At 41.0% G+C, this 262,963-nt stretch overlaps 2 protein-coding genes and 1 non-coding gene across 5 annotated transcripts in view; all 3 read left to right on the forward strand.

Annotated features, from left to right (window-relative positions):
• The window catches only part of LOC126249312 (uncharacterized), a 448,424-nt gene extending 440,560 nt beyond the window's left edge, over positions 1–7,864 (forward strand). Inside the window, exons 5-7 of the mRNA XM_049950969.1 lie at positions 1–27; positions 2,588–2,736; positions 6,116–7,864. The exon at positions 1–27 is cut by the window's left edge and continues 166 nt beyond it. Of these exons, the coding sequence (XP_049806926.1) occupies positions 1–27; positions 2,588–2,736; positions 6,116–6,367 (428 nt within the window). The 3' untranslated portion in view covers positions 6,368–7,864. The remainder of the gene's footprint in view (positions 28–2,587; positions 2,737–6,115) is intronic.
• A 5,108-nt stretch (positions 7,865–12,972) lies between these two features.
• On the forward strand, positions 12,973–13,047 carry Trnai-uau (transfer RNA isoleucine (anticodon UAU)). The gene has a single exon. It is a non-coding gene; the product is annotated as a tRNA-Ile (tRNA).
• Positions 13,048–84,790: 71,743 nt separating this feature from the next.
• On the forward strand, positions 84,791–226,456 carry LOC126235796 (WD repeat-containing protein 73-like). Of its 3 annotated transcripts, XM_049944622.1 has the most exons (6): positions 84,847–84,982; positions 107,811–108,145; positions 139,679–139,901; positions 146,256–146,346; positions 147,513–147,806; positions 225,934–226,456. In XM_049944622.1, exons 3-6 carry the CDS (start codon positions 139,695–139,697, stop codon positions 226,374–226,376), a joined length of 1,035 nt encoding a protein of 344 aa, XP_049800579.1. In that variant the 5' UTR covers positions 84,847–84,982; positions 107,811–108,145; positions 139,679–139,694; the 3' UTR covers positions 226,377–226,456. The 3 variants fall into 3 exon arrangements, with proteins under 3 accessions (XP_049800572.1, XP_049800579.1, XP_049800589.1); XM_049944615.1 differs by lacking the exon at positions 107,811–108,145 and having other exon boundaries at positions 84,791–84,982; XM_049944632.1 differs by lacking the exons at positions 84,847–84,982; positions 107,811–108,145 and adding an exon at positions 129,058–129,320.
• The last annotated feature ends 36,507 nt before the right edge of the window (positions 226,457–262,963 follow it).

The following is a 262,963-nucleotide window of genomic DNA, read 5'->3' on the forward strand; positions in this document are numbered from 1 at the left end:
ACACTGTTGACCATGACCGCTATCTTGGTAAGTATGCTACAATATATCTCAATCCACATCTATTGTGGTATCCATTGTTTTGGACAACTGAAGAACCACTCCCTCTCCTGTCTAGTCAATGAAATTTGAAAAATGAAAGTCGTACATTATCTGTAAATGTTATCTCTTAAAGATGGAAATTTCAAAATAGACTTTCTCAATATCTTCAGACACATCGAATGAAATAATATTAATGGTCCTTCCAGTAAGGTTAGAAACACAAAATCTCATGGAAGGAAGGAAGGACGAATGTTTGGAATGTAACATTTCACTGACATTGAAATCATGAAACACACAACACTAGATTGATCTTTGAAGGTTAGGAGAAGCAATCAGCAGTGATACTACTAAAGTCATCTGCATTAAATGATTTGGGGCAAATATGGAAAGACTAAATCAACATTGTCAGGTGTCAATGTGAACTGTGCTCTGTACAAATACTTGACAAATCCCTTGACCACTTCATCACCCCTTGATAATATAGAATTCAGTCTGTGGGAAGTTATTATGTTAAAATGAAGGTATAAATCACTTTTCACAAGAACAATCAATTGCTTAAAGATTCTGAAGACTAACAGATAGGTCACTAGTCCAATACATCACAGAGGTGTACTTCTATTCACAGAAGACCTTAGCTCACCACTTTTGGCACTAAAGTATCGTGTCTTTGTAATCATTCAGGTGATAATGCCCACAAAAGATGTGGTGAGCTTCTGTAGAATTGTCACCAATGACATCCTGCACTCAAGTGATGCTTCCCCAAACTTTTTCAGAAAGAAATGGCGACAGATGCATTTTCTATATACAAAGAGTTTCTTGTGTTGCTGTTTTTGTTGATCTTTTGAAACTACTCCTACCAAATTCTACAACTTTCATGTTGTTTTTTATCCTGTACCCTACATTTTGAGACAGATTTCCTCTTCTGCATTACTTACTTTATGGCATCAACTATGTCAAGGATTACACTAGCTTTTACATACAATATTTTGCTAGCCCCAGACCTCAGTATTTTAGTTTATTTAAGAAGCTAGTGCTATGTGACACACGTTATTTAAGAGACATGATTTTTTTAATTGTTTGCAAGATAACAAAGTTGGGCTTATTGGCAGCTGCAGCAACTATTAAGCATCAACTAATCATACAAGATAGTGTTATGTCAACCAGCTGTTGTTGCTTCAGTGCATAGCTTCATAAATTTAGGAGTTTAGATTTGTAAACTGTGTGATTTGCAGAAATTTCATTCCTCTCTTGTTTCTAACCACTATGTTAATTTAGATAGCGGTATTCATGTCAGTAAAATCATTTCATAAATGCAATTAGAATGTGTTAGTATATAATATTTAGTCTTGAAAAGAATGATAGTAAATGAAACTTCTTCATTAATATTTGTGATGTGAAAAAGATTTACTCGCTTCATCGCTTTTGAGAGGAGAGAGGTTTGAAAAGAACTTAAACTGGGCTGAACACAAAGCTACATCCAGCATGAAGGTGTTGTCATCTCTACACATACTACAAAAATACAGAAAGGTCCTTCTTTTGGATCTGAGCAAAAAGCTTATCACATTCCCTTGTACTTTCCGTTTTTTGCTACAGTGCTGTCATCTTGTAAATACTGTACTTTCTCAGGAATGCTTACAATGGCTGTAGGTAGTTATAAACATGTGCAAACTGTGTAGTCAAACATTAGTCATTTTGGTTATATTTAACCACATTATGAGCAGTTATTATGGCTATTGCAGTCAAGCACATACACTTCATCTGCTTTACCATTCAGTTATCATACACTCTTTCCTGTCTCATATTTACATTAATTATTTATTTGAATAGCACACTCCTTGCTACCAGACCTCTTCTGATGCATTCTGTTGTACTACAATGTTTTCCAGATCCTTTCCTGCAACAGGAAAATATTACTCTGTAATGGTCTCCTTCACATAATCAGAAAAGACTCACATTTTCAACTGCAAGAAACAGCAAAGAAACTGTCTGCTAAGACACAACAACATATTTCTGCTTGGATGATTGATCTGATTGCAAAGAGTTATACCCCTCTCCCTCTTTCCCTGTAGTCCCTAAATTTTACTTAGATATCTAAAGTTCTAACCCAAACTGTTTATATCTGCACTTCTCTTTATTGCATTAGTTTTACTCATTTTGTTACCTTCTTTATGTCTAAATTAGCATTTTCTACAATTAATATCACTATTGTTATGTCATAGCTCTTTAATCTTTATTGTTAATCTGAATTCTATTAACTAAATACTACCAGTGAAATTGTTGTAACATTATTGTTTTTGCCTGAGAAATATCCAAAGCCAGATCAAATAATTTTTCCATTGTTATTATCACTTTCAGTTTTGTTCTTCACATTGTAGACATTATCATTAATAATTAAATTGCAATACCAATAATTCAGGGTGTCATGTAGGTGTAAATTCTTAGGCTGTTGTCAGAGAGAACCTGAGGGTCTAATTAGGTTAACTGAACAAAGAAATAAAGCAGACCATCAGTGTTCCATATATATTAAATATATACTAAATTTTACCAGGAAATGGACGTCTTCGACCAGAGAACAAATTGTTTACTGACTGGACTCCAGAGGATTGGTTCCGTAGACTTGGCATGGATCAACATTTCACATATGAGGGTGGAGTGGTAACTGTTAGGAGAAGTGGCCTTTACTATGTGTATGCACAGGTGAGCAAAACTGTATTTAAAAACAGAAATTGTCATTCATACTAGGAACACTGTAATCACAGATTGATGTAATCAGAATTCATGTATAACAAAGTTTAAAATGGCTGATTTGAAACAAAATTTTAACAGCCAGCTAACAACTACTCTGAATTTTAACAGAAGATTTTGTTTTAGCCATATGAAATTAATTTCACATGTGTCTCAATTTTGCTCATATCAAAGAAATGTATTTTCAGATTCTAAGTGTCATCAAACTAATATATTTGTTCCTCAAACATAGTGTCATCACTGGAGGAGATTTTCATCACCCAATAATTGAAAAGGATAATTACAGTTTTTGTAAGTGCTGGTTGTGATGAGACGTCCTGCAAAACAGTACTAAAAGTTTTATTTGGAAACTACTTACAACAGGTAGTCAGAAACCACTCATGAGCAGTAGAGATTGTTACAATGAACATGTTCTACATGAGAATCAAAACAGCCCCATACAATGAATATTTCAGTGATTTTCATTCTCTTGAAGTCATATTTTGTATAAATCATTATGGAAGCAGTTCACCAGTGAAGATAGAATTGCCAGAAAATTAGATTAATAATTATTACTCTTAAATTGTGAAGATCTAAATGAACAGAACTCTAGGAATATTAAAACTGTTGTACAGGACTTTTAGACTTGGTCTTTGCCTTTTTCGAGCAATAGCTTATCAAATGAACAATCCAAACTACTAAATTTGTATCATCACCTAGTAAACAGTTTTAATATTGGCAAAGTTTAATTCAGTGCACAATTCAAAGGAGAGTGGAAGTAACTTTCTGAGAGTAAGTTAGGACAAACTGTGTATTAGGACAAACTGTAAAAGAGCTCTTGAGTCATATAAAAGTTCTCACAAACTGTAAAAGTCCAGTAGAATATGTAATACTGTCCCAGAAGAAGCTGAGTAGTACCGTGGTGTAATGGCTATGATATTAAGGTGTTGAATGGAGGTTTATTCAGCACTTGCACATACAAGAGTGCGGAGCGAACTGCCTCCAGCCAGAACACAGACAGTATATATACAGCTACAGAACATTCCAGTACAATGATACTTGACATTTGTGGATGTTTCTAGAATGTACTCAAACTGAATATAGAAATTAAAATGGTACAGTCCAGGTGAGTTTTGAACTCATGACGCTCCACTCAACAGCTTAGTATTGATTGAATATGATGCTCCAGAGTCCATAAGAACTTGGGCTGGTTGGCCATCCATGAGGATATTGATGTAGAAGATTATCCATCATCCATTCAAAAGTTGCTGGTGCATTACACAAACCCAGCGGCATTACCTTAAACTCATACAGGCCCTCAGGGGTGATGAATGCAGTTTTCTCATTATCAGCCTCATCTACTTCGATTTTGCCAGTATGCTGAGTACATGTTCACCTTAAGGAGGGAGCAATGTCACAGAAGAAGCTCAGTAGTACTGTGGTGTAGTGGTTATGATACTAAGCTGTTGAATGGAGGCTTGCGAGTTCAAAATTCACCTGAACTGTACCATTTTAATTTCTATATTTGGATTGAGTACATTCTAAAAGTATCCACAGATGTCAAGAATCATTGTACTGGAATGTTCTGTAGCTGTATATAAACGGTATGTGTTCTGGCCGGAGGCAGTTTGTTCCGTGCTCTTCTACATGCAGCTGCTAAATAAACCTTCATTAAGTGAAGTTAGTGCTCATCATTAATCTAATTACAGCTTCTTCTATGTGACAATACTATTGAGGTTACTAAACCTGTAGAAGGAAACTTTTGTCACCTGTGAAATCACTGAGGATGTCTGGATACAGGAAACACTGCAGCTCTTTTGGATTTATTTGTGTAGTTTTCATATTCATGTTCTACTCAACTTTGACTGGAAACATCTGTGATGTTAACATGTTTGTATCCTTGACAGAAAATTATTTTCAAGATCTTTTTAGTGTAGTGTAGTTTTCACATGTGCAAGAGAACTAGACTTTCAGCTACTCTTTTTTATTCTTGTTTTGAAGTATCACATGTTACGTAATAAGTACATATCATAAATATAAATTCTATGTTTGCATAATAATTAAGCTTGCTCATAATAATTTATTGCAGCAAATCAATCACCTTTTCACACATTAGATGTGTGTCTATTTAAGTGCCATATAATAACAGATTTGCAGCTTCATTTCATATAGAAAACTTCTTGTTGAAATTCTAATATGGAAAGAATAGATGGTTACTCATCACATATATGAGGTGTTGAGTTCCAGACAGGAGCAATGGAAAGAATACTAGAAACACATAAGCCTTCCAACAAAGTCCTATCTCAGCAGCAGAACAAATCAATACATATGGTTACCATCTCCATCTGGTAAGAGCTGACTGCAACTTTGTCTCATGTGAGTACCAATCTGTTAATAGGATGGGGTAGGGGGGTAAGTAGGAAGCATGTGGTAGGGAGGGGTAGAGGAGAGAAGAAGACAGGAAGAAAGGACTTACAGACGCATTGGCAGGGTAGGAGGCATTGTGTGTCCTGCAGTGGAAGCTGTTAAGGGGATAGGCAGGTGGATGCCAAGGACTAGTGAAGATTAAGACCAGGAGTGTTTCGGGAACAGAGAATATGTTGTAAGGAGAGTTCCTGGTTGCATAATTAAGGAAACTTGGTGTTGGTGGAAGAATCCAGAAACCATAGGCTGTAGAGCACTCATTAAAGTGAAGTACATAATTTTGGGTGGCATGTTCACTAACTGGTTGGTCCAGTTCTCTCTCGGTCACAGTTTGACAATGGTCATCCACGTGAAAAGACAGTTCGTTAGTAGTTATGCCCCCACAGAAAATTGACCAGTAATTGCAGCTAAATTCAAAGATCACATAGCTGCTTTCACAGGTGACCCACCTTTGTTGGTATAGGAGATGCCAGTGACAGGACCGGATTATGTGGTAGCACAGCCTCACGATGTTGCACCTAATGGATCTATCCTGACTCCTCCCCCTCCCCGCTCTGTGTATGCTCCAACAGGCAGCACTAGTAACTTTTCCTACCCCTACCCTGCTATCCCTCTCCATCCTTGCACCATGCCTCCTCCTTACCTATAATACCTACCCCAACAGTTTGTTGCTCACATCAGACGAAGTTGCCATCGGGCCTTAGCAGCCATGGACAGTACCCATACATGTTGAGTTGTTTCCATGTGTGAGTCTTCTGCTTTCTGAGGAAAGACTTTGTTGGAAAGCTTATATATTTCCAGTACTCTTTTCACTGTGCTTGTCTATGACTCAACACTTCCTCAGTGTGTTCAGTAGCAGTCTTCTTTTCATATCCCAGACTTTCCATTGTTTGATCTTGTTGTAATTCTATGTTTCTTCTATTCACAGATCTTTTATCTCGATGAAAAGAGCACTAATGGGTTCAAAGTACTTTTAGATGGCGAACCAAAGATGCAATGCTCGCTACACATCCACATAGCAGGAATAAAATCAAATACGTGCTTCACAGCTTCTGTGATGTACATTAATGAAAATAGTAGGCTTAGTCTGCATGACATTGAAGCTAACCGGTACTCAGTATTTGACAAATCAAAGAGTTTCTTTGGCCTTGTGAAGCTCGGAAATGCCAGGCTGCCATAAGGAAAGGCAACCTGTACAAAAAGTGAAAATAGACATTAGTGCTTCACAAGCACCATATCAATATGGACATGCTAAGTTATTGCCACAATAACTGTGACACAGATCTCTTTTACATGTAGTATTAAGAAGTTAAACAATTTATGTCTGAAGTTTTATATCTTACTGAAAATATTTTTGAAAGCAATTTTGCTTATTATAGGGCAGATAAACCATGAAAAACCATTGCCTTAATATACATGAACCACAAAAATCTTTTGAAATCACTAATCACATGACATATTTTATCAATGCATATTGAACATACAGTAAATGAAATGTAGTAAGTGTTCCCGTTATCATATGTAACATGAATGGAATTCATTAGAACTGTAATTGTCCTAAAATTAATTTATAAATATTTATTCAGAATATCGATTTGTTAATAGGAGGGATGAGTGTAAATATTTTAGAGATTCTAATTTTTTGTAGTTTTCCTAATGTAAATAGTGAAGAAATTAGATGTTTCATTAATTCGTATTTGTTATAAATTTGTACAAATAATATAGTAATTTCTCATGTGCATCACAAAAATTGCTTGAGAGATTGTCGTGGACCACATTTTCATAGATCTGCTGACAGATTTTATTTGTACCTTTATTTCAATGATCATTTAAAGTGAAAATCATTCCCGAATTTAATTGGTCTGCACAGTTCATAACATGGACAGATAAAGTAAAAAGTCAATTAGAAGCTGACACAGATAAAACAAAAGAAAATATTTTATTCAATAGGAGGGATGGTCACTCAAACTTAATGATGACTTCCTAGTTTTCTAAGCTTGTATTGCCTTTCTTACTGTCTAATCTGCAGTAAAGTTGGAAGGGGATGCAAAAATGCTCAGATCTCAAGCACAATAGAGATACAGGGAAAGAAATAATTGATTGCATTTTTATAAGTTCTACTGATCTCAGTTGTGTTTCTCTTGAGCATTAGTCATAAATGATTATTCTGTTTTAACACTGGAGCAGAGCATCTTTTATTGTAATAATAATAATTAACCTCCAAGGAGGGAATTCTTTGTCTTGGAAGTTTAAGAAAAGAGGCTCATTGTTAATTATATATCAATATTTCTATACTACTTTATCCCCTACTTTATCCAGGGTATAGCATTTGCTTTATCTGTCTTTTTCCTTATCAACATTACTGTGGACCATCTTTGTACATAATATTTTTGTGACATTTTTATTTTTGTACTGAGATTTGAAGACAGACCCTTACACATCATCATCTGCATAATAATTTAAAATGAAAATCATCTTCATTGTAATTCATTGATGTCAGTTATGTACTCATGAGACCATTTGGTATGATGTCCCTATGTATTAATTATTAATACTCTATGATGTGACATTAATAAAACTATTTAATGTAACCTTATTAATAAGATATCTGATGCAGATGAAATGTCAAAATCCTGTATTTTGATGTTATAATAAAATGAATAATTTAATTTCATAACATTGAGGTACAATTTATTTATTACAAAATTTTGAGAAATTTCATTTCATATTCATTTTTCTGTCTCTAGTGTTCTCCTTAGTCTAAGGTTTGATTCTGAACAACAATACTGTGCTCCACTAAAAACTCTTGAAATTTACTTCTTTATTACATACTGATAATTGATTTTAGCAGAGATTATCTGATGAAGAACATTATCTATGGCCTGCACCAAACTAGAGATGGGCAAACTCATTCATCTTTGGGAACCAGTTCACTGGTGATCATTCCTTTTTGGAAACTGTTTATTTTTACTGGTTCACCATTTCTTTTTGTTTAATTATGCATGCTGCATGGATTTTAGATGCATGGGACATTTCATTTTGGAAATCATTAGGGAATTCAATATCATGAGGCCCACAATATCAAGAGTGTAGTGTGCCAAGAATACGAAATTAGAGGCACTGCGTCTCACCGTGGACAAAATAGTGGCTGACAGCCTTCATTTAATAACTGAAGAAGTAGTGTAGAGTTGTCAGTGCTAACAGACAAGCAACACTGAATGAAATAACCACACAGATCAATATAGGACATACATTCTTTAGGACAGTGCAATGAAATTTGGGCTATGGCAGCAGATCAATGTGCCATGTCACCAGACCACAGTTGTTCACAATTGATTTGAAAAATATTCTGGATAATTTGAGCAAATGATTTTTCCATCCAGATTGCCTGACATGAATCCCATTAAACACTTATGGGACATAATGAAGAGGTAGGTTCATGCACAGCATCCTGCACCAGCAACACTTTTACAATGGCTCAATATTTCTGCAGGAGACTTCCAATGACTTGTTGAGCCCATGCCATACAGAGTTGCTCCACAATGTTAGGCAAAAGAGATCCAACATCATATTAGGAGGTATCCTATGATCTTCGTTACCTCAGTGTACGTCCCAAAGGCACCATAAAATGAAACAAATGAACTAAAATATACAGTCATTTAACATTAATCACTACGAGATGGCACATGTAGCTCATTCAGTGTAGCAGAGGATTGACAATCAAATAGGAGATTTTCAGTTAAGGAAAAATAAGTACATGGTACACATCATTCCAACCATTATAATTCTACAGGCATCAGAACAAAACTGACCATTATTCTGCTGTTGACACACACCTGTGCAGTTAATGTGGCTTTCTCTGTGTTTTCCTTCCATCTTGATGGCTCCCAGGCTGCCCTATTGCTCACATGTACTCATAATAAGCCAACCAGGCAGCAGACATCTTCCTTTTGCAACTGCCTCCAGTGTAACTTCTCTCACTCCACATGTGTCCAGAACATCCCACTGATCTATGCAAGCCTCCACTTCAACTCAATCACCCTAACATGAACATATCTCAGGTTACTTTTTCCAGTACAAGAAAAATTCCTCTGTTGAGCCAGCATTCCTTTCCCCCACCTGGAGCTCTCTCATCCAAGTTGCACTCTTGTGGTACTGTCATTTCTATTCTCTGGACAAGCATAAGAAATATGTTGCTGAGCTCAACATCCAAAATAGCTGACTGTTTCATGTCCTATTGTTGCTGCCAAGAAGCTCTTGGGTGGTTAGGTCAACATAATTCATGACATTTCCAGTGGCTTAATTCCCTCTACAGTGTTTGATATCACCTCCCATTCTGAAAACAAAAGACACAAGGCCCTTATTGCAGATTTTACTCTATTCATATACTCACTAAAAGAGTCCCCATCACTTTGTTAAAGACCATAATCAGTATCGATCAAACATCACATTTCTGTAACAGGGATTATCAATTGGCAAAACTGTCTACAAAAACTTTCAACTGTTTCTCACAGTGCTATGGTCCTAGCCAATCACAGAGTAAACTTTATGCCTGAGTAAATATCTCAAGAATTCCAGTACCCCAGAACTCAAACACATCTTTCTGCTCACAGAACAACACCAAGTAAGTATCCTGAGTAATATTGACCAAAAATGTTTCCCCTTCCCTCCATATTCCAACAAGAGGCTGTGCTAACTTTGAAAACTACTTGTCCCACTGTTCAAAATCTAAACAAAGACCCACTAATTCCCTGTCCTGTCCACCTTCACCACCCTGCTCCATGTTTTATATAGACCATTTCCCCTGTAACAAATATGCCAGTCCTAGTATTCACCAATAGGATGCAAGGAAAATCTGTCCACACAGAGTGTATCAATTCAATTAATTAATCAATTGAGTTGATAGAGTGGGGGAAAATTTGTCCTTCAGCATTAAATATACTTTTATGACCTTTGTCTGGATAAACTCTCCACCACATCGCTGTTTGATTGATTGATTTCTTTATTAATCCATGTAACAATTTACATTGTGCGGATTTTGTCAGCAAAATCATATACAATACAATATACCTACAATTATACACATAAAATTTGTATTTACACACATTTTTGAGGTATCTTAAATTAGTTTTATATCCTTGTGTGATTTGTAATTTTCTTATAGTACTGTTCACCCCTTCTTTATATAGTGACTCCAAATCACACACATTTCACATAATGTGCTATCCTGACCTGCATCCTCTTCAACTGGGACCTCTTCCAGAATACCTAGGGCACAGCCATCAAATACAACCACTTTCCACTGAACACCATCTTCCTCAACTGGGTGAAACAGTTTGCCCTTGGACACAATTTTGAGGTAGTCATTCACAAATGAAAATAATTGATAGTCTTACCTGCATAGCCACATGGCAGGGGCCATTTATGGTTATACATAGTCTCCTACTAGCAGGTCACCCTGTGCGAGGCTGTGTGATCCTGCCATAGGTGTGGGCATGTGCATGCTTCTAATCACTCTCTTTCATTAATACATTGAATAATGATTGAAAAATTACTTTTCAAACATCACAAATATCTTCTGTGACTTCATTTGCAATACATTATCTCACATATTGAGATAAAATAAGAGGAACAGTTAGAAATTACCTGCAGCTACCATGTTTTCTTCAGCAAACATTATTGTCCTTAGTACAGTAATTTAAGTGATGATTCCTGTCTCCAAAATGAATCTAGGATTCAAATTCACTTCATGTACATATACAAACACATCACACATAATTTGCATTGTTCTTTTTTTTTCAACAGCATTTTAATGTGTGTAACATAACACGAATTTAAAAAAAAGCACCATGTAGTACCGAGTCCTTCCTGGAAGAACCATTCAAAAAATTATGTAAAGTCAAGCAACATCATTCTCAAGCTGTTTAATGTTTTATTAAATAATAATTTTTCTTTACACAGTTTCTGTTCAGCATCATCCACTTCATTAGAATAATCTATTTAGACTAGAATTTAAACTTCTGTATAGAGAGAATTTTACTATACATGTCATCAGTTGCAAATGACTTTGATTTAACTTTAGTGACAACAAATTGAACACTTTTAAGGATAACTTTTTGAGAATAGAATTTTAATTACATCTTGCTACTGACAGCATTTAGATGTAAAACTTTCAATAAACATTAATAATGAATGCAAATATTTTATGCTTTACAATTTTACAGTAGAAAATCTTTTTTCAAATCTTTTCTTTTTGAATGCTTTCAAATTAAAGCATAATATTTAGTAAGAAACAATGATTAAATTAGGTTACCAAATTGACAGTTATTAGAACAGAATGATACCAGACTGCCTAACAATGCAGAAAAAGGTGGTATTTTCATTAATTACTAAAAAGTATAATCTATTGGCATAGTGATTCAAACAATCTATATTCTGTAACTGAATAAATATATAAATACAAGTAAGATTTTAGAAATATTTTTACAGCTGTACATATATATTACTGGTAAAAATGATCAGCTTGTGATAAAAGATAGAGATCTGACTTGAAGGGTCATGTTCTACACTAAAATGACTGTGACACATTGTCCAGACTCATTGCAGACACCATCCAGTCAGTGCTTCTGGGTTCAGCTCTACTGACCTGATGGACTGGCTATGGTTTGTGTGATATCACACATGTTTAAGCTTCTGCAGGACCTGCTAGCCTGCACAAGGTCACATCACAGACAGACTGGGATGCTACGACATGGTCAAACAGGCAATGGCATTTGTCTACTATATCCAACAACCAATTACTAAATAGTCTTCTTTCATGCATCATCAGTATTAAGTAAACTATGACCATTTCACTGTGTGACTGTTAATAATCAATATAATAGTTCTAATCACGTAGATCTATCATGCAGTACAATAATACAAACTGATTCCAAAGAGGCTTGTGCATTTGCATGCAGAGACGACAGAGCTGGGAATGCCAATACAGCTTCATTTAGCAATCCACTGGCAAGCTGTTTATATTGTTGTTCCATTAAACAGCTAGCTGCTTTGTTATTATTTTAAATTTTTAATACCAACATTTGACTATTTCCATTTTATATTTGGAGGGGAAGGAGAGGCAGTTAATTCAAGTGATGTGTGATAAAAAAGTAATGGAAATTTTTGTTTTTCTTAATGTATCTTCATATATTCATCAACACCAACTTTGTCCTCTTCTAAGTCAGCTTCCTCATATATAATACGCATGTGGCAGCAGTTTTTCCAATCTTGGAAGCACTTTTGGAACAGACTTTTTGTTATGGTATTCAGCTCCTTCAGTGATTCCATTCTTATCTTATTAAGGGGGGCTGAAACATTCTATCTCCTCCATGTTAATTTCAGCAAATATAAGGAATATATGACGGTAGTATCTGTTCCCGAAAGAACACATACCGTGGATGACCATGCAGCTTTGCTAGAAATGAAATGATAATTAAATTTTAATTATCATTTCATTTCTAGCAAAGCTGCATGGTCATCCACGGTATGTGTTCTTTCGGGAACAGATACTACCGTCATATATAGTTAAAATATGGCTTCCCGGCCATTGACCTTCTTGTGTGAACGCACACGCCATGCCCGAACTCGTACGGAACTTGGTAGATTAATCTGCCACGAGTAATGAGTATGATGCGCAAACATCTATTAGGCGCACTACGAATGTAGTGGTGTGGACATGTTGGGAATGTGGATCTCACGGTGAGCGTGCAAGGGATAAGTCCCTGCAGACGCACTATCCTCTATGCCCTCGGTGGCTCAGATGAATAGAGCGTCTGCCATATAAGCAGGAGATCCCGGGTTCGAGTCCCGGTCGGGGCACACATTTTCAACATGTCCCCAGTGAAGTATATCAACGCCTGTTTGCAGCTAGGGTGTCTATTTAATTATCATTTCAAATATAAGGAACATTTTTTCGTAAAGCATTAAACATAGAGCTCTGAAATTTGGACAATATTTTCAATGAGTATTTCTCTACAAAGTTTTAATGTCATGTTAAGATATATTTATTGCTTTTTGCTTTACAGTTTTTTAAAATTTTGCCAATTTTTTCTCTAAAATTTTGCATCTTTTCTTCTATAGCTCCTTAATTATACAACATTTTTTACAATTTTTTATAACAATGAAGGAAATGAAATAAACAATATTGTGCATAATTTTGATTCATCTACTGTTAGTAGTTTTTGAGAAAATGTTCCTTAAATATGGAAATTTGAAATGTGCGGCAAATGGCTTCCAAATTTTTTTAATACATTCCTGCTCCATATGATGGACCGTATGCATCCTCTTCTTTTTCTAATGTTAGTTTTCTTTCCACAGGTCTCTTCTTCCCTTTGCTGCATGTTGTAGACTTTTGTCTCTTCTTGCTGCACCTCTTAGTCTTTCTTCATCAATTAGGCGCATTGTGGAAATGGTGTTGTTGTGCCCTGGTTGGAAACCTAAACCTTTCAGCACATCACATTTTATAATGTTTGAGCCATTATATGTTGCAACTGCTTGATACACCCCAAAGAGCAATGTTTTTATCTGTACAAACATTGGTTTTGGAATCCTAATGCAAATTAAATTGTTCACAATTTAATTGGGATTTTGTGTTTTCCCAAGTAGGCACTTTTTGAATAAATTTGGCTGTGACAAATCTCTGAATATGGGCTTAATTACATCAATTACAGCATTTTGCAAATTGTTTTTATGGTCATACTCCTTTCCTGATTGGTATTTACACCATGAGTCATCACCTGTGGGACATCGTGCATTTTGTGGGTGATCATTTGTTGATGCAGTATCAAAAAATAATGCTCATACTGCTTTCCTCACATGCTCAGTGCTTCCTGTATTTTGCCTAATTGCACAACCATAATACCTCTGCAATTTTCCAATTGTTTCATCTGTCAATCTCCCACTTCCTCCAAGGGTCATACCATCACTAAGCTTCTAGGACCATAATGTCTGCTTCAGTTTTCACAAGTGAGCCCCTATGCACTACTGCACAAGCCCAATTCATTCCTGTTTTTTAATGTGAATTTCATTGCCATAAGGTCTGAGTTCCTCTACAGTTTTGTATCCCTTAGAATCACCATCCCCTAGATAGTTAGTATATCATACATTATACCACTCCTCTGATCTGGAAAAAAATTATTTTCATTCCTTCTACTTCCATCACTCCACTAGTGCCATGAAAATTTGCTTTGCAACCTTAATTATGTTCCTCCTTGATATTGCCCTTACATCTACAATGTTTGGAGAGAACAGTAACATCAATAACTTTGCAACTGTCTCTACTGGTAGCTGTCGTGACTCCATTTATAGATCTATGATCTCTACGTTGCCATGATCCATCTAAAGCAACAGTTAAATCTCTGCTATTTCCATTATCAGTCTCAGCCTCTTCTACTGAATTCTTCATTGTTGCTTGTGCAACATCTTTAACAGAAGATCCCACCAATTCATTATACAATCCAAACTTGGTTGGTGGTTTTGGCAAGTTCATAATTCCACATAACATTGTTCCTGCGGCACTGCCCTTTCTTGTGCAACACAAGCCATCCACTAGCCTAACATTTCTGTCATACACCTTCTTTCCACTATTACCACTATGAGGAATACTGTTAGAATTATAAAGCGAAACCTCTCCACTAAATTTGTCACACTTCACTAACATTTTACATGCCAAACCAATGTGTGAAATTATTTTCAGTTCAAGCCCTCTTCCTTTACAAACTTGGCAAAATGCATTATATTTTAAAATATTAGACAGAAAGGAAATATTAATTATTTCATTCACATCATTACTATCACTTTCATAGTTTTCAAATTTTTCTTTGCTGTCAAAAATTTTCTTGCTGGAAGAAGTTTTCTCACACAGATTTGGAGTGGATGGTGAAGCAGATGGAACAGCATCTCCCTTCAAAACAACAAAGGATTTCTTCTTCCATGTATTGTGTCTTTTCTTACACACTTGATTGCTGAAATGGGGCATATTGATATCCACAAACCAAATACATAAAGTAGATACGAATAAAATACGTCAAATATGCAAAATTGCTGAGCCAAACAACAAACACATAGCAAACTGCACAAGTCAACAAACACATTGTACCATTTATGTTCACGGATATGAACATTCACTTGTCACAAAGGTCAAGGCCTACAGCATTGGAAAACAAAACACTGGTAAATTCCTCCAAGAAATGCTACCTAAAGACAGCAAGTGGTGCCGTCAGAGATAACACACCAACTTGCTAAGGCCATTTACATGGCATGGCACATCAACTTTGAAATGATAAAAAACACACTTAGAATTCATTTAGAAGAATGAAACTTGATTTGTTTTAATCAGAAAACTTCAAATAATTTTATAATGAAAAAGCACAAGAAACATTAATTTTATCATTTCCATCATTCCAGCTCCCCTTAGTGGTGGCAAAATGACGTCCTTTCATGGTTCTCTTCAACCACAAGAATAGAAAGAAGTTGTAGGGGGTCATGTCCAGCAAATACAGTGGCTGAGACAGCATAACAGTTTTGTTTTTTGCCAAAAAATTACAAAGAACCATTGAGGTGTGAGCAGGAACATTATCGTGAGACAATTTCCATGTATGGTTTTGCCACAAATCTGTTTTTTTTTTTTTTTTTCTTTGGACTGCTGCATGGCTCATGGCTTCCAAGTAGTATACCTTATTGACTGTATGACCATAAGGCAGGAACTCATGATGCAGTATCCCATTGCAATTGAAGAAAACAGTGAAAAGAACCTTCACATGTAATCGAACTTGTCAGGTTTTTTTTGTATTTATTTATTTATTTATTTATTTATTTTTTTACAGGCAGTTACGATGGGGATGACTGATCCTTTGTTTTGACATCATGCTCATATAACCATGTTTTGTCATCTATTATACCCTTCTTTAGGAGTTCTCATGTTCCATGTCCAAAACATCCAGAAAAAGCTGCTTGGCATAATCAGAGGATATGCTGACATCATTAGTGACCTCTCTACTGGTGATTCGGTGATTCTCCAGAACCATTTTATTTACTTCTTCCTCATTGTCATCAGTAAGTGATGTGCTAGGGTATCCAGGGCAGATATCATCTTCAGTGTCTTCTTGGCCCTTTTTGAAACATTTATAGTACTCAAAAACTCTTGTCTTACTCATAGCAGATTTGCCAAAACCTACAGTCAACATTTCAAATGTGATGCTGCACTTTATTCCATTTTTAAGCAAGATTTGATGCAAATTCCTTGAGCCATCTTTCTTGTAGTTTAACTTTTTTGGCTGTCAACAATAAACTAAATATTCAAAACAGCTGGAGATGCAAACATACATCGGGAATATGTCTACCAACATAATAAGAAAAGTTTTGAAAATTGAATGTACAAAGCCTGAGAAATTCAAAAATTCCCATTACTATTTGCTCTCATTTTGTATGTCTGTATCCCACCACCAGGCTGTCAATGGGTTCATGTGTTGCCCACAGAGATGCTAGCTTGCAGAGCCAACTCTGCCACCTGCAGATGGGGTAATCCCTAATGTGTACCTTGGGTTATAGAGTGACTGGCAGAGAATGAATCAAAAGGAAGTAAGAATTATTGATCATCAAAAAATAAGTACAGTTTTCTCACAAAAAATAACCTAGTGAAGCACAACAGTGTCAGTAAGGAGATGGCAGTTATTATGTAATTCACTAATTTTTTATTATTGTAAAAAACTTTTTATGCTTAGACTGCAAATTGCAATATACGATTACAGCACAATGACCAGTTTTGGTTGTTTTCTACTACCATCTTTAGATTGTTCAAATTATAAAAAAGTGGTGAATTTGCATTGAAAAACATTATCATTAACTGTAGCCACACAATTAAATGCATTCATATTGTGGGCCAACAAGACTATGACAGTGATCGTTCACTACCAGGAAATGAATCGGTATGTATTGCTGCACCTGGTCCATCCTAATCTCCATCAATGCTACATGGTTTTATAATGGCAAATTCTGCTTACTAGGCTCTGCAGTGAGTCCCAACACAGGCGTCAGCTCCTTATCCACCCACCAATTGGTGGTTCAGCAATAGTAATGCTGGCTGTATACTACACAGTCTTCTGCAAGCTCATCATTACTACTCGCACATCCCAAATGCTGTTTGCTACTGCTTACAACAACCTCGCGACTGTTACCCTCATATCCAAGACATCCACTCCTAGATCCCAGTTCATGGTGTCAACTTAAGTCTTTGCATACTCCATTATCTCATTTGTCAATTTCCATAACATACATGTATTGTTCTACACTTCACATTACAAACTTGTTAAGTGTGTGGTATACCATTGCCTTCCACTGTTTCCTTCATCCCTTCTATGATCCTATTCAGTGCCTTGATGCTGTTGTCATCCACGGTCCTGAACACAGTCTCTAATATTTCCCAACAAACATCTAACCAACTCATTTTGTGCCATTGCAAAATATAGGGCACCATACCTATTATCTGCAGCATTTGCTCCCATAATTATTTGTAGGACTTACAAATTTGTTGTACTCCCTTAAAACTTCTTAGAGCGGAATTTACTTTTTCCTTCCTTTTGCATTCTGGAAAACAAATCCTCCAATCTCTTCACTTCAGTTCACATCTCCCAAGCAATAAAAACTAGTCTCGGTGTCCAACAGTGTCTGGTGATAACCACATATTCTTGTCTGGTAAGGAGCATTCTGCTCTCTGGCTGCTGATCCTGCAATGCCCCCACTTTGATATGATTAGAGTCCCCTTCATATTGTCCTCAGAGCATAGCAACCTGAGAACCTACAATTGTTCTCCCTCCATCATTCGCAAAGGTCTGCTGTCACTGTTCATATCTCTTACATGTGCATCAATAATAAAACCTTAACTACTATAATGAAAACCTCTTACACTAATACTCTAGTGAGGTCTTGGAGTACTCCAATAAGTAAATCAAAACTGTAATTTGGAGAAATTTTATTCTGAATTGCACTTTTATAAGTTAATACCAGTATTGTAAACATTTTACACATTATAGATTACAAACAAATTTGATGTACTGAAAATATGTGATTGAGATAAATATATTTCGAGCATTTTACACACACTATTTTCGTTTTCTTGTCTGCATTTCCCACACATGTAGCATCTGGCTTTCCTCATTAGATATGGCTCAGAAGCAAGGCAAGGGGAGTATCACCAAGTTTAATAATAACATTTCTCAGTTCACAAGAAAGGGGTAGGACATCTCAACACTGTATATGGAGTTTTACTACTAAATCCATTCCAAGCCTCTGTAGCAACTCTCTTCTTTTTGAATTGTTAATTTGATCACTCGTTTTGGTACACTGAAGTAAAACAGCAGCATTGACTCCTACTATGTTTCAAATGGCATAAAATACAGATATTGCCATATGCATGTTCACCATGATGCCGAATAATTAGTGTATGATTGATCCACTGCATCCATTCCTGCTTTTGTGACATTATGATCAATGATCATTTCAGGTTTGTTCTTTTGGGCACTGAGTTTCTGATAGTGGTGTGTAGATGAAAGCAACAAAACAACTTGACCTTTCCAGCACACATAAGAACAAATTGTCTTTTCTTCATTATACCCAAGTAATGTAGATTCTAAAGGGCAATTTCTGTTTGATTTGAATTCTTCTGTGATCTGCAGTTTATTTAACTTCAGAGTACCCCTAAGACAGTCAAGTTTTTGGCTTTCATAGAATTAAAGTGGCGTGAACCAATTGTCTGCTGTCACATTTCTGGCTGGCTTCTTAGGCATACACTTACAAAGGTCCTCATACCCAGGGGCATGGAGGCCTGGATCATCCCCTCTCCTTGCCCCAGCTCTCAGGGAAAGGATAAAATATAATGTAGTTAGGTGTTTGAAAGAGATTTTAAAAAATCAGTATTATGTAGGTTTCTAACAGTATCAGACCTGACGCTTTTTTAAATCTATTTAGAAGTTGCCATTCATCTTCCAGAATAATAAAAATACTCCATACATCCAGGCCTTGCCCCCACCCCCTGTTCGTACAAACTATCATATAGGCACTCTTGTATATAGGTGAAATTTGCACCTACAATGACAACGTTAACTGGAATACTCTCTTTCAAATTCTGAAGGTGGCAGGGGTAAAATACAGGGAGCGAAAGGCTATTTACAATTTGTACAGAAACCAGATGGCAGTTATAAGAGTCAAGGGGCATGAAAGGGATGCAGTGGTTGGGAAAGGAGTGAGACAGGCTTGTAGCCTCTCCCCGATGTTATTCAATCTGTATATTGAGCAAGCAGTAAAGGAAACAAAAGAAAAATTTGGAGTAGGTATTAAAATTCATGGAGAAGAAATAAAAACTTTGAGGTTCGCCGATGACATTGTAATTCTGTCAGAGACAGCAAAGGACTTGGAAGAGCAGTTGAACGGAATGGACAGTGTCTTGAAAGGAGGATATAAGATGAACATCAACAAAAGCAAAACGAGGATAATGGAATGTAGTCAAATTAAATCGGGTGATGCTGAGGGGTTTAGATTAGGAAATGAGACACTTAAAGTAGTAAAGGAGTTTTGCTATTTAGGGAGTAAAATAACTGATGATGGTCGAAGTAGAGAGGATATAAAATGTAGACTGGCAATAGCAAGGAATGCGTTTCTGAAGAAGAGAAATTTGTTAACATCGAGTATAGATTTAAGTGTCAGGAAGTCGTTTCTGAAAGTATTTGTATGGAGTGTAGCCATGTATGGAAGTGAAACATGGACGATAACCAGTTTGGACAAGAAGAGAATAGAAGCTTTTGAAATGTGGTGCTACAGAAGAATGCTGAAGATAAGGTGGGTAGACCACGTAACTAATGAGGAGGTATTGAATAGGATTGGGGAGAAGAGAAGTTTGTGGCACAACTTGACTAGAAGAAGGGATCGGTTGGTAGGACATGTTTTGAGGCATCAAGGGATCACAAATTTAGCATTGGAGGGCAGCGTGGAGGGTAAAAATTGTAGAGGGAGACCAAGAGATCAATACACTAAGCAGATTCAGAAGGATGTAGGTTGCAGTAGGTACTGGGAGATGAAGAAGCTTGCACAGGATAGAGTAGCATGGAGAGCTGCATCAAACCAGTCTCAGGACTGAAGACCACAACAACAACAACAACAACATGAAAGGGTACTAACATTCATTTATTGTGAAGTTTGCTCCTGCAGCATAATACTTTTGACAGTTGTCTATAAAGAGTTCCCATACATCCCCAATTGTTGCAGTTCTGTCACCAGACTTCCTAACATCACCTGTGGTAGCACAACTGAAACTCAAACAAGACAAAATGAATAAAAATCTATGAAGACTCACAGTGGCCCAAAACACATCATGAACAGTTCCATCATTAGAAAAAATTCCAACAACATTTTTGTGATTAGACTCTAGATACTCTTTCATTCCTAGAAATGCTCTAAATTCTATAATATCTAGGGGTTTTATGAATGCTGGTTGAGGAGCTCTGTACTTGTTTGACATGTCATGTATGTTGACATTTGTGTTGGTGAGTATTATTTGTAATGAATCTTCAGTAATTACCAGTTCTCAGGCGTATTATATGTCAGCTAAATGAAGCATTTTTGTTATAGATCTAGTGCCTGGAAGACAACTAAGTATATTGTGACCAAAGGTATGAGTTGTAGGAGGAGCTGCTCTTGACCACTTGTAGCACTGTTTTTTTTTTTTTTTTTTTTTTTTTTTTGTTTTTTTTTTTTATATATATATTTGTCAGCAGAAGGTACATTACATGCCTCTTCATCTGATTCTTTACAACTACTTTCTGATGTAACTTCAGATATGGAATCATGATCACTTAGTACAAATTCGTCCACATCTGCTGTGCTCTCATCAGATTGCAAAAATGCAGGATCATTCACTACTCTTTTCAACTCATCATCTGTTAATGACTTTGATGATGCAATCCTGAAAAGTAATGCATATATACACACATAACCTTAAATACTGAGGTTCTCTTTGATGTTTTACTCTTTTCAAAGTACTTGAAGACTTCAGTTACACAAAACACTAAAATGAAACAAACTTACGTAAAAGCTTTGGTGGGGTATTTTGAGACCTCTTTCTCTCTATCTTGCAAACTATAACAGGAAACAACGCATGCAGCTCTCCATGTTAAATGGCATAACTTCATGGAAGACTATCTAGAACACAAGTACCATCTGTTGTCCCGCTCACATACTATCTATTATATTTACATCACCTGGTGTTCTCCAGGAAGCCACTAGAGCAGATAAGTATTGCCTAAATATTTCACTATTGTAGTACACAAAATTTACTCCCTACACAATCTCACAGCATATATTATCCAATATTATTCCTCACTTACTTGAACTCAATCCATGCAATGCAACTCATATGGGTCATGCAACGTCCTCATGCTCACTCTTCCACCTACTTCTTCTCGCCTTCTGGAGAGTTCTTCTTAGAGGTGTTCTGAAACCTGTGGAAGAGAACTTAGTGTCCCTTGGTATGGTCATAGGCATACAACAGGAGCTATCGTCATTCTTGCTGGAAAGTGGAGCTTGACGTTGACTGCTGGCATAATCTCTATCACTTTGTATGGTTTCTAGTCCTTGTAGCAGACATCATCTTACACTGCCCTACCTTATAATGTGGTAATTTCCCCATGTGTTTTAGTGTTGCTTTTTGCTGTTCCAGTGCACTTGTGATTGCTTTCTGCACGTGCTTTCATATCTTCTTAATATTTTTGGAAATTATGAACTGGCTCCCCAATCCATGCCAATTTTTGATATAATTACACCAGATGGCATCTTCCTCCCATACACCACCCCATACAGGGATAGCCCAGTACTAGTGTGAACGTTTGAGTTGTAAGCTGCATGACAAATGACAGATATGTATCCTGGTCATTATGGTGAGAGTTCAGGTAGTAACTCAACATCCTACCAACAGCGTAGTGCACTCACTCCATTCTATCATTAGTCTGTAGATGAAATGGACTAGTCCTCAATTTTGGAACCCACTATAAATGACACAGTTGCTCCATCAAGTCCACTATGAAATTTTTCCCTTGATCTGTAATCACTGTTTCAGGCATGCCAAGCTAGCTGTTGCCTATGGTTTGTGCCACCACATTAGGTTGCTGATTGTGATGGTGAACATTTCTGTGTACCATGAGAAGTGTCAACAATTGTTGAAAAAAAAAAGTTTCCCACTGGAGTCTAGTTAATTGGACTTAAAATATCCATCCCTATCATTTCATATTATTTCATTGCTTCTGGTAATCTTTGCAATAGTACTTCCTCATGGTTCACGTCTGCTCATTGAGCACACTGTACACAACTCTTCACATATGGGTCTACATCTTCCTTCCTCCTCTTGCACCAGTACCTTTTGGCTACCCTCTGGATCATGTCCCTACAACCTCAAACGTTTTTGATGACTAAGAGTGTGTGAAGCATATGTGCAAACTCCCCACTTCTCTTACACGAGTTGACTTACTTGGGAATGCGCAACTGATCTTCTTCTCTGGATAGCCGGGTTCTGGAACCTCTACAAACTTCTTCTCTGAAGAATGATGCTAGTCACAGGAACCTTTAACACTCTCTCTCCCTCTTTGTGAAATAATGAGGTACTCAAAGCATACTTTTCAACAACTATCGGTATATTTGAACTTTCACAAAGAACAAAATTCACACTTCTCACATTAACAATTGACTTCTCGTAAGTCACCCATGTCATCATACATTAGAAACAATTAAGTTACATTTACAACAGAGGTGGCTTGATAACCACGGCTCTATTATACAGAAATCACACAAATGTCTTGCCTCCAGCAAGTTCAAGTTAAAAGTTACTAAAAATATTTTTTCAGCACCATTGTTTTTTCGTCACTAACAATAGTCACAGTTATAAAACAGCACAGAATACCACAGAAGTTCCTTGGTTCTACCATGTGCTTTAATTACAATTTGATGGCATGACTGACAATTACTTGTCGGTGCCGTTCAACCACCATGTCTACCGTCTTCTCTTGATAAACTTCAGACCTGCACACACATACAGGTGATGTGCAGTAGATAGGGCTCCTTTCTCCCACTCACATCTAAAATATTGTGTGTCCAAGACAGTGGTGGGAGGCCAGGTGATTCTAGAATTTATGTCAAAATTCTCGAAGCACTACAGATTCCCCCGCACTCAGATCAAACACGTGATATTTTATACAATCATTATGTCCATTAATATCACACATAATAATAATAATTCACATTTCAATAAAATACATTTCAATTCTTTTCAATCGTAAATTTCAGGTGTTTGTGACACATGAGTAATTTACTTTCTGTTCTCACCTTTTGTACCACTTTTCCTAATAATTTCAGTATTTCTGTGTAGTTTTGAGGAACTCACAGCAAAATGAAAGTGTTCTTTTGACACTCATAAACTTCCATAAAACGTAATAATGCTAGTTGTACATAGATTTCAAACTTACCAGAATAATCCCTATAAAATGTGTGACTTCTGTCACGATACTGTCCTTTTCCCCTAGGATCAGTACCTATACCTTACTTGTGGCTTGTGGCTTGACCATATGAGTGCCCTCCTCTTTCCATTCTGGCAGGTATGCCCCTTTATACAACATCCCTATTTTTCAGGCCACAGGTCATCCTATCTCCATGTAGGTACTCCTACCCTATATATTTAGCAAATGCCGGGTATGCCCCCCTTATCCTGTCTGAGTAGGCCTCACGGTTCATTACCCTAGTATACGTTATATGTATACTATGATTAAATATTCTCTGGTAGAGATATAAATCTATTTTACACTTCGCATTCATTTTTTTAAAATACGACATCCACTCCTCTACTCATCAACTTATATACCTGTAATAGATAGCACATCTGGATGTACTATTCGGTAGATAATATGTTTACTTAGGCTATATGAGTCCCACTATCCTAAAATTCATCAGAATATTTGTTAGACTGACATTCCTTAATGACTATCACAATTAACTCCTCTTTGGCTCATGTTCTCTATCATTATTCATGTCTCCTTCTTATGTATACTTGGAAATCATCACATATCTAAAAACAAAGATGATGTAACTTACCAAACGAAAGTGTTGGTATGTTGATAGAGACACTAACAAACACAAACACACATACAAAATTCAAGCTTTTGCAACCCACAGTTGCTTCATCACGAAAGAGGGAAGTAGAGGGAAAGACGAAAGGATGTGGGTTTTAGGGAGAGGGGAAGGAGTCATTCCAATCCCAGGAGCGGAAAGACTTACCTTAGGGGGAAAAAGGGACAGGTATACACTCGCACACACACACATATCCATCCGAACATATACAGACACAAGCCAGGCCGGCGCACCAGCAGACGAGCGCTGCTAGAGCTACTAAAGCATGCATACGGGATAACGCTTTCTCGCTGGTGCCCGCAGAGTATAAGTCCGTTATAAGTGCGTTTCGTAATGAAGATCACGTGTTCTCTACATAAGCGGGCAGTGCACGCCTGCAGAATCATTCTGCTGTGAGCTCTATCTGCAACAGCATACATACATATATATATATATATGACGGAAACATTCCATGCAGGAAAAATATATCTAAAAACAAAGACGATGTGACTTACCATACGAAAGCGCTGGCAGGTCGATAGATACACAAACAAACACATACATACACACAAAATTCAAGCTTTTGCAACCAACGGCTGCCTCGTCAGGAGAGGGAAAGATGAAAGGATGTGGGTTTTAAGGGAGAGGGTAAGGAGTCATTCCAATCCCGGGAGCGGAAAGACTTACCTTAGAGGGAAAAAAGGACAGGTATACACTCGCACACACACTCATATCCATTGGCACATACACAATTTTGTGTGTATGAATGTGTTTGTTTGTGTATCTATCGACCTGCCAGCGCTTTCGTATGGTAAGTCACATCATCTTTAACAACAAAGATCATCTTTGTTTTATATATATATATATATATATATATATATATATATATATATATATATATATATATATATATATATATATAAAAACAAAGATGATGTGACTTACCGAACGAAAGCGCTGGCAGGTCGATAGACACACAAACAAACACAAACACACACACAAAATTCAAGCTTTCGCAACAAACTGTTGCCTCATCAGGAAAGAGGGGAAGGAGAGGGAAAGACAAAAGGATGTGGGTTTTAATGGGCAGAGACGTCAGTCGAGGCGGAAGTGAAGAGGCAAAGATGATGTTGAATGACAGGTGAGGTATGAGTGGCGGCAACTTGAAATTAGCGGAGATTGAGGCCTGGTGGGTAACGGGAAGAGAGGATATATTGAAGAGCAAGTTACCATCTCCGGAGTTCGGATAGGTTGGTGTTGGTGGGAAGTATCCAGATAACCCAGATGGTGTAACACTGTGCCAAGATGTGCTGGCTGTGCACCAAGGCATGTTTAGCCACAGGGTGATCCTCATTACCAACAAACACTGTCTGCCTGTGTCCATTCATGCAAATGGACAGTTTGTTGCTGGTCATTCCCACATAGAATGCATCACAGTGTAGGCAGGTCAGTTGGTAAATCACGTGGGTGCTTTCACATGTGGCTCTGTCTTTGATTGTGTACACCTTCCGGGTTACAGGACTGGAGTAGGTGGTGGTGGGAGGGTGCATGGGACAGGTTTTACACTGGGGGCGGTTACAAGGGTAGGAGCCAGAGGGTAGGGAAGGTGGTTTGGGGATTTCATAGTGATGAACTAACAGGCTACGAAGGTTAGGTGGATGGCAGAAAGACACTCTTGGTGGATTGGGGAGGATTTCATGAAGGATGGATCTCATTTCAGGGCAGGATTTGAGGAAGTCGTATCCCTGCTGGAGAGCCACATTCAGAGTCTGGTCCAGTCCCGGAAAGTATCCTGTCACAAGCGTGGCACTTTTGTGGTTCTTCTGTGGGAGGTTCTGGGTTTGAGGGGATGAGGAAGTGGCTCTGGTTATTTTCTTCTGTACCAGGTCGGGAGGGTAGTTGTGGGATGAGAAAGCTGTTGTCAGGTTGTTGGTGTAATGGTTCAGCGATTCCGGACTGGAGCAGATACGTTTGCCACGAAGACCTAGGCTGTAGGGAAGGGACCGTTTGATTTGGAATGGGTGGCAGCTGTCATAATGGAGGTACTGCTGCTTGTTGGTGGGTTTGATGTGGACGGACGTGTGAAGCTGAGGGTGGCAGCTGTCATAATGGAGGTACTGCTGCTTGTTGGTGGGTTTGATGTGGACGGACGTGTGAAGCTGGCCATTGGACAGATGGAGGTCAACGACAAGGAAAGTGGCGTGGGATTTGGAGTAGGACCAGGTGAATCTGATGGAACCAAAGGAGTTGAGGTTGGAGAGGAAATTCTGGAGTTCTTCTTCACTGTGAGTCCAGATCATGAAGATGTCATCAATAAATCTGTACCAAACTTTGGGTTGGCAGGCCTCAGTAACCAAGAAGGCTTCCTCTAAGTGACCCATGAATAGGTTGGCGTACGAGGGGGCCATCCTGGTACCCATGGCTGTTCCCTTTAATTGTTGGTATGTCTGGCCTTCAAAAGTGAAGAAGTTGTGGGTCAGGATGAAGCTGGCTAAGGTAATGAGGAAAGAGGTTTTAGGTAGGGTGGCAGGTGATCAGCCTCATGTTACACTTTCCACCTTCTAATACCATGTCACCCTCCATCACCCCCACAACGACCCCATTAAGTTTTATTTACATTCCCTCCGCAAACATGCCTTCGCCCTAGCCAGATCGTGCTCCCATATTCTATTTTCTCTGGCTTGTCTGACATTTGGCATTACCCCCAAAGGCCTCACACTTAAAGTTCCCATCTCTGGCTGCAACCCTTCTTTCCATCAGTCCCTATACCAGTTCCATACTGAACAATCCATTGCCCTCACCCACCTAATCCCTCACCTACACATCAACTCAGCCAATGAACACACCCGTCAACTCCTATCCTTAATAAAAGTCCTCAATCTTTCCTCTCCCACATCCAAACCGGCTGTTCAGAGCATCCTCCTACAGGCCAACCGCAAATTAGAACAGCATGCCACCCTCCACCTCAAAAAATTATCCAATCTCCTGGTTTCCCACCTCCGGAAAGGCATCTCACTCACCCTTCACAACCTTTCCAGCAAACCTCAACCTCCTCTCATTGCACATAAACCCAGTCTCTCCCATCTACTCAATCTCCCACTTCCAGCTCCACTCCCTCCAAAACCTCAAAATTCCAATCAACACAATCTGGAACCACAACACCCTAATTCAGTAGTTAACCTTTCCTCCAAACCTCTCTCCCAATCCGAAACCTCTGTCCTATCCAAAGGCCTCACCTTCAGCCCCACTCCCAGATTCAACCAAACAGCCCTCGTCAAAGATTTACTGTCCTACACTCGTACTCTCTGCTGGAAATATCACTTTGCCACGAAGAAAAATGATCCTAATCCTACTCCTAATGATCCAACTCTCCAAGACACTATCCAAATTGAACCCTGCCTTGAACAGTTCCGTCCTCTGTCACAGCGGGACCCACCTCCTCTACCACAAAATCACCCTCTCCAAACCTTCCAGGAATTTCTGACTTCCAGCCTTGCATCTCAATCCTTCTTAAAAAACCTTAATCCTACTCCCAACATCACCACTGCTGAAGCCCAGGCTATCCGTGATCTGAAGGCTGACCGATCCATCGTCATTCTTCTGGCGGACAAGGGTTCCACGACCGTGGTACTTGATCGTCGGGAGTATGTGGCTGAGGGACTACGTCAGCTTTCAGACAACACCACATACAAAGTTTACCAAGGTAATCCCATTCCCGATGTCCAGGTGAAGCTTCAAGGAATCCTCAGAACCTTAGGCCACCTGCAAAACCTTTCACCTGATTCCATCATCCTCCTGACCCCACCGACACCACGCACCCCTACCTTCTACCTTCTTCCTAAAATTCACAGACCCAATCATCCCGGCCGCCCCATTGTAGCAGGTTACGAAGCCTCCACAGAATGTATCTCTGCATACATAGATCAACACCTTCAACCCATTAAATGTAGTCTCCCATCCTTCATCAAAGACACCAACCACTTTCTCGAATGCCTGGAATCCTTACCCAATCTGTTATCCCCGGAAACCATCCTTGTAACCATTGATGCCACTTCTTTATACACAAATATTCTGCACATCCAGGGCCTCGCTGCGATGGAGCACTTCCTTTCACGCCAATCACCTGCCACCCTACCTAAAACCTCTTTCCTCATTACCTTAGCCAGCTTCATCCTGACCCACAACTTCTTCACTTTTGAATGCCAGACATACCAACAATTAAAGGGAACAGCCATGGGTACCAGGATGGCCCCCTCATACGCCAACCTATTCATGGGTCGCTTAGAGGAAGCCTTCTTGGTTACCCAGGCCTGCCAACCCAAAGTTTGGTACAGATTTATTGATGACATCTTCATGATCTGGACTCACAGTGAAGAAGAACTCCAGAATTTCCTCTCCAACCTCAACTCCTTTGGTTCCATCAGATTCACCTGGACCTACTCCAAATCCCACGCCACTTTCCTTGACGTTGACCTCCATCTGTCCAATGGCCAGCTTCACCCGTTCGTCCACATCAAACCCACCAACAAGCAGCAGTACCTCCATTATGACAGCTGCCACCCATTCCAAATCAAACGGGCCCTTCCCTACAGCCTAGGTCTTCGTGGCAAACGAATCTGCTCCAGTCCGGAATCCCTGAACCATTACACCAACAACTTGACAACAGCTTTCTCATCCCACAACTACCCTACCGACTTGGTGCAGAAGCAAATAACCAGAGCCACTTCCTCATCCCCTCAAACCCAGAACCTCCCACAGAAGAACCACAAAAGTGCCCCATTTGTGACAGGATACTTTCCGGGACTGGACCAGACTCTGAATGTGGCTCTCCAGCAGGGATACGACTTCCTCAAATCCTGCCCTGAAATGAGATCCATCCTTCATGAAATCCTCCCCACTCCACCAAACGTGTCTTTCCGCCGTCCACCTAACCTTCGTAACCTGTTAGTTCATCACTATGAAATCCCCAAACCACCTTCCCTACCCTCTGGCTCCTACCCTTGTAACCGCCCCCGGTGTAAAACCTGTCCCATGCACTACTCCAGTCCTGTAACCCGGAAGGTGTACATGATCAAAGACAGAGCCATGTGTGAAAGCACCCACGTGATTTACCAACTGACCTGCCTACACTGTGATGCATTCTATGTGGGAATGACCAGCAACAAACTGTCCATTTGCATGAATGGACACAGGCAGACAGTGTTTGTTGGTAATGAGGATCACCCTGTGGCTAAACATGCCTTGGTACACGGCCAGCACATCTTGGCACAGTGTTACACCATCCGGATTATCCGGATACTTCCCACTAACACCAACCTATCCGAACTCCGGAGATGGTAACTTGCTCTTCAATATATCCTCTCTTCCCGTTACCTAGCAGGCCTCAATCTCCGCTAATTTCAAGTTGCCGCCGCTCATACCTCACCTGTCATTCAACAACAATTTTGCCTCTGCACTTCCGCCTCGACTGACATCTCTGCCCAAACTCTTTGTCTTTGAATATATCTGCTTGTGTCTGTGTATGTGTGGATGGATATGTGTGTGTGTGCGAGTGTATACCCGTCCTTTTTTCCCCCTAATGTAAGTCTTTCTGCTCCCGGGATTGGAATGACTCCTTACCCTCTCCCTTAAAACCCACATCCTTTCATCTTTCCCTCTCCTTCCCTCTTTCCTGACGAAGCAACTGTTGGTTGCCTTCTTGGTTCCCCAGGCCTGCCAACCCAAAGTTCGGTACAGGTTTATTGATGACATCTTCATGATCTGGACTCACAGTGAAGAAGAACTCCAGAATTTCCTCTCCAACCTCAACTCCTTTGGTTCCATCAGATTCACTTGGTCCAACTCCAAATCCCATGCCACCTTCCTTGACGTTGAGCTCCATCTGTCCAATGGCCAGCTTCACACATCCGTCCACATCAAACCCACCATCAAGCAACAGTACCTCCATTATGACAGCTGCCACCCATTCCAAATCAAACGGTCCCTTTCCTACAGCTTATGTCCTCATGGCAAATGAATCTGCTCCAGTCCTGAATCCCTGAACCATTACACCAACAACCTGAAAACAGCCTTCGCATCACACAACTACCATCCCAACCTGGTACAGAAGCAAATAACCAGAGCCACTTCCTCATCCCCTCAAACCTAGAACCTCCCACAGAAGAACCCCAAAAGTGCCCCACTTGTGACAGGATACTTTCCGGGACTGGATCAGACTCTCAATGTGGCTTTCCAGCAGCGATACGACTTCCTCAATCCTGCCCTGAAATGAGATCCATCCTTCATTAAATCCTCCCCAATCCACCAAGAGTGTCTTTCCGCCGTCCACCTAACCTTCGTAACCTCTTGGTTCATCCCTATGAAATCCCCAAACCACCTTCCCTACCCTCTAGCTCCTACCCTTGTAACCACCCCCAGTGTAAAACCTGTCCCATGCACCCTCCCACCACCACCTACTCCAGTCCTGTAACCCAGAAGGTGTACACGATCAAAGGCAGAGCCACGTGTGAAAGCACCCACATGATTTACCAACTGACCTGCCTACACTGTGAAGCTTTCTATGTGGGAATGACCAGCAACAAACTGTCCATTCGTATGAACGGACACAGGCAGACAGTGTTTGTTGGTAATGAGGATCACCCTGTGGCTAAACATGCCTTGGTGCACAGCCAGCACATCTTGGCACAGTGTTACACCATCTGGGTCATCTGGATACTTCCCACTAACACCAACCTATCAGAACTCCGAAGATGGGAACTTGCCCTTAAATATGTCCTCTCTTCCCATTACCCACCAGGCCTCAACCTCCACTAATTTCAAGTTGCCGCCGCTCATACCTCACCTGTCATTCAACAACATCTTTGCCTCTGTACTTCCGCCTCGATTGACATCTCTGCCCAAACTCTTTGCCTTTACATATGTCTGCTTGTGTCTGTATATGTGTGGATGGATATGTGTGTGTGTGCGAGTGTATACCCGTCCTTTTTTCCCCCTAAGGTAAGTCTTTCTGCTCCCAGTTGGAATGACTCCATACCCTCTCCCTTAAAACCCACATCCTTTCATCTTTCCCTCTCCTTCCCTCTTTCCTGATGAAGCAACCGTTGGATGCGAATCGAAGAAGAGAAAGAAGACAGACCCAAAGACAGGAAACCCTTCCCACCCTCCTTCCCCAGGATACCTACCTCGCAGGTACTTGAGTGAGATGTCGGAAGAGGTTTGGTGTTAAACTGTCTCCCACAGAATGGAAAGGTGTGATGTGTGTCTTGTGTTAGCCATGATTTATCAGTTAGTGTAAATCATGCTTTACAATACCCACTCCTTTCAAAATTGATACAAACCCTCCCATTTACACCACATTTCATAAAAGGTACAAAATATTCTATACAAAATAGAAAATCTATATACTACAGCATAACAGTTGTTCAAATATTCACCTGATATTATATTTTTCCAGAAATATAATATCCCATTCAGTTTATGTCATCTAGATATCACTCTATTTAAATAGTACCATCATGTTACACTTTCCACTAATATAATATTCTATTCATTTTGTTTCATATCTAGAGATCACTTTCTTTCCTATTCTGTGATTTTTCTAAGTTGTAGTCATATCCAGTTTTCTAGGTAATAAGATTATAGGATAGTTTAAGATTTTAGTAATAGATGACAGAATAGTGAAAGATTTGACGGGAATTCGGTGTGGGAAAACTATTTTGAAAGAAACACTGAAAACAACTTGGTATCCAATGGTCGTCACTCAGCCTGTTAACTCAGAACATTAATGTCCATGGGGGAACAGATGACTCTGGCCAGATCCAATGGATCAGATATTAACTTCACTTGAGCAAGCGCAGACCAATAGTTCTCATTAAATTTTGTATGAAAGTCTCCCCACAGCAAAACAATCATCACTTCACTCGGTAACACAACATTAGGTAATGTTATTCTACTTTCTTCTCTATCCTGGGTGAATTTGAATTCTTCCAACAAGTCATCTATAACCTTGCTGGTATTATTAAGTTTGGAAGTTGCAATAGTCGAAAAGTTTCCAGAGGTTACTGTCGCGGCACCTCTTCGATATATCATTTCTTCAAATGGTTCTGCCACACTACATACATTTATAATATCAAAGTTGGATATATTCTCTTTGAAAATGTATCCTACCTTATTTACTCATGTACTGACACCTGTAATTTGGATTGAATGACAAGCATTAATTAGCTATGCTTATCAATACTCTCTTTTAAAGTATTCAATGCCTGCTTTACAGCATTAAGCTTAACATCTCATACATTTCCCAACTTTTCATTAATTCTGTTTCTGATTAAAGTTAGTGAACAGTTGATTTACATGAATATCCAAGGAATTGGTTAATTCTTTCTTTAAGTGTAATTTCAAATCCTCTACTTTACTATTTAGTGTGTCAAATTCAGTCTTTGAAACATCCATGTCTTTGCATAGATTACTAAATTCTTTGCTCTTTGCGTCAACTTTGGCATTTAACAAACCTAGATTTGTTGCTTGACTATTCAAAGTTTCACTTTGATTATTTAGAACTTCACTCTGAGCATTTAAACTAGAATGTATCAAACCTGTTTCTTTCCTTAGAGTTTCATTCTGAGCATTTGACTGGTGACTCTGGTCATCTAACTTAGCATTTAAAGTTTTACTTTGATCATCTAACCAAGAATTCATTACTCCTAATTGTATACTCTGAGCTTTGATTAGATTTGCTAATTCAATCAGTCAGGCCCTTCTTTAGTAATTCTCATAGCCATGGTCAGTTATGACGCCTCTCCAATTTGCTGTATACTGTCCGTGCTTCTATAGGCTTTAGCTCTTGTGAGCATTTAATACTAATTTCAATTATACCAATTACACAGTAAAAGTTCACCCCACAATATTTTGTAAACTTCTTACTATAGTAATAAAGTTTTTATTTCATGCTCACCCAGTGTGGAATTCTTGCTGCGTAAGTGGGCAGATGTGGCAGCATGTCAGCACCGGTGAACAGAAGCTGGTGCCGGCGGCTGTGGATGTAGGTTGGTTACTGCCTCTGCGTCCCCACGATGTGTGTGAGCGCTGTATACTCCCCACACTGGATCTTCTTGGTCAAATCATTCTAGGCATATCTCTAATCTTCTCTCCAGTTTTTAACATTGTGACTTTCTTGCACCTTCTTCTTTTTTACATTCACAAATTTGCTCCAGCTGATAATTTGGGCTTAATTCAATTTCTTGGAATGATTCTTTTGTCTCATTATGCTCAGTTGCTATGGCAATACGTGATATCTTCTTATCTTGTTTTTGTCTCAAAATTCCTGTTTTCTTCTGTCCTTTCACATCGGTTGCCATGTTCTAACATTTTGTTGATGATAAAACGTGTGGATTAAATATACAAACTTTATGCTTTCACGAGTTAATGATGTATTGGACTATGCAGAATAACATTCTCGCATTCCACACGTTAATATCTCCGTCTACTTGTATTTCACTCACTTTTCAAGCTTTAGAAACACATTTACTTACATTTAAAACAGAGTTGGCTTAATAACCATGACTCTATTATACAGGACTCATACACATGTCTTGCCTCCAGCAAGTTCAAGTTGAAAGTTACTAAAAATCTTTTTTAAACTCCACTGTTTTTTCGTCACTAACAATAGTCACAGTTATAAAACAGCACAGAATACCACAGAAGTTCCTTGGTTCTGCCGTGTGCTTTTATTACAGCTTCCATGGCACAATCAGCAAGTACTTGTCAGCGCCGTTCAACCGCGGTGTCTACCGTCTTCTCACAATAAACTTTGGACCTGCACACACAGACAGGTGATGTGCAGTAGATATGGTTCCTTTCTTCCACTCATATCTAAAATATCATGTGTTTGAGATGGTGGAAGGTTGAGTGGTTCTAGAATTTATGCCAAAATTCTTGAAGCACTACAAACCCTCATAACTGGACAGCATGTGATTATGTGCTTCCTTCTGTACTTCCCCCTTGAACTTAGTTGGCATTACCACATTCAGCCCTAACCTAGTAAACTCAGATAACAGACATTATGCATGCTGAACTGCAACTGTTTTATGAATAACTTGCAGTCGGCTTCAAATGCTTGTGCTGCTTGCTATGCAGCAAGCCTGTGGCCCAGTGCCTGTACTACCAATGCCTTCCTCCTCAAGCCATCTGTGTTTTTATGCTTCTTTCCTGGCTTATGCACTGCTTCATGATCAGACCACTCATTCTCAATACCCATCTTGTCAGCCTGCTAGAAGGATCCTTCAACCCTAATAAACATTCCAGAGCTGCATTCTTGGTTACTAACTTAATTTTTTCTCATAGAAGTTGCACCAAAAGTTGGCAATTCTCTGTACCTAGCTGACCATTTCCTTCACTTTTGTGGAATAGTTCTTGTCCCCTTCATTGAGTTGTCATGAAGTGTAAGCCATAGGACTTTCTTCAGCATTCACCACCTGACCCATAAACACAGCCACGCACCTGACTGGATATGCCACATGACACCATAACTTTCTTCTGATAGTCTGGGAATATAAAAAATAGGCTCAATATAAAAGCTTTCTTCAAAACCTCATATGCAGCTTTACATTTGTTGGTCCATTCAAATCTCATGTCCTTATACAATAGTTGTATGAGTGGTCATGCCATAACCATGAAACCCCTTCACAAATTTTCTCTAACAATTTGAGAATCCTAAAAATGACTATAGCCCCTTACTCACCTTAGGAACTGGAAAATTCTGTACTGGTTGCATCAGTCTTGGGCCTGTCTTCACTCCTTCCTTGCTAATTATATGCTGTAAGAAAACATCTTCCTCCAAGAGAAAATGGCAGTTTTCCATGCTCAACATAAGGTGTACAGCTTGTGCTCTCAACCATTGCATATATCCCTGAAAAACACAATTATATCATCAAGGAACACCAAAAATTGCCAAGGTTGTAACCTCCTTAGTACCCCATCCAACAACTGCTGAAATGTTTGCTGCTGCATTCTTCTTTGGTATTGATAATGACCCAGAGAACCGAGTATGCTGTCTTCAGTCATTTTCCAGAACCACTTATAACTGAAGGCACTATTGGTTATGGATTATGCATCAGATACTTAATAATAAAGTGTGTGATAGCCAGAGCAAAACCAATATTTCTTGGAACCATCAATTGAGTATTTGGGCATGAACATAAAAGTGCCCTTCATGGACTAGTGCTCTCTTCTATTACTCCATTGGCTAACTGTTGCTTAATGACATCCTCAATAATCAGTTGTAAATGCTGAGATACATGATATGGTTTCCAATACACTGGTGCTTCATTTTGTGTTGGAATCTTATGTTGCATTATGGGCACCACTGACAATGAACCCTGAGGACAAAACAAGTCATTGAACTCCAGTGGTAAGTTCTCCATACCAATCCTTTCCATCCTCTCTAGATGCTCCAAATATTCATGGAATGCAGTTTTAATCACATCCGTGGCTGTCCATGGTACACACTTAATGTGTCCCAATCATATTCCTCCAGGATATCCAAATTCGCTACTAACAGTCTCTTTGTTAGCCTTACTTTATCAGCACCAAAATTATGCAAATTCACAGGGACCGTTTTCCCTCTGTCTCTCTCCTGTATCCATACAACACTTCTCTTAACAAAATAACATGTTGTATACAGCACATCCTTCTCCTCTAATGGCTCTATTGTACCCAACATAGCAACAAGCAATTCTGGTTGTAAGAGGTCTGTTCAAAAAATACCAGAACTTTGCCCACAAAATTTTTCTGTGCTTATTTTTTACTTATTTTGAATGATCTCCTTCAAAATCTTCTCCTCTGCTATTGATACACCACTCCCAATGCCGTTTCTACTTCCAGAAGCAATCTTGGTATGCCTCTTGCTGGATCGCAAGATGTGCCGTCTGTGAATTTTCTTTTATCCCACGTGTCATTGTAGATCCTCATCCTTTCAATAGTGTTTTCAACTTTGGAAAGAAAAAAAAGTCTACAGGAGGAGGTCTGAAGAGTACAAAGGATGAGGCAGCACAGTGATTTCACTTTTGTGCAATAGTCATGTACCAACAGGGATGAATGTGTGGGTGCAGTATCATGATACAAGAGCAATGAACTGTCTCACCACATTTCAGGCTGTTTCCTTCTCACATTTTCTTGCAGGTGTCACAACAAATCCTGGTAGTACCATTGATTAACAGTTTGTCTGTGCGGCATGAATTCATGATCAACTAATCCTTCAAATTCAAAGAAAACAATCAGCATGGCTTTGACATTTGACCTGACCTGACAAACTTTTCTTGTTCTTGGAGAAGCTTTCCTGGCCCATTGTGAATACTGAACCTAAGTCTCAACATCATAAACATAGACCCACATTTCATCACCAGTCACATCTCTCTTAAGGAACATCTCTTTCTCATTTCCATGATCCAGAAGCTCTTCACAGACTGGAAGGTAAATTTCTTTCTGGTCTTGGCTCATGAACACTGAGACAAACTTGGCAGCAACACCATGAATTCCAAGATGCTGTTTCAGAATTTCATGACATGATTCAACTGAAATTTTACATTCTTCTGCAATCTCTCAGACAGTCAGTCTTCAACTGGCACCCACAGTTTCATTGATGTTCCGGACATGAGCATCCTTGGTAGATGTCAAAGGGTATCCTGAAGAAGCATCATCTTAACTTCCATCTGGCCCTTTCTGAACTGTGTGAACCATTCATAACACTGAGTACATCTTAAGCTCTCAAGACTGTAGACTTCCTGCATCATTTGTTGTGTCTATGTAAAGGTTTTCTTGAGTTTAATGCAAATTTTAATGCAGATGCATTGCTCCTCTAACTCTGCCATCTCAAAATTCATAAATGGTGTGTGACAATGTTCTACTCAATACAGGACTCAACAATAACTAACAGGCATACAACAATAAAACTTCTGACAGTCACACATCAAATACAGGCATAGTGCAACACACCATTGGTGCAAAATTATGAATGTTCTGGAATTTTTTGAACAGACCTCATATGCTCATCCGAAGGAACTTCCCTGTGCTCTCAGGCACAATATGATGTGAATCACATCTTAGTGTTTTTGTACACAGCTTAGTTGGTTTGGCGCTTAAAATAGACAAACCTTGCAACAGTACTTCATTGGTGGCAGCCTCCCCTAGCTGGAATGTTGTCCCACTTATTTCCATCACACATCGCTGAAGGTCAACTTTGGCATGATGTTCATACAAAAAGTCTAACCCCAGGATTATACAATAACCTTCATTAATGCGAGGCACTACTACCGTGCACTGTTCAAACTGAACTGCCCCAACCTGAAAATTTAACCCCAATGACCTCTCATCACTGTCTCCACTTTCACACAACCTATAGTGAGATGAGATTTGATGCTTCTGATCGTCAAGGTGCCTGCTCACCACTGACAAATGTGCCTCTGTGTCTAATGAGAACCTATGTTTCCTGCCTCTCACAATCTCTACTACAGTACATTCTGCCTCTGTATACACATTGATTGCGTCACAATTTAAAGGGAACAGCACTCAGCAGACTTGGGTTTCTGTCTTCTGTTTAAAACTTGTCCAATTCCCCCTTGTCTACCTCTATTATTGCCTCCGCCATCCTGTTGCTGGTATCCATCCTTTCTACCCCAATGAGGCAGCTAACATTGCCTTTGGACATGCCTCATTCGTCCATAACTGTAGCATTTCCACTTGTGGAGAACATTCAAAGCTTGTCCTGCATCCTTGTTGTCATATCATTTCCTAAAATTCTATTGTCAACCTAACAGCATAGTACAGATCTTTTGGGGTACCCATATGATCCCTTCTTGAAATATCAAGTTACAGTCCTCTCAGGATAGTGTCAAGTGACCTATGCTTAGCTTCCTAAAGTATAATCTTATCATCATGTCACTTCTCCCTAACTCCTACAGTTGCACATTAATTTTATATATCCCACCTGAAAAACTTTCCACTGTTCCACTGAGCCTTGTTGTGGCTCCACTTAATTGCTCAAGAAAAAACTTCAAGCTATATTGTTTCTTTGAATGTGGTAGGAGTCCTTGGTTCAACTGCCCAAAAGTCTTTGTGTTTCTCAACTCCTCTGTACACACAACAAAAGTTTTTGGCTCTCCTGCCAACTATAACTTCATCACCTCTAACAACTGAGTATCTGACCAATTTGCCATCTCTGCTGGCAATTGCAGATCCTCCAAGACTGACACTACACCCTCAGTTGACCTACCAGAAAATGGAATGATTAAAATGGTGTCAGCTGGATCTATTTGGAGGTTAGGCCGATGGACTGATGTTAACTGCTCATCTACAATTGAAATTTGCCCTAGTAACTTTATTTCATCCAATGCCACACACACACTACCTTATCTAGTTACAACTGCAAAGCCTCTTGCTGTGAAACACTGTTCATTCTTGACTCTGCCACTGTGAAATGTTACATCCTATACAGAAGTAAGTAGAACACAACATTAATTAACAACAAGCCAAACACTCAGAATTACAATTAACTTATATTCTGTGCTTTAATATCAACCACCTAGATTCAATACACTGCCTAGCAGTATCGACATAACACAAGTAAAACACTGTGCTGACATTAACAGCCAGCCGTTGTGGCCGAGCGGTTCTAGGCGCTTCAGTCCAGAACTGCGATACCGCTGCAGTCGCAGGTTTGAATCCTGCCTGGGGCATGGATGTGTGTGATGTCCTTAGGTTAGTTAGGTTTAAGTAGTTCTAAGTTCTAGGCGACTGATGACCTCAGATGTTGAGTCCTATAGTGCTCAGAGCCATTTGAACCATTTGACATTAACACTGCATGTGGTACACTATGTCCTAGTAGGTTGCATTGAGAATATCTTATTTGTTGCAAATAGTGCCCCTTGTAGTTACCATGAAACCACAACACATGAGCTGGTTCTAATGGTTTGACTAATGTAACTTTCAAGTTTTAATGTATCTCCTGCCTAGACCCCATCTCTTCCTTGCACAGATGTATAATAAAACAGTTTGTACACACTTCTCGTGTTGCACATGAGTTGTCTCTTCTGATGCCAACTGAAGTAGGCAAGGGTGATACAGTCCACTTCTGTGCAGGAATGGGCAGCAGCAGAGGATTGTGGTGAGGACAAGGCTGATGGCAGCTTAGTAACACAATACTAAAAGACAATCACTTTATTATAACTTGTATGGCTACCCACTCATGTGCCATAGTATGGTGACCATACCCCTTTTGGCATGTGGCACAACAGGTATGTGATGCGCAGTGTTGGCTGGTGCCCAGCCAGTAGGCTGTGACATACGTGCCCCAGAACAGCCAGCTAACAATAGCCGACTCACTTAGGCACGCCACAGCTGCTTGCAGTGCGGAAGAGAGTGCCAGCCTCCTGGTGGAAAATCCTGCCCCCCCCCCACCCTCCCCCCTCCCTACCAGGGCACTCATACCAGTGCAGAAGGGTGAGCAGCTGTACTACCCTAGACATGACTTCCTGCCCTTGTGGGCAGGAGTTAGGCTGTTGCTGGAGTGAACCTGGAGGTGGTCCACAAGTGGAGGAGCACTAAGTGCAAGAAGGAGGGCTTTGTGCTAGAAAATAATACGGCAGTCATGGCTGACTGGGCTCAAATGGCTGGCATAGCTCTCTCCTCATAGTAGGCCTACCAGACTGTGAACATCTCTGCCAAAAAGTGATGGTCATTTATAAGGGATAGTGGCTCATGTACTGCTTCCAGTCATATTCCTGACAACATTCCTGTGGCCCATTGATGGAGAAACTGATCTATTATAAAAGACTGTTGGAGAGACTTATGGGAACGGGATACGATTATCAGTCGAATGCAATAACTATCTCCATTAAATTCCACATAGAGATATATTTTGTAGTTAGACATAAACGTGTACACATCTTCAGATACAGAACAGAACTAAAAACTAACATGGAGGATCAGCAGAGCAATAAGAGTCCAAAGATGCTGTTAATTGTGGTTGATACGGCCTATCGACGCCACAGACTGTTTCAATAAAAAACATTACAAATTAATTTTTTCATCTTTCTGTATTTAACACCTCATGGAAATGGTCACAGGCAGTGCATCATTGTTTGAAAATTTGTACCAACTGCGAATAAAAGTCCACTTTCCAGGTGAACATTCTACCACAGATCCATGTGTCCTGCCCTCAGATTAGATTGTGAATTACAGAATTAAAAATAATTACAGAATTAAACGCTTTGGAAAATTGATATTTGAGTTCTGAACTGCATGTACCATAAATATAAAAACATAAAAATCCATTTGCTGAGCTGTCTCCCTGTAAGTGTTGTATTTCACTGATGACACTGCCTTCAGCTCTGAACTTGATTGTGATTTTAGCATGACATTAGTAGACACACTGGGTAATTCATACCATCTACATCACCATGGCTCCAATTGGGCAATGTAAAAACTGTTGCCTACAAGGACAAGAACTGGAAGACAAGCAGTGCATCATTCCAAAGGTCAGTATATTCAGGAGATCAATGGATCAAAACCAGCAGTAAGACCAACAGTGTTTTCTTGGGACAATGATCAGCACACAAAGAAAAGGCTGAAAGGATTCAACTGAGCCACCACATACAACAGATGGGATGATACAGTGTGTTTGGCCAATGTATACCTTTACCTGGATAGCACAACCCATAAATTTTTTAATGACAATGCAGAGAAGCTCAGTAGCAGGGATAAATTACAGGCTGAACTGAAGAGAATGTTTGACAACAATCAGCAGCAAGTCCACTTAGCAGAAGAACAGTTCAAGAACATGACCCAAAATGAAATAGTTTTGCATAAAAATTGTTTGAATCCTTTGCAATACTGTGAATTCCAATATATCAGAAACTGACAAAATTTTACATTTGATGAAAGGAGTCACAGAAACATGGTAGAGGACGTCACAACAGCAGAAGAATTCATAAAGTGGTGCCAGCATATCAAGGAAATACAATAGAAAAGAATCAGAGGTGTGATCAACTCCTGAGTGTGGTCGCCAAAGAGGTAATGGAAAAGAACAATGACTTCACCTCTCGCAAACACCAGATTGTGAGAGAAAAGGTACACCATTCTATGGCAGCCTGAACTGTTGGACTGAGTACACAAGAGATAGCAGCCAAGAATGTAGACCCATATGTCAGGAGGTAATAGAGAATATTGAAGGAGATATGTAGGCCTATCAATCTTTGGCACTAATCTCTGCCACCAGTTGAGCATGCTATGAAAAATCGGCTCACCCAACTCAGATGACCTTGCACTGCCACTGTGAAGTGACAAGCCAGCATCCAACCAATACAGATACAAACAACACCTCTGCCAAGTAGAACACCTCACAGAAGAATGGACACTTTGAGGACTTCATTCTGTTTTCACTGTGGATGCCTTAGACACTTTATACAGGGTGATTCAAGAAGATATGCAAATATTTTAATATGTTATTCTACAACTAAAACTAAAGAAAAAGGTTCATATAAACATAGGTCCACAAATATTTAGTTATGGAGTTATGGCTAATAAAAGATTTTGCCTGAAATTTAGCAACCTCACTAATATGAAGCTATTGCAAAACTGTATGAGGTTAAAGTAAAGCATGATTTCCATTTATTTTGTTGTTATCGATCTGGTGAATTTAATAAAAAGATGTCTCAGATGTGTGTCTGCAGTAGTTTTCCAGAACATCCAGAGAAGCAAAGATTATTATACAAGTAAATTTGCTTACTTTCCATTAAGAATGTAGAAACATATATGTCATTGTTGGCAACCATTAGTGAATTGTTTCAGTTGTTTCCTAACATTGAAAGGAGTTAGTTTCCTGTACTATTCATAGAAAGAACACAATAACAACAGTGTATGTAAGTGAAACCACATAGTAACTGTTGTAGTTTGTAGATTATTCATGAAATAGGAATGTCTTTCAAATTTATGACAGAGGAATATGCTGATATGTTGTTTATTTATGGCAAATGTGATGGTAATGCTATGGCTTTAGTAACCAAATATTGCATACATTATCCAACTTGGAGGAATCAGAAAGCATGAACCATTAGTGGAATATTTCAAATGTTACAGGAGACGGGTTCTCTGCCTGGCATTCATAATCAGTATGAGTGCTCGATATGTGAAGACAATGCTGTTCAAGATAGCTCGGGTACCAGTACACGATTTATTTATCAACGATTAGGCATTTCACAATCTAAGGTATGGCATACACTGAAGTACAATAATCTTTATCCTTACCATAAACAAAAAGTGCATCATTTACATCTGGGAGATCCTGCTACCCTTTGCTTGGAGGTGTGCAACTGCTTACATACTAATCAGCAGTTATACAAATACACTTTATTTACTGATGAGGCACAGTTGACTCGAGACGGTATAAACAATTTAAATAATGAGTACATATGGGCTAAAGCAAACCCACATGCGACAGTGCAACACAATTTCCAGCAGCGATTTAGCATAACTGTGTGGTGTAGTATAATCAATACACACTTGATTGGAACATTCATATTCCCAGGACCTCTAACTGGCGAGATATACTTACATTTCCTTCAAGAAGAAATGTCCTGCTTCTCGAAGATGTATTTTCAACATAACGGTACACCTCCACGTTTCACCAATGCTGTTACTACACATTTAAATGAACATTTTCCCCAGCCTTAAAATCATACACCAGAATCTTGGTAGTCTTAGAAATAAGCATAATGATCTAGATGTAATTTCATGGATTGGCAAACCCGATATATTGGTTGTAACTGAACATTGGTACAATGAAGCTCTGATTAGCATTAGTCAACCACTGTGTATGAAATTCTGCACAGCCTTCAGTAGAAAAGACAAGACTGGGGGAGGTGTAGCAATTTTCACTGTAAATGAAAGTAATTTTAATGTTATTGATGTGAGTGCCTTCTGCTTGGAAGGAGTCTCAGAATTTGCTGCAATAAACCTGAAATGGGGTAGAGATAACATAACAGTTATCGGTGTTTACAGGCCACCTGCAGCAAATACAGATACCTTTTTTGTAAATCTTTCTGACTTGCTTGTATATATAGACACAACATTTTCTGGGCCAAATGGTCATGTAAATATTATAATTACAGGGGATATAAATATAGATTTATTAACAAATGATGTCAGCACCAAAAAGTTACATCGTCTGTGTGATGAATTTAACCTGACCCCACTCATTCGGGAACCCACTAGAGAAATTGGCAATAGTAAAACATGTCTTGACAACATAATAACAAACATGACCCACCTATCCCACAGTGCATCAGTTTTAAAACTAGCCATCTCAGATCACCATGCAGTACAGCTTAAATTGGAACGCCATGAGGCCCCCACTGTCACCACAAAGCAACAGTTTGTAACTAAAAGAATAATGTATAATGACAACATAAATAGACTAAACTGGATGCTAGCACAAATAAAATGGTTTGAAAATAATAGCTTTTCATATGATAACTTTGCTGCTGACGTCTATTACTGCTTTGATACCACATGCCCAGTTGTAATCACAAAAATGAAACAAACAAAAAATATAAACAAAAATATTTGGGTAAATAGTAATGTCACTGGAGCGAGGGAAAAATTAAAACTACTCCACAGTGCAATGCTGAATAATAGAGAGATTCCTGAGCTAAAGGAAGCCTTCAAAATATATCAAGCACATTATAAGGACTTACTTACACAGACCAGGAGCAACTATGTTGCAAATAAGCTTCAAAACTCACACAACATAACTACTGGCATCTGGGCAGTCATAAACAGTTTTAGAACTGGCAATGACAGATCCTGTATGGACTTTACTATTAACCACAATGGCATGCTCATAAAAGACCAACTGGAAATTGCAAATATTTGTAATGAATATCTTTCTTCCATAGGGGAAGCCATAAATGACAAACATAAAAACATGCACTACAGTTTTAAAGGTAATACATGTGACCATAGTATATATCTAGCCCCCACAAACTGTGCAGAAATAATGGGCATCATTAGCTCTCTAAAACCCTCTAATTCAGCTGGGCATGATGGCCTAAATACTAATGTTTTAAAAGCCTGTAGCCAAAATGTATCTGTACCTCTGTCTGCAGCAGTCAACAATATAATAGAATCAGGCACCTTTCCAGACAGACTCAAAATAGCACAGGTAACACCCATTTTTAAGAAAGGTGACAACAACAAAATAGAAAACTACAGACCAGTCTCAATCCTTCCTGTCTTTTCCAAAATAGTTGAGAAAGTTATATACAACAGGATTATAAACTTTCTTAACAAACACAACCTGATGTTCGAAAATCAAAATGGATTCGTAAAAGGTAAATCAACTAGCACTGCAGCTGCTCAACTAATTGAAGAGGTGTTACGGGGTATCGAAAGCAAGGAACATGTGGCAGGTGTATACCTAGACCTGGAAAAAGCCTTTGATTGTGTGAACGTTGACATCCTATTAGACAAGCTATGGAACATGGGCATTAGAGGTGCTGCTTATGACCTAATAAAATGTTATATGAGCAATAGAAAGCAGTTTGTTCTACTTAAAACGGAAAGTGGTGTCTACAAATCAGAGATCTCTTGCATAAAATATGGGGTGCCCCAGGGCTCGGTATTGGGCCCCCTTCTGTTCTTGATCTATGTAAATTATATTAAATACTGTACTATAAATTCCAAAATTGTTCTGTATGCCGATGACACATCCATTGTATGTAAAAAGGAATCATGTAATGAACTAGAGGCCAAGTGTAATAATGTGACAAAAGAAATTGTTCAGTTTTTTAATGAAAGCCACTTAAATGTAAGCACCAGTAAAACATGTTTGATGGAGTTTAACAAAAGTAGTTTGAATAATGAAATAAAATTATACATGGGCAACGAATTGGTAAAGAAAGAGTCTAGTGTAAACTTCCTTGGCATAACAATCCAAAGCAACCTGAAATGGGACACACATATTGACCCTCTAGCAACTAAGCTGTCAAAAAATATATTTGCCATCAGTACTATTAGCAAGTTCTGTAGAGACACCGTAGTCCTAAACACTGCATACCATGCTCTTTTCTCCTCTCACTTGAACTATGGTATTGAAATTTGGGGGGCAACAACCAAAGCTAATATAGATAAGCTACTCATTCTTCAAAAAAGGGGTGTGAGAATAATCTGTGGAGCAAAATATAGGGAATCTTGTCACAACTTGTTTCCAAAAACAGAGGTGTTAACTGTTATAAACACATACATTCTAAAAGCCATATTGCTTGTGAAAAGACTGCACCCAAACACTTATTCAGATTTCCACCAGTACAATACTAGAAATAAAGAAAGATTTTACATTGGCAGCCACAGAACAGCACTTTACGAAAAGGGGCCTCAGTATGCAGGTATAAAATTAGCTAATGCACTGCCTAGAGCAGTCATGGCTCTTCCTACAATTAAACTGAAACATCAGCTTAAGAAATTTTTAGTAAAACACCCTTTCTACACATTAGAAGAGTACCATCCTTATATGAAGAACAACAAATGCTTTGTGAAATTATGTGAACAGAAATAATTAAACACCTTATTGTAATTTTGTTGTAAATTAATGACGTATTCAGAAGAATGTGTCTTGTGTATTGTACAAATAACTTTAATCATTACTGTTTCTTTGTACATGTGCAGTGTACCATTCGATGTTGAATAAAGCTATTATTATTATTATTACTATTATTATTATTATTTTTATTGGTCATGGTGCTACGTGTCTGTGGCCACCCAGATCACCCAATTTAACATCAATGGATTTTTGTGTATGAGGATGGATGAAAGACATAATTTATGAGGACAAGCCAATACACATGAGGCATCACTTGGTCACATTATGAATGCAATAGACAAAATTAAGAACAACCCTGTTAACCTGAAATGAGCAACAAAATCTGTTCATACACATTCAGCTAAATGCAATGAACTCAGTGGAGACATTTTTGAACATTTATTGGGAATGTATTGTGAAATTGTATGCACATTGTACAAATTGCTTAACACTGAGCTTAGTTTATATACAATTGTATGTGTGGATGGATATGTGTGTGTTTGCGAGTGTGTGCGAGTGTATACCTATCCTTTTTTCCCCCTAAGGTAAGTCTTTCCGCTCCCGGGATTGGAATGACTCCTTACCCTCTCCCTTAAAACCCACATCCTTTCGTCTTTCCCTCTCCTTCCCTCTTTCCTGATGAGGCAACAGTTTGTTGCGAAAGCTTGAATTTTGTGTGTATATTTGTGTTTGTTTGTGTGTCTATCGACCTGCCAGCGCTTTTGTTTGGTAAGTCTCATCATCTTTCTTTTTATATATATATATATTAAAAAACATGAATTCACATGTGCTATGGTATTAATTGCAGTAGATTATCTGACACATTCACACAGTTTCAGTTAACACTATTACCATCATTTTTCCAAAATTAAATTCTTTACAACTTCTATTGAAAACTTTGTACAATTGTCTGGAATTTAAAAGACAAATTGGGGTCTGTAGTTAAAAAATTAAAATTTTTATGAAATTACCTCTTTGCTTCTCTGGATGTTTTGGAAAACTACTGCAGATACACATCTGGGACTTGTTTAATTAGATTAACCAGACCAATCACAACAAAATAAATGGAAATTGTGCTTTACTTGAACTTTGTACAGTTTTGCAAAGGCTTCATATTAACAAAATTGCTAAACTTCAGGCAAGATCTTTTATTAGCCATTACTCTGTAATTAAACATTTGCAAACCTCTGTTTATATGAACTTTTTTCTTTAGTTGTACTTGTAGAATAACATATTAAAATATTTTCATATCTTCATGAATCACCCCGTACACAACTGCAGAGAGGTAAGACAAACATTTGATTACTACACTCCTGGAAATTGAAATAAGAACACCGTGAATTCATTGTCCCAGGAAGGGGAAACTTTATTGACACATTCCTGGGGTCAGATACATCACATGATCACACTGACAGAACCACAGGCACATAGACACAGGCAACAGAGCATGCATCATGTCGGCTCTAGTACAGTGTATATCCACCTTTCGCAGCAATGCAGGCTGCTATTCTCCCATGGAGACGATCGTAGAGATGCTGGATGTAGTCCTGTGGAACGGCTTGCCATGCCATTTCCACCTGGCGCCTCAGTTGGACCAGCGTTCGTGCTGGACGTGCAGACCGCGTGAGACGACGCTTCATCCAGTCCCAAACATGCTCAATGGGGGACAGATCCGGAGATCTTGCTGGCCAGGGTAGTTGACTTACACCTTCTAGAGCACGTTGGGTGGCACGGGATACATGCGGACGTGCATTGTCCTGTTGGAACAGCAAGTTCCCTTGCCGGTCTAGGAATGGTAGAACGATGGGTTCGATGACGGTTTGGATGTACCGTGCACTATTCAGTGTCCCCTCGACGATCACCAGTGGTGTACGGCCAGTGTAGGAGATCGCTCCCCACACCATTATGCCGGGTGTTGGCCCTGTGTGCCTCGGTCGTATGCAGTCCTGATTGTGGCGCTCACCTGCACAGCGCCAAACACGCATACGACCATCATTGGCACCAAGGCAGAAGCGACTCTCATCGCTAAAGACGACACGTCTCCATTCGTCCCTCCATTCACACCTGTCGCGACACCACTGGAGGCGGGCTGCACGATGTTGGGGCGTGAGCGGAAGACGGCCTAACGGTGTGCGGGACCGTAGCCCAGCTTCATGGAGACGGTTGCAAATGGTCCTCGCCGATACCCAAGGAGCAACAGTGTCCCTAATTTGCTGGGAAGTGGCGGTGCAGTCCCCTACGGCACTGCGTATGATCCTACGGTCTTGGCGTGCATCCGTGCGTCGCTGCGGTCCGGTCCTACGTCGACGGGCACGTGCACCTTCCGCCGACCACTGGCGACAACATCGATGTACTGTGGAGACCTCACGCCCCACGTGTTGAGCAATTCGGCGGTACGTCCACCCGGCCTCCCGCATGCCCACTATATGCCCTCGCTCAAAGTCCGTCAACTGCACATACGGTTCACGTCCACGCTGTCGCGGCATGCTACCAGTGTTAAAGACTGCAATGGAGCTCCGTATGCCACGGCAAACTGGCTGACACTGACGGCGGCGGTGCACAAATGCTGCGCAGCTAGCGCCATTCGACGGCCAACACCGCGGTTCCTGGTGTGTCCGCTGTGCCGTGCGTGTGATCATTGCTTGTACAGCCCTCTCGCAGTGTCCGGAGCAAGTATGGTGGGTCTGACACACCGGTGTCAATGTGTTCTTTTTTCCATTTCCAGGAGTGTATTATGCCACAAGTCATCAACCATCACAACAGTCTATTTGAAACTGCAGACTATTGTAGGTAGTGTGTGGGATGAAGCTCATCACCATAGCCTGGACAAAGTCACTCTGTAACATGCCATAACCATTCTCCATCACCAGACATAGGTGGTAGCTGCTCACCTATCTCCTGAATTCAGGAAAACTAAGGTGATCATCTATGGAGATGACCCTGCCACAGACAAAAATCCACCAAGAACAACAGTTACCAAGATGACAGGATATCTCATTGATGTCATCATTGTCAGCAAGCCTGGCTGGATGCTAGATGACTTAGGGGATTTCTTTTTCTGTAATGTCAGAATGCTTACTGTCACAAGCTAAAGAAGACTGTGTTCTGTGATACAGTAGTTATTGTGCTGACTGTCGCTAATGGGTAATATATTAAGCCACAGGAACATCTAGTGCAAGAATAACTGTCATAAAAGAACAAATCTCTTGGGATTTTTTGTTTTAATAGAATGTAGTCATGATGCTGTTCTCACATATTACTTCTAGCAGGCACCACAAGCAGATATGTTTGCCACTGATGATATTGTTGTCCCGTCATCATCAATTAAATGAATTCTGGTCATCAGCCGAGATGCCTATTTAAACGGTGAAGCTTTTGTTGGTTGTAAAAATTCACTTAGACACTCAAAATAAATTTACATGTCACCAATTACTATCAGCATTTTAGCTGGTCAAGGAGAAATTTTTGTTCCCTAGCTGTCACGAGCAGCTACAACTCATCCCTAAAGCTACATGTATGGGAACAGCTGTAACAGTCCGGGAAGGGCAGCATTGTACCATCGACAAAGATTCCTGCTCCACAAACACTGTAGACAATGCTAGTGAGGACTGTCAATAGACTCTGGCTTGACTGGGAAAAAATTTCAGCAAGTGAATGTTAGCCATTCTGTACCAGTTTTTGGATATTCTCAAATCTGAAGTGGAGAAAAGACTGACCAGGTTGCCCATGGTCAGACTCTGTATCAACACTGTGAATCATCCACCGATTAGGTTGATGGAAGTACTGTACCATCCACCATACTCCCCGGACTTAAGTCCTTCTGACTTTGATTTGATTCTGAAGATGAAGGAACCACTTTGTGGCATTCACTTCAGAACTGTTCCAGAGATTTGACAGGCAGTAGACCGCTCCACTCACACCATCAACAGAACAGGCTCTGCTAACAATATATTACACCTTTCACATTGCTTGTAATGGATTCTAAACAACGCTGGTGACTACTTTGAAGGAGAGTAATAGATGCAAACATGTAACTCTTTTGTAGCGATTGTGAATAAATAGTTGTCACTATTTAAGTTCCAGCCCTCGTATATGTGAATGATCTTCCACTTAACATTCAACAAGTAGGATTGCTACTTTTTGCAGATGATAGTAGTGTTGTAATAAATTCCATTAGAGAGAAAGTAACAGAAGGGATTTTAAATGATATTTTCCAAAGAATTATAAAGTAGTTCTCAGAAAATCAACTTCCCTTAAATTTTGAAAAAAAGAGCTATGTTCAATTCCTTATGATAAATAGAGCCATACAAACAAGTGGTGTAATACATGAGCAGGAGTTAATAAATATGGTAGCAGGTTCCAAATTTTTTGTGTACATATTGATGAAAACTCTAACTGAAGAAAGTATTTTACTGAGCTCCTCAAACAGTACTGATTACACAAAAGTGAGCATTAGGAATAGCATGTTGTGTTCTCCATAGATGTCATGTAGGTACCTTTTCAAGAAGCTAGACATTTTAACTGTGCTGTCTGCAGGCTTTCAACTAATAATGATATAATGTGGTGTGGTGGTGTGGCCCTCAACTACATACCCTCCAACTCAGAGTAGAAATATTAAAAGTTTTGGCTGGTTTCGTTGTCTAGGGGCTGGGATACGTAGTTGCCGCATTACAAGCCAGGGCATCTGAGGATGTGCGTTCGTTTGTGGAGGACTTGGAAACTTCAGCTGTGATGAATGGTTGGTTGGATGAACAGTTGTTACATGTAGCCAAGATTAAATTAACAGGTGAAGCGAAGACATATGTAAAGTGTTCTGAGGCCTTAAGGAAGGCAGGACAATTTAAGCAGTTGAAGGAGGGGCTTTTACAAAAGTACAAGAAGCAGAATAGGGCTCAGTACTTTAGGGAGAGGTTGAGTACAATGGCGAAGAGACAGGGGGAGACAGTAGAGAAATTTGTGGACAGAATAAGAGAAATTAACGAGTACACTTAAGAGTTGGGTCAGAGTGATGAAGCAAATGGTGTTCTGTTGCAGGAGGCTGAGCAAAGTGCACTTGAGGTATTTTTGAGGGGGATGTCGGTGCGCATGTCATGGAAAGTGCGTGGAGGGACTTTGAAAGATTTGTATTTCGCCATTCAGCTGGCAATCCAATGTGAGGAAATACACGTGGTAACAGGTGAACGTGAGAGACAAACAGCGTTTACAGTTGGTATAAAATATTATAAGTGTGGTCATACAGGACATGTGCAGAGGCAATGTACCCAGTCACCAAGGAATAGAGGAAGGGGTGGAAATCAGCAGCATGGAGGATGGAGAAGTGGAGTTAGTTGAGGTGGACAATTGTTAAATGGCAGAGGGGCCCAAGACCCACATAAAGAAGCTCCTGTTTAATTTCAATGCTACAAATACATATGCAGAGATGGAATTTTCAGTGGTAGGATCCATAGGAACTAAAATGTTTAAGATTTTGTTGGACACAGGGGCACAAGTGTCAGTCGCTACTAGGAATATAATGGGATGAAGGAAGTTAGACCCACCACGTTATAGGTTGTGTGGAGTGGGGGATAACGAGATCACACCTTTGGGATCAGTGACTGTTGACTTTCGCATAGGGAAAGTCTGATTTGATGCATGCATGGAGGTAGTAGCGTATGTAAGCGAGGGCAACAACATGATCCTAGGAGCAGATTTCTTCCATCAACATCATGCCAAAATTGACCTTGGACAACGAGCTGTGGAACTTGGTGGAATGTTATTTCTGCTAGGGGAAACTGTTGTCGATGCAGAGCTGTCATGAGGGGCATTCAACATAATGAACAAACCAATTGAACTGCGTACATTAGCATTGAGGCTTAATTCGCATGAGTGTGTGTCTAGTGGCACCGGGAAGTCGCTTTGGGTAAGTGTGGAGTCAAATCTGCCTCTGGGTACAGTATGTCTCATTGAACAATTGGAGGATAATGAAGTTGTGGGTCCATTGGGTCATTTTGTGAAACGTAGTATTGTACACATACAAGAAGGAAATGTCAGGCGAGTAGAAAGACTGGTGTTCGAGAGGCAGGCGAAGCAATCAACCACTAACTGCTGATACAACTGCACTGCATGAGGAAATTAAGCATTTGAAAGGAGGAGAAAGAGGGCATATGGAAGAATTATTGTGGGAATTTAAGGATTTGTTTTTTCCGCAAGGGCTGTTGCCAGCAACTCCATTAGTTCAACATAGGATACCAACAAGGAATGAAGCACCTGTTTACCATAAACCATATAGAATACCGAGGTATTTGCAGCTGATTGTGCAGGATTTCATTGATCAGCAGCTTCCGGACAGTATTATAGACCATCGTAATAGTTGCTGGGGAGGTTATGTTGTGACTACCAATTCCTCAATAATAAGACAGTAAGGGATGCATAACCCATTCCAAACATATTGGAGACTTTGGATCACTTAGGACAGTGCCAGTAGTTTTCTACAATGGAGTTGACAAGTGGTTATCTTCAGTTAGAGCTGGCTCCAGAGGATCATCCAAAAACTGCATTCTCTACTCCTGGAGGCCATTACCAGTACATCAGAATGCCATTCGGTTTGAAAAATGCTCTGGCAATGTTTCAGAGGTTGCTAGACAGTGTCTTGAGGGGTTTGAAACCATGGCAGTGCCTTGTCTATTTGGATGACATTATAGGTTTTCAAGTAGTGTGGAGCAGCACAAGCAGTGGTTATGGGGAGGCTTTGTGAGGTTAAGGGCAGCTTGTTTGACATTGAACGTGGATAAGTGTCATTTTGCGTTAGAAGAAGTAAAATATTTGGGTCATATTATCAGTAAGGACAGAGTGCGAACAGATCCGAGGATGGAGCAGGCTGGAAGGGATTTTTGGGAACTGAAAACAGTTAAGGAAGTGCAGTTATTCATCAGAATTTGCAATTTTGATCTAAAGATGGTGAAGGGTTTTGCAGATTTAGCACAGCCGTTGACATGATTGTTATGGAGGAGTGTGAAATTTGAGTGGACAGAAGAGTGTCTGGGGGCGTTTGACAAACTGAAAGACGTGTTACCATCAGGTCCGGTCCTTGTGTTTCCAGATTTTCAAAAGAAGTTTATACTAGCATGCGATGCATCAAATCAAGCATTAGGGTATGTTCTTAGTCAGGAAATTGATGGGAAAGAACATCCTGTAGCCTATGCGTCTAGGCAGTTGAATGCAGCAGAGAGGAATTACTCAACAACATAGAGGGAGATGCTTAGCGTAATTGATGGAATCACATATTTTAAATGTTTATACGGGAGAGGATTTCGGGTAGTGACACATCATGTTGCATTGAAGTGGTTGTTGGGATTGAAGGATCCGTCCACTAGACTCGCTAGATGGGCTGTGAGGCTTAGTGAGTTTGACTATGAGGCGGTGCACAAGCCTGGGAAGAAGCATGGTAATGCGGATGCACGAAGTACGAATGCGGCAAACGTAGAAGTCATAGGTTATGACCTAGCAGTATGGCAAGAATTACATGACATGGACAAAGATTGTAAATTGTATCAGACACAGCCACAATTTAATATGTATGACAGTCTTCTGTGCAAGGAAACGAAGTCAGGGCCAAGGGTAGTAGTGCCAGCGAAGTTGACGGATGAGGTTTTACGGAAAGCACATGATCACGTGTTATCTGGTCATGGAGGGTGTACAGCGATGAATAGGAGAGTAGTGGAGAGGAATTGATGGATAGGTAGGAAACTAGATATGGATCAGTATGTCAAGAATTGTATATCATGTGCGCAGAGAGCAGATCTGAGTCGGAAACAGACACAGCTACAGCGATTGCTGGAAGCAACATGTCCATTCTCTATGTTGGGGATTGATGTTTTAGGACATTTCAGGTGAACACCATCGGGGAACAGATTCATTCTGACAATAATAGACCATTTTTCGAGGTATGTGGAGATGGTGGCTATGCCAAATCAACAGGCAGCAATGGTCACGCAAGCATTAGTAAACAACTGGATTTTGAAGTTTGATGTACCGGAGACAATAATTACTGATCAAGGGACCAACTTCATATTGGATTTAATGAAGGAGCTGTGTAAATTGTTGAATGTAAAGAAGTTGAGGATGAGTGCGTTGCATCCACAGGTGAACGGAAGGACAGAACAGGTACACAGGACAATTGGGAAGATGCTGAGTTCTTAGGTGAATTCTCATTACCATCAGTGGGACGAGTATTTGAAGCATATTGTATGCACATATAATTTAAAATCCATACAAATTCCAGGCATGTCACAGGAAGGAAAGAGGAAGAAAGAGAGAGTGAAGAGAGGTGCTAAGCACAGAGAAAACCAGGAAGAGAGAATACAGCATGAAGTACGGTATGCTTTGTGATCCAGAAAGTAATGGAGTATTTGTAGGTTTTTTTGTTTTTCTTGTTTTGTATCATTGGGTTTGTGTGGATTTATTAGGCATTGTATTTTCATATGTTGTATGTGCTTTCAAGTATTGTGAGCCTTCTGGGGACAGCAGTCGTTTTGAAGAGGGAAGAAGGGTGATGGTGATCCCTGTCCTCAGGTCACTGAAAAGGGGAGTGTTGAGCAAGTTTGTAGAAGTAAAAAACTGAGGAGGTATTGCTGATCTCAGCAGCTAACAACCGGTATGCCGAGATGACAAGGGAGGAATTATGAAGCTGCCATAGAGGAAAGGTAACAGTACATCCAGGCAGGATGGTAAGCACCAATCTGGACGCGTGTACGGTGTAGTTATTTTTAGCCAGGAGGAAAGAAATAGACTGTCCAAGGGACATCATGGAGCCAAAATTGAGGTTGCAATGGGTCGGGGTGCATTGGATCTTCTCCACCTACAAAAATTTGATAGTACTTGCAAGTTGTTTTGAGTGGGGAGTATTTCCAGAAGTGAAACATATAGAGCTAGAGAGGAGCGGAATTTTAAACAATGGCACTGCGTGCAACATAATAGGACCAACCTTCGACCCGCCAGCGTCAATTCAGGAGTCACATAGTTGAATGTTATGTAGCCACAAATGTACTGGCCAGAAGCCACTTTAGAGTTTTTGCCAAGGCAGAATCTGACCTTGTTAAATCAAACTCTGGAGTCAGGTCTGTTGAGATCTGTAAACGAGTTCATTTCAGAGCAAGAGGTGTGCATATCAGCCGAACAGCTTGTGCAGCATGTCGCCCAATATAGGGAAAGGCAACGACAAGTAACAATCATCTTGAGCACCTCTGTGCCAAGTGCCATCGCAGCCTTAACTTTGTTATGTGTTGTTTCCATTCTGATCAGGTGGAGAGCCAATTCCAAGAGGGAACCAAGGGTAGTCCAAGTCCCAGTGAATTGGATACCAAGGGCATGAAACGAGTAGGTAAGTGGTTGATCGAGCAGTGGTTGTCCACTAAGGAATTTTTATGTTTTGTTTAATGTCATGTGTTTTAAGGGGCACTAGACCACATTTAAGTTTTCTAAAAGTAAGGAAACAAGTTAAAAGAGTTAGTTAAAGGTCGACCTGGGGACCGAGTCTTTCCAAAGGGAGAAATAATGTAGCAGCACCACAGTTAGATTCAGTGCAACATTTCTCAGCACACAAGTTACAGCCAGGCACGGGCCTGCTGACAGTAAGTTACACTGACCAGCAGTTGCAAAGTAGAATAGAGGCCATAGGGCCATCAAACCACTGAAAAGAGTAAACGCAGTGGTTTGCATGTCACAAGTTACAGGTAGAAGGGGCCCACTGGCGCAACCTAGGTGTTGTGAGTACGTGACTCGACGTGGCACATTAGCAAAACAGAGGCGCTCAGCCATGCCGGTGCCGTTAACAAGGCATTCAAGTGTGACAGCTCTCATGGACAGCAGGGCATATCACACCACCGGCTACACGCAGCAGCAGATGGGGCGCCAGCGTTCCAGTCCACGGCAGGTCGCTGGTTTGACCCTCTGAGGCCAACGCGGGAGTTTCAAGTGTGACAGCTCTCCTGGAGGGTGGGGCGTGTCACACCACCAGCTACACACAGCAGCAGATGGGGTGCCAGTGTTCCAGTCCACGGCGGGTCGCTGGTTCGACCCTCTGAGGCCAACGCAGGGTCTGTAGCCATCCAGTGACGGGCCACTCCATGGCTTGCTACCGCGGGCAGTCATCTTGGCTCCCAACACACACCAGAGCAAACTGAGGTGAGGGCCGCAGATTCGGACGTCGGATTGCAGGTGTTGCGGATTGTTGCCCGCGATCTGAATCACAACGGCGAAGAAGCATGCAGCGGGCCGCCTGCGGCTCCCGGCATGCAGCACTGAGGCAGCAGCGGTGAAGACCACTGAGTCAAATGTCGGTGCCTCCTGACGTCACGGCCACACAAGGCGACACGCAGCAGTGCGTGCACGGGTTGCTGAGGCAGCCACTCTGCACCAAGCCGTTTCGCAGTCAGCAAAGTGATGTCCTCAGCATTGCGGGACCTGGTGACACAGACTGAGGAGAACACAGCACCGTAGTTCGAAACAATATATCACTTGGAAAACTCAGACGAATCTTAATATGGTGCCTTCTACCTCTTCCCACTATAATTACTTCCCCAGTCAACTGGCGTAGTAACCTAGTATTCTGTAAAACATATTTCCTCAAATTTGTAATCTGCATGGTGTGCCACTCACTTCCTGCCTTGTCTCCTTTTATCAATTGTTTCATTCTTTCCACCATACTGTTCATCCTCCTAATGTCTCCCTCATCAGCTAACCCAAACACAGTTTTCAGAAGTCAGCACCCCACATCAATCCAACATCCATCCTTCTTGTCAGTGATGTAAACCCCAGAGCCTGTGTCATCTCATCCCTGAACTTCTCATAAGTTATGTGTATCTTCATACATCCTGTGCTTCTCTGCACACTGCCAGAAACCACTGAATGCTTCCTCTGCTCAACTCACCTTATTCCACATCTACCTGTATCAGCTAGCAGTGACTGGCGATCACATCTTCTTGTTTCATTCACTCCCTCTTCAAGGCACTAGTTTTGCAATGCTTCTACTCCAACAACACTCAATAGCACAGCTATGGTCTGCTCCGTCTCATCTCTAGGCATACCTAACCTGAGGACAAGGACATTCATTACTCTTTCATCTTCCTTAAGTCCCTAAAGCAGTTCATCTCACCTACATATGCCTTATTGTATACTTACAGCTAACAGCAAACACAAAATGTAAATCTACTCTTACCTCCTAGACCTCAATGCATACGAACTTCCTCTCATTGTTTCATCCAAAAAAAATCTCGATTTCCTGAACTTTCTTTTTCACTTTTACCCTTAAGTCTAAACCTATGACTCCTGGAATAACTTCTGGACTCCCTCAAAATGGTTTCAAATGTATACACGAAGACAGTAACTTGTTCTCGAAAGAACAGTTACTGTTGATGACCGTGCAGCTTTTCCCTGGAATAAATGATGACTAGCTGACAACCTCAGCTGCCAACAGGTGTTGTTGATATACCTCGATGTGGACAGCTGAAAATGTGCGCTGGTCCACATTGTATTCGGAATAATGGATCTACTAGTGTCATTTTGTGCTAGTGCCATGCACACTTTTAACTGTGCTTGCATGTATACGAGTGTTCCTAATGTACATTTGGTTAAAGGTGAACAATTATCTGGCCCCTGCCATGCCAGCGACCATTTCACCGTTACCAGCCAAACATGGCCACTGTTAAATGCTATTATGCAGCAGTGCCTGCCACCCGGACAGTGCATGCTGCTTAGCTACATCGTGAACTATAATTGTGTGAAGGACGTTGTGTTACACCCATCAGCTACGCAGTCGCATTCAGATCGGGTTGATGTGCCGACAAAGTTCGAGAACTATTCTTATATACCTGATGTCATTGACCCCCTCCCCCTCCTCCCCCCCCCCCCCTCCCACACACACACACTCTGCCTCGGCAACATCGGTCACCTCTGCCGTGGTGGTTTCCGCGACCATCGCTCCATGGTCACATCACTATTGCCTTCCACCCACCCGCTCTCATCGGTGGTTACACCCATGCCGCACCTACCTCTGGGCCTGCAGTGGGACACATTGTGCTGTTGGTTGCACCGGCCCACTCCTCATTGTGTGGTGCTTGCGGCCGCCCCCCCACGCAGACCTCGGGCGATGCATCTCCCACCGCTACTGCACTCCCAGCGTTAGGGGCTCCCTCAACCACTGACATGGATCTTTGCCTGCCTGTGCTACATCAACATGTGTTTGCCAGCACATTTCCTAAGCTGCCTGCATTGCAAAAGGACAACCCTACAACTTGGTTCTCCCTGGTGGACCAACTACTGGATATCCACGGGATCTCAGATGATGACGCATGTTTCGTCTGCCTGGTGAGCCACCTCCATGACCATCCTGACCTAATCAGTGATCGGCTACTCTCGCCACCCACTTCGTCCAAGTATGTGATGGAGAAACCTTTGCTTATCGAATGCCTTTCTCGCCCTCCGGCCGAGGCCATCCACCACATCATCCATGACAAGCACCTTGACGACTGCACACATACACAGTTCTGGTGGCGCCTTTGTACATTGATTGATGACCAAGCACTACCCTACACCGTGCTGTAGACTCTATGGATAGTCAAACTTACATCAGACCTGCAGCTTCACCTGCTATAGCATGTCGCCGACCCTCTCAAGGTCCGCCTATACATGAACAAATGGGCCTACACAATCATTTGTCACCGACACTGCCTGTCATAGACGACTTCCCCGTCACCACCAGTTGGCATGCCTGCGCCTTCAGTTCCGCACTCTGCTGACAGAGATCAGTGCGCTCGCCTCAGCACCTTAGCTGCCTGTCAAGAGCTGCCACCAGTCGACCTACAGGAGGTACTGCCTGAGGCCACCGACCTCGCTCGAGCAGCGACCCTATCAGCATCCTGCCCCGACGCAGTCAGCTGCACTGTGCTGGTTCCATGCTACTTATAGGCACGCTGCGCACAAATATCACACGCCTTGTACCTTTCCCAGCTGACACCGGAGGGCACACTTAGGCATGCATGTCCCACCACGATTCTTCACGGCGCTTACCGTCCAATGCCGCACCACTTGCTCCGGCAGCGCCACACCACTATGATACTGACTTGTCATCATGGACTCGCTTTCTTGTCGACACCAGTGCTGACATCAGTGTTATCCTGGCCAGGCATGCGGGCAACATCCTTTCTCCTACTAGCCTCGATTTGATCACTGCAAATCACTCTCCTGACACAGTTCTTGGCTCCATCAAGATGTCACTTCACCTATCACCATTCGTGACCTTTCCTTGGACCTTCCATATCACCAACGTGGATGAACCTGTTCTTGGGTTAGACTTTCTACACCACTATGAACTTTCGCCAGGCCACTACCCTCTGCACGTGTCTGGTTCACCTGTTCCGTGCTCCAACGAACTCAGAACGTCTCCGCTCTCTGCCTCTGTGGCTATGCTTTCCTCATGTGCCTCTCTGCTCAAAGGTTTTATGGCACATCTCTCTGATTTACCGGACGTTCGCAAACAGATCGACAGGCTCTGTACACATGACGCGGAGTTATGCTCCCACATTGCTACTGCCTGAATTGGCTCACGCAAGGAGTACCTTATGCAGCCTCTCTGCAGAGCTGCTTCTTTCGATGCCACCTCCCTCTCCTACTGTGTTTTCACTCTGCTTTGCTCCTGTGGTGATCTGCAGTTTCCCTGCTGCTGGTTCTGTGCTAATGCAGTTGGACCAGCAGGACACTCCTGTTCTCAGTTTGTGGGACCCTTCGCATTGCGTGGCCACTGGGACATGATCTCCACCGTCATCTGCCATTAATGCCCCGCCCACTTCACTCTGGCCCGGCACGGACACTCGTGTTCTCGCTTCGCAGGATACCTCGCATTTCGTGGCTGCCGCTCCACGTCCTCAGTTTTCGCCTGCTGGCAACACTCCGCACATGCCATGGTCAGTCAACCACCGCTGCTCGGGGCCCCCCTCTCGCCCCTCCTGTGTGCCTCCCTTCATGCATCTCAGCAATCAGCAATGGCACTGGTCACCGAATCAACACCACGTTCATCACAAAGCTTGACGTCTTAACACTTCAAATTGCTACAAGCAAGTACGGTTTCTATTCAACGAGTAAAGCCTGTGTGGTTCCTCACAGAACCATTCCCTGCCACTCCCTGCCAGCCCACTTCTGCTGACGCCTCGCCCACCACTGCTGTGGCCCCCTTTGACTCACCACCGCCTGTGCAGCTGTCCGATGCCCAGGACCCTGACAACGACACACCTGAGACGCACACTTCACGCACTGGATGCCGCCTCCACCCGCCGCGCTAGCATGAGAATTTTGTTGTGAACATATGGTAGCTCTGCCCTGCTGTGCTCTGCACTGCCGGGTAAGGGGGGGAGGGGGGGGGGGGGGCTCCGTGGCGTCTCTGATGCGAAGTGACACTTCTTTGATTATGCTCTTTGGTTTTGTCACCAGTCTTTGTGCTCTCACGCCTTGTTCGACATCCTCTTCTATATTCACTCTGTTCAGTGCTGAAATAAATGTTCAATCTGACTCTAAAAGTGTGTCATTACAGTTCTACACCACGCAAAACCCATGAGTCTATGTATGTCCATCTCTTTAGTGATGGTTGCGGGACTCAGCTGTTTGATGGAGGATGTCAAATAAAACGCCTTTCAGCTGTCAATTTTCAACCTTATTTTATTGGGCAACCAATTTCAGAAATTGACTACGCCTTCTTCAGGCCCCTGACCAATGTGTAGGAATAATTTACCTCACTTGTGATCAAAACTGGGGCCAGCAATACTGGTATTAGCAGATATCTGTTCAAAATAAATGAGACATAGAAGATAATAAATGAAAAGAACCATAACTGAAGTGATCACACAATATAGAAAATAACTTACAACATACGTTATTTTGGCGTATTGAAATGTACATTGAACTAATGTGGACTTCTGTATGTTTTGGCATATGGTAATATGTTGGTAAAGAGCTGTGGCAGATTTTATGTTGCATGCTCTTGAGTCCGTTGAAAGTCGTATTTATTTGCAGGTTCGTTTGCCGATCTCCTCGACGTCCCTCCAACTTCACGTCAACGTAGTGTAGCTGAAATTTTCTATAATTAGAATGACTAGAAAATTTATAAGAGATGATTACTCTATTATTTCTTTCTTGAGTACAATTTTTATTCTTACTATCGAGCTGTAATACTTACTATTCATAATTATAAATTCCCTATCTCTTTGTTAAAGGAAGAACAAAATCGAAGACACTAACATTATTGTTCACACAAATAAAGTTGACAATCAGCACGGTGGCTGATGGAAGTGACTAAATGGGAAATGCCTTTACGGTCGCTCCCATCAGCCATTATGCCAAGTGTCAACTTTGTCCGTGTGCGTGTAGCGGGTCGCGAGACGCAAGTGTAGTACATTCAACAACAGAGATAACAAAAATCAGAGAAAATGCAATGATAAAGTTCGCTTTTCTTACACAATAAGTAACGTTTTTGTTTCCTACACACAGAATAGTATCTGACACAGTCAATTCCGTAATAAAATGTGATATTACGATTACCACATCCAACCATTGCCTAAAATATCTGGTCCCATTGCTTTGTATACCTTTCAACTAACCTCTTTCTAAATTCTCCAAATGTTTCAGCTCCCTTGACAGTCTCCTATAACCTGCATAAGCTTTTGCTTTTCCATTAATCTTAACTTTGCTACCATCAAAATTTTTACCACCCATGTCTGTCAAATTCCTAAGATCCTCCATAAATGATTGCACATCCTCAGTTGATTTACCAAAGAAAGGAGCAACCAAACAACATAATTGTGACTCCATTACATATGAAGTGTCACCAATATACTGGCTCTTTACTTTTAACAAAATTCACCTTACGAAGAGCACGACAGTCAAGCATCTTTTCCATGACCAAATCACTTTGACAACAACAATTTAAATTCTTTACTCACCATACTGTGGGCTGTAGGTTTAGGCATTTCGCTGAAAAGGCGATATCAATACTCTGACACCAGTGAAGCAGCCGGTGCCAAGTTGGGTAGAGGGGACACCTTGCACCAACAGATAAACAACCAGAAGTATCAATGTACCTTTATTATGTGTCCCTGCCATCGTTCAATACAGACAACAGCAGTGTGGCTGAGGCATCAAAGTTGCTTTATGTGTGTCATCCAGCAATGCTGATAGAGTGCAACATCAACTGAGTGGTGGTGCGTGACGCAGCTGCCTCTGTCACCAATGACTCCAGTCCTCTCAGCCAGCTACAGGCACAAGTGTGTTAGTGGGGCTCGGGCCCTCAGCACTGTCCAGCAGGTGGTGGGCAGGCGATGTAAAGGCTGTTACCCATGGCTCGACAATGATGTTCAGCAAGCCGCTTCCCAGGGCCAGTGCTGGCAGGTGAGATGGTGGCTCCATCTCCCATGTATTTAGGGCATACTGCCCTGCTGTAGAGTTGACAACATTCAGCTGACACCCTAATGTCACAGCCCTGAAATTGCAAAGTTGTAATACTAACATAAGTGACTTTAGCACAAAATGGCTGCAGCTGCTTGGGATTGCTATGCATTGCAGCACATACGCTAAACATTTCCACAGTGGCTGATGTGGAAAGGATTCCATCTTCTTCTGCTTAGGTACTGCTGTTTCAACTGTTATCAAACATTACCCAACTGGCTTGCCCGATTATGTTGTGATATTGAGCTGTATTTTGTAATACATAGCAGTCACACTTACCTGCGACTGGTGCTTCTGCAGTCTATTGCCTACTCTGCATGTTTCTGACTAAATACGGTTGGTGCACTAAAATGTGGATGGAGATGCCATTAAGAATACTTAGAAAATAACAGGTGAATGTGCGTCATCTTTTCTCAAATCTTCCATAAAGTCAACTGTTTGTGTACAGTGTGTCGATCTGGAACAAGTGAAAAAAAAAAGGTTGAGATCAACATACGAGATATTGTGGCCTTCAGGCCAGAGACTGATTTGATGCAGCTCTCTATGCTACTCTATCCTGTGCAAGCTTCTCCATCTCCAAGTACCTACTGCAGTCTACATCCTTCTGGATCTGCTTAGCGTATTCGTCTCTTAGTCTCCCTCTATGATTTTTACCCTCCATGCTGCCCTCCAATACTACATTGGTGATCCCTTGAAGCCTCAGAACATGTCCTATCAACCTATCCCTTCTTCTAGTCAAGTTGTGCCACAAATTTCTCTTCTCTCCTCATTAGTTACGTGTTCTACCCACCTAATCTTCAGCATTCTTCTGCAGCACCACATTTCTAAAGCTTCTATTCTCTTCTTGTCTAAACTATTTATCATCCATGTTTCACTTCCATGCAGGGCTACACTTCATACAAATACTTTCAGAAAATACTTCCTGACACTTAAATCTACGCCGGCCGGTGTGGCCGTGCGGTTCTAGGTGCTTCAGTCTGGAACCGCGTGAGCGCTACGGTCGCAGGTTCGAATCCTGCCTCGGGCATGGATGGGTGTGACGTCCTTAGGTTAGTTAGGTTTAATTAGTTCTAAGTTCTAGGCGACTGATGACCTCAGAAGTTAAGTCGCATAGTGCTCAGAACCAACCAACCACTTAAATCTACACTCGGTGTTAACAAATTTCTCTTCTTCTGAAATTCTTTCCTTGCCATTACCAGTCTACATTTTATATCCTCTCTACTTCGACCATCATCAGTTATTTTGGTCTCCGAATAGCAAAACTCATCTACTACTTTAAGTGTCTCATTTCCTAATCTAATTGCCACAGCATCACCTGATTTAATTCGACTACATTCCATTATCCTCGTTTTGCTTTTGTTGATGTTCATCTTATATCCTCCTTTCAAGACACTGTCCATTCCATTCAACTGCTCTGTCAGGTCCTTTGCTGTCTCTGAGAGAATTACAATGTCATCAGCAAACCTCGAAGTTTTTATTTCTTCTCCATGGATTTTAATTCCTACTCCAAATTTTTCTTTTGTTTCCTTTACAGCTTGCTCAATTTACAGATTGAATAACATCGGTGATAGACTACAACCCTGACTCACTCCCTTCCCAACCACTACTTCTCTTTCATGCCCCTCGACTCGTGTAACTGCCATCTGGTTTCTGTACAAATTGTAAATAGCCTTTCGCTCCCTATACTTGACCCCTGTCACCTTCAGAATTTGAAAGAGAGTATTCCAGTCAACATTGTCAAAAGCTTTCTCTAAGTCTACAAATGCTAGAAATGCCTTCCCTTAATCTATCTTCTAAGATAAGTCATAACATCAGTATTGCTTTGCATGCTCCAACGTTTCTACGGAATCAAAACTGATCTTCCCTGAAGACAGCTTCTATCGGTTTTTTCATTCGTCTGTAAAGAATTCGTGTTAGTATTTTGCAGCCGTGACTTATTAAACTGATAGTTCGGTAATTTTCACACCTGTGAACACCTGCTTTCTTTGGGATTGTAACTATTATATTCTTCTTGAAGTCTGAAGGTATTTCGCCTGTCTCATACATCTTGCTCAGTAGATGGAAGAGTTTTGTCGTGGTTGGCTCCCCCAATGCTATCAGTAGCTCTAACGGAATGTTGTCTATTCCTGGGGCCTTGTTTCGACTTAGGTCTCACAGTGCTCTGTCAAAACCGAGACACATGGACCAATACGGCACAAACTATCAAATCATCACACAATCCAAAGAAAAGAGGCACGATTAATACGCTCGTAATGAGGGCAAGACAAATGTATAAGTTGCAGCACCTCAGACGCGAAATACAACACTTGGTGTTCTGAGGAGCAATGGATACTCCACAAGTGATATAAGAATTATAACAGAGCCAAACACTCCGTGAAGTGACAAATCAGAAGAAATGTCGAGCACGCCCTTTCTGACATACATTCCTAGTGTGACGAACAGAATCGGGCGTATATTGCCGTATATTAAAGACTTTTTACAAACCGACCAAGAAGATCAAAGAGTGTCTCAGGTAGGCAAAGGAGAAAGGGGACCCGATTGCAATGATGGGAATATTACGCATACCATGCACATGCGGAAAAGTTTATGTTGGAATGACTGGACGATCGATCAACACGAGGATCACAGAATATAAGCGTCAGTGCAAATTGGGGCAGGTGGTGAAATCGGCTGTGGCAGAGCGCGCGCTGCGTGAGATCGACTACATAGTAAAATTCGCCGACACGGAAGTTCTGGTTGTAGAGAAGAACTATTACACAACACTTGTCCAGAGAAGCTATAGAAATACACAAAAACGAGAATGGCTTCAGCAAGAAAGAAGAAAGTCTCAAGGTAAACGGATCCTGGCTTCCCATACTGCAGCGAACAACTGTCGCAGGTAACAAGAATACTACACCGTAAATGACCGTGGAGAAGCCCTCAGACGTCGGCGTGCCAGTTACATATAGTCTTCAGCCGCGAGCTCGGCTCCAGTCCACCACCAGCAGTGGAAGGTGAAACTTTGACAATGCCAGCCACTCATGCTGGCGAAACATCAGTAAAATCATCAGACGAACGTCGGCCGAAGAACCGGAGACAGAAGCCAACAGGCAGTTTGTCGACAAGTGGCCATGAAAGCATTAATAATTTTGTATATATGTGTTTGTTCGATAGTTACATTTTGGACTTTCAATGGACTGAATAAAGGTTTTGTAATATGATATAAATGCTAAGCAGTGACTTATTGTTTCTCTACCAAGCACTGGAGCTTCTTTTACAATTGTCGCTGCTGTTGTCAAGATGTGCGAGAGTGTTGGCAGAATAAATTGTTTCAACTGTCATAGTTGTGGACATGAGAAAGCACAGCCAACTAATGCAGTAGCTCCTATTTCTGAACCATCTGTAAATATCAGTGCCTTAGATGAAACTTTGAAGATTCAATTCATAATATCCTTGTTCCAAATGCAGGACGAATTTTTTTGTCAGGTTACAGTAAGGCTGATTCATACTTGACAGAACTGAACGTCACTTCACGATCTGTGATATCATGACATGCTGTGTAATGTGAAAAGAAAACATGTTGCATTTGAAATGTCAGCAGTCACACCTGTCATGTAACGTCCTCATCATGGTCTCTGGGGAAGGAAGTTGCGAAATTGGAAATTGATGTTGATGGGGGGAGTTGTGTCGTCGTTTGCTAAAGCAAAGAGAGCTTCACTCCAAGTTTAAACGCAGCCAAAACCTCTCAGACAAACAGAAGCTAAACGATGTCAAAGTTAGCGTAAGGAGGGCTATGCGTGAAGCGTTCAGTGAATTCGAAAGTAAAATTCTATGTACCGACTTGACAGAAAAACCTAGGAAGTTCTGGTCTTACGTTAAATCAGTAAGTGGCTCGAAACAGCATATCCAGACACTCTGGGATGATGATGGCATTGAAACAGAGGATGACACGCGTAAAGCTGAAATACTAAACACCTTTTTCCAAAGCTGTTTCACAGAGGAAGACCGCACTGCTGTTCCTTCTCTAAATCCTTACACAAACGAAAAAATGGGTGACATCGAAATAAGTGTCCAAGGAATAGAAAAGCAACTGGAATCACTCAACAGAGGAAAGTCCACTGGACCTGACGGGATACCAATTCGATTCTACACAGAGTACGCGAAAGAACTTGCCCCCCTTCTAACAGCCATGTGCCGCAAGTCTATAGAGGAACGGAAGGTTCCAAATGATTGGAAAAGAGCACAGGTAGTCCCAGTCTTCAAGAAGGGTCGAAGGGTCGTCGAGCAGATGCGCAAAACTATAGACCTATAACCCTGACGTCGATCTGTTGTAGAATTTTAGAACATGTTTTTTGCTCGAGTATCATGTCGTTTTTGTAAACCCAGAATCTACTCTGTAGGAATCAACATGGATTCCGGAAACAGCGATCGTTTGAGACCCAACTCGCTTTATTTGATCATGAGACCCAGAAAATATTAGATACAGGATCCCAGGTAGACGCTATTTTCCTTGACTTCCGGAAGGCGTTCGATACAGTTCCGCACTGTCGCATGATAAACAAAGTAAGAGCCTACGGAATATCAGACCAGCTGTGTGGCTGGATTGAAGAGTTTTTAGCAAACAGAACACAGCATGTTGTTATCAATGGAGAGACGCCTACAGACGTTAAAGCAACCTCTGGCGTGCCACAGGGAAGTGTTATGGGACCATTGCTTTTCACAATATATATAAATAACCTAGTAGATAATGTCGGAAGTTCCATGCGGCTTTTCACGGATGATGCTGTATTATACACAGAAGTTGCAGCATTAGAAAATTGTAGCGAAATGCAGGAAGATCTGCAGCGGATAGGCACTTGGTGCAGAGAGTGGCAACTGACCCTTAACATAGACAAATGTAATGTATTGCGAATACATAGAAAGAAGGATCCTTTATTGTACGATTATATGATAGCGGAACAAACACTGGTAGCAGTTACTTCTGTAAAATATCTGGGAGTATGTGTGCGGAACGATTTGAAGTGGAATGATCATATAAAATTAATTGTTGGTAAGGCGGGTACCAGGTTGAGATTCATTGGGAGAGTCCTTAGAAAATGTAGTCCTTCAACAAAGGAGGTGGCTTACAAAACACTCGTTCGACCTATACTTGAGTATTGCTCATCAGTGTGGGATCTGTACCAGATCGGGTTGACGGAGGAGATAGAGAAGATCCAAAGAAGAACGGCGCATTTCGTCACAGGGTTATTTGGTAACCATGATAGCGTTACGGAGATGTTTAGCAAAATCAAGTGGCAGACTCTGCAAGAGAAGCGCTCTGCATCGCGGTGTAGCTTGCTCGCCAGGTTTTGAGAAAGTGCGTTTCTGGATGAGGTATCGAATGTATTGCTTCCCCCTACTTATACCTCCCGAGGAGATCACGAATGTAAAATTAGAGAGATTCGAGCCCGCACGGAGGCTTTCAGACAGTCGTTCTTCCCGCGAACCATACACGACTGGAACAGAAAAGGGAGGTAATGACAGTGGCACGTAAAGTGCCCTCCGCTACACACCGTTGGGTGGCTTGCGGAGTATAAAGTTAGAATGTAGATGTAGATGTAGATCGGAAGCTGACATATTTTGACAGGGTTCACTCATGTCATAGTTGTGTACCTCATGCTTTTGTGTGTCTAGAATATTTATTTTGTTATTTTGCTTTTTTTCGAGACAAACGGCAAGTGCTCAATGACGACTGTTTCTATCATTGAGTGTTTTTCCATAAACGAGGCCATATGTCTGAAAGCGAAATATGATTTAGGTTTTACACTATAGTTCAATTCTTTTATCTTGGCGGCTCGCGCATGCCCGGCTAGGCGCGGGAGATTGCTGCGTTGCCAGCTGCACACGACGCACGCGCCAAGAGAAGCAGCGCCATAGTATAGCATAGTTCACAAGCTTACGTTTAAGGGGGAGCGCGCGGTTCATGAAGTAAAGCCACCACGGCCGCATTAACCCTTTCGCTGCTACAAAGACGTGCTCCCTGCATTCCGCGCTGTGGGCGATTTTGTCACTGCACTGCTCGCCTGTGCAGACACATTGTGTTCCGACTGCTTTGACACTCTTTATCATTCGATTCCACAAAAACTATTTGGCTCAAAAATTAGATTTTTACCTATCTTCTTGACTGATACCTTCCCCCCATAAATGACTCAATTTTGTTTCAATGTTCAACGCAATTATTATGCAGCATTAAATATAGTAAACCATTGCACGAAATTTTGAAGAGTTTGCAGAGGTAAAGTCCATAGAGTATACTTTCCGGATGGTCGATTTTAGTTGCCACAATGTTGAGAATGAAATGTGGACAAGATACCTATATATTTCATTTAATTTAAGTACCACATAAGTGTCGTATGTAATATTGAGAAATATTCCACCTTTTGCGACTGTAACAAAAGTTTTACTTACACTGGGCACGTTTGGCTTTATTTTAAAGCACTTCAATCAATCAAAAGGAAGTAGACAAAATACATTAAACAAAACTGTGGACTTACAAAAACATTAGGACTTGAATATACCGTCTGTCAGTGAAGTGCTCAGAGCTATGTCAAATATAATTTTGTGTGTGGCACACACAAACAGCATTTATTTGCTAAAACACTGATGAGCCAACACAAACGTTGAATATTGTGCTACCGCAGCACAAAACTACGAAAGGTGACTTGGCAATGGAGGACACAAAATACAGTCCTCTTATGATGCTTCAAAAGAGAGAAACGCGTCTGGTCTAAATAAGTCGCTTATTACAGTTGCAGAAGAGGGATATATTTCAATACCATTGGTAAAACTGCGACTGTGGAACAAAAACGAGAAATAGAACATGAATACCATTGTGTATGTGTCATACCTTTCACCGATGGAAGTGCTTTAAAATAAAGCCAAACGCGCCCTGTGTAAATAAATCTTTTATTACAGTCGCGAAAGACGGAATATTTCTCAATATTACATACGACACCTATGTGGTACTTAAATTAAATGAGATATTGTTATACAGTAAATATTATATGAAATTTAGGTATCTTGTCCACATTTCATTCTCAACATTGTGGCAACTAAAATCGACCATACGGAAAGTATACGCTATGGACTTTTACCTCTGCAAACTCTTCAAAATTTCGTGCAATGGTTTACTACATTTAATGCTGCACATCAAAACAAAATTAAGTCATTTATAGGGGGAAGGTATCAGTCAAGAAGACGTGTAAAAAACAAATTTTTTGGCCAAATAGTTTTTGTGAAATCGAATGATAAGTGTGTCAAAGCAGTGGGAACACCATGTGTCTGCACAGGCGATAAGTGCAGTGATGACAAAATCGCGCACAGCGCGGAATGCGGGGAGCACGTGTCTGCAGCAGCGAAAAAGTTAATGAAGAGGCAAAGCACTAGAAATTTCACTCAAACGAATAAAATTCGTGAAGTAAGGCACTCCAATATTGTTTTTAAATAAAGCACCGCACAAGGTTTGAACTCATAACCTTTCGCTTGGCAGCCCAACACCTTAACCGTTCCGCTACCTCAACTCATCGAACAGTGTAACTCCATAAGGACTCTTAACACCTCACGCAACTACTTATAAATACTGTTGGTATGACTATGAATTACTCACGCTTCGACGAAGTACAATAGGAAATAAACAATTACCGCTGTTCTTTATAGCGAAAAAGCAGTTCGTGAGATTGAAACAAACACCTTTCCTTGCTATCGCCTGAATTAGGAGTCTTATTGGTTGTTTGGTTTAATTAATTAATAGAATATGAAGCAATTGGTATAAAGAATGCTTTTTCCAAACTTTCTATAAAAGAAAGTCTGCTATCAAGACATTGCTTTTGTTCTATTACTTTCTTTACGACTGAACGTTTCTAAAACTGAAGACACTCGTCCGTGCTCTGCACTGCAGTCGAGATCTGGCAACGTCGTTCTCTGTTCATTGGCTGACTGTGTTTTGTGACGTCAGAAGCGCAGAACGAACCTAAACTCGGCCGCCAAGATATATGATGCGCACTTTAATAGAGCATAGCTGACACCTACATTGCATATAAATAATAACAAGTACTGACGAAGCTCCCCCACAAACCATGGACATTGCCATCGGTGGGGAGGTTTACGTGTCTCAGTGATACAGATATCCACACTGTAGGTGCAACCACAACGAATGGGTATCTGTCGAGAAGCCAGACAATGGTGTGGTTCCTTAAGAGAGGCAGCAGTCTTTTCAATAGTTCCAGGGGCAACACTGTGGACGATTGACTGATTTGACATTGTAACATCAACAAAAACGCTTGCTGTGCTGGTACTGTGACCAGTTGGAAGCAAGAGGAAATTACAGCCATAATTTTTACTGAAGTCATGCATCTCTACTGTGTGGTTCAATGATGATGACGTTCTCTTGGATACAATATTCTGTAGCTAAAACAGTCTCCAAAATAGATCTCCAGGTGTGGGTTACTCAGAAGGACGTCGATATCAGGCGAAATAAAACTGGTATTCTATGGATAGGAGTGTGCAACGTTAGATCCCTTAATCGGGCAGACGGGTTAGAAAATTTAAAAAGGGAAATGGATCCGTTGAATGTAGATATATCAGAGATTAGCAAAGTTCAATGGCAGAAGGAATAGAGCGTCTGGTCAGGTGAAAACAGGGCTATAAATATAAAATCAAATAGAAGTAATGCAGGAGTGGGTTTAATAATGAATAAAAAAATAGGAATGGAGATAAGCTATTATCAACAGCATAGTGAGTACATTATTGTAGCCAAGATAGATATGAAGCCCATACTCACCACAGCAGTGCAAGTTTATATGCCAACTAGCTCTGCAGATGATGAAGAGATTGAAAAAAAAATTATAACAAGAGAAAAGGAATTATTCAGATAGTTAAGGGGACTCAAATTCGATAGTAAGAAGAGGTTGGTTGGTTGTTGGTTGTTTGGGGGAAGAGACCAAACAGCGAGGTCATCGGTCTCATGGGATTAGGGAAGGATGGGGAAGGAAGTCGGCCATGCCCTTTCAAAGGAACCATCCCGGCATTAGTAAGAAGAGGAAGAGAAGGTGGAATAGTAGGTAAACATGTATGGGAGGAAACAAACAAAAGAGGAAGCTGTCTGGAAGATTTTTGCACTGAGTGCAGCTTAATCATCGCTAACGCTTGGCTTAAGAATCATGAAAGAATTGAAGAGACCTGGAAACCCCAGAAGATTTCAGACACATTATATAACGGTAAGACAGAGATTTAGGAAGAAGATTTTAAATTGTAAGACATTTCCAGGGCCAGATGTCGACTCTGGCCACAATTTATTCATTATAAACTGTAGATTAATACTGAAGACATTCGAAAAAGGTAGGAAAATAAGTAAATGGGACCTGGATAAATTGAAAGAATCTGAAGTTTCTGAGAGTTTCAGAGGGAGAATTAGGCAACAGTTGACTAAAACAGGTGAAAAGAATACAGTAGGAGACGAATGGGTGGCTTTCAGAGATGAAATAGTGAAGACAGCAGAGGATGAAACGCTAAAAATACGAAGCCTAACAGAAATCCTTGGATAACATAAGAGATATTGAGTTTAACTGACGAAAGGAAAAAATATAGAAATGCTGCAAATAAAACAGGAGAAAGGGAATATAAATGTTTAGAAAATGAGATTGATGGGAAGTGCAAAACGGCCGAGCAGGAATGCCAAGAGGACAAATGTGAGAATTTAGAAGCATATTTCACTAGTGAAATGATAAATATCACCTACATGAAAACTGAAAAGGCCTTTGGGGAAAAGAGAAGTAGTTATATGAATATAAAGAAGGAAAGATAAGCTTAAAGACAATACTGTAGAAGAAGAATGAGATATAGATGAAGACAAGATGGGAGATATGATACTGCAAGAAGAATGTGACAGAGCTCTGAAAGATCTAAGCCGAAACAAGGCCCTGGGAGTAGATGATATTCTGTCAGAACTACTGATAGGCTTGGGAGAGACAGCCATGACAAAACTCTTCCATCTGGCATACAAGATGTATGAGACAAGCGAATTAACCTCACGCTTCAGAAAGTGATAATTCCAATTCCAATGACAGCAGTTGCTGAAAGGTATTTTCTGAAAGTATTCATCTGGAGTGTAGCCATGCATGGTAGTGAAATGTGGATGATAAACAGGTTGGACAAAAAGAGAATATAGGTTTTTTGAAATGTGGTGCTACAGAAGAATATTGAAGATTAGGTGGGTAGGTCACATAATTAATGAAGTGGTACTGAATAGAACTGCTTAGCTGAATGGTGATGTACTTGCTTACAATGCAGTGGATGCTGTTTTAATTCCCAGCCAGGATGGAGATTTTCTCCTTTCATGGAAAGGCTGTTGTGTTGTCCTCATCATCATCTCATCATCACCAATGTGCAAGTCACCCTATGTGATGTCACCTGAAATAAGACTTGCATCTCCCAGATGGGGCCTACTGCCCATCAATGCCACACGATCACTCTTTTTTTACTGAATAATATGACACATTTTGAGACATCAAAGGATCATCAATTTAGTACTGGAGGGAAGTGTGGGGGATAAAAATCGCAGAGAAGAGTACATTTAGCAGATTCAGAAGAATGTAGGCTGCAGTAGTTATTCAGAGATGAAAAGGGTGGCGCAGGAAGGAGTATGATGGAGAGCCGCATCAGACCAGCCTTTGGACTGAAGACCACAACAACACTGATGAAGCTATTTTCGTTAAATAGTTTTTTATTAAATGAAAAAATCAGCTCTGTTGAATTAGAAAATACAGTTGTTTATAATGTTTTATGCTACATAGGAAAAAATGGATAAGCAAACAGCCTGTATGTATTCCCTTGTAAATTTTGTTTGATATGTTTGTATGTATGTATTATAGGAACCAAACATTTTCTAAGTTTTGAAATATTTTTTCACTTCTCAACAATACAAAACATACAAAATTGATCAAGAATATCTGTTATGAAGTTTGCTTTAGCCATTAATGAAGTTTATCCTTGGCATATCATCAGTTCCTATACTATAGGCAACTTCAAACTTTTTGTATCATGGGTGTTACAGTATCTCATACGAGGTGTGGCTAGAAAAAAACCGGACCAGTACTGGTGAAACAATAAAACGAATGCAATAAGGCTGAAAGTCACGTGGCCTGTCACGTGACTCTCGCTCCGCCTACTGCTCGAGTTTCATCTGTCTCCTGCACTCAGTCTGCCCGTGGCGTCTGTTTTAAGTAGTTGACGTTTTGTCTGTGCGTCGGAAAATGTTGAATGTACAGAAAGAACAGCGTGTTAACATCAAATTTTGTTTCAAACTAGGAAAATCTGCAAGTGAAACGTTTGTAATGTTACAACAAGTGTACGGCAATGATTGTTTATCGCGAACACAAGTGTTTGAGTGGTTTAAACGATTTAAAGATGGCCGCGAAGACACCAGTGATGACACTCGCACTGGCAGACCATTGTCAGCAAAAACTGATGCAAACATTGAAAAAATCGGTAAACTTGTTCGACACTTTCCATGTCAACTCCTGTTAACTCAGACACTGCTCTGATTGTTAAACGGCGATCTTGTCGAACAAGTTTACCGATTTCTTCAATGTTTGCATCAATTTTTGCTGACAATGGTCTGCCAGTGCGAGTGTCATCACTGGTGTCTTCGCGGCCATCTTTAAATCGTTTAAACCACTCAAACACTTGTGTTCGCGATAAACAATCATCGCCGTACACTTGTTGTAACATTACAAACGTTTCACTTGCAGATTTTCCTAGTTTGAAACAAAATTTGATGTTAACACGCTGTTCTTTCTGTACACTCAACATTTTCCGACGCACAGACAAAACGTCAACTACTTAAAACAGACGCCACGGGCAGACTGAGTGCAGGAGGCAGATGAAACTCGAGCAGTAGGCGGAGCGAGAGTCACGTGACAGGCCACGCGACTTTCAGCCTTATCGCATTCGTTTTATTGTTTCACCATTACTAGTCCGGTTTTTTTCTAGCCACACCTCGTAATCCACATTCACCGTTTGGTGCTAGGCAACGTGAATTGACGTTGTACTGACATTCAGTCTAGTAAAACAAGATTAAATTTGACTCATTTGTCAGTGTGAACCCTCCACTATTTGAAGATGTGGTGTGCGTACTGTAAGACCTTCGGTACACACACCATCAGATTATTTGACGTGTCGCTCTAACGAAGTAGGCGAGTGTCAGCAATATGTCTCGTGGTCTTATCGTGGCGTGTTTATCTTCTGCCGTTAGGTCAGATGATAGAAATGCCACTTTCACGCTTAGAGTATCAGATTGACAGTGACCAACTTTAAACATAACTTCATTAATTTTCACACACATTTACTAAAATAATAACAAGCAAAAAAATAACTTAACTTGGTTCTGGGTGCTATTTACAATTGACAATCTGAAGTTCCTTTGGTCTTGGTACATTAATCTTATTCTCACATATCTCTGATACTTGACAAAGTGTCTATACATTTCTCTTCATGGCTATGCATAGGAATATGATAATCTTATTAGGCACAGACTGAAACTTGACTACAGACTAATGCAGACTGATGCACACTGACTAATCGGAGGTCTGTACACTCATTATAATACCTCCCGCGTTCAGGTATCACTGCGCGAGTGTGATCCGCCAGGAGAAAAGGTTCTACGTTAGCACCAATCTCATTGGCTGCATTACATATTAATACATGGATCGGCAGAAACAGAATTTGGTCCGTCTCTAAGACAGCACCATCTCGTAGTGCGGAGATGGACGAGCGCTGTGCTTGCGGTGTTGTGCTTAGTGGGGCGTGCTCTAGTGGAAAAGTTGTGTACGTGCTGACTACGCAGGACTATGTACACAACAGAAGACCAAGTCATACTGGTCATCCTTCATGTTACATCACAGCACTGTCATGTCAGGGTGTATTTACTAGGTTGATCATGTCACATCACATCAAATCAATACAAAGCATGTCATCTCAACTTGTGTGGCTGTCCTCTACTGCTTTCAGTTCATAAAAAATGAGAGAGAAAATTGTTTCTAAGCACAGCAAAACTTGGTGCTGATTGAGTGAGCCAATTGGTTGTGCTCGGCCGGCCTCAAGTCTGCAGCACATGGTGTATCCAGGTGATGGACTGTGAAAGCTTGTGCATTTTCAAAGGACAAGAATCTGCTTGATTCATTCCACAAGAAATTCAAAATTTGATGTCAACTGCTTAGGTCGCTCATGCAATTTTTAGAACCTAATTTACGAAATGAAGGACATTATGAACAAAATTCTTCAAAAATATATCCCACAATTAAAAACATAGATAAGTTCTCCCAAAACTATAAGTAATTTTTCACAAGAAAAATTCTTATTATCTTAAACGATTAACCTTATGTTTCTGATTGCAGAGGGGTACACAGATAGAGCGATCTGAATCTGATATTTATTTCCAATAGCTACATAAACGTCATTGTCACTTGTTTCCTTCATTAACCTCAAGTTGAATTTTATCTTTAAGTAATGGGACTTTATGGAGTTTGTATCTGACTAAAGCAGCTGATGAGTAGCTTTATATTTTTATGTAGCATTCCTTTCAGCGGATTGAATCTGCCTATAACACAAAGGTTATTGTAATTATATTTCAAGGAGGTGCAGAAGCATTTATTCATGTATTGCAGTGGGGTGAAGAACCAAAAACAGTAGACTGGCACTGTGAGATAAGCTAGTTGGCTTAATGAGTCTATTATTAGATTAAGATCTATTAACACAAGTGTTTATGTAGTTTTTGTCTGTATGTGAAACATTTTGAAAATTGCGCAAGCTGTTTTACAGGGCACACTCGGTAAGCCTAGGAAACTTTCTCACTAAAGATGTTTTGAATGAAGAAATTGCCAGTAAAGTGCGAACTGTGTCGCAGGAATTCAGGATTACTGATTATTAAGGCTGTACAACTACGAGCTTCTAGAATAAAAACTGCCTTTGCTGTCTGATTGCCATTAGTGTTTTTACTGATGGATAAACAGCAAATGAAAATCGTTGTTGCTAATGACATCCAGTTTAAAAAAATAAAGCACATTTGTTTTTATGGTAAGAACCATAACTTAGTAAGTGACAGTTTGTTTCTTTGATATTGATGTAAACTTATAGATGCTGTATTTTATCAAAGGAGACATCAAATTGTTCAAATAAATAAATTTATTATTTCATCTGTTTCGATTTAGATGAAATTTTGTATAAGTTTCACATATGAGAAGACTAATATTTGGTATGAGAGTAGAACAACGTTTTGGCAACATTCTTCCCATATTTTTCTGGGGAAAAAAGTCTGAGGCGTCTGAGATTAAAACTAATGTTTAAAACTATGTTCAAATGTAGGCCTAATCTGTACAAAGTATTTGTGGATTAAATAGGAAGCTGTATTCCTCAGCTTCTCAGATGTTTTTCAATCTCCTAAAGTACAAAAAAGCAGAAGTAACAGCCATTTGTGAGAATTGTTAACCTTTCCCACGACATGGAGAAATGTCAGGACCCAGTCCAAAGGCCATGTCTTATATGACACTTAGCTAAAAAAAACTGTTTATCTCCTTACAAATCAAATTCTTTTGGTTTGCATATGGTATATAAAACACATTAGCGCTGTTTCTTCTGGAAACGAAAACAAACAAGACGTGTCGGATCCGATACCGCCTTGTTGTAAAAACCTCATTTTTTCGGAAATTTGATTGTAGTGACTTTGTCCTGGACAATTTGGAGATTTAAGTGTTTCTTTCTGCCACATGTCGCGGACACAAATTGCAACTATATTTTTACATTTTTCAAATGAGAGCTGTGTTAAAGTAAACAAACGCGTTATAGCCAAAACACACGAGTAGTTCACAGCATACTACTGTAAGCTTTCGCTGACTACCACCAGAAGGCGCTAAAGACCCGAGGCCAGCTGAGAGCGCACAATCGGCGCCCAATTTGCTGTCCCGAGATACAAGTACAAAGAACGAATAATACAGGCGTAGAATAACCATTGATATCAAACAAGACATCCGCAAGCACAACGAAACAAAGATTGGAGGATGAGACCATGGGTGTTTATTGGGAGGAAATGAGCTTGGAGCTCCCGCGACCCCATGCCTTTTATTCGTATATACTTCAAGAGAGGTGATTTTCTCGAAGGTGTAGATAGAAATTCCTGTTGTCAAGGTATCGTCGTGACTGCGGCACCGACTCCAGCAGGCGACTTAACGCACAAGCTCATTATATGTTCAGTTTGTTCGTTCACTGCTAATTAGGAAACTATTTCTGTCTCTTCTTTCTTTGAAAGTGAGAAGCTGCATACTTTGTACTCGTTATTTACATAGTAGTATGTAGCATGGAAAGTACTTAAGAAGCTCCGGCAATGCTAAATAAATGCGTTGGTTGTGTGAAGTGTGTTCTGTTTTGTGCTGAACATTACAATTACTGCTATATTTTCTTTCTTTGAAAGAGAGAATCTGCCAACTACATACTACTTATTTAAATAGCGGTATATTTCACAAAAAGTACTTAAGAGGAAGCTCTCCTACTGCTAAAGAAGTGTGCTGTTTGTGTGAAGTACGTTATAATTTACGCGAAAAATTGCAGTTCTCTGCCAGGAAAGTAAATTCTTCTTCCGCTCGTGAAAACAACTGAAACAACAAGGAAAAATATCAACAGGAATATGCCTGTACCAGTACCAGATTCGTCTGCATATTTGCTTTATTCAGATACGTTCTTGTTTGGAAAAGAAATCTACTAAAATAAATAGCATTTCAATTTTCTTTTATACTTTATAGGCGGCTGAAGTGAGACTAGATCACCTTTTAATTCTTTTTCACAAGTGTCTGTTCATTTTAAGTTTTTGTTCTGACAATCAGTGATAGATTTTACCAGATAAACAATATGTTTTGAATATTCACTTGAATTTCCGTGTTTCATGCTTAATTTGTAAATTATTGATCTTGACAAGTCCTAGAAACTCTGAGAAACGTAAAGTTGAATAATAAGATTTTTGCCAATGACAGGACATGCACAAAAGTTATAGCGTTTACAGTTCATTTTAGGAAAAGTTTTCCATTACCTAACAACATGTTGCACAGTTTTGGACCTAGTCCTGTGTCATATGCCTCCTGAAACCTTTATACGCCGATAACTCAGTATTATTATACTGTACCTTTTCGAGAGATCTTGAATGTGCTAGTGTATTGGGACGACATTTATTTATAGGATGTTAGTTATAATGTGGCTATAATATAAAACACAGAAAATTCGAGCTTGACGAAATTCAATACGGCCTCAGCAAGATGCTTCAGTCAAAGTATATGTTTGAAAGTAGCGCAGTCACAGTAGCTCTCGTAGCATCCCGTGATCTACTTTCACAGACTTTGACTTACGTGCCTCTATATATTTATATATGTTAGGCACGTCCTGTGGATCTTCGGCGGTAATTCAGTCGAATACCGCCCTTCGATCTGTGCTCTTCTGGTACCGATCGAAGTGTTAGGTGTTGCAGGTGCCAGCCAGCCAGTCAGCCAGCCAGCCTCCCAGCCAGCCAGCCAGCCCATCGACGTGCAGCAGCCAGCAGCCAGCAGCCAGCAGTGGTCCCTGCCAGCAGCGGTCCCTGCCAGCGGCGGTCTACGCCAGCAGCCAGCAGCGTCCCCGCCAGCAGCACGCAGCGGTCCTCGCCTACACCGGCCCCAGCCAGCAGCCAGCAGCCAGCAGCCAGCGGCCACCAGCCCGCGGCCACCACCCAGCATCCAGCGGCCAGCAGCGGGCCCGCCACCAGCGGTTGCGGCCAGCGGTGGTCCTAGCTGCCCCCAGCAGCAGCAGCAGAGGCGTCCCCACCAGCCAGCCGGCCGGGTCGCCCCCCCCCCCCCCAGCGGCAGCAGAGTGGGGCTTCGGCCCCAATCTCCTTCGTCATTCTCCGTCCCTCTCTCCTCTGTGTCTCTCGTTTGCTCCTTTGTCTAGTACTGTGTTTTTTTCCCCCTTATCATCATGTCCACCCCCACCACCTCTTCTACAGCCACCACCACTGCCATTATCTACACCTCCCCCTCCGCTGCTGCCACCACTATCACGTGGTGTGCCGCTTCACTCCCCCCTCAGTCCATCCCCCAACTCCTCACTCTCTCGTCTCCCTCCCTATTTGTCGCCCCGTCCCCGGCTCCTCCCTCCCGCGCCTCCTCTGATCCCTTCCCTCCACTCCCTCCCTCTGTTCCTTCCGTTTCTGCGGCCCCCTCCAGGGTGGTCGCCCGGCGGGCTACTGCCCACGCTCCACTCTCCCCTTCACCTTCATCGTCTTCATCATCGGCTTCACCATCGCCTTCGCCATCGCCCTCACCGTCTCCGGCGCCGACTCCAGCCCCGGGACCTGCCACTCCCCGGCACATTCCAGTTGTTCCCATCCCCCACACCTCCTCCACCGCCGTCAAGCGCCCCAGCGGCACCCCTGCCTCCTCTGCTCCCAAAAAGGCTCCGCCTCGTCCCCCTTCCCCCACCCCTGATGCCATGGATGTCTCCCCGCCCGTCCCTGCCCCCTCCTCCTCCTCCTCTACCCCATCCTCCTACCGCTACCACCTCTCCCGTCCAGATCCCTCCCTCCTTGAAGCCCAGAACCTCACCCTCTTCCTTCGCCAGAATTGTCCTGGTGCCCCCATCTCCCTCCTCACTCCTCGCCGTGATTCGGTACTCATCTCCTCCCCCAGCCCTACCCTCCACACAGACCTCCTTTCCCGCATCCCTGTCACCCGCTTTGGCCCTCATGCCTCTCTCACCCCTGCTCCTTCGCCACCTCCCTCCCGCCAACCCCAACCTCCGCGTCGCCCGCCGACCCTCACTGCCGTGATCACTCGGCTCAGTCCAGTGATCATGGAGGAGGAGGTGTTGGCGGAGCTTCAGGCCCATCCCCATCTGGAGGTGCATGTGGTTCACCGCATCCATAACGCTGCCGGCCCCACCCGCCTTATGCGGGTTTTTTCTGAGCACGCCCCCTCCATAGACCGTCTCCTGAAGGAGGGTGCCCTCCTTTTTAACCAGTGTTATAAAGTTGACCCCTCCCGTTCCCCTCCTCAATCCCTCCACTGCCAAAGGTGCTTGCGGTATAATACGCACCCAACATCTGAGTGCCGCGAGGCCCCCACCTGCCCGCACTGTAGGCAAGCCCACTTTTTACGGCAGTGCCCCAATCTCCAGTCCCCCCCCCTCCTGTAATACCAGTAACCTCCCTCATCCCACCTACTCCCAGAAGTGTAAGGCCCGACCCCCTCCTACCACTCCTGAACTCACCGTTCCTGTCCGCCCTCTGGACGCCCCCACCCCTCCCGGCAACTCCCTTCGCCCACCCCCTACCGCTGAGGACATCATCAGATTCCTCACCATTGTCCTGCAGAATGTTCATCCTTTTCAGCGCCACACACCCTCCAACAGATCTCCCTCGCCGCCCGTTCCGTTTTCCACCTCAAAATGTACGCCACCTACTCGAACAACCAGGCCCATTTCACCTTCTCCCGTCTTGACACCCTCGTTTAAATCCCTGTCATGGCACGGCAGCACCGTATCCTTTTCAACAACATCCGCTCCCTTCCCGCCAACAAGAACCTCTTCCTACACACCCTTGCCACCCACCACGTGGACGCCTTCCTCCTTAATGAAACCTTCCTCCAACCCCACCACACCATCCACACTTCGCCCTACCTCCTCCACCGCTCCGATAATCCCCTCCCAATTGCGCGTGACGGAGTTGCCATTGGGCACCATCGCCAGATCCCCGTTCGGCTCCAACCTCTCCTTCCCGACCCCACCGAACACCTGATCCTTAGTCTCTTCTTCCCCGGCCTTACCGTTACCTGCGCCACCATCTATGTCCGCCCCAACGCCCCTATTCCCTTCGACTTCCTCTCCAACGTCGACCGTACCTTCTCCTCCTACGTGATCGCCGCCGACCTCAACATCCATAGTCGTTCCGCTGCCCAGTTACGGCGGTGGCATCGGTTCTTCTCCTCCCTTCAAGGCGACCTCATTCCCATCCCCCAGCACACCCGTCCCGAATCCGACTCCACTCCCGATGTTATCCTCTCCTCCCCCAACCTCCTTGGCCGCATAACGGTGGATGTCCTGGAGCCTATTGGTAGCGACCATCTCCCTGTCCTCCTCACCATTTCAGACGGTCGTCGCCCCCACCCCGACCCCCGTCATGACCCTCCCCCTAAGTACGTCCATGATTATTCCCGTGCCAACTGGAATGCCTACCGGGATACCCTCTCCGCCCGGGTCAATAGCCACCCCTTCACCTACCACCACCCTGATGATGTCACCCATGCCGACTCCTTTCTCCAGCAGACCTTGTCTGAGCCCGTGGAGGCCCACGTCCCTACTGTCGCCGTCCACCCTCACCGTCCTACCTTACCCCCACAGGCTGTCCTCCTCCTCCGTGCATCCCGTCGTCTCTACCGTGCCTTCCTCCGCACGCGTGACCCGGACACACTACGACGCCACCAGCAACTCCAGCGACACATTCGTAATTTGCTCGTGGCTAAGAAACGCCGGGACTGGCGACAGACATGCACCCGTTTAAATGCTACCCTACCAATCAACTCGTCCAAGTTCTGGTCGGCCTTCCGTCGCCTTACCGGAACTAAACCCTCCCCCTATTATCCTCTTCTCCATGATGATCACCCTTTCCCTGACTCCCTTAGTAAGGCCAATCACTTTGCCTCCTACCTCTCCGATGTATTTTCCATCCCCGATGATCCCCAGTTCGATTACTCCCTCTTCCCGGATATCCGCGTTCGAACTGACACCTCTGTCCCTCCCCTCGCTCCTGGTTTCCAGCACTTGGACAACACTGCACACACAGAACTTAATGCCCCTATCACTACACAGGATCTCATTGATACACTCCGCACAAAACGCAACACTGCTCCTGGTCACGATCGTGTCACCTACCATCACCTTCGTGAAGCTCCTGTCTCTTTCCTCTCCACCCTGGCCAGGCTCTACAATGTAGTCCTGTCCACCAGTTACTACCCCGACCTGTGGAAAACCTCCCGTATCCTCATGTTCCTTAAACCCGGCAAAACGCCGTCCGCCGTCTCCTCCTACCATCCCATCAGCCTTACCTCAGTCTTCAGCAAGGTCCTGGAATCTATCCTCACCTGACGCATCCACCAGCATCTCCGCCAGCACCGCCTCCTTCCCGTTACCCAGTGTGGCTTTCGGCCGTCCTTCTCTTCCGACGACCTTCTCCTTCACCTCACTCATCTCCTTTCCAAACAGCTTAATTCCCATCGCTCCGCAATCTTCCTCTCCCTGGACCTCGAACGTGCATATGACCGCGTATGGCATTCCGGTCTCCTCTTCAAGCTCCAAACCTTCGCCCTTCCCATTAACTACGTCCGTCTGATCGGCTCCTTTCTCTCCCACCGTCCTTCCTATGTCACCATCCATAACACAGAGTCCTACACCTTTTTCCCCTCTGCCGGTGTGCCCCAAGGCTCCGTCCTCTCCCCCCTTCTGTACCTTTTGTACACGGCGGACATGCCGCCGCCGTCAGCCCCCGTCCACCTTCTCCAGTTTGCCGATGACACCGCCTTCCTTGACCTTGCCCCCACCCTACAGCGCTCCCAACACCTTCTCCAATCCCATCTTGACTGGTTCACCGCTTGGTGCAACCAGTGGTTGCTCAAGGTCAATCCCTCCAAAACCCAGGCGATCATTGTAGGCAAAACCACTCCTTCCTTCCGCCTCCTTGATTTCTACATCACCATCTATGGCCGTCCTATCGCCCTCACTCCCACCCTTAAGTACCTTGGCGTCACCCTCGACAGTCGCCTCTCCTGGACTCCCCACCTCCGGACAATCCAAGCCAAGGCACGCTCCCAACTCAGTCTCCTCAAGCTCCTCTCTGGCCGTACGTGGGGTCTGGACCCCTCCACCATCCTCCACACCTATAAATCCCTCATCCGCCCTATCCTTTGTTATGCCCATCCAGCTTGGATCTCCGCCCCCCCTACCTTTTATAAATACCTCCAAATCCTTGAACGCCATGCTCTCCGCCTTGCCTATCGCATCCGTCTCCCCTCCCCTACGCGGATCCTGTACGATCTCATCCCCTTCCCCCACCTCCTCCTTTTCCTTGAAAGGATACGGATCCTGTACACCTCACGTAAACTCGATCCTCCTCACCCGCTCGTCTCCCCGATCCTCTCCCACCCCCGCCCGCTGCCGCGCCTGTATTCCCACGTCCCACCCGGTCTCCATCTCTCCACCCTCTCCCGAGGTGGCTTCCACCAGCTCCCCCTCCCTGATGATGTCCTCCTCCCCTCCATCTACCCCTCCTATCAACTTTGACCCTGCCCCCCCACTTCCGGTGTCCTTTCCCTTAGGCACCCTCCCTCCCTTCTCTTTCCTTTTCCCCGTCCCCTCCCTCCACCCCTCTTCCCCCGGGCTTCCCCTCCCCCTTCCCCCTTCCCCTATCTCCCGTGCCCCTGGCATCTCTGCTCTCCTCTCTCCCTCTCCCACTCCCCTTCCTCCTCCACCTCCCTTGGCAGGTCCCCGGACTCGCACACGCTCAGTGAACATTCGCATTCGCGCGCCAGAGATCATCGCCATCAGTGTCTCGTGTGTGTGCCTTCATCTGCGTTTAGTGTTCTTTCGTCGTCACGCATCCACTGTCCACGTGTGCCGTCGCCGTCGTCCGTCTTCTGTGCGCCGTGTCAACAAGTGTTAGTGTTTTTTTTTTCGTCCAGTGTGAACGGCTGCATGCTTATTGTTTTTGTATCTACTTTTTTTGCCCGCCATTTTTTGTATTGTCTGTGTCACCTATATATCGTATTATTGTATCCCTTAAGGCTGAAGAGCAGCCTATTATGCTGCTGCCAGCCCGCCTTGTATGAGGTGCTTAAAATTACAATAAAGAAAAAAAAAAAAGCACGTCCTGTGATGTACAAAGGACGATAACGTCAGCCTTCAAAACTTTGTTCCCAGGAAACCTTGACGTAGGGTGACGTGACGTAACGTGACGGCCAGTCAGAATTGGCTTTAAAATATAACTTGCATCTTATATTTTTCTTACAAAGGAGTTCTTCACTAATTCAACAAATATCTTAAATAATACTGCGTTTATTAAGAATATTCGCTACCATTGACGCCATATTTACAGAATTTAGGTGTAGGTGCATTTTATATCGGACTACAGCCTCTTGTATTTGAAGGGGGCCCTAAATAAAAGACCTTGTAAAAATACCCTAATTACACAATAGCGCTTCGGGTGCTCTTGTCTTTGATAGTAAAATCTCTGACTAGTCACAGAGATTACGACAGAGTTCAATTTGACACATCTCTGATGTAAATATAAACAGTGCCGTGTAGTGATGAGTATTGTCTCGTGTTTCACATTGAAAGACAGAAGTTAAAAAGTTTCAGCATGGATGCTGGGCGTGAATTACGAGAGGAAGAACTTGGAATATCAGAAGAGGAAGATGACGACGACTGGTTTTATGACTCAATAAAGAGGTATTTTTTATTATTATGTGGAGGGAAATTATGGATTTTTTTCTCATTTAATGGCAAATAGCTTAGGAATGTTGAAGGAAATTATTTTGTTGAACACGCTAATGTTCTTACTATCGTTCGATCGTTAGATCAACAGACACATGTCGTCTGATGTTGTTCCTTGCTAGGTATACGTGCCGAAAACCCCAGCATGTTTCATTTTATTTTTGCCTTGACCTTATCTGCTCTAAGCTCTAACGAATGCCTTCTCACAATGTAATTTTAGGGTTTCTCAAAATTTCATTCTGAGAAGATATCCTTAGAGCTGTCGAAACCTAAGTCTGTGTTAACATAAGTTATTTCCAACTGGGTGGCAGTGTTTTTCCTACTTGAAAATTATATACAGTTGCTGAGAAACAGCCATGTTTAAAGCTGTAATAAAAAAAATATAATTTTCATTTGCACGACAAATACCAAAATAATCAAACCCAATAAAAAAGCCAAACATATAAACAAAAGGAACAAAACATAATAACTCAATGAAAATGAAGCAAACATTTCTAAATCCATGTTACAGCACTGACTTCCCAGAATCAAATAGACCTACATTGCCTCGACAATAACCAAGATTCACAAGCACATAGTACCACACATTAAACTCCACAAGTCAACATCCACACCAGAAGGCACCATCAAATACAACAACACAGCATCTACAAACCCAAACTAACTCCAAAAACACCATGCCATTGTGACGTCATGCATCACAACACCATTACATCATGGGTCAAAGAGACATGTGGAATCAGACACCTCCAGTAAACCCATAAATGTCTACACAGTGCTTGAGCAAATCAAGCTGAGTAATGAGTTGTGATGGCTGCTGTGTATAATCATCTTGCTATGCCTATGTCAATGAAAAAGATTTGATTTTGCTCAGAAGTATCAGTAATGGACCATAGTTGATTGGTAATGGATAGATTTCTGTGATGAGTCTCATCTTCTGTTTCATATGAAGGATGGATGTTGATGTTTCTGGCAAGAAATTTTGGTGGGAGGGACCAACTCAGCTACAGTATTTGACATTTGAAACCTATACTGTTTTGCTGCAGACAGCAAATACATTAAAGCTTACAAAACACCAAATGAACTCACTTCTAAATCATCTAGCTTATGTGTACATTGAAAACAATGGCTACTGTGGATAGCAGCTCATCTTCATAATGATCTGTCTCTATAACATACCTCAAATGCACTAACTTTTTCCTTATGCTCTCAAACTTGACAACAGTGCAGAAGAGCTGTGAATATCACCTGAGTGACTGAACTTCATACACAAAAGAATCTATATTTATGACATCCACTGAAAACAACAAACTGTTACAAGTAGTCATGTGTGTCTCGTGACACTGATGAGACATTAAACCCTAGCTTACTTTCTTCCAAAGGCTGTCAAACCCTACAGTGAGTTTGTTTCTACAATATTCCAGCATTCCCTTACTTGCACAAATAATTGAGAAGTTGGTTTTGAGTTGGAAGGTGGCTATGGTCACAGGGAAAAACATATGCATCATTTGTGTCATCTAGAATGTGCCTTCATAGAAGAAACTTTCTGTTTTTCTGTCAATTACTGACCAGTAACAACTAGTGAATATCATTAGCATTTACCAATGGGTGTAGCTTGGCATTACAAATAAAAGTTTATGAAGATCATAAACATTCATTTACAGACTACTAGAGGAAGACAGAGGTGACACTGGGTGGTGTACTGTTATTAGACGTTAATGAACACTTTTGTAATAGTAGTTTCTGAAGCATACCATTATTTAGTGATGTAGAAGTTCATTAAAGAAGCAGATATGAAAAAGAACATTGAATAAATTTAGCCTGTCCTTGATATCAAAGTCTATAAAAGTGGCAGTAAAGCACACTTATCAGTGACTGGTCATCTAGTCAAATGATATCAAATATTTTCATCTATTTCCTCACTTTACTTTGCAGTTTTTTAATGTTGAGGATCAGCTGCCAGTCTTTGCATCCTACACTGATCAGCTGCGAACATTTTGTTTTAATTATTTTCTTCATTTCACCACAGAAGGCACTGTAATCAGAGGACTAGAAATGTTTACGAAGTCATAATTTATAACATTCCACTCAATGGCTCTTGTATATACAATGACACATGGGACCCCACCTCCATGCTGTGAGGGTAGGCCAGACCATTACTTCATAACTCCTAATTGGAAACCATATTCGTAGTGTTTTATTCCTCTGACATATCAAACAGAGGACTACTCGACACAGCACTGCAGCTTGAGGTGAATGCTACCCTACTTTTCCAATTAGAGTAAGTGTTCAAGTGTAATGCCACCAACTTTGATATGCCTAGGCATCCATTTTTCAAATGACCATAAACAGGATAGAAGCATACCTGTAGGAATTTCAGCACAGGCATTTCGATGCTGTCAACCATATCTTCATGGCCTGTTGGCACTTGCTGACAGTACACCTTATCTTTTAAACCAACCCAGTGAAAGAAATCTGGCAACCTAGCGGGCCAGTTACTATGCCCACCTCTGCCGATCGAGCGATCAATGTAAACACTGTTTAAAAACTCCCGTTCTTCAGTTGTGTAATGGGCTGGGCAACTGTTATGCTGAAATCACATACACTGTCGCAAATCCAGGGCAACATCCTGCTGTAGGACTAGTAGTTCCCGTACCAAAAATGTTTAGTATTTTTGTCCATTCAATGTGCCATCAATAAAATATAGACAATGAGTTTGTTCCCCATGATGTCAGACCATACATCAACTAACGAAGGGCGTTGATGGTCAGCTTAACATAACCAGAGGGGATAGTTTACACTCCAGTAATGCATGTTATGCCAGTTCACACTGTCATGGTTTGTGAATGTTGACTCATCAGAAAAAATACCTCGGCCAAGAATGCGTGGGTCATTTGCATTTGTTGACTCGCTCATTCACAAAACACTACCTGATTATGAAAATCGATGCCATCAAGTTCTTGATGCAGTGACATGTGGTATGAATGATACTTATGACAATGCAGTATTGTGACAATACTGGACATAACAGATTGCATTGTAATTGCTGGATCCTTATCCATGGGTTGTGGTGCACTGCCGCTAGTACAGCTATTTCATTAGCTTCTCGTGTAACACATTTGCTTCATATCCTGTTGCTGGTCTTATACTGCCATCACACATAAAGGTGATCACAACCTTGTAAAAGAACGAACAATAGTGAGCTTTCTCTGGAAAATGATTGACATACAAGATACAGCAGCTTCAACATTCCTCCTACATTCTCCATAGATCAGGATCACTTCAGTTTTTTCTTTTGTGATTGAAACAGTGATCGTCCACTTGTACATCTGTTCTCAAAATCATAGGCAGCTGTGCAGGTAATAAACACTGTGCAAGTAATATAACATTTAGAACTGCTACCTGTTTTATGTCTCCATGATATGTGAGCCCTGGTCACAGTGTACTGCCTGTCATAATACGTCATAGTTCGCTACATGGCACCAGTGGTGCATTGAGTAGTCCCCTGTTCAATATGTTGTAGGGATAAAATGTTGGAAATGAGATTTCTAATTATAAGTTGTGAAATACTGGCCTGTCCTACCCCAACAGCATGGAGGTGTGTCCTACCCCAACAGCATGGAGGTGAAGTTTCAGGAGCCATTGGATATTCAAGGTCCATTGAGTAGCATGTTGTAAATTACAATTGTGGTACCCATTTTTATTCCTCCAATTACAGCATCTTCTGTGGTGAAATGAAGAAAATGCTTCAGACAAAATGCAATAAACCTGCAATAAAAAATGGGGTTCCCATTGAAGATTTCAAAATTGCCTCCCACCACCCATGCACAGGGCGGAATGGCAGACCTAGTGTGGTATTGTTGGAGGTCCCCTTCAAGACAAACAAATTGGAATTATAACTTTTTCAATCCAGTGTGTACTTTTTGAGAAATCTTCAGTTATTATGCACACCCTTTATATTGTGTCCAGTAGTGATTCTGTCACATTACCAGGAAGTACACTATCCTTTACTTCAGATTTTTATAATGCTCCTCTGTTAACAATATTCTAAATTATGTTTGTTAGTAAGTCTGCATTCCACTTGCATATCAGTTCAAATATTTTATATACATGTATTTTTGTAACAAGGTACTGTGGAACTGTTTTGAAGGATTTCAAGAAAAGTTGGATTTACCTTTGCTACTCTGTGCTACCATCTGGATCTCATGAATGAACTGAGAAATCTGGGTTTTATCTGGTCAGTGCTTGGAGAAGTTATATTGATTTGTACAGAAGTGGTTTTCATTTTCCTGAAAATTCATCATAAATGAGCAGAAAATAATTTTATTGTTCTGCAATATTTTATCACTGAGACATGCTCTCTGTGACTTTATGAAGATTCCAGTAATCTGCACCTTTTTCCAGTCACATGCATGATTTGTTGGTTCAGAAACCTATGATAAACTGTTTCTAAAAATAATACTTTTACATATTTGATATAGAATGGAACAGACATCCCTATAGGGGCAACTTAACTGTAGTGATGAAATCTTCTACACCCGAGTGTGTTATTACAGCATTTCAAAGTGTTTCCTACTCACCATCTTCAGGTGAAGTGTCAGGTTCATGGCCAGTTTGTTCCCAAAGAGTCACTGGACCACAATTCTTCTGCCAAGGCACCAGTGGGTGCGCCAATCATATGCACGCAGAAGCGATGTCGCGGTCAGTGGCGGGGCCCAGGCTTCGAGTCCTAGTGTTGCTTGCATATTCTGCATGATACCTTCTCTGATTTCACATTAGAGCTCTTTCATGACAGCGAAGTCTCAGTTTTTTGTTGAGCATTTAGAGGACAAGTTTGGGGAACTGGAGGGCTTGTCCAAAATGAGATCTGAGTCAGTCTTGATCAAAACAGCATCCTCTGCCCAGTCACGGACGTTACTTGCTTATGACAAGCTGGGAGATGTTTCTGTAACCATCATGCCCAATAAGAGCTTAAATATGGTCCAGGGTATCATATTTCACAGGGACCTCCTTTTGCAGTCTGACTATGAGCTGCATGCCAATTTAGAGCGGCAAGGTGTACATTTCATCCGGCATGTCCACCAGGGTCCGAGGGATAATCAGGTTGTCACCGGTGCCTTCATCTTGGCCTTCGAGGGTGATACATTGCCCAAGAAGATCAAGGTGATGGTCTACAGCTGTGATCTAAAGCCCTATACCCCTCCCCCGATGCGGTGCTTTAAGTGCTGGAAGTTCGGCCACATGTCTTCCCACTGTACTTCCAGCATCACATGTTGAAATTGTGGACACCCATCACATCCCAATACTCCATGTGCCCCACCTCCCATCTGTGTCAACAAGATCCTGGACCAACTGACCTACACTGAGGCTAACAGAAAATTTGAACGCTTGAATCCTGTGCGTATGACATCATCTTATGCCGCCACTACTACAGTTCTGGCACCATCAGCTCTGCCAAGCCCCGTAACCTCTCAGAACCGGAAGACTACTACTGCCCCCTTGATGGTGGGGGGGGGGGGGGGCATTTCCCTCCCTGTTGCTCCTGCACCATCTACTTCGGGAGCAATACCCCCCCCCCCCCCCCCAACCATCAAGGACATCTGTCACCACTTCTAAGCCTGAGAAGCGTAAGTCTTCTTCAACTTCTCTTGCGAGGAAGGGATCCCTTGGGTCACTCCCTTCCCAGGTTTCTGCTAGTGGGGTAAATGACACCCACCAATGGCTGAAGAGCCCAAAAGCAGCTGGTCATAGGGCTTCACGCTCATCCTCAGTCCTGGAGACTGAGCCAGTGAAGTCCTCCCAGCCAGGGAAACCGAAGAAGCAGCAAGAGAAATCCAAAAAGAAAACCCCTAAGACCAAGGGAATTGCGGTGGCACCCACACTACCGCTACCTAGAAGCTCTGCGTCTGAGGATGGGGTGGAGATTTGGGCGTCCTCTGAGGACGTAGATCTCTCCAGACCCTCAGACACAATGGATATAGACTGCTCAGGCAATAAGTCAGTGGCAGCAGGTGACTCTGAGGCATAAACTACCTCATTGTATGTTCCATGCCTTCCCAGTCTCACAATGACATCATATCCCCGTAGAATTGCGGTGGTTTTCTCCATCGCCTGGCTGAGCTATGGTAACTGTTAAACTTTACACCTGCTATCTGCATTGCTCTGCAGGAAATCTGGTTTCCAGCAATGCGGACCCCTGCCGTCTGTGGCTATAAGGGATATTACGGGAACCGTAGCAACTATAATCGAGTGTCAGGTGGAGTTTGCGTTTATGTCCTAAACTCAGTCTGTAGTGAACCTGTGCCCCTTCAAACTCCTCTTGAAGCTGTGGTTGTAAGAATAAGGACGACACAGGAAATAACTGTCTGCAATGTATATCTTCCCCCAGATGATGCAGTACCCATGAATGTATTAGCTGCACTGATTGATCAACTCCATAAACCTTTCCTACTTTTGGGAGATTTTAATGCCCACAACCCCTTGTAGGGTGGCACTGTGCTTACTGGCTGAGGCAGAGATGTCAAAACTTTACTGTCTCAGTTCAACCTCTGCATCTTAAATACTGGGGCCACCACGCATTTCAGTGTGGCTCACGGTAGTTACTCAGCCATTGATTTATCAATTTGCAGTCCAGGACTTCTCCCATCTATCCACTGGAGAGCAAATGACAACCTGTGTGGTAGTGACCACTTCCCCATCTTCCTGTCACTGCCTCAGCGTGGCCCACAGACACCTACCCAGATGGGCTTTAAATAAGGTGGACTGGGGAACTTTCACCTCTGCTGTCACCATTGAATCTCCCCCACACATGGTAACATTGATGTGATGGTTGAGCAGGTGACTACAACAATTTTTTCTGCAGCAGAAAACACGATCCCTCACTTTTTACGGTGCCCGAGGCGTAAGGCAGACCCTTGGTGGTTGCCGGAAGTCGCTGAAGCAATTAAGTAACATCGGCGATCTCTACAGCAGCATAAGCGGCACCCTTCCGTGGAGCATCTCAGAGCCTTTAAATGGCTCTGTGCCCACGTTCGCCAACTTATCAAATGACGGAAGCAAGAGTGTTGGTAGAGATACGTCTCAACTATTGGGTGCCGTACGTCACATTCCCAAGTCTGGGCAAAGATCAAACGTCTTTTCGGGTACCAGACGCCAACAGGTGTTCCTGGTGTTACCATAAATGGCATGTTATCTACTGACACAAACACAATTGCTGAGCACTTTGCTCAAGCCTCTGCGTTGGAGAACTGCCTCCCAACTTTTCGCACTCTCAAACAGTGACTGGAAGGGAATGTCCTCTCAATCACTTCATGCCACAGTGAATCCTATAACACACCATTTACAGAGTGGGAGCTCCTCAGTGTCCTTGCACATTGCCCCGACACAGCTCCTGAGTCTGAATGGATCCACAGCCAGATGATTAAACATCTGTCATCTGACTACAAGTGACATCATCTTGTTGTCTTCAACCGTATCTGGTGCAATGGCATCTTTCTATCGCAATGGCGGGAGAGCACCATCATTTTGGTGCTCAAACCCGGTAAAAACCTGCTTGATGTGGATCACTATCGGTCCATCAGCCTCGTCAACGTTCTTTGTAAGCTGCTGGAATGTATGGTATGTCGGCGATTGGGTTGGGTCCTGGAGTCACATGGGCTACTGGCTCCATGTCAGGGCGGCTTCTTCCAGGGTCGCCCTACCACTGATAGTCTTGTGTCACTCAAGTCTATCATCCAAACAGCTTTTTCCAGGTGGCAACACCGGGTTGCTGCCTTTTTTGACTTATGTAAAGCATACGATGCGACCTGGCGACATTATATCCTTGCCACATTGTATGAGTGAGGTCTCCGGGGCATGCTCCCGATTTTTTATCCAAAGCTTCCTGTCATTCCATACTTTACATGTCCAAGTTAGTGCATCCCATAATTCCATCCATATCCAGGAGAATGGAGTCCCGCAGGGCTCTGTATTGAGTGTCTCTCTATGTTTAGTGGCCATTAACGGTCTAGCAGCAGCTGTCGGGCCCTCTGTCTCACCTTCTCTGTATGCAGACAACTTCTGCATTTTGTACTGCTGCTCAATACTGGTGTTGCTGAGTGTCGCCTACAGGGAGCCATCCACAAGGCACAGTCATGCGCTCTAGCCCATGACTTCCAGTCTTCAACCGCAAAGTCGTGTGTCATGCACTTTTGTCGGCATCGTACTGTTCATCCCAACCCAGAACTTTACCTTCATGATGATCCACTCACTGTAGTGGAGACATATCGATTCTTAGGACTGGTTTTTGTGCTTGATTGACTTGGCTTCCTCATCTTCGTCAGCTTAAGCAGAAGTGCTGGCAGCACCTCAAATGCTGTCTGTTGTCTGAGCAACACCAATTTTCATGCAGATCGCTCTAGGCTCCTGTGGCTCTGCAGTGCCCTTGTCCAATCCCAAATTGGCTATGGGAGTGTGGTTTATGGTTCAGCAGCACCCTCAGCATTGCATTTACTCAACCCTGTGCACCACTGCGGGGTTCAAACTAGTGACAGGAGCTTTTAGGACGAGTCCGGTGACCAGCATACTGATGGAGGCTCGGGTCCCTCCATTGCAGATCAGACGTGCACAACTGCTCACCAGTTATGTTGCACACATTCGTAGTTCTCCTGAGCATCCGAATTACCATATCCTTTTCCTGACCGCAGCAGTCCATCTCCCGCATCGGCTGCCCACGTTGGGGCTAACGATTGCAGTTCGCGTGCAGTCCCTTCTCTCCGAACTGGAGTCCTTCTCTTTATCGCCACTACTTGCAGTCCATTCACGTATGCCTCCACGGTGTACGCCTCGGCCACCTTTCATGTGGCCCTAAGGATTCCGTTAACCCTGTGGCTCTCCGCTTTCACTTCCTCTCAATTCTTGATGTGTTCGGGGCTCAGAAGTGGTTTACACCGGTGGCTCGATGGCAGATGGTCACGTAGGCTTTGCGTATGTTCATGGAGGACATATTGAACAGCACTGCTTGCAAGATGGCTGCAGTGTTTACACTGCAGATCTGCCTGCCATACCTCGTGCTCTTGAGCACTTCCACTCATGCCCTGGCGCCTCAATTCTGCTGTGTACTGACTCATTGGGCAGCCTACAAGCTATCAACCAGTGTTACCCTCGCCATCTTCTGGTAGCATCCATCCAGGAGTCCATCGATGCCCTGGAACGGTCCCGTCGTTCAGTGGTGTTTGTGTGGACCCCTGGATATGTTGGAATCCCAGGCAACAAACTTGCCGATAGGCTGTCCAAACAGGCGGCGCGGAAACCGTTTTTGAGATGGGTATCTCTTAAGCTGACCTGCGTTCTGTTTTACACTGCATGGTTTTCAGGCTTTGGGAGATGGAATGGCATAACAGTATGCACCTGCGTATAATTAAGGAGACGACAAATGTATGGCAGTCTTCCATGCGGTCCTCTCACAGAAAATCAGTTGTTCTCTGCTGGCTCCGCATTGGCCATAAAAACACATGGTTACCTATTCCATAGTGAGTACCCACCTCAGTGTCGCTGACTCCCAAATGACAGTCGTCAACCTCTTGCTGGACTGCCCACTTTTAGCTGCTCTTCGGCAGACTTTTAACTTTTCCAGCTCCCTACCTTCGACGGTGGGCGACAATTCCTGAGCAGCAGCTTTAGTTTTAAGTTTTATCCGTGAGAGTGGGTTTTATACTTCTATGTAGGTTTTAGCACATGTCCTGTGTCCTTCTGTGTCCTACACCCTAGTGCTTTTAGGGTGGAAGTTTTAATGTGTTGCAGAGTAGCTGGCTTCTCCTCTTTATTCTCATGGTTGTCCAGTCACTGTAATCTGCTTTCTTATTTTACTCTCTTCTGTTTCTAGCATCTTTGTTGTTTTCTTGTCGTCTTTTGTTCCTTTTAGGTTTCGTTGCCTTTCCTTCGTTCTTGTGGTTTTTCCTTTCTTTCCATTTTGTGTTCTATGTCTCATCCATTTTATTCTCACACTTGTGGCATTGTTTTATTAGGAACAAGGGACCGATGATCTCATAGTTTGGTCTTTTTTCCCCCTCTTTTTACCTACCAACCAATCTTTCCTGATGCATTTTTGCTGCATCCCATATGGTGTGGCACATTTTATTGTTAGCCAAAGTCCTGACTCTCTCAAAATGTTTAATTTTCTACGAACATAACATTGACTTAAAAGTCCACTCAAAAAAAATTGTTTGCTCAAGTTTGACTACATTTATAGGTGGTTTCCTAGCAACTTATTTGATCAGATTATCCCAGTTCCTAGATGTTTCAATTTCTGCCGTTGTATTATTTTTTTGTTTTTCAACAGCTGCATGAATGGTCTCAGCTTCCATGTGGGTGTCACCAAGTTCAAGGAACTTGGGATTAATAGCCTACAATTTACTACTACAGTGTCCTTCTTTATGAAATGTATTCATGAGCATGACTGTAAAATTAATATTCCCGTTCTGTCCATTGCACAAGTCACTTAACATACTGGCCTCAATGACATTGGCTGTTCTAGCCATGAAAAACATGGAAGATTCTTCACCAATGTATGCATTGGTTATTGTTGCATGAAGTGCTTCTGTGTTTGTTATATGATACTGGTTTTCCAAAAGCTATGTTCTGTTGTTTCCATCAGAGCTAGACTTTGCTTACTCTTACTTATAAAACCAGGTAAATTTCTTAACCAGTTACATAAATTCATGAAAAATTGGCATTGGTTGTACTTTTATCAAGCCACAGGAATATCTTAGGTCTCATTTGAGAGGTGTATATCCAGAACATGCTCCTGGGGCTTGCACACCAATTTTTACTGCAAGCCGAGTGTATGAGGGCACCTTCCGCCTTGTTGAAGAGCTTAAGATTTAAGTACGTGTTTTGGATACGCTTTCTTGTGAACGGTACTGCAAATGTTTCCTGGGACTGACCATTAGATACTGTTTCCTACACTAGTTTTGCACAGTTTTCTAGCGCATGTTACCATTGTTGTAACAGTTCTTTCAAACTTGCAAAGTATGAGGGCCTTTTTTTTATTCTAAGGATCTAATCAGTCGCAAAATTAAAACCACAGTGAAAGCCTAACATAGCTTTTTTCAGTGTCTATAGTACGCCCAGCGATCACATCACATAGCACTTCAGTTCTGAGCACTCAGTGAGGATGTAAACATGCCAAGAACAATAGTGGCTCTCCCCAAATGTGAAGTGCATGCTGTCATTCGATTTATTTATGCTGAGCGATGCATTGCAGCTGAAATTGATCGATGAATGAGTAATGTGTATGGTAAAACATTTATGAGTGACAGTAAAGTACAGTAAAGGTGGAGGAACTTTGAAGCAGGATGTACAGGCGTTCATCACACAGGCGGTTGGGGAAGGGAATGAATATCAACCCATAATCTTAAGATCTACTGGATTTCTGTAGAAGTTCTAATTTCTAATAAGCATGAGCTAGATTTTTTCTGTGCGAGTCCCAGTTTGTTTTCCCAGGATTACTATAAGACAGGATATGTTTAACACCCATTTAAGCCCCAAAAATGATCAGATAATGATGGTTCCATCACTCCATGCCATTGTTTGACATAACTACCCATTAAGATGGACCCAAAAGCTATGTCTGTTACTTCTTCCTTCCATCTATTCCTAATGTAATTTCCTTTTCACTATTCAAGATCTCTAACTTACTCTCCAATAGATATTCCAGCAGCTATTCAACTCTGCTGATGGCCTTACTGCTTCTCCAAAGCAGTTTGTGGCTGTTAGCATAATAATCAACCAGCAGTTTTTCATTCAGCTGGAAGTAGCTGTCCACCAGTATCCTCACTTTTTGGGAAAGAGCAGCACTGTCCTCTTAAGGAAGGTAAGCTGTGACCAGTAAAAATTGACTAGTGCTTCCTTCCTTATGCTCTTTCGTCCTGATTGTCGCCAAGTTCCTGCCACAGAAGTTCACCATTGGCATGAATGAAATTCCCTTCTCAACATAAATACATGTTCTATAGTTCCTTTTTTTTAAAACATAAATAATTAACTTACCTTCAGCGTCTCCAAGGTTTGGTACATCCCGTTCATATAAATAGGGTTCCTGGGTCAGGGCCAAGTCCACAGCCTGTCTTCCCAGTAGGCGATTCAAGGCAGCAGTTGTCACCTAATTGTGTTCCAGGTTTATCGGCAACACTTCCATTTGACACCGAGCGAGGTGGCGCAGTGGTAGCACACTGGACTCGCATTCGGGAGGACGACGGTTCAATCCCGTCTCCGGCCATCCTGATTTAGGTTTTCCGTGATTTCCCTAAATCGTTTCAGGCAAATGCCGGGATGGTTCCTTTGAAAGGGCACGGCCGATTTCCTTCCCTAACCCGAGCTTGCGCTCCGTCTCTAATGACCTCGTTGTCGACGGGACGTTAAACACTAACCTAACCTAACCTAACTCTCATTTGACAACTTGTCACCATCATTATTTTCGATGTCCTTAAAATTACCTTGACAGCAACCTGCAAGAATGCTAAATACAGCTTCAGGTTCTCCTCTCACATAGCGTTCAGGGATTCCTCACCGACTTCCCCCAAGGGTTTCGCTGTCAGATACCACCTTCTGGGTGATTACACTCCAATCATCTGTTGAGGCATTCTGGTTCTGCACCCATACTTTCTGAAACAGAACATGTGAAGGAACATCCTTAAGAAGTTTTGATACCCAAATCAATATTTTTATGGTCGTGAAGAGTTCCGTTGCTGTCTTGACTAACAGCTTTCTTGGCAAACAGCTTCTTAAGCTGATTCATGTTCCCATCCCATCCCAGTCAAAGTTTAGAGCATCTTTTTCCAGATAGATCCTGTTGAATTCAGGACCTAGACTTGCGTCCCTCCCAATCTTTTCAAAAAGAGCCTTCTGAAATAGCTCGTCCTGCTATGTTGATCAGTGGATATCCCTCTTGTATAACTGCCATTGTAAAATCTAAGAGTGCCGTATTAAAAGTCTGTTTCCTGGCTCCTGTCTAAGGATCGGGGTATCCTGAGAAGTGCGAGTAACAGATTCTTCCCTTGTTCTCTTGTTCCCTGTCTTGGAGGTGGAAGAAATCTATTTTTTTTTTATTCCTAGGTCTTAGGTTCCAGACCTTTTACTTCGCTCCATATATCATTCTTTGCCTTTTTTTCTTTTTGTTATTTGAGAAGTTTCTAATTCAGAGCCCCAGACAAGGATTTGATCTTGATCTGGTATAGCTTCTCAGTGACGTTTTCTGCTTCTTGGACTGGTCTGTTAGTCAGTCCTGTTGCAGAAATAGATGCCACCAATTCGAAGGTTGGTTTTTGTGTTTTTGAGATATCACCAGTTGTGTTTTTGAGATATCACCTGGTCTCTCAATATTGTAATTTCTTTTCCATGTTCTCCATTTTGGTCCTATAAGACTCCACTGGTGCCTCGTGCTGGTGTAAGCCAAATTACCCCCTGGTATCCCTCAGGCTCTGTTTACAACTCATCTTCCCATGTGCCTCAAACCCCAAGGAATTTATCACATCACACCTTTGGTTGGGTACCTAGTGAGTAGGGGAAGGACTATGAAAATGGAAATGTGAAGAGATGAGGCATTGTAGAACATTCTTTCATCAGGTTCATCCGCTGAGACCTGTCCAGCAGCTTGGAGACCCTGACAGTAGCTACCCTACCACCAATACAGTCTTTAGTGTCATGCAAACATGCAAACCCATCCTCCCACATGGTCAGTGCTATGATAAGGCATTGTCCCCTGGAGAAGGCATATTTATGTGCTTGACTCCAGTTGTTGTAATATTCTGGTTTTTATACACACTTCTGCAGTCTGTTAGCACAAAGAATTTTGAAAATTTTGTTTTTCCATATTTAAAGCTGCCCTAATTACTAAGACATCAGCTATGTATATGGAGGCTTGCTGAGGAGTAGCATACATTTTGTATGTTTCAATAAATGGGAGGGAGCAGACATATCTTGCTCCATTTTGGGCCCTAGAACCATTAGTATAAATTTTGACGTGATCAAATCATTTAGACTGTATGAAATTCATGAGCATACTGTTGGAGGTAATACTGAATATAATCTCTTAATGATATACTTGAGGTTTCTTGAAACTGACTTTGTCATCATAAAGAAAATCTGGAATTTATAATATTTTAAACCAAGCAGTATAATGTAAATCAGTAAGGCATCTGATTAAATAGGGGCTCCCAAATGGCTGCTACTCTGCTTCTTTGATCTACTACATTCACCAGTTTTCTAATTATTATGAGCACAGGAAGGTTAATAATTGCAGAATGTCGTAGGATAAATTTGTCAGTCAATAATTTCTGTTCGATGTTAAGAGCTATTTCTTTGGCTTCCACCAGCATAGCATTAGTTGATCTGGAATTCATTGCTCTGAGACACAATCTAATTGCTCTAAAATGCATTTTATCCAACCTGGATAAAACATATAAACTGTTGTAATTAAGGCTCAAAAGGGTACAAGCATTCTAGTTGTCATCGATTCCATTCAGATGTATGGTTTGTGCAGGGCTCGGCCAAAGATGAAAGTGATAGAAGTGGGAGCTAGCTCCAAATGACCAAGAATTTAGAAAATAAATAGCATTTTTGTCATGGCTCAGACGAAGCATGACTATTTATGTTAACATAGTTTCCAGGCAGCGTTCGATGTGGTGGAATGAGTACAGAATAGTAATCTGATGGCGTGGGCTTGACACCCTCTGTGGTAACTTTTTTGAGTTTTTGTGTTATTAACATGGCAAATAAGCTGAAATAATGCACAATGTACTGCACATATAAATCTTTCTATAAAAGGCAAGAAAAGGAAATGCAAAGGATAATTTTGGATTGCAAATAAATTCCCAGGAACAGATTGTAAGGCACAGATGAGAAGTTCAGACTAAAAAACAAGATACTTTCATTATGTCACAACTGATAAAATACATGTGCTGGGGCAATATTCATCACAAAAACAAAGAACATTAATTTTCTTGCCCTCTTGCATACAGTATAAAAGCCACATTTTTATAATTACATGGTTATTTTAAAGTGTCTGCAAATGTCAAGGCCAAATATTTCTTGCAGTCAAAGGTATTCAATTTATACTGAGCGGCTCCAGAATTGCACGTACTTGTTGCAGGTAAGGCTCTTGATGTATAATTGTCACTGGTAGGAGAGGTGGTACAAACATTTTCTGGGCTGTAAATGGAAATCTCAGGCATTTGTGTCCCTGTGTAACAGCCACTGTCCTCTGGAGCATTTTGAGGCACAGGTGGGGCACAAGTGCTTTGTGCTGCCATTGTGCAATTAGTTCCTGTGGGGCAGTGGTGAAATGAAATGGAATGCTCATATTTCCTCTTGCTGAAATGCAGTTCATTACTGTTATATTAAACTGTCATGTCAGAGGTGAAGCAGCTGCTCCAGAAACTGAGGGAAAATATTATTCATTTCTCAAATTGGATCCAGGGTTTTGCACAGCTTGAGAATATCTGCAATTCTTATACATATTAATAGCTGCTTGCAATGTAATATCATTAGTAACCACAATGCATTTAATATCCAGTGATGTTTTTAATTCAGGACAGTTTCTGTCAGTTGATGAGTGATTTCTGGGACAGTAAATGCATTTTGGGATAGTACTTTTGTGGGATGAGACATTATGACTGCCACCACATTTTGTGCGACACTGTACTCCGTGGTATTGGGCACTTGTATGATTAAAATATAATCATTAATGTCACTAGAGAAATTACTGCACCCTATTAGAGCACTAGACTGTGATTTCTGAGCATGGTAACAATTTCCACTGTTAATTTCCCCTAACAGGAAAAAGAATTTGTTGGTAGCACATTGTTTGGCCATATCTGTATCTACAAAATCACCAAAAACTTAAAACAGTGTTTACAAAAATAATAATGCTGACACAACTGCTGCCTCTTCACAAAAAATGGTTGGTCAACTGATTTAAAGCAGTGTGCAGCAGAGGCAGGTTGCAGGAGAATGTGCTGCTGCTACCGCCCCTGTGACCACAGAGAAGAATTTCTTTTTACATTCAAGTCCTCTTCAGTATATCACCAGAATCTGTGAATTTGGCAATTTGCTGTGACTAATATTGGCATAGTTGGTAGTAGCCAAGGAGTGTCTAAATAGGTATTCACATGGATGGAATTTTCTGTTAGGAGTGTGGAATATGTAGGTACACATGTGATCACCTGGTAGATGGGTGCTAACTGGTTCTGTAATTGTCTCATGTTTACTCTTTTCATTCAGATCTCACACATGTGTAGTAGGTTTCCTATAACACGATGGTTTATGGGAGGTACAGGAGGGAGGTATGTCCGTGAACATTACAGAAAAGGGGTAAGAGGCATCTGTATGTCAGTATGTCAGTTCTTCAGAATGGGAAGCTGTCTTGTGACTCATCTGGTTGGCAGTGCTGCATCTGGTTCTGAAGCCATCTCACTGTTTGGTGCTATGATGATGACATGCTTGTGGTATATAAGGCCCACTTGGGATGGGGACCAAATTTGTACATTCAGATGGGTATGTCCTGAAAATGCACCAGATGTGGCTTATCTGTAACCTGCACCTTCAGCTGCAGCAATGGATGAATGTACAGAGTTGTCACCTCGGAACATATCAAGTGGTTGTATCATTAATTGATGTTAGAAAATAAATAGGGTTCTCATTACTCCCAGTGGTAATTGTAAGTACTTGTATGTGTGAGGATTGAAAGGTTTTTATTATATTGCATCACAAATAATTTACTGGGCATGTCAGAGTAAAATTTAGACACCTTCCACAGCTAATGCAAGAGGCCATGGAAGCAGGACAGTTTGGGCCTTCCAGGCAAAGTTACATCAGGGGCTACTTGCTGATATGACAAGTACTTTTCCCAAGGCACTGAATAGTTACCAGGCAGCCCAGCACAGCAGAGGGACCAGAAAATACCATTGATGCATCAAAAACAGCAGAGCCACTATGCCATAGGCGACCCGATTCCTTCGTGTCTGAGCCATGGTCCTGTTATGGTTTCTCCTGATGTCTACCAGCCTGGTTCCATTACCCACCATAGAAGCTTCCCATCCTAGTCTCAGTAAGTGTTATCAGAAGTGGCCACTGATATCTGCAGCTGAGTGCAGGACCACGTCTCCAGCTACAATCTGGAGTTTGGCGGTATGGTTTTCATGAGTGAGTTTCTACTTCTTTGACCTTCTTATTTTGTTTTGTACATGACCATGGTATATAGAAGTGATATGTCTAGAAAAATGAAGGTATGATTTGTGAAACCAGAGGGACTAGTGGACTTTTGCAGTTTAGAGGAAACTGTAGAGATCACTGTTTATGCCAGTGAGGTGCGAGTATTGTGATTTACTAGGTCACAAATTTCCGTGTATGCAGGCAGTACCAGTTACGTGTAGTACTTTCTGACATTACTGACATTATTGGCATGAGGCACATCAGTGGTCAGAATCTTGATGGGCTACGGTCTGTTGTAACGACTGATATCTTTTTGTACTTATGCCCAATTGTTTGTGATGTCTGTCCTCGATTTGTTAATGTTTGATGTACTTTAGATGTATTGTATTGTCTGTAGACGGAGGTTGTACAAATCCCAGAAACTTGAGCAATGATGATGCAGGAAATGGTTAAAAATTTAATCAAGCAGATGGCTGAACTATCAGAGAAGAATTCTGCATTACAAGGGCAGATGGGCAGTTTAACAGCAGGTAATGCCCATAGACACAGTGACCTAGTTGGGATGGTAGAAGCAAAAGCTTCATGCAGTGTACCTGTTCCTTGTGTTACATTCCATCCTGGATTTTCCATTATTTGACTGTTCCTTCTGTAGATCTCATTGTGGCTAGTCTAGTGGCTCCTTTTATTGGATTAAGAATTTGTTAGAACTTATTGACAATCTGGAAGCTGCGTGTAGTCTGCAAAATTGGTTGGACGAATTATGTTTGCACATGACCAAGTTATGATCAGTGGGTGAAGCAGACATGTGTGTCATGAGATGTTGAATAAAATATGCACATTTGAACAATTCAAGAAGGGACTCATACCAGTGCTACCGCAAGCAGAATTGTATCAGATCCTTCAGGAAACAACTTAATGGAATATTTCAGTAATGAAACATTCTTAGATTGAATTGTGAAAATCAATGTGAAAACGTGTGAGTTAACACAGAATGATGAAGCCGATAAAATTATTATTTCAGAGACAAAACACAGGGTGCTAGATTTGAACTCTGTATGTCAAGGAGGGCATGAATGGAGAATGCAAAGGATTTTGGCTGCTGCAGTTAAGGTTGCTGTACAGTTGCAGGCAGTAGACATAGCAACTTGGGTACAAATAAATATAATTTTTATTCCTCAGAGCCAGCCGGTGTGGCCGGGCGGTTCTAGGCGCTTCAGTCTGGAACTGTGCGACCGCTACGGTCGTATGTTTGAATCGTGCCTCGGGCATGGATGTGTGTGATGTCCTTAGGTTAGTTAGGTTTAAGTAGTTCTAAGTTCTAGGGGACTGATGACCTCAGATGTTAAGTCCCATAGTGCTCAGAGCCATTTTTTTATTCCTCAGAAGTGAAGTGCTATAGGTGTCGACATGTGTGCTACACTTGGAAAACAATGCCACAAACCTCTGTTACAAGTGTGAGTTGGTGAAGCATTGGGCATGGAATTGTCAGAATAGGATGTCAAGGTAAAGCTTCATGAAGGTGCCAATGGTAATTCCTCAACTGCTTGGCAGTATTCCTAGTGAAGCATAATGCATGAAAGGCAGGTGCAGAGGCTTAGTGTTGATTGGTGGGCATGGTGGATGGAACGGAACATAAGTTTTTATTGGACACTGGGACTCGTGTTTCTGACTAGTCTCAACTTCTTGGACAGGAAGAGACTGAATTGTCCGTGATATAGATTACGTGGACTAGGGGAAAATGATGGGGCATCATTGGGGTCGACATTGCTCAATTTCTGTATTGGAGCAAGGAATATTAGGGAATGTATGAAAGTATTGCCCCAAGTCAGTGAGGAGTTCTGCACAATGCTAGGACCAGATTTTCTGGACAAATGTCAAACACAAAAATTGATCTGTGTAACATTGTTCTGGCTGCGAATGACCACTGCAAATTATACTTTGTCACAAGGTTCAAAGGTGGAACCAAATAAACTGTGTACACATTCATTAAAGCTCAGTTCTCATGATAAAGTACCCAGAGTTACAGGAAAACTACTCTGGGTGAGTGGGTGTACTGACACACTAAACGATATGTCGTTTTATACAGCCGCTGGTACACAATAATGAATTGGATACTTTGCGTTGTTTTGTATGTAGAGGTGGCATGCATGCATGAAGTATATGGAGTTTACATGGTTCCAATGAGTGAGTGTAATTTTGGCTCTAATGAAGTGGGTATTCCAAAAAGAATATTGATTGTCAGTTTGGATGTCTAGGATGAGGACAATTTATGTAGATTGAGTGAAGACCTTTGCTGCAAGCAAACTACCTGTATTATGCGAAAAAGCACAATATTTAAAAGGGAAAGATTGAATAATGATGGAAACTCTGTTAATATGATTCATGGATTTGTTCAATCCTAGTGGACTGTTAACAACACCACCTGTAACACAGTATAAAACCCAGATGAGCGATAACTCTCCAGCCTACAAGAAGCTATACAGAATATTTCAGCTCTTGCAACTGATACTGGAGGAATTCATTACTCAGCAGATAGAGATGATATTATTGAGGAGAGTGATAGTCCGTGGGGAACACATTGTCATTATGCCAAATTAATCATCAGAGGGGATGAGGAATTATATGTTTTCTTGTGATTACCAATATCTGAATGCAAGAAAAGTGATGGACACATATACTATACCAAATATAAAAGAAATTTTGGACAACCTGGGTCAATGTAAATACTCCTCCAATATGAATTTAAAGAGTGTGTATCACCAGTTGGTAGTGGTTCCAGAATATTGTGTTTACCATTATGTGAGGATACTACTAATATCAGCAGATGCCATTTGGGTTTCAGAATGCACCTGCTACATTCCAGAAGTTATTATGTGGAATACTAAGGGGACTAAGACTTCATCAGTGTATGGTCTATTTAGATGATGATATTGTTTTTTCTAAAGATGTAGAGGAGTGGGCTACACATTGTTGTGTCCACAGTTCTGAGAGACAAAGTGTTGAAGGAAGCGCACAATCATGTATTGTAGGAATTTATAGAGGACAAAAGACAACAGATTGTCAGGATAGCGGAACAATACTGATAGAGGACAAGGAGACAGGATGTTAACCAGTGTGTGAAGAGTTGAGACCATGTTCACAACATGCCCATCTCAGTTATCAATGTATACTGCTGTAAATATTATCAGAGGTATCCAGGCCATTTGAAATGGTGGGAATGGACATTTTGGATGCATTCAACCCAACATTGGTGGGTAACCACTACATGGTAACATCGTAGACCACTTTTCACATTAAGATGGGTGGTTGCAGTCCTGAATCAGCAAGCATATACAATGGCACAGGCAATGGTAAAGAACTGGTAATTGGAGTTTGGTGTTTCCAACACAGTAATTTCAGATCATAGCACCAACTTCACATCCAAGCTAACTGATCAACTATGCCATTTATTGCAAAACAGTAAGCTAAGAACTAATACCTTCCACCCTCAATAAAAAGAAGAATGGAAAGCACTCATCATTAGAACAGTAAAATTTGTAGATATTATGTGGACAACTATCACAATAACTAGGCCACATACCTATCCTATGTCATAGCTGCACACAATTCTAAAGTGCATGACTGTGTTGTGCTCTTTTCACACAAGGTGGTATATGATAGAAATATGCTGTCATCTTTTGAAGAGAGAAAGGGAGAGAGATGACACTAATGAATCTCATGATAGAAATTCTAACCAACCGTATTCTGAGAGGTGCATTGGAGGAAGACAAAGTGTTTCATTTGGTGATGACCCCAGTCTGTTGTTATATTTTGCAGCACAATGTGCAATGTAACATACCAGATATCTGAATCCTTCTGTTGATCACTCAACATCTTTTGTCAGAGCAGACGGGCAGCAGTCCTTTATCGGGCATGGCCATTGCTTCAGACATTTTGTTCTTTCTGCGAGTTTTCTACACCATGCAGTATCTCTCGCATCAAAGTTTCCATCTCCTTCTATCTTGCCACTTCTCTTCTTGCATGACCCTGTTCTGCATCGCATGCCTCTCTCCATCATTCCAATACACCCGTAGTCTTCCTCCTTTTCTGTGTTGCAGAGGTCTCCAGTCCCATATTTTATAAGCCCATGTTTCCTCTGGCATTTTTATAGATGTTCATACCACTTTAGCTGTTTATTTTCAGTTGTGTCCACAATATCTTTTGTAACTCCTTTCTGTTCTCTTACTACTTCATTCCTTACTGTGTCTCTTCCTATTACTTCACAACTTTGTCTCCAAAATTCATTTCCCTTGCCTTTAATTTCTGGAAACTTCCCACAGTTCAGCACCATACAGAGCAATGCTCTCAACTAAAATTTCATATATCCTTCCCTTCAACTTTTTTGATGTAGTTTTATTCCTGGACCTTTATCAGAAATATTTATTTGATCAACTACACTTTTACTATAGATCCATCATCCATAACAAGGTCCCTTCCTATACCTCTGACAACTAAGTATTCAGTCTTGGTAAAGTCAATTTTCATGCCCCACTGCTGATATTCTTCTTTAAGTTTTCTTAATATATAAGACATGACATCTTCTTTCTCAGCAAAGATGACCTGATCAACGCTGAAATGTAGGGAAAGCAGGATGTCATTGCCTACTGTAATTCCCATGTTTTGGCGCTACCTTTTACAATTTTTCAGTGCTTCAGACATATCAGGCAGAATTCCATAAAATAAACTGGATGACAGGAATAGATCATCTTCAAAAACAAATTTTAGAGTCAATCCTGGTACAGCCATCCTGTTAAAATACGCCTAATCCCAGGCAACAGAAGGTCAGAATGAAAGCCAAACAAAGAATTAAGTGATGTTAACAGTACTTTCCAGAACAGCAGTAGTTGTTTTCTGTTGCCAATGTGCATTTTTTCTCAGCAGAAATAAATGTTGTCAGGGATAGTTTTTGGGAGGTGCTTGTTAGTTTCAAAAGTACTCACTACTGTTTTTTTTGATGACACTTCAAAATGTCAACCGAGCCATTAACAAGCTGAAAGAAGTCTGCTGATTCCTGTTGTTCTGGCAAAGAATAACAAATTGTGTGAGTTGTTGTTATCAAAAAAAGTTGCAGGTTAGATATACATGTTGGCAGTCTCTGCTGTTATATATACAATGAGTTACTGAGCAGAGGAAACAGCATGATGACTGTCATGAAGAGAGAAGTACATGGAAAAGAATTTCCAACTTGCTCATGGATTCCACTTTGAGGCTCATTGATAATCTACTATGGTAGAAGAAAGAAACTTCGTTTATTGTTTTGTATCTTGTTGACAGATAAGGTCATTAGAGATGGAACTTTTTACCCTAAAGGCCAAACTGGCTCTTCCACTTAGTCCCATCGTGAATAGCTATAGTCTGTCTGCTTTTTCTAAGTTTTCTTAAAGACTGGTACGGTAGAACTGCCAAGAATTCCTCAGTGCAATTCAAAGTTGGTGCTTACCACTGCTCACAGTCTTTACGAGCTGACACTGTGTGGCACCGCAGTAGTTATTATGCTCTGAACTAATTATTGTTTGACCTTGAGCTGTAGTGTTGAATTATGTGAAAATTTTCGTTTCAGGACTAAACAGTGATTGAAATATCATCTATGCCACAGTGAGCCATGGTGGACTCCACTCTGCAATTTCTGTTGGCACTTATGGGTGATTGTCCAGGTCATTTCATTGTCACAGTGATAACCTATGAGCATGCTGTGCTTTACATATTGTCATGACTACTTCCAACAATGTTAAATGTATAGTAGTGATGTCTTCTGGAGAGTTAGAAAAGTTAATTGCAGTAGCACAACACCATCTTGTGGGTAATGGCAACATGTGCATTCTGAAAAGCAATATATAGCTGGACTAGTGTGTTTTCTGAATAGAGTTTCTTAGTGAAGATACAGCGTGTTTAACAGTGAGTATTTAATTAAATTCTAATTTAGTTAAAGATAAATCTAGTGCAATTCTTTACTCAGAATCCTTGCTCTGAATACTATTAATTGACATCATTATGATTTGCAGTTACACCCCTTTTGTTTGGATTTGTGTGAATATGGAAAAGGAGTGGAAGGTAGATAGTGAGTGTAGTAATTTTAAAGAGCAGTGGGGACATCAATATTTCATGATTGAGTTGAGTAATAAGGCAATGTGTATAATTTACAATGAAGCAGTATCAGTTCTCAGATAATACAATATAAAACTTCATATGAAGACTAAACATTTTCATAGTTATTCCAAATGCAATTACATTTAATTAACAGCACAGCTGTGGGAGAAATTTTTTTTAAAGGAATAGAAAATGCTGTTCAGAAAACGAATCTTCAGTGGTAAACTGATGGCACCAAAACCACATGGAAAAAATGAATGTGTCATTGCCCTCATGTTAAAGGCGGTAGAAAATGACAATTCATCATTCATCAACAGTCTTTGTGCAGAAAGTATTTGGATATGTCAGAAGTTTTAAAGCCAGTCATGTCAGCTGTTAATAATAGATCACATGCTCTTTATTGAAGAGACTGAAGCAAATGACTCACCATATTATACATCAGTATGTTGGCATGGCTCTGGAAAAACTCTGATGCAATTTCTAAGCTCCAAACAACAATCACAAATTTCTCGAATGAAAGGAACTGTCCTTTGGCTAAGTTACAAAAGAATAAGTGGTTACAGAATTTACCATTTTATAAAGATTTATCTAGACATACGGCTGACCAAAATTTAAAATTACAAGTAGAAAATGAGGTACTTCCTGATTGTACAATCATGTTAAATCCTTTCGATAAAAAATTGTTTTGTCTCAATTGAACAAAAAAGGTTTCATGCATTTTAACACATGCTGGACATGTCAGCGGTCAAAGGCTCTGTTTCCAGTAGATTCTGCAATTGAAACTTCGAGTGCTGTAAAAACAAATTTTCAGTCCCATTTTTCACATTTTGATGCAACTGCAAACAATATCAAGATTTTTTAAAATTCTTGAATGCTGATATTGAGACTTTTCCCCAGAACTTCAAATGGAAGTGGTTGCTTTGCAGTGTTAGCTTCCTTCCAAGGGGCTGACAACTCTTTTGTGAGTATGTGCTTTGCTACCACAGGGTCCCAATCTTTGCAACGTTACTTCTTTTCAGTGCTGCAGTGTTATACTTCCACTATACAGTACCTTTCCTCCTCTGCCTCTCCATCTGATGGTTTTCTTGGTACTGACCCAGCTCAGACCTGATTTATGATTGGGCCTTGAATTTCCACTTCTGGTGTATTGTTTAACTTTCCATTGAATAAAGTTGGGTTTGGCCACAAATTTTGAAAATCCTCCAGAAGTGTGAATCATGCAGGGAAGGTCACCAAATGCAGTGTGTGCTTGACCTTTGTGCCTTCTCATTTGTGCACCCTTCCCTTTAGTATGGTAATACACTCAAAACCCAACACGGTAGCCATCCTGTTATTGGGGGGGGGGGGGGGGGGCAGCAAGAACCTGCACACTGATAGCCACCTGACTGTGCAGGGATCACACTGTTGGTGCCTGAGCTGAAAACTCCCCATGTATGACATGTAGCCATTGCTCAGGCTGAGTGGTGCCCATGGGCAGAACCCCTGTTCAGAGTGGGTGGCACAATGGCACAAATGAATTGGATCAGATGAAGTTATCTCCTGCTGGTGGCCATATGGCACCAGCAATCTCTATGAAAGGACAGTCCTCTTTCAATGTAGAGAGACATGAGTTCCCTTCCCTGGCTACACCATGTGAGGAACAGAGAGCTAAGCAGCAAGCAGAGCAATACTCCCTGCAATACTTGGTTTGTGCAAGGACTGATGATGATTCCTTCTGGGTCACAAAGCTATTGTTCTATGTGGAGAACTTCGAAGACAAGTCTGGGAAAGTGGCATCCATCCCTAAAATGAAAAGTGGGTCAGCTTCAATTAATATGGCCTCCCCTGCCCAGTCATGGGCACTGCTCACTTGGAACAAGCTGGGTGACATACTGGTGACTGTCACTCCCCATAGCAGTCTAAATTTAGTTTGGGGCATCATTTTCCTCAGAGAACTACTCTTATGATCCGATAGTGAGCTACACAACAACTAGGAGCAGTCGGGAGTACACTTTATCTGTTGTGTACATAGGGGGCCAAAGTACAATAGGGTTGCTATTGGTGTCTTCATCGTGACCTTTGAGGATGATTCGTTACCTGAAAAGGTCAGGGTGATGGTATACCAATGCAATGTGAAATCACATGTCCTTACCCCCCTCCCTTATGCGGTGCTTCAAGTGCCTGAAATTTGGGCACATGGCTTCATGCTGTAGAGATTGTGGAGGAGTGCTTCATGCAAACTCTCCCTGTGCACGTGCCCCCATCTGTATCAATTCCTCACTCACCAGACCACTCATTTCCAAAGAGAAAAGAAAATACAAGAATACGAAACTCTGTACAAACTAAGTTACCAAGAGCCCAAGAAGAACTATGAACAGTGGCACTCAGCATGTCAAACAATGTCATATGCTACAGCTATGATGATGTCGCCTCCTTCAGCAATCGTGCTCCCACCCATTACATCTCCTAAGTGGGTCCACAGGGCTGCTGAACCATGCCTTCCCAGCAATTGTTGGGGGCTCCCCTCGTGCTGCTTTCCCCACTCCTACTTTGAGATCAGTGGTTTCCCACCCACCAGGGACATAGGTCCCCACCTCCCAGCTGGAGACAAATCACCTTCTTCTGGATTCTCAAGACACTTTCTTCCAAGGTTTCTGCCAGTCTATAACTGAACACCAGCCAGTGGCTGAAGGAGCCACAGGCTGCTGTTCACAGGGCTTCGCGATCATCATCTTTACCTGAAACTGATTCAAAGAATCTCTTGCAATTATTGAAACCCTCTAAGGTCTAAGGAGAGGAAAGCCAAGAAGTAGTCCTCTAAGAAGTAGGACTTCTGGTGACCCACACTAACAGATCCCACTTGTTGCACTCATGTAGCCAAGGAATAGGTTCCAGCAGCCCCTAAGGATACAGTCTGCACCACACAACAGAACCCTGCACCTATGTATATTGAGATGCCATAACCCCGCAACAAGTGGCAGCAGGTGAGCCTAAGGCATAACCTGCTCCCTTGGTCCATTCATGGCCTGACTGTACATCGACCAACATTATTTTGCAGTGGAATTGTAGTGTTTTTTTTTCCACCACCTGGCTGAACTATGACATCATTTAAGCATGTATCTGCTTTCTGTGTTGCCCTTCATGATACCTGGTTTCCAGCAAAACGGATCCCAGCCCTTCATAGATACTGGGGATATAAGAATCGTGCTGCCTATGACAGGGTTTGCACATATGTTCTAAACACTCTATATGGTGAATTCATGCCTTTTAGTACACATTTTGAGGCTGTGGCTGTTTGGGCAAGGGTATTTCATGATATTACTTTCTGCATTGTTTACCTCCCTCCTGATGCTGAAGGGTCTCAGAACATAATGTTTGAATTGGTTTCTCAGCTCCCTCCACCTTCCCTAATCTTGAGTGATCTCAACGCCGATAACACTATGTGGGGTGGAAACATGGTCACTGGCCTTGGTAAAGACCTTGAAAATTTATTGGCACAACTTGACCTTTGCTTCTTGAATACTGATACCCCCATACACTTCAGTGTGGTGCACAGAATCTTCTCAGCCATTGACCTTTCCATTTGCAGTCCTTGTCTTCTCCATCCATCCACTGGAGGGTCAACAATGACCTGTGTAGTAGTGACCACTTCTACATCTACATAAATACTCTGCAAGCCACTGTACGGTGCATGGCAAAGAGTACACCGTACCTCTACTTGCCATTTCCCCTCCTGATCCAATCGCAAATAGAGTGAGGGAAAAAGACTGTCTGTATGCCTCCGTATGAGCCCTAATTTCTTGTATCTTATCTTCATGGTCCTTATGTGCAGTGTATGTTGGTGGCAGTAGAATCGTTCAGCAGTCAGCATCAAATGCCATTTCTCTAAATTTTCTTAATAGTGTTTCTCGAAAAGAATGTTGCCTTCCCTCCAAGGATTCCCATTTGAGCTCCCGAAGCATCTCCATAACACCTGTTGTTCAAACCTACCAGTAACAAATCTAGCCAGCCACCTCTGAATGGCTTCCTTCAACCCAACCTGGTGCAGATCCCAAACACTCAAGCAGTACTCAAGAATAGGTCACACCAACGTCCTCTATGCAGTCTCCTTCACAGGTGAGCCACTCTTTCCTAAAATTCTCCCAGTAAACTGACGTCAACCAATTTGCCCTCCCTACCACATGCTTCAAATGCTCGTGCCACCTCATGTTGCTTTGCAATGTTATGCCCAGATATTTAAATGACTTGACTGTGTCAAGCAGGACACTAGTAATACTGTATCTTAACATGGCAGGTTTGTTCTTCCTACTCATCCACATTAACTTAAATTTTTCCACATTTAGGGCTAGCTGCCATTCATCACACCAACAGGAAATTTTGTCTAAGCTGTTATGTATCTTCCTACAGTCACCCAGCTTCGACACCTTACCATACACCATGGCATCATCAGCAAACAACCACAGACTGCTGCCCAGCCTGTCTTCCAAATCATTTATGTATATAGAGAACAACAGTGGTCTTATCACACTTCCCTTTGGCACTCCCAACAATACCCATGTCTGATGAACACTCGCTGTCGAGGACAACATACTGGGTTCTATTATTTAAGAAGTGTTTGAGCCACTCACATATCTGTGAACCTATTTCCTATGCTTGTACCTTCATTAACAGCCTGCAATGGGGCACCATGTCAAATGCTTTCTGGAAATCCAGATATATGTAGTCTACCTGTTGCCTTTCATCCATGGTTCTCAGTATATCATGTGAGGAAAGGGCAAGCTGAGTTTCGCAAAATCGATGCTTTCTAAAACCGTGCTGTTTCGTGGACATAAGCTTCTTAGTCTCAAGAAAGTTTATTACATTCAAACTGAGAATATGTTCAAGAATTCTGCAGTAAATAGAAGTTAGGGTTATTGGTCTGTAATTTTGCGGATCTGATCTTTTATCTTTCTTATGTACTGGAGACGCCTGCACTTTTTTCTAGTCACGTGGGACTTCGTTCTGTGCGAGAGATCACGATAAATGTAAGCTAGGTAAATGGTGAATGCCGTATAGTACTCTTTGTAATGGACCTGATGATTTATTTGTTTTGAAATTTTTCAGTTGTTACTCTATGCCAGGTATGCTTATTTCTATGTTGTCCATATGGGAGTCTGTCCGACGGTCAAATGACAGTATGTTTGTACGGTTCTCCTGAGTGAATGATTTCTTGAACATGAAATTTAAAACTTCGGCTTTTGTTTTGCTACCTTCAAATACCACACCGGACTGGTCAACTAGGTCATTGAATAGAAGCCTTAGACCTACTGACCGATTTTACATGCAACCAGAATTTTCTTGGGTTCTCTGCTAGATCTTTTGCTAACATGTGACGGGGGATAGTTGTATGCTTCATGCAAAGTTCTTTTCACAAATGCGCAAATCTCTATTAACCTTCGCTTGTCATCATTTGTGCATCTGCTTTTGAACCTAGAGTACAACAGCCTCTGCTTCCTCAGTATCCGCCGAATTTCTTTAGTAAATCATTGTGAGTCTTTTCCATCCTTTTGAACTAAGTGATGCCATTTCACTAAGTGAGATGATGATAACTGCTTATCTGCTTTATCCAGCAGAAACACTCTTCTTGACTGATTTATTAACTTTTGTAATCATAGTTGTTATAGTGACATCATGGTAACTAATCTCCATTTCTATGCTGACACTGTTTATAAGGTCCGGCCTATTTGTAGCTGCAAGGTATTAGATATTTCAATTGTGTGTGGGCTGACGAACTAGCTGGCAACACTATTTTCAGAAAACATGTTTGAAAGTATTTCATACGACTGTCTGTCTGTACCTCACCACAGTGAATCCATAGACATCCCAGTATGTACTCAGCCAAATAATATTGCATGATCTGAATATTTGCATGCTATTGACTGTAGACTTTCTTCGAATGATTCAAGAACTGTCACAGCGGAATTGGGTGGCGTAAAAACATCCAGCAGTTAACTTAGTTTCACCTAAACCTGTTACATGCAACCAGATAAATTTGCCGTCACATGCAACTTTGACTTCAGTAGAGACAATATTTTTGTCAACTGCAATGAACACACCCCCTCCTATGGCCTCTAATCTGTCTTTCCGATACATGTTCCATGACTTGCTAAATATCTCAGAGCTTCCCACTTCGGGTTTCTGCCAGCTCTCAGTCCCAAAAATAATTTGAGCATGAGAATTTTCCTGGAGGGCAGTAAAGTTGGGTACTTCATTACAAATACTTCAACAGTTTAATCGAAGTGTCTTTATTCTGAACGCTGTTTGTCTTTCCTTGCTGTGAATAAACTGGTGAATGTTCATCAGAGCACCTCAAACCACCGCCTGTCCTAAAAAAACCTCATGTGCACTCCACATCTGAGTAGCTGCTTCCTTTGTGTAGTGCATCCCTCACCTATCAGGGTGAGTCATACAATTCCCCACATGCAGGTCTAAAAATCTGCAGCCAAGATCATCACAGAGCAGAGTCAACGAAGTGTTTGGTTGAGACCCTCCTCTCGGGCTCGAAACCAAAGGGCCCTGATGAACTCTGGGAATGATGCTGCAAACAGCAAGCTCTGGTTGCACTCCATGCACAAGGCCAGCTGTCTTCACCACCTCCACCAGCCACATGTACAAACTGATGTTCGCTTCAGAACCCAAGCGACAGGCATCGTTAGTGCCAACGTGAGCCATGACTTGCAGATGACTCCACCCTGCATGCTCGATAGCCACAGGGCAAGCCCCCCCCCCCTCCCCCGCCCCCTCACCCTGCAGACATACCAAGTGCACATTGGTTTTCTTTCCAGCAGCTAATGCTATCAGCCTAAGGGGCTCCATGACATGCCTAATGTTCAAGGTCCCAATAACTAGTAAATCCCTCCTCCATTAGCCTGCTCGGACCCTTCGAACGAGTGGCCACCTGCCCACTCATAGGGTGAACGGGTAAGACCAGGTGGCCGGTCTCCACATTGGCCCTTCACCTTGAGTAATGCGAACACGCTACCACCAGCCACTCACCCTACTGTGAGGGCGGATCCGTTGCATTGGGTGCACTAGGAGGTGCCTCGGAAGCAGAACCTATCCATCCTAGCAAGACTAACTGAAGAAGTGAACTATAAAAGCAGACAATCCTAGATATGTGACTTGCAACCCTACTGATGTGTTCCCAATGGACGCTGGTGTGTTAAAGAGCTACATAGGTGTCTGTTCAGTGAGCAACAATTGCGCCAAAAACTGAATGAATTTACACTTACAAAAGCGTGAGATTAACCTTCTTAAACAGAGAAACATGCACGAAATTTAATAAATATACTACTTCAAAAACACAGAAAAGGAAAAACACTTAACTTGTCTCTCTGTAGATGAACTCATATCACAGTCAAAATCTGGAGCCTAACTGACTGGCTCACTTTGAGCAGACAGTTGCTTTCAACACTAAGCAAATGAGCAAGTACTGTTCTACAGAATGAATGAATTTACACTTACAAAAACATGAGATTAACCCTCCTAATCAGAGAAACACACGCGAAATTTAATAAATATACTAAGAGGAAAACACAGAAAAGGATAAACACTTAACTTGTTGCTCTGTAGATGCACTCGTATCACAGCCAAGAGCTGGAACCTTCTCAATCTTCCTGTCCTCCCCTCAGTCTCATTACCTTGGGTGCCTGCCCAGGTGGGCTCACGACAGTGCTGACTGGGATGCTTTCATCTCTGCTGTCGACCTTGGCTGCCCGCCACACGGAGATATTGATGAGGCAGTCCAGAATACAACTACAGCCACGCATTCAGCAACTGATTTAATGACCCCTTGTTTCTCGGGCTCCCCCTGATGGAAGACAGTACTTTGGTGGTCCTCAGAAATTGTAGATGCCATTTGAGATTGTAGGCGTGCTGTCCAATGCCATAAGCGGCACCCATTAATGGAGCACCTCATTGGCTTTAAGTGGTTCCGTGCCCGGAGCTGCCACCTAATAAAAAGACAAAAGTGCGAATGCTGGAAACAGTATGTTTCGATCATCAGGCCACGTATCTCTCATTCACAGGTTTGGGCTAAGATCAGATGTCTCTATGGATACCAGACACCTGCAGGTGTGCCTGGTCTTACCTTGAATGGCACTGTCTGCACTGACACAGCCGCTGTTGCCGAACATTTTGCTGTGATCTTTGTCTGAGAATTATCAACCTGCCTTCCATTTCCTAAAACAACCGTGGGAGTGAAAGCAATTTACTTCATGCCACCTGGAGCCATATAATGCTCCATTCAGTGAGTGAGAATTCGCCAGTGTCCTAGCACACTGCCCTGATACAGCTCCAGTTGCATCCACAGCCAAATGATGAAGCACCTACCAGTGGATTTTCAGTGTAAATCCTTGCCATCTTTAGCCACCTCTGGAGCGAGGGTGAGTTCCCATTGCAATGGTGAGAAAGCTTTGTTGTCCCAGTGCTGAAACTGGGTAAGCACACTCTAGAGATGGACAGTTATCTCCCAGTAACTCTCACCAGTGTTCTCTGTAAGTTGTTTGAACGCATGGTGGCAGTGTTGGCTCCTTGAGTCTTGGGGTCTTCTGGCTCGGTCCCATTCCACTACTGATAATCTGATTTACTGGGAGTCTGCCATCTGAACAGCTTTTGCCCAACTTCAACACATTATAGCTGTCTTCTCTGACCTCTAGAAAGCTTGACACCATATGGCAACACTGCATCCTTGCTACCTTATACGAGTTGAGTCTTCAGGGTCTGTTGTCCGCATCTCGTGGTCGTGCGGTAGCGTTCTCGCTTCCCACGCCCGGGTTCCTGGGTTTGATTCCCGGCGGGGTCAGGGATTTTCTCTGCCTCGTGATGGCTGGGTGTTGTGTGCTGTCCTTAGGTTAGTTAGGTTTAAGTAGTTCTAAGTTCTAGGGGACTTATGACCACAGCAGTTGAGTCCCATAGTGCTCAGAGCCATTTTTCAGGGTCTGTTCCCAATTTTCAACCTACCCCTCATATCCAAGAGACTGGGGTCCCGCAGGGTTCTGTATGGAGTGTCACACTCTTTCTCGTAGTCACCAGTGGCCTAGCCACAGCTGTGGGGTCCTCAGTATCACCCTCCTTGTAAGCTGACGACACTTGCCTCTACTAATGCTCATCTAGTGTGGATGTTGCTGATCATCGACTGTGAGGTGCCACATGAAAAGGCACAGGCATGGCCCTTCACCTATGGCTTTCGATTTTTTTTCACCAAGATTCGGGTCATGCACTTGTGTTGATGATGTACAGGTAACCTGTACCCAGAACTTTACCTTGACTACCAGCTACTCAGTGTGGTGGAGACTTATCATTATTTAGCACTGGTCTTCAGTTCTTGGTTCACATTAATTTCTCATCTTTGCCAGTGTAAGTGAAAATGATGGCTGCACCTTAATACACTTTGCTGCCTGAGTAACACCAGCTGGGATACAGATTGCACTGCCCTTCTGCAGGTTACAAAGCCCTGATACCATCCTGCCTCAATTATGGGAGTCTGGCCTACAGTCCAGCATTGCCCTCAGCACTACGGATACTGGATACAATACACCACTGTGGGGTTCGACTTTCAACAGGAGCCTTTCGAACTAGCCTTGTGAACTGCTTACTTGTGGAGGCTGGGGTCCCTCCATTGCTGATTGGTCACCAACAACAGCTTGCCAAGTGTGCTACCCACATTCACAGCTCCCCTAAGCATCCACACTACCGTCTCCTCTTTCCAAACATGGTAATCCAGCTCCTGCAATGGAGGCCCCAATCAGGGATTACGATTGCAATCTGTATCCTGCCTATCCTCTCTGAACTTGGTTGTTTCTCACAAGGTCTGAAAGACTTGGTTCATCCTGAAGCCTTCCGATGCCAATTTTTCTGAGTCCTTGGCCCATCCCAAGGTTCAGAAGTAGTCTGCACTGATGGCTCAATGGTTGCTGGTCGTCTGTGATGTACTGAACTGCTCTGCTTGGCAGATGGCTGTACTGTTTCCACTGCAGAAATGGTAGCCATTTCTTGCTCTTGAGCATATCCATTTCTGTACTCGTGGGTCCTTTGTCATCTGCAGCGGCTCCTTGAGCAGTTTGCAAGACCTTGACCAGTACTATCCTCACCAGCCCTTGGTCATTGCATTCCAGGATTCCCTGTATGCCTTTGAACGGTGTGGATGCTCAGTTACGTTCGCCTGGACCTCGGGCCACATCGGGATCTCAGGGAATGAACTCACTGATAGTCTGGCTAAAAGGGCTACCAGTAAACCAGCTCTTGAGATTGTTATTCCAAAAACACACCTCTAATTGGTATTACACCATCAAGTTTAAGGTGCCTGGAATGCAGAATTGCTCACCCTGACTTCACCAAGCAAACTATGGGTATAAAGGAGACTATGAATCTGTGGAGGTACTCCATGCAGGCCTCTCACAAGGACTCTGCCAACCTTTGATGGCTCTGCCTGCCCGTACTTGGCTGACTCATAGTCATCTCCTCCATAGCACTGTCATTGTGGCTCCTGTTTGACGGTGGTTTAACTTTTGCCGGCTTGTCCCAACCTAGCCACCCTGCGATGGACTCTTAATCTCCCTGACTCAATACCCCTGATGTTAGGAGAGGATGCACCAGCAGCTGACTTAGTTTTACTTTTTATTCGTGAAGCAGGCTTCAATCACTCTCTTTAAGGGAGGGCCACTTATCCTTCTCAGCCCATTGAGGGGTCAGCAGAACACTGTGTTGCCTCCTCTGCCCAGACTGTGCTGTAGCTATCTGGGCTTCATGGTACAGCCCAGTCCTCACCCTACCTGCTCTTTTACTCTTCCTACCCGCTTGTCTCTCTGTGCTTCTCTTGCCCTGTCCCTGTTGCTAGTCTTTCCAAGGCAGTCTCGGAGTAGTGTATTCTGATAAGTGGCAGGGGCTGGGAGATGTATGTCCGCTCATTCCTCTGCACTTTCAGGGGCTTCTGGCTGCTCCCTAGATGGGGCACCTTGCTTGCCTTTCTTTCTCTGTCTCCCGTTCTTCTTTTTGTCCCTTACCTCAGTTTCGCTGACATTGGTAGCCTTTGGATTTTCTTCCCATGGGTTTTCCACAGTAGGCTATCTCTGATCTACAGTCATATAGACCTGTCTGTTTGAGGACAAAGGGACTGATGACCTAGTAGCTTGTTCCCAACCATCCAAAAACCAAGCAACCAACAAGTGTGGTGATTTTATAAAGGTAAATATTTAACTTCATCATTGCTGGAATTTTGTAAGAGGCTTACACACATACAGTTTGATCGGTTGCATAAGATTTCTCGTGGCTTTTTTCTGCTTTTGGCATTACTTATCTCACTGAAAAAATATACTCCAAAATGAAATACTGTATACAAAAAATATTTACTGGTCTGAAAAGCGTTTGAAGTCGCTGCTGATAATTACCACTAGTAAGCCTGGTTCACAACTGCAAACAATTGTAATTGGGAAGTTACAGCTACATAAATCTCAGTAATAATAATTAGTGCTTAATTTCGTTATGTGAATTTCATATGTATGTCATTTTAGTACGGTGTATTTTCAGGAAATCTCATGTAATTAATTACAGCTAAAATTTAAGCTACATTATACATGTTAGTTAATCTGTATCTTAATTGGTAAAAAATAAAAAAAAGATTGTTGAACGTATTTTGTATGATTTAATTGCAATGTAAATTTCACACTGTACAGTTTTACTTCGCTTAATGGGCATTATCGATCCTGAATCTTACTCGAAATTGACCCTCGTTAAGTGAAACATTTTTTCCCGTAAAAATATGCCAAGGGTTCCACTTCGAAAAAATAAGTGCTCAAAATGATTTGTAATACAGTATTGTAAACTCTTTTTTTTTTTTTTTTTTTTTTTTTTTTTTTTTTTTTTTTTTTACGGTGCAGAGTTGTCCAAAGATATCCGTGTATGCCCGTGCTTCAAAATTTGTCGAAAAAGGAGTCGCATTATCGTTAATCTACTGCCTTATGGGCGTCTTTGGTGAATTCGTGTTAGTTAACGACGATAAATCAGAACTGGAATTCATAAACAGATATTGAAACGGATTGACGGTGTCCGCGGGCTGCTGTTGGCCCACGGGCCGTATTTTGGAGACCCCTGGCGTAGATTGAACTTTCAAAACTTGGGAAACCCAAATCTAGATGTCTGGCTGTGGGGTCGAACCCGGATCTCCCGAATGCGGTTCTGTTGCATTGAGCACTATGCCGCCCCGTCCAGTGCTAAGGTAGAAACGATGGAAGAAAATTATATGGTTTTGTGAAAGCCAGAATAGAACTGGAATTCATAAACAGATATTGAAACGGAAAGGGTTACCATGGCGCCGGGGAAGAAAAGAATTTGCAACATCGTCGCGGAAGCCCGAGCAGTGGTATCGGTGACAATTGCGGAGCGAGGCGCGTTGCGATCAGTACAGCCATTGAAAACAGAATTGTAGGAGCTTCTACTCAACAGAGCGGTGTTGTTATAGAACACGTGAGTTGATGTTCATTTATAGTGGCCGAAGGGACCGATCCAGGCTCGAAGATGGTTTTTGAAATGGTTGTTAAAGACTGAAAAAAGTAACACTAAACAGACTCGTTACGCGGGACATCGTTTGTTAAACGAGTCAGTTTGTTGCATTTTCTACTACTCGTTGTGCGAATCACTCGTCATACAAGGTGCCCGATAAGCAAGGTTTGACTGTAATAAAACATAAATGAATAAATAAGCACAGCTCGCCGGATTGACGGTGTCCGCGGGCTGCTGTTGGCCCACGGGCCGTATTTTGGAGACCCCTGGCGTAGATTGAACTTTCAAAACTTGGGAAACCCAAATCCAGATTTCTGGCTGTGGGGTCGAACCCGGATCTCCCGAATGCGGTTCTGTTGCATTGAGCACTATGCCGCCCCGTCCAGTGCTAAGGTAGAAACGATGGAAGAAAATTATATGGTTTTGTGAAAGCCAGAATAAGGACGCTTATGGCACTTATTAATAATTATGAATATGTAGTAAAATTAAACATATTGTAACCGTGTCATATCGCTAAGGTTGGTAATGGCCGGCTACTGCGCGAAGTTTACTGAGTTTTGCTGACTCAAAGGCGTACTAATTTCAAATATAGCTTGTAAAAGTGTTTTTTTTATTTTTTTTTTATTTGTGGGAACTTTGGCCCCCAATTTCTGAGCGACAGTTGTCAGTAGAATTCGGAAGTCGTGCCGTTTTTGTTCTGTTTGAGGTCCATGACAACTTTAGGAATCAGCTGAACAATTAATTTCACCCTCGTTACTACAAACTACAATTAAGCACCACATTTGAACGTCAACGTAACTGTAATGCGCATTCGTGAAACATAGTTACTTCCACGCTACATCAGAAAACGTTAGTTTTCCACCTTTCCACCGACACTTGTTTCTTCACGACAGAACGTCCACTGTCGGAGAATCAGCCAATTTGATGAAAAAATTTTTGAAGAAAAGTTGTAGTGCATTATAATGTGTTTCCAAAAAGTCATAGAAAGTGTCAAAAAACTTAGTTGGTTTGTGAATATCGCCATTTATCATTTTTATGGAAATCGCGTGGTAAATGACCGTCAAATTTTTACTTTACATTGGGTTTTCCACTATTCACTCTTGTTGTTTCATTTATTCAGTAATACAATCATTCTCTGGATTTATTTGCTCCGCTGTCGAAAACTGTGCTTTCTACAGAGTCTTTTATTTACCACAGCCAAATCTGGCAGAGGAGGAGCCATCAGGCAGAAAATCTTATTAGGGAGGTCACTGCACTAGAACAGCTACATTGAAAAAAAAAAGTCCAACATTTATCGATCTTCGGTTCAGATATTTTACCGCAAACCAAAGGGAGAAACGGAAGAACTGTTTTTCGTGACGTTACAAGGACATTTTAATAATAGATAATGGAAATTGTGATGAAACGGAATACTGGCTGGGAAACTCAGTTAAAATCTCGAGTGGAGCACATTCAAAATCTTCTTGTGAAGGTAGATACCGTGTTAATTGAGCGAAAAGTTTTTTCAAATATAATGTTGCACTTCACAATTATGTTGACTGGCCAAAAGATAATGAATATTTGCGTGGGTCAATTTGTCACCATTTGGAAGCAAATGAAGATGAATAATAGTTCACTCTCTTAACACGTTCTGAAGAATTATAATAGATACTTCCCAAAGATCGCGACAATACAAAAATGGCTGTTCCGTAAGTTCTATGAAGATTTATTATCCGTTGGAAAACTAAATCAGCACAAGAAAATGATATGACATCGAAACGTAAGCTATTGCATCTTATCTTACATGTGCACGAGAATAAAAATAAAGTTGTTTATATGTGATATAAGGTCAGAAGCAAAAAAAGGAACTCACCTGAATTGTTGAAACTGCTGCTGTAATTTGGAGGACATCAGATCACGAGTTTGTGAAGTGCATACATAGCGCCCTTCAAACGTGTTCTTGGATTAAGTTGAAAGTGACTTTCAGAGTCACTGAAATTACTTCTTAGAATTATCATTTGTCCAAAAAAGAAAGGAGACAGTTCAGAGCTAAAGACAACAATCAACTGTCTTTCACATTCTGTTCATAAGATCTTGAGAAAGTGGTATATAAAGATGAAGAGATCTTTTAGATGTACTGTCAGCTTTTGAATTAAGCTTATAATGACGCCAGACATTTTGAACTATGCAGTACGCAAAATTCAGTTGAGATCTGTTGAGACAGTTCTTTTATCCAGTTTGTGTTCGACAATATCGACGTCCATACTGACAAATATTAAAAATAACCAGTATCAATGTAAACAATCGTTTTGACCTTTATTTAAAGCTGTTCTGTTAATTTCATTGTTTCCAAAGCTATTATTTTGATGCACGCGATTTCTGTTAAAATGATAAATGGCGATTTTTTCGTTACTTTCTTATGCTTCTTGAAAATCCACTTTGATGCTCAACAACTTTTCTCTTCCATAACTTGGTGTCAAATTGGTCAATTCTCAGATACTGCACGTATCATATAAATATAGAAAAGTAAATGTAAGAAACAGAGATTCATATTGTGCACACATAACACTGGTTCAAATAAACATTTAAAAACTACCAAGACGATAATAACTGTTTCTGCAGTTTCCAGGTATGCGAAGGCGACAGTAATGTTGTAATTACAAGCTGCTGCCGCGTGAACGAATGTTGTCTCATTGCAGCCAGTCGCGCGCAGGGACAACGCTGTCTGCCATGGCTCCAAACCACATTCCTTTGAATCTCAGCTCACATGTTGGTGCCTATATTGTCATCATTGCCATATTCCCCTCGCGCACTACGTCACTGCAGCTGGCATATAGCCGCGTATTGATTACCTTGCAGTCGATTTTAATATCATTTTCCCCCCCTCCAATTTATAATTTTGTCAACATATCAGGAGGGGTTTGAACACCGTAGCCTCTCTCCCCCATCAGATAGCTGTATGCCGTCCGCAAGGAAGTGGTTCCATGTGATTTGTACATGTGAGAGACATCCATAAACATCTACGCTTTTTGCGGGCTCTTGTTGATCCGGAAAACATGAATTGACATGTTCAAAATGCAGTTCGTCGTTCCAGATACACCGACTTTCCGTCCGTGATGAGAAACTGCTACGACAACAAAAGAACGTACATATGACGGGTTGAGTGTGGGACGGCATGATTGCAGCTGTCGATGGCACATAGAGGATCCATCAAAAGCGCACTGTTCTTGGTACAGTTTGTCATGATTAAATTTCAGTTAGTAACAAAGCTACGATTAAAGCTTTCAGGAGATGGTAACATGCGAGGTATAGTCCGCAAGTAATCGTGGTCGGCTTAGTACAGCCGGCACGGTAGCTCATCGTGTTCTGTCAGAAAGATAGCTGCCCTATGTAATAAAAAAAACTGAGTGAATGGATCGACGATGAACGTGACCGAGTGTCACGGGGCGTTCACCCTAAACAAAAACGCACCGAACAATAAGGAATAAAGCGAGATTTAAAAAAAGTGCTGTGAATATGGACACATATTCGTAAGGTAAAATGTGGCGTGTTAGTGGTTCATGTCCCACTGCATTCAACTACTTTTTTTTTTACTACCATTCGCGTTTTTAATAGGTTCTGATACTTTCTTATAAGTTTAAAGCAAGAATACAGAGTTTTTCCGTAAGAGTGTGCAAAAATGGAAAAGGTCATAAGAATGCTCCACTGAACAATTTGAGATAGGGAACCTGGGGGCGGAGAAGCCAGCTTAAAGAGATATGAAAGTAAACTGGTGTACCGGTTTGTCTAGCATTACTATTTTCCACCTTATTTACAACTAACATGCGTATAAGTTTACGCGAACTGTGCAGTTTATTTACATGTACAATCTTTATTTCCTGCAAGGAAACAAGGAAGACAAGCCTGATTACTAGGACGTCATGATGCAGGTTTTGTTTACTTTACATGTCCATTAAGTGACTCTGGCCGGCCGAAGTGGCCGCGCGGTTCTGGCGCTGCAGTCTGGAACCGCGAGACCGCTACGGTCGCAGGTTCGAATCCTGCCTCGGGCATGGATGTGTGTGATGTCCTTAGGTTAGTTAGGTTTAACTAGTTCTAAGTTCTAGGGGACTAATGACCTCAGCAGTTGAGTCCCATAGTGCTCAGAGCCATGTGTGTGAAGTGACTCTGTTGTATTGTATTTACATTGTCCCATGACACGACGTACTATGAATCAACGACAGATGCATTCATTACTCAGTGCTATCCAGAGACGTACAGAACAATACGATGGAGCAGTACCGGTACAGTTTTGCGGAACTCACTGACATACATGTTGTGTATGGGGAAGTATGTTGAAATGTTCTGGCTGCTGAAAGGCTGTTTTTTTTTTTTTTTTTTTTTTTTTTTTTTTTTTTTTTTTTTTTTAGCACTATGGGACTTAACTGCTGAGGTCATCAGTCCCCTAGAACTTAGAACTACTTAAACCTAACTAACCTAAGGACATCACACACATCCATGCCCCAGGCAGGATTCGAACCTGCGACCGTAGCGGTCACGCGGTTCCAGACTGTAGCGCCTAGAACCGCTCGGCCACTCCGGCCGGCTGAAAGGCTGTGCAGGGAACGATTTCGTAACAGGCATCATCCATCACGACGAACGCTTATTTCTCTCGATAGACGAATGCAGTAGACCGTTTCATTGGAAAGGAGGAGCGAGGGATTTGGCAACATGAAGACCACTAGTACATTCGATTTTGAAGACGAGATGCTCATTTGATCGTGATGATATTCCGAATGGCAGGAATAGCCATGTATGGGATGAGGAAAAGCCTCACGCTGTAGTAGTCACACTATTAAGTACTTTTGCTGTAAATATCTAGGCCAGCATTGTAGGTGACAATCTCATTGGACTATATCTTCTAGCTGGGGGTCTGAATGACCATATATACTTGAGATTAGTGCAAAGAGTTCTACCTGAGTTGTTGGAGAACGTATCCTTGGCTGTTCGTGAGAGTGTGTGGATTCAACGTGACAGTGCACCGCCCCACTTCAGTGTGCCGTCAATGCTGTATTTCCTGGTCGCTGGAAGGGGAGGTCCTACGCCATGGCCTGACGTGAATCCCCCGAGATTATTTCCTGTGGGTATATCTGAAGTCACTTGTGTATGAGACCCCAGTGGATACGGAGATGGAATTAGTTGCCAGAATTGTAGCTGCCTTTGATGTGATTCGAAGCGCACAAAGGATGTTTGTCAGGGTGCGTCAGACTTGTTCGCTGATGTCTTACTTGCATTGAGGTTGATAGCCGTCAGTTTCAGCTCATTTTGTAAGATACAGTGAAAATTGTACATTCATTATATCATTGATGGTATTTGCACTTAAGTATAACTAAAATAATAAAGTACACAGTAATGTGATTTGATTGCTATTATATCCTTAAGCTGGCTTCTCCGACCCCTGTTTCGCTACCCCAGATTGTTCAGTGGAGCATCTTCTACGTCTTGTTAAAGTTTTGGGCATACGTACAGAAACACCCTCCGTACTATAATAATCGATCTTATGTAAATATATGTGCGCTCTATTTGAGGAGTGAGCTTGTTCGATTGAATTTATCTACAGGACAGTTTGCACTAATTGCAGTAGGATATCTTGCCCTTTCTACTTTTAAATTTTGTGTTTCATATGTTGTAAAGCTTCTGCTACTCAATAGGAGCTGTGATCAAGTAAGAATGACCTTAGGGTTTTACTAAAAAGTGAAAATGATGAAATAATTTTTACTTCATGTGAAGAACTATTGTAAAGTGGTATCGCACTATTAGTAATGAAACTTTTATAAGCCGATGTTTTTATTGACTGAACATGGTACTTCTCTTTTTGACTTGTGCATGGATATCGAAGTTTTTATTCATGTATACTACACGCAGAATGAACTGGGTAGCACATGGACAAGGGATTTCACTGTACGTTTTAACAGAACTAATACGGGAATTTTACGCCCGTCCATTTCGTGAACAGTGTGATTTAAGGGCCAGATACAGCCGAGAACTGCCGTTGGAGAGCGTTTCTATCGTGTATACTACGTTGGGGTCCACGTACCGTATGCTCAAGTCGCATCGTTTCTGAGCGCTCAGCAGCACGTTGACTCGGCACGCCTTAACGTAGGCCTCGGCTTGCGCACAGGTAAATGCGACTAGTAGACCACGAGGCCCGGCGGTCATCGGGGTTTTCTGCAGAAAGAGGGAGTGTCTCGCGCCAGTAAAACATCGGGTTGCTTTGACGTTTTGTAACAGACACTGGCATTACATTACTAGTTGCTGCACACGCCTGGCCAGCGACAGATGAACTGTTGACTCAGAAATCTGTGTTGTAATACAATTAACGCTGTAAATCATTGAGAATGGGGGCCTGTATGATTCAATCGCGTATTCAATATTCCGTTGATTGCTGATGAGCCCCCCCCCCCCCCCCCCACACCGGAATACTAGCCTATTAGTGTACTCTATACAGTATAGTTCCCACAGAGACAAATACAAAGAAGAAACTTTTGACAGAAAAAAAAGTGTAACATGTAAGGTACTGTTTTTCGCTTACAGTGGTTCCTAATTTTTGAGGGATGGAACCACTTTTATCTTGCTATATACGTGCTGAATGTGTGCCTACCATGTTAATTTGAGATCTAGGTGTATTACCAGCCGTCTGACAGAGAACACTTATTAACTCCGTTACCGAATTTGTGATGGAAACTGCAAATAGCGTCAGAAAAGAGAATTTTCAGAATAAAAATAAGAGGCCGTTAGACTCGCAAAAGATGTAAACCAAGAAACTCTTGTGAGCCATTATTTTCGAGTTTAGATATTCTACCTGTTCTGTGTGTTTACATTAGGCAGACTCTCTTTTTTTAAAAACCAATATAATGGGCAAGCAGACCGTTTAAGTAGTGACAAAAACATCCCAACAATGTTGTAATCATCTTCACTCCGAAGACCGATACACACAACTCTGTGCCGTGCAAACCTCTTCATCTCCGAATAACTGCTGCAACCTACACCATTTTTAATGTGCGTACTGTATTCATCTCTGTAATAGCATAAACTATATTAAAAAAAAAGTAAATCCCAGCAGCAAATATAAAACAACAAACAAAAAATAACAAAGAACGCAAGCGAAGTAAGGCAAAGCAAGCGATATGGGAAAAGGCAAGTGTAGCACACATGTTAGTAACTACATTCAGAATAGTTGAATATGTGTAACCAGGTGTTCTCTGAAACCGTGTGGATATGGTCACGTGGTGTCAATTTCCGTCCGACACGTCAGCGCACCGAGACGGCAAAAGGCGCGACACACTCGTGGGCAGAAAGAGGGGTGTGTTTCCGCGGCGTGGTAGCGGGACGAGCTAAGATGGAGGGGCCTGTGACTTTGAATATAGAATATCTTTACTAGTATAATTTTAATGAAAATATCTTTAAATTCCGCCTAGAAGCATGCTAGAAAGAAACCAGTGGCAGCTTTGGATTCGCGTCAGTGGGAAAAGCACATTGAACATAAATCCATGTTTGAAGCTTTAATAGTTAAGTAGATATTAACATTATTACCGTTATTGCTTATAACAAATTGTAACAGTTGAACCCATCACGGAAGTCACACTTACGATGCACCAGATGTGAGAGGATAATACCATCAATATAATGACAGGTTACTTTTCTAACTAAACAAATATACCATAATCTTACAAACAATTTATGTACTTTATTTACGTAAATAGTGCCATTAGTATGGAATCCTCTACATATACACAAATGATATTACCAGCGTGTACTTCCTTCTTTAATGTTCCGTAACATTCGATGTATATTTAATTATAATTGTGATTTGTAAAATAGGTCAAGTTAGTGTTTTGAATAGAAGGATGTGACGATAGATTTGTTTAAAATTGCTGAAAAAATGCATAAATAATTTTATTAAGAGGTCAGGCCAAAAAGATTTTCCATATGTTTTATCATTAGTATTTCTATGAAATTATGGTGAAATTGAGAGTGGTGGTCAAGCTGAAAGTGCCTGCACTGAATCGTGGAGTGGTCATGTGACCGAACCTTTAAAGAAGCGTGCAGGGCAAAGGTCTCGCTCTTTCGTCTGTTATCCAGTGGCCGGAGTATTCGGTGAGGTATTTCAGTCCTGGTTTCGTCTGGATTGTGTAAAGTTATCGGCGGATATAAGCCGCGAGCGTTACTTTCGTGTAACGGGGCTTAATATCTTGGGCGCGTGTGATAATTTGTGCGTCTCGGGACGCTGATCTGAATCTTCGGAGGCAGTTCAGTTAGAAACGAGATCTCGCACGAGCAACTTAGGTTCTGCTGTATGTCACTGCAGTTGTGGTCTTGTAAAGACTCGTCGTTTAACGGATTTATGTTGTGATGGACTTTAACTGTTTTAGTTGAAATTAAAAGCGTTGATGGCTATAAAATTCAGATTCGCAGGGAATGATTAAGCTCATGCTAGCGAACGTTGAGAGTGAGTTCAGATTTTCCAGTTTATTGCACTGATGTAGTTTAGTATTTAGCGCATGCTGCTGAGTGTAAATGCAATACCTTCACAAAGTAATTCCAAATTTTGGACTGCTGATTGATTCTGAGCAGTTATTTAATGAGTTATTTGCATGTGGCCACCATTTGCATACATTGTGCATTTCTGAAAAATTAAAGGGATTTATATCAGTCTGTTTTGAGCAGTATTGTTACCCTTCGGGATTTCAGCCTACAGATCCAACCTCAGTTCTTTTATAATTCGCTGCGTGTCTCGCTGCTAGTATAAGGTTTTGGTTTAAACATTATCTTGTTGAGTTGTTGAGCTATAGAGCGAAGTGTATCACCACCTCTTAGCCACGCTCAATGGCAGTACATTGCCCGGTCTCTGGCGGAACTGACATGGTAACTGTTTGGATCGAAAGGGGTACACGACGTAAGTAGTAGGAGCAAGACCTCACGGAATGGCCATAATCTGAATATCAGAGTCGTAAAATATCAACTGTTTCCAGCCTAAAAATCCACAAGCACGTTACTACGTGGGCATTCAACACAATCCTACACTTTGTCAAATGTCACCTCCCATTGACGTTCATTTTGTCAAAAGACCCCTCCCCACCCACCCACCGAAAGATAGAGCGCACGTATGCACTCGATGTCAGACAATGACTGTGCCTCAGCTTTCATCGAAACGCGTCAGTCAACTCTCCATGGTGACACTTGAACTATTATGAGAACAGTGACCAGATAGTGGAACACAAGACTTTGTAACACTTCTTAGAGAGAGTGTGAATTTCACTGCTTTGAATGTGTCCTCTCATTTTCACTTGGTTTGCTTCTTCCCGGAGAGCAAACATCTGATTTGAGTTTCAGAGAAAATTTTCTTCAAAACATCCGTCACTCTATTAGGAGCTTGATTATTTGTAGCCAATTGACTCCTTTTGTCTGTGACGAAAGGCCTTCAGTTACTCTCTCAAAACTCTTTTTACTTTGAGGACACTGCACATAATTTAGAGAAATTTTTTCCTATGCTCTTAATTCTGTCACTCGATTCTGGAGCTGAGATTATTCTTTATTTTCTGACTTCAGTAAATCAGTTAATGTGGACTGATCAGCTTTGTTTATTGGATGTAAAGTTTTTAAATGGTTTCCAGCTCCACTTTCAGACCTGTTCTCACCCAAATCTGCCTGCCTTGCTTTCTTTTGTCTTTCAACAACTGTGCAAACACATGTACTAACAGGAAGATTCGCACACGGTACAGCAGGTCTCGGAACCTTTCTGACAGATATATTTAAAATCTTCGCTCGCAAGTCCTGGAATAACTATCTGATTTAAAATGCTGTGAGGTAAGATATTTATCACATTAATATGGCCTTTACAATAACATTTTGTGGTCAGTACTCGTAGAAGCTGTACATCTCAGAGGAATTGATGGTAGGTAAGTCCAGTTCCCTTCATCTTCCCACCGTAAGACAAACAACCAGGGGCCACAAAACCAGACATTTTTGTCTTACAGCATATGAATAAACAAGGCACAACTTACCTGCATGTGTGCATACAAGATATAAGCTTTCACAATAACATTAGCTTCTGCACTGCTGCGGCAAGCTTAGATGGTGACATCATATTTAGAAGAATAATTTTCTCACTTGGTCTGTGCATTTCATCTGGGCCTCATCTGGATCAGCCAGTCTTCACCACCAGACTGTTGCAGTTAGCTGTGGCCCTATTACTACCACTGAGTCCAATGTTCTAGACTTAGCATCCTCCAACCGATGGGCCTCTACATTGGAGCTCTACAGTTTGGGCATGTGGCCACCATTGCCCATATGGGCAGACACTGCTGCTGTCAAGAGTTATCTTATCAATGCTATGTCCATGGCATGATTGTGCATGCTGCAGTGCACACTGTCCCATGCTGTTGCGTAGTCTCTAGTCTGCACTGCGAGCTGCCACACACAGCTGTGGTCAGCAGTCTTGCAGAATCGCTGCTGTCATCACCCACTGGCCATGACACTCTGGTACCCCACCCAGAATGGTGGATTACTGGCCTCCTGACATCTTCCAGCCTAGTTGCACCACCTACCATAGAGTTCTGTATGTCCATCATTCTGATTGAAGATTTGAGGGACTTAGGTCATTCACTTACATTATGAAATAGAACACCTACAAATATCCTTTCAGTATTCAATACACCATCTTTAGGCCTCAACTGATGCTGCAGGGGTGAATTCCCATTGCACACACAATGCCATCAGTGGCCAATATGTATTGACTGGTTTCTGTAGACTGTAACAGCGATGTCAATACCACCTTCATTGTTGCAGAGACAACATTGTTGTTACAGCCTACAGAAACCAGCTCATAGATATTGGCCACTGGTGGCATCATGTATATGATGGGAGTTCACCCCCTCAGTGTCAGTTAAGGCCTGAAGATGATGTATTGAATTGCCAAAACTGGTAGCTGTATAACAACATCCAAAGGATGGCTGCATGTGTTCCATTTTATTATACCCGCCATAGAGGTCTGCCACTCCTGCTGCAATAGTTAGTATGACGAACAGTGAACTGTATATTTACAATCAGCCCATAAGTAGAATTCATTTCTTAATGCTTCTGTAGAGAATTAGGTCAATCTTTCCCTGAAATTGTAAACTGCCTAATAAGGTTTTTATGTCATGCCTTAATGTGGATGGAATTTGGTTAGGAAAAAGAGAGGACAGTCATTAGTTTCATTATGATGTGTTCTGTGAAATTACTTGCACATCCTAGTTATTGGACTAAAAAGTTGGTGGTTAACTAAGTGCCACAGGCCACTTGAAGCCTGAAAGGAGGAACTGTTATCTAATATTAAGTTGGCCGTGTCTTCGATATAAAATTTGAATGCCGTGAAAGCATTAAGCCAAATATATTTTTTGCTGCTTGTTTTTTCACTACCAGAATGTGCAACAAATGCTTTGATGTGCTGCTTCAATGCTGATTGCACCATAAACTGGAATATGTTGATACCCGTATCCTATTAGACAATGCAGTGTGGAAACCAAACACTGCCATTGTAGGCAATGGTAAATGTACTACAAAGGTTAATTAAAGTTGCAGATGCCCATGGCTCCATTTGAAACTGAACTTGAAGGCTTGAAATGCTGAGTATAATGCAGGGATCCTGCCAGACAAACCCCTAGTGACTCAACTGTCTCATAACTGTTTATTTCCAAGCATTCATCTGCTGATGTTTGCTTTGTTCTTGACATGATGGGGAATCTACATTTAATCTACATCTGTATACATACTCTGCAGATCATCATACAGTGCATGGGAGGAATACGCTGTACCATTACTAGTCACTCCCTTTCCTGTTCTATTCGCAATGGAACGAGGGAAAAAGAACTGTCTCTATGCCTCTGTAAGAGTCGCAATTTCTCTTACCCATGTTTTCACAAACTTTACATGATAGGAACAATAGTGGCAGTAGAATTTTTCTGTAATCAGCCTGAATGTGACAAGCCAAACTTCTTAGAGACAGTCAGATTTATCATGCTTTTGGAAACAGGACATATAACACTACAAGACTGAGCATTTTCAAGAGCTGATAATGCACAATCCAGGTAAGTACAAGCCTCTGGTGATCATAACGAATACTGTGATGATGTCTAAACATGAGACTACCAAGGATTGACAGCAATTATAGGATTGCTGATTGTGTTGTTTTAAAATCTTGAACTGTTGCAAGAACACCTCCAATTTAGCCAAAGAGCCTTAATGCTTCTTTGTAAGTCTCCTTGTTGGTGGTGAACCTCACTTTTATGTCTTGAATGTAGGAGTCTGCAGGAATTACTTGCATACTAAGTTCTTGCTTAAAAAAAGTTTGTGCTTTTTTCAGATGAAGTGAGTGCTGTAGTTTATTCTGTTAGATAGATCGTGACAAGAAAATACAGGTGCCACTTTGGAGTTTTGTCAAGTGGTATTCTGCAAATGAAATCTGTCTTTAAAAAAGGCATATTTAGTTCAATACAATAAACAGAATACTGCCAACAGTTAATGCAGCACATGAAAATGATTCAGTGAATGGGTTAGAGTACTTACATTGAAGTACATATTGACCAGAAATTTGAATCAGAAGAAATGTATAATTGAACTTCTCAACCTTAAGTTCAATATTTTTTTCTTGTTTCATAATTACTGGTTTCTGAAATAAATTAATCAAGGGCATAATATATTTTCCACTCATGACTGTCTTATGGCATACTTTTATGTGGCAGTTCACCATTTCTGGAGAAAGTATTGACACTACAGAAGCAAGCTTTCACAATAATGTATGATCTTCACTGTCATCTTGCACATATATATTCAAGGAATTTGTCATTTGAACTGCACTTGTACAATGAATGGATCATTGTTAATTAAATTGTCAGAAACAATGCAACACCATTTGAGAGGATAAGTAATGTTCAGTTACGTCATCAGAGAAAAATATTAGCTTCATTACTCAGAAATATGTTTAGTACATAGCCACAAAAATCTTTGCACATATACTCAATAACAGAAATCATCTGAAGGGTAACAAAGTGAACTTTAAATTCAATCTAAGATCCTTCTTTAAATTCAATCTAAGATCCTTTCTTTTGGGCGACTCCTTCTGTTTAGTAGACAAATTTAGTTAAAAACTAGTAGTATTTGTGATATAGAAGACAACAATATTTTACTCACTCATTAAATTAAATCTATGTCACTATTAATATGCATAATGCCAAATATGTTTATTTTCATTAAATTTAAGTCACTGCGACAGTAATATGTAAATAGTGAGCTGACATTCATGAGGACAATGGTTCAAATCCACGTCCAGCCATCCTGATTCAGGTTTTCTGTGATTTCCCTAAAATTGCAAAAGGCAAATGCCAGGATGGTTCCTTTGAAAGGGCACAGCTGACTTCCTACCCCATCCTGTAATCAGAGGGGATTGATGAGCTTGCTGTTTGGTCACCTCCCACCCCCCCCCCCCCCCCCCCCAAATCGACCAACCAACCAAATAGCCAGCTTGTAACCATACACACAAACAAGTCTCTCATATGTAGCTTGCAAAAAGACTCATTCTATTTTTTGTAGGGCCACAAAGGGAAGCCATCCGTGGCAGGCTAGACACGGTTTGTAATTTTCGATGTTGCTAGAGCTAAGTGACATTCCTGCCATTCCAGGAAATTACAGATCTTATGAATGATAATGTTACCAGTTCGCAAGTGGTGACAATTTCTAAAGCAAATGGAATATTTGTAAATCTGTAGAAGATAAAAGAAAGCCCATTGCAAGTGGGATTTGTAGCCTTACGCACCATAAAATACTAGTGAAGCTGGTGAATGTATGACTCAGTTGTCTCTGGCTTCATTGAGTTGGACAAATGATGGCAGAGGTAGAACACCTGCCTACTGTAGTTGAGCACTTAGTTTTAGTGTTTCTCAGTAATATGTGGGAAACATACTCAAGAAAGTTCAAAAGGTCTCTTTGGCAGTTTTGTTTTGCATGCACACTACTTTTTATTAACCATTACATATGCTGTACAGGGCAAGAATAAACTCGTTTCAGAGAACTAGTTTAAATACTCATCAGAGTAATCAGGTAAATCCTTAGGATGGAGTAGTCCAGTAAACACTCTCTCTTTCTCTCCCTCTCCCCCTCTCCAGTAAGTTGGTACAATTGCATTTTTGAAGGTTGGGCATAGCTAAATAAGTAAATATTCAGCATAATAACCATTTTTTAAACCCGAAAAAGAATCTATTATGCTTAGCACTTAAAATCCTGTCATTGGTGAGGTCATTAGTGAATAGAGCATAGATTTGGATAATATATGAATGGAGACCCCCTCCCCAATGAACCATGGTCCTTGCTGTTGGTGGGGAGGCTTGCGTGCCTCAGTGATACAGACAGCTGTACCGTAGGTGCAACCACAATGGAGGGGTGTCTGTTGAGAGGCCAGACAAATGTGTGGTTCGTGAAGAGTGGCAGCAGCCTCTTCAGTAGTTGCAGGGGCAACAATCTGGATGATTGATTGATCTGGCCTTGTAACATCAAGCAAAACAGCCTTGCTGTGCTGGTACTGCAAACTGCTGAAAGCAAGGGGAAACTACAGCCGTAATTTTTCCCAAGTGCATGCAGCTTTACCGTATGGTTCAGTGATGATGACGTCCTGTTAGCTAAAATATTCTGGAGGTAAAATAGTCCCCCCCTCAGATCTCCAGGCGGGGACTACTCAGGAGGACGTTGTTATCAGGAGAAACAAAACCAGCGTTCTATGGATCAGTGTGTGGAATGTCAGATGGCTTAATCTGGCATGTAGGTTAGAAAATTTAAAAAGGGTAATGGATAGGTTAAAGTTCGATACAGTGGGAATTAGTGAAGTTCGGTGGCAGTAGGAACAAGACTTCTGTTCAGGTGAATATAGAGTTATAAACACAAACTCAAGTAAGGGTAATGCAAGAGTAGGCTTAATAATTAACAAAAAACAGGAATGTGGATAAGCTGCTATGAACAGCATAGTGAACGCATTATTGTAGCCAAGATAAACATGAAGCTCACACCTACCACAGTAGTATAAGTTTATATGCCAACTAGCTCCACAGATGATGAAGAGAGTGGAGAAATGTATGATACAGTAAAAGAAATTTTTCAGATAGTTAAGGGAGATGAAAATTTAATTGTCATGGGGTACTGGAATTTGATAGTAGGAAAAGGAAAAGTAGCAGGTGAATATGGACTGGGAGTAAGGAATGAAAGAGAAAGCCACCTGGTAGAATTTTGCACTTGGTTTAAGAATCGTTAAAGAAGGTTTTATATGTGGAAGAAGTCTGGAGACACTGGAAGGTTTCAGATATATTATATAATGGTAAGGCAGAGATTTAGGAACCAGGTTATAAATAGTAAGATATTTCCAGTGGCAGATGTGGACTGTGACCACAAGTTATTGGTTATGAACTGTAGATCCAAACTGAAGAAACTGCAAAAAGGTAGGGATTTAAGGTGATGGGTCTTGGCTGAAAGAACCAGAGTTCTAGAGAGTTTCAGAGAGAGCCTTAGGAAATGGTTGGCAAGAAAGGGGAAAGAAATACAGTAGAAGAAGAATGGGTTGCTTTGAGAGATGAAACAGCGAAGGCAGGGTCAAGTAGGTAAAGACGAGGGCTAGTACAAATCCTTGGGTAACAGAAGAGGTATTGAATTTAACTGATGAAAGGAGAAAATATAAAAATGCAGTAAATGAAGCAGGTAGAAAGGCATACATACATCTCAAAAATGAGATCAACAGGAAGTGCAAAATGGCTAAGCAGGGATGGCTAGAGGACAAATGTAAGGATGTAGAAGCCTATATCACTAGGGGTAGGATAGGTACTGCCTACAGGAAAATTAGAGAGACTTTTGGAGAAAGAGAACCACCTGTATGAATATCAAGAGCACAGATGGAAACCAGCTCTAAGCAAAAAAGGAAGCAGGAAGGTGGAAGGAGAATATAGAGGGTCTATACAAGGGCGATGTACTTGAGGGCAATATTATGAAAAATTAGGTAGGATATATTCTGAGGCATAAAGGGATCATCCATTTAGTATTGGAGGGCAGCACGGAGGGTAAAAATCGTAGAGGGTGACCAAGAGATGAATACACTAAACAGATTCAGAAGGATGAGGTTGCAGTAGGTACTGTGAGATGAAGCTTGCACAGGATAGAGTAGCATGGAGAGCTGCATCAAACCAGTCTCTGGACTGAAGACCACAACAACAACAACATTATGAAAATGGAAGAGGACATAGATGAAGATGAAATGGGAGATATTATACTGTGTGAAGAATTTGACAAAACACTGAAAGACTTAAGTCAAAACAAGGCCCTGGGAGTAGACAACATTGTGTTAGAGCTGCTGATAGCCTTGGGAGAGCCAGCCATGACAAAACTCTTCCCTCTGGTGAGCAAGATGTATGAGAAAGGCAAAATACCCTCACACTTTATAACAATTCCAATCTGAAAGAAAGCAGATGTTGACAGGTGTGAAAATTAGCGAACTATCAGTTTAATAAGTCACAGTTGCAGTATACTAACACAAATTCTTTACAGACAAATAGAAAAATTGGTAGAAGCTGACCTCAGTGAAGATCAGTTTGGATTTCATAGAAATGTTGGAACACGCGATGCAGCACTGGCCCTATGACTTATCTTAGAAGATAGGTTCTAGCATTTGTAGACTTAGAGATAGCTTTTGGCAATGTTGATTGGACTATGCTCTTTCAAGTTCTGAAGGTGGTAGGGGTAAAAATACAGGGGGCGAAAGGCTATTTACAATTTCTACAGGAACCAGATGTTAATTGTAAGAATTGAGGGGCACGAAAGGCAAGCAGTGGTTGAGAAGGGAGTGAGACAGGATTGTAGAATGGAATGGACTATGTCTTGAAAGGAGGATATGTGATGAATATCAACAAAAGGAAAATAAAGTATAATGGAATGTAGTCAAATTAAATCAGGTGATGCTGAGGGAACTAGATTATGAAATGAGACACTTAAAGTAGTAAATGAGTTTTGCTATTTGGGGACCAAAATAACTGATGGTGGTCAAAGTAGAGAGGATAGAAAATGTAGACTGGCAATGGCAAGGAAAGCGTTTCTGAAGAAGAGAAATTTGTTAACATCGAGTATTGATTTAAGTGTCAGGAAGTCGTTTCTGAAAGTATTTGTATGGAGTGTAGCCGTGTATGGAAGCGAAACATGGACAATAAATAGTTTGGACAGGTAGAGAATAGAAGCTTTCGAAATGTGGTGCTACAGAAGAATGCTGAAGATTAGATGGGTAGGTCATGTAACTAATGAGGAGGTACTGAATAGAATTGGGGAGAAGAGGAATTTGTGGCACAACCTGACTAGAAGAAGGTATCAGTTGGTGGGGCACATTCAGAGGCGTCAAGGGATCACCAATTTAATATTGGAGGGAATCACGGAGGGTAAAAATCGTAGAGGGAGACCAAGAGATGAATACACTAAGCAGATCCAGAAGGATGCAGCTTGCAGTAGTTATTCGGAGATGAAGAGGCTTGCACAGAGTAGAGTAGCATGGAGAACTGCATCAAACTAGTTTCTGGACTGAAGACCGCAACAACAACAACCTTTTCAAAACTTTTTCTCATTGACAACCTCCACACAATACATGTACATATAAAGGGAATATTGCTTATATAGTTTACCCATTTTTTATTGAAGGCTTTACATGCTTAACATCCAGTATTTAAGTCATTAATTCATTTGTAAAGTAATTGGATGTTTGATTCCTTAACGAATTGAAGGTGGGGGTTATTTGTAAATCTAATAAGCAAATGGCTCTGTATGACATATCTAATGATTGGACCGCCTATGGTGATGAGGCATCCTGCGGACAGTGAATCATTCCATAAGTTCTGAAGGTGGTTCATGTTTAGTTGTGATACCAGCTACATTGTGTTGTAGCTTTCGATTGTAGTGTATCCAGCCTGAAGTTCACAGACTCAGTTTTGTATGTTTATTCTTCTTCTGAAAGTCTGTCCCCTCATTGCAGAAAATCCTGTAGATATTTTCATTAACTTTCTTCCATTGTGTTTCTGATTACCGGGTGCAAAAATTGCCTAAAAATCTTATTATGTAAGCAGTTTTTCCGCATACTTCTGTATTTTGAAAAGAGTACAATTGCAGCCTTTATTGTATATCATTTTATTTTATTTTTTCTCTCCTTCTTTGCATTTTACTACGACACATTCCAATTCATGTAACTCTGACCGGAAAACTAACTATCAGTACTCAGTGGTCCAGACCATTGCACAGGAATGTGACACTTCATTGTGTGAATGAAGCAGCAACACCGGGTAATGAAAAAATAAGCTCAGGTTCAATGTTAAATTGTAGGCTCTCAGTAAAACTGGTGGGGAAGTTCATTTATTCAAAATGACCTACAGATTGCACATTTTAATTTAATTCACTGCAGTTTTTGCTTGCAGTTACAGAATAAACAGCCAGATGCAAAGTAATGTAGGATTACAGCAATAAGTTGAAGTTGACAATAGAGGATCATGTAAACAAAGCAATCTATGGAAAGAAAAAACAAATAATGTTTGAGAGCAAAAGTAACTCATGTAAAATTTTCATTTTTACCTTAAATAATCAAAGTTTGTTGAGGGCATGGTTAAAGGTGATCAACTCAAAATTCTTGAAAGTATGTAGGAGTCTACAGAAGATATTTCTTACTTCATAGACATTCTTCGATACACACAACATTGCTACACTTTGTAAGAAGACTTAGTTATGGTGCATATGGTGTATAATTTTCCAAATTTTCATATTTTACAGGTACAGTGTACTTCAGATGTTCAAATTTGAAACACCCAAATATCGTCTGTTTTTATCTGGTGAAAAAAGAATATGTGTATTTGGAAAAGATAGAAGAGGAAATGATGAAGTCATGGAGCTAATGCTGCCAAAGTCACTGACTGAATTGCCTGATCAGGCAAGATTAGAGAAAAATGATTTGAAACAAATAAGTGGTGGTTTTACTTCTGCACCATTAGTAGATGTAAGTTTTCTTTTGTTAAATGGAATATTGAAATTTGTGCTTGTTTTACAGCTTGTCTAACCATATTGTAATATGTTGTATCTGGCAGATTCTGTGTTTGTTTATTATTTATGGATCTCATTTCCTAAGTTTCCGTGTGATTTTATGAAGATAAAGATTCTGAGATTGTAAATTGCGTTCATATTATTTAATATTTCTCTCTCTCTCTCTCTCCTCTCCTCTCCTCTCCTCTCCTCTCCTCTCTCTCTCTCTCTCTCTCTCTCTCTCTCTCTCTCTCTCTTTCTTCTTCTTCTTCTTCTTCTTCTTTTTTCAGTTACAGACAGTTTTAAAACTGGGGCAACCACAGCTAAAATAGTTATACATATCGATTGACATTTCACACAGTAAAAAGTTGTTTAAATATACGTGTCACAACTATTAAAATATGAAACTACACGAAAAGTCCAATAGACCAGCAGCATAAACTTCTTCCTTTGGTTATTGGTAGCCCCCAAAGCTGCTAAAATAACGTCCGGTAGATTTCAGTACATTAATGTTACTAATTTTCATCACTAACTTTATTTTATTCTTCGATGACTACAGGACTGTTCTGGCTAACATTTATGAGGAGCATTGTTTATTGCTTGACAGAGACCAACAGGAACGTATTTTAATTGGTAAGGTGACAACAGTTCATGATTTTAACACAAGTCAGTCCTGTTTTTGGGTGTTCTTCTATATTGCATTGGGACGGTCCCAAACTCTTTCATTTGAGTTACTACTTTACTGTTTTTTAATCAAGGATCAGTTTCTTATGCCTAATTCTATTCTTTCATTTTTAGACATGACATTCATCGTTGATGATGATGTTATCAATTGAGAAGGGCTGTAACTTTGCCTAGCCATGCCAACTGTTATTCTTTGACATTCTGTTGCTACTTGCTATACCATAAGACACATTATTTGTAAGTACCCTTCTTTTGGTATGAAATTACGAATCTTATTTATTAAAGACACACAGTCCCGTTCTTTGTGGGGTGTGTGTGATCCACACCTATTTTCTTAACTAGGTGCTCAAAATTTTCTTCCATGTTTAATTCTATTCATTCAGTACTTTAAGGTATCTCAAATAACTTCAGTTCCCCACTACTGTTAAAGCACTAATTAAAAACAAAAATCAGTACAGATATACACCAGAAGATGCAACTTAAAAGTTGCGAAACTGGTTGTGTGGGTCTCTAATTGACTGAAATAAATACAGCTGCAGCGGACTACTGGACTTTTCTTTAAGTTTTATATTTTAATACTTTTAACACCTATGTTTAAACATATTTTTGGAGGTGTTTATGAATGCATTATGCTTCTTGGGAATGCATGGCTTGTCATTAGTTTGCATGTTGGTGTTTGTTCATAGTATAAAAACTTTTAGAAAAGATAATTGATGTAATTTTACTTTCTTAAACACAATAATGGCATTTCTTCATTTTCTCTGTTGTGTTATCTAACATTCAAGCACTGTGTGTAAGCAGACAGTTGAAGAAATTATTCTGTAACTTTCAATAAATATTTTCACGTGTCATTATTCGGTTAGGTTTTTAGAACTCTGACAACAGGGGAACTTGGCCAGCCTGGAGTGCATAGTACCACAAACTCCACGTGTGCGTCAGCAGCCACCATTAGATATGATGGTAGAGCATGGTATGTCTTTTCTTAACTGTCTAGATTAAAGGATGCAATAAATCTTTCGTGAAAATAAATAAATAAGTAGGAAACAGGCATAACCACAAACTCAGGTACATTCTAGTTGAGTGATTGTTGAGGTGAGACAGTCATTAGGAGCTGACATTTGGGACACCGGCAACACCCTGGTTATATTAGGCTTGTGTACAATTTGATGTTTATTTACATAATTGTTTGGAATTAAGGTGGAACCATGAAACTCTTCTGCTTTAACTCAAAACAAGATGAGTTTTCTTGTGAAGGGAATCAACAACCAACTACTACAGAAGAATTGTCGAATAATGAATCCTTCTGTCGAAGTTGCTAAAAAGTGTCTGCAAACAATAATAATGAAACGTAAATTGCTTGTTAGACCAAGTTTTTCACAGTACAATGACAAGAAGGTATATTTGGAAATTGACATCTTTTTACAGCCAAGTCCCAAACTAACCATATCAGGCACACCTAGATAATGCATGAACAGGCCTTGCATTTATCTACGTCATACTCTGCCTCAATAAGACTCATATGTTACAATTTCAAACAAATAAAAGTAATCTGCTGATACCAGAAATAAATTGTACAATCTAAGTGAGACTGTAATATTTCTTGACCTCCAGCTGTATAAAAAACTGAATTGGAGTCACTACATATACAACCAATTCAAGTTCAGTTTGTTGTGTTTAGAAGTTAGAAGGATCTTACGAGGGCTGTTCAAAAAGTAAGGTGACTTTTCAAATTGCGTGGGCAACGTAAATTCAATTATTGATCTTTTTTTATGTTGGTACACATGTTCCCGAGCATATGTTCACAGTTTCAAGTGTACAGCATACTTAATTTGTTTTTGACAGTTAGAAAGGGTAGACGCGTTTTAATGTTATTGGCTATTTTCGATTATCATAAAAAAAAAAATCAAGCAAAGAGTTTGCATCAAATTTTGTGTGAAAACTGGAACCAAGTGCTCTAAAACACTTGAAATGTTGACAGTGGTGTACAGTGAGTCTGCTCTAAGTAAAAAAAAAAAAAAATTGTTTACAAGTGGTACAAGCTCTTCCAAGATGGACGAGAAGATGCCAGTGACGAATCTCACTCTGGACCCCCAGCACAACAACAGATGACAACGTCGAAGCTGTGAAGAAAATTTTTTTTTGTAAAGTTGTCAAATTACCACAAGAGAAGTTGCTGAGGATGTTGGCATATCACTCGGCTCGTGTCATGCAATTTTTTTGTTTGTTTTGGGCATGAGACTTGTCAGCGAAGTTTGTTCCAAAACTTCTCAATTGGTCAGAAGAACCATCACATGAGCATTGCTCAGGAGCTCTTGAATGACATCAGTGATGATGCTGATTTGCTCAAGAGGGTCATAACTGGTGCCAAAACATGGGTTCGTGATTATGACGTAGAAACCAAAACCCAGTTTTCCCAATGTAAGCATCCCGGAGAGCCAAGACCGAAAAAAGCTCGCCAAGTTTGATCAAATTTGAAAGTTTTACTCACTGTTTGTTTGTGTTTCTTTTCCCCAATTACAGAGGTGTACTGCATCATGAATTTTTGCCTCAAGGTCGTGCAGACAATAACGAATATTACCTTGATGTTATGTGCCATTTGCGAGAAGCAATGCAAAAAAGTCCTGAATTGTGGAAGAACAATTCATGACTTTTGGGTCATGACAGTGCATTTGCTCATTCATTGTTGCTTGTGAGAGATTTTTTTGGCCACAAACAACATGGCAATCATGCCTCAGCCACCATGTCAACTGGATTTGGCCCCCTGTGATTTTTTTCTGTTCCCAAAACTGAAGAGACCTATGAGAGGACACAGATTTTCAACAATTGAGGAAATAAAAACTGTATCACTGGAAGTACTCAAGGCTGTACCAAAAAAATGCTTATGAGAAGTGCTTTTAGTATATGCCGCCCAAGTGCATTGCACCCTTGGGGGGATTACTTTGAAGGGGACAACATGAATATTGATGAATAAATAAATATTTTTTCATAAAAATATAAAGTCACCATACTTTTTGAATGCACTTCATACATTGTTTTAACTTGTAGATGGTGGTGCTGACTTATTTTTCATGCTTTCACCTTGAGCTCAATGAAGTCAGAACAAAGAGAGGAATAAAAGTGACCACTCAGTCTATAGATGAAGCAATGAAGTGAAGCACGTTGTACTCGGCAACAGATTCTAACACTAGTTAATGAACCTGTTTCCAGTCCCATGCCGCACGAGTCATATTCCTGTTGAAGACCTGCCCTATGCACCTACCCAGCACATCCAATTCCAGTTCCATCAGTGGCATTTCCTACACTAGCAGAGACTGGACCACCTGTGAAAGCAGACATGTCATATACCAGCTCTGCTATAATTTTTGCATAGCCTTTTATGTGGACATGGCCACCAACCAACTGTGGACATGGCCACCAACCAACTGTTCTCCTAATGAATGGCTGTAACTAAACTGCAGTCAAGAGCAAATTTGACTGCACAGTACAGAACCTGCTGCTGAGAACAATGTACTTGACTTCAGTGGCTACTTCACAACCCAAGTGATCAGGATCCTCTCCTACCCTCTGCCACCCCCATTCCAACATCAACTTTTGTAAGTTACGTAGATGGGATCTGTTGCTGCAAAACATCCTTTGATCCTACAACACTCAAGGCTGCACTCTCTGCTAACCCTCATCACTCACTTATCTTCCCCTCTATTCCTCTGCCTCCCTCTTCATCATGTAGCTACACTTTCCTCTCTTCAGTCACCCTCTTCCTCTGTTCTATCATCCTAATCCCACCCATCACCCTCTTCCTCTGTTCTGTCATCCTAGTCCCACCCGTCACCATCCATGCCCCTTTTTTTCAATCCAGTCATTCGCTCAGTCATGAACCACATAAAATTCCGCCTGCATTTGCCAGGTAGAACCACTGTGCCATTATCTGTCCCACTTCCTTGGGACATTTACATCCTAGCCATAACTGCCCTTCTCTCCGTCACATCCTTCCCTTTCCCACCATGTTTCTCATCTGAAGCTCACACCTCACTTGAGCTGCAGTGCTTGGGACACTGTATGTGTGTTTTGTATCTGTTGGCTCCTAGGAAGGGCATTGGTTGGAAACTCCCCTATGTTTTACTATGTTTTCAATTTTGTGTATGTGCGTGTCAACTGCTCAACATCTAAACTGTATGGTGAGAGATTACCTTTACTCCGTGCATTATTTATATTCCATCCATGACTTTTCAGTATCATATCAACCTTCTTGGTGCTCTGTGTGCACCAACTACATGCCTGCTCTGTGCAGTGTATTGCATCTCTTGCCAGTAGTGGCTGTGCTGGCAATTTCTGTCACACAGCACAGTGTGCATGAGGTAAAATTATCATGCTGTTTTGTCTGTCTGTTTGTTTGTGTATTGACGTTAAAAAAACATTACAGTGAAGGAAAATGTTACTTTTTCTCAGTTCTTTTGGGCTAGTACAGTTCAAAACAAGAAATAATACATACTTTCACATACCTTGTTTAAAACAGTGCCATGATGGCTTCAGCTTGTTTTTCTTGCTGTGGACAATGCACCTTATCACATGACAACTCTGTTTCTGAAACAATTCAAAATTGCTAGAAAAACATCCTCATTGTTGCATGGGGGTATCCTCTCCCAGTCAGGAGTCTTCTGATTTTGTTCTTTCTTGATGAGCTTTTCTAGAATCCCGCAAATATGAATCACATGGATGCACACTGGTAGGTTTTTTTTCCCATATGGAGTTTGTAAATAACATGTGAAATTAGTACATAGGAATTTCATGTCATACTTGTTTACTGCTTCTGTTCGTTGATTGTGATCAAACACAAATTTCAGTTTCAGTTCGATATATGGCACTAATGTCTGCTGTGTCATGCACTGAAGCACAAATAACAGCAAAAACATAAATTAATGCAAAAAATATTTATGTACTTTAATATTTGGATGTTTTGTTAGATTTCTTGATATATCTGATAAAGGCAGGTTTAGGATGTATACAAACTTAATAATCAGAAATAAAAAATTGTGTTCCATAGAAACAATCATCTGATTTGCTGTTGGTAGATTCCATTTTTTTGCATTTTATATGAGATTATAAGGTATTTCAAAAAATATTGAAAGTTTATTAATTAATTTAAGTGTAGTAATTTTTAAAACTGGCAACATTTATTGTAGTATAATAGTGTCTGTTTTTATCACATATCAATTTATCTGATCAAGACTGACTGTGATTCTGTAGTAAATTCCAGTTTAATCGTGACATATTTAAAACATGTGACAAAATGTCAGTTTCACCATGACAAGTGTGTTGAAGAGGAAACAGTAAATTGTGAAAAGTCATTAACAACTTATAAAAATAGCAAAGGGAAACGATGAATACTATTGCTGTAGGCATATTTTTAATAGGATATGATGCCACTGGGAAATGTTTTCCATTCCTGCTGTTTAATATGATTTCTCCTAAGATAACTGCTTTCTTAATATTTTGTCTTCAATTTTTGTCTTAATCTTTTGTCTTTACCTTTATATATCCATTGTAACTTCGTATTATCTAAATATTTGGCACACCATTTTAGTTATGTATTCCTTTTAAATAAATATCTAGGTAAAAATTTGTAGCTTATTTCAACTTTTGTTTCCAGATGAGAGTTCTGTATGGAAAGAAAAAGTTTGTTGCCTCCCAAAAAGCTCTAAATGGGATAGTTATGTACCAGATGGGCTCTGAGAAATCTGGTAATTGCTCATTATTTTGTTTGCATATTTTGTAGCACAATAGCAGAGTTTAAAAGACGTTTCTTGTCACTGAGCACCTAAGAACTGCACATTGGATCTTCCTTTACACTCTAATTTATTCTTTCTCCATTGTCTCAAATCAAACTAAACTTCACTTTCTCGATTTGCACTTCTGTCTTCATTGTACCAGTTTCCTTAGTACTTGCCCATCCCAATTTCTTATATTTCCCATTTTTTCTAAGTTGAAACACTATTCGCTGCAGCTTCTTTATTTTCTACCCACCTTTTTCCTGCTAAGCTTTTTGTATCCTCATTGTGCAATGCTTCATGTAACTTTTCTTTGAAGTTTGTAGAGTTCCAAGCAGATTCAAACAAGCTGCACAAAAAATATTCCTGTAGAAGTACTATAAATAGATTCCGTAAATCTGAATATTCCGAAATGAACTTAGTTCATTTTATTTTATTTTTTTTAATGATGTCAGAAAACATACATTGTGTAACCAAAACAGTACATACATAATTTCATTCTGGTACTGTAAGCATTACCAACTTTCTACAAACAGGTTTACATAATAACAAATATTTGAAATGCTGTGCAATCAATATTTAGCCACATCATAGGGTTCATGATTAGCTGCCATCAGTTCTTTTAGGGAGCCTGTAGTTAAGTGCAGTTTGCAGATGAGATGATCCATGGTTTGTTGTTCCCTGCATTCATGAATGTAAATTATAACTGTGCTTAATGTGTATAAACTAACATCAGTTCTAAGTTCAGAGATCCTAAAATATACACAAATGTAGTTTTGAGAGATTGTTAAGTCCCTGAACAATAATGGGATTCTTTTTACTGGCTGAGTCATGTATATACTTGTCTATGTTTTTTGGCGTATTAATTTGTCTATTTTATTACTTGTATCTAATACTTTGTGATTGTTTAGTTTGACCCGGTAGTTGAAAAATCATCATACTTTGCCTGTAACTCTTTTTCCGTTTTTGAACTGTTTGAATAACTGAAATTAGTTGTAACATGATACATATTGATTTTTTTCATTGCAGGAAAGAAGTGAATGAAAACATGGAAATTTAAGGCTACTGTTAGATATGTAATTAGAAATACCAATAATACATACAGTTTTTAAAATTTTTTATCATTATTTTTTATACAGATTACATTTCAATACTGCAGACAATTAAATGCAGTCAGTTCGAACCTTTTATGGCAATAAATAATGAAGATAAACTTGCCCTAGTTACAACAAACAGAAAAGGTATTACTTGGATCGATCTAACTGTGGGGAAATCAGTTGGTACAACAGGTTTAAGTCCATGCACTGGAGAAGAAAGTACAGTGAAAGCAGAATTTGTGTCACGAAACATAATTGCAGTTTGTTCAGAAAATGAAGGTTCAGCAAGTCTGTATGACACACGAACTGGTTCCACAGATGGTCACCTAACATGTGGTGAGTGAAACTTTCCATGATGTTTTTCCTTCTTATTATTAATTATTGTAATCAAATAAGAATCTCATATAACATAAATCTGGAACACAATGAACACTGATGATGGAGCAGCTGTGATAGCAATTTACAGGAATGCAGCTGAATGTCATCTTCGATGACTGCCAATATTTTGACAGGTGAACACCCTGTAATTTTCAAGGCATTAATGGGTTTGTTACCTTGAATTGATGATGTGTTCACCTTTCGAAATGCCAGTGATTTTTGAATTCATCACCAGGATGAATTCCCATAAGTTTCTTGAATATTTTATATGCTGGGAGAAACAAAAGTTTTATATTATGATGATACTGTTTAGCTATATGCAAACTGTTATGAGCTGTTGAGGTGTAGTGCCGAATAACGATCCTGCCTTGGAGGCGGTTAAGTGGGAGATGTGTCTCAGAGCTGGATAGTGACAGATGGTGACGCGAGACTGGATGTGCACATAGTTTATGTATCAGCCGACAGAGGACAATATTGGATAGGGGGACTGTGATTTTAGTTTCGATTGTGCCCACTAGAGTGCACTAAAGTAATAGAATGTTTTTCATAAACTGTTCTAGTAATTTCATAAATTGTTATTATGTCTTTTGTGTATGTAAAATGTTATAAATGTGTTTTAGCGGTATGAATGATGTGTGAGTGTGGTTTAAGGTTAATATGAAGATAATTGTTTAATGAGTTATGTAGTAGGATTTAGTGTGGGAACATTTTGAAGAAGTATGGATATGGACAAAGGGGATTTTTGTAGAATAGATTTGTAAAGTAAGTTTATGGTAAAGGGAAAGTTAATTCAGGTATAAATAAAAATAGTAAATAACTTTATGCATAAACAAAATTTCAGCATATTAGATAATTACGTCAGTAAAAAGTGCAATTGTTAGGTTTACTGTTTTGCGATTGGTTATTGATGAAAAGCGCAGATTGACACGGGAGAAAGTTGTTTTGCTATTGGCTGTTGATTAAACTGACCAATGGTAAGGCAATATTCTTCACGCGCCTTTCTCTGCTGGTAGAGAAGACTAAGAGTATTCTAGAGAAGCGTGAGAGCCTAGCCATGAAACAGTTCGGACGTGTGTAGTAGTAGTTCCGATTGAAATGATAAGTTGCCGGATCTAGCAGTGTTTCATACATCAAAAGTGTGGGAAAGTGATGGCATAATTATTCCAATGGGCATGTAGAAATTTCGGAAATTTTAAGTGAATTTTGTGACGAAAAAAGACATATATTCCACGTGGCGTATTGAGCAGGTCAGTGGCTAAAAACTGTGACTGCATTTGGTACCGAAAGACTTAATATTTGGCGAGCATTATCAATCAAAAACGATCAGTATTTTTGTAGCTATTAAGTTTTCGGGAAATGCAACACCATAAACATGCTAACATGAGGGAAAGGGATTATGAGTGACTGTGTTAAGACTAGCATGGGCTTGGCAGTAATACTTGTTCACCTAAGTTTCAGAATATATTAATTGATGACAAAATTTCCAACCTTGCATTTGTGTGAAAACTTTCTCCCGAAATATAGATTAGTGACTTAAATTGCAGCCTGGTTCACGTCGAAGTACAATAGGTTTCACTCAGCTTTCCTACTGATGATCTGCTTAGACAATGTTCACAGGTAGGTGCAGGTCCGTCGTAAAGGGAAGGAAAGAACCGCGGCACCACACTGTGGTGCACTCGTGGAATAGCAGTTAGCATTACTGGCTGATGTGCTGCAGGTCACTGGTTCAAATCCCAACAGCAAATATTGTTATTTAGTATTTATCATTTCTGGAAGATTCTCAAAACTTCTTATGTTTGATACATTTGAAATAGTAACACTCTCTGTCCATGAGTTCATTTCTACTCTGGGTGACAGTTAGTCCTTGTAATACAAGTTTTCAGTGCTAAGTGTTGTACTTCATTGATAAACCTATTTTCGGATGAGTACTCAGAAACATCTACATCACTGTGGCTCCAGTAGGGGGATGTAAAATCCATCACCATCAAAAACTGGAATACAAGTAGTAAATTGTTTCAATGATCCATATACAGCTGTGGCCAGTGAATTCCATAAAAGCAGTAAGTCAGCTGTGCATCAGACATTCTTTAGTGATCTTCGTGTATGATGGTCGGGACCCAACGAGATGCCTCAAACAATTTGACCGTCACCAAATACAACAGGTGGAATGACCTAATGTATTTTTCAGATGTGTGTTTTTACTTGGACAAGGTAGCCCAGCAGTGATAAGAGAACAATGAAAAGCAGCTCAATGGCTGATACAAATTCCATGCTGAAGAGTCCCCTTATGGTAGAACAATTTAAGCATCTTTGGGAAAAGACACTTAGTTGATCTGTGGGACAAAGTCTACAGCCATACCATGGAAGAGGTCACTCCCCATCATGGTAGCGGTGCTGATAACCTCGCCTTTGAGTGATACAAGTTGCTCGCTTGCTATCAAATTGTTGGAAAAGTGAGCAAGGTGAATATCTATGTAGGTGAGGCAACCACAGATGAAAATCCTCCATGGACAGTTACTATAATATCAGGAAATCTCATTGATGGCTAACCTGCCCAGGTGCTAATCATCTCAGGCACTTCTGTTTTGGGTAACATTTAATGCTTATTGTCACAAGGTAACAAAGACTATGTTCCATGATACCAAAGCAGTTGTGCTGAAGTTTGCTTGTGGAAAATATGTAAATCTGTTGCAAGAATATCTATCAAGGACAGAACACAGCCTTTTGACCTTGTCATTTTAAAAGAATGTAGTCATGATGTTATTTTTGGATATAAATGGTATCACTGGTAGTCATAGACTGTGGTAGATTAGAGCTCCAGATTAACAAAACTGTTCCAACAAGCACACATAACAAGGATTGCTCTGGGCAGCTGTTTGCCACTGAACACATTATTCTCCTTCTGTCATCAACTAAATGAGTTCAAGTCATCAATCTAGATGCTCATTTAAACTGTGAAGCTTTTGTCAATTGCAGAAAGCTACTCAAGCTCACAAAATAAATCTGTATGCCAGCAATGATCATAAATATTACAGGAGATGAAAGAGAATTTTGGGTCATTAATTGTCACAAGCAGCCACAACTCATCCCAGAAGGTATGTGCATAGGAACAGCTGAACCAGTCAGGTTGGACAACTCTCATTGCCACCAAGAAAGAATTATGCTCTGCCACCAGTATGGACAACACAGTAAAGGAACCTAGTATCAAACTGGAGTGGAGAAAAGACAAACCAAGCAAACCATGGTAAAACACCATATCAACATGGGAGATCATGTACCAGTCAGCTTTTGTATAATGTGTTGCTGCCTTACTGAGACTTAATTCGAGAGGAAGTGGAGAAGGTCCTCCAGGATGATATCATAGAACCTTCAGTGATTCTTGTGAAGAAGAAGATGCCATTTCTTCCTTGACTACCAATGACTTAACAAAATCACAGAAAAAAATGTGTACTCATTCCTGCATATTGATGACACACTAAATGGTGTGAAAGCGGCTAAGCATTTCTCAGCTATGGAAATCCAGACAGGCTACAGACAAATTGTGACATGACAAGGCTGACCAAGAAGGCTGCCTTCATAATTCCTGACAGCCTCTATGAGTTCAAAGTTATGCCATGTGGCCTGTGTAATGTTCCAGCCACCTTCAAGTATATGATGAACACTGCTTTGACACCTTAAGTGGATGACCTGTCTTTGCTATCTGGATGACCTGCCTAACAATCCTGTTGAAGCATGTTCAGATGGAAGGCCTCCACCTGAATCCAAAAAAGTGCCTCTTTGCTGTTCAACAAATGAAAATCTGGAAGCACCTAGTTAATGGCAATGGGGTCTGTCCCAATACAGTGAAAATAAAGATATCTCACCAATTTTCTGACGCATCACATTTGTGATGCGAGAAGTTTCTTTGGAATGTGTTATACTACTAGCGATTCATAAAGGACTTATGTATCAAAGCGCATCCCTTACAATAACTACTGTAGGGATGCAGCAAATTTTCTTGGAACAAAGTGCAAGGAAGAGCTTTGCTTACCCTTAAGAGGTGCTAAAATCTTTTCAAGTCCTAGCATTGTATGAAGAGGACATTGAGACAGAATTTCACACTGACGCTGATGGGTACGGGTTAAGCACAGTTCTACTACAAATTCATGAAATGAGTGCTTCACACTTGTTGGACCATCAACAGATTCTGGCCATATTTATTTCACAGACCATTTGGCATTGAGATGGGCCACCATTCTATACATAGGCTGACTAACTTGAAGGATCTGTCAGGTCAGCTGGCAAGATGGGCACTGAGACTTCCGGAGCAGAATGTTACAGTGGTATACAAAAACAGACTCATACACAAGGATACTGACTGCCATTCAAAGAATCCTTTGGCAGAACACAGTGGGTGAAGTCTGTCATCACTGCATTAAATGACTTTTCTGATCTAACATTGCTGAAAACTGTAGAGGCCATGAAGGAGGAGGTACTGAGCAGAAGAGAACATTGTATAATAGGAATTATGATCCACTGGAGCAGAAATGTTTGCTTGTCATCCCAGCTCATCTATGATTACCTATCTTTGGATATTTCAATGACACACCAACATCCAGTCACATAGGATTTGTGAAGACTGTAGACAGAATCAGATGCAGGTATCACTGGCCAGATCTCTGTCAACCCATTAGGCACTAAGTGAGCTGCTATAAGGCATGCCAGCAATGGAAGCATTGCCACAGTTGCTTCCAGCACCTCTGGTAGCAATTCCACCTGCAACAATACTATTCCACAAAATTGGAATGAACCTCTTGGGGGAGATTACTGAAGTTGAAAAATGGGAATCAATGGATTATAGTCTGTATGGACTATCTTACCTGCTACACTGTCTCCAAAACGAAGACAACTGCTGAATTTCCAGAAAGTGCAAGGTTCCTTGTAGAAGACATTTTGAAGCACAGAGCATCCCTTGTGATGATCTAATTGTGGGGAAAATTTTCCAGTAGAGGCCAGTACCAGAGGTAATTTCACATGGCAGCATTACCACCAAGATGGCAGCTGGCACCACCCATAGATGACTTGTGTGACAGAATGCTTTAGGCAGATATGCTCTCGATGTGTGCTGATGTTGGACAGAGAGATTGGGGTACAATATTGCCTGTCATGACATTTGCATACAACACAGCGAAGCAAGACAATAACGGCTCACATTATTCTTTCTGCTCCATGGCCACGAGACCTTAGCAACAATGATACATTTTTTTTTCCTTTTCAAGTAGACAATACTCAGGATGACCATGTGAAACAGCTTACCACTAGGCCCGAAGAAACAGGACAGCTGGCTCGCATATGGACCCTGGATGTCAAGGAGAAGCACCGAGAGCACTGTAACGCCAAGTGCCAGGCAGTGAGGTACAGCCCTGGAAACTTTGTATGTATTTTTGCACCACTGTGATAAGTGAACTGTCAGAAAAGTTTCTAAAGTGCCACTTTGGGCTGTACCGTATCCCTCCTCATTTGTTAGACACCACATGCAAAGTTTAGGATAATGACCTATCATCAAGAAGACATAAGCACAAATGTTGTCCTTGTCCTCCATATGAAGCTGTACTACAGTCTTGATGTGCACATTGATAATGGGGGCTTTCTGTTGAAGGAAACTGAAGATTGCTGATCGCTGCAAAATTTGGATACGTGAGGCTTCCTTCAATGTTCATAATAATGATGAGGATGTAACAACACGACTATAACATGAGGTGTCTCCAGTGCTACCATACATAGGACAGGATCCTTCAATGTTGCCATACCTGGGACCCCTGACAAGATGTAGATCCAGAGTGCTGTAGTCAGCTCGTATGAGAACCTGTGAAACAATGTGTCTTTTTCTTTAAGAGAGAGAGAGAGAGAGAGAGAGAGTATATTTGTTACTCCTTCAAGGTGAAACAGGTGGACTGATTTGGATGAAATTTGGAACAGAGATGGCTTATACCATGAATTAAAACATAGGCTACATTACATATACCTATCTATCAAAGGGGCAGAGATGGGGGTGAAAAAGAAGTGTAGCTCATGACACGTCAGCATCCTTACTTCTTTCATCCAGTATTTGAGAATGAGAGCACTTCGATGTCACAAAGTGTATTCACGACACATTTTGCAGACAGTGTTCACATATACCACTGAATATTCCAGCAGGAATTGAGATACAGCCTGGAGACTTGACAAGTGTTATTGTATGACACGGAGTTCAGGAGATATGACATCATAAACATTGAGATGCATAAAAAACTGATGCATCATGTGTGTCATTTAAATTTATTACTTCCTTGCTATGTGCAACACATTTTGCACATGATGTCTATATATGTCACTGAATGTACCCTCAAAAATATAGCATTGTATGGCACTCAGTTAAGGAGATATGGAATCAAATAACAAGTTGTGTGAAAAACTGCCATGTTATGCATGACACTACAATGTATTAATTTTTGCTACTAATCCTATTCACAGCACATTCTACAAACAGTAGCCACATATACTACTGGATGTACCTGCAAAATTATATCACTATATCACTGTTCTATTCAGGGGAGCGTGAGGGAAATACATGCATGTCACAGTCACCTGTGCAAAGTAATTAAACTTGTTCACAGCCCATAAAATGAAGGTGGGCAATGAGATGTACGCAAAAAAACCTTTTGATGGGTAAATACCTAGTGGACTTCACAATCTGTACTGTGTTTTTACTTTTATAGACATGTATTCTAACATACGACTTAATTCTGAGCTAGTGGCCAATGAAGTCTAATGTCATAAACATTGAGCTTTGTGTAAATGGAACTATAGGGCAAAATTCGCTAGATATACAGTTGATATGTGTGTACAAATATATGTGAAATATGTTAAATACACATGAAATATATTTGAAATATGGGTACATGGTCAAAGCCACAGGTAGAAAGATAATCCTAAACCCCCAAAACCAAAGGTGGTAGACACATTAGGTATGGTCTGGAAAGAACCAGCAGGCTCTCTTTGGGATGGTAGTGATAATGTGGTGAGAGGAGGGGGGAAGGAAGAGGTGGGCATGGAAAGGAAAGAGGAAGAGATGGACAGAGTGAGGAGGGAGGAGGAGGAGATGGACAGGGAGGGTGGATGGAGGAGTTGGACAGGAAGAGGCGGGAGGAGGAGATCAACCGAGAGAGAGCTGAGAGAGAGCTGGTTGGAGGAGGAGGCAGAGAGATGGGGTTGAGGAGGTGGACAGAGAGAAGGGGGAGGAGCATGTGGACTAATGGAAGATTGGAATAATACATTTCCTGGCATTTCTTTATAAATGTTCAACTGTAGGTAACATCTCGAAGTGGAGCTAGTATTTTATGTTTGCCCAAATAGCAGCACTCCCCATCCAGGAGTTCGTTCTGTTCTGTCTATACATTGGTTTCTGTAATAAGTGTGCTTTCAGTGCTAAGTGTTGTACTTCATTAAGAACCATGTGTTTTGGAATGAACCCAAGTGTAATTATGACATACATGACAATATAGATCCTTAGACTATGTTGGCCACCAGCTCAGAATTAAGTCATACGTTAGAATAAATGTCTATAAAAGTAAAATCACACAGTACAGATTTTGAAGTCCACCAGGTATTTAACATCAACAGGTTTTTATTGCGTACATCTCATTGCCCACCTTCCTTTTACGGGCTGTGAATATTGTGGATTAACTTAACTATTTTGCACAGGCGACTGTGACATGAATGTATAGAGGTGTTGGAGGAGGCACAGGGAGGGTGAATATTTGTTCCCTCACACTCCCCTGAATAGAACAAAGGAAGATGCTGAATTTTAAGCCTTCATCTGATAGACAGACCATTAGCAGTAGCTTCAAATGTCTTCATTCTATGAAATAACACAGATTTGGCCTCGTTACTCAGAAATTTCTACCACCACCAATATTCTGACTGGCTATTCCTGTGTAGTGTGCCAATTTACTAGCGCACATTAAGGCCGTGGCACTTTATTCCTGTATACTGAGCTGACGAGAAAAAAAAAAAAAAAAAAACAAAAAACAATGAATATCATTACTGTAATGTATGTCATACCCTTTACCAAGAATGTGCTTTTGTGTTACACCAGAAACACTTCATATTACACTGCTTTTCATGCATACCATTTGGGAGCCAAACAGATTTTAGAAAAATGCTAAAGATCAATTTCAGTGTTAGTTTTGATGTGTCAGATAATCTTATTCATTTTATACAGTAGTTAAGTTTCATGTCATAATGTAGCCCCAGATGCCTAAATTATCTGCCCCCACCCACAACCCAAAACAAAAAATAAATAAATCTGTTTTTCTGACTGTTTTCATATGGCTAACCACAATTTCCTCTTAATAAGAGAGTGAAATATTCACTTAACACATTATTTGTTGCATTTCAAGCATTCTTCTATAAGACCACATATCAAATGCTTTTATTCTCATCTTTTCTAGTTTTTCCACAGTCAATGATTCACTTTTAAACAATGCTGCATTCCAGGCATACATTCTCAGAAGTTTTTCTCAGATTAAGAATTATGTTTGATAGTAGCAGACATCTTTTGACAAGAATGCTCTCTTTGCCACTGCTAGTCTTTGTATGTCTAGTTAGCACACTGTCTCACATTCTGGAGGACAGCCGTTCAAATCTGTGTCCGACAATCCTGATTTAGGTTTTCTGAGATTTCCCTAAATCTCTGCTGCCAAATACCACAATGGTTCCTTTGAAAAGGTGTGGCCAATTTCCTTCCCCATTCTTGAAACAATCAGAGCTTGTGCTCCCTCTGTAATGATTTCAATGTTGAAGGGACATTAAACTCTAATCTCCCTTCCTTGCTTTTATTATGTAATTATTGCGTTGTCTGCCACATGTTCTGTTGCTTCCAAGATAGCAGAATTCCTTCACTTTGCCTGTTACATTTTCCCCAGTGTTGATGGACTTACAATCTGACAATAATTTCTTTTCTACTGCTTGTTAACAGTTTTGTCTTTCCTTGGTTTTCTCTCAATCCACTCAGCAGAGTGTTTATTCCATTCAGCAACTCACTCCATTCTTCTTTACTTTACCTGAGTGTAGCAATAGGGGGTAGCAGTATTATCAGAGAATCTCGTCATTGGTAGGCGTTCACTCTGAATTTTAATACCCCCTTTTAAACCATTATTTTATTTCCTTCAACGCTTTCTCTATGTAACCTGAACCCTTCTGTCGTGGTGACCCATTGTTGTTGTTACCTCTTCATTTCCTGTACATATTGTGTATTATTCATATTTCCCTATAGCATATACCTATTTTTCTGTGGATTTCAAATATATTGCACAATATAGTCTACATCATCAAATCCACTGAATGTATCTTGTTCCCTAAGTTTTGATTTCATTATCAAGTGTAACATCAAAACCGCCTCTCTGGTGCCTTTACCTTTCCTGTAGCCAACCTAATCTGTTTTCTAACAGGCTCTCAGTTTTCTTTTCCAGTCTTCAGCAAATTATACTGCTCAGTAGTTTGGGAACATGAGCTGTAAAGCTGATTGTATTATAATTCTCACATTTATCTGCCCTTACTGTCTTTGAGGTTGTATGGATAATGTTTTTTGAAAAGTTAGATGGTATATCTCCAGTCTCATACATTCTTCATATAAACTTGAATAACATGGGGTTGCCACTTTCACCATTGATTTCAAAAATTCTAAAAAAATGTTATTTACCCCTTTTGCTTTGTTTGATCGCAAGTCTTAAGATTCTCTATCAAACTCCTTACTCTAATACAGTATCCCCTATGTCTTCTTGATTGAAACTCATTTCTTCTTCTATCATGTAAGCAGATAGTTCCTCCCTCCTTGTAGAGGCCCTCAATGTACTCTTTCTATATATTTCCTTTCACATTCTGTGTTTTGGCCTTGATCTTTAACTTCTCCAAAGGTATTTTTACTTTCCTGTATACCGAGTGTGCCCTTCAGACAATTTCTTTTACAGTTTTTCTCCATTTTTTCTTGCAGCTGTTTTGCTTCAATTTTCTTGTACTTCCTACTGATTTCATTTCTAAGTGATTTATATTATTGTATTGCTTTCATTTCATTTTGTGAGGTGATGCAGTGATAGGGTGCTGGATTCATATTCAGGGGGTGGCAGTTCAAATCTCATCCAGCCATGTAGGTTCTGATTTTCCCTGATTTCCATAAATCAATTAAGGTGAATGCCAGAATGACTCATTTGAGAGGACATGGCCTGGCTTCCCTAGTCTGAGGTTGTGCTTTATCTGTGAAGACCTTTTCATTGATGGGATGTTAAACCGTAATTATCCTTCCTTCTATCATTGCTTTCTTCTTATGAACATTTTTATGATTCTTTCCCTCATTGATCCATTGAAATATTTCTCCTGTTAACTACAATTTCTCCACACTTACCTCTCATATACCTCCTCAACTGAACTTCTAACTGAATAATTTTTTATTATTGCCCTATCTTCAGCCTTGGAGAACTTCAAATCTACATCATCATTTCACAGTACCCCAATCTGACTTACTTGAACACTGATTTTTACTGATGATTCTCTCTAACTTCAGCTCACTCTTTATCATTACTAAATTATGATCCAACTCTATATCTGCTCCTGGGTCTGACTTAAAGTATAATATCTGATTTAGAAATTTCTGTCTCAAAATGATGTAAACTGCTATTACCTCCCTACATATACACTCTCAAACTGCTGTGATGTGCTTTGTAGAGGCTACTTCCCAGTACACTACATATTGTGTTTCTTCCCATTCTAGTCACCTATGAAGCACAGGAAGAGTCTCTGCCCACACTATAATTAATCTAGTTTTGCTCTTGCAGTATACAGTGTGAGTCACTAACTATTGCCACTTAGAATAACTCCAAAAGTATGATAAGAGCTGAAAAGTTTGTTGGACAAAAGTCGCATAGCACAATGGGGACCGTAATATGACGTTGGTTTTTTGTTGCTAGGTGGGGTTGCTTCAGAGGTATGAAGGTCAACTTTTTTTTTTAATGGGATGCCATGGTTTGGTACTTATTTTCTGATAGCAACTATCGAGATGAATCCAATGACGTGTAACAGTAAGTTCTTTGAAGGTAAGTGAAGGTCACAAAGGTGGCATGAACGTCCATGTACAGAAGGTGTTCGAAGTGATGACCATTTGTATCAATGCAGTGCTGCAACCTTCTTATCATGGGTTGAGTGCTATTCCGTATCACATCAGCACTTATCAAAGCACATGCTCTGACAATTCTCTCTCACATATCTTCAGGTGTAGTTGGAACATCTTCATAAACAATGTCTTTTACGAATCCCCACAAGAATAAGTCCAGAGGCGTCAAGTCTGGTGAATGAGTCGACCACAACACATCTCCTCTGCATCCAATCCAACAATTTGGGAATTCTCTCTGCAACTCATTTCTAGCCATCAGCGAAAAATGTGTCGGACACCCATTGTGTTAATACCACATTCTGTTCCTTGTTCCTGATGATGCCAAATTCATATTCTTCAGGAGAAAAAACCTTGTTTCACAAAGCGCCTAGCATCCAGCCCACGTTGGATTATCGATTACTCATAGGATTTTGAAACGCATCCCTGTTGGTTTCTGAACACACTCTGTACTTTGATTTCTGAATGAATCATAAGTTGATTTTTTAATGCGTGCATAGTGTATGTGATGTCTGCCAGGGGAATCCTCGTCGCATCTAGAACTAAACTTTCCTGCAAGCAAAAGGGGACCGGGCTATATGAGCTGAGCGGAGTAAAGCCGAACGAGTGAACGCCAATCGCTGTCTGACTATGTCGTTGATTGGGTTTGCGAATGATAAGCGTTGTTATAATTACTAGCGAAATCCATAGAGTCAGACTACCAGAGTGGAAATAAACGACTAACAGGAATATCAGGTAAGAAAGATTATGTACTATCTTCTCGGTGCATCTAAGAAAATGAAATTTTGTCAGAAAATTTTTGGGTAGATCGCTACACTAGTAAAGGCCAGTTGTACAGTCCCCGTCTAGCAGCCGCTTAAGTTCTATTCTGGAAGTAGGTTTGTACGAAAATATAAACGCCTAACCGGATCAGGGATAACTAAACCGGTGATTCTGGCAGGGTTAGTGAAGTTAATCGGCATATAAGTTTTGATAAAGGCAAGAATAGTTACAGAATTAGTCATGTCAAAATTGTTTATTAGAAAGAGGAATGAGAAGAAACAGGGAGTCACACAAATTAGGGAAGATAATGATGATTCCAAATTTACATAAAAATGTCGTACTACTGCTTTCTGATCTCATGCTCGAGAAACCGGAGTGTATGCATGAAATGTGAAACTATTTTCTAATATAAAGCTTTTTGCTTGTAGTAGGCCTAATAGGCATTTTATGGTGGTCTTCATGAATTATATTCTGTCGTGTTATAAAAATGACCGTTTGTTCAAAAACAGTCTCGTTTATTTGGTGTGTGTTACAATTTCTGCAGTGTTAGAAAGGCCTATTTTGTTTTATCAAGCAGACACTTACAAAATAGACGTAATCAGATTGACAAACCACACCAGTCTTGGATACTATTTGTATTAATAGCTTACTCAGTATTAGAGAACGATATTTCAATTTTTCATGTAGCTAAACGTTTGACTAACTTTGATGAGGTAACAGTTTCTTTCGCAGAAAGGCAAGCACGCCATGTAAAGCTGTAGCAATATTAGAGAGAAAACAATGCTAGGAGCTAAGGATTGAAGAAATGTATATTGTCTTGCTCGTCTCTTGTGCTGGTTTTATGTATCCTATATTTAATTTTATGTCACTTAAAACAGAAAGTTCTTAGCTAACAGGCAATAAAGACTGCGAATTTTCTGAAGATTTCTTGTTCTCCTGATAGCAAATAATTCCATCCAGTATGAATTGCGAGGGTGTTTTATTTTATTTTTAAAAAAAAAAAATAGGGCAGGATGTCAAACCGGGTAACTGGGAGCAGGAGAGACACCGCAGGACATTTTAATTTCCACTGTCCTGATTATAGTTTGATGGCATCCAGTACAAAATATACACGCTTCAATTCCAGGAAGTGAAATACAGTGACGTGCGATAGAAGAATGCTGTGTGAAGAGAGGTGACACTGCAATCTCGCACACTGAAGACCAGATAGCGTGTCTTACATTTCCTCGGACATATGTATCAGACTCTTCAGAAAGATGTCCACTATAAAATGAACATATTTTTGAAAATTCAATTTTTTTTCAAAGTTTCGACGCTCGAGGTCTTAGTATTGCCCCGGTTCAGAAATATCGCAGATCGGGGGCTGATGCGCAGAGCGGTTGGAATTACAGTGGGGAAATGTGTAGTCTCCACGTGACCCATGTTTACATTTAGTGAGTTTGCTGTTTCCTCTTCTTCGTTTACTGCTCTTACGGCAAATAAAAACAAAACGGATTTCTGTGGCCGGGAGCTATCAAGTGAATTAAAATACGTTCACATAATTACGGAAGGCTAATATATGTTATTAGTTTCAGATTTTTTTTCCACTTTTCTGACAGTCATGCATTAATCGCCTTGTAGAACAATGGAGTTACTTTTGTCAGTTTGCTAAAGAAATTTGGTTTTTATTAACCTTTTACGCTGAGGCAGTCAATGTGTTTGGAACGAAGTGTTTGGTTCCACACTACTGGCTAATTTCAACTGCTCGCTCCATTTCAAGTGCACGTTTGCATCTTCTAGCAGGTGTGATATTACGCCATAATAAAGAATCAAAAATGAGTTAATACAGTACTGGTACTCCAAAAAAATTTACATGACGAATCCCACACTGAAAAGCTTAATATCAGGTCGAGGCCTACTTCATTGGGAATCAGGATATACAAATGTGCTCTTCAAGTATGCACTTTAAATGTGCCATTTTAGTATGGTTCATGAAATTTCAATGCTTTTGCAGTATCCTCTGATGTATTTTTTTTCTTTTATGACATAATGTAAGCTCTTTTAATGTTTTACACATACGAACATGCAGGCTTCCTGCATCATAGCAGCTGTCAAAGCGTGGTGGCGCCTGTTATCTGCCACTCTCTGACAACTACTGAAACGAACCTATTTCTAACAGGTCGCGGGAAAATATTGCGAATGATGGTTTGAAAAAAATAAATTTCCTTTTACGCAAGGTGAACTATGTGCGAGAATGAACGATGAATTTCTTAAATCATAGAGCGTTTGATGACGAGCCATTTAGAAGTATTTCGAGCCCAGATCATCAGACATTCATGTCGTTATTATGAGCAAATTGATGTAGTGCTATGGGAATCTCCGCTGCTGTTGCTAATTTATTTGTGGAAAACTTTAAGGACAATTCACTGGACTTGGCTAAAAATTTTACTGGCACATTTGTGTGATATATCTTAAAGTGTAACATGCGCAAAAAAGATCAACATTATATGTGAAAGCTTAGCTTCTCTGGCAGCTTATTAATCATAGAAACCAATGTTATATGTGAAAGCTTTTCTTTTCTTTTCTTGTAGCAACACTATGTATATTAATTTAAAACATCAACTTTTCCTGTTTCCGCACTATTTAACAATGTTGTTGTTATTAGCTGACTACATCACGTGTGCTGGGGTCTGAATATCCGCTGTCATGGACTGGCGAGATCACGTGACATGAGCTATGACTGGCTTACAAAAGCGCATCACAATCTTGATTACAATGGTTCGGAAAGTAACATGCTGTGTTCGGTGGAATTCGAATTTATACTTTTGTAATACGAAAATATGCGGCATACATGTTGCTGCACATTAAAAATCTTTCCAAAAGGGGTTTTCTTCCATGAGTTTCATTTTCTAAAGTGCCGGGAAATTCTTTGCCCCTGTATAAAAACACCATTCAAAAGGATTGATAAGTTTTGCAGTTCTGAGGGAAAATATACTGTCAATAACACAGAAAAAATGTGTGTTCATCCGGGAGAAACTGTATTTTTAACTGGGGAATCCGGGAAAAATCCGAGAATTTTTTTTCCTTGTCCGCATAGACACCCTGATTTGACAGATGTGTTAGAAAGCTGGTGCAACACAGCAGAGAGAGCTTCACTGCAAATTTGAATGTAGCCAAAGCCTTACAGGCAAACAAAAATTGAAAAAAACAAAACTAGCATAAGGATTAGCCACACATGGACTGTTCCACAAATTTGAAATGAAGATTCTACCTACTGACTTACAAATTATCCTAAGAAGTATTGATCTTATGTTAAATCAGTAAACAGCTTGAAACCATCTGTCTCGACAACCTGTGACCATCAATGGCATTGAAACAGAGAGAAGGCTGAAATACTAAATGCCTTTTTCTGAAAACTGTTTCACTGAGGAAGATGGTACTGTGATTCTTCCTTGAAATCATTGTACAAACAACAAAATAACAGATATCAAAATAAGTGGCTATGGGATAGAAAAGCAGCTGAAATCACTCAACAGAGAAAAGGCCACTGGAACTGCCGGGATACCAGTAAGATACTATGTAGTGTATGCAAGCTTGCTCTGCTTACAAGGAAACCTCCCTATCGCACCCCCCCCCCCCCCCCCCCCCTCAGATTTAGCTATAAGTTGGCACAGTGGATAGGCCTTGAGAAACTGAACACAGATCAATCGAGAAAACAGGAAGAAGTTGTGTGGAACTATGAAAAAAAATAAGCAAAATATACAAACTGAGTAGTCCATGCAGAAGATAGGCAACATCAAGGACAAGGTCAACTAAACAGCGCCGTGGTCCTGTGGTTAGCGTGAGCAGCTGCAGAACTAAAGGTCCTTGGTTCAAGTCTTCTCTCGAGTGTAAAGTTTACTTTCTTTATTTTCGCGAAGTTATGATCTGTCCGTTCGCTCATTGACATCTCTGTTCACTGTAATAAGTTTAGTGTCTGTGTTTTGCGAATGCACCACAAAACTGTGCGATTAGTAGATGAAAGGACGTGTCTCTCCAATGGGAACCGAAAACATTTGATCGCAAGATCTTAGCTCAACCAATTCCTCCACAGGAAAACACGTCTGATACATTCTATATGACACTGCTGACGGCATGTGCGTCGCATGACAGAAATATGTTGTCGACCCACCTAACTTGTACACTTGGCGAATTGGTAAAAAGATTCTTCTACCTTGCCCAATTTAGGTTTCCTTGTGGATGTGATAATCACTCCCAAAAAAGTGATGAAAACATAAGAGTTTGTCACATAAAATGCAACAAATGAATTCAACAGTTTCACAGTCGCACAGTTTTCCCTGTGCTCTGTCAAAACATATGTTTCTAACGTTTTCAAATTTTTCCGTATGTAGACCGACAAATCCTGCATATGTCCAAGCAAATCTGAACATGTCCTGGAATTCGGGAGAGCGAAGTTGATTATGTGTGAGTGCCTGAACTTTGATAATTGTCTGAAAATAAAAAATTTATCTTTTCACTCGAGGGAATACTTGAACCAAGGACCTCTCATTCCGCAGCTGCTCACGCTAACCACGGGACCACGGCACTCCTGACCTCACGTCCTCCTTGTTGTTGCCTATCTTGCTCATGGACTACTCAATTTGTATATTTTGCTTATTTTTTTCATAGTTCCACATAACTTCTTCCTATTTTCTCGATTGATCTGCATTCAGTTCTTCAAGGCCTATCCACTGTGCCAACTTATAACTAAATCTGAGGGGGGTGCGATGGGGAGGTTCCCTTGTTAGAAGCAGCAGCGTACAAGAGTGTGCTAGAGGAGCGAAGTCGTCCTAGTGATTGGAAAAAAGCACCGACCATTCCCATTTATAAGTACCATTGAACAAATGCACAAATTTATGAGCCTATATCTGTGATGCCAGTCTGTTGTTGAGTTTTGAAACATGTTTCATGCTCACATATTATGACATTCCTGGAAACCAGAAATCTTCTCTGCAGGACTCAACTTGGGTTCTGAAAACAATGATTGTGTGGAACCCAGCTCTCTCTCTCTCTCTCTCTCTCTCTCTCTCTCTCTCTCTCTCTCTCTCTTTCAGCCAGTGGTTGTTGTGTTCCTTGACTTCTGGACTGATATGAGACAACCTGTGCTATTGCATTGAAGAATTTTTAACAAACAGAATACAGCATGTCATTCTCATCGATGATCAATTTTCAGACATGAAAGTAACTTCGGCGTACCCAAAGGAAGTGTAATAAGCCCATTACTTTTAACACTATTTATATAAATAACATAGTGGATAATGTCAGAAGTTCCATGAGACTTTTTGCAGATGATTCTCTTGTACACACAGAAGTCACAAATTATACTGAAATGCAGGGAGACTAGCAGAGGATCAATACTTGATGCAGGGATTGGTATTTGACACTCAACATAAACAGATGTAATGTATTGCATGTATATAGAGAGAAATACACATTATTGTTTAATTACACAATAGAAGAACAATCACTGGAAGGAGTCACATCCATTTAATATTGAGAGTGATTTACAGTGGAATGACCCTATAAAACTACGAGGTGCATTCAAGTTCTAAGGCCTCTGATTCTTTTTCTCCGGACTGGAAAGAGATAGAAACATGCGCATTGTTTTAAAATGAGGCCGCGTTCATTGTCAATGCGTCCCATAGATGGCAGCACTGTATTTTACCGCCAGCGGCGAGAATGAGAACTGTTTAAATACTTAAAATGGCGACGTTTTCCTTACTTGAACAGCGTTCAATCATTCATTTTCTGAATTTGCGTGGTGTGAAACCAATTGAAATTCATCAACAGTTGAAGGAGACATGTGGTGATGGAGTTATGGATGTGTCGAAAGTGGGTTCGTGGGTGCGACAGTTTAATAAAGCCAGAACGTCGTGTGACAACAAACCGAAACAACCTCGGGCTCGCTCAATCTGGTCTGACGACATGATCGAGAAAGTGGAGAGAATTGTTTTGGGGGATCGCCGAATGACTGTTGAACAGATCGCCTCCAGAGTTGGCATTTCTGTGGGTTCTGTGCACACAATCCTGCATGACGACCTGAAAATGCGAAAAGTGTCATCCAGGTGGGTGCTGACGGACGACCACATGGCTGCCCGTGTGGCATGTTGCCAAGCAATGTTGACGCGCAACAACAGCATGAATGGGACTTTCGTTTCATCGGTTGTGACAATGGATGAGACTTGGATGCCATTTTTCAATCCAGAAACAAAGCGCCAGTCAGCTCAATGGAAGCACACAGATTCACCGCCACCAAAAAAATTTCGGGTAACCGCCAGTGCTGAAAAAATGATGGTGTCCATGTTCTGGGACAGCGAGGGCGTAATCCTTACCCATTGCATTCCAAAGGGCACTACGGTAACAGGTGCATCCTACAAAAATATTTTGAAGAACAAATTCCTTCCTGCACTGCAACAAAAACGTCCGGGAAGGGCTGCACATGTACTGTTTCACCAAGACAACGCACCCGCACATCGAGCTAACGTTACGCGACAGTTTCTTCGTGATAACGACTTTGAAGTGATTCCTCATGCTGACTACTCACCTGACCTGGCTCCTAGTGACTTTTGGCTTTTTCCAACAATGAAAGACACTCTCCGTGGCCGCACATTCACCAGTCGTGCTGCTATTGCCTCAGTGATTTTCCAGTGGTCAAAACAGACTCCTAAAGAAGCCTTCACCGTTGCCATGGAATCATGGTGTCAGCGTTGTGAAAAATGTGGACGTCTGCAGGGCGATTACATCGAGAAGTAAAGGCAGTTTCATCGATTTCGGGTGAGTAGTTAATTAGAAAAAATCGGAGGCCTTAGAACTTGAATGCACCTCGTAATAACAGGAGAGGCTGATCCCAAACTGAGAGTCACTAGAAGAATCCTTAGGAAGTGTAGTCCATCCATGAAGGAGGCAACTTACAAAACCATGGTCTAACAATAATTGAATATTGCTTATCAATTTGGTATCTGTATCATAGAAGATTGATAAAGGAAATAGAGAAGACCAAAAGAAGGTTAGGGTGTTTCATTATAAGTTCATTTAGTAAGCATAGAAATGTCAGCCAACTCCAGTGGCACACTGCAATAGAGGCGTACTGCCTCACAGTATAGTTTACTGTTAAAATTCTGAGTGTACACATTCCTGCAAAAGTCAACCAGTACATTGCTTCCTCCTATGTACAGTGGAACCCCGTTTAAAGAGCACCTTCCATGACACGCAATTTGTGTAACAAGCAAAACGAATTGGAAAAAAATGACTCACTTGACAAGCGATGTTTCACACAATGATTGACGGTTATTTATTGTGAGGTCACCATCCATTCACATGCAGCGGGGTGATGTTTAACAGCATGAACACATTTCATTGTCAGCTGCGGCATATGAAAAATGTCATTAGTATGTACTGCAGTCTGCATTTAGCGCTCTTTGTGCTGCCATCTTAGTGCAGCTTCTGATCACACATTCTTCTAAACTTTTGTTGACCCAGTTTTTCTTTTTGTGAAAATTTTAATAACCTTCATAGGAATGTCCTCAAAGATAAAGTTGCAAGACGACAACCGTAAGAGAAAGAGAATGACCTTAGAAATGAAATGTAAAATCTTAGAACATGATTGTGATGTGACCGTTGCTAATTTAGCGTGCACGTACTATCATTGTACATCAGCTGTTGGCACCATCCTCAAGAACAAGGACAAAATTAAGGAGACATATGCTTCAAAGAGAATGACAAGAGTATCTAAACAATCGTTTCGTATTTTGGACAATGTCAAAAGGTTGCTTCTTATATGGATAAATGGAAAGCAATTGCAAGCCAACACTATTAATGAAAATGTCATTTGTGAGAAGTGGAGAATGCTTTTCACTGACATCATTAGGAAGGTGCCTGGATCTTCAGCAGCCAAAGAAGTGTTTAAGGGAAGCTGTGGCTGGTTTGAGAAGTTTAAGAGAAGAACCAGCAACCACTGCATTGTGAGGCATGGAGAAACAGCCAAGTCTGATGCAGAGGCAGCTGAGGACTTCATCAGCAAGTTCAAGATGCTTGTAGATTCTGAGGGTTATCTGTTGCAACAGGTTTTTTTATTGTGATGAGACAGGTCTATTTCTGGAAAAAGATGCCGAAGCATACCTTTATAACAACAGAGGAGAATGCATTGTCCGGTCAGAAGCCAGTGAAAGACTGTCTCACACTGCTATTCTGTGCCAATGCAAGTGATGATTTGAAAATTAAACTGCTGCTTGATCACCATTCAGAAACTCCATGAGCCTTCAAGAAGTGTAAAAGTCCAGGAGAGCAGGTTAAATGTGATGTGGAGGTCCAGCAACAAGGCTTGGGTAACATGTGATCTTTTTCATGATTGGATCAATGAAGTGTCTGGTTCTTCGGTGAAAAAAATATTTCCTGGAAATGAATCTGCTACTCCAAGTCATGCTTGTTATGGACAAGCTTGTGCTTGTTCTCTAGGTCTACAAGATCACCTTCTTGAAGAATTTCAGTTCATCAAGACCCAATTTCTGCCTCCCAACACCAACTGTGGACCAGCAGATTATTTCTAACTTTAAAAAGCTCTAAACTAAAGTACTTTTTGAGCACTGCTTTGAGTTGACTGAAGTTATCAATCTTACTCTCAGAGAGTTTCATAAATATCACTTCAGCACCATTGCTTGCATCAAGATGATCAAAAAGACCTGTGAAGGTGTTACCAAAAGAACTCTTGCTTCTGCTTGGAAGAACCTTTGGCCAGAGTGCGTTGTCAAAATTGACTTTGAGGCATTCCAGTCAGTACCTGTGCAGCCTGTAGTCAATGAGATTGTGTCTTTGGCCAAGAGCATGGGACTAGAAGTGGGTAACAGTGATATCAATGCGCTTGTGGAAGGCCACAGCCAAGAAATGACCATCAAAGAGCATGCGGAGTTGTGGTGTGTTTCACAGCAGGAAGTTCTTCAAGGGAGGAGGAGAAGGCTGTAACAGCAAAGCGGGGATCTTTTGATACAGTAAGAGAAATGCTGAAAACATGGGAATTTGTTGCATCATATACTGAAAATCATCACCCCAATAAAGCAGTGGCTATGCATGCTACAAATTTATTTGACAATTGCTGTGTTGCGTTTTTGCCAAGTGTTGAGAATCGGCAGAAACAAGTGGCAATAGCTAGCTTCCTAGTAAAAAAGAATTACTATTGTATCATGAATAATAAAGTATGTAATACTGTATGTATAACTTTCTTTGAAGAAGTGCAATGAATAAGATAAAACTTTCAGTATGTTTTCTGCATGGAATGCATTATCATATTTAACATTAATTTACATGGGGTAAATTGTTTCACTTAATGAGTGTTTTGCACTATGAATAAGATTCTGGAACAAATTATGCTCGCTGTGGGAGGTTCCACTGTATAATTTGCGAAAAGACCATGAACGTAAAATTAGATAGGTTGGATCTTACCCAGAGGCTTACCAGCAATCGTACTTCCTACAAACCATTCACAAATGGAAAAGGAAAGGGGGAAGTGACGGTACACAAAGTATGCTTTGCCATACACTGTAAGGTAGTTTGCAAAGATGTTATTTAGAACTCGTGGAATCTTTCTCCTTGCCAATTCCTATTGCTAAACCCATGTTTTTCTTTAACTTTGCCCTTTATTTATTTGGTTTCAGTTCTGAATATTTCATAGTCAATCACTCTGTGCTCTAACTTCCTATTCCTAACAAATCCTTCTCCCATTGTACCATTTTCTGGTTTTATTGTTTGTTATCCTATATTTCTTGATCACATCTTATCTTTAAATCATATCACTCCAAAGACCACTACTACATCTACTTTCAGCCTTTGCACTTATCTTTTCGGGTTTTGTAATTTCCCTAACACATTTAATACAGGATGTTACTCTGTCCTTGGTTTCTCATTCTTTTCCCATTCAGTAATTTGCTTGTAAAGGGCTACTACATCAGCAAGTAGTAACAGTACAGTGGTGTCAGTTTAAATCACTGAAGGAAAAAAGCACATTTTAAGTAAACTGTATGGAAAAATTTAGTCAGCAGGATATTAAAGGCCAATAGATCTGTATGCAAAAATAAGACGTGTTTGCTGTTAGAGAGTTAATGATCAGTGAGGCTGGCACATTTTACAGTTGGCAGCATTTCTTGCAAAATATCTTTTATTTTTGTAATATTCAGGAGGCGGCTTTAGAGAGCAACAACAATCAGCATTCCACAAATTGCAAGAGAGAGAAAAGCAGTCATTGCCATATACATAAGAGGACCTGTTCAACAATTCCATAAGAATACTATACCACCACTGCCACAATAGTAGTTAGTATACGATCAAATCTTCTGAAGTTTATTTCATCTTAAATTACATGAAGAGATGACGACAAGCAACACTGCTTTCTGTAAAGAAGGTTGGCATTGGCCCCACCTAAGTGCAGTGTGATGCCCCCAATTCAAAATTACTTACTGTGCTGTCACAGTGGCAGCTAACTTCAGAAATTATTTTATCGACAGCTAACTGCAGAAATTATTTTGTCCTTAACAGCTGCAACTAAAATTATTTGCAAAAGATAGCAGGCTACTATGTCGATAATAAAAAATAACTCCTTTGAATTACAACCTATATTGTGGTCTAGAACAATTTACAATATCCTTTGTGCTATCTCAAAACTTTTTATCGGTGCCTATCCACAATTTCTCTCTCTCTCTCTCTCTCTCTCTCTCTCTCTCTCTCTCTCTCTCTCTCTCTCTCTCTCTCTCTCTATCTCCCCGCCTCCCCCCCCCCCTTTCCACGCACACATCCTCTAAGAAAAAGCACATAAAATAAAAAATTAACACTTTTATAATCTAAATCACTTCCCCCATGAACCATGGACCTTGCCGTTGGTGGGGAGGCTTGCGTGCCTCAGCAATACAGATGGCCGTACCGTAGGTGCATCCACAACGGAGGGGTATCTGTTGAGAGGCCAGACAAACATGTGGTTCCTGAAGAGGGGCAGCAGCCTTTTCAGTAGTTGCAGGGGCAACAGTCTGGATGATTGACTGATCTGGCCTTGTAACATTAACCAAAACGGCCTTGCTGTGCTGGTACTGCGAACGGCTGAAAGCAAGGGGAAACTACAGCCGTAATTTTTCCCGAGGGCATGCAGCTTTACTGTATGATTAAATGATGATGGCGTCCTCTTGGGTAAAATATTCCGGAGGTAAAATAGTCCCCCGTTCGGATCTCCGGGCGGGGACTACTCAAGAGGACGTCGTTATCAGGAGAAAGAAAACTGGCATTCTACGGATCGGAGCGTGGAATGTCAGATCCCTTAATCGGGCAGGTAGGTTAGAAAATTTAAAAAGGGAAATGGATAGGTTAAAGTTAGATATAGTGGGAATTAGTGAAGTTCGGTGGCAGGAGGAACAAGACTTTTGGTCAGGTGATTACAGGGTTATAAATACAAAATCAAATAGGGGTAATGCAGGAGTAGGTTTAATAATGAATAAAAAAAATAGGAGTGCGGGTTAGCTACTACAAACAGCATAGTGAACGCATTATTGTGGCCAAGATAGACACAAAGCCCGTGCCTACTACAGTAGTACAAGTTTATATGCCAACTAGCTCTGCAGATGATGAAGAAATTGATGAAATGTATGACGAGATAAAAGAAATTATTCAGGTAGTGAAGGGAGACGAAAATTTAATAGTCATGGGTGACTGGAATTCGTCAGTAGGAAAAGGGAGAGAAGGAAACATAGTAGGTGAATATGAATTGGGGGGAAGAAATGAAAGAGGAAGCCGCCTTGTAGAATTTTGCACAGAGCATAACTTAATCATAGCTAACACTTGGTTCAAGAATCATAAACGAAGGTTGTATACCTGGAAGAATCCTGGAGATACTAAAAGGTATCAGATAGATTATGTAATGGTAAGATAGAGATTTAGGAACCAGGTTTTAAATTGTAAGACATTTCCAGGGGCAGATGTGGATTCTGACCATAATCTATTGGTTATGAACTGCAGATTGAAACTGAAGAAACTGCAAAAAGGTGTGAATTTAAGGAGATGGGACCTGGATAAACTGAAAGAACCAGAGGTTGTAGAGAGTTTCAGGGAGAGCATAAGGGAACAATTGACAGGAATGGGGGAAAGAAATACAGTAGAAGAAGAATGGGTAGCTCTGAGGGATGAAGTAGTGAAGGCTGCAGAGGATCAAGTAGGTAAAAAGACGAGGGCTAATAGAAATCCTTGGGTAACAGAAGAAATATTGAATTTAATTGATGAAAGGAGAAAATATAAAAATGCAGTAAATGAAGCAGGCAAGAATGAATACAAACGTCTCAAAAATGAGATCGACAGGAAGTGCAAAATGGCTAAGCAGGGATGGCTAGAGGACAAATGTAAGGATGTAGAGAGGATGTAGATGAAGATGAAATGGGAGATAAGATACTGCGTGAAGAGTTTGACAGAGCACTGAAAGGCCTGAGTCGAAACAAGGCCCCGGGTGTAGACAACATTCCATTAGAACTACTGAAAGCCTTGGGAGAGCCAGTCATGACAAAACTCTACCATCTGGTGAGCAAGATGTATGAGACAGGCGAAATACCCACAAACTTCAAGAAGAATATAATAATTCCAATACCAAAGAAAGCAGGTGTTGACAGATGTGAAACTTACCGAACTATCAGTTTAATAAGTCACAGCTGCAAAATACTAACACGAATTCTTTACAGACGAATGGAAAAACTGGTAGAAGCGGACCTCGGGGAAGATCAGTTTGGGTTCCGTAGAAATGTTGGAACACGTGAGGCAATACTAACCTTACGACTTATCTTAGAAGAAAGATTAAGAAAAGGCAAACCTACGTTTCTAGCATTTGTAGACTTAGAGAAAGCTTTTGACAACGTTAACTGGAATACCCTCTTTCAAATTCTGAAGGTGGCAGGGGTAAAATACAAGGAGCGAAAGGCTATTTACAATTTGTACAGAAACCAGATGGCAGTTATAAGAGTCGAGGGGCATGAAAGGGAAGCAGTGTTTGGGAAGGGAGTGAGACAGGGTTGTAGCCTCTCCCCGATGTTATTCAATCTGTATATTGAGCAAGCAGTAAAGGAAACAAAAGAAAAATTCGGAGTAGGTATTAAAATTCATGGAGAAGAAGTAAAAACTTTGAGGTTCGCCGATGACATTTTAATTCTGTCAGAGACAGCAAAGGACTTGGAAGAGCAGTTGAACGGAATGGACAGTGTCTTGAAAGGAGGATATAAGATGAACATCAACAAAAGCAAAACGAGGATAATGGAATGTAGTCAAATTAAATCGGGTGATGCTAAGGGGATTAGATTAGGAAATGAGACACTTAAAGTAGTAAAGGAGTTTTGCTATTTAGGGAGTAAAATAACTGATGATGGTCGAAGTAGAGAGGATATCAAATGTAGACTGGCAATGGCAAGGAAATCGTTTCTGAAGAAGAGAAATTTGTTAACATCTAGTATAGATTTAAGTGTCAGGAAGTCGTTTCTGAAAGTATTTGTATGGAGTGTAGCCATGTATGGAAGTGAAACATGGACGATAACCAGTTTGGACAGGAAGAGAATAGAAGCTTTCGAAATGTGGTGCTACAGAAGAATGCTGAAGATAAGGTGGGTGGATCACGTAACTAATGAGGAGGTATTGAATAGGATTGGGGAGAAGAGAAGTTTGTGGCACAACCTGACTAGAAGAAGGGATCGGTTGGTAGGACATGTTTTGAGGCATCAAGGGATTACAAATTTAGCATTGGAGGGCAGCGTGGAGGGTAAAAATCGTAGAGGGAGACCAAGAGATCAATACACTAAGCAGATTCAGAAGGATGTAGGTTGCAGTAGGTACTGGGAGATGAAGAAGCTTGCACAGGATAGAGTAGCATGGAGAGCTGCATCAAACCAGTCTCAGGACTGAAGACCACAACAACAACAATCTAAATCAAAGAACATTGCAGTTTTTTTAATAATGTCATAATGCCACATAGTTAGAACTGCCACTGATTCTTTTCAAGTTTTTATCACTTACAGCTACATGATGGCACTCACATTATCTGTGGCTAAGTGTCTCTTTCTCAAGAGCACACAACAAAAGTTTTTTTTTGTGGCATGAAAACACAAAACAAAGCGATGATTAATTTTCAATCCCTTCATTTCTACCTAGTTTGTAAAACCTTTAACTTACATTACGATTTTATTTGGTTGCTAAGAAAGCTTCCCCTAAAGTGTTACTTTACACTTGCCTCCCCAAAGCAGATGTTTTCTCCAGCACACATGGAGTTAAATGAAAAATGAGTACACATTATCTATTTTATATCTACACAAGGCATGAGTGTCACGAACCATTACTGTTGGTGCAAATGTAACTATACAAGCTGACAGTGGCTCAGTAACAAAGCCATGGAGCTGAAATCTGGAACAGGGAATTAAACTCGTCATGCCTGTCAATCTGCTGGAGAGTAGAGTGTCTGACCACAGCATGCAGATCAGCACGGAGGTAAATATAGTCATGATCAGTGCATGCAACTGATAAAAGTACGTGGAAACAGAGCTTGGCTCACAGCATGCCGTGAGGTGAAGGCTATTCCCAAGGTAGTTGAAATCAGTGTAAGAACTGCTGGGCCATGCCTGTCACAGCTGAAAGGTGAACACATGAGTCAGTGGTTCTACTCACGCAACGCTTTGGGTGTGTGCTCCATGACAGTATTCTGTACTGTTCCAATGCAATATCCATGCTTGCTCATCCGCACCAGTCTCTGTGTCCACTGGCGAGGATACTAAAGCCCTCCTCCATAAAAAGAAGACAATGCTGATAAAGTTATCTCCACCGGTGGGACAGAAGATTGTGGGGCTTGGGATAAAGGTCTGTCACCTGTGGATGAGGAGAGCATGGTGCCAGGTCAAATTCCATGGACTCCAGTTGGTAGTTGTGGTAACTATCCCTATAGGCACCCGAGTCTGCAATCGAAGGTAGGACACCAGAAGGAATGGCTGGGGGTGTGTGTGCTGCCATAATTGGGAGCCCCCTCACAGGAACAATGCTGTGAATGACCCTGTCACCCGGCCAACTTGGAGATGGTGGTGTGGGGTCCCACAGGTCCTGGACGCAAGTGACTAAAATGATAGGTCAGCTGTTCCAGCTAACATTCACTGCAAACAAATGCTCACCTCTTTGACTTGCCTCTACACATGGCAGCCACCCTTGCTATTGGCGAAAAGGTTGGACCCAAACAGCAGCCCCATTTGAGAAACAGGGTGGGCCATGACCGTCTGAAGCATGGGACACAGAGTACAACAAATCTATAATACCTCCATGGCTGGTGCCCATGTAGATGCCAGACAGCACCCATTAACCGATGTCACCTGATATATGGCAAGAAAACTAGACAGAGTATTGTCATGGGAAAATGCAGACAGACACTTTTTCATTCGATCACTTTCATTCACACGAACTACTCCATCTCTGAGTTAGAAGCTGGGTGAGATGTGGTAAGGAGATGCTGGGTACCATCCCAGAGGAATGACCATTTGACAGCTTTGCTCTTGTGTGACAAGCATGAGGACCTTCCTGGATAATGTTGAGCCAATCCCACAACAAACTCCCATGGCAGAAATTGTCAACCATTATCAGAGACAAGGATCCGAGGAGAGCCCTCGATAGAATAAATGACTGACATTATGCTGATAGTGGCTGTCAACGTTTGGCAACATATGGAAAATCTGGCTACACATTGACCACCCACAGTCACATGATATGCAAAAAGGAGCCCACAAAGTTGATATGCACACTGTATCAAGATTGCTAGGAAACTGGCCAAGGGAAAACTGATCTGGGGCAGTGCAGCCTGATTCTGTGCACAGACCACTCAAGCCGTCACAATGTGTTCAATATCATGATCGACTGCCGGCCAGTAGATGTGACACTGCACCAAAGCCTTCATGCAGAACGTACCCCAGTGCTGTGCATGCAACAACTGAAGTATGCGCAGACACAACCCCAGAGGAATGACCATTTGACAGCTTTGCTGTTGTGTGACAAGCATGAGGACCTTCCTGGATAATGTTGAGCCAATCCCACAACAACAACAAAAAAGATCATATGCCACACTGAAGCTGCTCCCAAAGGGGCATTATTGAGCCATCCCTCTGGATTGCTGAAACGAAGTTCTGGAGAAGTGGGTCTACAGCTGTGGCAGGCACAGTGTCCCATACTGTCAAAGGAAAATCCAGCAATGTTTTCTCTGAGGCGTTGTCCAAAACTAGAGCCTCCTATCACTTGAACTACAGATTGGGGCCAGTGAGCAACTGCAATAGTGCTTTGTATTTGTATGCTGCATGCGAGAAAGGACCAGAGCTTCCACAGCAAGCTGACAGTGGCATAGGTATGCTTGTCTGTAGGGATGAGGCCATCTTTGCTAAACCGATGCCCCAAACAATGCACCTTTGGGGAGAAAAAGGCAGCATTTTCCACTTTGTAACAAATGCCAGTCTCCAGAAAATGTTGGGTGACTGATTACAGATGTCATAAAATCTCTTCTCATGTAGAGCTCGTTACCCAGATGTCATTGAGTCAGCATATGCAACAGAGAATGTCTTGACACTGCTATTCCAAATATTGTTGATAAATGCAACAAAACTCAAAAAGGGCAGAGGATTAAACCAGTAAGGCCTGAAAGGGGTGTTGAGCACCAAGGAATTCCAAGAAGCTGCATCCAACAGCAACTGCAGACATGAATTTGAAAATCCATGTGTGTAAAATACTTTCTCACAGATGACAATGCCAACTACTACTCTGGCTATGGAATCGGATACTATCCATGACACACTGCATGTTTAGTGTCTGTTTAAAATTGCCGCAAAGGTGCTTGGTGTCATCTGGTTTCTGAATCACTACCAAAGGGGTGGCCCACTGACAAAACAAATAGGAGGAAAAACACCGAGGTCCTGCAAATGTATCTCAGCCTTGACCTTGCCACGCATGGGGAATGGAATAGGGTGGGAATGACAAAATTTAGGTATTGCTTATGTCTTAAGGGGGATGTCTCCCTTGAAATTTTATGCCTAAGCCAAGATATTCTAAAACACTTGGTTGGATGACCTCAGTAAGGAGTCCCAAATCTTGAAAAGAGACTGACTGAGACACTAAACATACTTGTGTGGTGAGACACTAAACATACTTGTATGGAGACCTAAAACAGAGGTGTCTAAATCCAAAATATTTTGCTCCAACAGTAAATTTACCACTAAAAATGTAAGTAGCCATTCCACATTTTTATGATGCACAAAATTGGAGAATTGTATCTCCTCAGAGGAACTCTGCTTACTACAGCACAACTTCGTATAGTGGCCACTGCGGTGCAGAGCGGTCCAAGAGGCAGTACCTATCTAACTTAATTAGACTGACCATTGGTCCCATGTCTGCAAGAAACTGTTAGCAGAAAATGCTGGAGCAATGCTTATGGGGCATTGGAGACAATCTCTCAGTCCAGAGAGAACACGGGGGCTTCCAACAACCATCCCACAGATTTCAAACTGTCACAAACTATTGACAAATGGTCTATCTTGCAGCATACCTCACACAAGGCTTCCACATGCGGCAGTCCAGTTGAACATGTACCAAATGACAATAGAGGCAGGATTACCATCTTGCCCCTCAACTGGAAACAGACACGGAAGGAGAACTGCATAGAGAAATTGAAAAACTTCATGAGTGGTGATTGTGATGCTAAAATTGACACATACTACCAAGACAAATGTGGCCAACAATAGACAGTGCCATGATGTCACCACACTCGAAACATCAACAGCATTAACACAGAACAGCTCAGTAGATGACATTATCATCTGGCTCACTCCATGAGCCACGGGACCATTTACCATGCACATCTAAATTTATCGTCTGTGAGTTCTCAGGAAGTACATCCTTTGCCACTGCCATACGTTCATGTGATCCTGCAGTATTAACAACTTTGGCTGAAGAAAGGCCAGGCACAGCCAATTGCCATGTCTTGACTTCCGGATCAGGTATATTAACTCGACAATCAGGTGACTAATGAGGGAGTCTGCATATGAGGCAGCACATTTGGGGACACTCAAACTAACACTTGCATGAGAGACCTTGCAGGTCAACAATCCATGCTGCATGCAACTACCCAGGGCCCTTGTGCTGCCAGTTAAACAGTAACGATGCTCCTGCAACATGGGTTTAATGCCCAAAATACTATGTGATCAAATGACAAAGTTCATTAAAGATAAGTGTCTCATGGTCAGTAGACGGCATCAAATTGTGCATGATATCATAAAATCCCACACTGATGGACAATAACAAGACAGCCTTACCACCTGGATCGACAATACACTTTACCTAGCAGTGCAGCAAGAACTGTCGCAGGTAAGTTCCTCACATTTCCCCAGACTCATTGAAGTTGGCGTAGGGGAGGTGGGGGGGGGGGGGAGGGGGTAAATATTCTCTCTCAGCTCATGGCTCTCTATCAGCACAGAGTGAGCATGGTGCAGTTCCGCACCTGTTTGGGTAGTTCCATAATTTACTCCTGCTACAGCTTTTGTTGCTGCTCCTAGAGATGCAATTGCTTCTGGTGGCATTGCAAAAATGGTGGGCCCATGGTTTCCACAATTGAATGCTATTATGGTGGATGGGGCAGGGGGGCGGTTTCACATGCATAAGTATGTCCTATGTTGCCACTTTCATATCTGCACGAGGCATGACAATTCCACAAACGGCCACTGTCGGCACAGATGTAGCTATACAACTATACAAGCTGATGGTGGCTCAACAAAAAAGCTCAGAAGCTGAATCCTGAAACAGGGAACAAAACTTTCTAATGCTTTAGATGACAAGAATCGATCTGAAGTTGGATTGAAAAATTCACACCTCTCTCACATGAGTTGAGTTACTTGGTAAGCACTGCCAAGCTGCTTCTCTGGATTGCCGGCTACGTCGACCTCCAGTCGACGGAATTTATGAGTCTCTCTCTCTCTCTCTCTCTCTCTCTCTCTCTCTCTCTCTCTCTCTCTCCCCCTCTCCCCCCTCATGAAATAAGTGGATACTCACAGAATACTTTTAGTTTAGTCTTGGTATATTTCAACTTCCACAAAGAACAGATTCACCATTTCTCACATAAATATTTGAATGTTTGCAAGTTGACTGATTCGTCTTGCATTAGACTCGATTAAACACATTTACAATAGTGTTGGTATAACAACCACATAATTTATGAATATGTCTTGCTTCTGGCAAGTCCAATACATGAATTACTTGAAAGTCTAACCTCATTTCTTCATTTGTCTTTAACAATCACCACAGTCACTAAAAGCACAGAATAATACATAAACACAGTTTATAATTATCCATCAAAATGTGCAGTCATTGTGAAACAAAATTAATGATGTTAGCAATCACAAGTATACAGGGTTATGAAATGACGTCTCGTTTCTGTAGAAAAATATTTACACATGTAGGAACATGTATATTTGTGAAAGACAGTATCAGCTATTGCTGCCCCAAAATCTCTTGAAAATTTAGGAAAATAAGGCGATTTTGAAATCTCTGCTGTAGAACTAACCTCAATAAAAATGATCATCATTTGCCTGTACAGAAGTCCAAACACAAACATAAAAATATTCTTGAACCAACTTGAAGGTAGTGTTGACAGTATCAGGCACCTAAACAAAACAGTTATAATATGTGGAGATTTTAACACTGACTTTAACAAAGTTTCAAAAGATAGAGATGATCTTATGGCTATTTGTGCAACTTACAACCTTCTCCCAATTATAAATTCCCCTGCCAGAGTTACAAGTGTATCCAGCACCACTATTGATATGATACTGATACAAGGATAGCCATGAATATGCAGTTAGAAACTTCAACACAGGCTTCAGTGACCACTATGCACAACTTCTTGAAATATCTTCAATGCCGAACTTAATTAAACAAATAGAAACAATAAAAATAGGAAGAATCTTCTTCAGCCATCAAAACATTGAATACTTTAGGAATTTACTCAAGAAGGAAACATGGACTGAAATGTACAGGTGCAAAAACACAGATGAGAAGTTCAACATATTTATAGCTATATTTACACATTATTTTAACATGTCATTACCAGCTAAAAATCAGAAAATTAAGTGTAGTGGGCTTAACAGAAAAAATTGCTATTTGACAACAGGTATAAAAAAGTCCTGTGCTGAAAAATGAAGATTATATGAGATCTCTAAGTCTTCCATAGTATCCAATGAATTACTTGCATATTTCAAGAATTATAAAATGATACTTCAAAAAGTGATCAAAGAAGCTAAAGTAATGGCAAATGACTGCTATAAATAATGCCAATAACAAGATGAAAGCTGTCTGGAGTATAATGAAACAGCAAACTGTCCATGTTTCTTCTCGAAATTCCAATATTAAATTTAATTGTAATGGCAAAGAAATTAATGATCCTAAAGAAATAGAAAATGTGTTCAATACTTATTTTAGCAATATAAGTGAGCAATTAATTGCTGAAATCAAACCTTGCAATATAAACTGCCCAGTATCACCTGTAAGTACCAAGTACCAACATAAAACCTACTTCACTGTTTCTCTTTCCAACAACCCAGAAAGAAGTCCTGTCTGTTATCAGAACTTTAAAAGTGAATCATGCAACTGGACTAGATGGCATCCCAGACAGCCTTATTAAAAAATGTGGAGATATCATTAGCTCACCTTTATAATAGTCCCCCCCCCCTCCATCATGCCTAAAAACAGCTAAGATCAAACCACTATTCAAAAGAGGTAAAAAGCATGAAGTGGCTGACTACAGGTCCATTGCTCTACTATCTGTATTCTCAATAATCATAGAAAAAATTTTTCAAAGAAGAGTAGTAGATTTTCTGGAAGAGCACGAAATACTATCCACACCACAACATGGTTTCAGGGAAGGCTGATCAATTGATACAGAAATTTTTGCACTATTAAGTGAAGTACTTCAGAGACTAGATAATGGCGAAAATGTCATTGTAAAATGTCTGGATCTCTCTAAGGCTTTTCTTTTGATATCATAGATCACACAAAACTATTGCCTAAGCTTGACAACGTGGGGATTAGAGGAACATGTATTGTTGCTGTGGTCTTCAGTCCCGAGACTGGTTTGATGCAGCTCTCCATGCTACTCTATCCTGTGCAAGCTGCTTCATCTCCCAGTACGTACTGCAACCTACATCCTTCTGAATCTGCTTAGTGTATTCATCTCTAGGTCTCCCTCTACCATTTTTACCCTCCACGCTGCCCTCCAATACTAAATTGGTGATCCCTTGATGCCTCAGAACATGTCCTACCAACCGATCCCTTCTTCTAGTCAAGTTGTGCCACAAACTCCTCTTCTTCCCAATTCTATTCAGTACTTCCTCATTAGTTATGTGATCTACCCATCTAATCTTCAGCATTATTCTGTAGCACCACATTTCGAAAGCTTCTATTCTCTTCTTGTCCAAACTATTTATCGTCCATGTTTCACTTCCATACATGGCTATGCTCCATACAAATACTTTCAGAAACGACTTCCCGATACTTAAATCTATACTCGATGTTAACAAATTCCTCTTCTTCAGAAACGCTTTCCTTGCCATTGCCAGTCTACATTTTATATCCTCTCTACTTCGACCATCATCAGTTATTTTCCTCCCTAAATAGCAAAAACTCCTTTACTACTTTAAGTGTCTCATTTCCTAATCTAATTCCCTCAGCATCACTCGATTTAATTCAACTACATTCCATTATCCTCGTTTTGCTTTAGTTGATGTTCATCTTATACCCTCCTTTCATGACACAGTCCATTCCATTCAACTGCTCCTCCAAGTCCTTTGCTGTCTCTGACAGAATTACAATGTCATCGGCGAACCTCAAAGTTTTTATTTCTTCTACATGGATTTTAATACCTACTTCAAATTTTTCTTTTGTTTCCTTTACTGCTTGCTCAATATACAAATTGAATAACATTGGGGAGAGGCTACAACCCTGTCTCACTCCCTTCCCAACCACTGCATCCCTTTCGTGCCCCTCGACTCTTATAACTGCCATCTGGTTTCTGTAAAAATTGTAAATAGCCTTTCTCTCCCTGTATTTTACCCCTGCCACCTCCAGAATTTGAAAGAGAGTATTCCAGTCAACATTGTCAAAAGCATTTCTCTAAGTCTACAAATGCTAGAAACGTAGGTTTGCCCTTTCTTAATCTAGCTTCTAAGATAAGTCGTAGGGTCAGTATTGCCTCACGTGTTCCAATATTTCTACAGAATCCAAAGTGATCTTCACCGAGGTCGGCTTCTACCAGTTTTTCCATTCGTCTGTAAAGAATTCGTGTTAGTATTTTGCAGCTATGACTTATTAAACTGATAGTTCGGTAATTTTCACATCTGTCAACACCTGCTTTCTTTGGGATTGGAATTATTATATTCTGTTTGAAGTCTGTGGGTATTTCGCCTGTCTCATACATCTTGCTCACCAGATGGTAGAGTTTTGTCAGGACTGGCTCCCCAAGGCTTTCAGTAGTTCTAATGGAATGTTGTCTACTCCCGGGGCCTTGTTTCGACTTAGGTCTTTCAGTGCTCCAGAGGAACATATAACAACTGGATAAAGACATACCTAAGCAGTCGAAAACAAGTGGTTGAAGTGCATCATCAAAATTTCATCAAACTTACTCAACACCCTTCAAACTATGAAACCATTAAATATGGAGTGCCACAAAGTTCAGTTCTGGGACCTCTTCTATTTCTGTTATACGTGAATGACCTAAACAAATTCTGCGGGAACATCATCCAGTTTGCTGATGACACTAGTGTGCTAGTGAGTGGGAAAGAAATGAAAATGCTTCAGAAATCTACAACAGAGACACTGAATAATATTGAAAACTCGTTCAGTCACAACAAATTGGTAATAAATGCAAGTAAGACAGTGGCACTAAATTTCTACAGTGTGAAAAAAGGTGAGCAAACTGTTCAGATTCAGATATCTGACAAAGACCTTCAGAATATAGACAACATTAAGTTCTTAGGAGTATGGCTCCAAGATAGTCTTAAATGGGGGATGCATATTGAAAAAGTTTGTAAGAAATTAAGCACTACATGCTACTTAATGAGAATATTAGAGGGATGCTGCATCAAAGATTCTCTGAAAACTGTGTATTATGCATATATATACTCACAACTTAAATATGGAATTATTTTCTGGGGTAACTCTTCTCTTAGCCAAAAGCTCTTTAGGCTATATATATATATATATATATATATATATATATATATATATATATATATATATATATATAAGAATAATGGAAGGTGTAAAATGAAACAAAACCTGTAGACCACTCATTGAAAAGCTAGAAATCCTCCCAATACCATGTATGCATGTGTATGAGATAACTGTGTTTGTGAAAAAAATATTCAATGGAAAATCCCGCTCTCGTCCAGAAAAATGAAAATATCCACTCCTATAACACCAGGCAAAAAGGAGACTTTCATCTAGAGCCCACCAACACCACTCTGAATAAAAAAGGAACCCTGTATTAAGGGAAAGTTATTTATAATAAACTTCCCCCACAAATTCAATCAATAAATGACCTGGCAAATTTCAAGTCAACTGCTAAGGCATATTTGACACACCACTGCTTCTACAGCCTCCAGGAGTTCCTTCAGAAAGTTCACTAACGATTTGTGTCTTTGCATTAGTGATGTATCATATAAATGTTACTACAGCTTTATTGATTTACCTTGTAAGTGTTACTGTAATACAAATATTAATCTGTCAGTACAGTACATGCTCTTTCTGTTTTAAAATATCTACTCTTTATTTTTATAAAATATTTGCTCTGCATTTTCTAACACAGTGATCATATAATGTAGAAATAATGTCATTAATGCAAATTTAATATTATATTTTGTTATACATTGACTCCTCCTACATCAGAATGTACTATTTGTGTATTATATGATTACCAGGACCAATAAAACTCTACTCTACTCTACTCTACTCCTTGTTCTTCTCTACACTGACACTGAAACTCTATGGATCGTACAGCAGGTACTTGTAGGCCACTGTTCGGCCGCCGCATCCACAATTTGCTCATGACTGTTGTTAGACCTGCACACACAAACATGCAATGTACAGTAGATCGGATTTGTCCCTCTCACATTTCTATTTAAAATATTGCGTGTTTGAGACGAAGGAATTCCAAGCTGTTCTAGAATTTATGCAGAAATTCTCGAAGCACTACGTACCTGTATTTCCTTTCCCTTTCTCTTATGATTTAGTAGCTATTCCCTTTTTTTAAAAAAAAAAAATACGTGAACATTTTGTTGGAGTTCATTTTCTTATATCTAGGAATCGTGAGGACTAAACCTTTAGTTTCGAATCGTAAGTTCCAGGTGTTCATGATACTTAAGTACTTCATTCTGTATTCTAAGTCCTTGTACTATTTTTTCGTTAGTACGTACTAGTATCATTATTTATAGTTGTTTGTAGTCTGGAGGAACTCTGTGCCAATGAAAGTGTTCTTTACGACACTTGTAAATTCACATAAAACATAATGAAGCTAGTGGTATATAGAATTCAAACTTAGCAGAATAATTCCTATTAAATGTGTGACTTCCATCACGATACTGTCCTTTTCCCCGAGGATCAGTACCTATACGTTACAGTGGGTTGACCCTGTGAGTGCGCTTCCTCCTTCTGTTCTGGTAGGTATGCCCCTATATAAAACATCCCTATTTATCAGGCCAAAGGTCATCCTATCTCTATGTAGGTACGCCTGCCCTATATCCTTAGCAAATGCCGGGTACGTCCCCCTTATCCTTTATGAGTAGGCCTCATGGTTCATTGCCCTAGTATACATCTTTATGTACACTATAATTAAATATTTCCTGGTAAAAGTAGAAATCTGTTTTACACTTCACTCTCACTTGTTGTTGTTGTTGTTGTTGTTGTTGTTCTGGTGGTGGTGGTGGTGGTGGTGGTGGTGGTGGTGGTCTTCAGTCCTGAGACTGGTTTGATGCAGCTCTCCATGCTACTCTATCCTGTGCAAGAATCTTCTCTCCCAGTACTTACTGCAACCTACATCTGTCTGAATCTGCTTAGTGTATTCATCTCTTGGTCTCCCTCTACCATTTTTACCCTCCACACTGCCCTCCAATATTAAATTGTGTGTTGTGATCCCTTGATGCCTCAGAGCATGTCCTACCGACCAGTCCCTTCTTCTTGTCAAGTTGTGCCACAAACTCCTCTCCTCCCCAATTCTATTCAATACCTCCTCATTAGTTATGTGATCTACCCATCTAATCTTCAGCATTCTTCTGTAGCACCACATTTCGAAAGCTTCTATTCTCTTCTTGTCCAAACTATTTATCGTCCATGTTTCACTTCCATACATGGCTACACTCCATACAAATACTTTCAGAAACGACTTCCTGATATTTAAATCTATACTCAATGTTAACAAATTCCTCTTCTTCAGAAACGCTTTCCTTGCCATTGCCAGTCTACATTTTATATCCTCTCTACTTCGACCATCATCAGTTATTTTACTCCCTAAATAGCAAAACTCCTTTACTACTTTAAGTGTCTCATTTCCTAATCTAATCCCCTTAGCATCACCCGATTTAATTTGACTACATTCCATTATCCTCGTTTTGCTTTTGTTGATGTTCATCTTATATTCTTCTTTCAAGACACCGTCCATTCTGTTCAACTGCTCTTCCAGGTCCTTTGCTGTCTCTGACAGAATTACAATGTCATTGGCAAACCTCAAAGTTTTTATTTCTTCTCCATAGATTTTAATACCTACTCCAAATTTTTCTTTTGTTTCCTTTACTGCTTGCTCAAAATACAGAGTGAATAACATCGGGGAGAGGCTACAACCCTGTCTCACTCCCTTCCCAACCACTGCATCCCTTTCGTGCCCCTTGACTCTTATAACTGCCATCTGGTTTCTGTAAAAATTGTAAATAGCCTTTCGCTCCCTGTATTTTGCCCCTGCCACCTTCAGAATTTGAAAGAGAGTGTTCCAGTCAACATTGTCAAAAGCTTTCTCTAAGTCTACAAATGCTAGAAACGTAGGTTTGCCTTTTCTTAATCTTTCTTCTAAGATAACTCGTAAGTTTGTATAACTCGTAAGGTTAGTATTTCCTCACGTGTTCCAACATTTCTACGGAATCCAAACTGATCTTCCCCGAGGTCCGCTTCTACCAGTTTTTCCATTCGTCTGTAAAGAATTCGCGTTAGTATTTTGCAGCTGTGACTTATTAAACTGATAGTTCGATAATTTTCACATCTGTCAACACCTGCTTTCTTTGGGATTGGAATTATTATATTCTTGTTGAAGTCTGAGGGTATTTCGCCTGTCTCATACATCTTGCTCACTAGATGGTAGAGTTTTGTCAGGACTGGCTCTCCCAAAGCCATCAGTAGCTCTAATGGAATGTTGTCTACTCCCGGGGTCTTGTTTCAACTCAGGTCTTTCAGTGCTCTGTCAAACTCTTCACGCAGTATCATATCTCCCATTTCATCTTCATCTACATCCTCTTCCATTTCCATAATATTGTCCTCAAGTACATCGCCCTTGTATAGACCCTCTATATACTCCTTCCACCTTTCTGCTTTCCCTTCTTTGCTTAGAACTGGGTTTCCATCTGAGCTCTTGATATTCATACAAGTGGCTCTCTTTTCTCCAAAGGTCTCTTTAATTTTCCTGTAGGCAGTATCTATCTTGCCCCTAGTGAGATAAGCCTCTACATCCTTACATTTGTCCTCTAGCCATCCCTGCTTAACCATTTTGCACTTCCTGTTGATCTCATTTTTGAGATGTTTGTATTACTTTTTGCCTGCTTCATTTACTGCATTTTTATATTTTCTCCTTTCATCAATTAAATTCAATATTTTTTCTGTTACCCAAGGATTTCTACTAGCCCTCGTCTTTTTACCTACTTGATCCTCTGCTGCCTTCACTACTTCATCCCGCAGAGCTACCCATTCTTCTTCTACTGTATTTCTTTCCCCCAACCCTGTCAATTGTTCCGTTATGCTCTCCCTGATTTAGTACCTCATTTAATACCTTAGAGTCCTCCTCTACTTTTCAATTTCTATAATCTTAGTAGATACTATGTCTACACATATTATTTAACTCATGGTAGACACTATGTCTACCTATTTTGTTCAAGCCCCACTATCCTACTATTTATCAATTTATCCGAGTATTCGCTGCACTGACTTTTCTTAAATAAGCATCACTATTAACTCCTGTCTGGCTTGCGTCCTCCTTCATTACTCATGCTTCCTGCTTATGTATACTCATTGTAAGATCATCATAGTTTTTCTGTACTTATGTACATATGCGATATGGAATCTTCATTGTTCTTATCTATATAATGGCTTTTCATTTAAATCGGTGATGTAGAACTATCATAATAAAACGAATGTGTGCATCTTTCTAGATGTATGTATATCTTCTCCCCTACAACCCGTGGCAGTTCTTACATCCTTCTAATCTGTGACTTCATTGTTTGTGTATTTGTATTTCTTTGTTTGTATATGTGTGTTTGTGTGTTCTGATTCTTCGGCCTTCTTATGTGAAAATAAGTTATAGGTTACTGGAAACCATGGAGATTAGGGAGGACTTCTGTGATAGAAGTGTATGACTATGGAAAGGGGGAAAAATAGTTGGGTCCTCAAAAGAGAAGTAAGAAAGGAAAAAATGGAAATGGTTGCTAAGATCGACAAAGAGAAAGAAGACTGCCCCAAAGACAGGAAACCTTTCCCAGGATCCCTACCTTGCCAGTACTTGAGTGAGAAGCCAGAGGAGGTATGGTGTTAAATTGTCTCCTACAGAACAGACGTTCCCACCTGCACCCTTGAGGTCCCTGAAGAAAATCTTAGCAACCCTATGGTGAAGAACCAGTCACACTGGTTTGCGAGGGTTTTTTGAAAGGTATGATGCGTGTTCTGTGTTAGCCATGATTTACCTGTTGGTGTAAATCATGCTCTTATTTACATTACCCACCCCTTTCAAAATCCATACAAACCCTGCCGTGCCCATCACATTTCATAAAAGGCGTAAAATACTCTATACAAAATAGAACATTACATGCTATAGTATCATCATTATTTAATTATTCATCACATATTATATATTCTGCTTATGTAATATTCACTTCTGTATTCACTTCCATTCATTAAGACAAATATGCATTAGGAAATATAAATTTGAACTCTGGACTGACTATGGCATTACATCTATCAGAGAATAATGTTGTTATCCTAAGGCCAGCTCAGCGATGACAGAAACCTAGTGTAGAGCAAAAAGGCAAAAGCTGGCTTGACTATATTACATTGTGCATAAGAATAGTATTCCAATGTCTGAGGGAGATAAGAACTGACCAGGCACCTAATATATCCTGTCCCAAGGCTGTGCCAAATGACTGCGATCAGAGACAACATATGTGCAATTCTCCGCCTCATGCTGCAGCCGAGCAAAGTCAGAACATCTAACTGACTGGAACAAGAAAATCTATTATCAGGATCAATTTTGGATGACGTAATAACAAATTCTCACTGGTAAAGTGGGAGGATAGAATAGTTCAAGAGTTTGGGGGAATTCGGTGCATGAAAATTATTACAGAATAAACACGGAAAACAACTCGGGATCTGACGGTCATCACTCCACCCGTTAACCAGTGTGCGATTTGCAGGGGGGGATGGGGGGGATTTCCCCCCCTTTGCATCAGATCATCCCCTCCTCTGGTTTTAGTTTATGCATCCCATCCTGGGATGTTTTATTTCCCACGCACTGGAGACTGGAGTAAAACTTTACATATAATTAAAATTTGTGGAGCCGAACACAGAAAGTTTTTAATACAGTCTTACTATTAATACTATTAATATGTTTGCTTATTACTTTTGAAAAAGTGTTATGTAGTAGTTAAGGATTTCAAAACATTTAGAACTAAATCATCATTCTCATGTTGTCATTGTTGCTTTCGTCTAAGGTGCGTCATCCGTTTACTTGCAAGTTTGCGAGGGAAGTAGTGTGGCAGTCATACCGCAGCAGTCGTACCGCAGAGTTGTGTGAGCTGGGGGCTGAAATTCCCACCCCGGGCCCTGACACAGAGTGGTGACCGGCCCGGTACCTGTGCGAATATTTACCGTTAGGCCACCTTTTGGCAACGGTATGGCGCGGACTAACGCACGTGGGAAAGCACAAAGTAGTGCAAACTGCAAAGTGAGCAACAGTACCTACCAGACAGGATCGGACAGTCTGACTTCCCTAGCTACGAACCACGTGGGTGGAGCTTAACACAGGCTCCCCAGCATCGCGTACTCCAAATTAATTGGTGCCGTTCGTTCGTTGCCTCGCGTCCACCAAACACACGGCGATCTTCACATGTTCCCGCTTCAGTAGCTTCGTTAGTGAGTTGAGTGCGTCTGGGCCTGTAAGAACTATGGAATTTTAGGATGTCATTCAAACAAAACAAAATTTCTGATTTCCTTAAGAGCAGTGCATTACCTGATACACGTACTAACTCTGACAGTCAGGATACTAACAGTGGTGCTAAAAGAGTTAAAATAGACAGTGAATGTAAAAAAGAAAACGGTAATCATCATCATCATCATCATCTTGGACAGTTTCCAGCCACTGGCTAGGTCTGTCGGGAACACAAGCCTCTCCATCGTGTTCTGTCTTTCCACCATTCCCCCTCTTCCACCTTCATCCAGTTCTCCCCTCTTCTCGTCACACATTCCTTCACCCCCTTCACCCATCTATCTCTTGGTCTTCCTCTGGGCCTCTTCCCCTCCAGTTGCAGATCAAACATCCTCTTTGGAATTCTTCCCTCATCCATTCTCTTCATGTGTCCATACCACTGCAGTCTTGATTTTTCTATCCTGTCCTGTACTGGTTCCTCCTTTAGTCTTTCCCTCACATACACATTTCGCAATCTGTCTCGTCTTGTTACACTCAACCTGCTCCTCTGGAACTTCATTTCACTAGCCTGTATTCTACTTTTGTCGCTTTTGTGCATTACCCATGTCTCACTTCCGTATGTCAATATGGGGACAAAGTAGGTTCGGTATATAATTCCCTTGGATTTCTGTGGCACCTCCTTGCTCCAAATAAGCCCCCTAATGCATTTGTAGAACTGCCCTGCTTTTCTGCACCTTTCATTTATTTCCATTGTGTTTCCCCCCCTTACTTTCAATCATGCTTCCCAGGTACTTGAAGTTCTCTACCACTTGTAGTTTTTCCCCTCCACAAGTTATATCCACATTTGGCCTATTCTTCTTCCTTGTTGTGACAATTATTTCACTTTTCTTTGCTGCCGTTGCCTCCCATACATCTAACTGCTCTTGCACCTCCTTCTCGCAATTTCCCCATAACATCAGGTCATCGGCAAAAAGCACTGCTTTCATTTTATGATCTCCAATTGCATCTGATACTTGCTGTAGGATTTCATCCATAACAATAATAAACAATAAAGGCGAAAGTGCACTTCCCTGTCGCAGCCCATTTTCCAGCTTGAACCATGCAGTACGTTCCCTCCCCACTTTCACACAACTCTCACTTCCCTCATACATTTTTCTGACTTTTCGTGTTATCTCTTCATCTATCCCTTTTGCGTTCAGCACATCCCAGAGCTTGTCCCTACAGATACTGTCATACGCCGTCTCAATATCTAAAAAGGCCATGATTAAGTCCTCCCCGTACTCATAGTGCCTTTCCTGCAGTTGCCTTACCGCAAATACGAGGTCCGTTGTTGATCTTCCCGGTCTGAAACCATACTGCTCCTCTTGCAGTCTACTTTCAATACCGCTTCTTATTCTCTTCTCCAGGATCTTTTCATAGATTTTTCCACAGTGGCATAGCAGGGTGATTCCTCTGTAGTTCTCACATCTCCTATTATCCCCTTTCTTGAAGATCGGGACTATAATTCCTTTCTTCCAATCCTCAGGAATTCTGTTCTCCTTCCACACCACCCTCAGCACTCTGTATAGCCACTGGGTTCCTACTACTCCTGCTGCTCGTATCATATCCACTGTTACTTCGTCCCAACCTGGTGCCTTGCCCCCTTTCATCCTCTTTATGGCTTCTTCCACTTCATTCCAAGTTAGATCATAAATTTCCCCACTATTATAATCGTCTGCTGCCTTAGGCTCTCCATCGCTGTTAGTTACCCACTTGGCGGCATTCAACAGATCTTCAAAGTACTCCTTCCAAATCTTTTTGAGCTCATGCATTTCCTCCACAACTCTTCCATTATTATCCATGATCCTCAGGCACTCGCTTCTGTCGTTCCTCTTATTTCTTACCATGGTGTAAAGTACTTTTTTGTTCCCTTCACTGTCCTCTTCTAACATTCTTGTCCATTTTTCCATCCACTTCTTCTTCTTCGCCCTTACTATGGTCTGTGCCGCTTTCTTGCTTTCCTTATATTTTACCCTAGCTTCCTCTTTTCGGGTCTGGAACCATTCTCTGAAGGCTTTGTTCTTTCGAAGTACTGCCTCTTTACATATGTTGTTCCACCATGGGGTTTCCTTACTTCTCCTCTTTGTGCTAGTTCTTCCGCACACAGTCTCAGCTGCCTCAACTAGAGCCCTCTTAAAATCTCCCCATTCTTCTTCCACTGTTCTCTGATCTTCCTTTGGCAGCTTCTTCCTGATCAGTGTCTGGTACTGGGACCTCCGTTCATCCTCTTTCACCATCCATGTCTTCAACCTTTTCTTCTGTATATCTGTTGCCCTCCTACCTTTTTTCTCTCTCAGGGTGGCTACCAACAGCCGATGGTCACTGTCTAAGGCCTCAGATGGAATGACCTTAACATCTGTGAGGCTGCTCATCATCTGCCTATCCACTAGTACATAGTCTACTACTGAAGTTTGGGACCAGTCTCCACTGTACCAAGTTATTTTGTGGCTAATTCTCTTCTTGTACCAGGAATTTGCGATCGCCAGCCCATTTCTCTTGCAGAATTCCAGCAACAATTTTCCTTCTCTATTTCGGTTCCCCCAGCCCTCTGGTCCCATTATCTCCTCGAACCCTTTCCTGTCTGTGCCAACATGTGCATTGAGGTCCCCTATTATAATCTGATTACCTCCATTTAGCTGCTTTTGCATGTCATCTTCGAATTCCTCCTTCTCCTTTTTTGTACACCCCACCTGTGGGGCATATGCTTGGATGATTTCAATGCTTTTTCCTTTCACTTGTACTCTGGCTTTTATCATTCGATCATCGATACCTTCCACCTCCCCCTGCAGACCCTCTCTGACCACTATTGCCACTCCATTTCTTCCCCTCTCATTCCCTAACCAGTACAGTTTACATCCTTTACTTAGTGGTTTTTCACCAACTCCTCTCCACCTAGTCTCAGCAAGTCCCAAGATGTCCAATTTCCTCCTTTCCATCATTTCTACAATTTCTTCTAACTTCCCAGTTAGAGTCCTTACGTTTAAGGTGCCCAGTCGTAAACCATCTCGTAATCCTTTTCCATTGCTTGGTCGGTTTCCTTTAAATCCGTTCCGTGATCTGAGGCATGATCCCTTTTTAAAAGCAGTTGATTTATCCACTACTGGCTTGCTAGGCCTATCGCAGCTTCACCAGAGCCCCGTTAGCCGTCACGTTTCAGGGTTCCCATAGGGCCTTCCCAGCTACCGTAGCGGTCCTGGGGCACACGAAGTCCCCGCTGTACATCGCCCCTACAGGCAGTCCCCTACTTTGTGCCGTTGCCCATCCCCCACGACTTGGATGAGGGGTTGGACTTATGGGAAAAGACTGAATCTCTGGTGACTGAAAACTGTGACACGTCTCAAGGTAGGAATGGAAGTAACAGTACTCTTAAGATTATAGTAGGAAATTGTGTTGCCTTATCAAGTTTTCAAAACTGGCAAAAGACTAAGCCATGGCTGTCCGTAAATGACAAAAACTTAGTAATATGCACAGTGTGTTCATAAGTTCGTGAACTTAAGATGGAAAGCAGTGAACGTGTGCGTATCGATAACGCGTTCTTAGCTGGTGTTTCTGCTAATAACGCCAAAAAACTAAATGACAAAATCAGGGATCATGCAAAGTGCAAATCACACATGAAGTGTGTAGAAATCATGAGTATTAAAGAAAAGAAAAGTTTAGAAAAATGTGTGAGTGAAAGTGAAAAGTTGTGGGGAAAGCAGCATCAAGAAAACATAATCGCAACTGCTTCGTTGTTCAGATCTGCGTATGTAATAGCTAAACAGAAATTATCATTCAAATCGTATTCTGCAGTAATCAAATTACAAAAGCTTAATGGTTCATCAGTCGGTAATATGCTTCATCCTGACCATGCATGCCGAAATATCATTATGTTTGTAGGAGAAGAAATTAAAAAGAATCTTGCTCACTTCCTTGTAGAGTCAGGTACAAACTTTAGTAATATGATGGACGAAAGTACAGTGGTTTCCAGTAACACTTGTTGAATAATATATTTACATTTGTGCTTTGAGGGAGTTGCTTGCAATTATTTTTTTGACATTGTTGAATTAGAAAGTGGGACAGGAGAATGCATTTTCAGCACACTGTTAGCAGCAGATGGTGCCTCAACACTGCTTGCACCTTACAGAGGCGTAGCCACTCTACTGCGTAGTCATTTACGTAAGGATTTAACTGTCGTTCATTGTATGAACCACAAAATGGAATTCGCTGTCCACGATGTTATGAATGATGTAGCAGATGTATACCATATACAGGTTTTTTTAGATTCCTTATATTCTGTGTTTTCTTGAAGTCCCAAAAATCAGAGACTACTACAAAGTGTTTCACAAGAATTATCCTCGCTGCTATTAAAACTAGGCCGATTTTTTGCGTACGTTGGGTTGCTTCCTCATTTAATGCTGTTTGAGCTCTTCTTGAAAGTCACAGGTCTCTTGTCCATCTTTTTAAAAATCTGAGACATGATGGTTCCCGATCAACTCAGGAGAGATCTAAATTTGAAGGTTTACTAAAACATCTCACAAAGTGGTTGCTTGTAATGGAATTAGTTATGCTTTATGAGGCCCTAGAAGTTCTGCAAGTATTATCATTCTTTATGCAGAACAGAAATTCTTCAGTCCTTAAAGCAAAACAGGAAATAGACGTGGCTATAAGAACTCTTGAAACACTGAAAACAAATGACTCGCCATGAATTAGGATGATAGTACAAGAGTTGGAGGAAAAGCGCACATTCAAAGGGGTATTAATTAAAGAACCATCTTGTGATGAATATAACAGATTTCAGACATTTCGGAAGAAATTTTTTCAGTCTTTGGTAGACAATATAAAAAACCGCTTTGAGGACATGTATTTCTTTTCGGATGTAGCCGTATTAAATTCAGATACATGGCCTTCAGATGATTATGAACGTGTGTTTTATGGTGACATGTCAATTTCTCGCTTGTGTAATAAGGTGGATTTTAAATTAGTGAAAGCATGTGTGCGTCACTAGTTAAAGATTTTCAAATCTATAAAGAAAATCCTCAACACATGCCCAATTCTGTGAAGGAACTTGTGAAAGCAGTCGAAGTTATACCTATATCTACGGCTGAATGTGAACGCGGATTTAGTGCCATGAATTTAACACTGACTGATCAGAGAAATCACTTACAAATTCCGACACTTTCAAATCTACTTTTCATTTCAATAAATGGACCTCCACTGCATTGCTTCGATGCAGAAAAATTTGCAGCAGGGTGGATCAAGTCTCAGCACCATAGTGCCGTTGACAAACCAACAGCCAAACCCTCAAATCTTCAGGAGCAGTCTCATTCATCTCGTCTCTTCAACTAAACTCTGTAAGTTAAAATGATAATTATATACTGTAGTACTAGCTGGACTGGCCACACTTTGCTGTGGCTTTGTCATAATACGATGATTTAACAAATTAACATTCACTTATAATTTCAGTGTGTTAAAATTGAGCACACAAAAATTTTAATTTTACATTTTATTCATCTCATATTTTAGCATATTTTGAGTATCGTATATTACATGAATCATTTACGAAGTTGTTAATTAACAACATACGAAGATTTATTAATTTTATAAATGAGGTAAATAAACTTGGCATTGCCCGGATGTCTCTGCCTTCCCCTTACGTCCATCTCCTTCTTTTCCCACTCCCCATCTTCTCCTGCCCTTCTCTCTGTCCATGTGTTTCTCTCCTTTATCACCTCCTACCCCCTTCGTCACTCTCCCCTTCACTAAGGTCAGTTTCTCTCCCCCTAAGTCAATCTCCTCCTTCCCTCTCTTTCTGTCCCTGTGACATCCAACAATTACATACTGAAAGCAAAATTTGCGTCTACAATTGCCATAAGGACAATGCTGAAATTTTTTTGTATTCACTTCCAGTATTCAGAGGACACATAATTTGCACATGTTTGCCATATGTGGCTCCTATGCAGTGAGGGAAATTCCACTTCACTTCGAAATTTCTTGCTACCTTCCGCCATTCTTCAGTATCCTTTGGAATCTGAAAAGTAAAACATAAAACATACTCATTACTTTCCCTATTTTTTCAGACTGATGACACAGAGAACACAGTATCAAAAGATGACGGTGATGTAGCTCTTGAAGAACAAGTACCTCCCACATATGTCAAGCACATATTTTCAAATGTTCTTTTCAAAGCGGCCTTGGGGGAGTATGAACAGCGAACTCCGAGCATCGAAACATTGGTTGCAAAACCTAGCTGTGAAATTGTATATGTGGACAGTAATAATTGTGACGAATTTGTTCAAACAGAAACAGAAGAGCTCGAATTAATTCGATTTTTGAAATAAGTATTTTTTAACAGTTCTTTAATATCCATTTTAATTTGCTTAAAAATGCCAATAAAAAATTACTTAAATGAAATTAGTATTGAATGTTGTGTGCTTACCTTTACGTAATTCAACACCAATGAAATGGCTTCACATACTTCTGACACTATGAGGGAAACAGCAGAATATGATACTTTAAATAAGTACATTAGTGACTTGTATGAATCGCCAGTGGCTAAAAATCGTAATGTGATGGCCCATCGAATTCTTGGTGAAGTACTGTCTTGGCAGTTGTTATCTTTCTTTACAATAAGAGGTGTAGTTAACTGCAGTAAGTAATTAAAGTCTTCAGTCGACATTCTCGTAAAATTACTAAATAACGCACCATTGTCTGCTTCTAGTTTCTAGGATACTATTTCGTGGACCTTCTTTAAATACTCTCTTCCACCATCGTTTTCTTTTCCTTTGGTTTTCATTTCCGTTGTTAGCTGCATGTGCAAGTACCAAGTAGGATGCCGCTGCGATCACTTTATCATCCATTATACTGCAAGACCGACACACGTGTGGCACAAATTCTGTTGCTTTGGAATAAATTAAACTGCCGCATGCAACATACGCTGCAAGATGTTGCCTGTTGTAGCATGCTACAAGACGAAGCACGCCACATTTCTGTAGCATGCCACAATGTTGCAAGACGTCGCCCCAGCGTAAACGAGGCCTTAGAGCCAGGTCTGTATTGTATGGTGGATGTGATGTGTTGTGTACGAAATTAAAACCTGCAATCAGATCCAAACGTCGTGGAAAACTGTGAAGAGGTGTCATCCTGCAGCAAGATAACGCTCGAACACATTCTTCAAAACAGACAGCCGGCGCAATAAAGGAGTTGAAACTCGAGGTGCTGGAACATCCACCATACAGTCCAGACCTGGCTCCAAGCGATTTTCACATGTTTGGACCCTTAACGGAAGCACTACAGGGAAGAAGACTTTAAAGTGATGAAGACGTCTTTGCTGCGGTGCAAAATTGGTTACAGATGCAACCGAAAAACGTATTTTCTGATGAAATGAAAAAAAAAAAAAAATTCGTAAAACGTCAGGAAAACGGCATTGAAGTCCAGGGAGGTTACGTGGAAAAATAGCGCATGTTTCAGTTTTCTATCATCAGAATAAGTACAGCTTTTCACAAATGTGCCTTTACTTTTTGAATTCCTCTCGTATACCTGTATGTAGATGATTTTGTAAATAAGCTTTACCTATAATGTACTTTTAAAGATATAAGAAGGGATGGCTTTTCTGATAGTGCATACGCATGAATAGTGAGTTTCGGCATTAACATCTATTATTTATAAATAACTGTTTAACCATGGGTAACACCGCGGTCCAAGCTAGTAACATATATAATTATACTAACCCCCTAAGACATCCCCCCCCCCTCCCACTGGTAAAAGCACAAATCGCACACTGCCGTTAACACAGAATGTTAACGTCCCTGGGAGATATGTGACTCCGCCTGGATCCCATGGATGTGATATTAACTTCACTTGACCAATTGCAGACCAGTACTACTCGTTAAATTTTGTTTGAAAGTCTCCCCACTGCAAAACAATCACCACTTCCCTAGGTAACACAACCTTATGTGACGATACAGTTTTTTCTACTTTGTTTTGGATAAGCTTGAATTCTTTCCACATGTCATCTATAACCTTGCTAGTATAATTAAGTTTGGAATAAGCAATAGTCTAAACATTTCCGGAGGTTATACCCTCGGTAACTTTTCAATCTATAATATGTTCAAATGGTTCCTCCAGACTACTTATATTTACTATCTGAGAGTTAGCTATTCTCTCTTGGAAACTTCTTTCTACATTTTCTACACTTGTATTAACGCCTGTAATTTGTGATTGGAGTATTGGTATTAATTCGCTATTCTTTTCGATGCTCCCTTTTAAAGTATGCAGTCTCTATTTTACAGCATCAAACTTAACATTACACACGTTTTCAAACGATCCTAACCTTCCTCTAAGTTCAGACTCACATTATTACATTTATCTTCAGTATCAAATTCTAACTTTTTTATCAAATCCTGAATTTGATCATTCTGTTTCTGACTAAAGTCAGTGAACAGTTGATTTACGCGGAGGTTAAAGAGTTAGTTACTTCATTCTTTAATTCTAATTTCAAATCCTCTACTTTATTATTTAAATCATCAAATTCAGTCTTTAAAGCCCCCATGATTTCGCACAGATACCAAATTCTTTGCTTTACAATTCTACTTTGGCATTTAACAGATTTAATTGAGAATTTACTGAGCCTAGTTCTTTACATAAAGTAGCATTTTGAGCAGTTAAAGTTGCACTCTGGGTATCTAATTTAGCATTTTGAGCTTTGATTAGGTTTACTAATTCAGACCAGTCTGGCACTTGTTTACTAATTTTCACAGCCATGCCTGGTTCTGACATTTCTCCAATTTGATGTTCCTTATCCATATTCTTATGATATTTAGACATAGAAATAATTAAAAAAAAATTCAACTCTTGAGTATAATAACTACACGAATAAAAGTCACTCTATTGTTTGTATCACTTCTTGCTAAGGTACTAAAGTTCTATTTTGTGCACACCCGGTGTAGAATTCTCGCAATGTAGGTAAGCGGATGTGACAGCAAGTCAGCACCGGTGAACCGAAACTGGCGTCAGTGACATCGGATGTTGTTTCCACATCGGCGCCGCCACAATGTGTGTCAGAGCTGTATACTCCCCCCACTGGATCTTCTTAGTTGAATTATTCTCACCGTATCTCTTCTTAGTCTAATACGTTGAGGTCTTCTTTCCTTTCTTTTACTGTTATTACTTCCTTACGTCTTCCCTTTTGTTGCATCCACAAATTTTTCCGTTTGATTTTTGGACTCAATCCAATTACATGAAACAGTTCTCTTGTCTTGTTATATCTGGTTGCTATGGCAACACATCTTATCTTCTTATTCTTCGATTTCTTCTAAAAATTCCTGTTTTTTTTAGTCCTTTTCACTGGTCACCATGCTCTAATGCTTTTTGACAATAGAACGTGTGGAGTAAATATACAAACTTTGTTTTCGCCAATTAATGATGTATTGGAATATGCAGAATAACATTCTTGCATTTCACATGTAAATATCACCGTCTTCTCGTATTTCACTCATATTTTGAGCTTTATAAATGCATTAAATTAACATTCATAAGCGAGCTGGTTTAAGGACCACTCGTAATTAATGAACATGTCTTGCTTCTAGTAAGTCCAACAAATGAATTACTTGAAAATCTAACCTCATTTCTTCATTCGTCTTTAACAATCATCACAGTCACTAAAAGCACAGAATAATATGTAAACACTCCATGTTCTTTTCTACACATACACTGAAACTCTGTGGATCGTACAGCAGGTACTTGTAGGCCGTCGTTCGGCCGCCACGTCCACAATTTGCTTGTGACTGTTTTTGACCTGTTCACACAAACATGCAATGTGCAGTAGGTTGGATTCATCTCTCCTACACTTATGTGTAAAATATCATGTATTCAAGATGGAGGAAGGCCAAGTGGTTCTGGAATTTACGCAGAAATTCTTGAAGCACTACAACTTGACATAAGTAAATCTACATGTGAACAGAGAGTCAAAACATTGCATAGAGAAGAACACAGAGATAAACATAAGTGAGACCAACATGAGTAACTTACACTAACATGCAGAAACAAAGCTCAGCATGAGACAAAGACCAGGTCTGAGATAGTCGAAATAAAGGTAAGAACTGCATGGTGAGGCCTGTGCTTCTGAAAGGTAAACACCAGGGTCAAGGGCTCTACCAATACAGTGTTTTGTGTGCGCTCTCTGTGATAGTGTTCTGTGCTGTTTCACTGCTATACCCACACCTGCTCTACATTTTCAGTATATCTCTTACATGCAAACTTCCAATTCAAATGCTGGTTAAGCAATAAACAGATCATTTACTACATTTACTATAGTTGTCCAACATCTGCTGTTTTTGTTAATCTGTCCGGTGAATGTAAATATCATTTTTTGCAGAAAGGTTTGACATTTAAAATAGATTGAAAAATGAGCCAACCAGTTGCAAATAAAGGTTTATTATCCCTTGACCATGGTTTCGATATTTGTAAAAATACTTTTGAAAAAAGTGTTAGCCTTATTACATCACATGATGCAACAGGAGTCACAAGATAAAATATGTGCGTAAGTTACATGCACTTTATGTCAGAGACTGAGGGCAACGGCTACAAATCTACAGACAAGTGATTGCATTTCCCTAATATTCTACCAGTAAACTGTAGCCTCCCACCTGCTTCATATATAATTTGTGATCATTCCATTTCATATAACTATAAATTGTTACACCCATGTGTTTCTATGAGTTAACTGATTACAATAGTTTACCCTTGATATTTTAGACATAGGGGTGCTTTACTTTTTTGTTTTGCGAAGTGCAGAATTTTACATTTCTGAACATTTAAAGCAGTTGCCAATCCTTGCACCACTTTGAAATCTTATAACATCCAATTGAATATTTGTGCAGCTTTTTCACCACCTCGTTACAGATAATTACATCATTTGTGAAAAGTTGGAGCTTAGTATTATTATTATTATTATTATTATTATTATTATTATTATTGTCTGCAAGGTCATTAATATTCAATGTAAACAGCAAGGGACCTGACAAAATTATCTGGAATACACCAGAAGTTGTTGACACTTCATCTGTACTAATAATAAAACTTTAAAAATTGTTGTGCCTGTTTGTTTGGACACGCTAATGTCCAAAAGTACTAGACAAATTTTCGTGCGGTTTTCTCGGGTAACTTGAGCATTGTGCGAGGGGACATAAATGCTTCATTTAATCAAAATTGGATCACTGGATGGGGGCATGGGGGGGGGGGGGGGGGGAGTGACAATCATAATATCATAATTTAATGTTTTTGGCATCTGTTCAACTTTGGGGTTCAGATATTTGCCTTAGTGACAGCTTAGTACACCAGAGAACCAGCAGGTGATGATGTTAGTTTCATAGTACACCAAAGAACCAATAGATGGCAGTGTTAGTGTTTTTATCTTGATGACAGGAATATTTTGGAAGTTCACGCCAGTGAAAGAATCAAGTGTTGCAGTCTTTATGAATACAAACGAACATTGAATTTTCTTGTGTAGGATATATGGATTTGCTGATTTCATTTTGTGTATGAAAAACGTAATGAATTTGCATTGTTTCTTTTGATATAGTTCATTTATATCTGGCATTTTGGCTAGGAAAGACCAATTTATTGACAAAGTGATCATGTCAGGATTCTGATTTTACCGATTGAAGTATGAAACCCTAAAAAGCTTGCGAAGCATTGCTGTATAGCTAGTCCAAGATAAGTCAATGACTCTTCATCCAAGATACCTGCACCTGCATCTACATGATTGCTACTTAAGTGTGTGGCACAGAGTTGTTTGAACCACTTTATTTCTCTACCATTTCAGTTTCAAATAGCATGTGAGAAAACAAACACTTAAAGCTTTCCTTGTAAGCTCTGATTTCTCTTATTCTTTTACGATGATAATTTTTCCGTTTGTAGGTAGAAGTCAACAAAATATTTTTGCATTTTGAGGAGAAAGTTGGTGATTGAAATCTTGTGAAAAAATCTCACCATAATGAGAAATGCCTTTATTTCAATGCTTGCCACCCCAACTCACGCATCATATCTGTGACACCCTCTGCAAAACGAGTTGCCCTCCTTTGAACTTTTGAAGTCGTCCATCAGTCCTATCTGGTTCAATACTGCACAGCAATAGTGTAGAGGAGGACATACAAGGATAATGCAGACAGTCTCTTTAGTAAACTTGTTACATCTTCTAAGTGTGCTACCAATAAAACACAGTCTTTGATTTGCCTCCCCCACAACATTTTCTGTGTAATGGTTCCAGTTTGAGTTTCTCCTTATTGTAGTGCATAAATATTTACTTGGATTGACAGCCTTTAAATTTGTGTGATTTACAATGTAACCAAACTTTAATGGTTTCCTTGTAGTACTCATAAAACATGTCCATTTGAATACTATATGCATATTTAAATTCTGCAGTCACCATTGTAAGGCTTGTAGTGGATGAAGACTACATTCATCTCTGGTCACACGACTTACCTCCTCTCTGCTGCACTTTGAAGTTCACACTGCTAGCTCCTATTGGTGTTAAAATAACATGCTGCGTCCACTCCATAAAGAATTCCTCAATCCAGTCACTAGTATCACTTGATACACCAATGATCATACTTTCAATAATAAGCATATGTGTGGTACTGAGTCAAATGCCTTTTGGAAGCCAAGAAACACTGTTCGACTCCCTTGAGCCATGGCTTTCAGGACATAATGTGAAAAAAGTGCGAGTTGAGTTTCACGTGACAATTTTTTTCAGAATCCATGCTGGTTAGCATGTAAGATGTCATAGTGTTTGTGATTTGTCATTGCATATGTGCTCAGTGTATGTCTAAGATTCTGCTGGTAATTGCTGAGCAACTGGCAGCTGGCTGTGCAACTGACTGCAAATTGTAACTCACATTGGTGTAAATAGCACTGCCGCCAGAGGCCATTCTTGGTTCCCAGTGAAGCTGGCTGAATAGCTGAGGACAGCTAGCCTTACATAAGGGAAGAAGCATGACTTGCACTCTGAAACATAATTTTCCGGCCGAAGGGTAATTACCAGAGGCATACATTATTCTCCAGCAATCTCAGATGGTTACTTCTTGACCTCTCCCACTGGGTGTAGAATTGTAGGTGCTCCAACCCCTCATCCCCACCCCGTCCCCCACACCTGTCTTCTTGATAGGTCACACATGCATTATGTGCAGGAAACAGCTGCTGAAGTAGGAGAGTACATGTAGCACATACATACGAGTTTTTTAGGTTAGAGGAACTTCTCCAGTTGCATGTCATATCAGATTATATCAGTGAGTGGAATACATAGCCCACTGCGAATACAGAGGGACATTAATTCATTCCATGCCTTAAAAGAAAGTAATAATATGATATTAGTGACCTATGACAGTATCCACTGCAAGGCCCCACTTATTAACAGTAATAATGCCCACATAGCACTAGGGACAGAAGGCTTGTTAAAATCAGACTTTAGCAGCAAAATCATAAAGTCTATTTGGTTAGCAGATTCCTCTTCTGTGACACTGAAAATTCTATTTATCAATGTACAAAGCCAAAAAATATTTTACAGTATTTTAATGTATTTACAAGTGGGTGATCTTGGGGTGGCAAAATCATGAAAAAAATTATTGTTGAAGTATTTTCCACTGTAATACTACTGATTATTATACTCTTCCTTATACTTGACATAATAACCCCAGGATTAAATATCTTGTTGTGTGTGCATATATGAGTACAACTGAAACAAACTAACTTCTGCAACTATAAGATTGCCTTAAATAAATGTGTTTCCATGGTTATTCTCATTGTTGTATGCTCCAAGGGGCCCCTTCTGGGTCCGTGTGGTGTTGGGAGCTCCATGATGTACTTGTTTGCAAAGGTATCTGCTGGCAAACCCCAACAGCCATGAGCCACCCAAAGAGAACCTTAAATGATTAATACAATGCAAACAAGTGTATGTACTAACACACAATATTACTTATAAAATGCAGATCTATGCACTATTTAAAATGTGCATTAGTATAAAATTACTAAAAAACTTGATTACTTGATGACAAAAATGAGGATAGAGAAAACTTCATGCTTTTCAGTTTAAAGGGAAAGATCCCGAGTTTAACTGCATAAAAATTCTATGCTCTTATGAATGCTGCCTCATATGAATGAGAAAGCAGTGATATGCCGGGAGTTGGAGGTATGTGTGCATGAGCTGTGCTTGCTTGTGTGTATGAATTGTGTGTGTCTCTCTTTTACTGATGAAGGCTGTGGCTGAAATCTGCATGTAAGTGTCTTTTAATTGTGCCTGTCTGCAATTTAACGTGTCTCCTTTACAGTAAGTAGCAATCTGTTTTTTCCTACATTGTTGGTATTCCTACCTGAAGTTTCCATTGTTTGAGAAAGCATGTTAACTATTTTTAAGTAATTTAACTCAAACCTTAATTATTATGTTATAGAAATTATCTTTCCATTTGCTTTTCAGTAATTATTTGTCTAAAGAAAGCTTCCGATATGAAGTTGTTTATTCCCTTAATAATGCGTTTGCACACTGGATTTTTAGTTTTGACAGAACTAATCTATCATCTTCAGGACCACAGAGTACAGATTATGAAATCATGTTGTGTGATAAATGGCATGTTTGTTTTTGTACCATCACAATGGACTTGTAATACAAAAAAATAGTAAAACATTAAAAAATATACAAATGTGGTACATAAATAACTTCCACATGTGCTTGACTATGTAGCCAGTAACCAACCGAGACCCATGCGGAACACTGTGATGAGCCACACTTGCCATGAAGACACAGCTATATTTTTAATATTCTACTCTGTTTATATTATGAGTTAGTTACAATGGCATGAAAACAAACATGCGGTTTATCACACAGCATGGTTTCACAGCTTGTTTCCGGAGACAGACGACACACAACAGAGAGCAGGTGCGTGAGACATCAGCAGCCAGTGGCAGACACAGTTGGTGCTCATCAACAGGCTTCTCAGTGAAATCTGCTTTATTAAAATCTGGTTGGTTCTGTTCTTTTAGGGGTCAATATTGTGAAGTGATTGCTTAATTGAAATTATCTTTGTTATTTAATAGAATGAAATAGTTGAGTGAACATTTAATTACAAAGTCAATTTATCTAACACTGTACAGTTTAGAAAAAAAACTGAGGAAATTTTGTTGATACTGAGACAGCAAAGAGAGAACTAAATAATTTATTTTTAGCTAGTTTACATTAAAAAGTTTTGACTTTTAAGTTAGTAACTATGGTGCGGGTTCCTGTAGTCATGTCCTAGTTCATGAACCACGGGCAACGTATGAGTGGCCAAGTAAGTGGTCCCGGCAGTCAGGATACCAGTTACTTGCTCATACCAGTGCTCATACGGCAAAGACTACCAAATCCACCGGTTAGTCCCTCAACCGTTAGGGTTAAAACTCAATGGGACTCGGGGCAAGTAAGGCTAGCAACCTGCTTCCCTGGTACTTTAAATATGATGCTGGCAACAATCGGAGTAAAATGCCTCGGACCGTTGGAGGTGACGGAGTCCCACCTCTAACTGACAAATCAGGGACTCCTAAGATACGACTTGGCAAACAAATGGTAATGAGATGGGTAGCTATTAATATCAATGGGGGCTACTCTGGGAAGAAGGTAGAGCCGGCAGAGGCTGCAAGTAAGATGGGGCTGGACGTTTTAGCTGTTATTGACATTTGGGTAAGGGGTGAGAAAGAAGAGGAAGTGGGAGAATACAAGGTCTACCTGTCAGGAGTCAAAGCAGGAATAGCACAATGGGGTGTAGGGCTTTACATCAGGAAAGAAATGGAACCCAGCGTAGTTGCAATAAGGTATGTAAACGAACGACTGATGTGGATAGATTTGACAGTGTCTAGCAAGAAAATTAGGATTCTGTCAGTATATTTGCATTGTGAAGGGACAGATCAAGATAAGATGGATAGTTTTTATGGGGCACTCAGTGATGTAGTTGTTAGAGTAAAGGACAAGGACAGTGTTCTGCTCATGGGTGATTTTAATGCCAGGATTGGAAATCGAAAAGGTATGAAAAGGTTATGGGTAAATTTGGAGAGGATATAGAGGCCAACAGGAACGGGAACAACTCTTGGATTTCTGTGCCAGTATGGGCTTAGTAATCACAAACTCCTTTTTTAAACATAAGAACATTCACCGGTATACTTGGGAAGGCAGGGGAACCAGATCTGTCATTGACTATATAATAACAGATCAGGAATTCAGGAAGGCTGTGAGGGACACACATGTATTCAGGGGATTCTTTGATGACACTGATCATTATTTAATCTGCAGTGAAATTGGGATTGTGAGGCCGAAAGTGCAGGAGGTCAGGTCCATATGTAGGAGGATAAGAGTGGAGAAACTTGAGGATAAGGAAATCAGGCACAAGTACATAACAGCGATCTCAGAAAGGTACCAGTTAGTTGAATGTAGTCAATTACAGTCATTGGAAAATGAATGGACAAGGTACAGGGACACAGGACTAGAAGTGGCTAAAGAATGTCTTGGAACAGTAGTGTGTAAAAGTAGGATGAAGCAAACAGCTTGGTGGAATGACAAAGTCAAGGCAGCCTGTAAAAGGAAAAAGAGGGCATATCAAAAATGGCTACATACTAGAACTCAGGTAGACAGAGAAAGTTATGCTGAAGAAAGAAAAAAGGCCAAATAGATAATTGCAGCATCCAAGAAGAAATCTTGGGAAGACTTTGGAAACAGATTGGAGACTTTGGGTCAAGCTGCTGGAAAACCATTCTGGAGTGTAATTAGCAGTGTTCGAAAGGGAGGTAAGAAGGAAATGACAAGTATTTTGGATAGGTCAGGAAAACTGCTGGTGAATCCTGTGGATGCCTTGGGCAGATGGAGGGAATATTTTGAAGAGTTGCTCAATGTAGGTGAAAATACGATCAGCAATGTTTCAGATTTCGAGGTAGAATGGGATAGGAATGATGATGGAAATAGGATCACATTGGAGGAAGTGGAGAAAATGGTCAATAGATTGCAGTGCAATAAAGCAGCTGGGGTGGATGAAATTAAGTCAGAACTCATCAAATACAGTGGAATGTCAGGTCTTAAATGGCTACACAGGATAATTGAAATGGCCTGGGAGTCGGGACAGGTTCCATCAGACTGGACAAAAGCAGTAATCACACCAATCTTTAAACATGGAAACAGAAAAGATTGTAACAACTACAGAGGTATCTCGTTAATCAGCGTTGTGGGTAAAATGTTCTCAGGTATTGTTGAAAGGAAAGTGCAAGTATTAGTTGAGGACCAATTGGATGAAAATCAGTGTGGGTTTAGGCCTCTTAGAGGTTGTCAGGACCAGATCTTTAGCTTACGGCAAATAATGGAGAAGTGTTATGAGTGGAACAGGGAATTGTGTCTATGCTTTATAGATCTAGAAAAGGCATATGGCCGGGTTCCTAGAAGGAAGTTATTGTCTGTTCTACGAGATTATGGAATAGGAGGCAAACTTTTGCAAGCAATTAAAGGTCTTTACATGGATAGTCAGGCAGCAGTTAGAGTTGACGGTAAATTGAGTTCATGGTTCAGAGTAGTTTCAGGGGTAAGACAAGGCTGCAACCTGTCTCCACTGTTGTTCATATTATTTATGGATCATATGTTGAAAACAATAGACTGGCTGGGTGAGATCAAGTTATGTGAACACAAAATAAGCAGTCTTACATATGCGGATGACTTAGTTGTGATGGCAGATTCGATTGAAAGTTTGCAAAGTAATATTTCAGAGCTAGATCAGAAATGTAAGGACTGTGGTATGAAGATTAGCATCTCCAAAATGAAAGTAATGTCAGTGGGACCCCACCTGCGGGTTCGGGGGTAAGAATAGACCCGCGGTATTCCTGCCTGTCGTAAGAGGCGACTAAAAGGAGTCTCAAATGTTTTGGTCTTATGTGATGGTCCCCTCTCGGGTTTGGCCTCCATCTTTCTACATTATTCCAAAGAGCGAGCCTATTGGGGAAGGGCGCTTTACATGGTGCACTGTATCCGTCGTGCATTGAGACCTTTAGCCGGCTTTTTCGTCGTTGCAATGGTGTCCCGTTCGTTTTCCATCTCTTGGGCGAGGATACGTCCCTGGGTACGATTACCACGCTGCACTCTGCAGTGTTGCTTTTAACTGCGACGGCGACCTTGGACTTTCTTGCACCTAAGATCCAGTACGGTAGCCAGTCCGTTGTGGTGGGGCCGCCATGTACCCTGTTGGTTGTAGCCCCCTGACAACACAGGGATCGCTCTACTGATGCCTGCGCCGTTAACTCCCCACGTATGCCAAGGAGTAGATGCCCGTCTCCCTGGGGCATCAGGACTCCCGGCAATGGCCATCCTGCCAGGTGGCTATTGCTGCGGCTGGGTGGCGCCTGTGGGGAGGGCCCTTGGTCGGAGTAGGTGGCATCAGGGCGGATGACCTGCAATGAAGCGTGGTACATCGTCTCTCGCTGGTGGCCAGCCGCCAGCAGTCTCTTAAGCGTTCTCGGGCTCACTTTAACGCTCAGAAGTACGATCCGAAAACGTTCCCCTCCCTGGCCTCACCGTGGGAGGAACGTAAATCTCAGGATGGCAGTAGCAGTTGTTTGCCCCGATTCTTAGTTTGTACGAGAGCTGATGGGGAGTCTTTTCTCTCCACAAAGCCTCAGTTCTTCGTCGAGCATTTAGAGGACAAGTTTGGGGAGGTGGAGGGCTTGTCCAAAATGCGCTCTGGATCGGTCCTGATACAAACGGCATCCTCTGCCCAGTCACGACGGTTACTTGCTTGTGACAAGTTGGGGGATGTTGCTGTTACGATCACACCGCATAAGAGTTTAAATATGGTCCAGGGAGTTATATACTATAAGGACCTACTTTTGCAGTCTGATGACGAGCTACGCAACTTAGAGCGCAGAGGTGTCCATTTCGCCCAGCGCGTTCATCGGGGTTCGAAGGAAAATCAGATAGCTACCGGTGCCGTCATCTTGGCCTTCGAGGGTGATACGTTACCGGAAAAGGTCAAGATGATGGTCTACCGGTGTGACGTCAGGCCCTATATTCCTCCCCCGATGCGGTGCTTCAAGTGCTGGAAGTTCGGCCATATGTCTTCCCGCTGCACTTCCAGCCTCACGTGTCGAGATTGCGGACGCCCATCTCATCCCAATACTCCATGTGCCCCGCCTCCCATCTGTGTCAACTGCGGGGAGCACCATTCACCTTGCTCGCCAGACTGCAGAATCTTCCAGAAAGAACGCAAAATCATGGAATATAAGACCCTGGACTGACTGACTTATACTGAGGCCAAAAGGAAATACGACCGATTACATCCCGTGAGAATGACATCTTCCTATGCCGCTGCTACAACACCTGTGCTCGCCCCATCAGTTTCGCGACTTCCGGCCGGATCGATGAGTGGTACAACTCCTCCTGCCCCCTTTCCAGTGGGGGGCTCTACCCACCGGTTTGCTCCTGTGCCACCTCCCTCAGGAGCAACACCATCCCCCCCATCAGGGACGTCCGTCCCTGCTTCTAAGCCGGAGAAGTATCCAACTTCTTCGGCTTCTCACGCTCGCAAGGGGTCCCTTGGGTCCCTCCCTTCCCAGGTTTCCGCCAGTGGGAAGGCTGACGACCGACAGTGGTGTAAGTGCCCACAATCAGCTGGTCGAAGGGCTTCACGATCCTCCTCAGTCCCGGAGACTGAATCGGTGAAGCCCTCCCAGCCAGTTAAATCCAAGGAGCAGCGTGAGAAATCCAAGAAGAAGAGCTCTAAGCCCAAGGAACTCGTGGTGGCAGCCACCCCACCGCAACCTTCCAGCTCTGCGTCTGAGGACGAGGTGGAGATTCTGACGTCCGCTGAGGACCTTGACCTCCCGGGTCCCACAGACGCCATGGATAGCACTAGCACAGGTGCTCAATCGTAGGCAGCAGGTGACCCAGCGGCGTAATCTGCCTTCCCAGTCCCGTCATGCCTTTCACAGACATGGAAAATACCATCCTCCAGTGGAACTGCAGCGGTTTCTTCCACCATCTAGCTGAGCTCCGCCAACTTATCAGCCCTCACCCTTTCTTCTGCATTACACTTCAGGAAACTTGGTTTCCAGCAATGCGAACCCCCGCCCTCCGTGGCTATCGGGGTTATTATAAGAACCGGGCAGCTTATGAAAGGGTGTCTGGTGGCGTCTGCATATATGTCCTTAACTCTCTTCACAGCGAGTTTGTACCTCTACAAACAGATTTAGAGGCTGTCACTGTTCGGGTGTGGACGCCACAGGCTGTTACCGTCTGCAGTCTTTACCTTCCACCGGATGGTGCTGTTGCGCAGCATGTCCTGGCTGCTCTGATAGCCCAATTGCCGCCACCTTTCTTGCTACTGGGCGACTTCAACGCCCATAACCCTCTGTGGGGTGGTTCAGTGGCGACAGCTCGAGGTGCCACCATTGAGCATTTATTAGCACAGCTCGATCTTTCGCTTTTAAATGATGGTTCCTCCACACACTTTAGCGTGGCGCATGGCACGTACTCCGCCATTTACCTTTCCATCTGCAGCCCTAGCCTCTTACCGTCTGTCCAATGGCGAGTGCATGACGACCTGTGTGGTAGTGACCACTTTCCGATCCTTCTGTCACTGCCACCATGTCACTCTTCTGGGTGCCCCAGCAGATGGGCTATGAATAAGGCTGACTGGGACTTGTTTTCCTCCACTGCGGCTATTGAGCCTCTCTCTAGTGATGACATTGATGTGGTGGTTCAATCGGTCACCACCGGCATCGTTACTGCCGCCGAATCTGCCATTCCCCGTTCTTCTGGGTCCCCTCGGCGGAGGGCTATGCCTTGGTGGTCGCCTGAGATCGCTGAAGCGATTAAAGATTGCCGGCAGGCGCTCCAGCGTCTCAAGCAACATCCCTCCATAGACCACCTTATAGCGTGCAAACGGCTGCGTGCGCGGGCCCGCCTCCTTATCTGCCAAGGCAAGAAGGAGTGCTGGGAGCAGTATGTGTCCACCATTGGCCTCCATGTCACTCCATCGCAGGTCTGGGCCAAGATTCGACGCGTCTACGGCTATCAGACCCCTGCCAGCGTCCCTGCGCTCTCACTGAATGGAGCAGTTTGTACTGACTCCGATGTCATCGCAACCCGCTTAGCAGTGCATTTTGCTCTGAGTTCCGCTTCTGCGAACTACCCCCAGGCCTTCCGCTCCATCAAAGAGCGGATGGAACGTCGGAGCCTTTCTTTTCACACCCACACTTCTGAATCCTACAATGCTCCATTCAGAGAGTGGGAATTTCACAGTGCCCTTGCCGCTTGCCCTGATACTGGTCCCGGGCCAGATCGCATCCACTGTCAGATGCTGAAACACCTTTCAGTGGACTACAAGCGACGCCTCCTCGACCTTTATAACAGTCTCTGGGTCGAGGGTAAGTTTCCGTCGCAATGGCGGGAAAGCATTGTCATCCCCGTTTTGAAATCGGGCAAGAGCCCTTTGGAGGTGGACAGCTACCGCCCCATTAGCCTCACCAACGTTCTTTGCAAGATTCTCGAATGGATGGTGAGCCGGCGCTTGAATTGGGTACTGGAGTCTCGGGGCCTTCTGGCTCCGTCTCAGGGTGGGTTCCGTAAAGGCCGCTCCGCCGACGACAATCTGGTGAGCCTGCAGTCGGCCATCCATACTGCCTTTGCCCGCCGTCAGCACCTGGTCGCTGTCTTTCTCGACATGCGGAAGGCGTACGATACGACATGGCGTCATCACATCCTTTCTACGCTTCATGGATGGGGTCTTCGGGGCCCTCTGCTGATCTTTATCAGAAATTTTCTGTCGTATCGTACCTTCCGCGTGCAAGTCGCGGCCTCATATAGTTCCTCCCACGTCCAGAAGACCGGTGTGCCACAGGGTTCTGTTTTAAGTGTCTGCCTGTTTTTAATAGCCATTAACGGGCTCGCTGCGGCCGTGGGAAATTCTGTCTCCGCTTCCCTGTATGCTGACGACTTCTGCCTTTACTACAGCTCTACTGGCATTGCAGCTGTTGAACGACAGTTACAGGGCGCTATCCGCAAGGCGCAGTCTTGGGCTGTAGCTCATGGGTTCCAGTTTTCAGCAGCCAAGATCTGCGTTATGCATTTCTGCCGACGACGTACTGTCCACCCGGAGCCGCGGCTTTATCTTGCCGGCGACCTTCTTTCAGTGGTGGAATCACACAGGTTTTTGGGGGTGGCTTTTGATGCCCGGTTGACTTGGCTGCCTCATATTCGGCAGCTTAAACAGGCGTGTTGGCGGCATCTAAACTCTCTGAGATGCTTGAGCCACACCCGCTGGGGTGCCGACCGATCTACCCTGTTGCGGCTCTACCAGGCGTTAATCCAGTCCCGTCTGGATTATGGGAGCCTGGCTTATGGCTCAGCATCCCCATCTGCATTGCGGGTGCTGGACCCAATTCTCCACAGCGGGATATGCCTTGCCACTGGTGCTTTCCGCACCAGCCCTGTGGACAGCATACTAGTGGAGGCAGGTGTCCCTCCACTGCGATTACGACGCCAACAATTACTGGCTGCTTATGCTGCCCATGTTTTTAGCTTGCCCGGGCATCCAAATTACCGTGTCCTGTTCCCGCAGTCAGTCGTCCATCTGCCAGAACGTCGGCCCCTGTCGGGTTGTCCGATCGCCGTACGCGTCAAAGAGCTCCTCTCTGGGCTTGGGTTTTTCCCTGTTCCCCCTCCTTTCCAGGCACCTCTGCGCACGCCCCCATGGTGTGTGCCTCGCCCTTGCCTTCAGCTCGACTTGGCACAGGGCCCGAAGGACTCAGTCCCTCCAGAGGCCTTCCGCCGCCGCTTTTATTCCATCCTGGCCACGTATCAGGGCTCTGGCATTGTTTACACTGACGGCTCGATGGTTGCTGATCGAGTCGGTTATGTGCTCACTCTAGGGGACCATTCCGAACAACGTTCCTTGGCGGTTGGCTGCAGCATTTACACTGCTGAGCTGGTTGCCATTTTTCGAGCCCTAGAGTATATCCGCTCCTGCTCAGGTGAGTCCTTCATTATCTGTAGTGATTCCCCGAGCGGTTTACGAGCTCTCGACCAGTGTTTTCCTCGTTCTCGTCTGGTGATGGCTATCCATGAGTCCCTGCATACTCTTGCGCGTTGTGGCCGCTCTGTGGTCTTCGTGTGGACCCCAGGCCATGTTGGGATACCTGGCAATGAAAATGTTGACCGCCTGGCGAAAGAGGCCACTAGTAAATCATCTCTGGGGATTGGCCTCCCGGAGACTGATTTGCGGGCAGTCTTATGCCGCAAAGTTCTTTCAGTTTGGGACGCTGAATGGCGCAATCTGCCCACGCCCAACAAACTCCGTCCAATCAAGGCAACGACGACTGTGTGGCGGTCGTCCATGCGGGTCTCCCGCAAGGAGTCTGTTGTCCTCTGCCGGCTGCACATTGGGCACACTCGGCTGACACACGGCCACTTATTGCACCGTGAGGACCCACCATGTGTCGCTGCGGCTCCGTTTTCTCTGTGGTCCATATTTTATTGGAGTGTCTGCTTTTAGCTGTGCTCAGGCAGTTGTTCGCACTGCCTGACACGCTCCCTGCCCTTTTAACAGATGACTCTGCTACGGCTGACTTAGTTTTACGTTTTATTCGGGCAGGGGTTTTTTATCATTTAATCTAAGTGTTTCTGTTTTATCTTCTTGTTTTGTGTTGATTCTGGCTTTGGCCTCCGGTTTTAAACTGATTTTTTAATGTGTTTTAAGTGGTTGGCTTTTCCTTTTTTATTTTTATGGTCGGCCAACCACCGTCACACTCTGTATGATTTTAGTTCGTTTTGTCTGGTCTTTGTCTCAGTTTCTCTTGTTCTGTGTCGTCTGTGCTCTATTCTCTTACTCGTTTTTATTCTCTGTGGGTGTTTTTCGTACTTGGAAAAAGGGACCGATGACCGTTGCAGTCTGGTCCCTTTAATCCCACAAACCAACCAACCAACCTAATGTCAGTGGGAAAGAAATATAAACGGATTGAGTGCCAAATAGGAGAAACAAAGTTAGAACAGGTGGACGGTTTCAAGTACTTAGGATGCATATTCTCACAGGATGGCAACATAGTGAAAGAACTGGAAGCGAGGTGTAGCAAAGCTAATGCAGTGAGCGTTCAGTTACGATCTACTCTCTTCTGCAAGAAGGAAGTCAGTACCAAAACTAAGTTATCTGTGCACCGTTCAATCTTTCGACCAACTTTGTTGTATGGGAGCGAAAGCTGGGTGGATTCAGGTTACCTTATCAACAAGGTTGAGGTTACAGATATGAAAGTAGCTAGGATGATTGCAGGTACTAGTAGATGGGAACAATGGCAGGAGGGTGTCCACAATGAGGAAATCAAAGAAAAACTGGGAATGAACTCTATAGATGTAGCAATCGGGGCGAACAGGCTTAGATGGTGGGGTCATGTTACACGCATGGGAGAAGCAAGGTTACCAAAGAGACTCATGGGTTCAGCAGTAGAGGGTAGGAGGAGTCGGGGCAGATCAAGGAGAAGGTACCTGGATTCGGTTAAGAATGATTTTGAAGTAATAGGCTAAACATCAGAAGAGGCACCAATGTTAGCACTGAATAGGGGATCATGGAGGAATTTTATAAGGGGGCTATGCTCCAGACTGAACGCTGAAAGGCATAATCAGTCTTAAATGATGATGATGATGATGATTATGAAGGCTTTTGGAGCCACTGACTCCTTTTTTTGGCAGAAGGATTGAAGAGGAAGCAAGAGGGGTGAAGGAAATGGAACTGGAGAGATTTAGGAAAAGTAGGTGTGTTTGGAAAAATCACCCAGAACCGCAGATCGGGAGAGACTTGCAGGATGGTAAGTCTCCCCTACTCGGGGTTCTGGCTCCAAAAGCTTGCATACGTAGAACATTTTTTGTGTGTGCCTTGTCCTGCAGCCACTTCATGAGTAGATTTTTTATCTGTCCAATTATATTATGTTTAGACCCTTTGTATCCTTTTTCTTTTGCTTCTTGAAAGGTAAAAATTTATATTATTTCAGGCATGTACTTTTTTGGTGTCGTCATTATCATTTTTTTATGTTTTTCCTTGAACTCAAGTAACAAGAAAGGCTTCAACAAAAAGAGTTCTGTTAAGTCTGTTTAGTTCTTATCCTGTTTGACATCTTCAGGTGGTGGTGGTGGTGGTGGTGGTGGTGGTGGTGGTGGTGGTGGTGGTGGTGGTAAAGCCCTACACCCCATTGTGCTATTCCTGCTTTGACTCCTGACAGGTAGACGTTGTATTCTCCCACTTCCTCTTCTTTCTCACCCCTTACCCGAATGTCACTAACAGCTAAAAACGTCCAGCCCCATCTTACTTGCGGCCTCTGCCAGCTCTACCTTCTTCCCAGAGTAGCCCCCATTGATATTAATAGCTCCCCATCTCATTACCATTTGTTTGCCAAGTTGTATCTTAGGAGTCCCTGGTTTGTCAGTTAGAGGTGGGACTCCGTCACCCCCAAATAAAGACTTCATAAATAAAACTTTTTTATATGTGTGTTGTACTCCCACTCCTTGATGACTAGATTTTTTATCTGTCCAATTACATTATATTGTCAAAAGTTTCTAAATAGATAGATAACAGACAATATAAAATCCAGGATAGAATAACAACAATATTATGAAAAGGATGGTTGCCACTCACTATATAGCGGTGTTGCTGAGTCAGAATCTCCACTATAAGGTGAGTAGCAACTATTGTTTTCATACTCTTGTTACAAATCAATAGATAATTATAAATACATGGAATTGTCAGCTGGAGAGCAATCAATTAATTCAATGTAAAGAAAGCTTCTGACATATTCTCATCTTAGATATGGGGTCACTTTCTGGGGAAACGTTAAAACAGCTTATGTTGTTGTTGTGGTCTTCAGTCCTGAGACTGGTTTGATGCAGCTCTCCATGCTACTCTATCCTGTGCAAGCTTCTTCATCTCCCAGTACCTACTGCAACCTACATCCTTCTGAATCTGCTTTGTGTATTGATCTCTTGGTCTCCCTCTACGATTTTTACCCTCCACGCTGCCCTCCAATGCTAAATTTGTGATCCCTTGATGCCTCAAAACATGTCCTACCAACCGATCCCTTCTTCTAGTCAAGTTGTGCCACAAACTTCTCTTCTCCCCAATCCTATTCAATACCTCCTCATTAGTTATGTGATCTACCCACCTTATCTTCAGCATTCTTCTGTAGCACCACATTTCGAAAGCTTCTATTCTCTTCTTGTCCAAACTGGTTATCGTCCATGTTTCACTTCCATACATGGCTACACTCCATACAAATACTTTCAGAAACGACTTCCTGACACTTAAATCTATACTCGATGTTAACAAATTTCTCTTCTTCAGAAATGATTTCCTTGCCATTGCCAGTCTAAATTTTATATCCCCTCTACTTCGACCATCATCAGTTATTTTACTCCCTAAATAGCAAAACTCCTTCACTACTTTAAGTGTCTCATTTCCTAATCTAACCCCCTCAGCATCACCTGATTTAATTTGACTACATTCCATTATCCTCGTTTTGCTTTTGTTGATGTTCATCTTATATCCTCCTTTCAAGACACTGTCCATTCCGTTCAACTGCTCTTCCAAGTCCTTTGCTGTCTCTGATAGAATTACAATGTCATCGGCGAACCTCAAAGTTTTTACTTCTTCTCCATGAATTTTAATACCTACACCGAATTTTTCTTTTGTTTCCTTTACTGCTTGCTCAATATACAGATTGAATAACATCGGGGAGAGGCTACAACCCTGTCTCACTCCTTTCCCAACCCCTGCTTCCCTTTCATGCCCCTCGACTCTTATAACTGCCATCTGGTTTCTGTACAAATTGTAAATAGCCTTTCGCTCCCTGTATTTTACCCCTGCCACCTTCAGAATTTGAAAGAGAGTATTCCAGTTAACGTTGTCAAAAGCTTTCTCTAAGTCTACAAATGCTAGAAACGTAGGTTTGCCTTTTCTTAATCTTTCTTCTAAGATAAGTCGTAAGGTTAGTATTGCCTCACGTGTTCCAACATTTCTACGGAATCCAAACTGATCTTCCCTGAGGTCCGCTTCTACCAGTTTTTCCATTCGTCTGTAAAGAATTCGCGTTAGTATTTTGCAGCTGTGACTTATTAAACTGATAGTTCGGTAATTTTCACATCTGTCAACACCTGCTTTCTTTGGTATTGGGATTATTATATTCTTCTTGAAGTCTGTGGGTATTTCGCCTGTCTCATACATCTTGCTCACCAGATGGTAGAGTTTTGTCATGACTGGCTCTCCCAAGGCCATCAGTAGTTCTAATGGAATGTTGTCTACTCCCGGGGCCTTGTTTCGACTCAGGTCTTTCAGTGCTCTGTCAAACTCTTCACGCAGTATCTTATCTCCCATTTCATCTTCATCTACATCCTCTTCCATTTCCATAATATTGTCCTCAAGTACATCGCCCTTGTATAAACCCTCTATATACTCCTTCCACCTTTCTGCCTTCCCTTCTTTGCTTAGAACTGGGTTGCCATCTGAGCTCTTGATATTCATACAAGTGGTTCTCTTCTCTCCAAAGGTCTCTTTAATTTTCCTGTAGGCAGTATCTATCTTACCCCTAGTGAGACAAGCCTCTACATCCTTACATTTGTCCTCTAGCCATCCCTGCTTAACCATTTTGCACTTCCTGTTGATCTCATTTTTGAGATGTTTGTATTACTTTTTGCCTGCTTCATTTACTGCATTTTTATATTTTCTCCTTTCATCAATTAAATTCAATATTTCTTCTGTTACCCAAGGATTTCTATTAGCCCTCGTCTTTTTACCTACTTGATCCTCTGCTGCCTTCACTACTTCATCCCTCAGAGCTACCCATTCTTCTTCTACTGTATTTCTTTCCTCCATTCCTGTCAATTGTTCCCTTATGCTCTCCCTGAAACTCTTTACAACCTCTGGTTCTTTCAGTTTATCCAGGTCCCATCTCCTTAAATTCCCACCTTTTTGCAGTTTCTTCAGTTTCAATCTGCAGTTCATAACCAATAGATTGTGGTCAGAATCCACATCTGCCCCTGGAAATGTCTTACAATTTAAAACCTGGTTCCTAAATCTCTGTCTTACCATTATATAATCTATCTGATACCTATTAGTATCTCCAGGATTCTTCCAGGTATACAACCTTCTTTTATGATTCTTGAACCAAGTGTTAGCTATGATTAAGTTATGCTCTGTGCAAAATTCTACAAGGCGGCTTCCTCTTTCATTTCTTCCCCCCAATCCATATTCACCTACTATGTTTCCTTCTCTCCCTTTTCCTACTGACGAATTCCAGTCACCCATGACTATTAAATTTTCGTCTCCCTTCACTACCTGAATAATTTCTTTTATCTCGTCATACATTTCATCAATTTCTTCATCATCTGCAGAGCTAGTTGGCATATAAACTTGTACTACTGTAGTAGGCATGGGCTTTGTGTCTATCTTGGCCACAATAATGCGTTCACTATGCTGTTTGTAGTAGCTAACCCGCACTCCTATTTTTTTATTCATTATTAAACCTACTCCTGCATTACCCCTATTTGATTTTGTATTTATAACCCTGTAATCACCTGACCAAAAGTCTTGTTCCTCCTGCCACCGAACTTCACTAATTCCCACTATATCTAACTTTAACCTATCCATTTCCCTTTTTAAATTTTCTAACCTACCTGCCCGATTAAGGGATCTGACATTCCACGCTCCGATCCGTAGAATGCCAGTTTTCTTTCTCCTGATAACGACGTCCTCTTGAGTAGTCCCCGCCCGGAGATCCGAATGGGGGACTATTTTACCTCCGGAATATTTTACCCAAGAGGACGCCATCATCATTTAATCATACAGTAAAGCTGCATGTCCTCGGGAAAAATTACGGCTGTAGTTTCCCCTTGCTTTCAGCCGTTCGCAGTACCAGCACAGCAAGGCCGTTTTGGTTAATGTTACAAGGCCAGATCAGTCAATCATCCAGACTGTTGCCCCTGCAACTACTGAAAAGGCTGCTGCCCCTCTTCAGGAACCACATGTTTGTCTGGCCTCTCAACAGATACCCCTCCGTTGTGGTTGCACCTACGGTACGGCCATCTGTATCGCTGAGGCTCGCAAGCCTCCCCACCAATGGCAAGGTCCATGGTTCATGGGGGAAGACAGCTTATAGCACTTTTAAACTATATAAAAAGGGCCATTAGAATCTTGTTTGGGTGCAAACCTAGATACTCTTGTAAACCTCTGTTTTAAGAAATCTGGTATTCCTCCATTACCATGTGTACACATTATGGAAACCCTTTTAGTCTCTCCCTTAAAACCCACATCCTTTCATCTTTCCCTCTCTTTTCGTCTTTCCCGATGAAGCAACAGTTTGTTGCGAAAGCTTGAATTTCGTGTGTATGTTTGTGTTTGTTTGTGTGTCTGTCGACCTGCCAGCACTTTCGTTCGGTAAGTCACATCATCTTTGTTTTTAGATATATTTTTCCCACGTGGAATGTTTCCCTCTATTATATATATCCTTCATGAAATCCTCCCCACTCCACCAAGAGTGTCTTTCCGCCGTCCACCTAACCTTCGTAACCTGTTAGTTCATCCCTATGAAATCCCCAAACCACCTTCCCTACCCTCTGGCTCCTATCCTTGTAACCGCCCCGGTGTAAAACCTGTCCCATGCACCCTCCCACCACCACCTACTCCAGTCCTGTAACCCGGAAGGTGTACACGATCAAAGGCAGAGCCACATGTGAAAGCACCCACGTGATTTACCAACTGACCTGCCTACACTGTGATGCATTCTATGTGGGAATGACCAGCAACAAACTGTCCATTCACATGAACGGACACAGGCAGACAGTGTTTGTTGGTAATGAGGATCACCCTGTGGCTAAACATGCCTTGGTGCACGGCCAGCACATCTTGGCACGGTGTTACACCGTCCGGGTTATCTGGATACTTCCCACCAACACCAACCTATCCGAGCTCCGGAGATGGGAACTTGCTCTTCAATATATCCTCTCTTCCTGTTACCCACCAGGCCTCAATCTTCGCTAATTTCAAGTTGCCGCCACTCATACCTCACCTGTCATTCAACAACAATTTTGCCTCTGCACTTCCACCTCGACTGACATCTCCGCCCAAACTCTTTGTCTTTAAATATGTCTGCTTGTGTCTGTATATGTGTGGATGGATATGTGTGTGTGCGAGTGTATACCCATCCTTTTTTCCCCCTAAGGTAAGTCTTTCCGCTCCCGGGATTGGAATGACTCCTTACCCTCTCCCTTAAAACCCACATCCTTTCGTCCTTCCCTCTCCTTCCCTCTTTCCTGATGAGGCAACAGTTTGTTGCGAAAGCTTGAATTTTGTGTGTATGTTTGTGTTTGTTTGTGTGTCTATCGACCTGCCAGCGCTTTCGTTTGGTAAGTCACATCATCTTTGTTTTTAGATATATTTTTCCCACGTGGAATGTTTCCCTATATATATATGCTTTTCACGTGGGAGCTTCGTAACAAACTTCCTGAAAACATAAAAGCTATTACTGAGGTCAATACCTCTGGAAAATCTCTAAAATCATATTTACTGCGTCACTGCTTTTACTCCATCGAGGAATATTTAAATTTATGAAGTGTGTTATGTAAACACCTATGCATGAACTGTATTATTGCAACCTTAAATACAGAGTGTACATAAAGTCAGGGAACACTTTCAGTTATTTACTGCACATGAACTAAACATTGTACAGATGTCATAAATATTGCATTTTGAAGAGAAACTCTGAAAGTTTTTTCTTTTACAAACATTCGATATGCGAGCCATGAGTGACCCGGATGACGTTAATACGGAAATCGAATTCTTGCCATACTTGTCCCAGCATGGCATCGTCAGTTGTGGCAGTTGCTTCCCGTATTCTCTCCTGGAGCTCTGCTACATCATGTGGTAGAGGCGGTACATACACCAGATCTTTAATGTGTCCCCACAAAAAAAAGTCACACGGAGTAAGATCTGGTGATCAGGGAGGCCAATTCATGGAACAGCTGTCCCCTTCTGTAGCACGGCCGATCCATTGATGTGACAGCTCCATGTTCAGGTACCCAGGAACTAAAGAATGAAAATGGGGTGGAGCACCATCCTGCTGAAAGGTAAATGAAGAGTCCGATTGCATCTGGGACAACACCTATTGCTGCAACATGTCCAAGTAGGAATATCCAGTGACAGTGGTCTCGGTGAAGAAAAATGGCCCATATAGTTTTCGAGATGACAGGGCACAAAAAACATTTACTGTTGAGGAATCACGCTCAAATTCAATGCATTTGTGTGGATGCTTTGCACCCCAGATTCGGCAGTTCGCTTCATCGCTAAAAATTAAGAGATCAACAATGCCATCCCCATCCTTATTCAGTTGTTGCAACTGCAAACAAAACTCAAAAGTGCTTGTGTTTGTTATCATCATTGAGTTTCTGCACTAGCTCCAATTTGAATGGTTTCATAGACAGCTTCTGTTACAGGACTTTCCATAATGGCAGTGGAGCAATTTCGAGTTCTCGAGATGCATGATGCACCGATTTCTTTGGATTCTTATGAATGTCTCTTTCTACGTGCTCCACTTTCACTTCACCCACACTGGGATGTCCGCTTCTCTTTGCCGGGCACAAGCAACCGTTGTAAAGAATTTGTTGTGCCAGCAGTAAATAGCCTTCCTTGTTGGTGGCTTCTTACCATACTTGGTTCTAAACATCCGTTGAACTGCTGTAGCACGCTTGTTTTTGTCAAACTCCAATACACAGAAAGCTCGCTCCGCACCTGAACTCACCATGTTTGCAACTAGTGCTGACTATTGGCAAATTACCAAACTACGCTGTGGTGGTGAAAAAAAAAAAACACTTTCGGGGTTTCTCTTCAAAATGACATATGTATGATATGTGCACGATGTTTGGTTCTTCTACAATAAATAATTGAAAGTGTTCCCGGACTTTATCTACACCCTGTAAGTACACCTAGATATGACTTTCAGCTGTATACTTATAACTTGACTTGTCCAAAGTCTTACGCGTAAGTTGCTTTGTGGACAACAGAACCAATAAATACAATACAATACAATGAAGTTTTTTTTATTGCCTTGATTGCATGTATGTACACTACATTACTATAGCCCGTGTAAAATTGCCTTATAGTTTATGTCTATCACTTGCCCCTATGGTATTTCCAAATTGGCCATCGGCTTTCACTCAACACACAAACACAGCAAGTCACTGCACAAATGCTGTTAATGTGTAATGCGGAGCAGTGCTGGAAGTTGCCGCCACAAGGTCTGTCAGAAATATGAGATTCATTGTTGACACCTGATTTTAAATGACCAGTGGCTGAACTGCAGCAGCAGACGCATTTTGTAGCTCTGAATTTAACTCGCATCCTAAGCTAACCATAACATCATGATGTGTAATGTGTCAGAGAAAGTGGCAGTCAACAATTTGCGGCAGAACTGAAATCATAATCGCTTTGTTCACAGCTGTTACAGATAACCTCTATGAGCAAACTCAAGACAGAAAAAGTTCTGTTTCAGTGCTAATAGCAATAATTTCTCGCTATCACTGGTTACCACATATTCATTTGATTGTGCGGTCCATGCTGTACTTTAGCATAAGTTAAAGCATTATGGAATTAGAAAATACAGCTCACCAATGATTCCTTTTGTAATTAAAAACAGGAAGCAGATGGTATTCTTGAGTGTAAACATTGATATCTGAGTGTGGTACTGTAAATTTGGGGGGAGGTGCCACAAAGTCATGTTCTAAATTCATTGCATTTACATATATCAACAATCTATCAGTAATATGAAAGTTGATTATAAGAATTCTTTTTGTAGATGAGAAGTGTTGTTTTGAAAGACATGGAATAGAATGGAATGTAAATGATTTTCACAGTGGGTAGTGGGTAACATCATCTCGTGGATTACATTTAATTAAAAAATATACCACACAGCACTTACAGTTCCTTACTTGGAATTCTCTTAAAAGTGTAATTTTATTAGCACAGGATAATCAATGAAGTTTGACACTTTATAATATAAGGATGCAGTTGAGTGAAATGTGTTCTTGGAAGCATCTCATTCAGAATCATATGTAATCTCAATTATAACATTAAATCCCACTGTCACAGCCACAAGGAAATGAGAACTTGTTTACTTTACAGTTTTACTCAATTGTCTCATATGGTGTCATATTTTGAAGTGACTCTGTGCATTCACAATGAATACTAGAATCAAGAAATAAATATGTAGGAATATTTATGGATCTAACAAAGACATTTGATCATGTAGGCCACAAAACTTTAATAGAAATATTGGTAGTATATGGTATAAGAGGAAACCCAGGGGACTGGATCCTTTCATACCTGAAAAATAGGATTCAGTATGCAGAAATTTCAAAAACACTGAAGAAGTGAGGTCTGAATTGAGCATTCTACACACATTAGTCCCACAGAAATACATCCTTGCCCATTGCTTTTTATTTCATGCACAAATTACATCACAAACAGTAATTATTATTGTAATATAATTTCTTATGCAGCTGATAAAATTCTACTGTTCAAGGATAGACACACATAATCTAGAAATAAAATACAATGTAGAAGTAAATAATGTGCTATCCAAAGATTCACTTATTAAATTTGCCTAACTATGTTACTAAAATATTTTGCATACATTTTAAACTAGAAAACGAAAACAGTGTCAGGGTATCTACATTTGAATAGATGATTACGTAGCAAATTACAAAAAAGAGCAAGAAGAATAGCAAAGAGCAACACATAGCCAACCTTAAACAGAGAGAAGATTGTAGGCCAGTAGTAAAGCTCTTAAGATACTAACATGACCCAGCATATAACTATATGAACTTGTATGCTGATCAAAACTCTGATATTCTTCCAGTACTCAAGATAACAAGAGACAGCACTATCATGATGCAAGGAAGCAGAATTTCAATAAGCCTGTACACATGAAATACAAAACAGTTGTCACATGCAGCCCTATTAAACTCCCTTCAGACTTAAGAGAGAGAAACGTAAATATTTTTGAAACTCCCTCAAAACTTTTTCAGTAGAAAATCATTACAATAGTATAAATTATTTTATGTGCATTACAGTTTGACAGTTGTAATGCAGTTACTGTAACAAAAAGATATGTAACTTACATGTACAGGTAAATATAGCATAAATGATGTAGACGAACTCATAATTTGAAATGAAATACGCCTAGAACGCCGTTGCACAGAATTATAATTTACTAAATGTTACGTAGTAAACAGAGTATACTGAAGGAATATGATCCGAATCGATGTCTGAGAACTTAGGTTTTGCTCCAGGCAAATTCCAGAATGGTTCCTTTGAAAGGGCATGGCCGATTTCCTCCCCCATCATTGCCCCAATCAGAGCTTGTGCTCCATCTCTAATGACCTCACTGCTGACTTGTCGTTAAACACTAATCTTCCTTCCATCCTTTAAGCAATGTAGTTATCAGTGCATGTAATACAATTTTACCTGATACAGTGTATTTTATCTATGGCTACAATACATACATACATACATATTCTTGGCCTTGGAAAGGGCAGTCAGAATGGTGTTTTGGTGTCAGAAAATCTTGTGCATATCATTATTGAAGTATATGAGAATATAACTTCTGTCATACCTGTACCTACATTGTTTATGATGTCTGTTGTTCAATTATATAGACTCCTTGAAAAGAAACTACACACTTCACTGTGTGCTATCTATATGGAAAATTTAGTTACGCTTGGATAACACCCTAAACCATTATATATAAAGTTGTGGACTATTCTGCAGGCTAAGTTTTCAGTATGCTAATAGCAAAACTGAAAAACATGTGATGGGCCCGAGATTTTTGAAACGTAAGTTGAAAGTCTTACTACAGCACTCTCCTTTTATTTTGTACAGGGATTTCGTGAAACTTTATTCCGCCTTTTGCTGTTATATCATACTTGACCCATTCATGGCTGAGTTCCTTTGGCTTACATGGTTTTATGGAACCCAAAGAGAAAGAGAAAAAGGCATGGAGAATAGTCTATGCTGAACTTATTTCCAACCATTAGTTGTAATTGTCCTTTCACCTATAAGATTCTCAGATGACTAAAGGCACTCTGCTTTTGCTCATGTGCTGAGAGTGTTTCATGACACACTGTGGAAATTATTACTTAGGATTACATGAGGGTATAAAAAAAATCAAGGCTAGATATCTTTGCAAGAAAGTACTTTATTTGCATATGTCCATTTACACACTAATGCCTTGAAAGTAGCACAGCAATACAAAATTCATGATGTACAATTTCACACTGCAGATGTGCCTCACCTTTTCCTATCATGTAGATGATGGGCAGTTCCACTTTTAAGACTATTGGTTTATCTCACGGTCGTACCCGTACAGCCACATTTTTTAATGATGCTAGACGTGGACAGGTCATCCACAGCACACCTTCTGAGTTCTTATCGGACTTCGGCACGGGGTTCCTTCTGCTCCCTAGGTCAGCAACCTGGGACCTTGGGAACAAACTTGTCAGCAACATGCTGCATTTTGAAATCATGTTAGGTACATGTTCTATACGTCATTTGAATGGCTCTTTTATCGAAATGATGTGGAACAAATCAGTTTGTGGGTTATTTATACATGATTAGTGTTAACATTAATGAGCATATTTTTTGTCAGACTAGTCCAACTACATTTAACTGAAAACTACTTTTCCTAAACAGGGGCTGCCAGTTTTGAAACAAAAATTTGTCCACAGAATCAGAGCAGTTTTCCATAAAAACAATGTAAGTTAGACTAAAAACTTGCTTTACTACCTTTGAGATGTTTTATGTTATTGGCAGTGATCAATAACATTAGTTGCTGCGTAGTGAACTCATTTCTGAGCATCAACAGCTTTAATACTGTTTACTAATGGTCATTTTTTTCCTCCAGTGAGGATTTCCTGCACTGTTCCGTACAACACACTGACAATAGCAACAATGTTATGGATTATTCTTCAGTGATCCTCATGCCCAAGTCACCTACTGTTTTCAACACTTTCAGGCATTTTACTCGAGGGACGTCATCCTGATCTCGCACTGTCTTCCAGTGATGTCCTCTCTCTTGAATCACACATGCCTCTCCACACACCTTGCACAACTCATTGCAACATGGCCATATACTTGCCAAATCGTGTAAAGCATCTGTGGTGGCTTTTCCCTGTTTCACACAGAACTTAATGTTCACTGTTGTTCTAACTTGCTCTCCATTCCAAAGTCATTGGTTCTCCCTTGCACTGTCATCTCTTGGTGTGTTACAGAGGGAGTCACTAAACGTTTTGATGACCCCCACATATTGGTGACAGGGAATATTTTTCAGATTATGTAATGACAAAGATGGAACCAACAGCATCCATGTTTGTGGAATATGCTTGACACAGCCAATGATCCTGTATCATGCAAATTAACCAGCAAGAATTAAGAGATAATTTGAATATTCCTCTGAAGTAACAGAACAGTCAAATAATAAATATTAATTATTTCTGTATCAATATCATTAGCAGTGTGAGAGATACAATGGAGAATTGGTGGTTCTGTTGTTAATATAATTTTATTATCAAATAATTTTTGTTGCAGATCATAAAACAGCTGGTGGCCAATGGGTGTTATCCTCAAATTACAACTGTGAAAGAGGCAGTGAAAGTGAAAATCAAGAATATGTTGGACTACTTTCAAATACTGGAAATATAACTATTTTTGATATTCGCAATAATAGAGCAGCTTTGTGCAATGACAATGTTTTTAACAATAGAAAAATTAGGACAAGTGTTTGCAATTCGCAAATTCATTTGCGTTTTTCAACTATAAGTGTGAATAGCATATCTGTCTCAGGCTTTGATGATAATATTTATGTATATGAACTGCTAAAGACAGGTGGACTCAGTCTTCGCTTTATGCATGATGGGCACAGGAAGACTAGTGTTAGAAAACGCTTCAACACCACAGATCATCTGTGGTATGGGAAAATCATTTTATCTGCTTCAGAAGACAAATCTTTACATTGTTGGCAGTTCTCGTGACTACTTCATGAAAGTAGCTTTTACGTTCTTGGACATTTTTATACAACTTGTTTTAATAAATAAGAGTTATTCAAAGTTAATAGTCTTACTTCAGTTATTTTATCCATCATTGTTACCCACAAATACAACACCCTTTGTTTAAAGAATAAAACAAGCAATTTAGAAATAGACAAGTAAATCCTTACCTGAATTTTTGTTTCTTCAAGTTTTTACAACAGCACTGATTGCTCTGTTATGCATACCATCAGTGCGATGTGACTGTTTTTCAGCTTGCAACTTGTATCTCTTTATTTCTGATACAAGAGCATAGTTTTTTAATTTATAGAAGCTGTTACGTCAGAGTACGAATTACTGTTGCTTTTAATAAAGTTTTGTGCTACACTTTTACAGTGTTCGTAAAATATTTAACAATTTGCTCTGCATTCTCAAGAAATTTCCTTGCAGTTGTAATTTACTATGTCATTGTCAATATCACTAATTATTGCTTTCCAGATGTTTTGTTAATACTTCTCACAATATACATATCACTACATAATATTTTTTGCTGTTCTTATAACTTTCTTGTACAGTTAGCATATGATTTTAACTGAATATTTTCCCTTGATAGCCTATTCAGCATTATTGATTGTACCCTGAGTAATCCAAGTGTTTTACTTGCCATCAAGCAGAATTAGGTCTTTTCTGCAGATGACACAAGTATTATAATAAATTACAAAAGAAAAATAGCAACAGAGTGTATTAATGGTGTGCTTCTTGTTGGTCCATCAAGTTCCAGTTTATGCACTCAGCAGAGCATCCGGGAGCACATTATTAATCAGTCACACTGAGAAAATGAGAAAGAACAGAGGATATTGTAAATAATCTGTTTATAGTGATTATTGGTTGGTTTTCTGCAAATGTTATATCATTCTTAATGTTAACAAAACAAGGCATCTGGTTTTGTGATTTTACTTGTGTACCCCACAATATGAATACCGATGGTTCTCACTTGATGCTTGGATCATATGGTTTGCTAATAAAATGGGGAAGATAGGTTGGGTGAGCTTCTTTTAGAAAATATATGGGGGATATTGTCACACAAAGCAAGATCTCTGCTGTTACTGGTGTCAAAGGGGCACCTTTTTTAGTTTAGGATCAAGATTCAGGCATCCTGTGGGGCAAGTCACAACAAAAGAAAATTTCCACAAAATGCTTAAGAATGCACAGAAAAAGCTTATTTCATCAGAATATTAGAAGAATTGAGTAATTAGCTAGATGAGCTTCATATCTGTTTCAAAAATTTAAAGCGCTCTGAAAAAATAGGCATCCTGGGTCTATCTGAGCACCACATAACCACAGGGCTAGAGAAGTTAAGTATAAAAGATGAAGCTAGTGACTTAAGTGTGTAGAACTAATATTGGAAAAGGAGTTGTTACATATATTATTACCAAACAAAAGTTCGAAACCATTAAACAAATAGATTCTGTATTGCTCAGGATATAGAAGTATGCTTGTGCATTAATAATGAAAAATAGCTCACATTTAATTGTAACTACATACAGATCCCCACTGGGGTATTCTTAACAGTTTATGAACCAAAAAGGTTAACTTTTACAAGCTTTCGGAGCTAGTGGCTTCTCCTCCTGGCAGAAGAGTTGAAGGGGAAGGAAGAGGTGTGAAGGAAAAGGACTGGAGAGGTTTAGGGAAAGGGGTACTGTTCAGAAAAGTCACTCAAAACCCAGGCCAGGGGAGACTTAACAGATGGGATGAGAAGGAAAGTCTTTGCTCCTCATCCTGTCTGGAAACTCTCCCCAAGCCCAGGGTTCTGGGTGACTTTTCTGAACTGCACCCCTTTTTCTAAACCTCTCCAGTCCTTTTCGTTCACTCTCTTCCTTCACCTTCAACTCTTCTGCCAGAAGAAGGAGCCACTGGTTCCAAAAGCTTGTAAAAGGTGACCTTTTTGTGTGTATGTTCCCATGTCACTGCTTGGTGGGTAGACTTTTTATCTATCCATTTACATTATATCGTCAGTATTGATTATTTTTGTTGTTACTATATTAACTGTCAAACAGCAGCAAGCAGTTATATAGATTTTCTAAAGGATCCTGATGAGAAAAATGGTCTAGAACCCTTATTTGGATCCTATGGTTTGATCTCAGTAATTAACTTTCCAGCGTGGGTGGATAAAAGCAGGAGGAAACGAATTGCTAATGCTCTCTTTGATAAAGCACAAAGCAAGAAAATAACTGGGCACCCAGTAAAAAATGATCTCCCTGATCATGATGTACAGTTAGTTACGATAAATAATATAGTGCCTTACAGTGTAGGTACTCAAGGAAACTGGTTAGAATAATTCATGATTCCATGACAAACTTTTCAAGAATAGATTACAAGAGATAATGTGGGATGAAATTTATAAGAAACCAAATGCTGCCATAAAATTTAATTGTTCCTTGATAAATTCATATCATTATTTGAAAATAGCTTTCTGCATAATGTAATCTGAAAGGACATCAAACAGCCATGTAAAACCTCATGGATCATTAGAGGGATTAAAATGTCTTGTTGCAGGAAATGGAAATGTATCTGTTGACAAGAGCAAGTAAAGATCATACAGTATATGTATACTACAAGAACTACTCAAACTTACTAAGAAAAGTAAGTCGAGGAACATGCACATTATATAAAAAATTAGTACCTATAACAACATATATATGTAAGGCTATACGGAATGTAGTAAAATAAGAGACTGGGCAACAGGCCACAGAACAGAATAACATCACCATTGATTTAAATCGATGGGATATAAATGACCAGTCCCAGGTAGCTAATGTATTTAACAATCATTTCTTAAATGTAGTAGAAAATGTAGAGATGAACAGTTCAGGAGAAAAATCAGAGGAGTATGTTGAACAAGCAGCTTTCATAAAATTCAAACATGTGGATGTCACACCTATGTTTCCCATCAAATTAAGAAAATTACATATTCTCTCAAAAATAAAAGCTTATCTGGATTTGACAGTGTTTCCAACTGAGGACTAAAGACATGTTCCCTTATAATAAGTATTGCTTCTGTGTATGTTTGTGGGTTAGGAGCACCCATACGAAATTAGTAGAAATGAATAATGGGGGGAAATGTGAGAAAAGAGGTGAAAAGCAATCTTGGAAGAAAAAAAATTGCATCCAGTTGCCCCCCCGCCCCCCCCCTGATCTCACCCAAGATCACATGTGCAGTCACAATAGCTCACATAATGGAAGACAGCACTAAAATTGTTCAGATGTTGTAAAACTGTTAAATAAATGTAAGTAGGACAAGGGAAACCTAAAACAGATACACAGAAATATGTGGCTGGCTGGTCACTTTAAAAACATGGCTGAGCAAACCATCCTGATTATATATTAAAAACATTGACCTAAAATTGAACCAGTTTGCAAAATTTTTAAAGTCATATCACATTTGTTTGATTGCCAGTTAAAATAGAAGGCAATTCTGTCAGTAGATGAGCTATTGCCCTTTGGTTGGAAAATAAAACACAGTCTAGTAAAATGTGGCACACTATGATGTGTACACCACAAGCACCACCCATTGGAGGGTCCTCATCCCAGTGCAGGAAGTCATGCATCATAGGGCTGTGGCCAATGCAAAGCAGAGTAAGGAGGACCTCATCCCACATACACTGCTGGAAGGAGGTACACCACCTTGTTGTGAACTTTAGTAGATGCAGCTTATTGTCTGTCACTTCCAGCCATTCTTCTTCGCATCGACACATGATCTGCACCTCAACAGTGAGGCAATAGCATGTAGGGGGTTGGCAGACGGAAGTACCTGATGATCAAGGCACATCTGTTTTTTGAAATATATAATGCATCACTAACTCACCACAGTTTTCCAAAAACACTGAAATATCCCACTGTTAAATCCCTCTATAAGGGAAAGGATAGGAGCAATCTCAATAGATACTGACTTGTTTCACTGCTGATATTATATTCCAAAATTTTTAGGTCATTTATTCTAGAACAGTATCACACCCAAGCAACAATAATACCTTCAATAAATCACTGTTTGAAATTCAGAAGAGTTGTTCAACAGTGAATGCCATTACATATCCAGTCACAAAATGTTACAAGCACTACATAATAAAATACTTCCAGTTGGTATTTTCTGTGGCATATCTAAGGTATCTGACTGTATAAATCAAAATATTCTCTTAGATAAACTGAGGCTTTGTGGAAATGAAGGTATAGGCAGCCAATGGATAATGTCATTTCTAACCAAAAGAATGCAGATAGTAGTACTTAACAATGCAAGCAGGGGAGATTCTTCTGACAGGAAAAATCACTAGTAGAGTTTCACAATGGTTAATCTCAGGTCTCCTATAGTTTCTCATATATATAAATGATCTTCAGTCTGACATACAACAACAAGAATTAGTCCTTTTTGTGGATGATATTAGTTTTGTAATCAATCATATAACAATAGAGGAAATGGTAATTATTTTTTTAAGAGTGTTATCTCAAGTAGTGTTCTGTGAATAATCTCACTCTTAATTTCTAAAAGACACAAAATAGTCAGTTCTATACATGCAGAGGGACTACACTACCAATAAGTGTGACACCTGGGGTGGAAATAATGAGTAGGGTAGAAACTTCAAAATTTTTAGATATCCATATTGATGAGAATTTAAACAGAAAAAAGCAACTTTGGAACTCCTAAAACAACTTAATTCGTCCATATTTGTACTTCAAGTCATTGCGAATTTTGGGGAGAGACAAATGAGTAAGTTGATATATATTTCATATTTTCATTCAATAATGTCATATGGAATAAAATTCTGGGGTATCTCATCCTTAACTCTTTATCTGGCAATGTCACTCTTGAGCGGCATTAAAATTGTGAACTATTTTCTGCAACATGTTGCAAGTATCATCCTTGGAATGGTAATGGTGCTTGCAAGCAACATGGCTTTTTTGTACAATGAAAATGCCTTATAAAAGGAAAGAGTAGGTCTTGAAGGTGAGTTATTACACAAATGTCCCTGTGAATGATGTACAGTATGACAGTTTTGGTCACTGACCAGAGTGTGGATCAAAAGGGAAGATACAAGCATTGCCTTCAGGGGATTTGACTGTAAATTGTGGAATTGTTCCATGCTTTGTAGCAAAAATTAATTGTTTTACAACATTTCACATGAAATAGTGTAAAATGCAACAATTTTTTCAACTACAGGAACAACATTATAGTATTTATTTTGTAGCACCCATGAACAATGATATTTACAGAAACCATATTGCATTTTCAAAAAAGTAAAACTGTTCACATGATCATATGCATCTAATATAATCTCTTGAGTCCCGAAGATAAAATAAGTGAGGAAAATTGTTTTCAGTGTTATTTTTATCAGTCTTACACATAATTACATTCAGGATTACATTATTTGTACTTTTATTTTTTGTACAGTCTAAAATATTTTGGGTACACATATGTGGACTTCAGGTCTTAACTGGTAAATAAATAATACATTGAAAAACAGATTAAAGTTTTTGTTGGTGGAATTTTACAAAACAATTGTTTTTAGTCACACATCAATAAACACTGCACTTCTTGCACAAGGTTCTTGTGCAGGATTTGCAATCTTCAAAACGACATTTAGAAGCATTCCTTGCCTCTACGTATTGGGGAAGATGATCAATCTGGTCATATCGAGTTGGCTTCCTTGGCATGGAAACAACTTTTCTTCTTTTGGGTTTATTGTCTTCATCTTCTCCTGAGCTGTCAGTGATCTCCTGTTCACCGAAGATTATTTCTTTGGAGAGTTGTGACGACCCTCTGAAATGAGAACCCTTTATCAGTACATTGGCCACATTCAGTCTGAAGTTTATTAGGGACAGTCTGTTACACTTTGGTACTACTTCTTTTGCACAGGTTCTTTTGTACATAATCCAGCAATTAATAATAGCTAAATCAATAAAATGGTTAAATAGACAGATTGTCCATTTTCTTTTTCTGGTATTTGACCTGTAGTAGGCCATGAATCTGTCACATAGGTCAATACCACCCATGTTAAAATTGTAACTCTTCACAATAGCTGGTTGTGGTACATCAATACTTCTGTTCTGCGCCTTTGACCATGGCTTACAAGTAACTTGCGGCTCACTCCCAACACAAGATGATACCAAAATGACAGCCTTGTTATCTTTCCATTTAAGTGCACACACCTTTTTGTCTTCCCTCACATATTCATCCCATTCACCTCTGTTTAGATCACAATCAGTTTTGAATATTGAAGCCACATCAGAAATTCTGTTTTTCATTACAGTACCTGTTTATATAAGTTGTTGCATAAAACCGCTCAATTGACTTAATGCCTGTAAAAAATCTGTCACTATACATCACATGCTACCCATTGTTTGAAACTGTCACAGTCAACAGCTTAATTACACTTGCTCCTAAACCTATTCCTTTTAATTCAGTGTCGGGCACTGTTCCTTTGCCAGTATATATTATGAAGTCAAGAACTAAACATCTGAAGATGCCAAGATAAAGTTTTTCAACCCAAGAGGATTGGGTTTTGATGGCACATAAGTTTTCATTGCACATCTGCCAGAGAATGGAATCATCTGCTCATCAATTGATAGGTGCTTAGATCGTGGCAAAGCGAGACACTTATTCCTGAAAACATTAATCACAGGCCTCACTTTCCAAAGTTTGTCACTCCTATCTTGGTCATGTAAATTATTCACAAAATGTAAATGATTGCATAACTTGAAGTATCTGTCCTGAGTCAGAGTGTCACTGATGAGAGGCAGATCAAGTAGCCTACTCCAGTATATCTTGGCTTGTGGTAGCTTGAGCATACCCATTAGAATTTTGATCCCAACAAAGGAAAGAATTTTGTTCATATTTGTTTTCAAATTCTTACGATTACTTTGCACATGATATAGATTTGTCTGTTCTGCAACAACATTCCAAAAATTCTTATCATAATATTCGAAGAAGTATTCATCAGGATCCCTTAACACACCATCCATCATATCTTCGAAATTATCTTCACCTGGTTCCTTGTTTTCCATTTTTGAGCACTTCCATTTTAACTTACGTTTACGTCCACTGTCCTGCGACAAACCAGGCATAGGGTCTTCTATTTTGATGTCTGCTTATTCAGTAGTGACTGTAGATTCAGGGACAGCCTCCTCATCCGACAATTGTTGACTCTCATTGTCTGGGAGTTAACTGAAGTTACTCTCCTCCAGCATCCGAAGTACGTCTTATCGTTGATTACTGAAAATAATGCCATAAATTAATTTTTGATGTTTAAATAATCGAGATCGTAAACATTATATAACATTTTGCCATAACAATTGAATAATTATGAGGATTTCTTCACACAATACCATGACAACTAAAACTTCACAATGAATAAGGTAAGCAGGAAAACTTTGAGGTTGAGACGTGAAGTACACATACGTGTAATTCGACTTTTGATGTCCACTGTATAAGAGATAATTTGGAAAAATATATATATATAAATCACATTTGTAACTATTTTTACATATGTAAAGCAAAAAATAAAGTAAAGTTAGCGTATAGAATAAGGTATTATTGTGAATCACCTACAGAGTGTGTGCCGTGTGTAGCCATTTCGCCGACCCGTATCTTCAAAACATCACACAGGGCACTGCAAGCAGCTTGTGGTGCACTCTGGTGGCATGAACTGAAACTACGAAGCTTCCACAAACGTGTACAAGAGGTATTTAGTCGATAGAAACTGTTCATAAGCTTTACGAAATAAAACCGCGAAGTCCACGCATGTGGACCCCCGGACTGAGGAGGATAAGTAACTTAATACTTTTTTTTTTTTCTAAATATTACTGTTGGCAACTATCCATGATTGTATGAGTAACATTTCCACATAAATCCTTGAACCACCAAATAAACGAGGCGGCACTAAGCATAGTTTGACCAGCAATGCACAATGATTTAGTACTATTTCCAATGTTTTTTCTCCCTCCGCTAACTAAGAAAGAGTTGAGCTCCCGTAAGTGATAAAAGCCTATCAATAAAATGAAGCAAAAATGTATCATATGTTTGTATTATGTCATAAAAATGTGATATATAATTAATTTGTATATGTGATGTGAGTGAAGATAAGCTGAAGCTAACAAACTGTAGTAACAGAACCCAGTTAAAGAAAATTTTTATGACATTTTGAAAATTAAGAAATTTATGTTCATAATATAACCAATGTATGGAATGTCAGCCATAGGTATAAGTTATCATGTTATGTATAATGATGTAACTCAATACTTGTATGAATTTTCATTGGAAACGAAACTCTACATGAAGAAATGAACTTCAAAGACAAGCAATTTATACAGTGTTTTGGACAGCTATATGTGTCTTTCAACAAGTGCATGGTCAACTGTGGCGACATGAACATGCATGTGCAACAAAATAACTTATGAATATCGTGGCTCACAACACTTGATACATGGGCAACTGAACTATGTTGTTCAAGCAGGTACTCACCTCATCGACAGATACTGTTGGTCAGGGTTCTCTACACTGAAAATGCGAGTACGACAGGTAGTAATGATGCCCGGGCCATAAAAATGGGGATCTTCTGCCACAGCGTCAGATTTTGAACAATAAGCACACACTCACTGCACCCAGAATGAATACAAACACCACAGCAATTCTTCGATACATGGCACTCAGGTGAAAGTGTGACACTCAATGTGAGATCAAAACCACAAAAAACAAGTGCACGCAAATGCAATGGTAGAATATAGCATGTAGTGCTTCGAGAATTTCGGAGTAAATTCTAGAAGCACTCAGTCTTCCACCATTTCAAACTCCCAATATTTTAGAGGTGTGTGGGAGAAACGAATACGCCATACTGTGCATTGCCTATTTGTATGTGCAGGTAAAAAAAACAGTTACGAGAAAGAGATGGACCTGGCGGCCGAATGGCGGTAGACAAGTATCTGCTGTACAGTCCACAGAGTCTCCGTGTACAGGTCGAGAAGAACAAGGAAATTTTATGTAGTATTCTGTGCTCTTTAGTGTCTCTGTTGATTGTAAAAACTGACTCATTCATGTATTGGACTCGTTTGAGACTAGAGACTTTTAACTTACTTCATGTCTTGGACTCGGAGAAGTCAAGACACATGTTCACATTTTCATGTGGTTTTTAAACTGTCTCAATGTACTTAATTATTTCTAAAGCTCGAGATATGAGTGAGACACTGAAGATATTTGTGTGTCTAAGAAGAGAATTTTGTTCTGCATAGCAGTTCTAGTACATCGTTAATCAATGAGTATGTTGGCACTACAGTTCATATATGTGATAAATAGATTACAGAAATAAGAAGATATTATTTCTGTCACTGAAAAACATTAGAATGTGGCGACCCACGTGACAGGACCTGAAGAAAACTGGAATTTTAAGACATAAACAGGAAGAAGATGATATGAGTTGCCATAGCAGCCACGCCTAACAAGATACAAGAACTGTTCCCAGGAATTGTATTGATTCCAATAAACCAATGGAAGAAAGTTGCGAGTGCGACACAGTAAAAGACGTGAGAAAGTAATAGCGGCAAAAAACCAGAGAGAAGACCTTAACGTTTCGACTAAGAAGATTGGGAGTGGAGAGTAAGCAGTTTTCACACACACACACATCGCGCCGACATAGTAATCAGCCTCCGATGCCAACTGCACCAGCTGCTGCTCACCAGTGCTGACTCCGTGTCTGCTCGCCGCCGCCGACGCTTGAAACCAACATTTGACGCTGCCAGTGCCAGTGCTGTACACTGGCGCTGATTACACATTCGCTCACCAACACAGCTAGAACTCTACGCCGGGTGAGTGAAAAACAATAATTGTTTGGTAAAGTCGAAGGAACTGTTGAATGATAAACTGTTAGTATAGTTATTATACTCAGAAGGGAATTTATTTAATGATCACTAGGTCTAAAGGTAAGACTATGGATCAGGAATATCAATGTGAAACAACTTCAAAGCCAGCAATGGCTGGGGAAGTCAAGAGGGGAGTGCCAGACTGGACAGAGTTAGTAAAGTTAATAAGTGCCACTTTCAGTGAAAAGCTAGAAGCACAAAGTGCAGCTGCAAATGCACAGAGACAGGAACTAAATGCTAAGTTAGATGATCAAAGAACATATTCAAATGCTCAGAATGAAGCTCTCAGGAGAGAAATAGGTTTAGTACATTCTAGTTTACACGCTCAGAGTGAAACCTTGAACAGTCAAGCAGCAAATATAGTTTTATTAAAGACTGAATTTGACAGTCTTAATAATAAGGTCGAGAAACTGAGGTTAGATTTAAAGAGTGAGCTCAGTAGTTCTTTGAATACTCATTTTAATCAACTATTTACTGAATTAAACCAGAGACAGGATGAGCAACTTCAAGATTTTACTAAAAAATTAGAATTTGACATTGAAGATAAATATAATAATGTAGAATCTGAATTTAGTGAAAAATTAAAATTTTGTTAAAATGTTGTAATGTTAAATTTAATTTCATAAGACAGGAAATGAATACTTTGAAAGAGAGCACAGATCGACCTAAGGAAGTAATGTCGATTATTCAATCAAAAATCCCAGGTGTTACTACATGCGTTGTAAGTTCGCGAGTAGATAATACTGTATAGGACGAAATTTTAAAGGAAAAATAGCCAACTTTGACCTTGTAAATGTAAGTAGTTTGGTGGAAACATTTGAACTAATTAAAGATCGAGAAGTTACCAAGAGTATAATTTCCGGAAACATTTCGACGGTTGCTTTTCCGAACTTAATGATGTTAGCAAGGTTCTGGATGACTTGTGAAAAGAATTAAAACTTGTCCATGACTAAGTAGAAAATAGAATAACTTTACCTAATGTTGTGTTACCTAGTAAAGTGGTAATTGTTTTGTTGTGGGGAGGCTTTCACACAAAATTTAATGAGAAGTATTGGTCTGTAAGTAATCGAGTGAGGTTAATGTCAGATCCATGGGATCCGGGCCGAGTCACATCTGTCTCCCAGGGACGTTAACGTTCTGTGTTAACGGGCAGAGTTACGACCGTCGGATACCTAGTTGTTTTTGGTGTTTCTTCTGTACTATTTTCCCTGCACCGAATTCCCTTCAAATCTTAAACTATTCTGTAATCTATTCTTGAATTATCCTATAAAGTTAGTAATTCGGAAACCGCATATGACTGCAAGACTGAGGCCAATTTAAGAGAATCATGGATGAACAGTGATCTCTAGACATGAAGTGAAATGAATAGAATATTATATTAGTGGGAAGTATAATATGATGGTACTATTTAAACCGAGTGATGTAGAGATGACATAAATTGAATAGAGAATTTTATGTGTGTATAAAAGTATAGCATAAACTGAATGACTAAACGACTATGTTATTGTGTATAATTTGCTACTGTTATAGAACATTTTATACTTTTTAAGAGAGATGAAGTGGATGGAAGGATTTATATTAGTTTTGGAAGGGGTGGGTAGTGTAACTACAAACATGACTAACACTAAACACACACCACACCTATCAGACAACCTTCGCACACAAGTGTGACCGTTTCTTCACCATTTGCCGTTCCATAGTGGTTGCTAAGACTTTACTGGGTTGCTAAGATTTTTCTTCAGGAACTTCAAAGGTGAAGGTGAGAATGTCCGTTCTGTAGGAGACATTTAACATCGTACCTCCTCCGGCTTCTCACTCAAGTACCGGCGAAGTAGGGATCCTGGTGAAGGGGGGTGGGAAGGGTTTCCTGTCTTTGGGGCTATCTTATTTCTCTTCTTCAATCTTAGCAACCATTTCTACTTTTTCCTTTTTTACTTCTCATCTGAGTACCAGTCTATCTTTTCCTCTTTCCATATGCATATACATCTATCACTGAAGTCCTTATCTTCCGTGGTTTCCAATAACTTTCAACTTATTTCTTATAAGTAGGCCAAAGAAACAGGCTACGCAAACACACTTCCACATACACACACCATAACATGAAGATTCAAACAATTAAAGTACACATTAAAAGGATGTGAGAACCGTCAAGTGTCGTAGGGAGAAAGAATGTGCACATAGAAAAATATGCACTTATGGTTGATTACTGTGATGGTTCTACATCGCCTAGTTACTTGGAAAAACTATCATGCAGATATTTATTAATATGTATATATAGGAAATACATCGCCTAGTTATTTGGAAAAACTATCATGTAGCTATTTATTAATATGGATATATAGGAAATATATGTATAAGAAGAATGACAATTCTATATCACATAGGTACATAAGGTTATAAAAACTACGATAATTTTATATCGAGTATACCTAAGTAGGAAGCGTGAATAAGGTAAGAGAACATAAACCAGAGAGGTCAGTCTAACAAATATTCTGGTGACTTGTAGGATAGTGGGACTCTTGTAACCTAAGTAAGCATATTATATATTGAATAATGTATGTAGGCATCAAGTAGATACTGGAAACGTAGAAATGGATGAGTAATGGAGTACTCTAGGGTATAAAAGAGAAGTATGAAAAAGCGAGCAAGAAGTGTGAAGTAGATTTTAATTTTACCAGGTAATATTTAATTATAGTGTACACAAAGGTGTATACTAGGGCAATGAACCATTAGGCCTACTCAAGAAGGATAAGAGTGTGGGAAGGAGGGGCGGGGGCACACCCAGCATTTATTGGATGAAAAGGGCAGATAGGCAGACCTAAGAAAGGCTGACCTATACTGTGCGGACAGGGGTACCAAGAAGGGGATTGACCTGTGCCATAGGAAAATAGGAATTAAAAATGGGGCATACCTACCAAAATGGAAGGAGAAAGGGTACTCATAGGATCAACCCCCATATGTGAGGTATAGGTACTGACCTCGAGGGGAAAGGGCAGTATCGTGACAAAAGTCACAAAATTTTGTAGAAATTATTCTGGTAAGTTTGAATTATATACTTCACTAGCACTATTATGTTTTATGAGTGTCAATAGGAACACTTTTATTTTGCCCACAGTTCCTCCAGACTACAAAAAGTTTATAAATAATAAGATCATTGCCTAATAAAAAAGGAATATAAAGAATTAGAATAAAGTACTCAAATGCCATGAACACCTGGAGTTTGTGATTGGAAATTGAGACAGAGTCCTAACAAATCCTAAATATTAGAAAAACTTACCAGATCATGATGGAATCTACAGAGTTGATGTCAAAATAGAGTGAGAGTAGAATATATGAAAGATTAGCTAGAGTTTATTCTAAATGAGTACAAATATCTATATTGGAGCGTATACTGCTAGAATTGTATGTGATATAAATTTACATAATGATTGTATAAAACATCATGTGTTCGATTTGGGGGGGGGGGGGGGGGGGATATGTAGAGCTTCAAGAATTTTGGAGTAAATTCTAGAACCACTCGGCCTTCCACCATTTCAAACACCAGAGGTGAGTGGGAGAAACGAACATGCCCAATTGCGCATCACCTATTTGTATGTGCAGTTGAAAAAAAATAGTTACAAGAAAAAGATGGTCCTAGCGGCTCAACGGCGGAAGACGAGTATTTGCTGTGTGGTCCACAGAGTCTCCGTGTACGGGTCGAGAAGAACAAGGAAACTTTATGTAGTATTCTGTGCTCTTTAGTATATCTGTTGATTGTAAAAAGACTAATGAACAACTGAATATAGATTTCTATGTTCATTCATGTACTGGACTCGTTTGAGACTAGAGACTTTTGAATTACTTCAAGTCTTGGCTATGAATGAAGCAAGACACATGTATGCTATTTGAATATGTGTAAATGAGTCTAATGTTTAAGTAATAAGTTAGCTTGCAGTAGTTATTGTCTATGAAAGTTGAAAATATATAGTGATTGAAATGAAGTGTATTTTACGAGTACCAAAATTATTTCAAGGATAGAGAAGTATTTAAATAAATTCCTTTAACCAGGTATAGTCTTTGGAGAAGAAGATTTTGGAAGATTGATGTAGCTGATTACCCAGAGAAGAGGATCGGTTACACACAAAGTGCAAGTTAACTGAATCGAGAGACGTGTGTGCGCCTTGCAACCCAATACCACACTGTCTCTTGTCGTCCGAAAAACATTAGATGTTGACTGTTGGCAATTAGTTCTTGCCCCAAATCAGCCAGTGTGTCAGCACAAAACCCAGGAGTGAGACTGGAGCAAACTGGACATTATTGTTAATGGGCTAAATTTAAATATGTAATGGACTCACATATTATGTATATATTATTTTAATAGGATAAGCTGACATATCCATTCCATTAAATAAAAAAATAAAAAGCCAACAATAAAGGGCATCGACCACTATCAGCAAAAAAAAAAAAGAAGAAAAAGGGTGGGGGGGGGGACCCACTGTATGTCTCCATACCATGTCAACGTACAGTGTGGGGGCAATTGTATAAGTACATGATGAAAGAAGACCCCCAGGATGCCGCTAAGTTAATATTTATGTAAGAACAAAACAAAAATGAAACACTGACTGAATGTAATCATTGGCAAAGACGTTAATTGTGAATGTGCGGTGGGGCACAGACAAATGAAGGAACTTTCATTCAGTTATTTGTATATGATTTTGTTTTTTAGACAGTCTCTGTCAGGCCGTCCGGTATGCAGAAGTTTGGTTATGCTGTACTGCTCAGAGTATGACGGGCTATGAGTCTTTTGTATCACATGTGTTTCCGAATAAGAGAAGACTTAATAACAGTGTTAATCACTTTTATTAAAGTAAAATAGAACCAAGTCACGAAAAATTCCTTCATATTTTGCATCATCTTGGGAGTCACTGTTGTTTCCTGGAGTTGGCTGCCCTCATCTACAATCGAAATGCAGGAAAAGAAGTCCACGGTAATATTTTCGTAAAATTAACAGAAGCAGAAGCTTTCAGAAGACAAGAAATATTATATATACAGGGTGGTCCATTGATCGTGACTGGGCCAAATATCTCATGAAATAAGCATCAAACGAAAAAACTACAAAGAACGAAACTTGTCTAGCTTGAAGGCGGAAACCAGGTCGTGCTATGGTTGGCCCGCTAGATGGCGCTGCCATAAGTCAAACAGATATTAACTGCATTTTTTAAAAATAGGAACCCCCATTTTTTTATTACATATTCATGTAGCACGTAAAGAAATATGAATGTTTTAGTTGGACCACTTTTTTCGCTTTGTGATAGACGGCGCTGTAATAGTCACAAACATATGGCTCACAATTTTAGACAAACAATTGGTAACAGGTAGGTTTTTTAAATTAAAATTCATCATGTAGGTACGTTTGAACATTTTATTTCAGTTGTCCCAATGTGATACATGTACCTTTGTGAACTTATCATTTCTGAAAATGCATGCTGTTACAGCGGGATTACCTGTAAATACCACATTAATGCAATAAATGCTCAAAATGATGTCCGTCAACCTCAATGCATTTGGCAATGTGTGTAACGACATTCGTCTCAACAGCGAGCAGTTCGCCTTCCGTAATGTTCACACATGCATTGACAATGCACTGACGCATGTTGTCAGGCGTTGTCGGTGCATCATGATCGCAAATATCCTTCAACTTTCCCCACAGAAAGAAATCCGGGGACGTCAGATCCGGTGAACATGCGGGCCATGGTATGGCGCTTCGATGACCAATCAACCTGTCATGAAATATGCTATTCAATACTGCTTCAACCACACGCAAGCTATGTGCCGGACATCCATCATGTTGGAAGTACATTGCATGCAGTGAAACATCTTGTAGTAATATCGGTAGAACATTATGTAGGAAATCAACATACATTGCACCATTTAGATTGCCATTGATAAAATGTGGGCCAATTATCCTTCCTCCCATAATGCCGAACCATACATTAACCCGCCAAGGTCGCTGATGTTCCACTTGTCGCAGCCATCATGGATTTTCCATTGCCCAATAGTGCATATTATGCCGGTTTACATTACCGCTGTTGGTGAATGACGCTTCGTCACTAAATAGAATGCATGCAAAAAATCTGTCATCGTCCCGTAATTTCTCTTGTGCCCAGTGGCAGAACTGTACATGACATTCAAAGTCATCACCATGCAATTCCTGGTGCATAGAAATATGGTATGGGTGTAATCAATGCTGTTGTATTATTCTCAACACCGACATTTTTGAGATTCCCGATTCTCGCGCAGTTTGTCTGCTACTGATGTGCGGATTAGCTGCGACTGCAGCTAAAACTCCTACTTGGGCATCATCATTTGTTGCAGATCGTGGTTGACATTTCACATGTGGCTGAACACTTCCTGTTTCCTTAAATAACGTAACTATCCGGCGAACGGTCCGGACACTTGGATTATGTCCAGGATACCGAGCAGCATACATAGCACACGCCCGTTGGGCATTTTGATCACAATAGCCCTACATCAACATGATATTGACCTATTCCGCAATTGGTTAACAGTCCACTGTAACACTGGTAATGTATCACGAAGCAAATACCATTCGCACTGGCGGAATGTTACATGATACCAAGTACTTATACGTTTGTGACTATTACAGCGCCATCTATCACAAAGCGAAAAAAGTGGTCCAACTAAAACATTCATATTTCTTTACGTACTACACGAATATGTAATAAAAAATGAGGGTTCCTATTTTAAAAAATGCAGTTGATATCCGTTTGACCTACAGCAGTGCCATCTAGCGGGCCAACCTTAGCACCATCTGGTTTCCTCCTTCAAGCTAGACAAGTTTCGTTCTTTGTAGTTTTTTCGTTTGATGCTTATTTCGTGAGATATTTGGCCTGGTCACTATCAATGGACCACCCTGTATAGTGATAAGACACAGAAAAAGAAATGACGCAAGGTTAAGTGAATGAACAATAGCACAGTTTTGTACATGCAGAACATTTCGTAATAATTATTGCAATTGTACTAACATTCTCTCTTCATTGCAAGCAAAAGGACAATTTCCAATCAATTTCTTTCCTTTAAAATTATTATATATATATATATATATATATATATATATATATATATATATATATATATATATATATATATATATATATATATATATATGAGGCAACAGTTTCTTGCGAAAGCTTGAATTTTGTGTGTGTGTGTGTGTGTTTGTGTTTGTTTGTGTGTCTATCGACCTGCCAGCGCTTTCGTTCGGTAAGTCACATCATCTTTGTTTTTTTATATATAATGCAGCTGCCACCCATTCCACATCAAACGGTCCCTTCCCTACAGCCTAGGTCTTCGTGGCAAACGAATCTGCTCCAGTCCGGAATCCCTGAACCATTACACCAACAACCTGACAACAGCTTTCGCATCTCGCAACTACCCTCCCGACCTGGTACAGAAGCAAATAACCAGAGCCACTTCCTCATCCCCTCGAACCCAGAATCCCCCACAGTAGAACCACAAAAGTGCCCCACTTGTGACAGGATACTTTCCGGGACTGGACCAGACCCTGAATGTGGCTCTCCAGCAGGGATACGATTTCCTCAAATCCTGCCCTGAAATGAGATCCATCCTTCATGAAATCCTCCCCACTCCACCAAGAGTGTCTTTCCACCGTCCACCTAACCTTCGTAACCTGTTAGTTCATCCCTATGAAATCCCCAAACCACCTTCCCTACCCTCTGGCTCCTATCCCTGTAACCGCCCCCGGTGTAAAACCTGTCCCATGCACCCTCCCACCACCACCTACTCCAGTCCTGTAACCCGGAAGGTGTACACGATCAAAGGCAGAGCCACATGTGAAAGCACCCACGTGATTTACCAACTGACCTGCCTACACTGTGATGCATTCTATGTGGGAATGACCAGCAACAAACTGTCCATTCGCATGAATGGACACAGGCAGACAGTGTTTGTTGGTAATGAGGATCACCCTGTGGCTAAACATGCCTTGGTGCACGGCCAGCACATCTTGGCACAGTGTTACACCATCCGGGTTATCTGGATACTTCCCACCAACACCAACCTATCCGAACTCCGGAGATGGGAACTTGCTCTTCAATATATCCTCTCTTCCTGTTACCCACCAGGCCTCAATCTCCGCTAATTTCAAGTTGCCGCCACTCATACCTCACCTGTCATTCAACATCATCTTTGCCTCTTCACTTCCGCCTCGACTGACATCTCTGCCCAAACCCTTTGTCTTTAAATATGTCTGCTTGTGTCTGTATATGTGTGGATGGATATGTGCGTGTGTGCGAGTGTATACCTGTCCATTTTTCCCCCTAAGGTAAGTCTTTCCGCTCCCGGGATTGGAATGACTCCTTACCCTCTCCCTTAAAACCCACATCCTTTCGTCTTTCCCTCTCCTTCCCCTCTTTCCCGATGAGGCAACAGTTTGTTGCGAAAGCTTGAATTTTGTGTGTGTGTTTGTGTTTGTTTGTGTGTCTATCGACCTACCAGCGCTTTCGTTCGGTAAGTCACATCATCTTTGTTTTTACATATATTTTTCCCACGTGGAATGTTTCCCTCTCTCTCTCTCTCTCTCTCTCTCTCTCTCTCTCTCTCTCTCTATATATATATATATATATATATATATATATATATATATATATATATATATATACGGCTGACGGTTATGCGGCACTTTTTTTTATTTATGTTGTATGCCACAACAGATTTGGAATTGTGAATGTGTTGGAGGAGAGTGAAGTCATTTCTTCGACATTCATCAACTCTGTCAATACTTGACAGAAGATCATAACATTAACAAGCAAACATTCTTCTGATTTTCTGTAAAAATTCAGTGAAAACTATTTCCTTTTCCCCCTCCACTAAATTAATTTTCAGTTACGCAAATGTTAGATTACAACAACAAATTCAACTTTGTAGTTTATTTATTTTCATACTGCACCAATGAAACTTAATTTTAAGAGGAGAAAGGAAATTATTTTACTGTATATAGGCATGCAAGGGGGTAGGGGTGGGGGCAGGGGAGGTTGTTACATATGCCTTGTGACAACAGTGTGCAGGAGGTCGAGTGGTCAGGACTTGAGAGTGGGCATCCAGAGCTGCCATTAAATGACAGAACAGGAAATAGGTACAATAAAGAGAATATATTTAAGTGTATGGCATACAAGGGGCACGCCTAGTGTTGGAAGTTACCAGGTTTAGGCCAGTCTAGGAGGTCAAACAACTAATTGAAATGGGCAACAAAAGGGGAAGCGGTTCATATTAACTGTTATGGCCATTGGCCACTTGTTATGGCTTGTGCACCATTTGTTACGGCCGTTTGCTACTTGTTAGCAGCAGACACAGTGGCTGCGCCAAAGACTGAGACAGCGTGGAGTTTTACAATTATTTATTGAACTTTCTTTACAATTTCTCCCTCGTCGTCGCTGCCCAGCCCTGCGGATCCCTCCACCTGGCTGCTGCTGTGTAGATTGTCCGACAACGCGCGCCGCTGATCACACTCGGAGCCTCAGGCCACCAGTGCTCCACTGAAGTCAGGATGTCCTGTGGTTGAGATGAACTCCTTGCCATGAGGTCAGCTGCTGACACCTGCTGCACCGGTAGCTGGGAAGCCGTCAGTCGCAATGTCCGAGAGGTCCCGTCATGGACGGACCATGCGCCGTGGGGCCGGGTTGCCGTGGAGTCCGGGCATCAGTCCCCAGCGGCACCTGTGACCAAGACCGCGCTGCAGCCGGTCCTGCTGGAAGTTCTCACTGTAGTTAGTCAGCCATGGTGCCGACCAAACTCGGGCCAATCCCCAGAGCTGAAGTTGACATCTGGCAGCAAACTGATGACTCCTGCTAGGTGGAACAGACTTCCGGAATTGTCACCTACGAAGATTTAACATTCGGACATGGACCATGTCCGTCCTCAGATCCGAACTGCTTCCTAATGGCTTCTGTCTGTTGCTGCCTGTGCTCCACTATTTATATCTGGCAGGAGGATGTTTTTTACCCTCAGTTGTAGCTTTTTGTGATTACTCCCGCAGTAAATTGCAGCGTAACTTAGCATGCTAGCCTCACTTCACCTTATTCAACACTCTCCGGGCTTTGCTTGGCGCTTGGTCTGCGTGAGTCCTTGCGTCAGCTTGTTGGTAGACTGCAAATGTCAGCAAGGCTATCTGTGCCACGCTTACTTCGCTATGCCGCAATCGCCGGCTGCCTCTGTTTTGCCACTCGCCACTGCATGAAGCAACGCTTACTACATGTGGCCGCAACACTGCCTCCTCCTAAAAATTAAATTCGTCCCTGAATTTACCCTATACATTAACTCTAGGTCTATTCTATATTCTACTTCTTCCCTATATACATCCATTTTGCCCTGACTCATGCACTACTGGTAATCCATTCTACAGGAATCTCATGGAGCAGTCTTACATAAACATGCTGAATCCTCCGTTTTAATAAGACATATACCACACCGATAAATACAATCAACACGGTAATAGTACTGGTTGAAATACCAATGGTCACTATGCTACGTTTCCGCCTGGTGTCGTACTCCTCCACATGTCTTAATAATTGCTGCATTGAAATTTGACCTTTCTCCGAATCTACTAGTTTATCTATCGTTCGCAATAGTGTAGTATCCAAGGTGTTGTTAATATATGTCAAATTTTCTCCTGGAATGATACTGAATGACGCATCTGGCCAGTTCAACATCATATGAGTATATGTAACCTTGGTGACTCCCGTGACTGTCGCTGGTAAGTTGAAACGATCCCCTACTATTTCACAATTTGTCCCGTTGAATAGCAAACCACTGTCCCATAATTCCATCTCCGTGGTTGCTTTCCATTTCCCATTGTCATAACACTTGGCTGATATCCTGTCTAGTGAATACAGAATACAACCAATGCCTCCCAACTTGCTGAAAATGTGGCGTAGGCTTCACTATTATTCTCCGACACTCCGAAGCTTCTGCTTCTACCCTAAATAACTGGATCTCACATGACTCCTGGCCTGTGAAAACAATCTGTGATGGACAAATGGAAACTGACTCCGTTAGACATCTACTCAACTCTAAACTCAACATAGTAGCATGAGTATCCCCTTTCACGTAACTCGTAAATTGTAAATTATTGCTCTTTATTTATTTATTTTGGTTTTGTTTTTGTTATTGCTCGCGTAGTAACGCATGTATGAAAAGAGTTACGTGAAATACTTTTATTAATGCTGTGCTTTGAAATTCTTTATCGTCATTACCTTTAAAAAAAAAAATTATATATATATATATTGAGATCTTATTGTTCTGTATCTGGCCTACACTTAAAGGAACGTTTTTTCGTAACTGTAACTCATGCTAAAACTCAATATATCTTCCCTACTTTATAGCTATTGAAAATTGATATTACTTTGTCATGAACACTGATGTTACAATTCGTATGATCGTTCAACAACAAAAGTTTGCAGTGGATTTTGTTTCTCGGTAAAACACCATTCAATACCACGACTAGCACAAGAACATGAGACTCTTATTAAAATAATACGTTTTCACTATAAAGTTTGCCAGACCAGAACAGAGCACAGCAAGATTCTTATTAAATTTTGGAGGTACATTAACTTATTTGTACTGTGAATTATATACTATCAGCAGCCCGCATCAACCTGCAACACATCATAAAATCTGCTGATCTTCACTGCAAGTCTGGAAGCTAAAAGAAATAATATTGGAAGTAGTTTGAATACGCCTCGGCAGCGGCTCTTTTGTTCGTCGCGCAGCTCAGCACCACAGATAATATTTATATATAAGTGAAAAATGTCTCAACAGGATGGGATAATAGGCAAGCAAGCTTTAACAATTAATAATGCAAGTTTCCATTTAAACAACTCTATTAAAACATTTAAATATCTCAATGATTACAGACCTTTATGAATTCACACGTAATGGCGTACATCTCTTAGCCTCAACAAAAGAAAGCTACATTAGCGTTCGCTACTACAATACAGGAGATCTTACTCGCACGACTCTCAGATTAAGAAGACAAAGAAATTAATGTTTATCACGTATTATATACTAGATACTTTTTTAATCTTTGTTCAACATTTATTGTCTGTGGCGTTTTCATTATTCGCCGACGCAGATATTCTCAAATATAAATAATAAAAAAAAATACATAATTTTATACAATGACACAATATGATACGTCTAATTTTCTAATTCCTACATAATATGTTGTTTTTCTACTAGACGTTACAATGCCCCCTGGCAGCAATTGACTAACGTTAAAATGTTCGGCAATATGCTGCCACTAACGTCTGTTTGGTTATTGTCTGTTACATTGGTTGGAACATTCACTTTACATTTCTTAGTTCTTTTACACTGTAGGTTTAATTACACTTTTTATATTATTTTTACACTTTGCGAGGTGACCGTAAACCTAGTCCCAGGGTCATTACATTTATCTGGCTCCCCCATTCGGGCTACGAGCGATCAGAAAACCTGGGAAAACTGCGCCGGAGCCATGGTCATCTCGCCTGGTTTGTTTTAATACCCAGTTTGATCACAAAAAGTTCAGACTCTATCCAATGTTCACATATAACAAAGGCTTTCGTGAGAGCATGTTAAACCTTTAGTCTCTTTATTACCAATATACTTTCTACCCTTTTTCATATTTGTGTTCTGTATTGTAATGAAAGTCACTTATTACACATTTTTACAGTAGTATAATGAATCGTCTCTGCACTTACGACAATTGTTTTAAAATGTTCTAGCATTCATGCAAGTATACTTCATTAACATGACGGAAACATATTATATCTATACATCACTGAACCAATGAATACTTTGAGTCTGCATTGAGTAACTCAAGAAAAAAACAAATGTTTGTCACGTCATTTCGTGTCCAATAAACCCTATTCATATTAGTGCATTAAACACATAGTTGATAGTTCATTTGAATGACAACAATGTTGTACGGAGCTGGCGGCGCGAAGCAATTGTTGGGTAGCGTCGTCTGTAACGCGGCGTGCCGACGGCCGCTGGGTTCGACGACCGACTCTCAGTAACAGCGACGTAGTGCCCAAGCAGTCGCGAACCGCGCCGACCCATTCGCTGGTGTCGGCGAGTTGCAGTGGTTTACCGCGACCGGCTGGCTTGCGGCACTGCACTCGTCTCTGCTTATCCGCATGGCTCCCCGTCGTAGTGCATGAAACAAACATTCCACACCGGTGTACTGTCTTTAAGGACACAGATTACTCGCTGTGGAAGAAAGTGCAATTTGTTAAAAGCGTTTATTGTTCAGTAAGCCGTCGCTTCACTGGTATGCACAGGATGTTTTGGCGTGATAACAGGTTTCTTGTGGCATTGTGACACTGGTATTCAGGGTTCGTCACACGCACATTGTACTACACACTTTCACTCACTCTCACGGTTGATACACTGCCATAGCGTCTTTCAACCCGCGAAAATGTTTCGGTACACACATACTAAATGTCTCCGTCGAGCGATGTTTATTTGAATCGACTCCAAACGGATCAATAACTACTGTTTTTATACACTGTCTATTGTTCGTTGAGCACTGCACTAGGACAGTCTGTCACTCAACACTTGACTTATCGACGTATATATTGGTGCAGATACAACAGTCATTTTCTGTCCCTACTACACACAATATTCCGTCCTTTCCTCAATTATTTATGCACACAGTTTATTGTTCATACCTTTTAACTGTTCTTCGCATAATCACTCTCATCTCCATTGCGTCTATTTGTTTTTACCTTGTCACAACACATTTTTAATATTGTTACTAGGCGTATATGGCCCTTTTGTAAATTTTTTAAAGGTGTGTGATTTTTTTGTACATAGTTTTCCTTTCCTTCTTTCTGTGTAGCTTGCCTGGTTATCACCCATCTAGCAAACAGATTTTACCATGTGCATGACAGTTTGACTTGGGCATATTGCTCAATAAATACTTTATTTAGCACTAGCAGTATTTTTAATGATTTTTCCTACATGACTACAGTGTAGGTTCCGCATTGGTTGATTTAATTCGCGTATCGCGTAATGAATATTCAAGGGTGTGTACCAAGTACACAGGCTTCAATTGAAGCATTGCTACATACAAAGCGGAGTTTACTCGGAACAGGCTTGTTTTTAATTAGCTTCTGCTCCAGTGTCGTTCTCAAATCACTACTGGCAGCAAACATCACATCACCTAATTGTTCCATATTACAAAGTCAATTTTTGGCTAGTAAAGACTCTCTCTCTCAGGGTTCCTTATTCTAATACAACTACAACTGTTACCTTACACTATAAGATTGCATCATTAATTGTACTCACATACTACACATAGAAAATGATTCAAGAAATTAATCCTTTGTAAAATGATTCAAGAAATTAATCCTCACTTTATCAACAAGAAGATTGTTCGTTGCCTGATGAGCATATAATATTTTAATGGCTCTAATTGTCTTCAAACAAAATATTTCCTGTGTAAGCTATTGTTCACTTTCTGATTCCACTTCCTCCAAGTTTAATTACACACAAATTTCTTTCTTAATACTAACATACTTATACTCTAAAACATAATTAACATCTTCTTACAACTATTGCTCTTTATATGTGAGATGTCACTGAATAAATAACTTCACATCTTTACGTGGATACAATCCTTTGATCTTCCCCGTATGGGGATGTTCTAACAAATAGCTACATTCGTGTGGCACGCTTATTACTTCAAAGGGCCCTGAATATAGCCATTGCCACTTACTATTCTGTTTTAAGGTGGCTGAGGATTTAGGGTGGTTCCGAATAAGTACTAGGTCTCCTACATTATATTTCTGTTCGTTATTATACCTCGATCGTACATCTTTTTTCTCTTTGGCCACTACTTCTCTCCTCGACCAAGGGATGGAGTAAGTTGCGCGACAGTATGTTTTGTGGGGCATCACCTCTATGTGATAGTGGTACCCTTTGACTATTCCTGGTCGGTCGGTAAATACTATAGTATATTCCGATAGCAGCTGCGTCAACTGTTGCTTTTGTGTATCGTTTAAACCTTCGGATTCCTGCACTTTGGTTTGAAATGCCTGAACATTTGTTTCAAAATTTCGATCCTCTAAATTTGGGTAATAGAGGTCTGCTACATGTGAAGAATCATCGAGTTGTAGTACCCAAGGGTTCCTACCTTTGATATTAATTCGATTACAACACGGCACAAGTACCTCCTTCGATTTCATCATAGATAACTCAATCCTCCTACCTCTATTAACTATGCTTAATTTCCCCAAGGAGAGGTCGATCACTGCGTCCCTCTCATGGAGAAAATCTACTCCCAGAATGCAGGCCACCTTTAATCCTTTGACAACGAGGAACGAGCTCACTATGGCTTCGCCCTCCTTACAAATCTCCACCTGCACCTGGTACCTAACTAATTGGCTCTGTGCACTAATGGCTCCAGACACCTTACAATTATTAACCGGGAAAGTCGGAATGCTACGTCCTTTCCTCAGTGCTTTAAACAACTCCATACTCATTACACTTACTGAGGCACCTGTGTCGATGATTATATTCACTGCAACATCATTGATTTTCGCTTCTATTAAGGCTTGCACATTTTCGTTATTATCTTTCTTACATTCGTGCGGTTCGTTCAGTAGATCTTTATCCATACTGACACCGTCGTTGTATCACAGCATACATATTCCAGGTACATTATCACTCGTGTTGCTCTCACTCCACCCCTCGGCCATCGATGGAGAGCGTATCGAGGCCGATTCTAGTTTGTTGAATTGCTTACTTGTGAGGTACTTGGACAGCTATTGTCCGCGACCTCCACTATATGTACATTCTGATTTGTAGGCCGCCACGGCTGCGCAATAGGCGCGTTTTGCGGTGGTGGTCTATTGTTGTCATACCGGTCATTACCCTGTCGCTCTGGGCTTGTTCGCTGATGCTGCTGCCAATTTCGATTACTATCACTATAATTGCTCTGCCACTGACCTCGCGCATTTTTCCAGCGGTTGGTCCCTGACATTCCCGATTCGTACCGGTCGTCAAATCGACGCTTTTTGTTATAAGTTGGTTGTCCATACCCGTTCTTGTTTCTACCATTACTGCAATTTTGTGAATGTTCTTGCCGCTTGTTACCACCCCCACCATTTCCATGGTTGTGGTTTTGTGTACTATTGTTTCTGTCATGTTCACACCCTGATCCATTATTCTGCGAGTGATCGCATGCTGATTTTGCGTCTTCCTGGATCAAGTCTATTGAATCTAGCACAGACAGGAAGTTTTCCATGTCGCTTTCTGGTACGTGTATTAATTTTTCTTTGATATGAAGGGGTAAATGTGATTTTAGTAGTCTTATTATGTCTCTTGGTGATATAGGCTCGTCCCAGTAGCGCGTTTTGTTTATATACTTTTCAAAATACCGTCTCAAATTCCCAAGACGGGGTGAGTACGGTTCGGGATTATATACTTCTTTTCTTAGCCGCTCTTGTATACAAGGCGACCAATATTTCGACAGAAATGCCCTTTCAAATTGTTCATATGTCATGCAGCTGTCTGCTACTTCTGTAGCCCACAACGCTGCGTCACCTTGAATGTATGACATGACGTATTGAATTTTCTGTGTTTCATTCCACACACTAGGCAAGATATTTTTAAAGCTCTTTATGAATACTACTGGGTGTACTGACTTCCGTTCAGTAGTAAACGTTTGGAACTGCCTATTTTTGATTAGGCTTTCTTCAACTAATATTTTTGAACTACATGGGTTTGCTCCTGGGACATATGCTGTGTGCTCCGAACCGAAGCTACAGCTCTTCGCATTATCGACTACCGATTCCCCATTGTTGTATCGGGTATAAGTTTGTGTGTTGCCAAAACCATGGGCTGTTGGCGACATAGGTTCCTGTTCCACATGTTTTCTGCTTTGTGCTAAACCTTTCTCCAGGTCGGATATCCGTTTGTTAATATTCACTTGCCACTGCGGAATATCCTCACTGAGTATTTGTTTGATAGTTTGCACATCGTTCTGTACCTGATTATTTACTGCGGCACTGAACGATTCGGAATCTCTATCTGCTATGGCTGCTTCTACTTTAGAATTAATATTTTTGTCAATCTCACTCTCCTTCACTTCTAGCCATGAGTTGAATTCGGTTTCGATTTTAGTTGCTTGTTCGTTCCACTTCTGCTCTACAAGCTGTGTGGAATCTATTTCTAGCTTTTCTACTCGGTTGGCTAATACACCTATTTCGTCTACCCTGTTAGCGTTTGCTACTTGCAGGTTGTTGACCTGTACCGTCAACTCCTGCACGGCCTTAGGTATCAACTCATAATTCTGTTTCATATCTGCAATCTCCTTTTTCATATTTTCTAACGATTGCACAAGTTGCTGGTCTCGCTCAGCTTGCTGGCGATCCCTCTCAGCCTGCTGGCGATCTCGCTCGGCTTGCTGGGCAAGTAAATTTTCCTCTAGCCTGCGATCTCGCTCAGCTTGCTGGCGATCCCTCTCAGCCTGCTGGCGATCTCGCTCGGCTTGCTGTTGCGCAAATTCTGCCTGGTAATTTAGCACACGCTCTAATATAGCCTGAAGTGAATACCCACCAGGCAGATTACCACTCTCTGGTTCCTGCTTTTCTGGTGGTGGTACAATTTCTTTATCTACATCTCCTTGATCACTAGTGGGCGGTGGCACCACTTCCTGTGCCCCTGCCCCCACATTCTCACATGTTATATCCTCAAAGATAGTACTTGTACTGCGTAAAGTACTCGGTTCTACATTTCCTGCACTAACTAATTGTTGTTCCTCAGTATCCATATTGCTCGGACGTTGACTACGCAACTTAACCATATTCCTAAATTGCTTATTTGAACACAAAATCTGACAGTTTTGCCACTTGCACACAAAATACGTTAATTTATCTACACTACACTGCACACTAAAAATTACTATCTACCATTCAACTTTGTCCTATCATACACACTAACATCAAACTACGCACAATATGCACACCACTAGCGATATGAGATCACTTCACTGGAGCTCAGCTTCTACAGACAGGACAACTACACTGTAGTCTTACCTTTATTTTATCTGATCTCGGGGTTCGGCTGCCCCCGGATTACGTAGTCGTTACAGTTTCTCAGTACTATCAGGATCGTCTTCTCTGATTCGCTTGCAGTAGTACGTTTTTCATGAAAGAGTGGTTGCACATTCATTAATACATGGCATTAATCATGATATACATACATACAATTATCACTAGAGGGAAACATTCCACGTGGAAAAAATATATCTAAAAAGAAAGATGATGAGACTTACCAAACAAAAGCGCTGGCAGGTCGATAGACACACAAACAAACACAAATATACACACAAAATTCAAGCTTTCGCAACAAACTGTTGCCTCATCAGGAAAAGAGGGAAGGAGAGGGAAAGACGAAAGGATGTGGGTTTTAAGGGAGAGGGTAAGGAGTCATTCCAATCCCGGGAGCGGAAAGACTTACCTTAGGGGGAAAAAAGGACAGGTATACACTCGCACACACACACATATCCATCCACACATACAGACACAAGCAGGTTGTGTCTGTATGTGTGGATGGATATGTGTGTGTGTGCGAGTGTATACCTGTCCTTTTTTCCCCCTAAGGTAAGTCTTTCCGCTCCCGGGATTGGAATGACTCCTTACCCTCTCCCTTAAAACCCACATCCTTTCGTCTTTCCCTCTCCTTCCCTCTTTCCTGATGAGGCAACAGTTTGTTGCGAAAGCTTGAATTTTGTGTGTATATTTGTGTTTGTTTGTGTGTCTATCGACCTGCCAGCGCTTTTGTTTGGTAAGTCTCATCATCTTTCTTTTTATATATATATATATATATATATATATATATATATATATATATATATAACACTGAAAGAAAACTACATAAAGTTTTATATTTGTGGCCACTGCAAATTCAGGCCCCGCGTTTTTGGGCCCCAGTTTCACGTAACTCTCGTGAATTGTAAATTATTGCTCTTTATTTATTTATTTTGGTTTTGTTTTTGTTATTGCTCGCGTAGTAACGCATGTATGAAAAGAGTTACGTGAAATACTTTTATTAATGCTGTGCTTTGAAATTCTTTATCGTCATTACCTTTAAAAAAAAAATAAATTATATATATATATATATATATATATATATATATTGAGATCTTATTGTTCTGTATCTGGCCTACACTTAAAGGAACGTTTTTTCGTAACTGTAACTCATGCTAAAACTCAATATATCTTCCCTACTTTATAGCTATTGAAAATTGATATTACTTTGTCATGAACACTGATGTTACAGTTCGTATGATCGTTCAACAACAAAAGTTTGCAGTGGATTTTGTTTCTCGGTAAAACACCATTCAATACCACGACTAGCACAAGAACATGAGACTCTTATTAAAATAATACGTTTTCACTATAAAGTTTGCCAGACCAGAACAGAGCACAGCAAGATTCTTATTAAATTTTGGAGGTACATTAACTTATTTGTACTGTGAATTATATACTATCAGCAGCCCGCGTCAACCTGCAACACATCATAAAATCTGCTGATCTTCACTGCAAGTCTGGAAGCTAAAAGAAATAATATTGGAAGTAGTTTGAATACGCCGCGGCAGCGGCTCTTTTGTTCGTCGCGCAGCTCAGCACCACAGATAATATTTATATATAACTGAAAAATGTCTCAACAGGATGGGATAATAGGCAAGCAAGCTTTAACAATTAATAATGCAAGTTTCCATTTAAACAACTCTATTAAAACATTTAAATATCTCAATGATTACAGACCTTTATGAATTCACACGTAATGGTGTACATCTCTTAGCCTCGACAAAAGAAAGCTACATTAGCGTTCGCTACTACAATACAGGAGATCTTACTCGCACGACTCTCAGATTAAGAAGACAAAGAAATTAATGTTTATCACGTATTATATACTAGATACTTTTTTAATCTTTGTTCAACATTTATTGTCTGTGGCGTTTTCATTATTCGCCGACGCAGATATTCTCAAATATAAATAATAAAAAAAAATACATAATTTTATACAATGACACAATATGATACATCTAATTTTCTAATTCCTACATAATATGTTGTTTTTCTACTAGACGTTACACCCCCTCCTTAGAAATTAATAAAACCTGCTGTGCCCTGAACTGTACACCCTTCCCCATGCGCTCCTATCTGACCGGATAAGGATGCACTGTGTAACAGTGATATTGTCTCCCCACACTAGTTATTGGAAATCTAATCTCTATATACAGCTTAACTAGATCCGTTGTTACCTTAATCCTAGACATATGATAAAAAAGTGACATACTCGCTTCAATTATCGGTACTACATGCTCTACCCCCTCTGGAAACTCTCCCTCTGCCTGCTTCAGACTCCGTCTGAATTTTTCTGGTGACATCAACGTCACACACACCTGCCCGTGCACAAAAATAATACACACATGATAATTACTGCTAACTACACATCCCTCGAACGCAACTTATACTTGATACCCAGTTTACTGTATGCTTCTGACGCTTCTTTTCGCTTTCTGCCGGAAGGAGAAGTACAGATACACGGATCTACTACCCCCTGGAACGGCTTAACTCTACTAACGTGAACTACCATTGTCTTGGTAGGCAATTGTAATTTTACATTGACAGATGATGTCATTTCCACTACCTGGTACGGTCCCTGGAACTTGTTTGTGAACTTCTTGGTTCTCCTTTTTGGAACCTACGGATTAGCTAGTAGCACCCATTGGCCTACTCTGTACTGTGGCAACTTCCTCGTTGTACCTCCCATCCGTTCTCGTCATTCCAACGCTTTCATGTTATCTCCTCTAACTCTCTGCCATACTTCCTTAATGGTTTCCGCAAATTGCCTTACATGCTCACCCTCTGCTCCCAGCCTTGGACAAAGCATGTCAAAATGTGATGGCATCTTCCACCCATACACCACTTTGTACAGTGACAATGCTGTCGACGTATGTACCTTACTATTATATGCACTGGTTACGAATTGAAAGTACACATCCCAGTCGGTGTGTTGACTATTTACATAGTGAGTCAACATCTTAGTGATCGTGCGATGCACTCTCTTCGTTCATCCGTTTGCTTGTGGATGGAATGGACTAGTCCGTAGTTTCTTTACCTTCAGTAACTTACACAGTTGCTTCATCAGATCAGATGTGAAATTAGTACCTTGATCCAAATTAAGGACTGAGGTATCCCATACATGAGTAACCAATTATTAACTAAAGCTTGTGCCACCGTACTTGCTTTCTGATCTGGTAATGCGACCATGACTAAATAACTAGAAAAGTGGTCAATCACTGTTAACACATACTTATTCCCTGCTGCACTCCTATTAAGTGGACATCGATTCCGATTTGTTGGAAAGGTGTGTCTGCCTCTGGCAATCTTTGAAGCTGAATCTTTTGATGGCTCAAGTCCGCACACTGTGCACATGGAACACAATTCCTGACGTACTCGTCCACGTCTTGACGTCGTGTCCTCCACCAAAACTTCTCCGCTATCCGCCTATCTGTAGCTCTTCTCCCACCATGTCCTGAAAGAAAATGGTCATGCACCTGTTGTAAAACTTCAGATCTTAACGTTGCTGCTACGATGATGCGCGGGACTGTCGACCTGCAAAGTAACCCGTCCTGTACTAGGAACTGCGGTTGCTTTCTGAACCCTTTTCCACTCATCTTCAGTCACCCATGTTACTTGCTATACTGCCACTTTCCTGCTAAATGCGTTAGCATTGGCATGTTTCACACCTGGCTTGTGTATTACCTCATAATCGAACTCACTAAGTTTCAGCGCCCATCTCACTAGCCTACTCGCTGGGTCTTTCAAGACCTAATAACCATTTCAGAGCTGAATGATCCATCACAACCTTAAACCTTCTACCGTACAGATAACATTGAAAGTACGAAATCCAATATATTACTGCTAACAATTCCTTCTCCATCTTGGAGTAATTTTGTTCCGCCTTGTTAAGTTGACGAGACGCGAACGCAAGCAGATGTTCTTTGCCATCAATTTCTTGCCCAAGTACAACACCAAGAGCATGATTAGATGCGTCGCATTGTAGTATAAACTCCTTTAAAAAGTGTGGAAACTTCAAAACTGGATCTGATGTCAGTATCCGTTTCAACTATTGAAATGCTTTCTCGCACTCTGATGTCCACTGGAAAGTAACATCTTTTCTTAGCAACTTAGTAAGTGGCCTCGCTATTTCTGTGAACCCCTGTACGAATTTTCGATAATAGCTTGCAAGACCAATATAAGATTGCAGTTGTTTAACCGTTTGCGGAACCATAAAATCTCGTACTGCAGAGATGAGATGAGGATCTGTCTGTACCCCGTCCTGACTGATAACATGCCTGAGATAATTTACTTGTGCTTGCGCAAAATGGCATTTTTCCAAACTTTATGTTAGCCGTGCTGCCTCTAATCTTTTAAACACCTCCTCTAACTGTTCCACATGCTGCTTTATATCTCTTGAAAAAACTATAATGTCATCCAGATACACCATGCATTTTTTCGCTTTGAACGCGTGGAGGACTCCAACCAACAACCTCTGAAATGTTGCTGGAGCGTTTTTTAGTCCAAACGGCATTCTTATATACTCGAAGTGACCACAATGTGTTGTAAATGCTGTTTTTGGCCTGTCCTCCGGACATACTTCAATCTGGTGATAACCACTTCGCAAATCCATAGTGGAGAAAAATTTACACTGGCCTAGGTTGTCTAACGTTTCTGTGATATTCAAAATCGGATATACGTCCGCCACTGTCTGTTCATTCAGATGTCTGTAATTGCAACAAAAGCGAAATTTTTTTGACCCGTCCGCTGTCTTCTTCGGAACTAGGACCACGCTACTAGACCAAGGACTATTACTGTGCGGGATTATCCCATCTTCCCATTGCTGCTCTATTAATTGCTCTACTACTGGTTGTAATTGCTTCAGTAGTCTGTATGGCTTACGATACACCGGAGCATGATTCCCTGTCGGAATACGATGCTGTGTTATCGGTGTAGCAGGTAACGTACCCTGTGCTTCAAATAATGCTTTATACTTTAGTAATAATACTTCCATACCCGAACGATCATTTCCTCTCAAATGATTTACCTTGTCACGAAGTGCAGACATGCTGATAGTTTGCTTTACGTCATAGTCTAGCCTCAAACTATCGATGTCCTCTTCATCCATTAACTCTACTGTGGCTATTACTAATCCCTTTGGCAGATCAACATCATCCCACCCGAAGTTATCTAAACTCACCGGAACCATAAACTGTCCGTTTATGTCCGTTACCCGTGATACACTCCTATGAATAAAGCAATGCTTTTCATCTAAAACCTCATTACTCGCTAGCGGCTCTACCAAAAATAAACCCTGCTGTGGCATATCGACATCCACCAGTACCCAGATCAACTTCCCTGTACCTGTTTGTACTTTGTCACACGAAATCACCTTTAATGCACTTGTACATAGTTTAGTTGTATCACCTTAGCTATCAGTGCACCTTGCAACTCTGAAACATTTGCCACGGCTGTACCCATTGAGAACAAGTTCCCATCGAGTTCCAGTGTATGTTGGGAAAGGTCAATTTTGGCGTGATGTTTAATCAGAAAGTCCAACCCAAGTATCGCTGAAAATCCCTGTCCCACAGTTGACAACACCTCCATTTGCTTCCGGAACCACACGTTCCCTATCTTAAACTTGAACTGTGCTGTCCCTAGTGCATCTAATTTTTTATCACCTGCTGCGTGCAATCAGTATCTTGGAGCTTCCAATCCTTTCTTGCCCATGAGGTCCACACTGACAACTGATACATGCGCTCCAGTATCCACTAAAACTCTTCGCCACTTACCTTTTATCGAAATCATCAAACTACAATCCGCCTCTTCGTGCACTCTCTGAGTACCTCTTTTTACTGGGAATGACTTCCTGATGGCAGGAACACTCCCTTTTTCATTTAACAGTTTTTTACCTGCTGTATCATTAATCCGTTTCTTGGCTTTACACTGCCGTGCCTTATGCCCTATTTTCTGCCAATTGAAACACTGCGCTTCCCGACATTGTCCCTTAAAATGACCTTGCTTCCTACAATGGTAACACTCTTTGGAAGACGAAAAAATTTTCTTGTCATTGCGACTTCTAGTGGCGCTATCCACTTCCTGCAAATGTGTGGCTATGCGCAATGCTGCTGCTAAGTCACTAGGATTTTCCATCCGTATCCGGCATGAAAAATCCGGTGAGACCCCTCGCAAAAATGTGTCTAAACCCTATTCTATGCTTCTTTCAATAGAACTTAATTTGCACTCGCATCTTGCGTTAACTCATACGTGTGTGCATTCATTCTCCTAGTTTTGTCTGAAAATTCTTCTACCGTTTCACCCGTTTTTTGCAACATCCTCCCCAATTTTTCTGTAAAAAATCTGGCACTGTTTCGTTTCCTAAACCTTTGTAATAATCCCTCAGCCAACTCTGTGAACATAGTAGCATCCTTTAACCCTTCGTGGTATGCCACATAAGTCTTTGTGTCACCTACTAACCGTAACCTCGCCATTTGCAAACACATTTCATCTGACCAACCACACGGTCTAGCCGTACTACGTATGTCACCAATGAAAACATTCACATCCTCTGATGTTTTACCTGAGAAGGAAGGTATCAAATTAGCTGCTGAACAATCTGCCACACCGGAAAAGATAGTACCCTTGCATTCTACACTATCACTTCCCAAGCCCGATTGAGTATTTTGCAACAATTGTTGCCCCACCCTCTGCATGTGCTGCTTTTGCAACTTATTTTCTTCAAACTTATTTTCTTCAATCAGTTTCTTAACTTGCTCTTTCAGTGCAACTACGGCGTCACTTGTCCCGGTTGCATGTGTCTCTGGCATTTTCCGTGTGGTATACCTCACCTCACAAAAATAAAATTGTATTACCCACAAGCAAGTTAATTCCTAGCACATCTAATGGCAAGCCATCTAGACTTACTACATTGCCCCATTACATGACCACAGAAGCCACACACATCACAAGTGCTTGGTACAAATTTATTGCAAGGAGCGACGTGACCTGTTAATCTGCACACTACACATTTAGATGGTACTAAGTTAACGTGACGTATCATTCGCACGAAACTGCGATAAGTCTACAGGGCTGCTAGGCCTTTCAAATGACACTCTCACATCCCTTAATGTTACCCTCGACATGTCTAGCTACACAGAGAGAAGGCAGTTGCTGGACACACCCTATTCGGTGTTTCTCCATTGCTCCGCACGGTGCTAGTCAAAGTCGTGGCGTGGATGCGCTTGACACCACTTGTTACGACAGAAGGCCACTTGTTATGGCTTCTGCACCATTTGTTACGGCCGTTTGCTACTTGTTAGCAGCAGACACAGTGGCTGCGCCAAAGACTGAGACGGCGTAGACTTTTACAATTATTTATTGAACTTTCTTTACAATTTCTCCCTCGTCGTTGCTGCCCAGCCCTGCAAATCCCTCCGCCTAGCTGCTGCTGTGTAGATTCTCCAACAATGCGTGCCGCTGATCATACTCGGAGCCTCAGGCCGCCAGTGCTCCGCTGAAGTCAGGATGCCCTGTGGTTGAGATGAACTCCTTGCCATGAGATCAGCTGCCGACACCTGCTGCACCGGCAGCTGGGAAGCTGTCAGTCGCAATGTCCGAGAGGTCCTGTCATGGATGGACCACACGCCGTGGGGCCAGGTTGCCATGGAGTCCAGGCGTCAGTCCCCGGCGGCGCCTGTGACCAAGACCGCACTGTGGCCGGTCCTGCTGGAAGTTCTCACTGAAGTTAGTCAGCCATGGTGCCGACAGTACTCGGGCCAACCCCCAGAGCTGAAGTTGACATCTGGTGGTGAACAGATGACTCCTGCGAGGTGGAACAGACTTCCGGAATCGTCACCTACGAAGATTGAACATTCGGACACGGACCACGTCCGTCCTCAGATCCGAACTGCTTCCTAATGGCTTCTGTCTGTTGCTGCCTGCGCTCCACTATTTATATCCGGCAGGAGGACGTTTTTTAGCCTCAGTGGTAGCTTTTTGTTGTTATTCCCGCAGTATATTGCAGTGTAACTTAGCGTACTGGCCTCACTTCTCCTTACTCAGCACTCTCCATGCTTCGCTCTGTGATCGGTCTGTGTGCGTCAGCTTGTTGGTAGATTGCAACTGTCAGCAAGGCTATCTGTGCCACGCTTACATCGCAATGCCGCGATCGCCGGCTGCCTCTGTTTTGCCATTCTCCGCTGTGTGAAGCAACACTTACTACATGTGGCCGCAACATAACTTATGTTGGTGGCTGGTCGTGAAAAGCAGAGCCAGAGGCTCTGCCTTCTGGAAAGATGTCTGTTTTGCTCAAGGTCTGGATTACAAGAGAGAGAGAGAGAGAGAGGCAACTGTGTTCTGCACCGCAGAACACTCTAGCATCCACACACGGCTTGTATCCAATCCATGCTATTGCTAAAACCAATGGCATGAATTCACTAGCAGTTTTAGCAGAGGTCTCAGGGCATCTCTTGTCAGCAGCTGTAACTGGACAGAACTGCCTTGGTTTTGAAAGACAGGCAACTTGTGTTACGTAGGCACAGCATAAGTTGCTCTAGG

Source organism: Schistocerca nitens, chromosome 1 (genome assembly GCF_023898315.1).
Source record: "Schistocerca nitens isolate TAMUIC-IGC-003100 chromosome 1, iqSchNite1.1, whole genome shotgun sequence".
In the NCBI taxonomy this organism is placed as follows: Eukaryota; Metazoa; Arthropoda; class Insecta; order Orthoptera; family Acrididae; genus Schistocerca; species Schistocerca nitens.

Excerpts from the sequence above, each read along its gene's own strand:
- LOC126235796 (XM_049944615.1), top strand. The coding sequence starts at position 84,894 with ATGGATGCTGGGCGTGAATTACGAGAGGAAGAACTTGGAATATCAGAA. Across the intron at positions 84,983-139,678 it reads TTTTATGACTCAATAAAGAG|GTACAGTGTACTTCAGATGT; the intron begins GTATTTTTTATT and ends CATATTTTACAG. Across the intron at positions 146,347-147,512 it reads GATGGGCTCTGAGAAATCTG|ATTACATTTCAATACTGCAG; the intron begins GTAATTGCTCAT and ends TTTTTTATACAG.